The sequence below is a fragment of the Erpetoichthys calabaricus genome, chromosome 2 (genome assembly GCF_900747795.2).
Source record: "Erpetoichthys calabaricus chromosome 2, fErpCal1.3, whole genome shotgun sequence".
In the NCBI taxonomy this organism is placed as follows: domain Eukaryota; kingdom Metazoa; phylum Chordata; class Cladistia; order Polypteriformes; family Polypteridae; genus Erpetoichthys; species Erpetoichthys calabaricus.
This window is the reverse complement of record NC_041395.2, coordinates 115,654,728-115,943,085: the sequence shown is the minus strand read 5'-3', so window position 1 is coordinate 115,943,085 and position 288,358 is coordinate 115,654,728.

The following is a 288,358-nucleotide window of genomic DNA, read 5'->3' as shown; positions in this document are numbered from 1 at the left end:
ACTGTGACAGTATGGGTCAACTCCACATTACCGGGTTCTTCTGGGAGCCTCTTGAACCCACCGCTATCAATAACGTTACCTGAGGGATGAGCCAGACATATGAGGACACACATGCAGCAGCAAGGGGTAGGTGCTAAAATGTGCCAAAGTGCTTTTATTTAAGATAATCCAAACAAAATATTGTTCAAAACAAAGTGCAGTGCATCATCAGTCAATAAATGAATCAATAAAAGCTAGCGTCAGTGGAGGTTAAAATCCGTTAAATATCCTTAAAAACGAGGTTAAAACATGGCAGGAATCTTCTCATTAAAATCACAGTCCCCAGGGCTTCCCAATAAAACTGACATCTCTCTGGCTTATCCTATTTGGATCTTGCGGTGACATTAATCAACAGGCACAGACACCATTTAGACCTGCTTGTGTCCCACCGTCCATCCTATGGCGATCCCTGGGGCACTGCAGAGCAAGCAACCTTCTACTCCCAATGCTTTCCCGGACTTAGGACACAGGGAGTCCTCGGGTGTATTGTGGTTGCACCTGCTCCCTGGCTGCTCAGCAAAAACGACTTTCAACCCACTCTTGAGCACTGGCCACACACTCCTTTCCCTGGGGTTCCATTCCCATCTGCCTGCTTCCTTTCCATTGCACTGGCTCCGTCGTGCTCCAGCCCTTCTCTCTCCCATCTTTCAACCTCCAATCTTTTCTTTTACTTTTAGATTTTTTTTCCTCTGTCTCTCTGTTTCTCTCCTTTCTGTCCCATGCAGGATCCCATATTCTCCACTGCCTAATTGGGTATGGGTTCTTGGAGCCGCTCCCTCCTTGGTATCATGGAGGTGCCTGACTGATCCGCCCACCTCTGCATCTGTATGCGACACAGTTGGCCAATTCCCAATTAACTGCAGAGCGAAAGACACACACACACCTGCTTGGAGCCTGCACCTTCACAGGACAAGATTATTTATTTAAAATTGGCCACTAATTGCTGAGCTGAAATTTGCTATTCCACAAGCACCCTACCTCTATTTAGGTTGGCTCACTTTGGCTAACACCCTCCATGTCAGTACACAAGCTTGGAGTGATGATTGATGACCAGCTGTCCTTCACTGACACATGTTGCAGCAGCCTTTCAGTTGTGCAGATTCCCTCTATACAACATTTGCAAGATAAAATCATCTCTGACAGAGTATGCAACACATCTCCTGGTCTAGGCTTTGGTCTTGTCAGTTCTGAACTACTGCAATTCTTGGTTGGCAAGAGTACTGGCATGTGTCACAAAGCTGCATTAGTGGACTAGATGCACGGGCATGTCTGGAGTTTAATCACCCGAGGTGGGCACATGTCTCTCTTCTTTTCAGATCACAACTTGGCTCCCTATAGCAGGACATAATATGTTCAAATTCTTGATGCTTGCCTAGGTCAACACCTGCAATATACATATGGAGACAAGTGTGATGTCCTATGTTCCTTTTCACCCACTCAGGTTTTCAGATGTACAGCATCTGGTAATGCCACCTCTGCATGGGATGGCGTCTCAATGCAGACTCTTTTCATGCATAGCTTGTAGCTTTTGGAACTAGCTGCTGAGATCATTTTGAAATTCTGACTCTCTCAATGTGTTTAAGAAGCATTTGAAGACTCTCTCTATCTGATAGATTTTGTAACGTATGAATTGTACCAAGGTCATATTTTGTTCTGAGCGCTTCATAATTTTGTAACCTTGTCCCATAACACTTGTCCCTAAACATTCTTTCAGAGTGGTGGTTATTCGATTATGTTGATCACTTTTGTTAGTTACTTTGGATAATAGTGCATGTAAGCAAATAAATGTATATGTAAATTTACACAGCTACTCAAATCAAAACTGGATAGAAATAAGAGTAGAATTTTTAAATGTTCTTTCTTATCTATATACAGTATACTAGACTTACCTAGATATACTAAAATAGTTATTCTCTGCCTGATGTGAAATTAGCCTTTAATATCAATGAAAAGACCAATTAACATATCCAGAAAAGTTGGAATAGGCCGATTAGATGTGACTTTCATTATTCTTATAGCTTCCATAACCTTTATTTAATTGGAAGGTCTGAAGTCTGTATTTTTAAAACCTGAAGCTGAGTAAATAATGTGAAATATACGACTAATGAAATAAAGAAGCCCACAAATATATGTTCTATTTAGTATGTTCACAGCCACAAAATGAAATGCTATGCAGAATAATATAATAATGGGTGGACATGATTGTCTGTATATAATTTGATTGACTTTGGAAAATATAATGCTTTGTGCATGTCCTATAAAACTGTGCAAAAAAGTATTTCTGGAATCTATTTTTGAGCTCAAATGGGATAATGAGATGCAGACTTGGTGGCACTGATGGATCATTTAAAAATGACCCATATGAAAATGATCAAAATTCAATATTATACTATTACAAACTTACTTTTAGTTCTATTCACTGTAGATGAAGCATGAAATCAAAACCATTAATAGAAAACAGCTGAAATAAAGAAACAAATCATTCTATCAGCAGCTGTCATAAAAGATACCTGGACATAATATTCTAGTTGCCTGACAAAAAGTGCACAGCACTATAAGGCTTTTGAAAACTAAACAATCATCCTCTGAACTACTCAGCTATTCCTGAACTCTAGAGGCACATCTAGACTTAATCTACTACGAACCTTTGAGAATGGTTTAGGTGGAAGTTCACTAGTTTGGACACTATTTTAAATTTGTGGCCATCTTATACAACATGTGATGTCATGGGGTCACTTGGCATGTGTATAATGTCACCTAGCAACTGCATAGCCATATAATAATGTGCAAATAGATTCCCACAAAATTGAATTAGTTGGGAAACTCAGTATTTCGCTTCACAAAAAAAATCAGCAAAACATTTTTTTAATTTCCCGAGAAATTCAAGCTAACAGAAGAAGAAAGGTATTTAGTTACACGTATTAATTATGCATGCATCTACCTGTCATTTACTATTTAAAAAAAGAGATCTCAAGTGAAAAAAAATAAAAGAAAAAAATTCCTGCTTTGTTGAGCCCTGAGAGTTGTGTTGTGGTTGTTCTGGCAGTATGATGCATGCTTTGCCAAATATAATTGTAAGTGATCACAATCCTAAAAATGCACAAAGATACTTGGTGCATTGCTCCACTGCTCTTTGAACATGTCTATCTCAGCTTCATCTGCAGGAATCAAGAAACAGGAAAGGGCAGTTGCAAGGTAATTTCAGGGGTGTGGGATACTGTATGGATACTTACATTTTCAGTCGAGAAAACAGAGTAATGTGAACAATTTTGACTTTTGGACTGAAATGAAATTTAAAGTTTCATGGTGTTTGGAGGGGCGGCACGGTGGCGCAGTGGGTAGTGCTGCTGCCTCGCAGTTGGGAGATCTGGGGACCTGGGTTCGATTCCCGGGCCCTCCCTGCGTGGAGTTTGCATGTTCTCCCCGTGTCTGCGTGGGTTTCCTCCGGGCGCTCCGGTTTCCTCCCACAGTCCAAAGACATGCAGGTTAGGTGGATTGGCGATTCTAAATTGGCCCTAGTGTGTGCTTGGTGTGTGGGTGTGTTTGTGTGTGTCCTGCAGTGGGTTGGCACCCTGCCCGGGATTGGTTCCCTGCCTTGTGCCCTGTGTTGGCTGGGATTGGCTCCAGCAGACCCCCGTGACCCTGTGTTCGGATTCAGCGGGTTGGAAAATGGATGGATGGATGGATGGTGTTTGGAGTGTGCACATCCTTAACTTATTATGCAAGAATCAAGAAACTGGAAAGGGCAGTTGCTAGATAATGGCAGGCTTTGAGGATAGTGGCGTCTCATGTAATTAGATTTTTCAGTGGAGAAAACACAGTAGTGTGTTGTAGGGATAACAAACACGACAAAAATAAAGGGGCACTTTGTTGGTAAAACCTCTTTTAATGTCCTTGGCATGAAATGGTCATCAGACATTGAAACGGAAAGTGAAACTGATGCATGATATGGCACTGCACAGCTAAACCACTACGATATGCCCAGTGAATTTGGTCGTGGTGCAACTGTAGCTGCATTGCAAATAGCAAAATAATTGCAATCATGACCAAGGGTAAGCAAGACGTTAGCAACATAAAAAATATAAGAAAAGTGCCTTTTCTAATATACAGTATTTACATATGTTGACATTTTGGTATTTATATGTTTCTGTTACATATAGTAACATTTTTTCTTGTTGAAAAAAAATTGCATTTTAACATTTAATTGCTTATCCTGAGCTAAATATAAAGCTAAGGAGGCTAAAAGCAAAAACAAAAAAGAAAATAGGAAAAATAGCCCAAGTCACAATCCAGTACTGGCAGTAACTTACGATATAATACTTTGAACATGAGGTCTGTCATCCTGAGTTCCGTGTCCAAATATGAACGGCCATTTCCAGTCACTGGCCATGTTATATGTGGACATCCCAGAAGGAGAGGAGCTTTGTGGGATGTGAAGGAAGTGATATTATGGTGATCTTCAAGACTGTGGAGGAAAAAAGAGAAAACATTAGAAAATCCGTCCCATCATTATGTGGCATGGTACTGTCCTTACAGAACACTTGTGTCTGCCAATAAATAAATATATATCTCTATATATATAAAATACAACATCTGTCGCCTTTCATGAGAGAACTACTTAACGGATTCAGATTGGGTTTTTTTCTATAATTTGCTTGAACATTCCGGTTGATTTTGTGACCTCTCTCATTGTGCTAAGTATCATAGTTTGCTTGCAGTACCGATTTATTAGCGCAAATCCGAGAGAGATGCAGCAGGCTGAGGGGAAGGTGGTGGGGCCCTCCTCACTCACCTCCCAGCCTCGGGGCATATCTTACATCTGCTTAGCTAGCGAACGAGAGAACTACTTAATGATTTAGATCAGGCTTTTTCTGGAATTTGCTTGAACATTCTGATTGATTTTGCGACTTATTTCATCCCGCTAAGAATCTTAGTTCGCTTGCAATATATTCGTGCTAATCTGAGACAGAGGCTGCACGCCGAGGGGAGGGGGAAGTGTGATGTCAGGAGTAGGGAGCCAGGCAGGACCCTCCTCACTGTCCTGTTTCACTACTACATGGGCAGAGCCGCAGGAGACGGCTAGCAATTTTTATATTGGGTGTGGAGCCTTAGGTTCTTGTTACCACTTTAAATGTTGATATATATATTTATGTGTGTGTGTGTGTGTGTGTATATATCACCTGACTTTGGATATTTCAGGCCAAGACTTGAACATGACACGCAACAGTTGCAATTGACAGAGGTACTGTTTTCACAGATTCAACAACTTTATCCATGGTTTTATCATTAGTAAGCTCATATAAAATGCCAGTAACATACTCGTTTCATATCTATTCGTACATCAAGTGAAGGCTTTAATGTGCTAAAAACATTGTGCCAGTATAAATATGCATCTGTACCAATTGTAGTCTTAAAACATTTTGACAAAGATATCGATGCTAGCTAACCTGTTCTGATAGTTTGTAAAATGCCACATTTTGAAATTTGAATGTTAACTTCCTGGCTTATCAGTTAGAGTTATGTGACTGGGTTCAACCATTGTGAACTGTCATGAGAGAAAAATATTAATTTAAATGATTGAAATTGCTTGTTTGTAATAACAATAACAACAGTTGATAAATGACTTTCAAGCAAACTAAAAGATCTCAAAACGCAAAAAACACTAATAACTAAAAGAGTTTTCAGGTTAATCTAGATAGTTATGGAAAGCTCTAAATCATTCCTGTTTCAGTGTTTATGCTTGTGTCAGCACTTCTTCCTGTGCATAAAAACATTTGTGTTACTCCAATTCAGCCCATTGTTATAAGACACAATACTTTCTATTAATATCCGATCACACAAACTGTTTATCAAAACTCTAACGCATGAAAGGATGCAAAATACAGAGGGAGGAGACAGCATGTAGATGAGTTTGGGCTTCAGTCTGCCTGTCTGCAGAATCTTCCAGAAGAGGTTCCCACCCCTGTAAATATACACTGCCCACCAAAGTCTGTGCAGCCATTCATAGGAATTATTTGTATTCCAGAAGAAAAGTGGAAATAGCTGTGATTTGTAGCCATGAAGGTAAGAAGATACCTGATACTCCATGGCCATCAGGATCAGTCTTTCTGTATTTAAATAGCCAGGCTGTGTGACAGAGCCAATAAACAGTCATTTGGAGACAAAAGTGGCTAGAAAATAACAAAAACAAAACATAGGAATAAATGAATATTCCATTGCTGCCACCAGAGTCAGCAGCGTTAAAAGCAGCCTTGATTGGATTTCCAATGGAGCAGTGGTGCACATTAGCGCTGATTTGTTTTTTAAGAAACATGGGCTGACTCATTTTGCACTCCTGAGTGATAGAAGAGATGGAGCTAATTAGAAAATGGAGTGTTTATCTCTATATATTCTGCTGTTTTCAAAGTAATTGGTATTTAAATGGCAACCCTTTTGATTTTGTCATGAATACATAACACATTTTAACCAGTATAGCTTCTTGAGCTGTCACGCCATGAGTGCTTTTCTTGTGTGTGCTACATCCAGCATGAGCCCTGAGGTCAGAAATTTGTGTGGAACTTGCTAGGAACCTACTAGGAAAATGAGCCTGGACTTGGCCAGGCTCCAAGACCAGGCTATTTCTAATGAGTTTGCATACAGTTTGTGTGAGGAACTTGCAGATTTGGGTACGACTGATGATCCTAATGTGATGTGGGAGACCTTCCGTGACAAGACCCTGAAGGTTGCTGAGGATTGTGTTGGTGTTACCGGTGTTCCCAGAAGGAGGTGTTTCATCTCGCAGGGCACCCTGGATATCATCGAGAGGAGTCGCAGCGCACGGCTCAATGGCAACTCTCGTCTGTACCGGGAACTGAGAGGGACGGCTGCGAGGGCTCTGAGGGCAGATAAAGAGGCATTTGTTAGAGGAATCTGTGAGCAAGTGACACACCATCTGTGGTTTAGCGACCCACATCCTGCTTACAGAGGAATCGAAGCATTATGCACATCTGAATCTGTTCCTCGGAGAGTCGCAGTCAGGGCAGCTAATGGAACGGTCCTCTCGGATGACACTGCAGTTGTGACCCGCTGGGCTGGCTACTTTGAACAGTTGTTCAAAGCTGATCCTCCGGCTAGGACATTGGATATCTCTGAGTCCACGGTTCTTGAGGCTGATCTTCCAATTAGCTGTGAACCACCCTATCTCACTGAGATTGCACAAGTGGTGAACCAGCTGAGGGGGGAAAGGCTGCAGGGATTTGTGATATCTGGGGTGAACTTCTCCAGGCTGGTGGTAAGGCTGTCCTCATGGCATTGCAAGCAATCTTTGCTTCCATTTGGGAGACTGGCATCATCCCAACTGACTGGAAAACGGGACTTGTTGTTCCTATCTGGAAAAGGAAGGATGATCGCCTGGATTGCAACAACTACAGGGGATAACACTGCTCTCTGTGCTGGGTAAGGTCCTTGCTAGGGTCGTCCTCAATAGGATCCGTGATCACTTGCTCACCTACCAGCGACTTCTTAGTAGGTAGTAGGTAGTAGGTCTTGGTAGACTTCTTAGTCTGGTTTTACGCCTAAGAAGTCTACCATCGACCGCATCCTGGCACTGAAGGTTATCATGGGGCGCAAACGCAAATATCGGCAGAGTTACTTTGCAGAATTTGTCGATTTTCGCAAAGCGTTTGATTCAATTGATCGAGCTGCCCTGTGGGACATCCTGAGGATTTCGCGGGATCCCCTCAAGGTTGCTGAATATCATGGCCGGCCTGTACACTGGTACTGTGAGTGGTGTGCAGAGTGGAGGCAGGACCTCTGCGTTTTTCCAAGTTGATTCTGGGGTTCGTCAGGGGTGTGTTCTCGCTCCTACTCTGTTCAATGCTTGTATGGACTGGGTGTTGGGCAAGGTTGTGAGGTCCAGCGGCTGTGGGACATCTGTTGGTGAAGAAAGGTTCACGGATCTTGACTTTGCTGACGATGCTGTGATCTTCGTGGAGTCAATGGAGGCTCTGATTGGGGCTCTTGAGAGACTGGCCGAGGAGTCTGAGTGTCTGGGCTTGCATGTGTCCTGGATAAAAACCAAGATCCAGGCCTTTAATGACCTCTTGGGCATAGTCATCAGCAGTGTGTCTGTTTGAGGAGAGAGTGTTGACCTTTTTGAGAGGTTTATTTACCTTGGCAGTGACATTCATGTCTCTGGTGACTCCTCCTATGAAGTCAGTAGACGGATTGGGAGAGCATGGGGGGTCATAAGGTCGCTGGAAAGGGGCGTGTGGCGTTCCCGATATCTATGTGAAAGGACAAAGGTCCAAATCTTTACAGTCCTTGTGCTTCCTGTCTTACTATATGGTTGCGAGACATGGACGCTAACCAGTGACCTGAGACAAAGACTGGACTCCTTTGGTACTGTGTCTCTCCGGAAAATCCTAGGGTACCATTGGTTTGACTGTGTTGAATGAGCTGTTGCTCATGGAGTCCCGAATGAGGCACATTACCTGCATTGTGAGGGAGCGTCAGTTATGGCACTATGGCCATGTGGCATGTTTCCCCGAGGGTAATCCAGCTCGTAAGATCCTCATTGTTGGGGACCCAAGTGGCTGGACCAGACCAAGGGGTCGCCCAAGTAACACCTGGCTGCGGCAGATAGAGGGTCATTTCCGGAGGGTGGGACTGGACCGCGTGTCTGCCTGGGGGGTTGCAAACTGGGATCCCAAGTTGTTTCGTCATGTAGTGGGTGCGACAACGCACTGTACCAGTGCATGCTCCCCAACTTGACTTGACATGCTGGCAGTGCCACCTCCACCTTTGATTTCTGTCTCCACACTTTTAGCCTCTTCCATGAAATAAGGGTGACCCAGAAACCTGTTTTTGCAAGGTTATTGCACGTCAACGGCTAAGACAATATGGCTAATGTGGTTGAAGAAAGTAAGTTGAGTTCAAAATTATTTATCTATTAAGTTTCATAAATTTGTACCTAATTGTGTGTTGTATTTTTGTCTTCTTTCTACACGTGTGTATGTTAAGTAAGATTAATGGTTTATGTAACACTTTTTATTGTTGACACCATTCTTAAGTGGTTTATATGCAAAGATTCCAATTTATGGCAACACGGTGGCGCAGTGGGTAGCACTACTGCCTCGCAGTTGGGAGACCTGGGGACCTGGGTTCGCTTCCCGGGTCCTCTCTTTGTGGAGTTTGCATGTTCTCCCCGTGTCTGTGTGGGTTTCCTCCGGACGCTCCGGTTTCCTCCCACAGTCCAAAGACATACAGGTTAGGTGGATTGGTGATTCTAAATTGGCCCTAGTGTGTGCTTGGTGTGTGGGTGTGTTTGTGTGTGTCCTGCAGTGGGTTGGCACCCTGCCCGGGATTGGTTCCTGCCTTGTGCCCTGGGATTGGCTCCCGTGACCCTGTGTTCGGATTCAGCGGGTTGGAAAATGGATGGATTTCAATTTATATATCACATACCAAGAGACCCTCAATGTCTTGAGCTAATTACACTAAAGGGGAATTAACCTATAGCTGTGCCATTTTTGATTCAGTTCTTTACTCACTAGGATATGGGACCATATTTTTAGTGATACCATTATAAATGTAGACTTCGCAAATCTCATGGAGGAGACAGTGAGCATTATGGGACATTTTGTGATTAAAGGAAACCCCATTCTATGACCAATCTAGGTGACTCGCTCTAAGGATCTCCAATTTTTTTATTATATTTATACCAATAGGACACCTGGAGCTTCAAGACCTTATTTATTTTTGTGAAAATATTTATACTGTATCTGCCTGGAGTCTAGAAAGTTCTAGACATATGCTGTTAATCAATAGGTTTATCAGTTAGTATTTTATAGAACTATCCATAGTAAATTACCTCCTTAGACTAATTCTGCGGTTATGCATAAACAAGAATCCATCTTCCTTTTAAAGTTGGGATTAGTGATAAGGAATCAGTGAGGGAAGATGTCCAGAAAAAGACAGCTAATCAGGAAAATCTTAGAAAAGTAAAAAGAAAAAACATAATGTTGCAGTCAAATAACAAGTAAAACATCCTAAATTTCTTAAGGAGAAAACAGAAATATTCCTGAATAACTTCTTTATTAGATACCCTGATGTCTAACAATTGCCATGAGTCATGACTGCAATGTAAAATAGTTTATTGGTATCAGAGTATTCAAAGGATATGATTATTCTACAATAAAATGATTTATTGTGATAAGCAAAACGGAGAGGTTTAGCTTTGCACACAGTTTCGCAAAACTGATGCAAAAATGTGTTTTGTATGTGATTTTGCAATCAGAAAATGTGATGTTCACTTAAAAAATTTTTGTACTTCTTGGACATTGAACTCTAAATCTTTACACTTCTGTATTCATTTATTTTTGTCTGCAGCTGCATAATACAGTAATTCATAACACACTGCTCAAAAAAAAATCTATTTTATCTCTCTCATTCACATCACTGAGTGATTTTTAGAAATTTGAAATCCTGAATAATTCTCACATTAATACATACCAAAATTGACTAATGTGGACATTACCGTGTTTTTTCCTTCCCAATCCTCCCTTTCATTTAGCATCCGCCCTTTCCCGTTTCTTGATTCCTGCAAATGAAGGTGAGGTATGCATGCTTGAAGAGCGAAGAGGAATGTTCTGAGTGTCTGATGTCTCTTAACATTTTGATCACAAAGATTGCTGCCATAATTGGCAAAATGGGTCATGTACTAACAGAACAACCACAACACACATCTCATGGCTCAGCAAAATACCCATCTGTGACAGAAAATGACTCTGGTGATTTTTGCTTACATTTTTTTTCAGTAGAAAGCATTATTATAACACTAAATGACACATGCTATAATTAACATTCAAAAAATATTGAGATAGTAACTAAACACCTTTATTTCAGTCTTTGAAAGGTAATGATTTCCTGGTTGTGAAACACCATTTATTTTGAAACTTTATCTGGGAAGCAAAGCTGTAGGTTTTGCTGTCAATTTAATTTTGCATGAATCATTTTGGTCATCAGTAATTTGGAAGGAAATACCTTCAGCAGAATGAAAGCTTCAAGTGTTTCCTCAGAAGAATGGCAGCCTGTAAAACATGGGCATGGATTCCACCCTATCCCCTCCATGCAGCTTTTCCTGCCACCCCCTTGACTGTCTATTGCCTATTGCTCGTATTGAACTTACATGATGGTGAAGACAAGGGGTAAAGAAAAGGGGATCTTGTCTAGAGCTCTTTACTGTGCATCTTCCCAATTGCTATGATTACAGCTCTGTTTTGCTTTTATTTTTTTGTTGTTATTTATGTAAGTTATCCCCACTTCCTTGCTTTTTATTTTGTACTCTTTCTTCCTTCTCACTGCCTTATCCTGTGACATAGTGGGTCCGTGGCTCAGAAAGAATGTCCAGCTTTAAAATAAATAATCGCCGTACTTGCGGCTTAGAGCGGGGGCGTGATAGTGTGGCTGGAGTGGTTCTCGGACGCGATGTGGTGTGGGTGTTTCCTTGCTTAAGTGCACAGGTGAGGAATCATCCATGTCCTTGAATGATGCTGGGAACGTCTAATCACCGCACCTGTGCCACGTCCCCATTATAAATAGGAGAAGCGCGAGTGCGGAGAGGAGGGAAAGAAAACAGAACGGAGGTTAAGGGGGAAGAGAATAGAAAGATGCATTAAGGAGAGGTTATTGGACAGAAGAAAGACAGGAGTTGGAGTAAGCCGGTGCTTATCAGGATGAAGCAAGCGGACGAAGGTGGTGTCTCAGGAGGAGGCTGAGCAGCCTGGAGCAGGAGTGATCGTGGCACTCTGGATGTCTTCTCACCGGGTGGAGCCTGGATAGGCAGCGGTGGGAGCATGTCACGCTTTCGCCGGAAGGACCCTGGATGGGCATCGGCTGGAGTGGGAGCAGGGTCCGGCGGCTCTCTGTGGAACGCCTTGGATCTGGTGGCGGAGACACGGGCCAGGTATAATGGATGTCTGCGCTTTTTGGCGTACGTCTCTTTGTACAGCAAGGCCTATGAAGGATAAGCCAGAGAGGCGTCAGTTTAAAGAGGGAAGCACCTGGCAATGAAAGATTTTGAACACTCCTGGCAGTATTTTAACCTCGGTTTTAAAGGATTTAGTTATTGGATTTTAACCTCCACATTTCACTCTGTTTTTAATGGATTATTTATTTATTGGAACACTTTGAAGCACTGCAATGTTTTGGACACTGATTTTGTTTAGATTTTTTAATAAAAGCACTTCTGTACTTTGCACCTTTTCCCTTGCTTTGTTCATTGTCCTCATTGTTCAGCTCATCTGGTTACATTACAGACGGTGTTGGGTTCATGTGCTCCTGAAAAGAAAGAGGGAGCAAGGACCAAGAACCCACATTGTCACATAACCCTGTCTCAGTCATTTAGGGCTCAATCAGAAAATAATTGAAAGCCCTATTTAAGATGATTGCTACCACAGCTATCTTGTTGTGGCATTCACTCTCAGTCACAATGTTCTTCAGCTCTGCTTTTTTGCTTTGATGATTTCTTATCTTGTTGTGTTTGTTATTTTCTTATAATTTTTTCTTTTGGCTTGTTTTTTGGATTTTGAACTTTGGATTTTTGGCCATGAAGATTTTTTGTTGCAAATTTATTTGTATTTTATGTTAACTTTTTTATTCTTAGTTTGAATTTTAAAATTTGAGTGTTTTTGAAAATTGTTTCTCTCATTTAAATTTAAAAAATATAAAGTTGGCTGGTGTTTTGGCTGTTCTAGATTTCCCATTCAGGAAGTGATCATAACATCATGTTAAAAAGTTAAATGTTCTTATAAGTTCAATGTTTTAATGTTTTGATTGTGTGCCTGTATTTTGGGATCTGTTTTTGCTCTTTGTTTTTATTACCAAGGGATGTGCTCTGTTGTCATATGAGTATAAACCTCCAGCCTGTTGTTTTCTTCTTTTGACTGCAGATTTTATATAAAACACATTATTTTTGTTATGTTATTTCTGTGTTGTGACACCTCTTCTGCCTGCTTGTCCTGCTTAGCATCACCAGCATGGCTGTGGGACAGTGCAACTCTCTCTTGTCTCATGGCTCATCCCCAGCACTGTAGAAGCAAATATTGGAAGGTTATGCTGAAAGGATGACTGCCTTTGAATGAGCAGTGGGGTAGTGAACTGATGAAAGAACCAAATTGTCAAGATATATCTATATATCTTTTTATATCTTTATTTCAGCTTTTTTATTGCAAGGCTTGTAAATAATAAGAAAATTAAACTAACCAGAACAGAGCCCAATGTGTTTGTCTTAGATTTAGTCTTCTTTCTTTCAGTTAACGTGATCATTAAAAATGAAAAATAATCAATAAGCCATATTTTGTAGCCTATGACTTAATTCTTTCTTTATTGACACCTTGACAGGGAAGTGTGTTTGAATCAAATGTGAAAGAGAAAATCATCAGGAAATAATAGTTGCAAGAAGAAGAAAACAAAAATCATAGTCTAAAAGCAGGCAGGAGTCTGAAAACTGAGAGAAATTGACAGATCGATTATCAAACAGTTTGAAACACAAATCAAAATTGTAGTCAGGAAATAAGATCATATCATTAGTTTTCTTTATTAACAGAAATAGTTGCATTTTGTCATGAATTTAGATGCTATTTGTGCATTATCATTAGTTGTAAGATTTTTTTTTAATCATTATGGTGATTCTCTTTGGTATTTGATGTCATATTTTATGACTTCTTTACATTTTAGGCCTCAATTTTATATCTTTCTGATAGTTGTAGTTTTAGTGGATTAGTTTCATTGCTGGCAGCTATTTTGTGCTCTAGCACTGCATACCTGTTGCCACCAAGTAATGGCAGGAAGTTCACATTTCAACTCAGTAGGTATTTACAGCAACAACGCACTCCTCACGTGGTCTGTTCCAGAAAACATGTTTAGATAATTCTGGATCTGTGAACAAATTCCTGCTTGCTAGAGGTCAGTTTAGTACCAGTGAATTAGCCATTCCCAGAACACTGGATTTCAATTGCATGCAATCCCAAGTGGAATCATCTGGATTATGCATGTTCATGACAAAATTAACAAGCCTTTACCAATTGAGCATTTAACAGCCAATCAATCGCGGACTACAAGTCTGAGAAACAAAGGGAACAACCTCATGCCAGCAGAAGAAGAGGTGCTGGTGGCAGTACATGAAGTTTATTGGGATATCCTCCAAAAAAGGACTAATACAGCAGCACCTGCCAAGGAAAATTAGATGATGTTGTGGAATATCACTGGTATAGTGAATGCATTAAGAGTGAATCAGTGAAATCCCTGTAAACTCTTGTATTGTTCCAAATGAGAATATTAACTACTTTAAAGGTTATATACCCTTAAATAAGCATTGTATTCCATTTTCATAATATCAATGATGGCAAAAATGTTTAAAGTATTAGTAGGTATTCAGTGTATTGTATATAGAGCTGTTCTAGTCATTACTGTGAGAGACATTCAACATTATTGCACCCGTACTGAACCCTCCATTCTCTTGTAATTACATAATAAAAGAAACCAAACGTTAATTACTGTCATCTACGAATCTGCAACAGAAGACTCACACTGCCTATTCGTTACCCTTTTCAAACATGCAACCCTGAATATTTGTCTCAACAATTGTACAGTAATAATGTCCATGGCATCTCATATTATTTTAAGAATGGATAAGAGGGCATGTTGATATTTATAAGGAGCATTTGATATATATATTCACCAAATGAACCACATTATAATGCAGAAGTCATATTGTTGCCTTATTCCAATCACAGAACCCAAAATTGAAACTGCATTAAAAAGCATATTGGGTATAGGTGTCTGCTAAAGAGGAGACTCTTCAGAGGCATTTCTTCAAATGGTGAAGGACTCCACAGAAGGACTGAAGGTGGGCAGCTTGTCTATTATCAGTTACAATTGCTCAGAAATGCTGCAGTTGTTTAAATTTGATTGCCCTACCTGCAATCCTGTGCAATTTCTCTTTGATGGTGGTTAGTTATTTCTGACTTCTGAGTGTGCATGTGTGGGTGTGAGCAGACACTGCTTCAAAATTAGGGAAACTTTTGCAACTGCTTTACCAACATGTGGGGCAACATGAATGTTGTGAAGAAAACTACCCTTTACAAAAAAACAAAAACAAAAACATTGGGAGTGGTCTGCCCTAGACTTTCTCGTATAATCAGATGGATGGGGATGGATATTTGAGAAGTAAACCTCACAGCAATGATTATATTTTTAGATTATGTACTTTTTTGTTATGTGTATGCATAATGACAATAAATAATTCTATCTATCTATCTAAAGTACCATCAACAATAAATCAAATCAAATTAATAATATATTGAACAATTATTATAAAAGTAAAGTTGAATAAATCAGACTCAGCTGCATGAATAAAAAAGTATCACTTCCAGTTAGCGGAAATAGCTCAAAAGTTGATTAAAATCTACGTTTTGTACCTAATACTTGTATGCAATATTTGGTTGACCTAAGTGAAAGAGTACTCAAGTTATCATGTTTACATACATATACTCACACACACTGACAGACAGACACACAGACATAATTCCAAAATTAGGGTTATTTTCAGACTTAGGGAGGTCTAAAACATCAAGATTCATCAAAATCTCAAAATCACATTTTTGGTTGATGTTCATGATTTGCATCAATGTCAGCTGAAAGCCATGATGTGTGGCAGCGAACATATCATGTTTTAAAAGGTTGCTTTTAAAAGGTAACATTCATGCAAACTCTTCTCTCGACATGACAGAATATGTGATTGCAGTCCAATTACTTTTTTTCTGGGCTGAATTTGATGAAGGAGTTGTTCTTCAGTGTTGATCATTCATTCAAGAAGGGGCATGATATTGTCAACATTTTTTCAACTTTTTCTGCTTCATAAATAAGGCAGCTGGGACCAGGCTTTTAGACAGGACACTTACAGACTTTGATCTTATAACTGGTTGCTCTGCTCCTTAATTATTGCAGTCTCAATGCAATAATCATTCAAGTTAAGCCTGCTATTTAAAGGTTAGCTTCAGAGAAGTGATTGTCCCAGCAAATGAGTTGGATTTTGTCAAATCTTTCTTTCTGGAACAGAAAAAATTGATACCATTCCAAAAAGCAGTATTAGCAAATTATACGCATCTTTGGCTTAACAGAGCACATAATTCTGGCCTTCTCTGTTCCAGAAATGCAGGTTTGGCTAAATCCAAGTTTTCTGGAATGGACCTTGTCTAATTTCTATGAATCCTGATTTACTTCAACCAGATTTCACATTAATCCTGCTTTCTGGAACAAACCCCTGGTTTTCAAGATCCTGGATCGAAAACCAAATCTTTCATGGTGCTAGCTAGTATGTTCTCAAAAGACTTTCTTTTGCTAAGTGTTTTGACTTTATGTTTGGCTAATATTTTGGGCTTTGGCATTCTAGTTCATTTGATTTCCTGTTGAAAAATCTCTGAATTAGTCTTTCCATGTTGTAGTCCTGTCAAAATTAATACTTGCCCTTCTTCCAGTTCAGTACATAATGAGATAATCTGAAAGCTTGGATGCTAGTCTTCTGTTATAGATGGAATCTGGCAGGCCAGAAAGCCATGGAATGGAATGAAGAGATGAAAACGTAAACAGAAAATTAGCACAGGTTAAAACCAGAAAGGCCAAACATGAATTTCAAGACAAGGAATTTCAGACAAACAAACAAAGTATTAATTCGTTAACCAGAATACTAAGTAGGATCACACACACAAAGGGCATTTTTGTGTGTGTTTTTTAAGTGTTTCTATAAACTTGGACATTGTTCCCTAGGCATCACTGTTTTATAAAGCATCACAGTAACGATTTAACGATTAGCAACATTTTAAGCCATAATCCCATGCAACGACTTACAAAATACAACATGGTGGCATCCTCAGGGAAAACAAGATGGTGGCAGGGTAAATAAAAAAACAAAGCGAGAAATAATATAAACTTTTTCCTTGAAGTAAAAAATGAGAAACTAATTACATAATTGTGTTCTCTGACCATAAAAATAATCAGTAACTCATGAAGTCCTAACAGAAAAAGTATATTTAATTAATCATGACAGCTATAAACTGTGTGCCAGCTTCTTAAATAGACATGATGTGATGATATATGTTATGTGACCAGTAACAAACATATAAAATGTAAACAACATGGCGACATCCATGAGAGTCAAGAACAAAGTGGTGGTGTGAAAAACTGGTACCTACACATGGAGATGTCAGCATGCGAACAATAAAAATAATAAAAAGTGAGAAAAATCAGTTCAATAAATTAAAAAGTTAATAAAACTGAATTCCAGAAAGCCAAAACCCATAATAATAACATTCCAATATGAGTATAATAACAAGTAATTAATCATTGTGAACATTCAAATTATATTCAACCAGAGACTGTTATGTCAGCAAACTGACTAGATTTTAGAAATGACGAGGAGAAGAAATGAGTAACAGTAAAGGGTCAAAACTGAGCATCAAGTACAAAATAAAGACATAAATTGTGATTAAAAGACATAAGACATACTGTAAGAGAGAAATTGTCATAAAAACATATAGGGTTGCCAAGTCAGAACCAAGAAAAAAATAGCAAAGACTTTAGAATTAGCACTATGAGAGAGGGTTTTGTATCCACAACTCAGATAAGGAAGAACTTTTTTTAAATGATCTTTTATCTCATCGTGTCATTATCCAAAGGTTTCAGCCTCCAAGGACATGCCCCTTGCAATACATGGATCAGTCCTGACAATGTGAAAAATATAATGGCAATAATACAAGCTACAAAATGGTGGACATAACAGACAAAAAAACGTACGTAACTTTTTACATGGCTTTCTGATTTCGAAAATGAAACTTTATAATCATACTCAGGAGCCTTCAGAACCCCTATATTGACTGTTTATATTAGGGTGTTGGTTTGTTTTTGTTTTTATACATTTTTTGAATGGGTTTCCAAAATCAAATAGTTTAATAAAAAATGCATATGTATATGACCTTTGAGTGGCATAAGAATGCTGCAATTAAATAACTTCCACTCCAAAATCTGCTGCATCAACATCAGGATCTCTTAAGAATAAAGGAGTACTAGACATAGTATGGCTGTACTGAGTATTTATTTAAAGGTTGAAAAGGTAAATTAGACTTTTTCTTTAGAGCAGAAATGTAACCAATATTTTTGTCTGCAGTAGTAATAACAAATCACATAGATTTTCACATTGGCTCGATTTTATAATGAGAACATGAAAATTAATAACAAAATTAATTTTGGCTGAATCCATTATTAAACACAATTACAAAAACATTTGAAAGCAATTTCTAGAGCTACTATATACACTTCTGAAAAGTAAGCCTCAGTGTTGTAATGTGGACGGGTAAAAATGTAGGTTTTTGAAAATGCAGTCTTTTGTCATGCCTTGATTTGCACATTACAATGTCTCATTCTCTGACTGGTAACACTTTATAGAAGTAAACTTTATTCCAAAAAAGCAGGCATAAAAGAATTGTGTTCCATGGCGCTTGTTGTGTTGCTTACCTCTATAATAATAATAAATTAACTAATTACATGTAATAATTAATTATATGGCACTTTTCTTGCTACTCAAAGAGGTTTACATAGACAGAAGGGAACCACTTCAACTGTCACCAATGTGTAGCACCCACCTGGATGTTTTGACACCAGATTATTATTGCACCAATCGTATTAGCTGTAATGTGGTGAAAGAGTGAGAGAGTAGCCCGTTAGGGACAGGGGATGATTAGGGGGCCAAAATGGATGAGGTCATGGTAGGCTATTCAGCCAACATATCGGTATAAACCCTTTTCTTTTTGAAGAGTTCCCAGTGATCTCTAATGACCACAGATACTCAGGACATCAGTTTTACATATTATCTGAGAGACAGCTCCATTTTTGCAGCACAGTGTGTCCGTCACTCCATGCGGGATATTGGGATTCACATACAAACCACAGAGTAAATGCCCCCTGTTGACCTCACCAATACTTCTTGCAGCAGCAACCTGAGCTATTCCTAGATGGTCTCCAATTCAAGTACTGTCTGGGCCCAAACATGCTTAGCTCTAGGTGAATGATCTGTTCTGAAGGGAAGGTGGTATGACTGCTGTATGCGTAAAAATTGCATTTTGTGTAGTTTAAATGCTGCATACATGTACATTCAATTACAGTTTTGTGAAGAATCCCATGACTGGTGGTGTTACCACCCCTTCAAGAATTTTTCAGCCAATGCGTGCATGCCTGGTGTAGGTGAACGTTATATACATTTTCAGCTGATTTAATGTGGACTGAGAAACTTTTGAAAATTCTAATACAGACAAAGATCATTTTTATTTAAAAACGCCATTTCAGATGAAAGTGTAGTAGTGTGGACATAGCCCGTAGTCTCTCACAAAGATCTTTCCTGTAATTTAATTAACGTTCTGAAACCGTGTATGCATACTGCATCCTTTTATAGCGTATGTGCACAATGTTGTCATGCATAACAAAAACAATGAAAAAATCAAAACAACAAGAAGTAAACATTAAAAACACATCACATCCAAACAAAGAGAAATGCCAGAAATTAAATAGTAATGCATTCTTGATAAAAGTGGTTACCTCTTTCATGAAAAACTGGGAAAAAAAGGCTGCAATTATGCACTAGAGCTGTTGGAAGATGGGATAAAAATAAGTAGGTAGGTAGGTTGACTTTGTTATCCCAGAGGGAAATGTGTTTTCAGTAGGATAACACAAAAACATATGACACTGTAACACATTTACAAGAAAAGAAGCCGAGACACAACAGCTGACATCCAGTGTTGTCATAACTACACATACTTAAGATTAGTCCAAAGATTAATAATTCCCTTTAACAGTACACAATGTAATAATCAGAATTTAGCACTTAGCAGCATACCTACAAGTAACAGAATTCAAAGTGCTTATAGCTCCGAGAACAAAAGAGGTCTTAAATCAATTTCTCTGAAACCTAAATCTGCAGCCTGATGGCAACTGCTGAAATTTAGAGAAAAGAGGATGGCTATTGTCTGACATAATTGAGTTGGCCTTCATTCTAACCTGTCTGCAATACAGTTCAATGACAGAGGTCTGCTGCAAACAAGTAATTTTACTGCTAATTTTTACAGTGTTGTTATGATGGTTTATGTTCTTAGTGCTGAGGTTGCCAGATCAGCAAATAAAAGCAAACATATTCTATTAAGGGCAAAAAAAGTGTCATTATGGTTTTGTCCACTTTAAAACAGTTGCGTTTTCTAAGAAAGAACAGCTATGTCTGTCTCTTCTTACAAATTTGTTTAGTGTTAAGATCAAAGTTTAGTATATTGTCAATGATTGTCCCCGGAGATTTGAATTACTCCACTACTGTATGTTCACAGTCACCCCTTTAATTAAAGTTGAGACAGTAAAAGGAGGGGAGCACTTGAGATCCACAAGCATATCCTTTCTCTTGCAAATATTTAACGATAAAAAGGAACAAACACACCATTGAATAAACTCATCAATAACAGATCCATGGTTGTCCTCCTCATCTTGAAGAAGACTCACAATAGGCGCTTTCCTACTGCTGGAACATTTTTCAGAAACCAGGGACTTAGAAACTTAGGAACTTATTATGTAGGATTCCCACTGCATTTGTTGTTCTTGGTATGTAGTTCCTGGAACTATCGAGGGGTGGGGCTCAGGTGATAAATTGTGCTGATTGGTTGATCACAGGTACTAGTACTGCCTTACAAATCAATTACTAGTTTGGACATTGGAGTGTTATTGGTGAAGATGGAATGCACCACATCACTCTTCAGCCACATCCAAAGTTCAACTGCCCCATGCAATACACTGCATCGAAGCAACACTTGGGGGGTTCCCAGTGAAGCCCAGAGTGTGTGGAAGCAATAAAGGGGCGACTATGCCTCACTTCGCACCACATCGCTCTTCTTTGCATGTTACATATTTTGCATATAAGTTACAGTTTCTGTTGTGCAGTGAGAACACAACACACAATGCTGGCCAGAGACCACAAGTATCCCAGAGTATACATCATACAGGAACTCATTGGTTCCTGGAAACAAAGTTCCTATGGTGGGAAAGCACCTAATGGCCGATTCGTCTGCAATCTTTTGTGTTTTTTTGATCCTTCCAAATGCTCATACAGTAAATTCAGAAGTGCTGTTGTGGCATCCTCCACACTCATGTTTGTCCAATATGCAAATTGGTTAGGGTCCGTAATAACCTGGGTTTTGTTTTAGGGGGTTGTTTCTAAATCATTTTCTCAATGTATTTCATGATATGAGAAGTTAAGGCCACTGGTATGAACTCACTTAATGCTTTGTGGTGTGTAGTTTTTGCTAAAGGAATAAAATTTTCAGGTTTCAAAAGGCTGGTCGCTTGCTGTAAATCCAAAGACATCTCAAATATGAAGTGGAACACTGGAGAGAAACACAGGAGTAAAACAGGCACCCACTAATTCTGTATGGACCTGAGCTTTTTTTGATTTTAATTTGCTTAAGGGACATCATTCTGGTCAAAGAAGGGCTGATTCTAGACTACAATCCTCAGTGTGTTCTTTTCCCTTTTGCTTTTAGCCAACTGATTTTCACTTTTATCTAAATGGATGCCAATTGCCAGTACTTAGTAGTAAGAAGGCAAAGAACAACACTTCCCAAAAGACTTGCAAGAGAATGGAGAGAAAAATAGGACACCAAGGAAAGAGAACTGGGAGAGTTGTTGGGAAAGTTTAAGCTTGGCCCGGAAAGATAGGGAGCAATTGACTTTTATCCGACTGTTACTCACCTACAATGTAAATAAATGTCTGAGTGTGGAAAAGGCCATGTCCATTTACGTTGCTGGAAGTCAAAACCTACAAAACTTAAACAGAATTATACAAATCCTAAATAGCCTTCATTGTGTAATAATGTTCAAAGAAGTACATTTCCAAACTCGAGGGAGTAAGCAGCAATCAAGAGATTTCATCAAAGCATTTCAAATTGTAAATGACGCAGATGAAGGCTGCCATGGACCTGTAGCCTGAATCCATCACTGAGACATGGGGAGAAGGTGTTCTGTCTAACTGCTGAAAGCTGGGTAAAAAACAAAATGTGAAGTTTGCAAAGTGACTCTGCATGTTCTCAGATGCCTGAAGTTGTCAGGAAGACAGAAGCCTATTGCTGGAGTTTATAAATGAAAGTGCCCTGGGGGAGAGAATGGCTTTTGTCTTTCTTACACTCCTGCATTATGCATAATGACTTTCCTGTCCGAGTTGCTGAATTAATCTTAGTTTTACATGCACTGACGCTGTGTTTCTTAAATTATGGCATGCTCCATCCATTTTTGAGTTTGGATCCTGTCAGCAACTGGCACCACTATGTCTCAACTCTTTTTTCAAGGGGAATTTTTTATAGCGTGTAGCTGCAAGACGTGATGATGCCTAGCATGAGGGACATCATCATTAAATGTTAAACCTTTTTTTAGCTTATGTAGAATTCTTTTTATCATGTTATACTATGAAGCCCAGAAGAAAAAAGAAAGTCCAGTTGTACCACATATATTCCTCCTGACTTTACGACACCCTCAGATTTTAAACCTACTTACTGTGTGCAGAGCCTAGCAGCTTCTCTTATTCAGACACAATCATTCATCCATTATCCATTCCACCTATCCTAACAGGGTACTGGAGGCCATCTCAGTAACAACTGGCACAAGGTAGGAGCTAATTCTGGAGCGGGTGGCAGTATGTCAAAGGGCATACTCACAAACCTATACTGATTTATTCAGGCCCAGTTTTCATTTAATGTCTTTAGGAAGTGAGAGCAAAATGAAAGAACCTAAAGTTAAACCCACACTGACAGTGGAAGAAATTGCAAAATCTCTTCAGACAGTGGCTGGATCAGGACATGAACCATGACTCTGGAGATTGGAGCTGTGGCAACCATTGTGCCACCTGGCAATAATATGATTGTGTTAAAGATGCCTGCGAATTAATGTTCATGACAAAGGGAGGATTTGTCTTCCACAAGATGGATTTCAATAGCTTATGAATGGCATTGCATAAAATGTAAAATTATTTCAGCCGTATTTTCAACTCCTTTTATTTTGCATGTTATGCAAATCATATGCATCCAGTTAATTCCCCTTGTTTTACTGCCCCTTCACCAGTTCTATTATTAAGCAAATCAACTGAGTCTTATAAAGACCTGTCCAAATGCTCAGGGGACTATTTATCTCTCTTATCGTCCTCTTGTTGTGCAAGCATAGAACTATTTACATTTTTTGTAAAGTTTTCTAAGTAAAGAATGATTCTGGGTGGTAAAGTGTTATGACGTGGGTGGCCGGCCTGATTGTCACTACTAAACATTTGACAGCTCTGCTTAAACTCTGACTGCACATTTTCAGAATCCATTTTCCACTTTGTTCCAAAATAAATTAATACTGCAAATGACAGAAAACATGTGATACGTAGCAGTAGCAGGGTCAAAAAATAATGTTTAATAAGAACACCTTTATCATTATATCATTCCATGCATTTTTGATTATTCCTCTTTAGAATTGCAAGTATCCAGACCCACTTACACCCATGAATGGCCATTGCAGGTTACCCACTCATAAAGGACCAGTTTTGACAGTGATTTGATTTTCATCTAAACCCAGTCTCCTTGAGCTATGAGACAGCAGTGTCAGCCTTTATGTTACCATCTACTACTTTAATAAGAGAATACTAAAGGAAAAAGTAGCTCCCTAAAAGTGTTTGAAATATTTTTTGGAATTGGCTAAAACGTAAAGATAAATATTTAGCATAGAAGCAGTGCATGGCATATTATTATTGAGTTGTTGTGAATGTAGGCTGTATGGACAAGGGCATTTGCCACAGGGTACAGAGGCAGGGCAGAACTAGGCTCAAGGTGATGGAAGACACTTTCATCATGTCAGGTTAGAACGAAGAGAACAGTCAAGGGCTGTGTGCCATATTTTTTTAAAAAAAGTAAGCAGTGTATTCATAAGAGGCCAATTTAGACAGTGGAATTCGACCCCAGTTTATTTGATCTGTGAGGCAATTTTACCAGAACTTTATAACTTGAAAGTATCAACAATACAAATGATTAAACTAAAAAAAAGATCCAAAAAGTCAGAAAAAGTATTAAAAAAATAATAATGGAAAAAAAAACACCATGGCTATTGAAACCCTTTCAGACCTAAGCCCCAAAAAATCTACTTGGGGGTATGTTAGTATTTTTGACTGCAAAGTACAGAGTGCTATTTCACCCTATCATCAAGTATTTATGTTGTTTGATTCAGAATAAATTCAGCCTTCCAGCTATGCCAGTTTTAAATAGCAGTTTCTGATATAAAATTGGGAAAATTGAGTTTATATTGACAAAAAAATAATGTTTTTATTATATTTTAGTTGTGAACACAATGTGAACACACGGAATGAATACAATTGAATGAAAAAAGAAGAAAACCAAAACATTTTGTGAACTGATAAAAGCTAAATCAAGTAGTTAAAAGAAGAATAAAACACCATAGCATCCTTTCAGCCAACAAGATTGAACTAACCAACAGATACAATATGCTTTGTTTGAAAATAAGAATAAACATTTTAAACAAGCTACAAGGGTAAATAAAAAAGTAAAGGAAAATTAAAAATTATACAGTAACTGCAACGGATAGAAGCGGATGCAATGCAGCATGTTCATGATGGCTTATGGGTACTTTAAACATGCATAGTGCTGTACTCTACCATTAGTTTAGTTGAAGCCAAGGTCAAATGAACATGGAAGCTGTGCAGCGGTATTGCACCATTGTTGAACAATGGTAGCAAGATTTCTTAGGGCTGAAGAATTGAAGCCTGCTGAAATTCAACAAAGGGTCTGAGGCTCAATATGGAAGCCCACATCGACATGGTGAATGCCTTCATCTGCGAAGACTGACAGATTATGTTGTCTGCTGGTGCTGCATATTTGGATATCAGCTATGGATCTGCACATGCCATAGTGCATGATAAATTGAGGCACCTCAAAGTTTGTGAAACAGCTTACTGATCTGCACAAGTGAATTTCAGCAGCTTTCACTTCTGTTGCCCTAAGAAATCTTACTACAGCAGCTTGTTCAACAATGCTGCTATCCCACAGAGCAGCATCCATATTCATCTCACGTTGGTTTCAACTAGACCAACGGCAGAGCTCTGCATTGTGCATGTTTGAATTACCCATAAGCCATCACAAAGGTGTTGTATTGCATCAGCTTCTAGCTTTACACTCAAATTATGGCATTTTAGTCATGATGTTTCAGGTTGAGGAGGCTGTTTTTTGTGTCTTCCGCAGTTTTCCCCCCACATAATCTACTTTCCTGAAGATTCTAGCTCATTGGATATATATTCCTTTCTTTTGTCCATCTACACAGTATAAGAAATGTTTATAGTCAAAGGCATTCCAGTGGCTGAGAAAAATAAAACCTCCTTGTTCGCACCATGTCTTTATCCATGTATTGTGACTGAATGGTAAGTTCTATTTGTGAAGTGTTTTTCCTGCTGCGAGGAAAGGATTTCAGAGAGAAAAACTTTTTTGGGTTTCAACCTTTAGTTTGTTTCCAGGTTTCCTGATTTTTTTCTGCAAAGAACATGACCTTGTGTTTCCAATATCATTTGTTCTAACATGAACTATAACCAGAGAATCCTCAGCTGCCCTTGCCAGTAACTGGTCCACTCTTTGGCTTATGTGAGAGACTTTCGCTCCTGGTAAGCAGAATGATATTGTTGTCTCCCAATCTCTACTGCATATCAAGCTGGTGGTATATCAGAAGATGGAATCACCAACAAATTTACTGTGGTGGCTCTGAGGCTAGGGAGCTGCACTGGCAATCGGAAGGTTGCCGGTTCGAATCCTGTAAATGCCAATATGGACTCTGCTCTGTTGGGCCCTTAAGCAAGGCCCTTAACCTGCAATTGCTAAGCGCTTTGAGTAGTGAGAAAAGTGCTATATAAATGCAAAAAATTATTAATTAAAATTATTCCCTTTTCTGCTCCTCGTTCACTTTAAGGGCCCAGTCATAATAGGCATGTTAGCTCAGACGACTGGGGCATCACCATAGACTGTTTCCTAAATGTTTTACTTGCATCTGAATGGTTGAGTATTCCATCTTGTGATGGGCTAAAAAAGTCAATTAGATAAAACCAGGCCTTTGAATGGCTGATAATGACATACAAAGACTACCTTAGGATGTGAGAGCTGTACCAAGAATGTGCTGAACATTTACAAGAGTCATGTATTTTTAAAAAAATTAAGAGTGTTTGCTGTTATGTGAAATTTGAATCCAGGGGTTGGTGCTATCTGATAACATCTACTCTTTTCCTCCTTCTGCAGACAAGAAGATTGACAGCTTTCCTTCATCTACGTCATTTCTGCTATCCATCCACCTGGGTCCACCCCTTCCTGCCTGTTTACCGACATCTTGGGCAATCCACTACATGAGACTCACATCTGAAAAGCCTTTTTTTTTTGCATTTTACATGTGTTTTCTTTGAATTTTGCATTCTTTTAATTATACAGGGTTTGCCTAAGTGTGCCCCAACACTCTATGGTTTCTATCTTGTTCTTACACTTTATATATCAAATTTGGACAGGTTATATTTCTACTTTTGACCACAATACAGGCAAAGGTTCACTTGCTGGTGAAGAGTGGGCAAAAAACAGAGATAGAGAGTGAAAGTGTTGGTAAATGAATTATGGCAGCAATCTGGTACATAAGACAACTATTGAAGACAGGAGCTAAAACCTGTATGGGCAGATTAAGAAGGGCTGCAAATCAACCAATTTCCCTTTTTTTTGTATTTTGTTTTTACTCTCCTTCTTCTCCAGAGCCTTTAGTTCTTTCCTAAACAAAATTTTTGTATATGTTGGCTTAATTTGTTTCTTCTGGGTTTGGGGAAATACTGTAAGACACAGCCCCCATGCCCTGTAGCTAAATGTGTAGTAAAGCAAAATATTACATCATTTTTCACAGGGGCAAATTGAACTCACCTCCATTAGTCTCACCATGCAATCTCACGTGTGTCTGTTTAAAGGGCCTCCAGCCTTTCAGGAGCATGTAACATTGTATAACGTATTCCTGTTTCTGATCAGCTCTCACTATAAAAGTATGAGAGAAAATCTTCCAGGGTGAAATAACCACCTGTAGCGCTGTGACCTGGTCATTTAAAGACTTCATAAACCTTGGAATCAATTGTGGAGTTTGACCTGGAAATTAGCTCCTGGTAAGGTTTTAAGGAATTCTCCTGCACGTAAGCACACTGAACCTAGAGTCAGGAGGTAGATTGTGCTAATGGCTCGCTGGCTGGTAGATATGAAGTTCTTGTGAGATAAAGAGAAATAGAGGGACACAGGGTGAAAGGTGTTCTAGAGCTTGGCAGCAAGAGATCAAACTTGATAGTTTCCTATAATCATTTCTCCCTGTGTTTTAGACTTGACAAACATATAAAACATATCTTTTGATAAATCTCTGACTTTCCCTAAGGAAAGAGAAGTGATTCTTGCTGCCCCAGAACTCCAGGGGCTGGGATTCTAACATCTCCCTAGTCATTGTTTATATGAAGTTTGCACATTTCTCTCCATTTTCTTCCTCCAGGTACTTTGGTTCCTTAAACATTTTAAAGTTGTTCAGCTTAGGGTAATCAATGGCTGTAAATAGACCTGACAATGAGTGTGTGCCTGGGATTCCATCCAGGACTGTTTCCTGTTGATTGCTGATTGCTGCCAGGATAGACTTCAGCTCCCTGCTTACTTACATTTGAAGAAAGTTGATTTAGAAAATTAGTAAATGTCATTTTCTTTGATATGAATTAATGTTGAAGTGAAACCTCTTAAAAGATTTTGCTGGACACATTTATGGTCAAGGCTCAGGCCCTCATGAACTATTTATAAAGGGATGGAAGAGGGATTCAGGAAAGAACGATAAAGGAAGAATTGCTCACCTGTTTAAGTTGACTGGTTCTTAAAGGCTGAAAACACAAAGGAGGAAATCATCTGATAAATTAGTACATGAAAATGATATACAGTATGCAAAAAGAAGATTTACAAAAAATGACACCACATGCCTTACTAGAGTACAGTGAGTTGAAGTTGAAATGATGAGTCATGGCCTTCACTGACAACCTCTGCCACTTTGGAATGATTTCATTTTTTGCAGAGCTGTCTTGTCTGGAAAGGGTTAAACATTTTTAACACATTTTTGTGTTTAACGAGTTAAAAAATGGGCTTTAGAAAGTGTTTAGTCTGTGTCCTAGAAAGCTTTATATGGAACTGGTGATTAAATAAAAAAAGCAGAGCAGCGATGGGCTTGCATAAGAACATTGAGGAAAGGGGGTCAATCTGCTCGTCTGTCGAGCTCATCTATTTCTTTGGAGCTCGTCCAATGCATCATTTATTCTTTTTTTTTCTTCTGGAAGTGTTCTTATGCCTGCTCATTTGCAAAATGTCTATGTAAGTTACTGCACACAAACTATACCCCCCGTGGCCGCCTTAAATGTTCCATTTGAATTCTACTGCTGCTCAGGGACTTGGAGTGCTGCTCCACTTTTTCCCCAGGACTCCTTTAAATATTTTGTATATTACAATTTATATCTTTTGCTTGTCTTTTTTTCCAGGTTCAGTAGATTGTGCTCTTAATTTCCTGGACCTGGTTCTTATATGAGAAAATTAACTTATATGAGAAAACCCTTGTGATTAAAGATGAGGAGGAGGCTGCCTAAGAAATGACTTGCAGGTGCATTTGTTGTGTTGGTGCCACCACTCCTCATGTAGTGAACAGGATTCACTATCCATCCACCGGTTTTCTAAGCCCACATCTTCCATTTGTCAGCCCCAGATATGGATTTGATGTTTTAAAGCTGTACACAACACTAAGGGCTGCTAAGACTAGGTATCTATTAGCTGGGAAAGGTCTCTGCAGAAGGGAAACATAAATTCAAGTCTTGGCTAGATTGCACTTTTGAGATAAGATTAGTAACATAACAAAAAGCAGTCTTCCTTAAACACTCTATCAAAATCTTGCTACAGCCCTTTCATCTGTAGGTCTTCCCTGTTGCAGCCTTGAAAAGTGCTGAATCCAAGAAAAGACTAAAGTACAATAAATCAGGGAGGATCTGAGTGAGCTCAGCCTTGGAGTGTTGTGGTTGAGGAAAGTTAGTGCTGCTCACTTGCTGCTTCTTCTGACTGATAAGCTCTGCAATTTATGCTATGTGAAAATAGTCACATTGGGAATATAAAATATTTTAAATATAACTACTATAAGTAGTATACAACTGCAGGTCTACAGTTCCGGAAAGGACTGACCATTAAGGGTGACTTAGATGATCTTTTGCTGAAACTTCGGTCTTATTTAATTTTCATCTGCATATATTTGTTCTGAACAGGCATGATGCCTTTTGTTTTATATACAGTACATACAGTAATATTAACTAGTTAACCTTATGGTTGGGCTGAAATAAAAGAGTGCACGTTCGTTAGATAGAGAGATATGAACAGATGTCACAGACTGAAGCTTTGGAGCACAGTAGAAATGGGAAAGTTGGCATCAGATTGGGCAGCATGGTTGAATGGGTATAATATATTTTAGCGTCTATGCATTAGTACTGGACAGGCCAAGATGTGCATTGATGAGGACCACAAGAGCATGTGGAATGACCAGATAGATAGATAGATAGATAGATAGATAGATAGATAGATAGATAGATAGATAGATAGATAGATAGATAGATAGATAGATAGATAGATAGATAGATAGATAGATAGATAGATAGATAGATAGATAGTGATGCGTGAAACAAAATTGAATTCACAGCAAAACATTGAGTTTCACTTTGCAAAAAAAATTGCTAAGCAAATTGTGTTTCACTATGAGCAAAATTAGAGTCATTAGCACATATATCTTCATCTTATCTGCAACCTTGCTCTCCAAAAGCATGGCAAAATATTTTTGAGTGTAGAGGGTGGAAAGGTGGTCGCGGCTGGAGAGCACTTGCCTGCAAGCACTTAAGAGGTGCTGCTAAATTCCAGTTGTGTAGTTATGTGGCTGCTGGAAGAATCTGAATCTCTGGAAGGATCCAGGCTTGGATCAGCTTACTGTTATGTTTCAACCTAAGTTTATAGGTTATATTGTTGTTTTTGAAATTTTTGAATGATTATTTTTCATATTTATATGCATTTTCTGTTATGTGTGTAAATATATACTGTTTTATTAACATACCTCCATTCTGTGTGCATTTTGGGAAATTCTGCAAAAGGTGTGACCACCCTGACAATGCTGTTCCTGGGCCCTCCTTTTGGCTATTTAAGCCCAGAGTAAGTTGCTTAGGCAGTCATTTTGTGAGTATTGCCATTTCTTTGCTTTGTGCAGTTTCTTTCATCTTTGTGCTACTCTTTTGGATTTTAGATTTGGAGTGTGTATTGGGACTTGTTCACGTTAAGAACTTTTAGGTATCTCCTTTCTTTTATTTTCTTTATTTTTTCAATAAATATGTTCATTTTTAAAGGTCTATTGTCTGCACTTTGGTCACAAGCTGGTGTTTTTCATGGTTTCTTCCCTTTGTGAGGCATTTTACAACTGTTTGGGTTTATTGAAGTTTAAAACCAGTTTTCCCATTTTTAGGCCTAGTCAGACTGACACAGTTGGTAGTTGCGACTAAGCTTGACTTGGTGAGCATCTTTTGAGCTGGTCAGTGAAGGTCCTGGTCTGCTTTTATGGCCTTTTTAGAGCCCTTATCCCCATTGCCCTGTGTAAGACTTCCTTTCATATCACTGATGGAGTTGGGTAAAGTGAGTTACCTCTAACCCCAAATGACCACTCTGAGGTCATACTGACAGCATGAATGTGCAGGCAGGCAGTGTATGAAGTAAAAGAGAGTGTTCAGATGAGTATGGAAGGAGTCGAGGAAGATAAACTGGTGTTGGCAGATGGCCCAGAAAGGAGACAAGAAGTTTTGGCTGTGGAATGACACTTATGGTACAATATTGAGCAATTACTGAGTTTTTTTTTTTTTTTGCATTTCACAATTAGGAAATTGTGTGCCAAGGGAATTTTAGAGCAATCTCCTGAAACTCTGTGCTAAATGAAACTCTGTTTTGCTCTTCACTAAGTTGACACCCAGAGGTTGGGTGATGTTGTTTATGGCAGCTAGCCGCTTAGCTAACATCCTTCACACTGATACTGCCTCCAGAGAGTCCCTTCTAGTCCCCATAACAAAGGGGAGTACAATAAGTGTTTTGGCTCTTCAGATTTCACAGCAGCAAAAAAATAAGAGCTCACTTGCAAACAGAAAGACAGAACATACAGAGAAATGTTATGTCCATTGTCACACACATGCACATGGGAGGCAGCTAAAGGGCTTGAATAAAGGTAATTCCATGCCAGACCAAGGGTTGGTGGAGTGTGCTAATCTTTTCTCTCTTTCCACTGCAGACCTGTTATGGGAAATTCCACTTGGCCCCAAAGATATCATTTCCTCAGCCTTCCTTTAAAAACTCCTTCTTTGCCTCAGCCAAGTCAGTTTTGTTTGGACTCCAATCTGTACACAACTGTGCAATAAATTTACCATTTTTCAGCAGGGTTCAAGTATATGGGAGGCTGACCCAAACCTTTTTGTGGCTCTTTCTCTGTTCATTGTCACCATGTTAAATGAATGTGTGTTCTTTCAATATGGAGGCATTTTCTTCTTTTACTAATGTACTAAGGTGGTATGGTGACACTTCACGTAGGGCTGCTGCCATTACAGTTCCAGATACCTGAACGACTGAATATGTTGTCTTTGTACATTCTCCTTAAGTCTAAAGGATATTCTGATGTCTTTTCCTATCTGATAAGGCTAATTTAGCACAGTGTGGGCTTGTTTGTTAGAGTTTGCCCAACAATAGACTAGAATTGCATTCATGGTAGATTCTTGCCATGCCCCTATGATGCCAATGTAGATGTTGGATCTAATAACCCCAGTGATGGAAGATTAGATTCAGAAAATGGAAGGATAGATGAACTGATGATTGATCTTTTAGATTCCAAATTTTCTTTCACTTTTTGAAACCCCAGGTAAACCTTGAAAGGGTTCAAATTAATTGAAAAAGGAATGCTGAATATAATCAAGAAGAAAATAAGCTCCTGATCCTTGAATGTGTCATTGTCAGGTATTTTCTGTATGACTTCATACCTCGTCAATGGAAGTGATCTGAGCAGGAATGCCACTCCTGGAAGATTACCCAGATCCATGAATTACTTTGAGGGCTCAGTGATTCAGAAATTTAAAACATTTGTTGAAGATCGTTTTCATGCAAGAGTATTTCTTCATGAATGAAGCTGCTTAGGTGAGTATCTTCTCAGTCTTGTTGGTTGTCTTGGTATGGGTTTGAGGTCACAGAAAATTATTCAGCTAATGTTTATTGTACCACAATGGCTACATTTGCTGTCCAGCAACTTCAGCCTAACATCTAGGTCCATTTATCAGCACTTTCTTTGTGGGGTTTGCACATTCCCCCTTTGTTCGCTCTAAATGCACCAATCTCAGAATCATACACTTTATTTTAACTAGCCATGTCAAATTAACTAAAAATGGATAAGCATGGACACATGTGCCCTGCAGTGGACTGACACCCATTCCAATTTTCCGATGTTTCTATCTTATACATAAATATGTATAAGAATATATATATAAACACAATGTGCAGCTGGCTTCAACTTCCAGTATTTCTCTAGTGGCACCCTGTAGATCATCTGTGTGGCATGTGTTATTACTATTATTTTTAACTTTTGAGTCAATAACACCATCCAGCTAGGTCTGAACGATTGATCTCCATTCATTCCTGACGTCAGGTCTGATTACACTTATAGCAGACATAGAGAGCAAAAGCAGCAGACACAAATGCAGCTCAATAATAAAACCTCTCATTCCTATGCCATCTCTGTCAGGAATCGTCAATAGTCGGTCACCTGCTGAAAGGCAGCTCATCACAGTGTGACTTTTATTTATAGTTTAGCACAAAGCAAACCTCTGTTGGATGCCTAAAAGACACTACTCAGCATTCTATCAGACTGGCAGTCTTTGCTCCATACCTTTTAACAAATCCTCTTTGGTTAATTATTTTGGTAATTAAATCAATTTTGATTTATTTTACATGTTGACAATCAGTGCAGTGTGATATGTGCAACTGCCAAAGCTTGACACTACATATGTGATTTTTGAAGATGACGTAAGTGTCTGCATTTTTAAGGATGACACTGTGGGTAGGATCACATCCCTCAACCTTTAGGGCTTTTCACAAGAGGTGTGCTCCATAAACACAGTATAATGATATGGAAACGTTGGTTTCATACAGGAAATGCAGACCTTGTGTGATTATGATTATGATTCAACATACTATGAAAATGTATTTCTCCTTAAGTAATTTTTTGCATTAACTTCTGGAAGTTGTTGTGTTTTTTTACCATGGTGAATTTAATGCCAGCATTAAAATCATTCTGTGAAGCATGTTTAACAAAGTTAAAAATTACCTATGTTCTGCCATAATATTATCTTGCGTTTTCCACATGCGCCATCATTTTACAGTATCATCATCATGACATGTTGCTAGGGACATGACTTCAGAGGGTGTGTGAGATTGTGTCATTAGCACAATGATATATAACTAACTACCTGTGCCATACTAGACTGTTAAATTAACCTAAAAGCCTTGTTCCTAAAAGCTTAGTTTAAATTCCAGTTTCTGATTGTTTGCTCATGAATTTTGACTTTGAACTTTGTCTAATGTTTGATTTTGGTTGCATTTTTCACCAATACTTGTTTTTCATACATTTCTCTCCTGCACCCACCTTATTTCTTGCCCTTTTGACCTGCCATTTTTGCCCTTGTGGCTATACACTGTGACGGACAAGAACACTGATAAGACTGGGACCTTTCTGTCTTCATTTGCCTGATTCATCTCCATATGATCCAAACAGGTTCGGAGAAAGGATTGGCCAATTCATTTATTTAACATAACATAACAAGGTTTAATACAATTCAGGGTCTTCAGTGTCTAATCATTTAGTGCCAACATTAGAAGGAAAGAGTGTCTTGACAGAATGCCAGTTCATTAAATGGCATGCTTACTCATACAAGCTCCATTTACAATAATCAGGTGATCTAACATGTACTTCTTTGGGATGTGGTATAAAAAAAATAGTGTACCCAGAAGAAAACCCACACAAGCACTTTGAATGTGTCAGTTCCACATGGACAATAACTGGGGCAAGAATTCAAGCTCAAGACACTGAATCTGTAGGGCAGACATGCCATTCACCACTCCACTGCCCTTTTGCTTTATTTAATTATGGCTAGTGTCTATGCTTCGCAGTGTTGTGTTATACGTTTTAAAAACATTTTCATTACTCCATAACTGTGAAAGGTGTATCCCTAGACTTTTTAATGTATTATACCTGTCTGATGGTATATTAGTTGGCACTGCAGCCACACAGTGCTAGATTCTTGGGTTCAAGTCTTGCCCCATTTACAGTCTCTGAAAGATCTGAATGTTTATTGTGAGTTTTCCATGCAGTGCACTTTTCTTTCATGTTAAGTGAAATCAGCAATTTTAAATTGGACTGTCATCTGGGTTAGTGCCTGGATTAGTCCTCAGGTGACTTGATGTCTGGTCTAGATGTATTTGCTCTCTTGCACTTGATCTTGTCAGCTCAGTCACCCAAACACAGGACTAGGAGGTTTGAATGGATAGATAATTCATGAATGCATGCTGTTGTTTTTTTATACTTTTATCATATACTGCATGAACTTGACTTTCACCTTCACACTTTGAATTGCACCTTTATTTGCTCAGTGAAACACTCTAAGATTGTCTGCTCTCTGAAGTAGGCAATATCAAATATTGATCAATTGATCTTAAATCTGTGGTGTAAATGTAAATGTTTGGTTTATTTCAAATCATCCATGAAGCATCAGCATTTGCCAGCAGCTAGCAATTCATCTAAATTTTTTTTACTTTGCTTATAGACTTTAACATTGAAAGTCAATTCACGAAGAGAAGAAAAGTCATGATGAAGCCAGATGAAATGTATTCAGAACCAGAGCTCAGCATGTGCACACTTCATAAAATGGTAAAGTTCACAGTCAGTCATACCCACCCTCCATAACCATGCTTTCTAAATGAATAGACAGTCATTTCCTCCTTGTCTTCAATTTTATTTCTGGAGCTGCTGGTTTAAATAATGCATATTGAACAGAAAATATTGAAATTGTGCAACATAACATGGTATAACATTATATCCTTATACCTGCCTAATCCAATTTGGATTAGGGTGGTGCCTACCTGGGGAATATTAGGTGCAAGGTAGTACGGTACTCAGCCCAGGATGAGATGCCAACCTTATCACTGGCAACTTAACAGAATGTTAAAAAAATCAAAACATTTACGCCTGTTGCTTATCATATTCTCAAGCCCATTTAATTCAAATCAGAACCCTGGAGCCTTTCCCAGCAGCACTGGGCAGTAGGCAGGGGCCAATTTGGAACTTCCATTTATTCTAATTTGTATATATCCGGAAATGTAAGAGGAAGATCCACACAATCACAGGGAGAACATTCAAACTTGACATAAACAACCTTAAGCATGGGATTTAAACTAACCCCTCTTCTACCACACTGCCTGCCAGTCATTTATCATTTTCAATATTTATTCTGCACCTTTAACTTTTGTCCCCTTTTTAAAAACAAATGAACAAATTTAGTGCAGTATGCAGCTGCTATTAGGAAAACATACAGTAGATAGCAGGAAGTTTATATCTTGCATGAAGAAAAGTGATAAAGAATGTACTTTTTATGCTGGCAAATGATAGAAAAGGGAATTACTAGAGCATGATGGAATCTGAGAAACAATAGAGTAAACAGGAAGCTGCCGCAGAGAGGAAGATGGTCGCTACAAAAGCAAATTCTCTGATAACATCCACGTGCAGGCACACCCTGGCAGGATGCCAACTAAGGAGAAAGCAGAGATCTCCTCTGCACCTGGCACATTGCTAAGTTTTATGAGTAAACAACCAAACTGGTGAACATTCTACTGTACACTGCTGAAACGTCCCTAAATGATCTGTGAGCTCTCAAGTGGCATCTTCAGTGTAAAGTTCATGCTAATTCCTAAAAAACTGCAATAACTTAACGGCTCAAAAAGCAATACTTGAAAATTGGATTGTCAGAATGAGTGAGAGAACGAGAGAAAAAAATGTGGTGGCATTAACCAAAGAGTACATCAGTAAATAGGATATTGAATAAAAATGATCGGATCAGCAAAAAAAAAAAAACATCTAATTATCTATTTCACTCATCACTATGTCAACCCTGCGATGGGCTAGCGCCCTGCCCGAGGTTTGTTTCCTGCCTTTCCCCCTGTGTTGGCTGGGATTGGCTCCAGCAGACCCCTGTGACCCTGTAGTTAGGAAATAGCGGGTTGGATAATGGATGGATGGATGGATGGATGGATGGATGGATGGGCTATGTCAACCCACATGCAAGGCTGAATACACTGTGGTGGTCTTTTTTTCCAACTGCCAATAATTGTTACAAAGTATGCTTAGTCTTCCACTCAATAATTTAATTCTGAGCAGATTATCTATCTATCTATCTATCTATCTATCTATCTATCTATCTATCTATCTATCTATCTATCTATCTATCTATCTATTATATAGTGTCATATCTATTTATCATATAGCGTCATATCTATCTATCTATCAATCATATAGCGTCATATCTATCTATCTAGTGCCTTTTATATGTTATTTATTATATAGTGCCTTTCATGTACTGTCTATATACTTATCTATCTAGCGATCATATCAGGCCTTATCTATCAATCTGTCTTTCTGTCTGTCACCACTTTGTATGTTCAAATGCTGAAAGCTGCAAACATGAGAGTCTCATAATTTAAGTAGACCAAAATATTATCTTTGTATCTGCGGCACGGTAAAACAAGTTGCCAGTGACAGGAGACACACCAAGGTAACCCCACTGAAACGGCGTGTGGGTCGTGCGATGGTGACCGCTTCTTGATGCTCTGCTTTTCCGCTCACTATTAACTTAGAGGGCCCGATATGTGTTCGTTTTGTATTCATGTAAAGCGACGTTTTCCTTTTCATTCTGTGACATATTAAAAGCGCTCCTCTCAGTTTTTGCTCTTTTTGAATGTTCTGTTTACAATATCTATTTTGTAATATGTCTTATATTGTTCTTTGACAAACTTTTTAGAGAAAATGAATCGTTCCTATGCCGAAAGCAAGGATGAATATGTAAAGAAAGGAGATAAGAAAAACGACAATCTGACTCCCCCCGACAACGCGGCGTTGAAATTGTAGGCTACATGAAAGCGTCCTAAAAGTGGAATTCGCACTTTAACAACTCATTAGCGAGAATGAATATAATCGACATGGTAGTATTATTAAATGGCGTGAATGCATTTGGACACTCGTCTTCTGTTTTAAGATTGTTTGTGATTAAATATTCATTTAAATTGTAAGAATATCTGTCTGTTTCCTTTTAAATGATTAATTAGGATTATCCATTCAGTGGTGTCTTCCTCGCCCTTTTCCGCCCATTTTAATTTTATAAAGTGCCTTCGCCTGCTTGTGAGTCACAGCTTCAGAGTGTAATCAAGCTTTTCTCATACAGCATTAAAGTCATCATTTCCCATCGGATATTGTATTGTCCCTAAATAATTGATGCTACATTCTGTCGTATCAGTTACACATTACAATGTTGTGTTAACACCTAAGTAGACGCTATACATAGAGATTATAAAGGAGCAATTGGCATGCACATTTGCTCTTATAAAGACTTCGTTGGATGGCAGAGCGGCTCGACCCACCTCTTCCGATGGTATTGCCCATCTGTCACTCGCTAAGCGGCTTAGCCTGTTAAACATTTAGCTCAGGTTTCCCCTTTGTTGACAGTCTCCGCGCCCAGTATCTTAATGCCAGGTAATGGGTACTCAGTGCTCTACACGCCTTTCCTCTAAAACATATTTCGTAGTATTAACATGTGTGAGTCCCAGCTTGTGTTACTTAAACCGTGAAAGAACAGGAGAAGAAGGCAGCAGTAATGATAATGGATGGACGGTTGCCGAGTATATACGTAATGGACATTAACTAAAACCAAATATATAAATTTCCAAGGCAAGAAGACGTAATTTGGCTTTTAGTCAAACTAACAAAGTAAAGATTTTTCATCAAAAATAAATTAAAGGATTTACTTAATCTTGTATATCGTAGCCTACTTGAAACATTGCATTTCTAAACTGGATGCTGCTTAGTGAGTGATTTATACGAAAAGCTGTCCACGGCGTAGATACACCTTAACCTTTGAAATAGAAATAACAAGATAAGACAATTCAGCCTGCAATAAAACTAAAGACGCCTTTTATTTTTCATCACAATTACAACTTTTTGTTTTAACATTGAGCAGGCGGCGCAGCAGTATCAATGACCTAAGGTACTGTGTGCGTTTTACACTCACGAGAAGATAAAGGCCGTCAGCTTTGGGCTTGTTTAACAATCCTGGGCTTACGTGACTGATGCTGCCACCTTTGCTTCTGTTCAGCGGACTCCACAGACTCCGAACTCCCTTAACAGTTTTCTTGTCTGTTAGGCCGATTGGCGCAGTGGTTAGCACCGCCAAGTTAACATCTTCAGGCGAACAGGACCGAATCCTTTGCAGAGTCTGCATATTCCAACCGTGCATTGTGCTCAGTCAGATCTTTACTCCCAAAGATGTGAATGTGTGTCCTGTGATGGACTGGCGCCAGCCATGTACTGTATAAGAATGACTTCTGCCTCTCATATTATTATGATGGGGTAGGCAGCGGTAATGAGATTTGAGAATGGAGCGATGGTTTACATATACTCCACTCTCTTGTTTTCCAAACTCTTTATTATCAAGTTTAAAACTGGGGTCAGACAGGGGCCATGAGTGAAAGCTTCTGACCTTGAGTGGGTCCAAATCCATCACGAGAAAGCACACAATAATTTCACTTGCTTCAAGAAAAAAAATATTTGTGAATATTACAATCACACAAAAAGGACTCAAAGTGTGCATTGCATGGATTAAGGTGCATAGAGTTATTCTAATTGGACCCCCACAGTGTACACTAAATCAGTATAGCAGTTACTGGTGTTGAGCAAGTTTGCATACAGCTATTATGGACTGGCGTCTCTCCTCATTTATGAAGTGATTTCCAGTATTCACTTTACATTAAATCTTCTTTTCAAGAGCCAGGAGATTTAAGGTATTATAGCTGTGTAAGTTTAAATGACCCTCTCTCTGAGAAGCCTTAAAGAGAGACCTTGAAGACAAAAACTTTAAACAAATAGTGACATGTAATGCTTAAGAAAACTTTAAGAGTATTGAAAATACAGCAAAGTACTTTTAATACCCATTGCAAAAGTGTACTCAATTGGGCAATAGTGAGCCTGTGCAGAACAGATGGCATTCAGACACGAAAGGCACCAGTTAGGGCGATCAGTCAAGGGCCAAGGTAGGAGAAACAGGATACAAGCCAACATCTGTTTGAGTGCCTAAAACATATGAATATAGTTGGTATATAAAATAAATATCGAGTGATTGATACTCATTGTAAATACAAAAAGAGGAACATTTTTACATTTGAGCTCAAAGGTTAAGTGATGTGCTCAGGGTCACAGTGAGAGCCAGGTTTTTTGAATTGACCATCATGCTGAACTTTAAGCACATAAAGTTTTTGACAAATGAGATGTGACTCCTCAGTCTATCAAACTGTCTTGGGTAGCCAGTAGCCAACATATCTCAGTATCTCATCCAGATCATTTTTAAAATTTTGTCAAGGGTTTTCACTTCAACTTCATAACTTGGCAGTTTATTTCAAATTCACAAAACCCATTGCGAAAAGATTTACTTCCTTGCTTCTGTTTTTAAATGCTCTTCCTCTTAATTTCCACAAGTGTGTTTGAATAAATGATTCTCTTATTAATTGAGGGCTTTGATGGATCACTGTTATTCATGCCTTTGCCAAATGTCGAACTTCCTGGATTATGTCTCCATACATTCTTCTCTGCTCAGTTCCATTAATCTCTCAGAGAAGGACATGCCCTATAGTCCTCAGATGCACTTTGTTGCTGTCTCTGCAAAGCTCCAGTGTTTCTGTGTCTTTCATAAATGGAAGTGAAAGTCTGTGATACAGTTTGGTATTTGTATCTGGAAATCCACAAAGGGATAAAATGAATCATGTATCTTAAAATAATTTTTTATTCTTAGGAATTCAAGACAGTATATAGCAAATAAAGACGGGGGGGGGGGTGGATGTGGGGGGGGTTAATGAGGTGGGGTTCGAGGAAAGTTGGTCATAAAGTCTTGGAAGGAAGGGTTAGGTGGATTGGGGGGGGATTAATGATCAACACCCTCCCAACCCCCACCTCATTAATCCCCCCTTCCCTATACTTGACTTTATTACCTTTCTCTCAGTTTACTTCTCTGTCAAGATGCTAATGTAACCTGTATGTGTGTGCTAGACCATCAATTATGTTGTCTGTTTTTTTTTCAGAATTTACTGTCTTAATCTTCTTTATTTACTTATCTGGTTTGTACAATGCTATATACTGTATATTCTGCCGTTCTTTATTTATTCTGTAAGTGCCTTGAGCATGGGAAAGGCGCTATATAAATAAAATGTATTATTATTATTATTTCCACCTACCCCCCCCTCCCCATTTACTTTATATTGCCTTGGATTCCTGTATGTCTAATCATTTTCCTGATAGGAGTTGAAAGCTCAGGAATAAAAGAGAATTTTAAGATACGTGATGCATTTACTCCCTTTGTGTATACACTTCTCAAAAAATAAGGGAACATATAAATCACACATCGGATCTCGATGAATGACATATTCAAGTGGAAATCTTGTGACCATGTGGGTTCGTTCCACGCTCCCATGCAGCTTCAGGGAGCTCTGAACCGACACCGTCGGTAATGTTACCGATGAGCTCGGCAGTGACGCACAACAAATGGAGCAAGGGGATGGTGTAAAAGTGCAAAGTGCTTTTATTATAAACAACAAAACAAGAACAGTGTCCATCCAAATAAATAAATAGTGCAGTGTTTCACAGTCCTTCAATAAATAAATAATCCCATAAAAACAAGTGCTGAGTGGAGGTTAAAACACAATAGAAAAACTCTTTAAAAAACCAACGACTGGAAGCAGTCCTTTAAAACAACACAAAGCCCGGTGTCTTCATTTACCTGGTGGCTCCCCTGTTTCTCCCATCTGGGCCCCGCGACAGGAGAGTCGCCCTTCCTGCAGCTGACCTTCTTCCTCATACGACTGATCTGGACGCTTCCCAATCCCTGGCTTTGGTTGCGCTCTCCAAACTGAGACTTAGGTTCCCCAAAGGTCAGGATGCTCACAATGGGGAATCCCTCACCCAAGCCTCCTGACTCCTGCTGCCTTCTCGGCCTTACGCAGCCAGCCGTCCTTCATCACCGGTCACTCAAGCTCCTTGTTCGCTTAGCTGGAGCGACTGCTTCCTTCTGCCCCATCGAGTATCGGCCAAACACCCCTGCTAGGGCTCACTGTCCAACTGCCTGCTTGCGAGCCTTCGCTCGCTCACACCGGCTCTCTCTCCACGCTGCTTCCTGCAACCTCCATTTCTTTCTCCTTTTTTCATTTTCCCCTTAGCCGCCTCACGCTTCTATTTATGAAGAGAATGTGGCAGCTGTGGCAATCAGCAGCCCCGGGAACAATTACGACAGCGGACAACTCCTCACCTATGCACTTAAGTGAGGTTTGCCCGCATCCACATTCCCTGAGAACTGCACGGCCAAACATCACCACATCCCCTCGCTAAGCTGCGAGTGTGGCGATTATTTATATAAAACTGGCCTTTTTGACGTGTGCTGTGGACCTGCTATACCACAAATCTTTATAATACTGTGTACTTCATTGAGAACAAAATTATATAACAACAGTCAATGGAAACCAAAATCAACAACCCATTGAGGGCTCTATTCAACATCACATTGAAAATCAAAGTTAAAAATTGAAATCACAGGATGATACAACTTACGTGAATTTCCTCACAGCAACCCCTAATGTGACCCAGTAGCATGCATGGCCCCTACGACAATATCTGGGCATGCTCTGGATGGTGCCTGAAAGATCTCCCTGACCTAGATTAGGTCATCAGTGAGCTACTGGACAGTCTATGGCGCTACTTGGCAGTGTCAGATGCGCCAATACAGAACATCCCAGAGGTTCTCAGTTGGATTCAATTCTAGGGAACGTGCAGGTCAGTCAATGGCATCAATGGCTATGTCATTCAGGAACTGCCTACAAACTCTGGCCACATGAGGCTGGTCATTGTCCTGCACCAGGAGGAACCCAGGGCCCACTGCACCAGCATAAGGTCCAACAATGGCTCTGAGGATTCATCCCAGTACACAACATCAGTCAAAGTACTGTTGCCTAGCATGTGGAAATCTGTGCGATTCTGCAAGGATATGCCTCCCCAGACCATCACTGACTCACTGTCAAACTGGTCATGCTGGATGATGTTGCAGGCTGCATAACGTTAACCACGATGTCTCCAGACTCTTTCACATCTGTCACATGTGCTCAGTGTGAACCGGCTCACATTTGTGAAAAGAAAACGGGGTACCAGTGGTAGAGCTGCCAATTGTGGTACTCAAATGCCAATTGAGCTGCACAGTGCAGGGCTGTGAGCAAAGAACGTCAGGCCCTCATGCCCCTATCATGGAGTCTGTTTCTGACAGTTTGGTCAGAAACATGAACACCAGTAGCCAGCTGGAGGTCATTTTATAGGGCTCTGGCAGTGTTCCTCCTGCTCCTCCACACACAAATGCTGGTTTTGCTGCTGGGGTGATGCCCTTCTACAGCCCTGTACAGCTCTCCTCTTGTAACAGTCCATCTCCATATATCTGCTACATGCTTTTAAGACTGTACTGAGAGACACAACAAACCTTCTTGTGACAGCAGGTATGGCTGTGCCATCCTGGAGGTGCTGCACTACCTGTGCAAACTGAATCCACTGCTGGTACCGCCTCATGCTACCAGTAGTGACATGGACACTAGCAAAACACAAAACTAGAGAAGAATCAGTCAGGAAGGATAATGAGAGAGCAATTGTTTGTGGTCACCACCTGCAAAACCATTCTCTTTTTGGGGGTTATCTTGCTGTTACATCTCCAGTGCATCTGTTGTCACTTTCATTTGCACCAAAGCAGGTGAAGTTGACTCACAAAATTGCTTATGCTTCCTAACTGGACAGATTGATATCCCTGAAGCTTAACTGACTTGGTGTTAGACTGTGATGATTAAGTTTTCCCTTATTTTTTTTAAGCAGTGTATCTCGTATATATAAGTAAATATTAACAGTGTAAACACTAATTAGAAGAATAACAATTTGATCACCAACCAGTTTGTAACTCCAGATGATTTCATGATTCACCTCATGTGTACCTTTCTCCTCTTTTCTGTAGTCTTCCACCAACTGGAAACTCTCTTTCAAAAGTTACCTCTAATCCCAATGGCTTTGGGTTTTAGAACAATACTGTTGTACCCTCCATTTTTGCCTGTTGCTGCATTTACCTGATCTTAAAAGTCTAGCAGATTGGTTTGCCAGTGTCTTCTTTTCATGAACCCTTGCTAGCTGTTATTTAGCATATTATTTTCATGAAAGTATTTGTCTGATGTATTTCTAATTATTGTTTCTAGTTTGTTTTTTGTTTGAAATAATTAATTTTGTTTTCAATTATATTTTTTTAATTAAACACACTGACATGCTACACTGCAACAATGAAATGTGAAAAAAATGGACAGCAGTTCTTTTTTTATTTGTTGCCTATATGGTACTTGGCATGTAATGACTGCATATATTGTAACTGTAAACAGGCACACCTAGAGTCAAGTCAAGTTTCATGTGTCATGGGTGTTTAGTACAATGAGATCATTTCTTGCATGTCTCCTCAAAACAGTTGACAAAATGCAATACAAACAAACAAATAAATAAAAAGAATGCATACAATGCAACACATACAGTATTACCAGAAAAATATGCATAGAAAGCATCTGAAGGTCTTCTGCAATGACTGAAATTAATCCTAGGTACATGGGTTGGCACTGTCATTTACACCTTTACTTTTTTAACCCTCAGATTCGAAGATCCAAGAATGGAGGAGCTCTGACATCACTTCTGCTCATCAACTAGAAGTTCTGTCTCTTCCACCATGAGACCTCTTTCAGAACTGCTGGAAGTAGGCAGTCATTTTAGACTTGCATCTGAACAAGACATTACTTATTCAATCATATGTTGACTATACTCATACCTTTTTTTGTTCTTTTCTTTGGTGAATCAACCTGGTTTTGTGCCTCTTTGTTATTTTTACTATATATATATATATATATATATATATATATATATATATATATATATATATATATATATATATATATATATGTTGCATAGTTTTGCTTTATTTGACAGTAAACTATGCAACATTCCATGACCTGCTTCTCGCAACTGAAAGAGGGCACCGTGGCAGATGTTTGCCGAATGGCAGACCAACCACAAGCGTTACCTGGTAGGTAACCACCCACACAACTCAGGTCGTCGAGACTCAGACTACGAATGCAATGAATATATACATATATATATATATATATATATATATATATATATATACTAGGGGGGCCTGCTTGCTTCACTCGTCTACCTAAGTAAACCCTCCTACGGCCTGCCAGCCACTTTGCATCTCTGCCGCCCCTGTACGTGGATTTCACTTTCACCAAGCAGCAAATCTTTTAATTCTCGTGGATACACCTCTTCATTGGAAAGAGGCACTACTTTTCCCTGATGGCAACACGAATTAGACGATCTACAAGTCTCCAAACTTATATATATATCCCCAACCTATATATAAAATGTATATATACTTCTATTTTGGTTGGGAATACACACTGTATGTATAACTAGACATCTTTATTTTTTTCTGTGTGTAATACAGTGGTTCACTTTTGTCATGTTTGTTTCAATCATTGTTTAAATATTCAGGGTTTGCTTTAAACTCTACCTCCTCCCCCCCCAAAACACACACACATTTTCTTTTTTCTTTCATATTTATTTGACCTCTTCCAAGAAATCATCTTACAAATCATATATTTTCATTTTAACTGTTTCCATATTTCTTTAACTGAAGGCCTGGCAAGATAGGACGCTATCAGGATCACATAGTGACTCATGGTTTTAATGCTTATATACCATAATTCTTGTGGTTTGCAGCCCAGGACCTCAACAGCTAGGCCACACTGCCAACCTTCAAATCACTATAGAGGTTTCTCTGTTCTTTCATGCAGGTAGGTCAGGTCAGTCTCTCCTAGTTCATATCATGATGTCTCCATATGTATATTTATATAGCACATTTCATATCTATCTATCTATCTATCTATCTATCTATCTATCTATCTATCTATCTATCTATCTATCTATCTATCTATCTATCTATCTATCTATCTATCTATCTATCTATCTATCTATCTATGTGCTGCAAGCATAGGCTAATTTGTGTACCGTGAGTTTTTAAAGACATCATCTTCTTTTCAAAATGCACATTCCCCTCACTCATCTATCCAAAAAAAGTAACAAATGAAGGATAAATGAAGCCGGCGTGATGCTGCTCAGCCACCTGGAAAATGTTTAGCAAATTCCCCGTCTTGACTTGACGTGGACTCCTCCTGCTGGTAAATCGCTAAATCAATTAATGTGTGCGTTGACTTATTAACATTGAATTTTTTACACATTTGGTTGCCAAAGGCATTTAATGAAAATGAATCCACAGCACTGCAAGATACAGAGATAGGCAATAGTGCAAGTGCAAATGCGGTCATTGCAAAAGTATTGGATTTACTTATAAAATATATTTAAAAAAGGAGGAAAGAAAAACATTAATGGGGGGTACATCTGAAATGCATTTACATTGCACACTTAAATAGTGATTGAAATGATCCAAAAATTAAAGGGGAAAGTAAATGAAAAACCATGCAAGGGCCATGTGAAGAATCTGCTCAGCTGGAGTTTGGAAGTCTCCCATGAGGATGAATTATGTTTTATTATTTTGAAATGAAGCAGACCAGCTTTAGACTCAAGATATATTTTAATTAGATCTTTTCACAAACATAAATTAGAAATTCTGTGTTTCTGAACACATATAACAGATTTATATGTAGAAGTCTAAAAGGGAAAACAATTAAAAAACAATTCAGATCATTGTTTGTATATAGTGTATATTCTATGCCTGTGACTAAATAAAATAACCAAACAACAGAGTATCAATAAATCTAAACTAGCCTACACTAAAAGGCTTGTTTTATCTCTGACTTCCCCTACTTTCTAAATAGGTATTTAATGGGTGCTTCCTTTTTTCATCCAAAGTGACTCACTGTACACATCACAAGAGCTCTGTTAATGAGATTCCATTTCTTTCCAGATCAAGCTCTATCATGGCTCTCTGTCAAGCACCTCCTCACTAGATTTTATAACTTGTCTGTTTATCTCAGGTTGCGCACACGACCAATCATGAATTAAAGGCGCTATACAGAATTAAGCTTACTAGCTACATACTTATTTCCAGGCACAGACTTAACCTCTGAACCTGTGGGTGAAACAATATTAGCCCCAAGGTGTCTAATGAATGCCCTCTGATGGCTTGAAATAAAGCTGCAATTGCAGACAGACCCTGGTGCTCTCCCATACACCAAAGAGTGGGTGCCCCTTGTATATAACACGTCCCTTTAGCTTCATACTGAATCCCTTGTTACAGTGTAGAATCAGATTACCTCTTGTTTATATGGGGATATGATATTCGAAATCGGAAAAAAGGGAAGCATTCTTAGTCTCTTTGATTCTATCTGATGGCTCTGCTTACTTTAGTGTGAAAGTGGGTTGTAAAATTATTCCCAAAAATGTAAATATTTTTAGACCGGTAACATCTTTTTAATGAAATGAAAGCCATATGTTTTTAAAATTATTAACTCAGCAAAAAAAATTGTACAGTACCGTGCAGGTCCTGGCAGTTCGGGGTGTAGGAAAAACACAATACGCAAGAATGTGGCCGCTTTTAACGGGAAGTTCAGTACGCGATGAAAGGTGATCATTGGATGGTTTCACTCCAAATCTGGTTTGCATTCTGATCCAAGTCTTATCATAACTCAGCGCGGCTAGGATTTGCACCAGATGTAGCTGTATAACCTTTCACGGATTGTTTTAGTTCTTCGGGTCTATATTTATGGTGACTTTAAAAAGGAAGAGAAAAAATATATAAAGCACAGCGGGTGACTTTGAATTAAAAGTCTGCAAAAAAGTGAAACATCTCAACATCCAAAGGAACCGCCTTCTATAAACAAACAGGGTAATTGCATTAAAAGGTCCCAACACAGCGACAGGCTCGGGAGGGCTGCGGTGAGATGGCTGCTGCGAGTAAATTGCGTTACGCGCCGCGCGTGTATGAGCGGCTTTTCTTAAACGAGCCCGTTAAACTCACTGGCGTTTCAGGATATTGCCATCTTACACACAAAGAAGCAGCTATTAAAACTCGACAAGCTTTCATTTCACATGGCCATTAAATGGACGAACCTAGGTTAAACTATTTTAAGGGGCCTCATAAAATTTGATTTTCAGCTATGCTTCTAGCATTGCATGAAAAATGATTACGATGTCCCCATCGCGGATTCCGCTCGTTGCCAGTCAGACAGGACCTGTCAGCTAATGCCGCATTTTTGGGAAGGAGGGGGGAGGGCTTATCTGGCCTAAGCGATCGCGCAGCGCCTTCATTTTAAAGTCGTTAGTCGTCAGCGAGGAAACTCGCAGTTCACAGCAGCCCTTTCCATTCCCCGGCGTCCCGACCCAAGCCAGCGTTGCCTGCTGCTTTTCATTTCAACAAGTGCCTCCTTCATTGAAATCAGAACTAGCGTATGGGAAACTTTGCCCTTGCTTTTAATTATCTGGGATGTAGACTGTGATCCGGCGCCTCCACTGGACGGAGGGAAGCGTCCTGCGGAGAGCGCGTTTGAGTGCCAAAAATCAGGCACGCACTGCTCCAATTTGCTACGTCGACGGCAACCATCGAAACGGGTGGCCCAATCTAAAGTGGGCGTTTTGTGTGCCCCGCAGGTGGGCACTCAACTGTGCCTTTCCTTTTATCACTAAGAATACACATGTGGGAACTGGAATCCTCTAGGACAGGATACAAACACATTCGCGAATGTCATTATTCATGTTGGCAGCTAATTTCAAAGATTTTTAAAGCTACTTACAGATAAAGGAAAGTTATTCCCGCACTTTAACTATGGGCACCCCTGCTGTTGCTGAGTATACACACTATATCCGAAAGATATACACGTTAGACTAATTGGAGACTCCATGTGGGATTGAGTGTGTGGTGGGCCAGGGCCGTCTTAACGAATGGGCACACTGGGTAGTTGCCCAGGGGCCCCACAGACATAGGGGTACCATGCTAATCTATGTATGTTGTGACTTGCTGAGTGGTTGTTTAGGCAGGGGCCCCAGTGCACAGCTGTGCCCGGAGGCCTATAATGCTGTGTTGGGCAACTCTGCACATGGCTGGTTGCCACCTAGTCCCCAGTGGTGCTAAGAAATGTGTTGGTTACGCTATCCCTGACTGGTAAAAACCAGTACAAGCAGTGGTGTTATCAGAATGTCCTTCTGGGGTAGGCGTTTGGATGTGTAGGAAGGGCAACTAAATACCAAAATAGGCAAAAAACTAATGAAATATCATTGGTTATGCAGAGTTCCCAATAAAACCTGTAGCCACGGCAGTGGTTAGAAGAAAGGATTTCTATATATATATATATATGAATGGATGAAATGATTGATTGTTATGCAGAAGGGTGTAAGGATTACAAAAAGGAATTACAGCATATCAAAAATACTTACACTACATTCAAAAATTATTCAGACCCCTTTACTTTTTCATATTTTCTGTGTTGTAGCCTTATACTAAAACTATCAAAATTATTTTTCCTATATCAAGCAACACTCAATACCCCAGAATAGCACAGTTAAAACAGGATTTTAGACATTTTTTCAAATTTATTAAAAGCTGTAAAAGGCGCTATATAACGCCCGAACGGCACAGACTCAGGCAGAGGCACGTACTTAAATAAAGACTCTCTTTATTATTTCTTCAGCCGTGGGGCATGCCTTGCCCGTGTCCCACAGGCCCAACACAGTCCCAAAAGCACTTCTTGCATATAACACAACTAACACACTCTCTCTCTATCCACCTCAGCACCACCACTCCTCCTCAGGCTTAGTCCTCCTCCTCCCGACTCTGGCTCTCTCGAGTGGTGGTGGCTGGCCTTTTTTATACCCCACCCGGACGTAGTCCAGGTGCTTGGTCACCTGGGCCTAATTGCATTTCCGGGTGGGGCTGAGGAATTGACCAGCCGGGCTGGAAAGTCCATGTAGCTCCCCCTGGCGGCCATCCAAGCCCCCAACCAGGCTGTGGAAGACTCCATCTCCCATGGAGCCATGGGCCCGATTGGGGAATCATCGTCTGCCAGGGAGGCTGCCACCAAGCGTCCCGGGGGAGGTATTGAGCTGTCCATGGTAGCTCCCCCGGAAGAGATGCAGCAGAGGCGTCCCTGCCGGGCATGGAACCCGGCTGTCCTTTACAAAGCGAAAAATTAGAATATATGATATTAACACAGGTATTTAGACCCTTTGCTATGAAACCTGAAATGTGGCTCAGGTGCATCCCATTCTATTGATCATCATCGTGCTATTTCTGCACCTTGTTTGGAGTCTGCCTGCGGTCAGTTTAATTGATTGTGCATGATTAGGAAAAGGTTCAAAAGCGAATGCAGATCAATTTGTTATTTGCACAGAGTTATGCTCAAATGTCTCAGTCCATGGAATGAGCCCTCAATTAAACAATTCTTCTCTTTTTATGTTTTTTTTCTAATTGCTATCTCCTTATTTAATACATCTTGTCTTCTGATTTTAAATATGCAGAACTTTGTCACCTCCTCCAGTCAACAAAAGCCAGCAGTAATTTCTGACTCTTGTCGATTCTTCCATTATTCTGAACACCGCTTTGTTATGAGGGGTGTTTAGCTGATTGTCATATTGATCTTCGCACCACTTCATATAGGATGGGTGGATGGGCTTTCCCATCAGTTTATCCCCACTTTCTGGAGGGCTGTTCATTACTCATTTACCTCATTCTGACCTTGGAAAATTACATTGGTGGTTTCTCTAAAAAGAGGCAAAGACCTCATGCACTTAAGCTGTAAGTAACATTTAGTTTACCCTTGAGTTACAGTATATTCAATCCTTTCCTTATATTTAATAATTCACTCTGTTATAGCTTCATATTCATATACATATACTTGTAATAGATTGTGAAAGACTATTATACGGGTTGGGAAAAAGTAGGTTTACATTTGCGAGTACACGAGGCTGGCAATTTGAGCACTTACGAGATTGTACCTAATTGTTCTGTGCCATTGTGACATTCTTTAAAGTTAATAAAGTTAATAAAGCTATCGTAATAATTATGACCTGCTTGTCTTTCTCCATACATAATACTGTAAAACTACTTTTGCCCATCCCCGTATATTAAGTGAAAATTTCATAGTATCAGAGAAAAAGCCAAGCTACAAGGTTGAAACAATTACCTGCAGAGGTTAGAGACAGGATTGTGTTGAGGCACAGATGTGGGGACAGTTACCCAAAAATTCTTGCAGCATTGAAGATTTCTTAGAGTGGCAGTGGCAGTTTTAAGTGGGTGAAATTACAAACAACCACAACTCCTTCTAGAGCTGGCAACCTGACAAAAACTGAACAGTTGTGAGCCATGGTAGGAAAGAGGACCAAGAACCCGATAATCATAGTGGCTGAGGTCCATAGAACAAGGGTAGAGAAACTTCCAGAAGGACAGTCATCATTGCAAGACTCCACTGATCTGAACTTTATGACAGAGTGGCTGGATAACGCTTCATATCCTGATTGCAATTTTCAAAAAGACACCTGAAGGACTCTCAGACTGTGAGAAGCAAGATTCTTTGGTCTGATGAACCAAGATAAGTGTCATGTCAGGAACTGTTCGTCATCTTTGCAAAGCCATTCCAATGGTGAAGCATGGTGGCAGCATCATTGCTGTTGGGTTGTTTTGCAGTGGCAAGGACTACAAGACCAGGAATAATTGAGGTAAACCTGAAGCAAGTAAAGTAAAGAGATAAATTGCTCCACAACACTCTGATTTACAGACGGAGCCAAAGGTTCACTTTCCAACAGGACAACATTAACATCTCCAGAAAGACCTTAAAACAGCTGTCCATTTAGGGTCTCCATTCTTCTTGACAGAGCTTGGTGGGAGAATAATTGAATAAAATCCCCAAAGCAAGGTGTGTGAAGCTTGTGACATTATACTCAAGAAGAAACAAGGCTCTAACTGCTGTCAAGGGGCTTCATTGAGGTATTCAGTAAAGGGTTCGAATACTTGTGTCAATGTGATATTCAGATTTCTATTTTAAAAAAAACTGCAAAAAATTCTAAAGTGCTGTTTTTGAGTGTTAGTTGGTGTGGCTAAAAATGAACTCAAATGATTTTAGCACAAGGGTGCAACTGAAAATTTCTGAATACTTTCTGGATCCAGTGTATGTTAATATTTTCATGCCCAAGAAATTAAATTCTAGGTGGTTGGAGCATATTGGAGCATAGCCTGGCAGGAGAAAGTCCCGGAAGGGGCACTCTTCCAAAACAGAACACATTCATAAACACATTCCCACAGAGCCCAATTAGAGTCAACAATTAATTTAATCAAAATGCCTTTCAAGATACCAGAAATAATTGGGAGTCTCGGAATACAAGGATGAATCCAAAAATGAAAGGACTTTGTCTTCTTATTAGATGGCCCAGCATAGGCTTTTAGTGTAGGATATCCATGAGGGTATGGTCAGCCAGTTGGCTGAGATCTTTAAGACACTGTCCGTGTCTGACTCTGTCTTTTAACTTTGCATTAAAACCTGAATGTGGACCCTCCAGACATTTGTTTTCTCAGCAGATGCTTCTAACTCGATTTATGTTTCTTCTCTTCTGCTGTGATTTGGCTGTATCTCAATAACAATAATATTGCTAGGATCTATTTATGTTAATCAATTCAAAGTGCATTGTTTTATTGTGTGCTTAGCTAAATATGTATTTTATGTGTGCACATTATGTATTTTCTAAAATTGGTAATTATATTTTACCTGTACACTTGGTAAAACACAATCAGCCTCAGTTAAGAATGCTATACAAAAACAAATTGAATTTAATTGAATATGGAAAGAAAACCAGAGTCCCCAGAGAAAGCCCATACACATGCAGGGAGAATGTGAAAAATGCATGCAGGCAACATCTCATCTTATTAGTGTGGTGGGATGATTGAGGATCATTTTGGATTTCATATTTAAGTAGAAATCAGTGATTCATCTGATATCTTATCTATTTACTTCGCCAATAATTCCATTTTAGAGTTAGAGGAGTCCAGAGTCTGTCTATCATAAGCAAATCGGGACTGCAACCCTAGAGAGGACATCTATCCATTAAAGGGACAAATGACATGGAGCCAGTTTAGAAATGCCAAATAATCTAACAAGTATAACTTTGAGACATGGAAGAAAAACCAAAATCCCTGCAGGAAAAGGCCACTTACACAAGCAGAACATACACACTACAAAACCTCCTCTAGGTGTGAGGTAAGCATTAATCACTATGCAACAAAGTTGTCCATTACCAATTCATTGTGTCTATAAATACCTTCTCCTAGATAGACTACACTAGCCTGAATCACTTCAGCTGTCAAGGATCCATCTGAGTAAATGTAGAATGAGTTGTACTAGGAGTGCCACAATGGCACAGTGGTTTGCACTGCTGTCTCATTACCCCAAGTGAGCGGGCCTGAGTTGTGATATAGTCATTGTCTTTGTGCAGGTTGCAGCTCTTCACCAAGTTTGTATGGGCCTTATTCCCAGTACTCTTTTATTGTTCTCACAACCCAGAAATGTCCATGTTAGGTTAATTGGTGCTTCTCAATTGGCCTGGTATGTGTGAGTGTAAGTGAATGACTGTGCCCTGCAATGAACTGGCATCCTGTCCAGGGTCTGATTCTTGCTGGATTAGGCTCAAGCTGCTTTAAATTCTATTAAACAGGTTCAATAAATTCAAAGATGGATGGAATTGCTTGATGCCTCCGCTTTGTCAGTTGCTATGGATAAAATCAGCTAAATAAAAAATCAATTTCCTAAATCATTTGGCCTGGTGAAGAATACAGACATGCAAATTAAAAACATTTAAAAGTTTGAAGTGTGCCAATTCTCATTTCAATGAAAGGAATTGTTCGGCAATTTAGAACTGAAAGTGACAGGCATGATGCCAGGCCTGGGAATGCTGCCACAAGCTGGGCACCGTGCGCCGCATAATGTAAATGCTTGGTCAGTAAAACTTAACTCTGGCACAGCTACTTGTCCTGTGTGACGCAGAGGCAGGGGTCATTTGGGGGGGGGGGGGGGGGGGGGGGGGGTTTGGGCATCCTTTTCAACAAATTACTGGGATGTGGATAAGAGGAGGGCAGCTATTGTTTTGCGACACACTCCACTAAGTGAAATTTTGTTGCTAATAAAAAAAAGAAGTGTTTCAGCATTTATACAATTTCCGCTTCTTTTTTGTGAAAAATGCTCAACTGTTTATGCAAGATTATCAAAGGGACCCATCAGTACACTGCTGCGGTTTTAACTTTAAGCTAAAATAAGACTTCCAAATTTGCAATATTCCAAAGAGGGTTGCTACGTTACTCACTGTAGACATTAATCAAAGCAGTGGTAATAAATATTTAGAAACACAGAAGCCTTTGAAAAAAATCGTCTGTGATATCTATCTGATGTTGACCCGACATCCTGCCCTTTGCCTGAGAAAAAAGACTCCAGACAACAAATTTCGGCACTGTCCTAATTAAAAAAACCTGTCACCGTCAACTCCAGTTAGCCGTATGTTGGATGTACGTAAAAGAGGCATTAATGAGATAAGTTCGACTGGGCCGACCACCTTTGATGCTGATTAACACCAAGAACACTGCCTTCGGCTTTGAGTGACCCCAAGGAGAGCAGATTTTTGTGAAGTCTGCACCAATGTGCTTAAAGGTGAAACGTTCTTTCTGTTTTAGTTTCTGTTTGTAGCTTTTTTTTCACTCTTTTTGAAACTATGCATGTAAACTAAATTGTACTATAAAGTATGTCTCATGTGCAGACTTTGTGCTTTGTTCATATGGTTTAGATGAGGCACTGCCTGCTGCTGTGCCCATTTATGAGCATATTTGATGTGTCACAGGGAAACAGGGCCTATCATGGCAACATAACGTAACATAGTTAATCCAATTGAGAGTCCTAAGGGCCGGATCTTATCTTAGCAATGTCAGGCATAAAACAGGAAGATCCCTCTATGCACACAGAGCCAGTTTAAAATTGCCAATTGACACAACATGCACCACACTTTTAGGATGTAAGTGGGCTCCAAGAAGCACTCACGTGGACACAGGAATTTCTAAACTCCACATGGACATTGAACTCAGTCTTTGGCAATTGTAAGGCAGCATCACTAACTACTGTACCTCCCTTCTGGGATCACATAGATCTTGTTTGTTTTTCTCCATTTTTCACCCCTCTTGTGGAATACAAGTGTGACAATTTTTGAATCATACAGAGCAAGTAGGCTGTACATTTGAGACCTGACAGTAATGCAACTGGATGTGAGCGTGGTATTCTATTATCAGCTTGCTAAATATTAATACCAGATACCAGAGCAGACCAGAGTGGTCTGACATGACTCTCAGGATTACCCCCTTACATCACCTTGACTTCCAGTTTGATACCATACTGGTCTACAGTGGGTGAGGATTTTTCTTTAACGGAAATCTACAGTCCTAAAATAAAATTTTACAAAATGCTAGATATAAACAACAGTAAACTCTTGGCCTGTTGTTTACAAACGTAAGAACTTACACTTGTTAATAAATTCTGAACACATACAATTTTGTACAGTGTCACGGGGGGATTATCAATAGATGCACTTACAGGGGTCGTGCTTTAACTAAAATAAACGATTTTGTCAACCAGGTTACCACAACCTAAGAGGTGACTAAGTCCGTATGATCAAGGGGGGGGGGGGGGGGGGGGGGGTTGTATAGTTTATTTATTATGTACATGTTCTTCTTAAGTTAGCATATGCTGGATTTATGTCCAAGTGTCTGTTGATGCCGTTTTCATCTGATAGCCAAGACTCGGCCAACTCTCTGATATATATATATATATATATATATAGATTCTAAAGATATGCAAACAGGTAATTTACTGACGGTATCTTTCAGAGTAACTTTCATTGGACTTGCACCTTCTGTTAGAATATTTATTACCTAGCACCCTTGTATTTATTTTGATCAGATCTCTGGATAGTCAGGGAAACACATCCAGCTGTTAAAATCTTACCTCTATTGGAGAAGTCTAGTCAAAATAAAAAAGTAACCCCATATAAAAGTTTGAATAGCTATGAAAGAAGAAGAAGAAGTAGAAGAAGAAGTTGAATGTGGGCATCATTGTGACAGTGCTTTGTGGTGTTGCATCACACATTTCTTCATATGTCAGTAGTTTTTTTTACCTCTGGGTACTCCCACATCCAAAATATGAGAAAAATTGGTTGATTGTTAAGCTTCAAATGGCCCCTTATGTGGGTATGGTTGTAAACTTTGATGGTTTGGCATTCAGTGTGCCCAGGATAGGCACTACTTCCAGAAAATAACTCAATGAAGAAGAAGACATTACATTTATATAGTACTTTTTCACTACTCAAAGTGCTTTACAGTGTCAGTGAGGAGCCACATCAGCCATCACCAATGTGGAGCATATACTTGGAAGATGCAATGGCAGCCATTCTTGTGCCAGTATGCTCACCACACATTATTTATTTGGTGGTGAAGTGATGAGAGAGAGACACAGTTAGCCAGTTAAGGACAGGGAATCACTAAGGGGTCAGAATGACTAGGCTGTGGCAGACAATTTAGCCTGAACATCGAGAAACACCCTACTCTATACAAAGGATGACAAAGGATCTTTTTTGACCACAGAGAGTCAAGACCTCAGTTTCACATCTTACCTGAAGGACAACGCCATTTTTACAGCACAGTGTCCCCGTCACTGCACTGGGGCATTGGGTTCCACACACAGACCCCAGGCCTGGGCCCAAAAATGCATAGCTTCAGGTGGATTACCTGTTCTGAAGTGCATGTAGTTGCAAGTTTGATATTTTCTCCCACTTCTTAAAGACATGCTTGTTAGGTTAATACATGGGATTAAATTAGCCAGGCATGAGTAAGTGCTCCCTGCAGTGGACTGGCACTCTGCCCAGGCTTGGTTTCTGGACTTTGCCTAATGCATATTAAATTAGTAGCCAACTCTAAATTGGCCTAGACATACATGAATATGGGCTTATGTGTGAGTGTCCATTGACATGAACTCCCTTCCTATCTAAAGCTGGTTCCTTAAGTTTCATGTACTAGATGAATGGATAGACAGCTGCCCAATACAAAACAAACAGCTTGAAATGACATGAAATTAGATATGCTAACTGTATACCCCATTCACTAATGTAAAGAGTCTAATAGTGAAGTAAATCCTTTCGAGTTCAGCTCTGCATTTTTTTGAGAGGTGAACCGTGCGACTACAAGACAGAGTGATGACTGGTGGACATTCCAAACCCTGTGGCAGTGAACAAGATGGATGGAAGTGGAAAATGTAACCTTAACCCTCACCCTGGGAATTGATCCTTCCGCTCAGGGGATGGTGGACCCACAGCATTTTGCGGAGGGAATGGCTTGAGTTATCGAGTTCTCCTGATTGGTGCTGTCTGTTGATTTTGACATTATTTTTTTAATGAAAAAGGTCACCTAGGTCACTGTTCCTAATCACCACTCTGTTACAGCTACCCCAGAACTAGGAAGTGATTCAGGACACTTTTCTTTAATCAAAGCACCAATGTGGCCAACTGACTATATAAATATTGTTTCCCCAAAATGTTGTGTTAGAGATACTGATTTAACTGCATGCATCAGAGAGTGATGTATAGGGTGCAGGCCACTTTTTCAGTCTAATTATTCAGCTAGATGAGGCTTGAGCTCCTTGGATTAAGGAAGAATAACCAACAGTGGACTGGATCCCCTGAAATTCCAATAGGGTGTGGGTTCAAAAAGCCTGTGAACTGCCCCCCATCACAAAGCATTGTATAACAGAAAAGGAAAGAGAAAAGGACAAACCAGTCTCCAAACATCTAATTCTTTACAGAATGAGCAGTCTGTCTAGCATCTTCCTGTTTATGGCTCAGCATTTGATATTCAAGATAAAATCTTAAATTGGAACCATGAGGTCATGAGAGGAAGAGAGTGAGCAGCCTGCCCACGGCCCTGAATATCTGACTGTTTACATGGCCACTCAGACTCAGGACATTGCATTTGCTCTGGTATCCATTTCATTCTTAATGAAAGGACACTGCTGTGGAAAAGATGCTTAAACTGATTTTTGTTGGTATTGTAGGAGATACTTTCTGATAATTTTCTTTTTCTGGATGTTGCCATTTCTGAAAACTGCTCGTGATCCTTAATGCAACAATGAGAACGGACATCGTCAACCATAATTTAGCCCTATTGCAGAAAACAATATGAAGCTGAGTGTAAAACATCCATCCATCCATTATCCAACCCGCTATATCCTATCTACAGGGTCACGGGGGTCTGCTGGAGCCAATCCCAGCCAACACAGGGTGCAAGGCAGGAAACAAACCCTGGGCACGGCACCAGACCACCACAGGGCACACACACACACACACACACACCCACACACCAAGCACACACTAGGGACAATTTAGAATCGCCAGTGCACCTAACATGCATGTCGTTGGACTGTGGGAGAAAACCAGACCACCCGGAGGAAACCCACGCAGACATGGGGAGAACATGCAAACTCCACACAGGGAGGACCCAGGAAGCGAACCCAGATCTCCTAACTGCGAGGCAGCAGCACTACCCACTGCGCCACCCTGAGTGCAAAACAGAGTTGTGTAAATTTATTATAATTCAAACGTGCAACACTCCTGGCATAGTGAAGCAGTAATTCCATTCTACTGGGATCTTTTCTCCTGTCTTCTTAATTGAAAGAATTTCTTTCAGATTACCATGCATCAATACAGCAATGCAAATATTAGCCAGATCCTCCTTTTAATCACAGTGAATGTGTTTGGGAAGAGGGGTTTTAATCTAACGACAAACACCGCTAAACTAATGGTATGCACGGAATAGAAATGTGGAAAGACTGGGGTGTCAGATAAAAAAGTGTTTTCTTCTAAGACAATTACATTTTATACCTTATTATTTTAAACATTTGCAGGAATCTGATAATTCAACATGTCAATTTAATGCATTTTCAGATATATTTAATATTATATATAATACTGAATTTAAAAATTATATAATTAAATTAAATTAAACAAACCTCCTATGATGGAAAACAATTTTGGACGGCGTTTTCCCTTGCCCGGACGCGGGTCACCGGGGCCCCACTCTGGAGCCAGGCCTGGAGGTGGGGCTCGATGGCGAGCGCCTGGTGGCCGGGCCTGCACCCATGGGGCTCGGCCGGGCACAGCCCGAAGAAGCAACGTGGGTCCCCCTTCCCATGGTCTCACCACCTATGGGAGGGGCCAAGGAGGTCGGGTGCAGTGTGAGTTGGGTGGTGGCCGAAGGCGGGGACCTTGGCGGTCCGATCCTCGGCTACAGAAGCTGGCTTTTGGGACATGGAATGTCACCTCTCTGAAGGGGAAGGAGCCTGAGCTTGTGCACGAAGTTGAGAGGTTCCGGCTAGATATAGTCGGACTCACCTCGACACACAGCTTGGACTCTGGAACCAATCTCCTTGAGAGGGGCTGGACTCTGTACCACTCTGGAGTTGCCCCCGGTGAGAGGCGCCGAGCGGGTGTGGGTATACTTATTGCCCCCCGACTTGGAGCCTGTACATTGGGGTTTACCCCGGTGGACGAGAGGGTAGCCTCCCTTCGCCTTCGGGTGGGGGGACAGGTCCTAACTGTTGTTTGTACGTATGCACCGAACAGCAGTTCAGAGTACCCACCCTTTTTGGAGTCCCTGGAGGGGGTGCTAGAGGGCATACCTACTGGGGACTCCCTTGTTCTGCTGGGAGACTTCAATGCTCACGTGGGCAATGACAGTGAGACCTGGAAGGGCGTGATTGGGAGGAATGGCCCCCCCGATCTGAACCCGAGCGGTGTTTTGTTATTGGATTTCTGTGCTGATCACGGATTGTCCATAACGAACACCATGTTCAAGCATAGGGGTGTTCATATGTGCACTTGGCACCAGGACACCCTAGGCCTCAGTTCGATGATTGACTTTGTGGTCGTGTCGTCGGACTTGCGGCCACATGTCTTGGACACTCGGGTGAAGAGAGGGGCGGAGCTGTCAACTGATCACCACCTGGTGGTGAGTTGGTTTCGATGGTGGAGGAGGATGCCAGTCAGGCGTGGTAGGCCCAAACGTGTTGTGAGAGTCTGCTGGGAACGTCTGGCAGAGCCCCCTGTCAGAAGTAGCTTCAACTCCCACCTCTGGCAGAACTTCGACCACATCCCGAGGGAGGTGGGGGACATTGAGTCCGAATGGGCCATGTTCCGTGCCTCTATTGTTGAGGCAGCTGACCGGAGCTGTGGCCATAAGGTGGTCGGTGCCTGTCGTGGCGGCAATCCCCGAACCCGTTAGTGGACACCGGCGGTGAAGGATGCCGTCAAGCTGAAGAAGGAGTCCTACAGGTCCCTTTTGTCCTGTGGGACCCTGGAGGCAGCTGATAGGTACCGGCAGGCCAAGCGGAATGCGGCTTTGGTGGTTGCTGAGGCAAAACCTCGGGCGTGGGAGGAGTTTGGGGAGGCCATGGAGAACGACTTTCGGACGGCTTCGAGGAGATTCTGGTCCACCATCCGGCGTCTCAGGAAGGGGAAGCAGTGCAGTGTCAACACTGTATATGGTGGGGATGGTGCGCTGCTGACCTCGACTTGGGACGTTGTGGGTCGGTGGGGGGAGTACTTCGAAGACTTCCTCAATCCCAATAACATGCCTTCCAATGAGGAAGCAGAGCCTGGGGACTCAGAGGTGGGCTCCCCCATCTCTGGGACTGAGGTCACCGAGGTGGTCAAAAAACTCCTTGGTGGCAGGGCCCCGGGGGTGGATGAGATACGCCCGGAGTTCCTCAAGGCTCTGGATGTTGTAGGACTGTCTTGGTTGACACGCCTCTGCAACATCGCATGGACATCAGGGACAGTGCCTCTGGATTGGCAGACCGGGGTGGTGGTCCCCCTCTTTAAGAAGGGGGATCGGAGGGTATGTTCCAACTACAGAGGGATCACACTCCTCAGCCTCCCTGGAAAAGTCTATTCAGGGGTCCTGGAGAGGAGGGTCCATCGGATAGTCGAGCCTCGGATTCAGGAGGAACAGTATGGTTTTCATCCTGGTCGCGGAACAGTGGACCAGCTCTATACCCTTAGCAGGGCCCTGGAGGGTGCATGGGAGGTTGCCCAACCAGTCTACATGTGTTTTGTGGACTTGGAAAAGGCATTCAACCGTGTCCCTCGGGGAATCCTGTGGGGGGTACTCCGAGAGTATGGGGTACCGGCCCCCCTGATAAGGGCTGCTCGGTCCCTGTACAATCGGTGCCAGAGCTTGGTCCGCATTGCCGGCAGCAGGTCGAACCCATTTCCAGTGAGAGTTGGACTCCGGCAGGGCTGCCCTTTGTCACCGATTCTGTTCACAACTTTTATGGACAGAATTTCTAGGCGCAGCCAGGGCGTTGAGGGGGTCCGGTTTGGTGGGCTCAGGATTGGGTCACTGCTTTTTGCAGATGATGTTGTCCTGTTTGCTTCATCAGGCCGTGATCTTCAGCTCTCTCTGGATAGGTTCACAGCCGAGTGTGAAGCGGCTGGGATGAGAATCAGCACCTCCAAATCCGAGACCATGGTCCTCAGCCGGAAAAGGGTGGAGTGCCCTCGCAGGGTTGGTAGCGAGATCCTGCCCCAAGTGGAGGAGTTCAAGTATCTCGGGGTCTTGTTCACGAGTGAGGGAAGAATGGAGCGTGAGATCAACAAGCGGATCGGTGCGGCATCCGCAGTAATGCGGGCGCTGCATCGGTCTGTCGTGGTGAAAAAGGAGCTGAGCCGCAAGGCGAAGCTCTCATTTTACCAGTCGATCTATGTTCCTACCCTCACCTATGGTCATGAACTATGGGTAGTGACTGAAAGAACGAGATCGCGAATACAAGTGGCTGAAACGAGTTTCCTCCGCAGGGTGTCTGGGCTTTGCCTTAAAGATAGGGTGAGAAGCTCAGTCATCCGGGAGGGGCTCAGAGTAGAGCTGCTGCTCCTCCACATCGAGAGGAGTCAGATGAGGTGGCTCGGGCATCTGATCAGGATGCCTCCTGGACGCCTCCCTGGTGAGGTGTTCCAGGCACGTCTAACCGGGAGGAGGCCCCGGGGAAGACCCAGGACACGCTGGAGGGACTATGTCTCTCGACTGGCCTGGGAACGCCTTAGGATTCTCCTGGAAGAGCTAGAAGAAGTGGCCGGGGAGAGGGAAGTCTGGGCATCTCTGCTCAAGCTGCTGCCCCCGCGACCCGACCTCGGATAAGCGGGAGACAATGGATGGATGGATGGATAATTAAATTTAATCCATTTGTTTAGATTTATTCATTCCATTACCATGCTGTTGAAAATCACGTCTAGATTTTCAACATCAGATGTTCGACTAATCAGCACTGGACTATGTACTGGATTAGCATGGGGCCAGCTCATGCATACACCCCCAGTCACTCATACATGGCCAGTTTGGTGTTGTCAATAAACCAAGCGTGAGGTGTGAAAGGCAACTGGACCAGCAGAAGGAAATCTGTGTTGATCCAGTGACACTTTGTGAGTTCCACAGAGAGTGACAAGGCTGTGAACCATTTAGATTTGAGTAGTGATGAGCAAAACAATTCACAAAAATTGAATTAGTAATGGAACTCTGGTTTGGTTCTCAAAAAAAAAAAGAAAAAATCACCAAATAAATTGTGTTTCATTTCCAAAACACAAGAAGAAAGGTACTTAGTTACTGTCTGGAAGCATTTTCAAGCATTAATTCCACATGTTCCTGTCTGTTATTTAGTATTTAAATTAAGATCTCTAGTGAAAAAAAAAAGAAATCACCGGAAGAGTGCATATCTTCAACTAGAGTTTGACGGTTGTTAGGTAACAGTGTGGGAAGGGGGTTTTGGTTAGAAGCGACTTTCTGTGTATCAGGATTTCATGTGGAGAAAACACAGAGATGTGCACAATGGTGTGTTTTAGTGTTTCTTTGTATGGAAAATATGCAGCACAGCATATTTAAAAAAAACATACTGCATTCTTCTACATTGATGTGAGTGACAGGAAGAAATAAAATTGATTTTGCTGGTGTAGTATGGATTATATGCCTTACGATTAGTGAGCAATATTCCTTATTCTCCCCCCAAAAAAAAATTATATCTTAACAAACTCTTTAGTGAGTTTTAGGTTTCACAGAAAAATTTTATAGTTACAGTTTCACAAAACTATGTGACTCAAAATTTGTCTGTTTCACTCATCACCAGATGTGAGTCAGTAGCCCTTCCATACCATATGAAATAATTGCTGTGTTCAACTCGTATTAAAGCAGAATGACAGCAGTGTAAAGAGTAATATGTATAAGGGAGTGGAATAAAAGGGAAAGCTGTATGGAATGTACACAGATGAGGTGGAAGTATGGAGCATCATGGAGTGGGAGGAAGACAAATGGCGAATTAAGAGAAAGATTGGGTGTTTGAGACAAGAGGTGTTGTGCTGAAGAGAAACAGATTTAAATGGATTGGTTATGTGGAATATGGAATGAAATGCATAGGATGATTTGGTGAAGAGATGTACCAAGATAAAGATGGAGGGGATCAGGTCCAGAGGTAGCCTGAAAGAAATCACTGTTAGTGGTTCTATCAGTTGATATGAAAAGTATAATTCTCACAACGAGGGACGTCCAAGACTGAAGAGAAAGGTTTCCTTTAAACAGGTGGTGATGATGATGGTGTATCACACAAAGACAAACTTATATTCATGATATCACACTAAGTTAGACGTACAATAAGTGGACCTACCTGAAATCTAATCTAATCTAATCTAATCTAATCTAATCCAATCTAATCCAATCTAATCTAATCTAATCTAATCTAATCTAATCTAATCTAATCTAATATAATATAATATAATATAATATAATATAATATAATATAATATAATATAATATAATATAATATAATATAATATAATATAATATGGGCAGCACGGTGCCTCGCAGTTAGGAGACCCGGGTTCGCTTCCCTGGTCCTCCCTGCGTGGTGTTTGCACGTTCTCCCCGTGTCTGCGTGGGTTTCCTTCGGGCGCTCCAGTTTCCTCCCACAGTCCAAAGACATGCAGGTTAGGTGGATTGGTGATTCTAAATTGGCCCTAGTGTGTGCTTGGTGTGTGGGTGTGTTTGTGTGTGTCCTGCGGTGGATTGGCACCCTGCCCAGGATTGGTTCCCTGCCTTGTGCCCTGTGTTGGCTGGGATTGGCTCCAGCAGACCCCCGTGACCCTGTGTTTGGATTCAGCGGGTTGGAAAATGGATGGATGGATGGATGGATAATATAATATAGAGAATACACTTACTGCATTCATGAACTGCAATAAATTCTGTGAGGTAATGTGGAACTAAACCTTTAACAGCTCAAAGATTAGAAAGATACCAGTTATAAATATGCTTTCAAGCCAATGAAAAGACTCAAGACCTGCACTAATAGCCACATCAGCAGAGGTCAGAAATGTCAGAACAGCACTTTTCATTTGGAGAGCAGGCCGGAGCTGATTGCACACTATACCATAGGCCTCTATATATTTTATTTTCCAGATGAACCTTTTTGCCATTGCATTTTTTCCTCCTTTTACTAAACTCTGTGCAAGCATTTTCCACAGAATCTTGTTAATACTGGTTGACGGTAAGGAGAACCCCTTAAACACAATGCCAGTCCCAAAAACTCCTTTCTGGACTTCTTCTCTGTGGCATACCTATCAAACTTTCAACATGTACTTGGCAATAAAGAATTCCAAGGAAATTTACACTGGACATTAGGATCGCAGTGTGGATTGATACAAATTAAAAGTAACCACTAGAGGTCCTTCTATGTTACTTTAAGGATATCTTGGAAACTTTACCAAAAAAGCAACATTGCTTTACATGGCTGAAGAATTGAAAAGTTAAAAATAAAATTTACCCAAAGGAGACGCTCAAATATATAAATATTTGTAAGACTCGTGAGACACACATGTCAAAGAAAAATTGGTATGTACACTTTAGTCAGTCAGTCATTGTCCAACCCGCTATATCCTAACACAGGGTCACGGGGGTCTGCTGGAGCCAATCCCAGCCAATGCAGGGCGCAAGGCAAGAACAAATCCCATGCAGGGTGCCAGCCCACTGCAGAGGCACACACACACACACACACATGCACACACACCAAGCACACACTAGGGACAATTTAGGATCGCCAATGCACCTAACCTGCATGTCTTTGGACTGTGGGAGGAAACTGGAGCACCCCGAGGAACCCCATGCAGACACGGGGAGAACATGCAAACTCCACGCAGGGAGGACCCGGGAAGCAAACCTTACTGCAAGGCAGCAGCGCTATCACTGCACCACTGTGCTGCCCCATGTACACTTTAATATATATCTATATTCTATAAGTTAAAGCTAAACTAATCTAATATTGCCTTATTAGTGTGGGCATTGCAATATGCTAATGTTTCGTGCAGAGTTGTGTCCAAAGCTGCCTGGATAGGTTCCAGCACCTTGCGGGCTAGAAGAGGATTAGTAGGTTTAGGAGTGTTATGTTATGTTATGTTAGATGATGGTATAATATATATGTGTAATTTGCTGACTTTTGCCTGTGTGATTACATCAATGTGTTGTCCAGATTTGCTGTTTCACATGGAAGGTGTTGCTGAAGGCTGAAGATGAAAGGATTTTCTTAAAGATTATAACAGGAAAGCTGCAAAGCTGCAATACTCATGTCAAACAAATATCTTATTGTACCTGAGGATTAGAGTCAATCACAATGGGTGAAAACAGAGTTCCTGCCTTGTACTCTCAAAAGTCTAAAGCTCAGCCAGTTATGGTTTATCAGTAAAGCACCTGAAGAAGTCATTACAGTATGGGCACAACTAATCACTTGGCAAATATACCTCTCATGAGATAAAGAAACCACAAAACCAGAAGCGCCTGAATCACAGAATTCAACACCAAAGAAATTTAAGTTTAATCATATTTCATTATTACATTTTGACCTGTTATTTTTGACTGGAAATTTAAAATGTAATATCATATCATATATCATATATCGTCACTAACAGCATGATATAATATAACATAAATTCAGTAATTTTTTTAAAATTGGAAAAATAGCTCAGCAGTGACAATGTGGGATGTCATCAAGGATAACAGACACAACCGGGTACAGTGTATCAAGTGTGACTTTAACATTAATGATAGTAATTAAAGGCCTAATTGATGTGTGACTCTAAGCACAGAATGTTTTCTGCGACATCACCACCTCTAATGTTTTAATTAAAGTTTTCCTTAGCACTTGCAGTTTGCCACAGTAGAGGAAACTGAAGTGTTGACACAGATTTAGTGAACTGTCAGCTGTTTCCTTTGCATTAAATATGAATTTCAGGTAACATTATTAGCAGTACTGAAGTGCTCTGTTTTATTTTAAGCTCAAATAAATATGCAATTTAATTTTTTTCCCACAGCTTCTGTAAAGCATACATGATTGACTGTAATAAATTAGTTAATTCACTTGTCTCCTTTGAATCATTAGGTGAGTAAATGAGATTATCATTGAGCTTTTCAAAAATGTGTTCACTTTTAATTGCTTTTTTATTTTATTTTTTACAATTCTCTTTCTCTGCCGCCTGCCAAGAAAAGGTGCAAATGACAGCTCACTGCATACACCAAACATAATTAACCACTGATCATTTCAGAATTATGACATAACATTGCAAACCATAAACTTAAATAATTCTCTCATACTTTGTCTGTCTCTAGCAAAATTCCTGATTCTTGACTTTTACTGACTATATTTAGCAGCTCCTGCCCTTCTTGGACATAAAATGCTGCCATATGCTGTTAAATAGAGAAACATACTACATTACAGAATATACCTATTTACCTTATTTTTTTTCCTAAACATGCTAATTTTCTGTAACAAATAATATAAATCCTTAGTAGCTGTAGAAATACTTTTGCATTTTAGAAATGTCTCCAATTTTCCCCTTTGTGCACTTTGAGTATAGTTCATATATGCAGTTGTAAATGACATTCACATTTTATTTTTAAAGCAATTGAAAACACTAGCTAAAAGCAGTATGCCTACAGGAGCAAATTTACATCCCTTGCTAATAAATCGAAAAGGCAAGTTTCAAGCAATAAAATGCCATAAACAGCAATTTCAGTTTTTTTACCAGAGAAAAAATGCATTGCATTATATAAAGAAAACTCATTACTGAGTGCAATTTCAGCGATGACAGAAAACTCATAATAGCTGAATAAAACACATGTTTGCTTATATTAACATGAATATTTGTTAGATACAGTATATATATATATATTATATATATATATATATATATATATATATATATACAGCCAAATATTTCACCTACTGCGTCCCAATTCTGACTCAGGCAGGTTTATTTTAAACCTGTGTGTGCCAGCAGTAGTCATATGGAAACCAGTAGTCTTCTCCCCACAGCGCCCTCTTGCAGCACCCAAGGACCCTGCCAGGACTGCTCTTCTAAACTCCAGTTTATATGCAACCCTGTAGGAGTCCAAACTGGGACCAGCCTGGATGGACACTACCACCTATTGTGTGGGGGAATGAACTGCCTCCAGTATCCATGGTTGTCCAGTTCAATGATTAGCTTTTTACCCCGAATGGGATACGGTTTGGCAAACATCCTGGCTGGGTTGCAGCTTCTTCCATTCTGTCTTCCCATTATCTGTATATATATATATATATATATATATTATTTATATATATATACACAGGGAGAGAGAGAGAGAAAGAGATGTACAACCACACACTCAAACAGTGATATCACATTCTGGGATGATTTTTGCCTTGCCTCTATTAAACCCACATCTCCATGAACGAATAGCCATTTGCAAATAGCCACCCATCCATCCATTTTCCAACCTGCTGAATCCAAACACAGGGTCACGGGGGTCTGCTGGAGCCAATCCCAGCCAACACAGGGCACAAGGCAGGAACCAACCCACCGCAGGACACACACAAACACTAAGCACACACCAAGGCCAATTTAGAATCGCCAATCCACCTAACCTGCATGTCTTTGGACTGTGGGAGGAAACCGGAGCGCCCGGAGGAAACCCACGCAGACACGGGGAGAACAGGCAAACTCCACACAGGGAAGACCCGGGAAGCGAATCCAGGTCCCCTAACTGCGAGGCAGCAGCGCTACCACTGCACCACCGTGCTACCCCATTTGCATATAGATACATATAAATTATAATAATTGTTTACATTTATATAGAGCTTTTTCTTACTGCACTGGGGCATTGGGGACCACATTCAGACCACAGGGTAAATCCCCCTTGCTGTCCTCACCAAAACCTCTTCCAGCAGCAACCTAAGCTTTTCCTAGATGGTCTCCTATCCAAATGCTGGCCGGGCCCAAATATGCTTAGCTTTAGGTGGATGGCCTATTCTGAAATGCGTGTATTATGGCTGAAATGTATGTGTATGTGTGCACATATGTATGTGTGTATATTTTCAGACAATCACATGCTTCTGGTGTTATTTTTTTCCTATCAAATCCAAAGATGAGCGTGTTGAGTTGATACACAAAACGACCCTATGTCAATAAACATAGGTGAGTGAGTTGCAAAGGACTGACAATTTTTGAATTATACAAAACAGGAAAGATTGTTGGATAGATGCATGAATAGAGGAATTGATTAATTGATTCAATCGTAGGTCATATAGAGTCTGGGTAGCCACTCAAGGACAATTATTGTTTAAACAAGTTTAACTACACACATTAGCGTGCAATGCTTCTGGCATTCAGACATGGGGTAAATGATGTTCTGCTTCTAGGTTACCACTCTGTGAAACAGAAATTAAAAATTAGTGAAGAAGTATTTCAGTTATACTCTGGGCAACTGTTTGCTTTTGTTCATTATATAAAAAAGGGAAAAGACTTTGGTTGATAAGAATGCCTTCTCTCTGAATATTTAGCCCAGACAGAAGCTGGACACTGTATACAAGCATTGTGCAAAGAAAAAAACAATAACAAGAATTCAGCTTTCAACACTAAAGAAAGCCATGATTATACTAATTGATACATTATACTCTGTGTATGATTCTGTGTCTTGGAGTTCAAGACACAATTTTTTATCAATTTATTCTTCTCTCATAAGGACATGAACAACGTAAACAGAGATTATGACAGCACTGGGTGAAAACCCTATAAACCATAAGGATGCTGCCTTTCTCAATGTGGACTGGAGGCACTGTTTCTGTTTCCATATTTCCTTCAGCTGTGTTTTATGTCACATAATCACTGATATGTTTTCAGACTGACCATAATTCTTATACTATTCTGAGGTATTTATTTCTAAAGATGCCTTAATAATGTGAACCATTATCCAGCAGATTTTGCACTCATACTTTGAGATACCAATTCACAGGCTGTATTGTGGTGTTCATCAGAAATATCTACAAGGGACTTTTCAATAGCACTCAACCACTGATACAACATTTACATTGTAATTTTCCAACAGAAGAAATATTATCTGCATGAAATTGAGGTGATATTGTTTCTTCCTTGAATTGACCTCACACCAAATGTTTGCAAGTCTACCATTTGTTCTGAAAACAATTTCACTTTGCTGTCTTCACAGTCTTTATAAATGAGTCCCAAGGACATGCATTTTAGAAGTGTTGCATTTCATCCCAGCACTCAAAACATTTTCATGGTCATGCAATTGAGAAAACATAACATTGGATATAAACCAAAGTGCCTCATAAGAAGAATTGTTAAATGATGAAGTAAATTTTATGCTTAGTGTTGCCTAGAAACAAATTTACAAAATGCATGATACAGAAACACTTTTTCAACTTATTTTATCTCTAACAAACAATGGTCTAGAATATATCCAATATGTAAGCTGTTACTTTACAAAGAATTAAAATAAAAGCATAAGAAGTTAACAAATGATTGTTCAAGCTTGTACTATACTATTAGAGAAATTTTCCCTCTTGGGGTTGCATGTATAATTCTTTAAGAGAGATTTATTTTATTTTATTGTATTAGGAGTGTTACTTAAATCACTTATATCAGATGAAAGGGACTAGATGGAGCTTAGTGTTTGGGGAATTAGTGAAACATATAATTGTTGCACTCAATGAAACATTTAATTATTGAAGATATATGATGCAGTGGATGATAGTCATCTCCATCAGTGTTATTTCAAAGATGCAGGATAGTAGGTAGTGTTGATCGGTGAAATTCGCCAAAGCATTTTCCACAGCGAATATGCTGTGTTCTCTGGTGACCAAGTTCAGTGAATATTTTCCTGGAAATTTGCCTTGGTGTAAAATAGGCAAACATATTTTACCCACGATATTTTCATTTAAGGAGTACATTTGTGTTTCTCAACTGGTGTGTCTTGGGTTGCCATTATTGAGGTGCAGTGGGTTGCATAAGAGGCTGATAGCACGTGAGATATGTTTCCAAATTTCTCATTGAGCTCATTTCACAAAAGGTGATCCCTCCCCATGCTCTTCCAATCATGCTTCTTTCACCAAGGAAGTGGTTTGCATTGGCTTCTAGTGGATCGTCAATAAATTTAAATAAGCAAAACTGGGTCACAGGACCATAAAGGTTCAGAAATACTGCATTAGTTGACCATAATGAGAACATTATGTGTACTTACACCTGAAATATGACCCTAGAACCTGTGAGCTGGCAGAACTGCACTGCATTGCTAATTTACATACATAATTAATCATTTGCCCAACTCAAAAGAAGCCTTAACTCTTTTCTTTCAAAGTGAGATCCTATTAAATAATAATAACAATGAAAATATTAATTTTTGCAAGATTTTTTCTTCTTGATGGCACAATAAAGTGCAAAGCATCTGCACCCTGAGCCACAGCTTCAAACAATGGAATGAGCGAGTTCCACACAGCCATTTCATGGCACCACCAATATGTGCACCAAAATTGGAACTCTGTGTGCTCAATGATGTATTTTTTATTTACTTATTGCTAGTTTGTGGTCATTTGTTGTATTTTGGTAGTGGTGTTTATTCTGTCTGCATCGTTTCTTGTTTTAGTCATGGTGGCTCAATAATTAGCACTACTGCCTTAAAGTTTAGACATTTTTGGCCACAATAATTAGTCAAGCATTGTTGGCAGATACTTCCCTAACCCACAGAAACTCTTAAAATACAATTTCACCATTATATTCCACTCAGAAGCACCTCAGTTCCCCCTTCTCCAATTGAACTCAATGGATTTTGCACAATCTGGTGAAGTTTCCGAACATTTCAATGATTTTGCTGAACCCATGACTGTGACCAAATATTAAATTCAGCATTGAGATCTAATATGATAGATCAACTTAAAATAGTTATCAAAGATGAAAACAAGAAATTGTTGATGTAACAGAAGCAGGGCATACAGTGTGTGATGAAACAGTACTTGGACCAAGTTTCATGTTGTAATTGTAAACTCTAACTGCCTTTTGATGTTAAGTGATATGGTAAGCATTCACATGTCTTTGGATTTACTCACTATATTGTACATTTGATTAATGTCTTTTATCAAGGAAACTTACAATATATATGCTTAAAAATAATATGTGTATTTTTGTACAGTCGGAGAGCTTAAGGTCACTCTTCACCTTGAAGTCAAGGATTTGGAAGCCACCAGGCCACCTTTCTCTACCATTTGTTTCATATTTTCGTGTGTTGTTAACATAATTTAATCAAGATCGGGTTCATGTTCCAGGCTTGCAATGTTTGAATCCTAGCTGTAATGCTCAAAGCAGAACTACAGGCAAGATAAACAAGATGTTTTTAATAATGTTATCATTTTCACTGCAACCACATCAGACAAGCTATCATGTCAAAATGAAAAGCAATCTAATAATCTGTGTATACATATCATGCTAAAGTTTAAAGTAGGTATTATTAACAACTATAAAAATGGATATTATTAAGATGCAAATCAAATGCCCAAAGAGTGTGTTATAAGGCCTTTCAACATTGAGACTAAAGCTTTGAAGTAGGAATGGGACATTCATTTACCCAAATGAGTCACCCAATCTTTTAAGGGAAAGGCACATTTATGAATGAATATAAGATGACATACACTTAGCCGTTTTGGTAAATAATGGTTTAAAGTATTCTGTGCTGTTTTATCATAAATATTGCACATCAAACAGATTATTATGTTAGATTCAAACATATGAACCACACATATTTTGTATTATGTCACAGGATTCTCCTGCTGTGACCACCTTCCAGCTGGTGGTTTGATATCCAACACCTTCAGATATTAAGAGAATCCTGCTCTTATGGAAGATGAGACTCTGGGCAAATGCAGCCTCTTGCATAAACATTTTCTATTTCCAACCCGCTGAATCCGAACACAGGGTCACGGGGGTCTGCTGGAGCCAATCCCAGCCAACACAGGGCACAAGGCAGGAACCAATCCCGGGCAGGGTGCCAACCCACCGCAGGACACACCCACACACCAAGCACACACTAGGGACAATTTAGAATCGCCAATCCACCTAACCTGCATGTCTTTGGACTGTGGGAGGAAACCGGAGTGCCCGGAGGAAACCCACACAGACATGGGGAGAACATGCAAACTCCACGCAGGGAGGACCCGGGAAGTGAACCCAGGTCCCCAGGTCTCCCAACTGCGAGGCAGCAGCGCTACCCACTGCGCCACTTTCTAACTCTTGATAAATAATTCTGACTGTTTCTGCTTTAAATGTATTGCATTTTCAGAACAGTTAAGGTTAGGACTGGTTTAGGTTTAGTTAATGAAGTTTTTATCGTTTATTATATATTAGATAGGTGTAACAACATTCATATTCTTCTGAATATTAAAAAAGAGTATTGTTGCAAGATTTCTTATGACTCTAATTGTGTTTACAACATCTGGTCTCACTGGACAAATGTTACTCACGATCATGATTTGGGTAGGGCAAAAAATCAAAGTCAAAAGGTTATTTGGGTCAAATTATTTGTAAATTAAAAATATTTGTTGTGAAAACCTGAGTCAAAGTCTTAATCAATCAAAACTACAAGAAAAGCACACTAAAGACTTTTGAAACAGAATCCACAATCCTGCAGAAACTGTTGTCCAAGGCACAAAGCTTTATATGGTCATGCCGATGATGTCACCATGCATGACTTCTGTGACCACGCCTCCCAGTTACAGATAGATAGATAGATAGATAGATAGATAGATAGATAGATAGATAGATAGATAGATAGATAGATAGATAGATAGATAGATAGATAGATAGATACTTTATTAATCCCAAGGGGAAATTCACATACTCCAGCAGCACCTTACTGATACAAAAAACAATATTAAATTAATGATTGATAATAATGCAGGTAAAAACAGACAATAACTTTATATATTGTTAACGTTTACCCGCCCGGGTGGAATTGAAGAGTCGCATAGTTTGGGGGAGGAACGATCTTCTCAGTCTGTCAGTGGAGCAGGACGGTGACAGCAGTCTGTCACTGAAGCTGCTCCTCTGTCTAGAGATGACATTGTTTAGTGGATGCAGTGGATTTTCCATAATTGATAGGTGCCTGCTGAGCGCCCGTCGCTCTGCCACAGATGTCAAACTGTTCAGCTCCATGCCAACAATAGAGCCTGCCTTCCTCACCAGTTTGTCCAGGCGTGAGGTGTCTTTCTTCTTAATGCTGCCTCCCCAGCACACCACCGCGTAGAAGAGGACGCTCTCCACAACCATCTGATAGAACATCTGCAGCATCTTATTGCAGATGTTGAAGGACGCCAGCCTTCTAAGGAAGTATAACCGGCTCTGTCCTTTCTTACACAGAGCATCAGTATTGGCAGTCCAGTCTAATTTATCATCCAGCTGCACTCCCAGGTATTTGTAGGTCTGCACCATCTGCACACAGTCACCTCTGATGATCACGAGGTCCATGAGGGGTCTGGGCCTCTTAAAATCCACCACCAGCTCCTTGGTTTTGCTGGTGATCAGGTGTAGGTGGTTTGAGTTGCACCATTTAACAAAGTCATTGATTAGGTCCCTATACTCCTCCTCCTGCCCACTCCTGATGCAGCCCATGATAGCAGTGTCATCAGCGAACTTTTGCATGTGGCAGGACTCAGAGTTGTGTTGGAAGTCCGATGTATATAGGCTGAACAGGATCGGAGAAAGTACAGTCCCTTGTGGCGCTCCTGTGTTGCTGGCCACAATGTCAGACGTGCAGTTCTCAAGACGCATATACTGAGGTCTGACAGGTAGCAATGACTCAGTAAAATGATGGCACTCATTGTGAAACAAACTGATGTCATAGTATATTTAAAACATAACAATAATATTAACAAAGTTTAAACAAAAATATTGATAGAAGAAAAAAATCTATTTTATTTTTACTTTGAAACCTCAAAAAATTACTTTTACATTAAACTAAATTTATTAAACATAACAAGCATAAGTGTTCTAAATTGTAACAGTATCTTTCTAACTTCATAACATGTCAATGAAACACAGTGTGTTGTTTTTGTTCTTCAAAATGGTCTCATCCTACCATTAAGATATAATCTCTAATTACTTGAAGTCACTCAGTTCTAAAAGCAAAGTCTCTTTTAAAGCCCCCAATTAGTTGGCTACACAACATTTCAGGAAGGTTGAGACCAGACTCCAGCTGAGGAGTTTAGTTATAAGTGTAAGACATCCTGAGATGCACTGGTGATGGAGAAAAGTAGGTATCATAAATTAAAGGGAAGGACAAGAGAGACAGACAGAAAGGTATGATGAGGAAGGGAGTGAAAAATGAGAGCAGGTCTGGGAAAACCATGCTAGTGCTCAAAGCAGAATATGTGAAATTAGAGGCACCTGAGGCTAACTTGCAAGTGACAGTGTGTCATATATATATTAGGAAAACTCTTGAGTCCGAAGAGTGGAGGAAATAGTTGAGAGGTTATCTGTTGGTATGGCTCATGACCAGAGGAAACTGCTTATCCATTAAGTAGTACCCACGGGGCATAATAGTGAGAGGTTCTAATTCACATTTACATGGCGTTCACTTGGCACATGTAGAATTTTTTTATTAAAAATATTGTATGGCTGAACAACAACAAAAAAAGTAAAAATCAAGCCTGGTCAACACAGGGACTGAACAATTGGCCCTTATAAAGTCTTTAAGCCTTCTGTCACATTTATTTACTTAATAATTCACTAAGAAAAATAGATCCTCTCTGAAAAGTCGGTCACATATCCCAAAAGTATAATCTTTATAGTGTACATATTCACTGCTTTAAGCCATTATGCTTTGACTTGGACATTTGTGCCTAGTTGTATATATTTCCCCAACATGTAACACAATGATGTGAGGCATGGAGGCTTAGGTGTTAATGTTGCTTCCCTACAGCTCCAAGAGACTGGGTTGAAAGTGTGGTCAGGCAATGTGAATGTATATGTGGAGTTTATACCTTCTCCATGTATCTGCATTAGTATTTCTGTTGATAGTCCAGTTCTCCTTCCACATCTCCGCACATGATCATTGGCAATATACTGGTCTTGTGTGAGTGAACAAGCTTTAATGTATGAACGAGCATGCAGTACAATAGATTGGTCACTTGTGCTGAGTTGTTTTGTATTTTATACTCAGTGGTGCCCAGATTGGCTTCAATTTCCTGTAACTCAAAACTGGTAAAGTAGTCTCTGAACTTAAATACCTTACTTCATTTAAGTTAAAAGGAATATGCTTTTAAATGGTTCAAATATACCACACTGAAAGAGCTACGTGTTTGCTCTTCAGATATTGAATAATTTATGGGTCCCCAATGGAACCAAAAGGCAAATTGGCAATACTTATCACATGAAGTGAATACTAAAAGTAAATTTTACCCTTTGCAAATCACCAGGACCAGATAATATTTATCCTCAAGTGCTTAAAGCAGTTAGCAAGTACATATATAAACCCATGATACATATTTTTAGGATGTCACTGGGGAAATTCTCAAAGGACTACAAAATGGCAACTATTATCCTGATATATGATAATATAAAAATTAACTATAAGATAGTAAGCTTAATGTGCATCACAGGGACATTAATTGAAGAAATTATTAACGATTGAACAACACATGACAAGAACAGGGGTTTTACTGAAAAGTCAGCATATGTTCAGAAGAGTGAGGTCATGTTTTATCAACATACTGAAATACTATGAGAAAGCAACAAGTGAATATAATCAGACTGGTGCATTTGATATTATTTATCTTGACTTTCAGAAAGCTTTTGATCAGGTGCCACATGAGAGGTTGGGCCTTCAGACTCTTTATTACATAGAACCCACTATAGCATTTACAGTATATTTACACTTAAGGCCTGTTACAAAATAAAAAAGCAAGGCAGAAGGTTTACATTCACATTCTTACATTATAGATTAATATTTGCTAACTTAAAGATCCTAAATGTGCACAGAACAAAAGTGAAATAATGAGCAGGACAAGATTATACCAATGCAACCTGTCTTACTAGGAGTCTAGGCACCTAATATGCCTAGACTAAAGGGATGCTCTTCATTTTAGCAAGCTGCTTAGTCCCTGATCCTGCATGGTCTCCGGGGGGAATTAGGGAGTAAGACAGAGACTTAGCCTCTGATCTGACAAGGTCTCTAGATGGATGGAGTGATAGACACACAGAGACTCTGGGATTCTCTATTAGCCTGAATTCATGCCAGCCTTGTGCTCCCTTGATATAATTCTCTGGTGAATGGAATGTCATAGTGTTGGGTTTGCTATCCCGGTTCAGAACTCATTTCCATTGACCAGTTCTGTTTAGGCATGATTTATGTCCTTGAAACTAACCAACTCAGCTTTTCACCATAGCCCTAAGGCTAGGACAAAGTTTATACTGGTTTTGATCCGGTGTGTTGTGAGTGGAGCAAGTTTCTCCAGTTCCCTTTAATGCTAGGTTGTAAGCTGTCTGGTAATTCTAATCTAATACACTGTGAGTGAAAATGGAGGACATACGGGCTTCCCAACTGGACGAGGGCATCACCTCTTGATAGGATGGAAGCTGTCAGGGAATGGAAAAGCAAAAGCCAGAAACCAGGAACAGTTACATCCCCCATACATTAGGTGGCAGTGGTCCAAAGGAGACGTCCCAGCTCGGACATCTTCAGGGGTTCATGGGAACTGGAGTCCATAAGGGCAACCCTGTCAGATTACCTGGCTGCTTCAAGAGGGTAGTGTTGGGGGAGAACTGCCTTATATCTCCCCATAAGTCATGCCAGGTTACCAGAAGCCGCTCCTGGTCTAGTATAAAAGGAGCCCACTGCCTCCTGACTCTGACTCCTTGAGATAAAGTAGCGGGTGACACTGAACTGGAGGTGGGAGGAAAAGAAAGTGTCTGAATTTTCTATGTTAATTGGCTATGGTACAGGGTGCTTGAACAATTAAAAATCCATTATTTGAATGCATGACTGCATTGGGTATTATTGGGTCTGGGGTTGGGTTCTTGGTGGTGCACCCAACTGGTTACAACACTTAGGTAATAATGAAATAAAGTATACATACTGTCAAAGGACACTTCCTTCTTTTAAACATCCAATTCAAACTTGTTCTTTAAAGACATTTTTACAGGCAGATATCCAAAATGCTGGATATTACAAAAAGAAAACAAATACATTTTGTGCAGTCCTTAAATCACTTCATTTCTTCTCATACCTGAGTATATTTTTAATCCCCATTATAATAACACAGCACATTATGAATATAACTTTATTTTCTTCAATGACAAAAAAAAAAACAAACTCTTTGGCCAAAATGCCAACTACTATGGAGTACACTCATTTAAGTCAAACTGAACTGTAGCATCATTCAAGATTAAGTAGAGTGAAATGGCTCCTTCCCTATCTATTCAGTTTTCAGTCATTTTTCTGGAGCTAAGTATTTTTTTTCAATATTTTAGAAACTTATAATAACAGCTAAACAGATTGTTTGCTTCTGAAAAGCCAAGAATCTAAAACCGGATGTTGACCTCCTGGTCTTTAAATAAATCAGATAGCCCTAAAAGCAGCCATGGGCAGATAATAAAAGACTCATTCTAAAAGAACCCCAAGTAGAAGCTGCCCGAGTATCAAAGCGTCCCCTGCCTCTTCTAGCTGACCTCGTCCTGGGAAGTATGGCAGGCTGCACGAAACTGTCAGTGATTCTGTGACTTTCTGTAGGTATGAGAATGTGGACTGAAAGCAATAAATACAGTTCTAAGGATTTGGCAAGACTAAATCATTAATCATTTTTATTCCACACATTTGTTATGGAACTCTGCTGTGTTTTTAATTTCCTTTCATAAGGAAAAGAAACTGCTTTCCAGAACCCGGCATTAAGACTGAGTTCATAGAGAAACAAAAACAAATGTGTGTGTTCTTTTGGTTAACATGTTATATTTAAGGCTGCAAGTTACATTGGGACGTGGCTTAAAACCTGGCATACATTAATAGATTGCTAATAAAGACTTAATATCCTGTTTTTTAACCAATCTTGACTTTTATTAAAAGGCACAACTTACATTTGGGGCTAACTCTTTGCCAAAATGTTAGTAATTGGAGTGTTGTTTTTTTTTTTTTTTTTACCATTGCAATCAGCCTTCAGCAAGACCTCAGCCCCCTTTGAGTGAGGGTTTGGTCTCCTTAAGGACACAAAGTATGAGCCAAGGCATAGGGGGAGCAATGGTAGAGTTTTGAATGGACCTGACAACTCTGGTGCATACAGACCATACCGTGTGCTGAGATCAACAGCTCATTGTTAATGTGGAATAGAGCACATTGTGACTTATGGTTCATCACCTAATCCCATTCATAAATGAATACAACTAATCTACAACTGAGGCTTATCTGGTAACTAACTTGTACTCGCTGTGCTGAGAAGCAGTCCTCATGCTTTGTTCTAGCACAGTAATTTGAGCAACAAGCTTTCATTGTTTGCACTTACGTCAGTGTACAGACCTATTCTATACTTTATATGGTGCATTTTTGCCTTCTCAGAAGTGTAGTATTATGAGGAGTTTTAATCACCTTCGGCTTCTTTGGCTGTATTTATCACTTCAAGAGAAGGCAAATAGATGGTTCTACAGTGGCATGGTAAGGTAACCACAGGTCAGTTATTTACACTCTCTGTTGAATTTAGCTGTTACAAAATGTTGAGAAGGCCAGATGGGTGGCTTGTCTTTAAGATGCACCAGTACTGGATTCATGGTGGCCTGATTACCCAAAAGCCATTATAAGCATCTTGGGAATCAAAAACTGATTACACTTTGTGATCTAATGTATGCCTCGACTTTATCCTAAGATAATGTTAGGATCATGTTTTTGTACCTAAGTAGAAACAAAATGTGTGAATATGCCAGCCTTTGAAAGTCTGCATTCTGTACTGTACATTAGCACAGAGGTTTGTGGTGTTGCCTCACAGCTCCAAGAAACTAGATTTAAATCACAGGATAATCACTTTCTGTAAGGGTTGTGTGCATGCTCTCTTCATGTCTTGGTCACTTTTCATTGCGAGCTTTATTTTTTTTTCCCACTTCCCAACAATGTGCCCATTGGCAACTCATCATTGGCTTTATTTGGGCTCCTTCCCACAATCCCGCTATGACAAGGCCAAAGGCAATGACAGATGCTAACTAATTCTGGACAGAGTGCAGTGTGTTGGCTGGCACTGAAGAGTGGCATACAGCAGCAGGGACCATGGACAAGCTGAGAGGGTGCTCTGGAGCAGAAGATCTCCTGATCTGACATCTGGCAGGCAGAAGCCCAGCGCATTAAATTCATAATCCAGACTGTGTACAATGTCTTGCCAAGCCCTACAAATATCTATGTCTGGGCCAAAGTGATATCCAAGCTTGTCCTCTATGTCCAGGAAAATGATCAACGGAGTGCATCATCAGCAGCTGCCTTTAAGACTTGGTAGAAGGTTGCTACTGGTGGGACAATGACAATGGACCTCAGGCAGTGGCAGAGAGCATTTCAATGGCCATTAACACAAGTAAACACCTTGGTCAGGAGTACATCTCCTTCATCAGATTCAGAGTACAGCCCCAAAATCTGTCTAGACCAATGGCATCATCAGGTCTGTTCAACTCCATGTCATACAGGCTGCTTCAAGATAACTTTGAAAGGCAACTGAAGTTTCCCGACCCCATAGTAACAACTTCATTTAAGCTAGATGTGGTCCTTTCTTCAGTGTCTTTGAAGCTGGCTTCCCCCATCAAGCTCATATTTTTCCTTAGAGGACCACTTTGAGGAGGTGAATGAGCAAAAACACTTCAGGTACTAGGAGCTGGTGGACCTGTGCTGGAGGAAAGGCTGGAAGGTTTGCTGTGAGGCCATAGAAGTAGGGTGCAGAAGGTCTGCAGATTCTACACCCTCCTTGGTACCACTGGGGCTGGCAAGAGGAAAGCCTTTAGGACCACCATGGAGGCTGCTAATAGAGCCTCCAGATTACTATGGATTAGGAGGGATGATCTGTTGAAAGACTTGAAACACCTGATGACCCCAAGTAACATCCACAAGATGTATCTCAGAATAAAATGGAAGGGAGTGGTGCACTGTCAAGACTTGGTGCTCCCGCATGGTAAACACGTGTAGATTCTTTTAACTGATGACAGTAAGTGCCCTGTAATGTACTGGCTCCCATTCTTGATTTTTATATTGTGCAAAATACTACCAGGAACGGAACTCCCCTTGGCAATCCAAAAATCAGATTAAACATGTTCAGTAAATAGATGGGTCAGTGAGACTTCCACAAAATTAAATTACAGTATTGCTGCTCCATGCCAAGGAAAGAGGTGCTCAGATACTGTAACAGTGCTTTCTTTCCTTTTAAAGTAAAACCAAAACTGATTGCCTGGAAGTGTTAAAAAACATAGCTGGCCAGTTAGAAGTGGATGATCTAGGTATGCTTTTCCACCTTGCCTTTATAGAGCGTGTATAATTGGCAGTATTTTAAAAAAGAAAATCAGGCAGAGATGATAAACGTGTCACTGATATTCTTAATAAAAGCTCAGGTGAATTGTCTGATTGGTCATGTTAAGTGAATTACAAGCAAAACAAATCAGCACAGTAACTAGTGTACTTAGTAATGTCAATGCCAAAAAAGAGAGAAGTGTTAGGCTGGAGTCTCCTCAGGTCACAGCCACATTAACTGCAGCAGTGTGCATTGGGAAAGTGACGCCTCCACCATTAGTTGATGCCAGCACCTAACATGTAGCTCTGGGCCTTCACACAGTCTCATTGAGGTTTTTCTGCTAATGCCTGTTACTGATTCATTCCTTCTGCATAAACAGATTTTGTTCTAATTTATTTGTCCCTACAGGAATGTCTTCTCTTCCAGTCGCTTTTGAAATTTAATGTTAATTAAAACTTCCTAACATGCAAACTGATTATTTGTTTTATTTATTTGTGTATTTTTCTCATTCCCCTTAATTAAGTTAAAGCAATGTACAGAATAGGCCTAATTGTTATAAAAGAGAGAATCATTCTCTTGGCACGTCAGACATTATTAAAGCTTTTGTTTTCATTGGTTCAATTTTACATTGGGCAGTTACGCCACTTTAACTCACCTTACATTCAAAGAACTTGTGGTTCAAAAAGCAGCGAAGGACACTTTTCTTTTCCACAGTAGAATTTACAGTATATTTATTTATTTATATACCTGCTTATGTTTTTATTTGTTTATTTAAAAAGTTTCTATAGAAAGACAAATTTCACTGATCACTCCTACCACTTTCTTTTATGTGGACTCATTCCCTGGACACTTTTTATTACTTTTTACTACTTGGACATGAAACATTATACAAAGTTATTGTCTGTTTTACCCGCATTTTTTATCACTCTTTAATTTAATATTGTTTCTTTATCAGTATGCTGCTGCTGGAGTATGTGAATTTCCCCTTGGGATTAATAAAGTTTCTATCTATCTATCTATCTATCTATCTATCTATCTATCTATCTATCTATCTATCTATCTATCTATCTATCTATCTATCTATCTATCTATCTATCTATCTATCTATCTATCTATCTATCTATCTATCTATCTAGACCTGAGTTGCTACAAAACTTGCATATTGTAATCTTTTTAGTTAGTCAATAAAAACTGTCATTTTGCTTGACTTCTCACTACATTTATAATATCTAACATGGTACAACACCCTAGTACTACATACATAAATAGTAAAAAATCAGACATGCGCATCAGTAGGCTTTGCGCCCTAGGAACCAAGTTACCCGAAATATTCTATAACATTTCAGTAATTATTTTCCACTCTGAGGCTGATATTTCTGATCATAAAATAGTTCATTACGATAGCATCTGATGAGAAGAATTCATAATTAATTGCAGAATTACAGTATTTGAGGGTTCCTCTAGAGTGCCTCTTTCTCTTGCACGATTTGGCTGAAAAACTAATCAGCACATTGTCATCTCACAACAAGTTTAAGTTTCGAGTTTGGTATTTTTCCATGCAGCTGGTTTAGCTCTAGACTGTCCTCAAGAAACTGTGACACACAGACACGCACATGGATGTTTTCGGTATCAGGGGACCCTAAAATGATGAGATCCATCGAAAACCAGAGTTTTTGATGAATTTAAAGCTTTCGCTCCTCCCCCATAGACAATAGGTTATGGTGGGGGAGGGAGCAAAGAAAAAGGTACAAACGGTCAGTTATTACAGTGTCGGAAGCTAGAGTAGTGACAAGGTCCTGAATCAGTTGTGGTGACAACAGAGTTATAAAATTTCACAGCAATAGCATCAGATGATCTTCTAAAGCATTCTGTTCTACATTGCAGTGAGAGAAGACACCTACTACTTTTACTTCTCTTACCTGTCATTTTCAAGAACATAATATTGAAGTCAAAGGTATGGTGGTGTCACAGGTAGCAGTGTTTCCCAGCTGGAGTTCGTATTTCCCTCCCGAGTTCTCTGAATTTTTCCCACAGATTTGTGCAATTTAATCAGTACATGTTCATTGTCTCGATAGCTGCATGTGGTTATGTTTAGGTGTGTCCTGTGATAGGCTGGAGTCCCATTCAGAGTTGGTTTCTGCACTGCATTTAATGTAATGTGATGGCAAAACTTGGAAAAAGCTTTGATTTTCATAAAATCAAATGGGTGAATTGTGAAATATTTTAAAATGTATGTGACAGAAATCCAAAAGTACACCAGCAGTCTTAAAATAAGTCCGACACAGGTGCCATAAATTTATCCATTGCTTTGTCTGAAGTGGGCCTCATCTGAAAGGTGGAACCAACAGAATTATTTCAGGAAAAAACAAAGCAGTGAAAGCACTCCTAGAGGTCCCAAGTGGCTGCTGATGTTTGTTCTTGGCATTTGCATTGTTATGATGAAAGAGTATCTTATGTTCTCAGACTAATGATTACAAATATGTGACAGGGTGTGTTTTGCATTTAGAAAGACATCAATGGTAAGCAAACAGTAGTCCCACTCCTTTGTTGTCTTTGTTAATTTATTATTCAGGAGACTTGCATTGGCTTCTCATGTAAAATCCATCTTTTCACTTATAAAACTGTTAAGGTTAAAACTCCAACATATTGTCTACACTGCTTAACCCTTAAAAACCCCTGAGACAACAAAAATCTGCAAAACTGCTCTTATTGTCCCATGCAACTCTTGATGAACATTCACTTAGTTTGGTTAATCTTTCCATTTGAATCACACTCTCAAGGTCTGTTCTTTTCCCTCCTTTATTAAAGTGTTTAAAAGACCAGCGTTCTCCTTCTCACTCTTTGAACTCGTTTTCCTTATTAATTCTTAGAATCTGACACTTCCCACACATTACTGCATTGCAAGTTCATAACAGGGCTCACAACCACACTCACTTACTGTACGGCAAGATCAATTTAGAGTCTCCTGGGTTCAAATTTCAGGATAGATCATTTGCTTGTGTGGAGTTTCTACATTCTCTCTGCGTCTCTGGGTACCCCAGTTTTCCACCCACGTCATCAAAGATGTGCAGGTCATTTTTTATATGATTTTATTTCTCTGCCATATCTTGTTCTGTAATTTCAATATCAGGTTGTCTTCATACTTCTTGCGGTTTAGCGTTTTTTATTTATTATCTGTTTTGACTCTTTTAACTCTCTTAAGTCATTTTTAACTCAGTGTTTCAATGTTTTGGTGTTTTTTTTTTCTTAACAGTTTGAAGCCCTCTGAGGCCTTTTCTTTCCTTTCCCCCTTTTTACTTTTTGATATTCTTCAGGCTCTGCTCATTATCCTTCATGGTTGTTTAACACTGGAATGAGTGGGAGGCTTCTCTTTCATCTTTTAGTCCTGTTCCATATCGGATCAGTTTAGAAACGTCTGCCCACCTCTCAGTTTCAAATACTGGAATATGAAGTTCTCCTCAGAGACACATGAGGTCAGGCAGCCAAAAAAATAAATGTATAAATGAAAAGAACATAAAAAACATTGCTTAACCCTGGCGGTGGTGGTTTTGTACATCTCATCACAAATAAAAAAAAAATGAAGTGAGCTGTTAAGGTGTCAGGCCAGTCATCAAAGCTTGACCTAAGATTTTTCCCATGTCTGTCTGGTTTTTCCTACAGGGACTCTGGCTTTCAACTGATATAGTCTGAGATATGAAGGTAAACAAATTGATGATTCCAAATTGGCCTAGTGAGACTGTGAAGTCTGTGATTGACTGGCACTCTGTCCGGGGTTGTTTTTTGCTTATTTAGAACATTAGACGAGAACAGGTTATTCAGCACAACAAAGCCCACCAGTCCTATCCACTTAATTCTTCCAAAATAGTATCAAGTCTAGTTTCAAAAGTCCCTAAAGTCCTAATGTCTATCATGCTACATGGTAACTTATCCCAAGTGTCTATGGTTCTCTGTGTGAAGAAAAACTTCCTAATGTTTGAGCAAAATTTGTCCTTAACAAGTGTCCAATTGTGTCACTGTGTTCCATTTAAACTCATTTTAAAGTAACAGTCTCGATCCACTGTACTAATTCCCTTCATAATTTTAAACACTTCAAACATATCTCTTTTTAATCTTCTTTTGCTTAAACTGAAAAGGCTCAGCTCTTTTAATCTTTCTTCATAATTTATCCCCTGCAGCCCTGAAATCAGCCTAGTTGCTCTTCTCTGGACCTTTTCTAGCACTGCTGTGTCCTTTTTGTAGCCTGGAAAACAAAACTGCACACAGTACTCCAGATGAGGCCTCACCAGTGCATTATAAATCTTGAGTATAACCTCCTTGGACTTGTACTCTACATTTCGTGCTTTATAACTGAACATTTAATGGCTTCTGAACACTTTCTCGAAGATGATAGTGACGAGTCCACTATGATGCCTAAATTCTTTGTATCCATTGATGCCTGAGATACACAATCCTGAATATATGGTGGGTAGTGCAGTGGTACAGGCGTTTACATTATTGCCTCTCATATACAGTGCCCAGGGTTCAAATTGTACACCCAGTCATTGTCTATGTGGAGTTGGGACATTGTTCCTGTTTGTGTGGGTTCTTCTGGGAATACTTCCCAATGATGTGTGTTAGCTTAGTTGACAATTCCACCCAGTGCTGTTGGAATATGCTTTGTCCCCCACCCAACTATACACCACCCTGAATTGCATTAGATAGATAGATAGATAGATAGATAGATAGATAGATAGATAGATAGATAGATAGATAGATAGATAGATAGATAGATAGATAGATAGATAGATAGATAGATAGATAGACTGAAAGACACTATATGATAGATAGATAGATAGATAGATAGATAGATAGATAGATAGATAGATAGATAGATAGATAGATAGATAGATAGATAGATAGATAGATAGATAGATAGATAGATAGATAGATAGATAGATAGATAGATAGATACTTTATTAATCCCAAGGGGAAATTCACATTCTCCAGCAGCAGCATACTGATACAAAAACAATATTAAATTAAAAAGTAATAAAAATGCAGGTAAAAACAGACAATAACTTTGAATAATGTTAACGTTTACCCCCCAGGTGGAATTAAAGAGTCGCATAGTGTGGGGGAGGAACGATCTCCTCAGTCTGTCAGTGGAGCAGGAAAGTGACAGCAGTCTGTTGCTGAAGCTGCTCCTCTGTCTGGAGCTGACACTGTTTAGTGGATGCAGTGGATTCTCCATGATTGACAGGAGCCTGCTGAGCGCCCGTCACTCTGCCACGGATGTCAAACTGTTCAGCTCCATGCCTACAATAGTGCCTGCCTTCCTCACCAGTTTGTCCAGGCGTGAGGCGTCCTTCTTCTTTATGCTGCCTCCCCAGCACACCACCGCGTAGAAGAGGGCACTCGCCACAACCATCTGATAGAACATCTGCAGCATCTTATTGCAGATGTTGAAGGACACCAGTCTTCTAAGGAAATATAGTCGGCTCTGTCCTCTCTTGCACATAGCATCAGTATTGGCAGTCCAGTCCAATTTATCATCCAGCTGCACTCCCAGGTATTTATAGGTCTGTACCCTCTGCACAAAGTCTCCTCTGATAATCATGGGGTGCAGGAAGGGCCTGGGTCTCCTAAAATCCACCACCAGTTCCTTGGTTTTGCTGGTGTTCAGGTGTAGGTGGTTTAAGTCGCACCATTTAACAAAGTCCTTGATTAGGTTCCTATACTCCTCCTCCTGCCCACTCCTGATGCAGCCCACGATAGCAGTGTCGTCAGCGAACTTTTCCACGTGGCAGGACTCCGAGTTGTATTGGAAGTCCAATGTATATAGGCTGAACAGGACCAGAGAAAGTACAGTATCCTGCGGCGCTCCTGTGTTGCTGACCACAATGTCAGACCTGCAGTTCCCGAGACGCACATACTGAGGTCTGTCTGTAAGATAGTCCATGATCCATGCTACCAGGTATGAATCTACTCCCATCTCTGTCAGCTTGTCTCTAAGGAGCAGAGATTGGATGGTGTTGAAGGTACTAGAGAAGTCCAGAAACATAATTCTTACAGCACCACTGCCTCTGTCCAAGTGGGAGAGGGATCGGTATAACATATAGACGATGGCATCCTCCGCTCCCACCTTCTCCTAGTATGCGAACTGCAGAGGGTCGAGGGCGTGGCGGACCTGTGGCCTCAGGTGGTGAAGCAGCAGCTACTCCATGGTCTTCATCACATGTGACGTCAGAGCGACAGGCCGGAAGTCATTCAGCTCACTAGGACGTGATACCTTTGGGACTGGGGTGATACAAGATGTTTTCCAAAGCCTCGGGACTCTCATTAAGCAGGTTTGAGAATGAGATTTTATGTAAAATTTAAATATCAGGAACCCTCCCTTGACAGTCACTGCTTAGTGATATTCATTACCACACTGGCCTATTTTAGAGTCACCATTAGAAATGAATCCAAGTCAAAGTACCCTACAAAAAACCTATGCAGACAAATTGATTGGACTGGGGTTTGAGCATATGGCTGCAGTACTGTAATGTAACAACTCTAATAACTGCGCTACTGTGCTGCTTCTAATAGACAGTTCTAATCTGAAGGGCTTAAAAGACAGCATTGAAGGATGACCATTAGTGAGATGAGGCAGTGGCGTAGCGTAGTGGGGGCGGCAGGGGCGGCCCGCCCCGGGTGGCACTTTTAGGGGGCGGCAAAATTTCACAATAAATAATAATAATATCTTGTAAAAATTTGAACCATACCTAAATAAAGGGGTGGCGGAATTTTCCTCCACCCCGGGCGGCTGACACCCACGCTACGCTACTGAGATGAGGTGAAAATACCCACAACAGAAATGATAAAATGTCTGTTCATAAATTTAAGGAGCATCAGACACAGGTAAAGGTAGAAGTAAATGTACTAAAATGCACTTTTTTCCCAATACTTACTTTTACATCAGTTAAGGCCATTTTTCGGATGTATCTTTTACCATATATGTTCTGATAAAAAATGAAGAGTTTTTATTTCTGTGCACATTGTTCTGTACTATTCTATTTATACCTGAGGCACAGCATCAAGTACCCTATAATTTTCAACAGTGTGATACAAAAGAGAGATGTGGCGCTTCATGAATACAACCTTCAATCTGCTGTCTCACTGGATGCCATGTTACATATCCTCAATTATGGCAGATTAAAGGAGAGAACTGGCACTACATGAATTTGAGCCACTATCTCCTATCTTCTTGGGTGCAGTGCCCCACATCCTTAAACATGGTCATTTCGGAGACTGAGTTTGCAAAATTTACTGGAATTCAGGAGAATTAGGCAGTAGTGGCAAGTGTAGATCAGGCAACCTTGCTAAATTTAGTTTCTCTGTAGAAGAGTGGGGTGAGTGATTATCAGCTTGAAATGCAGCAAGCCAAAGTCCTCATGCTGATTAGATGCAGAAGGCATTTAAATGTTATAAGATTGTTTTTATACTTTTCCTATTAGCTCATATTTTTATTTACCTTAATTCAAAAAAGGTTTTTAAATAAAATACACATTTTTCACCGAGCAGATTGTCACTTCAACATTTGAGGGCTGTGCATGCAGCCATAATTTATAAGCATATAAACATTTATTGTCACATAGTGCCACTCAGCAATAGCCAACTGCCCCTATGAAAGGAATGCATAGTCAGTGATTGGTGCTGAGGGTTACTTCTCATGAGTCAGGCCACTACTTTTATTTTTAGCAACCACCCCTTATGATTTTGTTCTTAACCATTATAGTTTTGATCTTTGTTCATACAGCATTAGTCTATTTTGAGAATTAACATTTCCCAGATATGATAAAGAAATCCTGCATAGTTGTGAGTAGTGTTACAGTGATACATGAAAAAAAACTAGGAGATAATATGAGTATAGTGAGCTATTACTGGCAGAAGGCCATGTACCTAGAGATAACATAAAATAATATAACATTCTCAAATCCATTTAATCCAGTGCAGGATCACAGTTGGCTGGACCCTATAGAATGACATGGCCCTCAAAGGGGAACCAAACACAATTTCAGTTATGATGTCATTGCTTAACAAAGAATGGGAGGCACAAAATTATATTGAGCAAAGACAAACATTATAAGACATTAGTAACATCTTTGTGAGGTAGTGGATGACATTGTGGAAAATCCTTTAATAAGCACCAGGATACTAAGCATTGTGGGTGCCAAATAAGGCTATCTAGGAAGACATTACAGCATTTAATTAAAATTAAAGTTATTTTCCTTTGATAGATTCATTTCTTGTTGAAAGAATCCACTCTACTTATTACAATGTCCTTAAGCATTTTGGCACAGTTAGTTAGTTTGATCTTACACAAAAACTATGACAGAAATCTAACCTTTCACTTAGGTAAAATTAGTCAAGAAAAGAATCCTCACCAGAAAAAATTAAACACATCAAAAATGTGTCACAATTATTGGCATGCTTGGGAATTTTCATGAAAAAAACCCATATTTCTCATACACTCATCTGCCATTTCATTCGTAACACCTGGCCAGTACTGGGTTGGACCCCCTTTTGCCTTCAGCAATGCCGTAATTCTTTGTGGCATAGAGTCAACAAGGTGCTGGAAGCATTCCTCGGGTATTTTGGTCTATATTAACGTTATAGTATCATGCAGTTGCTGCAGATTTGTCAGCTGCACATCCATGATGCAAATCTCCTGTTCCATCCATCCATCCATTTTCCAACCCTCTGAATCCGAACACAGGGTCACGGGGGTCTGCTCCTGTTCCACTACATCCCAAAAGTGCTCTTTTGAATTGAGATCTGGTGACTGTGGAGGCCGTTTGAGTACAGTGAACTTATTGTCATGCTCAAGAAACCAGTTTGAGATGATCTGATCTTTGTGAAATGGCATATTATCCCGCTGTAAGTAGCCATCAGAAGATAGGTCCACTGCAGTCATAAAGGGATGGATATGGTCAACAACAGCACTAAGGTAGGCTGTGACATTTAAACAATACTCACTTGGTACCAAGGGGCTCAAAGTGTGCCAAGAATTTATCCCGCACACCATTACACCACCACCAGCAGCCTGAACCACTGGTACAAGGCAAGATGGATTCATGCTTACATGTTATTGATTCCAAATTCTTACTCTAACATCCAAATGTCACAGCACAAGTTGACACTCATCAGACCAGACAGTGTTTTTCCAGTCTTCTGTTGTCCAATTTTAGTGAGCTCATGTGAATTGTAGCCTCGGTTGTCTGTGCTTAGCTGACCTGGAGTGGTCTCCTGCTGCTGTAGCCCATCTTCTTCAAGATTTGCCATATTGTGCATTCAGAGATGCTCTTTTGCATACATTGGTTATAACGAGTGGTTATTTGAGTTACTATTGCCTTTCTATCACCTCAAACCAGTCTGGCTATTTTACTCCCAGTAGATCAGCAGTTTCTGAAATATTCAGACCAGCCCATCTGGCACCAACTACCATACCATGCCACGTTCAAAGTCACTTTAATCACCTTCTTTTCCCATTCTGATGCTTGGTTTGAACTTCAGCAGGTTGTCTTGACATTGTCTACATACCTAAATGTATTGAGTTGCTGCTGTGAGATTGGCTGAGTAGATAGTTGCATTAACAAGTCGTTAATAAAGTGGCCAGTGAGTGTATATACCCATTCATACTATACCTGTTAAAAGCATGCTCGACTACTCAAGAGCTCCTAAGTGGCGATTCATGATGTTTTGTTCCACTTGGTTGTAAATATGAAGGAACCCACAGGCTGCCCCCTCCCCCATTCATCAGTCAACAAGGTCAGAAAATACACAAATGAAATATATATAGTAATAATTTAATATGTCTGAAACAACTGGGGCTGTGTTGGACCTACCTGAGGATACAAAAGGGATACAAACCTAAATATTTTGCCTCAATGTTCATGCACAGTGAAGAAGACAGTTTGAGAAGCAAAACTTTCTCCTAGGATCACAGCTGGACTACTGCAGCAGTGGATTGCATCCTTCTGGATTTTTAGGAAATATACGGTATTTTTAATTAGCATAATATGTCGTTTACACAGTAATAAGTAAAAATATAGCTCTTGTTATTAAGCATAATGAAAGATGGCTTTAAAACTAAACTTTCTTTTACATGCAGCGGACTGGCCCTGCTTTTTCACTTGCTTGCTTAATCACCAATATGATGTAATGAAAGTCAAGGACAAAGTATACCAGGGCTATTCAATTACAAATTCAGCTGGGCCAGATATTTAAAACAAGAAGTTTAGCTGGGCCAGACATTTTCAGCAGCTGGTAAGCAGCAGGTAAGGACAAATTTTAAACCAACACAAATTAATACATTGAAAAACAAGTAATGTTTGTTCATTGTTTCTCTTTTAAATGTGGTCACATCTGACACAGTCACATCAAAAAGTGTATAAAAAAACAATAAAAAGCTGTAAATGAACAGAACCTGAGGTAGTAGCAATCCTTTTATTCCACTTTTGAAAAAAAACCAAAAAAACTTTTTGGTCATATCTGACCTAGGCACATCTCAAAGTGCATAAAAACAAAATAGTGCACAGTATTAGCAATAACATTTGTTTTCTTTTTGAAATAGAACAAATATTTTGGTCATATAATAATAACAATTCTTTATATTTTCATGGCTTTTCATTCACTACTTCACACTATGTGCTCTATGCAGGTTGTGAAACCATGATCTTTTTAATGCGAGGCATGATTGCGCCACTTCATATATACTGTATATCTACTGTATATGACCCAATTACATCACAAAGTGCATTTAACAGAATTAAAAAAAACTATCAGCACTATCAAAGCTAGCCATAACAAGTGATAACAGTAGCTAGCACACATGAATACAACATCTACAGCACACTGAGGGTACAGAGGTTCTTTTTAAATCGCCACATGTGTGTTGATATTGTGATGTGTTTCACTACTGCATTGGCTGTGGGAGATGGAGTCTTGGGGGAAAGCACTTTGTGAGGGCTTAGGGCACCACCCTAGAGAGAAAGCTGGGTGATAGAATCAGGGTGAGAGGGAAGCAAATGGTAAAAAGGTAGGAAGTGATTCCCTCAGAGAAGCGGCTTCTTCGATAGGTTGTCATAGTATCATAGACTAGTACCACCACTTGTAGACATACAACAATACACTGCAATGAGGGTTGTGTGGACCACCGGGGCACGTACAACCACCCTAACCCAATACAGACAGGCAGAGACACAAGTGTTGCACAACACACATTTTTATTTCCATGGGGAAATTCTTTTCTCCTACTCCCCACAGTAAGACAGTCCAAAGCAAAAAACACACTCTTTCTCTTGCCTCTACTCCTCCTTCAGCAAGCTTTGTCCTCTTCCGCCCGATTCTGGCTCACTGAAATGGAGTAAGGTGGCTCCTTTTAAGCAGGCAAAGGGAGTGATTACAGGTGGCTTATTAGTGTTACCTGGAATCACTCCCAGGTGTGGTGAAAGCCCAAAGTAGGGCTCTGAAGCTCCCACTGGCAGACCCCATGGAATCCAACAGGTCTGTGCCAAACTCCAAATTCCAGCATGCCCTGCAGGAATCCATGGTGCCACAGCTGCCCATGAGGGCTGCCCTCTAACGTTTCGGGGAGGTAGTGCCTTGCAGATGGCCTCTCCCCCGGTTCTTTCATCCAGCTTGTGTCAGGTAATGGATGGTACTACTGTAGGAATTACTGAAGGCTTCTGAAATATGTTTTTCTCATTTTTTTCTCTGCATTTCTGGCAGGACTATGGGCTGGGCCACTAGGAGGCTGCTTCTAGGCTGCATGTGGCCTGTGGGCTGCTATTTGAATAGACTGGATGTATACTGTGAATAAACTAAACAGGCCATTGTCTTAGAAATGCAGCTGAGTAAGATTTCAACCTTGAGAGTGCTTGCATCAATGATTAAGTTTCAGTAAACTGATGGGAACACCTGCATAGGCTAAGAAGTATTGAAGGCCAGTTTCAGTCAAGTGATACACATTAGGTAATGGTGGGACAAACTGGAAGGAGATAAGTGTTTTGCATAGATGATAAAAAGTATAATGTAAACCGATGAACTTCCTAGTATGGGCACTTGCTTCAAAGCCAAGTCTCTTTGTTACATTGCTGTATAATAAAGATTTTTCTGCACTTTCCTTTGAGCTCTGAGACTGCCTTCTTTTGAGAGAGTGCTTATCTTCATGACATCCTGGAGTTACATAGTCTTCATAAGACTTCCATACCAACCAATTATTTCACTGGCTTACCAGAAGATGGCCTCTGCTAAACTCAAAATGTTAACAAAGTCAACTGTAATTTGTTAAACATTTCTGGAATTGAGATGGGTTCTATAGTCAGATGAAACCAATGGAGCTTTTTCGCAACAAACAGTAGAGATGGATTTGACATGAAATAACTCAAAGGTGAACAGAAACAATGGTGAGGAGAAACAGGGTATTGATGAGTGAAATGATTTGTGCGAAACTGAATTCACAGTCAAATGATTTGCACAACATTGAATTTGCAGTGATACTCAGAAAATTGAAAATAAATTGTGTAATTCTCAATGAAAAGAAAGACATTTAGTTCCTGTCTGGAAGCATTTTACTGCATTAATTCTACATTAATTCTGTCATTAAGTACCCTTTACTAGGGTAAGGAAACTGGGTTGGGTTTGGGGTTTGGTAGTGGCGGCTTTCGGTGCAGTAAGGTTTTTACTGTTGGAGAAAACACAGTAATGTGCATGGTGGTGTGCCTTTGTGTGAAGTATAGGCAAAATTTCACATTTAAAAAAAAATGTCATGATGTGAACAAGAAGCTTAAACATAATTAATTTTGCTGGTGTGGTGTATATTACATGCATTTCACTGCTGCAGGAAAAAAACACAGGTAAACACCAAAGTGTGAATGAGGCTTTAGGAAGTAGTATTCTTATTACATAAAAACTTTAAGACCCCAAAAGATTTTGTTGAGTTTTGAGTTGTGCAACTATGAAATTGCCTACAATAATAATTTATTGTCACTTTCGTGAAACTGCATGCAAATGATCACTAGATCACTAGTAGTACATCAATAGTGTACCATTGTGAGATCATCACGAGTGATCACAAAATGAGCACATTTCAGAAGTATGTTTGTAAAACAAAAATCATAATTTGCAAAAAGCAAGAAAATACTTAGAAATTGCAATTTGCACATTTTATTTAAAAAATTGATTGCGCACTTTTGGGAACCCCCAGATTCACACATATATCAGTAATTGAGTATCCTTCATATACCTCATGGCCACAGTGAGAACTTGCAGTCTATTATGGATGCATAAAGAGCAAAACAGAACCTAGCTGGACAGAACAGTAAGTCCATCAAAGGGCATACACACATATCAGGCTGGTGTAAAATAGTTAATTCACTTAACATGCATATATAACCTGCGGTAGAACCCTCACAAACTCCTCATACAGCAATCAGGCACAGTATTCAAACCCAGGACTATTGAGAAGTTAGGACAGTGTATCAATCAGTGTGCCACCATAGAAATAAAAGCAACATAATTAATTAAGTAAAGAATTGAATTAAAGGAGGTAACAAGATCAAACAAACAAGCAAAAATCTACAGATTTCCCTGGGGATTTAGCTGGGGAACATCTGTCTGAACCTTAGACAACTTGGATTTTCTATGTCACATAGGATACAATAAAGATAATGACCTTTCTTTAACTTCTGTCTACTGTACATCAATCAATACTGGTGACACTACTTTATTTCAATAAAAGAAAAAAAGCCTGCATTCTGCTTCTATTCATCAACATCTAACCACTACAGCTTTATTACACAACTTGCAAAAAGCATTATTTACAGATGATGTCAAGATGAAGAGTATCATATTTTAAGTGATGACTTATCTCCTCTCCCTCTCTCCCTTCTCTCAGCTCAGTGTGCCTGCCATCAAGGCTGACTTGCTGTTTATTTGGCTTTGCAACGATGACTGGAGCAACACTTTCACACTGCCGCAAGTGTACGTGGAGAAAGTAATCTGAACCATAGCAACAAATCGAAAAGCCTCTATGCTTGGACTTTGCTTGCCCTGAAGATAATTGTTTGTTTTGGGATGAAATGGTTTCATGGTCACGCTCTCTTTTATCAGCAGCTCAATTCACATGGAGGTTTTTTTTCAATGTTGACTTGTGGCTTCAGGGTGACTGCTGTGCGACTCTTTCTTTGGGATAATAATATTGGAAGATATGGTAACCTGTAACACACTGCATTACTCCTTTCTCATTGGCCTGTTCAGTTTTTGTCATATGTGTTTCATTCATGATGACTTTTCTGAATTCCATCCATCCATTATCCAACCCGCTATATCCTAACTACAGGGTCACGGGGGTTTCTGCTGGAGCCAATCTCAGCCAACACAGGGCACAAGGCAGGAAACAAACCCCAGGCTGGGTGCCAGCCAACCGCAGGGTGACTTTTCTGAATTGCTTCTCGAAATTAAAGGCCCTGGCAAGCAACATGCCATAATGCAGTAATAAATAAATGCTCCATCCATCCATTTACATCGCCTGCTTCACTCACATTGAAAATTCTTGTAATTAATGGACTTCTACCACTCAGGAAAAAGGTGCCAGTGAAGCAAAGATAGGCACTCATGCACCGCACATGAGGTCAATATAGGAGGCAACTATGCATGGTCTTCTCATGCCAATGAGTGGTAATGCTGCACACAGTGCCCATGATCTGCATTCTCTGTGACTCTTCACTGGATTAATAGGTTTAAAATTGTCATGCTACAATTCAGAAAGTATGACCCGACAACAGTATACATACAGTATGTGCATAACATCTCACTTTCAAACCTACTTACTTCAATTCAGAATTGTGGGTGGCCAGAGCATCCACTGGCAGCACTTTGCATAAGGCAAGAACAAGTCTTGGACAGTGTACAGGGGCCACTTACAAACACACATATTCACACTCCCACGTACACTAGGTCAGTTTAGAGTCTTCATTATGCATGTATCTTTTCTGCATTCAGCCTACACCGTAGATGCGCCATTCCCTGATGTGTACATCATTAAAAAACGATGAGTTGCATAGATGCAGAACCAACACAGACCCCTATGACTTCAATTACCTAGTTTAGTAACTATGTATTTCCTGAAACACATTTCCTTTCATCTTTCTCTATTCGAAAGTAAACTTGCAGTAGACTGAGAAAAAACTTACCAAAGAAGTAAGAAAATATACACAATTATATGATACCTCATCACAATACTGCAAAGACAATCAGATGGTGGGAAATTGATGGCTTGAAATATTTGCTAACATTGGTTTGGAAGTTAGCAAATGTATCAAAAGGGTAAAAAAATGTGAGGGACAAATACGTTTGTCTACAGCAGAAAACGTGCAAGTGGTGCAGTGATCATGAAAAGCAAAAACTGCTTGCATTTTAATGGATCGTTCACTTTTCTTGCATGCTACAAACATCCACCAACTAGCATTCAGGCATGCTCTTCTGTGATCCAGATGTATAATCTACATAGCCTAAAGTGTGGGGCCTACACACATAGCTATGGCGCAAGCTCGACACACAAATATAAATCAGTCTCTAGGAATGTGTGAGAAAAACTGGAATACCCGAAGAAAAGCTCACACTAACAAGATGAGAACATTTAAACTCTACTCAGACAGTGAACAGGCTCAGGATATAAACCTAGGATGCTGGATCTGGGTGGTGGTAACAGTGCTAACCATTGTGCCATTATGCCACCCACACGTATATATCAAAAACAAATGTCCCTCTACCTATCTGCTTGTTTGTCAGTAACACTGAAGATTCATTGATCTTTGCTGGAGAAGATATAAAACTGTCAATGGAAAAGTGGGTATGATTTTTTTCTAAGCCTGTTTTGAAGTTGAAATCCAAGGCTTATGAGCTGGGCAAAAAATGGCTAAAGTTCATTGCTGTAAAAGAAAAACTGGGTCATGAGGTCAAATATTCAATTTCCAATTATTCCACCAATCACTTTACCTTGGAGAACTACAGAATAAAAATCTGGAAACTGCTTTCCAGTGACCATAAACTAATAAGCCTCAGTCTATTTCAAGTCATTTAAACTCTAGTAAGAAATGAACTAGAAGTACTTACATGAAAACATTATTCTGAATGAAAGCCTGAGAGAAGAAGAGAACCATGCCACACAATCTACAGGGAGTTAATCTACTAATCAAAACCAGGGAATTCAGTGCAATGTATTTAGATTTTCTAACAATCTTTGATTCAGTTCCACAAAAAGAAGTGAAATAAAATCTAGAAGCCATTAGCATTAATTGTACTAGATTATACAACTGTTAATGCACAGTACAAAAAGGCATTGCTACTGCTTATATCTCAAAATAATTGCATGATGTGTTCACACAGTGGGTAAGTTTTAATGTGTAAAAGCTGAATGGGAACTTACAAAAAAGACCTGACAAAGGGCAGCCATTGCCATTACTATCATTTAGCTTACATTTATTGAATTTTACATTCACTAAAGTACAAGGATCCTTTCATCGGATTGGCTGGCCCAGAGCTGACTAAGCTTGGAATGGCCAATAGGGGGAGGCAGCTTGATGGACAAATCCAAACCGTATTATCTAATATCATCTACTGTTGAATTCTGCTCTGTAGTTGTAAATATTTGTATTGCAGTGTTATATAGTATTGAGGATTACTTGTGTTCTGTTCTGTATATTGTATTGTAATTACCCCTTTTTTGACACCCACTGCATGTCCAACCTACCTGGAAAAGGGTCTCCAAGTGTAAACTGCCTTTCCCATTTTTTTCCTACAAGGGTTTTTTTGGAAGTTTTTCCTTGTCTTCTTACACTGTAAAAAATAATGCATTACAAGTACTTGAAAAAATAAGGCAACAAATTACAAGCAATATTTTTAAATAGATGTTATATACTGCACTATTGAGTAAACTTAATTTATTAATTTACTCAAATTTACCTAAAATAAATGAGTTTGATTAAATATAAGTAGTGGCAAAAATGGTTTATTTTACTCCAATTTTTATTTGAATTACAGTACTCAAAAAAAAAAAGAGTAATAATGCAACACTGGACAGTAATGACTGTATAACAAATACATGCTAAAATTCCATATATCTTTATTTATTTGAACATACACAGATAGTCACAACAATTGAGTTATATTTTCAAAGGAAAATTAAATCAAATGTCTGAGGATAATTTTTACTGAATTACTGACATTCAAATGTCAATGAAAATTTTCTTTTCTTTTTTTAAACTTTCTTCAAAAGTATATCTCAATCAAATAATGTCCCAGGAATGAGTGGTAAATGGGAAGGAAACGTAGAGAGTGAAAGAGTGAAATCCTGAGGCAGATGGTGCTCTTCAGACATGTCCTGCATTTACGCCAACATATCCGCTTAAATGAATGGCCGCCTTTTCCACTACTTTTCAGTATGCAATAGCGAAAATCATGAAATAAAATAGGACGTAGGAAATTAAACATCGCTAAATAAATCACAGTGTTAAAAATTAACCAGAAAATACATTACCTATGCAGAACACTAATTAAATAAGAGGTCAAATAATACCGTGACGGTTAGGCAAACGTCTTTTTATGTTATGTACAGGTCGTAGTTTAGGACAAACGCCATAGCGTCCTTAAACTTATCTCAAAGTGTCATTTTCTTTTTCTGTGTAAAATAAAAGTTTTAAATGATAAAAAAAAAATATATGAACATATGTAACTATCCGAGAAATGTGCTTGCTTTTTAAAGTAAACAAACGAGGTAGGTTGTTAGAAAGACGCTACCTTGCCCGCCATGTTTCCCACATGAAGGGAAAGGTTTTGTGAAAACAACAAATGCTTACATCTGTAATTATACGAAATGAAGTACTAGTTATTCATTAAGGAATTAATATGCTTTATAATTACACATTCGTAGTAAAATAGCTCTTATTATGGATAAGCGTTACAGCTGAATGCATTGCTGCAAGAAATCAATGTGACAGGAAGTGCAGTGTCATTAAATTTAACTTAACTTAAATGTGTTCAATTCACAGCATAGTTTTTTTACTTAGAATAAGTTATAAAAAATGTTTACATTTTAAGAAAAATAATAAGTTAACATTATCCTTAATTTGCTTATTGAATTAGAATTAAATAATCAATAAAAAGGGTAAAACCCATTTTTATTAATTAAAGTAATGATTATTTTGTGTATAGTTAGCTATTTTTTATTATTATTATTATCACACATGCAAGATTTATTTTTTACAGTATAGAAAGCCAAGGCTAGGGGTCTGTCAAAAGGCAGGGCCTGTTAAAGCCTATTGCGACACTCCTTTTCTGTGATTTTGGGCTATATAAAAATTGTATTGTATTGTATTGTATTGTATTGTATTGTATTGTATTGTACTAAAGTCATCTAGTTTTTGACTCGGGTATTTTCTTATGTCACATGAATGTAACTTTTTTAGTGGAGTAGTTGTGCTTTTAATTGAAGTTCTGAAACCTTTCCAAGTCTAAACTTAAATTGTTATTTGCTTGAATGGCATGAGTAAGGATTTTTCTCTAGGTATAGGATTTTCATACCAGAAATCATATATTTTGCATAGGGCACACACATACCTATATTTATCTTGCAGCCTAATGCTAGCCCAAAAACATTAACACACAATAAAAGGACGCAACACTCAAGCATTAGCTTTTAGTTTGACTTTTTATGCTGAGTTAACGTCTTGAAACCAACACGTAATAATGACCAGGAAGGCAGCCCATCAACGGAAGCTGTGCAGATATCACTTAGTTTGGAGATAAGAAACCAAAGGTGGAATGACTTGATGGCTTCCAACAAAACAGCACTCAGACACCAACATGGACATGGACAGTCTGTCAGTAAGTGAGTCAGCAGCAGCAATCTCTTATTAACTTATTCAAATGTTGTTTACAAAATTAGCTGAATAAAAAATGCAATTCCATAATCACTCATTCTTCTCACTATTTTTTCTGTGCACTCAAAATATTGCAGCATGTTCTCGGCTGTATAAAAGATTTTGCACCTGTTCTTCAATTCTAATTTTATTGTTTAGTTTATTTCTGGATATTTAAAATACAAAAGAGCCTTGTCTCATAGATCATATATCATTTAAAATAAAATAAAAGCAAAAATACATGTATATTTGTGGATAAAGGTAAGCAAAATCTATGCTATACAAAGGTGAGTCTGGACAGACTGGACTGCGGGCAGGGGTGATTTCTAGTACCATTCTTAGATGGGAATCAATTGCAATGGAGGGGCAGTAAAGACCTACCAACCTACTTTCCTGTAGGTTTCTCCCCCACTTTTGTTTACCCCTGATTATCTCATTCCTTATTCTGTCTTTTTGTAACTCCACACATCCCATCTCAACATTCTAATTTCTACCACATCTAACTTCCTCTCCTGTGCCCCCGTTACTGTCCATGTCTAAGCTTCATACATTATTGTTGGTCTTACCACTGCCTTAAAAACTTTACTTTTAACGTTCACCTTAATTCTTCAAACACACAATACTCCTGATACCTTACAAATGTACCATCCACAATGTACTCTTTGGATTATCTCTGCATCTAGTTTTACATCTTGGGCTACCATTGATCCTAGATATTTCAATTTTTCCACTATTTTCAATAATTCTTACGTCTGAATCCTGATCAGAATCAGAATCAGAATCAGAATCAGCTTTATTGGCCAAGTATATGTACACATACAAGGAATTGGACTCCGGTTTTACCTAGTATTGTCCCTGATGCTGTGAGATTGACTTAAGTGTTCATGAGAGTGATGGCCTGAGGAAAGAAACTGTTCACATGTCTGGTAGTTTTGGCGTACAGTGCTCTGTAGCGCCTACCAGAGGGAAGAAGTTGAAAAAGGTTGTAACCAGGGTGTGATGGGTCTGCAATGATGTTTTCTGCCCGTTTCCTGACTTGAGATCTGTATAAGTCTTGAATGGAGGGCAGATCAACACCAATGATTTTTTCTGCAATCCTGACTGTCCGTTGAAGTCTGTTCCTGTCCTGTTTTGTGGCTGAGCCAAACCAGACTGTGATAGATGAACAGAGAACAGACTGGATTACTGCAGAGTAAAATTGGATGAGCAGCTCCTGAGGCAGGTTGAACTTCCTGAGCTGGCGCAGGAAGTACAACCTCTGCTGGGCCTTTTTAACAATTGTGTTTATGTTTAGTTCCCACTTTAGGTCCTGGGAAATTGTGGATCCCAGAAACCTAAAGTTTTTGATCATCATTAAACCTCTAACTCTCTATCTTAAAAAGCCTTTCTTCATTCTTCCAACTTACTATCCACTTCCTTTTTTCTGGTGCAACACCACACAATGTCATTGGCAAAAAAACATGCACAAGCACACTGAGGACTGGTCTTTTACCCCATGGCTCAACACATCCATAACCAGATCAAAGAGGTAAGGAAGAAGATCCTTGGTGCAGACCTGCTCTAACTGGTATCTCATCTGTTACCCCAACGCTGCTTTTAAACTGAGTCCTCACTCCCTCGTGCAAATCCTGGGCAATCGTCTCATACTTCTCTGGTACTGCTTTCTCCCTCATGCACCTCTTGATGTGGGACTCTATCAGCAGTCTTCTCCAAATCAATAAACACCATATGCAAACCTTTCTGATTTTGTCGATGTTTCTCCATGAGTTGTATCAATGCAATGACTACATCAGTTTTTCCTACACCAAAATACTAAGCCAATACAGTAATAAACAATTTAATGCTGCCACATTTCATTATAATGTACATGCTCAGTAATTCTCAGGAGCAGCCATCACTGCATAATGAACATTCACGTAATCATTCAGAGGCCTTCATGCTGAGTACAAATATGTTGTCAACAGTGGTGTATATTCTTTGGAAGTAGTGCATTTTAACCCATTATGTCTGTAAAAAAAACCCACAAGATGATTTTAGTGGATATAAAGCCCCTTTGCATTATGTTTTTCATGAAATGATTATGATCAGAGCATATGATCACTTTAAAAAACAAGAGAAACAGATCAGGAATAGGCAGGATATGTTAAAACCTGCAGCCACTGTAGCCGTACAGTATCAGAGTTGGACACCTCGATGCTCGAAGGTCATGGCTTCATTGGATGCTTGTTCCTTCAAGCCAAAAATGGCTGGGGCTATGCATGTTAGTGGCTTTGTGATCAGTTGTATCAACATCTTAATAGGGGATGTGCTATAGTATCAATATTGAGTTGGAACCACAGAGCAACAGCTTTATGAAAGGATGAAAGGATGAAAGGAAAAGGTTCTGCTAGAAAACATACTGTATATGGAGAGGAATGTGGTTTTAAATATGGGAGGGAGAAAGAAAACATTTTGGGAGAATAAATGTATTATGTAATGGTCAATGTAGTTGCATAAAAATACCAGTTACTGGTTTTCAAACTCTTATAAAGTTTACACTAAGGCATTTTAAGTTTTAAAATTTTATTATCTAAAAAATCACATCCAGTTGTATCACATATTATTGATGGAAATGGGGAGGTATGGAGTTATTACTCTAGGAGTGCCTCCTAGTGACTGGCTTATACAATAGCACCTTGGGGATTAAGAACAGTAATAGCCTTTTTCCTCTATCTTAACACATTTCTTCTTTTCACAAAAGGCAATTTGAAACCTAAACATCAAGAGTCAAAACAATTGCTTCTGAACAATTTCCTTTAAATGAAAAGGATAAGGGTAAGAAAAGCTAGAGATGTCAGCTAGTTTATCAGCAGACTTGCCATGACTCTGAAAAACAGTCAAGCGGCTCTAATGAGGTCTCTAGTCTATTGTTTATACAGTTTTCTCACATACCTAAAACCTTATCTAGGGGGTCTTATCACACGTTTGCACCAGATAAGTTAAAAATGGAAGAATAAGTAAACAGCTTTTCGAGACTGAGCTTCATGTCAGTAAAGTCAATAATCAAGTATCACTGCAGCCATTCTCTGTGCCCTTTGACCTAACATATAATTTTTAAAAGGAAACAGTAGTTATCTAACAAACTGTACTTGAAAGTACTCAGGAAATTATTGAAAAGGACTTTCCTTCTATTTTCTACAAATGTCAAAAATGGAAAATCTGGGAGTCCTGCTGAGACATGGATGCTCTCTCCGCTGAACAACCAGCATGTAAACAGCAACTCTGTTACAGAAGCATGAGAGCAATAGAGCATGTCTATATACAGTATTTATGTATAGATAGATAGATAGATAGATAGATAGATAGATAGATAGATAGATAGATAGATAGATAGATAGATAGATAGATAGATAGATAGATAGATAGATAGATAGATCTTCCCCAAATGCCACAAACGCTGGAAGAAACATTTTTTATCCTTCTGGGATGGCCTGCCAAACTACTTCCTGGGACAGGACTGACCTCTGAAACTATAGGAGCTGCTAAAATCCTTTAATTGCCTCAGGTGTCCCTGCAGTCTGAAATTCAAGCACCCAATTAAACAGACAAGCAAAACTCTGATCAGCATTACATAATGTCATGCACCTGACAGCCAGGACTCACACCATTTCTAACACTGAAGGAGTGCTTACTGATTTGTTTCTCAGTATTAATCTGCATACCTTAACACTAGAATTCCTGAAGCCCAAGAAAAAACACACAATCCCGGCCCACCTTAAATCCCTTCGCACCTCTCCATCAGCGTTTTTTGGTGAAAGACAGCTGTCAGTCTTATGCTTCAGATCGCAGAGCTGCAGAGAGAGGAAAAGAGAGAATGTCATCACACAGCACCAACCCTGGACCGGTGGAGAATTACCATCACCAAAGCCCTTAAACTGGCTTCTATGTGCACACGTGTGACATTATATATATATATATATATATGTGTGTGTGTGTGTGTGTGTGTGTACGCACACCAATATATAATTTATTTATATTTTTCTCATACTCTCTTTCTGTCTTTTGAATTTTTTAGTTTGCTTTACGCTATTGTAAATGTCATTTATCTATTTTCCAACAACAATGACTTCATTTCAAGCCTCAGATTACATTTTGTCTGTTTGCCAATCATGCAAAAACAACTGAAAAGGTTTTGTAAAAATGCCGGGGGGTGGGGAGCAACCCAAAAACTGGAGTTATTCTACAAGCCAAAACCAGCTTGTTAATGTAGGATTAAACATCTATTTGTGAAACCAGCAGACAATTACCCTTTATTTCCTTAGCAGATGCTTTTATCCAAAGTGACTTGCACAAAGCTCCAACCCAGCAAGGATTTTCTGCAATTGTGGAATCGAGTTATACACAAAAATATAAAATTCTCATGAGAGCAGAGAAACTGATAGCTAGAGAAGTAATTGAAATGATAGAACACTTTCATTTCAGCCAACAATGACTAAAGAGTCAACATTTAAAAAAACACATAAATATGTTGTCTTCCTTATCTTAATCTATTTTGCAATAAACGCTGGCCACTTTGACTAGTATATACTTTGTCATGCACATGTGCTTAGGAGACATCTTCAAAGCTCCAAGCAGAGAGGGTGTGCTGCCACCAACTTCTCATTTTTCATCTTCACTTGAGACACTAACAAGTAAGATGACAAACAATCCAGTTTCCACTTCCAATGTAAAAACCTCAAAGCTACCGCAAATGGGCATTCATTTGAGGACCATTGCTTAAGGTGGAGAGATGGATCCCCCACACTAGTTTTCTTTCGACTACCTGTATATTGTTTGCACACTCTTGTTTTGCCTCTTTTTCACCCCAACAAAATTAAACTGGGCTACTGGCTGGTACCCCAACCCTTTTTATATTTATTGTCTATTTTTGATTACTACATATATAGAGAGGTGTATAATTTATTGTAACCTATTATACTTTTGATGAATTCATACTGTATTTTATTAAAATTTTAACATGTACACATTCATGTTGATTTTACATCAGTTTCTAATTCCATATTTAAGTGGGACAAAAGCAATTTTATTTCATATTTTTCAATGTTGTGCTAATTAACATGCATATCTTTTTGATGTAGGTGAAAATGGGTGTACTTAGAGAAAAAAATGGGTGTACTTAGAGAAAATCCCACACATGTCAAAAATCTACTCAGTTAACTGCAGTACTTTAAACTGCCTCCATTGAGCAATGTGGGTGGTCTTTGTATGTCTAATTTGCATAAATGCAGCAGAACATTAGGAAATCTAGTCCTCAAGGAAAGTATGGGAAATCAAGTAGCCAGAAAGATCACAAAAGAAGCCAGTATACTGTATATGAAAACAGTGTACCAATACCAGAAATACCATTATATTAGTTCTTCAAGGTAAGAATACTGTCTATAACTAAAAGGACAACTGAAATTTGAGGCCGTTGTTACTATCAGCTTTAAATAACAAGGTGATAATAACTGTCTTAATATTAGATTTAGGATAGGGCTGAGAGCAAGCCAGGCTTCATATGTCTAGGGCAGAAGCAACAGGGTCCTTGCCTCACAGAAGTACAGTGGTTCTGTTACAAAAAACAAGTTCCATATAAAAGAGCAGTATGCCCAGGCGCCATAAGGAAAAGACAAAATCATGCTATACTGTATCTCTCTATATATATAAAATCCAATGTCTGTCTGTCTACCTGCTTTTCACAAGAGAACTACTTAATGGATTTACATTGGTTTTTTCTATAATTTGTTTGAACATTCCGGTTGATTTTGCAACTTCTGCCATATTACTAAGTATCACAGTTCGCTTGCAGGATCAAATTATTTGCGCTAATCCAAGACAGAGGATGCTGGCCCTCTTTACGCGCCAGCCTCTGTTCAAATCAGTCTACCTCTGGCCACGTTTTGGTGCGTATCTTGCCTCCGCTTAGCTAGTGATACCTGTTTGTTTATTGATTTTTAAAGTTTGTCCTGTTTTACTACTACGCGGGCGGAGCCGCGGGGGAAAATTAGTTAATTATATAATCAATATTTTTATTATTATCCATTTATTTCTTTAAATTGTTCTGGCCAACACATTAAAACAGAAAGCTGAAGCCCATCCCAGAAGCAATAGTCACACAACAGGATCCAATCCAAAAACAGGTCAGCTGCTTTTCTACTAATAATATTAGAGGGCCAGGCAATCCATTGCTTTTTTATTTGTTTAATTCCATTTCTAATTGATAACACCATCTTAACATTTGGATCCCAGCTAATTTGACTTGAAATTTTGGAACTCATCGTACTGCATTCAGTTATGGGAGGCGTAGTAACACAGTTGTTGAGTACTGTGTCATAGGAGCCCATGTGCAGTGTTCATGTTGAATTTGTGCCTGTGTGAACCTCCTGCATGTTTTCCTTTTTTCCTCAAAGATTTGTGCTAAGTGGAATTATGAATGTGGGTGTGTGCACAAAATGTGCCATGACTGACCCCCCTTACCTGGCTTATTCCTAGTTTGTGCCTGAAGCCGCTAGTATGGGTTCTGTTCTCCACAACACAGTACTGGAGCAAGCAGATTCAGGAAAGTTGATGGACAGACGCACACATAGAAGGATGGATTTTATTGAAACATTTGTTTTTCTCTCATCATTATATCCTAAGTAACATTATTCTTGCCTTAATCTGTATTAGAGTTGTGTTTTTTCTGTGTCCCAGAAGAAAAATAAATGGTATCTAATATCTCTCTGTTTTACATCTCAGTCTGGTTGTAGCTTGAGCTACTACAAATAGCAGAGAGTATAGCAATCAATGAATAGCACCATTGCAAATAAGTAATACTCATTTATCACAGATGCTTATTTTTTGGGTAGATAGAGGTAAAACAGTAACAAGAAATTGGAGCAGAGAAGAAGCCTTCAAAGCAATTAAACAGTTTGTCATTTTGCTGATTGGTTTGTACAAAAACGATTATGCAAAATGCCTGTAATCTGTTGTTTCTTGGAAGTGTACAACAAAAATAGTGTACAGCAGAAATGGAGGCAATTAGCAGAGCAACATTTTTCACAAGAGTCTTTATGCTGATATAGAGCATCTTTTGAACGGAAAGTACTAAAGCCTCTGTTTCTGCACAATCTGTAATCATTATAATCATACCCAGTACTGTATGTCTGTAAAATCTCCAAGGGGTTCTTAATCCCCATTCCAAAACATATCATTAAAGGGTTTTAAGGTTTTATCCATTGAAGTTCAATGCTGGTTGATCCAAAGGTTTTCAGCCCTACCACTCAATAAGCCCTGAATAGCTTGTGTCTTTTATTTATAACCATTTACATACAAGGCAAACTTCTGCATTGACGTTGTATTCCTTATTGTTTAAATGGCTTAGATAGATAGATAGATAGATAGATAGATAGATAGATAGATAGATAGATAGATAGATAGATAGATAGATAGATAGATAGATAGATAGATAGATAGATACTTTATTAATCCCAAGGGGAAATTCACATAATCCAGCAGCAGCATATTATGCTCTGAGACTCAGCTGAGGCACCTCACAGCTCCTTGTGCCAGAAATTTATTACAATATTTAAATTATTTCCATATTATTTATTTATTAGTCTCACATTAATTATATTTAGATAAATATTTTCACTTTTTTAAATGCACGCTGCACTTATTATTGTTGTTTTTATTGGAAAAGCTCTTTTGCTTGTAGTGTACTGGTTGTATAAATCCAGGCACACTGATAAAAATATGTGGGACAAAAGCACATTCACAACAGCCCACTGACAAAAGCACACTGTGACAAATGCACGCAGGAAAAATGAATGCATTGAATGCAATGTGTGAAGGGGATGATTTGTTCTTTCTATCTCAGACAATCTCTTTAAAGAATTTTGTTTTTAGTTTAGCTTTGCTAAAATGCTTTGTGTCTTGCGATGATGTGCTTCCTGCTTTTGAAGAGCTTGTGGATATTTTCCTTCCAGACTTGGAAACATCTAAACAGAAGTGGGCAATAAATCAGTTGATCCAGTATGGCACGTGAATTTTTTTGTTTTACTGTTATGATAAAAAATAGTGGAAAAAATTGAAAAATGTTTTAATATAAAATACATCCTAACACAAAATGTGCACATCTGTGCACACAAAAGGAAACAGAAAATGTGACTTTCTGTCAACATATTATTGTCTTAATGGTGATATCCTTGTGTATGGATTTGGTTGTAAACTACGAAGTATATGTATAATAAATAACCCTTTAAGAATTCTCAGAATTATGTAAGGGTCCATCCAGTTCTTCAGTCAAAGCTGGCTCCGGCCCCCCACAAGTCTGCATTGGTTTAAAGCAGATGATTTGAAACAGGAAGAGAGGTCTGGAAAAGGCAGCGTCTTGTACTGTGTTTGGTTAGCATGCATACCTGCCATCGAAAATATTTGAGTAGCATGACATTAACAAGTGCTCCAATGAATAAAGTGCCATGTCTGTTTGCATAATTAATTATAAACATATGTCATTTTCATTTCCATGTTTTGCAAATGGAAATTTGGTAATGGGGTCAAAAATTTGCTATTCTTATTCTATCATGTTCAAAATGTCAAGGAAAGTTGATTGTGCATGGTGTCTGCACGTGTGTGTCAGTGGAAACCTATGTACAATGTTAACTTCTAAAAATAAATTGACCTATGCTTTTTAAACAAGCTGTACCATGTTTGTCTTATTACAGGCTGCATGCCCATTGTTTTTGGTCCAGTTTGGTTAAGTACTTATCACCATATTGTTCAAAAAATGTTTGACATAGCAATAACAGCCATACAAATTGTTTAATTTACCTGGGGTTTTTGCAGTCTCCTCTGTTTATTCCAGGAAGTTTTGATTTGAAAAATGTTTGCACGAGTAGTTTTTGAGATAAACAATTTACTTAAAATCTATATTTATACACACACAGAGGAACATACAAGCATGCACATGTGCGCACACATTCACACGCACTCACACAGCACTCAAAGAAATCTGTAAGTGAAGATAACCGACATCTTGTTTGGCCTATCAGCAGGGCCGGATTAAGAGCTTTGGGGGCCCGTAGCACATTTCAAATTTGGGGGCCCTTTTGGTCTGCATCATCTGAAGTTTAGATTCTGAACAGTTCAAACCGGACTAAATAATTATTTTACTCTCGATTATAATAAGAATCTTATAATATTTATGTGAATTTTATGTGTTGGGCCCCTAAAGTTTTGTTGTGTAAGAAATTTACAGTTTAAAAACGTAAAGATAATATTTTTAAAGACCAGTTTTTCAATGCTACACTTTTTCATTAAATATTGGGTCCACCATTTGGGGGCCCCCGAAATTGCGGGGCCTGTAGCATATGCTACATGTGCCTATTGGTTAATCCGGCACTGCCTATCAGAGCTCATTCTAGATAGTGAAGACAAAACACACTTGTAGATCTGTAAAGGTCAATGTGGACAGAGGCATCAAGTCATCCCTCTGTCTATGTATGCAGCTTGCTTACTTCATTTGATACAATGTGTTTAGTTTCAAAAGAAATATTGTTTAAGTTGTTCACTTCATTCCATTTCTTGTTCATTTTACTTTGTATTTATTTGTGTAGATAATAAATAAATGTTAATGTACTCGATTGTATATAATTGCACTGTACATTCAGTTATATTTTATTGTAAAATGTTCCGCCAAGTGATTTCCTGTGGTGTCACTAAAGTAAAATTTACACGAAAGTAGTGTATGGATCATTCTACCCCAATTTTTTTAATACGGTGTCAAACACATGCGAATAGGAGGCAGCTAAAGGGCTTGAGTAATTGTAATACCACATCAGACCAGGGGGAGGCAGGATGTGCTGACTGTCTTTCTTAGTTCCTTACAGACCATTCCCAGGAAATCCCACCTGGTTCCGGCACCTTGGATGATGTCACTTCCAGTTCCAGTCCCGATGATGTCACTTCCTCTACGGGCCTTTAACGCCACCAGCTTCCGTCCAGTCTGGCAGTTCTGTTTTGGATCTCTGTTCAATTATTTAAAACTTTCACAGCCAGGATACAATATATAGGAGGCTGCCCAAACCTTTATGATGTCTGGAGTGAATTACTTGTTACAACAGTTTTTGTCTGAAAGGTATATATACATATACATTATACCAGTATTTACCAAAACTGTCTGAATTTTTTTTTTATATACTGGTAAATTTTTGACTATGTCTAAATTAAGATATGTTCCACTTTATCACAACTTGCAACAGTTCATACCAACATGTGGGCACTGCTGTTAGACTTGCTGCAAGGAAGTGGACCTAATACAGTATCCGCTGCAAACTGCATGGTACACTTACACTTTTATATTACATGGCTTTGTGGTTTCTCTTCATTAGTGTATAAATGTTGCCCCTTGTGTTATATGTTTTGTTTTACAACAGTCTCATTGAATTTTTGTTGTTTTTATAAAAAGTAATACTTAGCCTTTTCAGTAAAAATAGAACATACCCTGGTGGGTGGTAAATACAGGGCTATTCAAAATGAAACAGCAGATTCCATTCATCCATCCATCCATTATCCAACCCACTATATCCTAACTACAGGGTCACGGGGGTCTGCCGGAGCCAATCCCAGCCAACACAGAGTGCAAGGCAGGAAACAAACCCCGGGCAGGGTGCCAGCCCACCACAGGGTGTACACACACACACACATGCACACCCAGCACACACCAGGGACAATTTAGAATCGCCAATGCATCTAACCTGCATGTCTTTGGACTGTGGGAGAAAACCGGAATACCCAGAGGAAACCCACGCAAACCCAGGGAGAACATGCAAACTCCATCCAGGGAGGACCCAGGAAGCGAACCCGGGTCTCCTAACTGCGAGGCAGCAGTGCTAGAAAGAGCAGATTTCAAACATTTATTTCAAACAAACTGTTTAAGACAGAAACACATTCCGCACATCACTGGATAGAGGAAAGTTCAAAGTTTAGTCCTATGGTCCTTGAGGTTGCATGCACTCAACATGAGCACCATGTGTAGCGCGCCAAACATCAAAACGGTAGACCATTTCTTGCTACACATGAGTCAACTGGTCCCTAGTTACTGAATTCACAGCTTCCTCAATTCGATGTCGCAAATCTTGAAGATCACCGGACACAGGTGGAACAAACACTCTTTCTTTAATGTACCCCCATAGATAAAAAAAAAAGTTGCAGGGGGTAAGGTCTGGAGACCTGGGAGGCCATAGATGATAAGCAAGATCTTGTTATCCACCTTTTCCAATCCATCGTCCTGGAATGGTGTTGTTCAGATAACGCTGGACCTCCAAGTGGAAATGAGTTGGGGCACCATATTGCATGAAAATTAAGTTAGCGCTCAGTGGTACTTTTAGGTGGGCTTTCAAACTTTGAAGTTTCCTCTATCCAGTGATGTGCAGAATGCGTTTCTGTCTTAAACAGTTTGTTTGAAATAAATTTTTGAAATCTGCTCTTTCATTTTCAATAGCCCTGTATATTATGGGTTTTCAATACAGGTTGAATTTCTGTATATATATATATATGGTCATTTCTGAATAATTAAAGTGTACACACACACACACATACACACACACACATATATATATATATATATATAGGGGTATGCAGTGTTTATTTAAAACACATTTTGAAATTCTGAACCCTTTTACAAATTTAAGGAATCATTCAACAACCCTATGGACTTTTATTGGTGCATTTACATCCTTCTTTTGATAAGCCGAGTACAATTAAGTAATAATTGCTCCACTCAGCAGTCATCTTCAAATCACGCCTTCCTCATACTGCGTTTTACTTGTGTAAAGAACGTTGATGTTGGTTTTATCATCTATGATTACATCTTGCCTGAAGAAGGGGCCTGAGTTGCCTCGAAAGCTTGCATATTGTAATCTTTTTTATTAGCCAATAAAAGGTGTCATTTTGCTTGTTTTATCATCTATAAATTTAACCCACCTGCATAGCTGCGCGTCCAATGCGAGTGATTATAGTAAAGATGCCATTAATTGATGCGCTGATCCAGATTTTTACACACTAAGACAATCAATAATTATAGTTCTTATACTGTATTCAAAGCTAAATGTCGTAAAATAAAACTCTTAATAATAGAGAACTTTAGACTAAACTTTACCACACCATACGCCTGCATTTGTATTCCAGTTTCTGAACAATTCGGTAGCTTTGTGCGCAGTACGCGCTGCCTGTGTCACATCACACCACATAATCAAAGCCTTCAAAGCCTCAGAGTGCCGTTCTTCTTCTACTTCAACTCTGGCTCGTGATTGTTGTTATTTTTTATTCTGTTTTGCGGCACATACTTTAAGCTTCAGCCCTTTGCCAACTGCAAACCTAATTAGTCGATAATGAAGCAGCAGCAGTATAACGCGAGGGAATCATTCTCCGCCGTGATGGAAGGTAAAAAACTTAGCGCCGATACGTGATTAGCACAGGCAATTGAGTAATTCATTGTACTCTGTACACGTGACAATAATGACCGTATAAACCTATGAGCAAACTCCCAAAGTATCTAACCAAAAATAAATATATGAACGAATAAATAACGAACAATTCGGCATCCTACAACTTCAAACAGATCTGTATTGTTAAGGGTTGGACTATAAATGAAAGACAAACAATGAAATTTAAGAGGCAGAGCCGACCGATTCTAGAAAATACTAAATGAAATGTGTGCCTTAACATTTCAAGTCTTCTCCATTCCACTGCAATGACTGCTGGCAGGCGGACACGAGCTTGAGGGGGACTGCTTAACTGGCGAGTTCGCGGGCGAGGAGCAGCCCTCCGTGTCGGTGCCGCCTCATTTACAGTCACGTTTCAATCGAACAGCTTGTTAAGATATTATCTCAGCATTAATTATCCCAGCAGGGCTGTAGGCTGAGTCGAAATGTGCAGATGTGTGCACCTTTCTTTCTTTCTTTCAGAATTGAATGCAGGATTTTTTCAAGTTCTCGTCTGGAAAGTGTTGATGAAATCAATCACCTGTTTTTACGCAGAAAATTATTATTATTATTTTAAGTAAGATGCATTTTAATGCTTTGCTTTTGGCTAACTGTGTTACATGTGGCGTGGTAGAAGATGAACTGACACCTGAACACAAAGATCCAAGTCTATTGCTGAATTTGGTTATTTATGGAGTCAGCCAGTAGAAGTCCTAACCATGTCCCTGATGTTGGCCTTGGGAGACGCCCTAAAAAACAGAGCAAATCTGTTCTAGGAACAATTCAGTTCAGGTTTTCTGTCCTCTCTGGAGTCTTCTCACAGGTCCATCAAAGTCATGCCCCTCTCTAATCATTGACTGAATCAATAATAATAATAATCAGGTCCGGTCAGGTTGGGGAGCATGCGCTGGTACAGCATGTTGCCGCACCCACCACATGACAAAACAGCTCAGGATCCTGGTTGGCAACCCCCCCAGTCAGACACGTAGTCCAGTCCCACCCTCTGGAAGTGACCATCTATCTGCTGCAGCCAAGTGTTACGTGGCCTGATCCAGCCACTCGGGTCCTCAACAATGAGGATCATGCGAGCCGGATCACCCTTTGGAATCGCACCACATGGTTGTAGTGCTGTAACTGACGCTCGCTTATAATGCAGGTAATGTGCTTCATTCAGGACTCCGTAATAATAATAATAATAATAATTAATAAATGAAGAGATGAAGTGGCATGAACTACTAAAGTACATTGGACAAGGCAAGTCAGAACCCCTTTGCTTCCTTAGAGTCAGCTGGAGAGCCATAGTGTCTTAGGATAAGTGCAATTGCTTTGATCATAAAGCTTTCTGGAGATTGTAAAGATACAACTGTAAATCCATTTTCCGTCTATTCATTTTCTAACACTTATTCAGTTTAGGGTTGCGGGGCGTCATTGCCAATACTGGCAGGATTAGCTGCAATGCAAAAACTGACTCTAGTCCATGTCAAGGTTCATTCACTCATACACCTACATTCATTCACAGTTACCTAATGCACATATTGGCATATGGTATGAAAGCTAGAGTATGTAGGGAAACACCCATCTAGGTACAAAGTAAATGTACAAGAATTGACAGAGTTTATTCATGAAGTCCAACCAATTAAATTTGTTTAAGACTGTGTGGAGCCTGTCGTCACATTTCTGGGTGCAAGAAACTAATAATGACTGAATCAATATATCCTTTTCTTTACTAGCCTAATAATAGACCTTTGGCTTTATGAAAGGTGTCACAAAACATCTTTGTCCCTTGTGATGGTTTACATATAAGAAAAAAGCTTAATAGAGAAGTGTCTCCTCTGCTCAAACTGTACAGTGTCAAGCATGAAGTGACCTGCATATAGCTTGCTTTAAAGAAGCAGGCTTGGTCATTATTCAATGTCAGAGAAATTTGTGACCACCTACTTAGAAACACCCCCCACCCCCCTTCAATGGGCCATGGAGTTTGACTCTGGACGCCACTTAGCCCAAGAGACCTTAGCTTAGCACATTGGTCGCCTACTCAGGAAATTTGTATTTGTCAGATCATGGAACGCTCCTTAGAGCTTGTACTGGCTTATCTGCAAATGTAATCTAAAGTTCGCTCCTCTCCTCTAACAATAATAATATGGATGTCACTTAAAAACCAAAGGGGATTGCATTTCATCTGGAAATTAAATTGCTGTTAGAGTGTTGCAGGAATGGCATTGACACTTCCTGTCAGCCCTTAATAGAGAAAGGCGGCCAAAGGTCTATTGAATGAGTAATGATTGGGTAACCATCATGCCGATCCGATTTTACAGTACAGAGATCTGGAACTTGTGTTCATTTAGCTAGCTCATTGCCTTTGCAGACCTGCATTCTACTTCTTTCAACTGACTGTGACTAGGAGAGCTGAATGCACCAGTATGCACACTAATTCCCAGCTCAGAAATCTCCTTTTGTATAATAGGCAGCAGAAGAGTAACAGAAACCAAAGGCAAGCAGTATAGGCTATGAGAGAAAGCTGTCCAAAATCTTCACTAATATCAGTCTTTTATTGTTTTCAGGTCAGTTTTATGGAGTATTTCACAAAAGCAATGGGTACAATGTAGGGAGTGGGTTTCCATCAAAGTAATTTAGAGTTGTCAATCAATCTGATCGCATGAGATTCCATCTTGCAACCGTCTGAGCTAATCTGTTACGATACAGTGTAATGCAGCATTTGTTCACCATGGACAATACATTTCATGTCACCTTTACAGGAAAGTGTGATTTATTAAAAGATGGCTAAACTGAAAAGATTGGAATACATCAGAGACAGTACCTTGTCCAGACATTTCCTGGGTAAATTAATGAAAGCATTTATTAAGCGAAGGAATGGAACTCACATGGCCAAAGCAGGTAGGAATTAGAGAGGAATAAGCATGGGTTCAGACAGGGTGATTTACTGACACGCTAAAATTCAATGAGAAAGCAACAAAAGCAAATGATCAGAAAAAATCTATATGATATTACTCATTTTGATACTTAGAAAACATTTGATAAGGACCCACCTACAGTATGACTAGTTATGAAGCTAAAAGAAGTGGGAATTGAAGGTGCAGTACGTAGATAGATTGAAAATTAGTTTAACCACTGGCATCAAAGGGTTATGACTAAAGGAATATTTTCAGAATTAGGTGATGTTAAAAGTGGTGTCCCAGTGCTGTTTTTTAATTTATGCAAATGATCTTGATAAAAGCTTATATAATAAATTGGTTAGGTTTACATATGTTAGCTTTTATAGAACTTCAGGAAATATAGAAACATTATAGCAAATAAAAACACCAATCTTTCTCAAACACACGCAAGAATTACAGCAAAGAATAAAAACAAATGACTTTGTTAAGAAGCAGTCACAGTGAGGCATTACACAGGCATACTGTATTGCTGTAGGTACGAAGGAGCCCCAGTAGCATGTCTTGACACTCTTCTGTTAAATAATTAATTGGCTAAAATTACTCAATGCATTTGTGTCACAGAGAAGAGTTGCAGCGTTGATCATAATGGATGTAAGTTTTGTCTTTATTCTTATCTCTTCTGCTACCTCCATGGGGTTAAGAGTACATCCCATAACTGAGCCTGCCTCCCTTATTCGTTTGTTGATTCAGTAGACCTTTCTTGAACTGAAATTACTGATCCAGCACACCACAGCATAGAAAAGTGCAATGTCACAGAGTTACAGAACATGGGATGTCAGTGTCAATGATTATATTGAACTAGGTGGAAGAGCAGATAATATGGAATCAGCTGAATCATTACAGAGGGACCTGGACAGATTATACAAACTTGGGAAGATTTGAGGTAGTTGAAAGTTAATGTGAATAAATTTAAAGTATTAAGGGTTGAAAGTAGGAATGTCAAATGTGAACAAACAATTTCAGGTTCAAAAGGTGAAGGTACACCTGATGGGAAAGATCTAGTCGTAATGGACTTTCATCATCTACATCCATACAGTGTACAAAATCCATTAGGTTGGCTAATTGGATCTCATGTTATAAAGTCCAATAACTCAAAGGAGGCTATGCCTAAATTAGATAATGCACTAGTGAGGCCTCATCTGGAGTACTGCATACAGTTTTGGTCTCCATATTCCAAAAAGACATACAGTAGCTGTGCTAGGAAAAGTCCACAGAAGAGCAACTAGGCTGACTCCGGGGTTGCAAGGTATTAGCTATGAGGAAAGAATTAAGGAAAAGAACCTTGATGTCTTTAAATCTAGGAAGAGAATTAGTATAGTGGATAATGGATGTTACTGTAAAGTAAATTCTTCAGCCACATGGGGACACAGGTGGAAATCTGTTAAGGATAAATTTTGCACAAATGTTGGAATGTTTTACTTCACAGAGAATAACAATCAAACAGAACGAGTTACAAAGTATTGAGGCAAACATCTGGGGCCTCTTGTATATCGCCGTGCATAGAACTCACACTATAACATGGCGAAAGCACAAAAGTGGGAATGTGCATACGCACAGAAAAATCCAGATGCAGGAATCTGTGCGTACGCAAACTTTCACGTTCTTCCACTACATAAATCCCGATCAGCGTGAAAAGTAACGCATGTGCACACGCCTTCTGTCCCACCCCAACTCCTCCCAGAATTATGCCTCTTTGAATATGCAAATTGATATAAATAGCCTTCTGTGAAAAGACAATGGGAAAAGCACGGGGGAAAATATAAGAATTTCAGTGAATACCAAGTGGAGGCAAAGGAAAAACGTACTATTTGTTGGTTTAAACAGTGGTATAATCAACAAAAGAAAGCTGATCGAGTGACATAGTGTCGGAGAAACTCGAAAGCTCAAGTTCACAAAGTTGCACAGTGCCCGAAATAAAAAAGAAGTTGTCACATATCAAAGTCGGCGTGAAAAGGCGACTCGTAGCGGACCGTCTGAGTGTCATATGAAAGCTTATTAGGGTACAGAGAAAAAAAATAGGCACACAGTGGGTAAAAAAGCACGAAATGTCAACTTTAATCTCGAAATTTCCACTTTAATCACGTAGTTTATTTTGTCATTAAAGTAGAACATCATAAACTTCATCTTAAAATCGTGTATTTTACTAGTTTCTCAAGTAGCACGTTAAATGCTTTGTTCTGTGTTTGATCTTCTTTATGCTCTATGTGTGTGAATCACTACGTGCTTCCGTTCTTTCTCTTTGTCCAACAGGACACAGAATCCATTACATTCGTGATATTACAGCTCTCTGAATAATTAAAATACTGAGATGTATATGTGATATCTTTTTCATGATGATAGGAATGAAAGCATGTTATTAAACATAGGAACACAGTGGCGCAGTGATTGTTCATGTCTCATGCAAGAGGCTTGCTGTGCCATGTGCGACCTTCGATGAAATAATTTATTACAGAAGTACTGTCTCTTTCAAACATACTAACCTCCAATTCCTGTCCATACTTTTCTTTCTCCAAATACCCAATCACCACACAATCAGCTCTGTAATAGACGTTAAGCCATCTGTAAGCTTAGAACGCCGATTCTTCAAAACTTTTAAGGAACATTGAAATATCTTCATAGTACATGTTTAATTATTCTATCCGTCTATCCTTCCAGTGTCGCGTCAGCTGAATTTCTCTTTCAGCACCAGCAATAATACAGCACAAGCTAGCGCTGAGGCACCATGTCCTCACATGTTTAATTATTAACAATACTGATTATTTAAATGAAGTTAAAGTTTTATCTGTATACTATAAGCAACATATTTTGCTGCATTTCATCTTAAAAATGATATCGTCATCATACGCACTTTATAAAGTGGCGCAGGTTGTGCAATATTATAACTGTAGTGCAAGTTTTCAGTGGGGTAATTGTACTTATAAGTACAAACAGTTCTACAAGGAGCACTTGATGGACTGATTGAGTCTGTTTATAGTTCTTGGGATGAAACTGTTTCTGAAACGCGAGGTCCGTACAGGAAAGGCTTTAACGCATTTTTCCGTGGCTGAGGTAGTGTGTGCTTGAAACTGTATACCGATAATTCTCTTTCCGATCAGCTGCTGCTGTGATTCCCCACTCAGATACAGTAATATAAATACTCCGAGTGGTGCAGTGAGAGTAATATGGAAAAAGATGATCCGCTGTGGCAACCCTTAACGGGAGCAGCTGAAAGAAGAAGAAGATGCAGTGAGCGTAACAACGCTAAAGCAGTTATGGTATTTGGAATACTATGGCTATTCCCTGGACCATTATATTGCTACAGGTTAATTACAATCAGATGCATTACACTAATAAACAATATGCAGTTAATTTCAGTGTATTTATAAAGCCGTTTCAGGAATGTGGGTCTAAGAAAGAAAGGGTAACCACACAGGAACAGTAGCACTGCTTTGACTCTGGGTGCCGCCAGTCTGCAAAACCGAGCGGAGAAATTGCGTACGCCAGGGTATGAGGTACTGTGGAAATGTGCGTGGCTTTACACCAAGTTTAGGTTTTATACATCCCGATTTAAGCGTGGAAACGTTCGTACGCAACATTTCTGTGCGTACGCACCGTTTATACATGAGGCCCCTGGTCTTTCCAGACCTTCAAAATGCAACTAGTTGCTATTTTGGAGAAATTAGCTGAATATTATTGATATAGCCTGTTCTCGACAAAATTGTTCTAATGTTCTTTAGAAGTTTTTAAGGGCTTATTCACACATATCCACGAGAACACAACCAGAAGACTAAATCAAAAACTTTATATGTAAGAATCATACAAGCACTTATTAAAGCCAGAGCACCAAGAATTTGTTTGAGTCAGGATGTCTGTGTGCAAGCATCTGCACTGTAGAGCATCCTGAGAAGAGTTTTATTTATTGTTTCCTATTGTAGCATGCAGAATGTGACTGCTTGCTTGTTTACACCACATTTTTATTATTTTGTGTCTGTGTGTATTGTGCATAAGAACCTAAGATATATCACAAAACAGAGAAAATCGTTTAATCCATTAAACCTGATAATAGCTGAATAGTAAAATAAGAAACTTCATGTTCATTTCACTGAGAGTTTGCTTGAGCCCTATACTATCAGGGCGTTGTGTTCATGGTTGCCTGAGTTTGATACACCAGTACTCAAAATTGAATGGCTAGACTGCAAATAAAAAGTGTACAGGTAGGCCCCTCAACAGTAATTGTTACTCAAAAAACAGAACAATAGGAGGTCCTCAACATGAACAACTTTACCGCTGTTCCCACCAATAAATTTGGAATCAGGCAACCAGTGAAGTCAGCAAAAGTCTCTGTTTATGAATCCCTGAAACGCGTGCGAAATTGTATAATTGGATTTCACGGAGCAGTTCTTTGAAGGGTTTGCTCCATATCCTGCTCTAATTACATCATCATTCTTGATGACTGCTAAATATTTCCAGGTCCATGTTGTCGAGGTCAGCCAGGCATCTTTTCCAAAAATTTGAACTGACTGTGATATAATTTTTTTTAAATGTGACCTGACAGATGTTTTGTACAAGGCTGATCTCCTTTACCTCTTTCAGTATTTTGCTGATCGTATTGCTGCATCTTTTAGGTAATGAAAACAGAGAATGATGTGAAATGGAGAGTTTTGCCATTTTTACACTCCTTGCACAAGAAAAAAAAAATCTATGGCTGCTGTGGTCTAGATGGTGGTAAGCTTTCCTGAGGTCATTAACATTCTTCATTTGGAGGCTTGTGTTCCACTGAATAAGGCTGAATAAAAACAGTCATAAATTTGCAAAAAACTCCATGTATGGCGTAATAATGCACTGGGTACAACACTTAGAGTCCTTTTCAAATTCCAGCTTAAGTCCCTTTTCTGTACACCTGGCATATTCCCCTCATGTGCTTGTGACAATCCTTTGAAGATTTCTTTTTCTTTAAAAAACTTAAAACTTTTTAGTAGACAACCTAAGAAATTATAGTGTGCCTATAAAAAGCTGCCTATTCAGTCCACTCCATGATTCATAGTGTTATCCTGTGTGAATCGCTTATGCTGTCAATGCTGCAACTGAAACAAAAGCACTATTCACTTCTTATGTTAAACATGCATTAAAAATAGAAATAAATACAAATAAATATAACTTTAATTTCAAAGATTAATTGTTAGTAATGAACAAAACAACCACGTTTTGTTTCTCATACAATTACATGAAATTGCCCCTAAAATGAATTTTGCATGCGATTGCACAAATATTAATTGCAAAACTTATTATAATGAGTTTGCCATCAGGGGTAACACCATCTTCACTCACTTTTCCCATCTTCCATAAGCCAATACAAACCAGGATCCTTCCAGAGGCTAATGGATTTTATCAGTCCTTCAAGATGGTTGCAGGTAATTTCCCTCTAGCCGAGTCACCTTATCCACACTCTGGTGTGGTGCATGTTCGTAGGCAGAGGGTGTTTGTGTGAGAGTGACTGCAGTTGCCTGCCATCTCATCTAGGGTGGTTCCATTCCTCGTTTCAAATATTTATATGTTATGCTTTGGTTCCCATGACCTTAAATATTTTTGAATGAAAAGTATATGTATGTATCCATGCGTATATTTCTTAAAACCACTTATGTCCTTCTGGGGTCATGGACACCCAGAAGCTATGCTAACAGGAGCAATATAAGAGAGGACTGAAGGAGGTGACTGCTTAAATAAGAGGATATCCACATCCATCCACACCAGGACTAATGAGAGTCACCAGTTAACCAGACAAGTTAATTTTTATGATGTAGGAGCACCCAAGAAATACCCATTGGGATGTGGCATGGATGAGCAAACTGGGCACAAATGGTGACAAGGCTGGAATCTGAGTCCAGGTACAATTACCATGAATCAATCATTGATGATCAGTCAGTCATTTCAGAAGCCATTCTTTCTTGCCCCATTATTGAAAATGCATGACTGTCAATAGTCAAATTCTGCTCTCATGTTTCTCATTTGTGAGTCTAAATCATCCATCCATTCATCCATACATTTTCCAAATCTGTATTATTATTATGAGGAGGGTTGCAGGGAAACTGGAGCCTATACCAGTAAGCACATGTGCAAGACAGGAACAATCCGTGGACAGACTTTCGCAGGGTAAACACTAGAAATTTGTTACTTGAATTGCCCAAAGCAACCAATTATTTCTGAAAAAAAATGGATGAACAGACACTTGGATAAACAAATAGATAGACATGTGGATGGATAGATGGATGGGTTGATAGTTAGATAAACAAGGTTTTGGATAGATGGGTGGACATATGAATAGATGAACAAAAACATGATTGAATAGAAAGAATGATTAGTGGATGGATGGATGGATGGATGGATGGATGGATGGATGGATGGATGGATGGATGGATAGGCCTAGTAGGAAACAACTTTCTTCCAGCATTTAACAGGTTCAGTTTTTAATCATAAAAACATCTTTTTTACATCCCTCATTAAAGAAACACAATTAGGATGCATCTGTCGATTAACAAATCGACTCTTTGCCTTGAAGTAAAAACAGCTGGAATATCCCGCTTACCTGTCTTTAGGCTCCAGGGTGCTGCTCAATTTGTGAGTGTCTCCAGCACAGCTCTGCAGACTCTCCTAATTAGGTTAGCTTAATGTGAAGCCAGGCCCCAATTTGTCAAATGTGAATGCTGCTCAGGTGAGGAAACAGCTGCAATTCTTGCCTGCAACACTATTGCCATTTTATTATAATGTTAATGACGCTTCTCACCCTTTACAGAAAGTAAAAGGCGAAAGCACAAGATGACTGGAAATTGTATATTAGAAGTAGAAGCTGTCTGAGGGTCAAAATGTGAGTGGACCGCCTGTTTCACAAAGTACACTTTAATTGTTAAGATTCTTTTTTTTTTTTTTTTTTAACACAAGCCGACTAAGGCTTAATGTGTCTCTCAGATACAGCTTTCATTTAACAAGTGTTTGCTCTTTAAGGTACTTTGTAATTTCTCATTAGGCTCAGCTGCTTTCCCCTGGGATGTCAGGCGCACATAACAGATAGCTTTTATGATCTGCGGCACACACCCTAAGGACAACAGCTGTGTTATCGCTGACTTGGAAAACTCCATGCATTCCTTGACTTTGCCAGACAGAATTGGAGGTGTTAAGTGTGAACTGCTTCGTTAATATTAAGCATCCCTGAAGGTGAAACAGCTGTATGAGGCAACAGATAACTGAAATCAAAGCCACACTGGCTGAGCATTACCATTGCAAGTCACCCAGCTGTTGTGCTGGGCTGCTTCAAAAAACACTCGGGTGTGGGCGCATCCCACGTATTTACATATTACTGCTGCACTGGCTGTGATGAGTGTCAGTACAGCATCAAAGAAGGCAGACAGTTGCCTCTCTCTCTCTCTCTCTCTTTCTCGGTGGTCATTGGTACAGTGGGGGCTGGAGGATCCATTTAAGGGCACCTTCGGCAAATCTGATTTCTCTCTCTTCAGCTTCTATTGCAGTCTTCTGACTGCCTTATCAAGGAGGCTGTTGCTTTCCAAATAGATTGTGCCATGTGATGAATCATATGGCACCAAAGGGAAAGCTCCCTGCCTACTGCAATATTGATTTGGCTCTCTTTAAGTATCCCCTGAGGCCATCCTTCAACCACTTCCTCTGAATGCCCCGTGTTCTCTGGCCTCAACTAGAAGAGAAGAGCACATATTTGGGCAGGCAGATAATGTATAGCTTCAATAAGGTGATCTTTGCCCATTTGAGGACACTGGAATTAGTGTTGCAGTCCTTAATATGAAGATGCTTCCATGGGCAGAAATTTTTTAGATGAGCAGGTCTCCCTACCAGTAGCAGTACTTTCCAAACCTTTTTCATAGTGACCTAACATGGTCTTTCTGCTCAACACCTCAGCATAAAAAGTTTGTGTACATACAGTACATAGCTAAATTTTATAAAGGGAATGGTGAAAAAAGCCACATTTACATATACTTTGATGGGAGGTTTTCTACCATTAGGCACTCACATATGACTGGGGAATTTCTTTGATGTTAGGTCATACGTAACACAAATAAACTCAAATTTTTTCATCAAGAATTTGTGTACATCTGCATTTTAAAGTTTGTAGTATACAGTAGCATATTTCTGACTTTCTTTTTCATTTTATTATGGCTAAAAGCGACAATTGTAAAGAGTCATTTCAATGTCAGCAATGCTCATTTAGCTACCTCAGCCCACGTACAACATTTTAAATGGCTGCTGGCTTGATACCAAAAACACAGGCATAATAAAAAAGGGTCACTTCTATTATGTGTTTGCTGTAATTGTAAAGAGGACAAAATGTGAAAATAATTTTAGTTTGATTTAATATATTATTCATTTACCCTCTGCTCCTACCCACCACACTCAACTGATGTCCTATGCTGTAAGATTTGATCTCACACTCCAGATCTGTTGTAACAGTTAACTAACTAACAACTACAACTAACGTGTTTGACCAATCATCTAAAATTTTGGTTAAGATTTTTGTGTGCAAACTGTGTCCCTTTTTACTTTCTTTATGTCACTTTATCCATGTTGCAGCAACCCAATGTGTCATGACACCTAGTTTGACACCATGACACCAGTACTGATACAAATGGCCTTATAAACCAGTATCTTGGCTTCCCTGTTGAGACCACAGTCCTCAAAAATATATTAACTGGCCCATCCTGAACAATTTTCTCACTTTTAAGTGTCTTGCATGCACTAATTTGTACAGAAAGTTGTTTCTATGTTATTGAGTTATTAATGCCTAAATAACATATCAGCATATTCTAAAACACAGAATGCAGATCGTTTCAGAATTCCTGGTGACAGCAGAGCTCAAAGACATCTCAGTGCTTACAACCAGGCTGATGTGCCATGACAGGCTGCTTTATCATTGCACTATCATTGAATTGGTCATATTGGACCAGCTTTGACGTATTATCCAATTTTGGTCTCACTTTCTTCTCAAGTTTCTATAGGCCCAGGAACCATATCAACATTCAGTCAGTATGGGAATGTGGGGAAGAAGCAACGCTACATCAGACAACACACTTCACACTCTAGTCAGATACATCAAATGGACCTTTTTAAAATATCCAAGTAAGGAGTGAAATTTTACTGAAACCTAGAGGTTTGTTTTCTTCAAAACCGATGTTAACATGACTTTTGTTTTCTTCTTTTCACCTGCAACCTCTAGTGTAATATTCCAAGAAGCCAGGAGGACGCCAATTTATTGTAAAAGTTAATAGACAGAATTTCTGAGCAAAACAAAAAGTTTTTTTTATGTTATTCTGACATTTATAAATCTCTTTTCTGCCATTGTAGGAGGGTTTCCTCAGCTCACAAGTTATCAGAAAATGTTGCTTTTGGATTGAAGTCTTTTCAAGGTGTACCACTGTGTAGAGCTAAGTTCTTGAAAGTGTGTGTGGGAGGCTGTGGAAGATGGTGCCTATACCAACAACACTGAGCATGAAGCAAAAACCTACACTGACCAGGGCCTCAGTACGTAACAGAACCCACTCACATCAGGCCAATCATGAACGTAATCTGTACGTCTTTAAGGATATGTGAGGAAACCAGAGTGATGCCTTACACACACGGGGAGAAATGCAGACTTTGCACAGACAATATCCTGGCACAGGAATTAAACATCTAATCAGTGACACAATGGGCTGCCCTTTAATCACGGCTATGAGTCCATGTACTGTATCTATATATTGTGGTATATGGCCATTCTTCCCAGACAATACCTCCACACCACCAAATGGAGCCCTCCCGGCAACATGGAGGTGCCCCGAATTCCAGCAGGGCATCATGGACCTTGGAGTTTTTCTTCACAGCCCTGCTGGATACTGTGGGGGCCGCCAGGAGACGCTGCAGGGAAGCCTAGGGACTTGTACTTTCCATATAGCCCGGAAGCACTTCACAATCACGGGAACGGAAGAGATGATATACTTCTGGGCTGAAGAAAAGAAGAGTTTTGATCTGACCCGGAAGTGCTAAGAATTACATGGATTGGAGGGATCAGAAGCACTGGAGATCCCAGCAGTGAGCCGAGTTGGGAGGAAGGGTGACTGAGCTGCTGGGAGTGGAGGATTATTGTATTTGTGATTATTGTAGTGGATTATTGATTATTTAGTGAGTATTGTGGAGTGGAGAATGCTTTGTGCACATTATTATTATAATAAATTCATCATTTGGACTTTTATCTGGTGTCTGACGTGGTGTTTGAGGGTTCAAGGGGACGACAGCACCCCCTATCTGTCACAATATATACATCCATCCATCCATCCATCCATCCATTTTCCAACCCGCTGAATCCGAACACAGGGTCACGGGGGTCTGCTGGAGCCAATCCCAGCCAACACAGGGCACAAGGCAGGAAACAATCCTGGGCAGGGTGCCAACCCACCGAAGCAATATATACATATATATATATTTATATATAGTAAATATATAGTAAAAGAGGACAAAACAAAGAGTTGTGGTGACACTGCAACTCTGTATATTATAAAAGCAAAGTAAATGCAGCTTTTCAGCAAAAGAAATGTAACTAAGGGCACAAGTATCAGATCAGACTATCCAAGATGGCGACACTTGTGGTTAAATGCTAGCCAGGGAGGAAGAGGCGGGTCCAAGGAATGGACACTGGAAGTGACATCAGAGGAGGTGAGGCTGTCAATCATCTGGGGCCTCATGTATAATGACGTGCGTAGAACTCGCACTATAACATGGCGTAAGTGCAAAAGCGGGACTGTGCGTACGTGCAGAAAAATCCAGATACATAAATCTGCGCGTTTGTCAACTTCTATGTTCTTCCACTACATAAATCCTGATCAGCATGAAAAGTAACGCACGTGCACGCGCCTGCTGCCCCACCCCAACTCCTCCCAGAATTATGCCTCTTTGAATATGCAAATCAATATAAATAGCCCTTAAACTCAACGTTCTGTGAAAAGACAATGGGAAAAGCACGGTGGAAAATAGAAGAATTTCAGCGAATACCAAGTGGAGGCAAGGAAAAACTTACTATACGTTGGTTTAAACAGTGATATAATCAACAAAAGGAGGTTGATCGAGTGACATATAGTGTTGGAGAAACTCGAAAGCTCAAGTTCACAAAGTCGCACAGTGCCCAAAATAAAAAAGAAGTTGTCACATATCAAAGTCGCTGTGAAAAGGCGAGTCGTAGCCCACCGTATGAGTGTCATATGAAAGCTTATTAGGGTACAGAGAAAAAAAAAATAGGCACACAGTGGGAAACAAACTCAGAATGTCAACTATAATCTCGGAATTTTCACGTAGTTTATTTTGTCATTAAAGTAGAACATCATAAACTTCATCTTAAAATCGTTTAATTTAGTAGTTTCTCAAATCCCATCGTAACTAAAGTAGCACGTTAAATGCTTTGTTTTGTATTTGATCTTCTATGTGCACTATGTGTGTGAATCACTACGTTCTTCCGGGCTTTCTCTTCCTCCGACAGGACACAGAATCCATTACATTCGCTCTCTGCTCTCTGAATAATTAAAATACTGAGATGTATACGTGATATCTTTTTCATGATGATAGGAATGAAAGCATGTTATTAAACATGGGAACACGGTGGCGCAGTGATTGTTCATGTCTCACGCAAGATGCTTGCTGCGCAATGCGCAACCTTCGATGAAATAATTTATTGCAGCAGTACTGTCTCTTTCAAACGTACTAACCTCCAATTCTTGTCCTTACTTTTCTTTCTCCAAATACCCAATCACCACACAGTCAGCTCTGTAATAGATGTTAAGCCATCTGTAAGCTTAGAATGACGATTCTTCAAAACGTTTAAGGAACATTGAAATATCTTTGTAGTGCGTGTTTAATTATTCTATCCATCTATCCTTCCAGCGTCACACCAGCCCAGCAAGAATACAGCATGAGGTAGGAACAATCCGTGAACTAGCTAGTGCTGTGGCACCGTGTCCTCACATGTTTAATTATTAACATCCATCCATCCATCCATTCTCTTCTGCTTATCCGAGGTCGGGTCTTCTCTCTCCCCGGCCACTTCTTCTAGCTTCCGGGAGAATCCCGAGGCGTTCCCAGGCCAGCCTGGAGACATAGTCCCTCCAGCGTGTCCTGGGTCTTCCTCGGGGCCTCCTCCCAGTTGGACGTGCCCGGAACACCTCACCAGGGAGGCGTCCAGAAGGCATCCTGATCAGATGCCTGAGCCACCTCATCTGACTCCTCTCGATGCGGAGGAGCAGCGGCTCTACTCTGAGCCCCTCCCGGATGACTGAGCTTCTCACCCTATCTTTAAGGGAGAGCCCAGACACCCTGCGGAGGAAACTCATTTCAGCCGCTTGTATTCGCAATCTCGTTCTTTCGGTCACTACCCATAGCTCATGACCATAGGTGAGGGTAGGAACATAGATCGACTGGTAAATTGAGAGCTTTGCCTTACGGCTCAGCTCCTTTTTCACCACGACAGACCGATGCAGAGCCCGCATCACTGCGGACGCCGCACCGATCCGCCTGTCGATCTCATGCTCCATTCTTCCCTCACTCGTGAACAAGACCCCGAGATACTTGAACTCCTCCACTTGGGGCAGGATCTTGCTACCAACTCTGAGAGGGCAGTCCACCCTTTTCCGGCTGAGGACCATGGTCTCGGATTTGGAGGTGCTGATTCCCATCCCAGCCGCTTCACACTCAGCTGTGAACCGATCCAGAGAGAGCTGAAGATCACGGCCTGATGAAGCAAACAGGACAACATCATCTGCAAAAAGCAGTGACCCAATCCTGAGTCCACCAAACCGAAACCCCTCAACACCCTGGCTGCGCCTAGAAATTCCATAAAAGTTATGAACAGAATCGGTGACAAAGGGCAGCCCTGGTGGAGTCCAACTCTCACTGGAAACGGGTTCGACTTACTGTCGGCAATGCGGTCCAAGCTCTGACACTGGTTGTACAGGGACCGAACAGCCCTTATCAGGGGATCCGGTACCCCATACTCCCGGAGCACCCCCCGACAGGATTCCCCGAGGGACACGGTCGAACGCCTTTTCCAAGTCCACAAAACACATGTAGCCTGGTTGGGCGAACTCTCATGCACCCTCCAGGACTCTGCTAAGAGTGTAGAGCTGGTCCACTGTTCCGCGACCAGGACGAAAACCACACTGTTCCTCCTGAATCTGAGGTTCGACTATCCGACGGACCCTCCTCTCCAGAACCCCGGAATAGATTTTTACAGGGAGGCTGAGGAGTGTGATCCCTCTGTAGTTGGAACACACCCTCCGGTCCCCTTTCTTAAAGAGGGGGACCACCACCCCGGTCTGCCAATCCAGAGGCACTGTCCCTGATGTCCATGCGATGTTGCAGAGAAGTGTCAACCAAGACAGTCCTACAACATCCAGAGCCTTGAGGAACTCCGGGCGTATCTCATCCACCCCCGGGGCCCTGCCACCGAGGAGTTTTCTGACCACCTTGGTGACCTCAGTCCCAGAGATGGGGGAGCCCACCTCCGAGTCCCCAGGCTCTGCTTCCTCATTGGAAAGCATGTTAGTGGGATTGAGGAGGTCTTCGAAGTACACCGACCCACAATGTCCCGAGTCGAGGTCAGCAGTGCACCATCCCCACCATATACAGTGTTGACACTGTACTACTTTCCCCTCCTGAGACGCCGGACGGTGGACCAGAATCTCCTCGAAGCCGTCTGAAAGTCGTTCTCCATGGCCTCCCCAAACTCCTCCCATGCCCGAGTTTTTGCCTCAGCAACCACCGAAGCCGCATTCCGCTTGGCCTGCCAGTACCTATTAGCTGCCTCCAGAGTCCCACAGGACAAAAGGAACCGATAGGACTCCTTCTTCAGCTTGACAGCATCCCTCACCGCCGGTGTCCACTAACGGGTTCGGGGATTGCCACCCGACAGGCAACGACCACCTTACGGCCACAGCTCCGGTCAGCCGCCTCAACAATAGAGGCACGGAACATGGCCCATTCGGACTCAATGTCCCCCACCTCCCTCGGGACATGGTTGAAGTTCTGCCGGAGGTGGGAGTTGAAGCTGCTTCTGACAGGGGGCTGTGCCAGACATTCCCAGCAGACCCTCACAACACATTTGGGCCTACCAGGCCTGACCGGCATCCTCCCCCACCATCGGAGCCAACTCACCACCAGGTGGTGATCAGTTGACAGCTCCGCCCCTCTCTTCACCCGAGTGTCCAAGACATGTGGCCGCAAGTCCGACGACACAACCACAAAGTAGATCATCGAACTGAGGCCTAGGGTGTCCTGGTGCCAAGTGCACATATGAACACCCCTATGTTTGAACATGGTGTTCGTTATGGACAATCCGTAACGAGCACAGAAGTCCAATAACAAAACACCGCTCGGGTTCAGATCGGGGGGGCCATTCCTCCCAATCACACCCTTCCAGGTCTCACTGTCATTGCCCATGTGAGCATTGAAGTCTCCCAGCAGTACGAGGGAGTCCCCAGAAGGTATTCCCTCTAGCACCCCCTCCAGGGACTCCAAAAAGGGTGGGTACTCCAAACTGCTGTTCGGCGCATACGCACAAACAACAGTTAGGACCCGTCCTCCCACCCAAAGGCGGAGGGAGGCTACCCTCTCGTCCACCGGGGTAACCCCCAATGTGCAGGCTCCAAGTCGGGGGGCAATAAGTATGCCCACACCCGCTCGGCGCCTCTCACCGAGGGCAACTACAGAGTGGTACAGAGTCCAACCCCTCTCAAGGAGATTGGTTCCAGAGTCCAAGCTGTGTGTCGAGGTGAGCCCGACTATATCTAGTTGGAACCTCTCGACCTCGCGCACTAGCTCAGGCTCCTTCCCCTTCAGAGAGGTGACATTCCACGTCCCAAGAGCCAGCTTCTGTAGCCGAGGATCGGACCGCCAAGGTCCCTGCCTTCGGCCACCACCCAACTCACACTGCACCCGACCTCCTTGGCCCCTCCCATAGGTGGTGAGCCCATGGGAAGGGGGACCCACGTTGCCTCTTCGGGCTGTGCCCGGCCGAGCCCCATGGGTGCAAGCCCGGCCACCAGGCGCTCGCCATCGAGCCCCACCTCCAGGCCTGGCTCCAGAGGGGGGCCCCGGTGACCCGCGTCCGGGTGAGGGAAAACGCCGTCCAAATTTTTTGTTCATCATAGGAGGTTGTGATATAGATTATTTAAATGAAGTTAAAGTTTTATCTGTATAATATAATCAACATATTTTGCTGCATTTCATCTTTAAAACGATATCATCATCATTGTGCAATATTATAACTGTAGTAGTATTATAACTGAGGTAATTGTACTTATAAGTGCAAACAGTTCTACAAGGAGCACTTGATGGACTGATTGAGTGCGTTTAAAATTCTTGGGATGAAACTGTTTCTGAACCACAAGGTCCGTACAGGAAAGGCTCTGAAGTGTTTTACCGATAATTCTCTTTCTGATCAGCTGCTGCTGTGATTCCAAACTCAGATACAGTGATATAAATACTTCGAGTGATGCAGTGAGAGTAATATGGAAAAAGATGATCCGCTGTGGCAAACCTTAACGGGAGCAGCTGAAAGAAGAAAAAGAAGGTGCAGTGAGTGTAACAACGCTAAAGCAGTTATGATATTTGGAATACTATGGCTATTCCCTGCACCATTATATTGTTACAGGTTAATTACAATCAGATGCATTACACTAATAAACAATATGCAGCTAGTTTCAGTGTATTTATAAAGCCGCGTCAGGAATGTGGATCTAAGAAAGAAAGGGTAACCACACAGGAACAGTAGCACTGCTTTGACGCTGGGTGCCACCAGTCTGCAGAGAACTTGCGTACGCCAGGGTATGAGGTACCGTGGAAATGTGCGTGGCTTTACGCCCAAGTTTAGGTTTTATACATCGCGATTTGAGCGTGGAAACGTTCGTACGCAACATTTCTGTGTGTAATCGCTGTTTATACATGAGCCCCTTGGTCAGTAGCGGGAGGAAGAGAAGAGGTATTAGAATACAGTGCCACCTTGTGGATTGGCAAGGTATTACCACCATTATAGCCTATGTAAAATTAACATACAGTATAAATTATTTTATTACATGGCCATTTTTTGCTGTTGTCAATGAACCGCAATGCAATTCTACAAAACCACAGATGTCAAAATAGCAGGATCTTCTAGCATGAAGACCAAAAAGGGAAAAGAAACCCCCAAAGAACAATCAACAACTATCAGTGGATTAGTGGACTTATGGTAACAGGTCATATCAATACCTCCTCTGTATGCACCTTCATTCTAAACCTCTACTCCCTATCTCTATTCTCTATTCATTAACTGATTCCAAGCTGAACTGGCCTATTGAAAAAGTCTCCTGTGAACAAAGAGGTTAGTGTTGTCTCTTTGTGGAAGGATGAGACGTGTATTGATATCCTGACCTCCAGAGAGTGTTTTAAATCCTCTACCCCAAAATGCCTACCCACTATTTCCAACCTAACTGCTGCCTCACACAGAATAGCAAGAGTAGCGCAGACCCTCTTAGTTTCTCCAACACCCTGTGGTGATACACTTAAAAGCAAGGCTAGCTTTTCCTTTCAACTTAGACTCCCTTAACTCCAATTTCTGGAGTCCAAATGACCTACCACAACAAAAGCTCTTCACTCTGTATCCTGATGGATCCCTTTTCAATATATAGCATGGCAGGTCACCCATTACTCACTCAGATTGTAACCTCACCATCACCTTAGGATATTCTCTGTGATCCGTTTCTGTTGATAACTAGAGTTCAGAAGCACCCACGATTTATGGTAACAGCTTCTGTTTTTGTTTTGCCTATTTCACATTATTGCAGAGCTTGAAGTTCATTGCTCATTGTGATGCTCATCTGAAAAGGAAAAAATGCAAATGTTAGGAAAGAAGCATTTTGCGAAGTGATGAAAATGTCCCTGCAATTTACCCCACACAAGCTTGTATTCAGTAAATTACAACACACGCACTCTGAGAGCGGGATAATAACGTTCAAATGTGTCTGCGTTTGCCAGGCGCTCTTTTCCTGTAAGGTCCCACTGTTAAATTAGCCGGCATTTAAAATCAGTGTTGAATTTCCTGTAATTTGTTTCCCTCTGTGCCTGTGGATTTGCTTTTCATGAATACTATGAATTCTTTTTTTTTCTTTATAAAGTGCAGCTGCTCCTTTCTAAGCTACACATATTCACCTTTTACTATCACTCTCGTATATTTATTGGCCTTTATTCCATTTTCCTGAAAAAGAGAGAGATTATTACTTTAGGAGACACTCTGGGTCCTAGGAGACTAGAAGACACCCCTTTCCAACAGTGTTGGTTTAGGGGCTCCTTGCAAATGACAAGCATTCTCGCACCTGCTATTAAGGACAGAATGCCACCATGGTGCACCATTGTATTTAATGGAGGCACATCATTTGCAAATGGTGACTTTATCTGGAAAAGGGGGAATGTCAGTGTGCTAACACCAGAATGCAGGTTCACGGATTTAGAGGAGAAATGCCATTTTAGCAATAATGAAGTGCTGTTGTTGGCCAAAAATGGAGAATTACACTGTCTGGTTTGTGGAAGTGGTTGTACTGTCCTTACCATTAGGGGGCGGTGGTTCAATTATACCTCTACTCGTCATTTATACCACTTCAAAAGCCAGTTCCATTGTTCTCATTCTTCATAAAGCTTTAATTTAACTGGATATCTAGGAGTCAGTATCATTAGAGGAAGCACCTTGAAATTAACTGACCATTCTCAAAGTGGTACTATTACTATTAGTGATCATTTCTTCTAAGCATTGGGTGAAAGTAGGATGCCAGATAAGTAGAGAAACCCTGTGATGATCAGGGTCAGACAAATTGGGTGACAGAATTCAAGAAAGCAGACAGGTAAGAATCCCAACTCTTACAGAAGGCTAGAGAGCACAGTGCATTGAATCTTGAGTATGGTGTGCGCCCAGATTATTTTCAGCCACAATCATGCATATGATACTATTTATCTTGATTTTCTGAAAGCTTTCTCGTACACATGAGAGACTAACCATCAGACTAAAAGAAGTGATAATTCAGGGCACTGTGTATACGGGTACTTACAGTATGTAGCTTAAACACTGTGAACAAAGGGTTATGGCACAAGGAACTTTTTCATAATTAGGTGATGTTAAAAGTGATTTTCTTTTGGGATCATTTGTGGGGCCATTACTAATTTTTAGATATATGAATGATGAGGATAAAAATAAAAATAGACAGCTGGATCAGTTTGCAGATGATACTAAACCAGGTGCAAAGTCAAATAATATAGAATCTGCTCCAGTCATTACAGAGGGATCAAGACGAAACACTTGCTTGGACTCATTTGTGACAGACGAAATTTAATGTAAAGTTTAACATATAAAAGTAAACATGGTAGATTTTAATAAAAAATGAGAGTTTGAAACTTAAAAGTACATAAGTACAAAGTAAAAGAATAGCATAGAGTACGAGTTATAGTTAGTGATGAGAAAAAAAATGTGCAAAATTTAATTTGCAGTTAAACTTTGTAAAATCAATTTGTGAAGCAAATTATGTTTCACATCTGGTGAAATTCACACCATTACCACACGTATTGTCTTCTCATTTGCTGCCTTTTTCTCCATGTGAAGAAGCATGGGGAATATTATTCAGGTGCAAAATATGGAAAATTAGGGGCACTGACAGCACACACCTGTAAGCACTTCTTCACTGCTAAAATCCATTGGCTTGGGTGTGTGCCATTGTTGAGTGTCTGGAAGAATCCTGGCTTGGATCAGCTTATAGAGTTGATGAAAGTAAACGCAAATGGTGGTCTATCTCACCTGAAATGAACAGTGTGAAGACAGGTAGTGCGTGAGGCAGATGAGAGTGTGTAAAGATGCATGGAATGAACTGTGGAAGATTGGGCTGCAGGAAAGAAACAGCAATTTTGGCCATTGGAATAACATTTAAGTAGCAAAAGTCCTTGCAACATCATTTTTTTTTAAATTAATTTTAGTGAATATAATGTTTTTACATTTGTGAAATCAAATGCAAGACAAATTTTAGGGTAATTATGTGAAACCGTATATGAACCTAAACTCTGCTGTTTTGTCACTAGTGATAGTGAACTCTTCACTAACAGGATATTATGTTAAATAGCCTGAGGTGTAGTGCACAAGTCCAGAAGATTATGCTTTTACATAAATAATGTCCAAGTGTGGCCTCATCCGTAGTGCTTTGTACAGTTTCGGTCTCTGTATTACAACAAAAGACATAACAGCACTAGACTAAGTCCAGAGAAGAGAGACTAGGCTGATTTAAATACAGAGAGTTATGAACTATGAAGAAAGACTAGAGATTAAGAGGTGACATATTGAATTGTGTAAAATTGTGAAGAGAATTAGTACAGTGGATCTGAGCCATTACGTTAAAATAAATTCTTCCACAAGAACATGTGGACAGTGTGGGAAACTTGTTTTTGCACAAACACTGGAAAGATTTTCTTCTTACACAGAACCATAGATACAAAAAATAAATTAACAAATAGAGAGGTACAGAGGTGAACTTTAAGAACTTTCAAATCTCAACTTGACATTATTTCAGAGAAATTATGGGAATAAGACTTCAGACTTTGTTGGGCTGAATTGCTTATTTTTGATGAAATTGTTCTAATGAGGTCTTAATTTTGGTTATTTGGTTGATATACGTTAATTAATTAAACTGTTGTCAATGTGGAACTACAGTATGTCTACAGGTCTAATGAATTATACATATATTGGTCTTTTCAAAAATAGAACATATTTTGAACTACCCAGCCCAAAAATGATTATCAAAATTTGTTTATTTGTTCCAGATTTTGAATGCACAGGAAGAGAGATTAAATACTATTGCTTTTTTCAGAAAACCAGTGCTTGGAAAAATAACAGTGCATTGATAGATAGATAGATAGATAGATAGATAGATAGATAGATAGATAGATAGATAGATAGATAGATAGATAGATAGATAGATAGATAGATAGATAGATAGATAGATAGATAGATAGATAGATAGATAGATAGATACTTCATTGAAGGAGGGACACACAGATGAAAAGATATCTGGACAAACAGATGCACAAAAATAATCTGAAATGCTAGTCACAGAATTGATTGACTTGATTGCTTGCAAACATGGCTTTGGTGTGTCCAGCACAAAACAGTAAATAACGACTTGAACAACAAATTTAATGTGAAAAGAGTAAAGGGACAAATCTTCAGCCATAATTTCATGTATGTCACCGAGAGCCTGTGTGAGACAGGCACACAGCAGTGTATTTTTCTGTTGGTTTTTCTTTGTTATTTTCTTTGACTCATTGATTTTAGCTCTGTCTTCTTACCCTGTATCACTTGCCGTCAGCAACTGTCCTCCTCCTGCGCAGCATATTCCTTCAAAATTCATTACTGATGATTACTGCTCCGTGCCTGTTTTCAGGTACTGCTTTAGAAGGCCATGAAGAGTGGGAAGGAATCTCACATTAGAAAATGGTTGTATGTGCCTTTCATTTTTGAAATATTCAAAGGAAATGTATAAAAGATTCATAAATAAAAAAATGACCTGCACAGATTGTCTATGCTGCTTCAACCTAATACTTAATGAAGCTTCAAAACTGTTCACTTGAAATTCTTCATATGCAGCAGAAATGTCTTTTCTGAGGATATATGGTGTAATCAGTAAATTCAGTGAAGGAAAAAAAAATTAAAAAAGCAAACCTTTGGAAATGTTTTAAGGAAATGCTTTATTAGCAGGACTTCCTCCTTTTTACTATTGGACAATTTATCAACCTATAAATAAATGCCTTTTATGAAGAATTGAAGTGGAAAATTAAATTAGTAATTGAAAGCCATTGATTTAACAGAAAACAGCATGCAATTTCATGGGGGTGGAGGGGGTATTATAGAGAAATTGCCTCAAGATTTCAGAAACCACAGGTAAACTGACTCAGGTGATTATATCAGAAGCAGACGGATGTTGAATTGTTCCGGAAGAGTCTTCTGTTTCCTCTCGCCTTGGGTTTTACTTCATAAAAAGAGCTGTAGTGTTTTTAAAACTCCTGCATGTACATGCATACTGTAAGATAGCATCTAAATGTAAAAGTAAAAAAAAACAAAAAAGTTGGTGGCAAGTACTAGTGTCATTGATATTTTATCTTGGTTTTTATCCAGGACACTCACAAACCCAGACGCTTAGACTCCTCACTCAGTCTCTCGAAAGCCCCGATCAGAGCCTCCATTGACTCCACGAAGATCACAGCATCGTTAACCACTGTTGGTGAAGCTTTTATTATGACCAACCAGAATGACATCTTGATGTGATGGTAGTGTCCTCTGATGATAAATAAGGGTACCGCTACCCAGATTAGCTTTATTATAGATAGATAGATAGATAGATAGATAGATAGATAGATAGATAGATAGATAGATAGATAGATAGATAGATAGATAGATAGATAGATAGATAGATAGATAGATAGATAGATAGATAGATAGATAGATAGATAGATAGATAGATAGATAGATAGATAGATAGACTATTTTTGCTGTTAGATTTTGTTGTTATAAGGAGAGCTTTCTAGAAAAGATTTACCTTTCTCTAGCACATCAGAATTAATTCACAGAATTTCTCAGTCGAACCCTGAAAATGTGTTTTTGGTTTCATTCTAGTAGCACAAGCTAAGTAAAATCCTGTGAATGGGGCATCTATCTACACATGGAGCCCAAAATGCCTTTCATTCTGGAGGAGCAATGCCAGGACTGCTGAGCTCTTTTTTAAGAGACTAAATACAGCTATCCAGTGGTAAAACCTAATTTATTACTCTTATGCCCATTGTTGTGTGTTTTGTCTTGGTAGAGAAATATATTACTCTACTTTCCCCTTTTGTATTATTAATATGTATCCTCAGAATGCCTCAAATCTCACAGACTTGCCATTGTTTATAAGCTATTGTACCATATAACTTCTCCCCACCTTCCCTTCTATATTTATAACCTCAGGCAATTAGGTGTAGTAAAAGACAAGCAGGAGATAAGTTACACATAAAATAATGTATTATTGATAATATTCATAAATAATAACAATATGCAAAGTACATTTGAATATTGGCAACCATACAACCTGATAAATGGTGATGTGTAGTTTCAGGCAGCACACAGATTTGTTAGTTACTTAAAATGTCTCTAGTTAAGGCATCATTTGTGGTCAGCTTTCTTCAGAATAGGCCGCCCGTCTCAATATGGCTGCCGAACTGTGCTCTTCATTGTGTTGTCCTTTTCAGTTCATGGTATGAGATGGTCTTTCATCAGTTTGGTACGAGAGAGAGAGCTGGGTAAAGTAAGCAAATTTATAGGTTTTCTGTTCAACCCCTAGAGCCAATAGGGCATCGTGGTACTTAAAGGTTTCTGACACAAGCCAGTTCCAAACCCAAACCCTGTCGTAAAATTCAAAGAGACCCATTCCTAAAAGGGGGGGTGGGTAAACATGAATGTTTCTCAATAATGTAACACTAATATTTCATTGCTTTGCCTACGTTACAAATAAAGACATACAAAATATTTATCAAGTTGTATGCAAAATTTCACATCACAATATTATTAATCACAATAATGTGATTATTTTCTGTTTTAATATTTCATACTTCTATTTGGAGGCATATTCCTGAAAGTTTACCTAAGTAGTAGTTTTTTTGGAATGCTGACTCAAACTGCAAAATTAGGCTTTGTTTCACTTTCATTTTTGAAATGGTTAAAATTTACTTGTTCAATTTATATTTCGTGTCCTGCGGTGGGTTGGCACCCTGCCCGGGATTGGTTCCTGCCTTGTGCCCTGTGTTGGCTGGGATTGGCTCCAGCAGACCCCCTTGACCCTGTATTCGGATTCAGCGGGTTGGAAAATGGATGGATGGATGGATGGAATATATATTTCTGACATCATTTTGTTTTTTACAGGTCCTGGCATTTTGTGATACTGTTGATACTTCAACACCATAGTAATCGAGTTGGAGGTCATGAAATGATGTCAACAGTGTGACAATTTAATGGGCTCCCAGTATCTGATGACAGATAATCTCAGTGATGTTCAGTGCTCTGTTTTTCTATGTTAGTTTTTCCTCATATTTGAATTTTTGGCAACATTATCCTGACTATGATTTAAGTTTTTAAATTTTGAAGGAGAATATATCTATCCCTCACTAATCCATTCAAAAAAGGATTTAAGGTCCTTCTCCAGTTTTATTTATTTTTGTTGTTTTACAGTTCTCCTATTCACAGTATATTTCAGCACAGGTTACCCTAAGAGAATTATTTCCTTTTTTGGGGGGGGGGTTCTTCAGTATATGAAGTTGTCTTTTCCTTCCACGATCAAAATGTGTTCTGAGAAAGGAGTCTGTTAGCTGGGCTTATGTACTCTTCTCTTGGCTAAACAATTAAGACTTGCTAATTGATTTGATGAAATTCCTGGTTTAAGAACTTAGTGTGTTTCATCTTCTGGCCCTCGATTCAAGTTAGTTCTGCTATTTTTAGCAGAACTCCCATGGTCCTGTCCTGTTGGTCATTGCCTGCATTTTGTGACCATGTTAAACATCAGCATATGAGAAGAGCTCAGTTTAGCATTCTTCTGCAATTCTCCTGTCTCACCACTAAGAAGATGATTAGTTTTCCATTGTCTATTCAATATTTATTTCTTTTTAAAGCCTACTGCACTGTTAAATTTACAGGATCTCAAACGTGTTTATCTTTCACAAAGTGTCATGCAGATTCATCAGCATCATTTATTGGTGTGTCTGTGTGTGAGTTTTAGATGGTGTGCATAATGATCTTTGCCATTTGTCTCTTCTCCTGAGCATGAGTAATATTTTCAAAGCTCTTTGTTATAGAAGAAAACACCTGACAAGCACAATTATCACTTCCCGTCTCTTGACACGGCTTGCCTACCGATTGCAAAACAGCACATCCATTACAGTGCTGCAGTTTTCATGCATTGTGACATGCCGGCATTGGAGGCCTGTGATTAAGTCCATCAGCGTGCTTAGCAGACATATGAACTTCTTCCTCAAGGCGAGCATCTCTTAAAACTGTTACTAGGTGTTTTACTGACTACGCAGTATCACTGCACATTTGACAGGCAAACTCCATGCAGTATATAAATGAAGCCGCCAAAAGATCTCTCGCTCTCTGGGGAGCCATTATGGCTTCTGTGGGCAGCCGCATGGAGCTCTTCACATACACGTGTTATATCTTCTGTAATCTGTAGCCAGGGCATTCATTATTCTGAAATCTTCCCTGGCATGATGAGGACACTTGCTTGTGCATTGGCTCTTTCAAACTCTTAATTATTAAGTGAATCCATGAAATAAATTGCAAATTTCAGCAAAAGGTCATGTCCATAATGAAGTAAGTACGGTCTGAAAAAGGAAATTTAATTCACTTGTAAAATTGCAGTATTCAACTTCCACCCTATTGGTGGCAGGTTTATAATGCCAAATTGAAACTTTGTGGTCGAGGAGGGAGTTAGCACTATGTAAGACAAGGAAGAATTAATTATCAGTTAGACAAATAAACAAGGCAGACTGATCGGTTCCCTTTGGTCTGTAAACATTCTCATTTTCATTTGTTCATTCACTTTCTAAAACTGCTTATTCCAGCTTTGGGTCAAGAAAGAAGCAAAGTCTTGACAGAACTGGAAAGGAATCAGGAATCAACCTTGGATAGTCAGGTGCCAAACTCTCACAGAACACAATCCCTCAGAGACATGCACACACACAGACACACGTGCACATAAACATGCACACACACATGCGGTTGCTCATATGAGGCCAGTTTACAGCCATCAATTAAACTAACCGATATCCCTTTGGGATATTGGGTCACCTAGAGAAATGTTCAAATAGACATAGGGGGATCTTGCAGTCTCCACATAGACAGTGGTCAGCAATTTAATACATGGTTTGTATTAGAATATTAATGAATCTCAGATTTTATAATGGATATTTCAGCTTTGTTCTGGAGTATTTGAAACTTAGCGTATTAGTTGGCATTGCTGTATCACAACTTCAGAGCCACATCCTAGCTACTAACTGTGTATATTTTGCACATTCTCCCTTCTTATGTTAGTATGCTTTAATTAAGAACAGTAGTCTTATAAATGGTTTACCCAAGGAATTGATGAGCCAAAGTTGAATCGGGGATTATTTACAAAAGGAACAGAGAAACCAGTGTTATGAACTTCAAAAGGGTTTTACCTGAAGATCCAAAGCCCTGGTATAACATTCTCCAGAAATGTTATAATACACAGATTGGGGAGCATGGGTTATATCAGACAGAAATGTTTGGCATATTGTGACATCTTAGCCATCAGCTAACTAAATGAGTGAGGCAGATGTAAAGTATGTAAAACTGTTATATTTTAATTCATCAAACATGAAATTGCATGAAGAACTGCTCTACTGATATTAAATCTGTTAGAAATGCTTTACCCAAGGAGTGAATGTTAACTGACTTTATACAGCAACTGGAAAATATCTGTTTTATCCAGGTTTGCTTGAGCTCAGACCTGGTTTTCTTTAAAAGAATTAAGGAATCAGTATTACTTGTTTGAATGGAGGAACTGGAGGGGGCTGCTGTGAAAGATTAACTAAATGCACATTAATAATAAATCATTTTATTTGCTTCACATATATTTAAAAGGGCACAATAAGGACAGAAGCATAAAGCATGCTCAATAAATAACACTGGACAAAAACTAACATCACAGCATTAAATATTAAATAAAGGCTAAAAAAACACAAAACTCTGGGTTAGAGCAAGGACATAACAAACAGGGGTAAAATTCAAAGGACTAGAAGGCAACAAACAGAATACCCAAATAAACTCCTTTTATAACAGTGAATTGAGTCAGTAGACCTAATTACTGTAAGGAGGTCAATTGAGCTGACAGCTCTGTCACCTATAGAGTACAGGTTAGTCTGGAGCATGGCAAGGCTTTAGTTACTGCGGTGGTCTGGTGCAAGGCCATTTAAAGCTTTATAAGTTAGCAACAGGATTTTGGATTCTGTGCTAGAAGACAGAGGGACCAGTGGAGATGGAAGAGACCAGGCTTTATGTGCTGATTGCTGCAGTCTAAAGCAGAGGTGCGAAACAGCTGGAGCTCGGATAATAAATCAGAAGAGTAGAAAGTGACAGAAGTCAGTGTGGGATGTGATGAAAATGTGGACAAGCTTCTTGGTATCAGAAGAAGATAGGAACCAGTAGATATAATGCAGTGGTGGATGTAAGAAACTTTCTTGATCTGATTTATGGGAGCTGAAAAAGAAAGAGAGGATTCAAAAATTATGCCAAGATTCCTTGCAGACAATTATGGTATGATAGTATAGTTAATTAGAGTGAGTTCATTTTCTTAAACTTGGCTTTAGTGCCAATTAGTGTAAGTTCCTCTTTATTGCAATTTACTTTTAAAGAGTTGTGCCCTTCCCACATTTCTGGAAGATCTTGGATGAACATTCACATGAAACACTAAAATAATTCTAAGAATCACCCTCATAAAGATAATGATCCATCCCAAAGCTTTAAATTAAATAGCCAAGAAGGTGTCTTAGGTAAAGAAAAACAGCCAGGTAAGGACACGGTGTTGAGGAACTCGTTGTGTGACTGGTGCAAAGCTTTACCTGCCGTAGCCAAAAATGGCTAACATTTGCCTGTCAGTTAGAGAGCAGTGCTAGGAACACCCAAGATGCTTTCCATTCAGTAACCCGATTTTATTTTTCTAAGACCCAAAACTCAGTAAACACTTGACACTATGCATATGTGGAAATGATAGAAAAACATACATAAGGTAGTAATACTCACTGGTTATGGTCCCAGAGAGCAGCAATGTGCTGCATGTTGATTAACACATTCAAGAAAGAATTTGACAGTATTGACCAGATTAACCTGATAGTAGAATATGACAGTATTAGATAAAACACTAAGATCTAACAGAATTAATATGATTTCATGCCCAGAGTCTGCTGCCATATGTAAATCATTAGTTATTCAGAGTCTCAAAAACTTCCTGAAGAACTTATTCAGGGTAACACACACCAAGGCAAGCTCTTGTCCTGAGACAGTAGGCCTCAAACACAGGAACTCTGGATTACAGAGAAGCTTTCTCTACCACTGCACCAGAGGAGTCCTCCTTTACCTCAACTAGTTTATTGACACAGAGTTCTCTCTGTGTGTCAATATGAAATGGAGAGGGGTGAGACCCTAAAAGATCTCTTGCTGGTGATTCAGTTTTAAATGAGATTAACTGAATACAGCTATCCATTCACACACACACATACACTTTAAAGAGAAGACCAAATTGGTCAACTTACATTCACCCTAACACACCTTTTCTTTGGAATTTAAGAGGAAAGGTCACATGGACACATGGAGAGTGTGCAAACTGCACACAAGCAGTTACTGGTTACAGAATTTAGATGCAGAACCCCAGATCCATAAGTCAGCAAAACTAATCATTGTGCCACTTGACACAGATATGATTTACCAAGTAATCCTAGAAATTATTTTCACTTAACCCACAAATATTTAAATGAATGCTACACTCAGAAATTATATTTTATATGTGTTACTTACCCCATGTGGTTTGTAGTTATGGCCAAGAAAAGTTTTTAACTTTTTATTTTCATACAGAATGGAGATAGCAGAGTTTCTGATAGAATAGGCATCAATGGTGAGCAATGCTGGACAACAGCAATCAAGCAAACAAGAAATACTGTATATATTGTGAGCAGGGGGGCTGAACGCACGGACGCTCCTAAAAAAAAAACCCTCTTAAAAACGCTATTAGACTACCTTCATATTGCTCCCTTACTTGCTGAGCTTACTTGCAGCTGCTCTGTTGCGTGATATGTTTCTCGCGAGGCAGTACAGATAACTAAAAGCCTGAACAGCACCTGTCCTTTTGGCCAATTGCTTTGTTTCTCTCACCCCCAGACATCCTCTGCTCCTGTTGCGGGACCCGCTCCCGTTGTGCTCCCCTATGATGTTTGCCTATTCTTTTAAACGAGAACTAACTGCATATTGAGCTTGTTTTACTTCTGAAAGAGACATATTTGAAGTGTTTGAATAAAGTGTCTCTACAATCTCCTGTGTTTCTGTGCAATTCTGTGACCCAAGCGTGACAATATATACAAGAAATACAAAAGAAAAAAATAAAATAAAATATATATATGTCAAGTAATCCAGTCGTATGCTCACAGCATCCTAAACACATGTATTTTTACTTAAACAAACCGCTTTCAGAAAATGCTCTCAGGAACAACAATTGAACGCATTAAAACATGACTTGGCAATTCAATTAAAAACCTACCTCCCTCCTCATTCATTATTCATGAGTCCAGCTCAGTAACAGTTTATTCATTGGTTAACAGTACACGTCACATGATATCAACACTGTAAAGTGCACTGAGAAATAAGTACAACTGAAATACTGCTAAAGAAGAGAAAATGAAAACATTATCAAGAAGAGAATATTCCTCGGACTTCTGCGAATCCAGACTTCCTCAACAAGAAGAAGGTCAAATCACCCATGTAGTTTCACAACCTGCCACTGAATAATCCTGACTTCCTCCAGCTGTGGATATGACTATGCATGTAATGAAGGAGGCGGGTCTACAACTGTGTTCAATTTTCATTCATAAGATTTTTTTTTCCAGAAGTTGTTAATTTGACAATATTTTTGTTAAAACGTGTGTTTGTGAGTTTGTGAGTATATGGAAAATGTGAGATTTTTTCATGAACATTTTTGATATACTTTACTGTCTTGGTTACCATACATGGGGGCATGTTTCAATAAATGAACCCATGAATGATGCAATAAACCTGAAACTGCAGTTGTGATATGGCTTACAATGGGTGGTTAAAATATTCATCAAATAAGGGGTAGGGTCAAAGATAGTCACAAACATGTAAAAAAAAAGTGGGGCCGAGAGTGCAGGATGACACCAGAGAGCTGATGCTAGCTAATAATGAACATTTAATTCATTGCTGCAAAGGAAAGTTTTTTAAATATGAATGGAATTTTTAGGCAAGAGCATGGCATACAGGTATAGTGATTAAAGCTGGTGCCTCACAACTGCAGAATCCTGGTCTCATATTTTAAACTGGCCCTTGTTTGTACAGAGTTTAAATGTCTTCCTCGTGTCTGAAGGGAGTTTTTTTTTTCTCCAGGTGCTCTGGTTTTCCTCTCAGACTCATATAAGGTAATTTGGTGTGTTCAAGCTATCTGTCCCTGAGTGCATCCTGCAGCAAACAGGACCCCCACTTAGTAAGGTTCCTGCCTTGCACCTAGGTATTGCTGGGATAGGCTCCAGACACCTCACAACCTGAAACTGGGATATCTGTGTCCAATAAAAGAGTACTGATTTATTATACAGTATAAAAACAAATGACTAAACACAGCCTGTTCATTTATTAGTTGTTCAATTTTTTACTTACTCTTGTTGTTGATGAACAAAGTCAGGACTTGTTTTCTCCATTGCAAATTACTACAGCTTGATATGACATGGACAAAAACAACACTGAAATGGTTAGTTATGCTTTCTCTAAGTGGCATATAAGTAGCATAACCCGGTTTGATTTTTTCCTTTTTCCTGTGTAAAGTCTTAGAAATTACTTTAAATTGCCGAAACATGTACCAGTGTGGGCGAGAAATTACCTTGCCTTGATAGCTTTGCAAATAAGCAAGAATGGTTGACTCATTGCTGCCAAACAGGAGACGGAGAGCTGCTGCCAGTAAGATGATGTGATTAGAGCAGGCTGCAGAAAGGCAGTGTGAACTTGAAAATGGGCTCTCCTGCCATAAAGCCGCTCCTCCAATCAATACACTTTCTCCAGGCGTCTTCAGCAACGGGTGGGCGACTTTTGCCTTTTTATTACTTTGGTAGCCAGTGCTGTCAGAAAACACATCTGCTGTGAAATGAGGAGCAACTAACCGTTGATCTGTAAGAAAATGTTCTGTGACAAGCATCTGCACTCAAATCATTTTGAAATAACAAATGTGTGGCAGGATGACATGTGACAGTCAGATGAGATGTAGGATTTAAGTGGTACTTGCTTATACCAGGTTTAAGAGACACACTTCAATATACACAGTACATAGTAAGAAGTGAAACAGTTTAAAAAATGGCTTTCACGCCATTTCACTGAGCGGCACTTACTTATTAGTATCGCTCAGTGGCTGTAATATTCGTCTGTCTGCTTGTACTGAATGTGTTGAAGTACATGTACTGTATATCAATTACATAGACCCTCGACTTTACTTCTGGACTTGAGTTTTGTGGGAAATGTGTTGTCAGTAGAGTCACAGGGCAAAACACAAGCTGCCTTTCTAAATTTTACATCTTTACGCCCTTACTTTTATAGAACATGACATGGAACAAACTTAAATGTTGTCTAGCCCACTTCCAATACCTTGTCTGCTTAACCTTAGAGGAAGTGGGTTTCATGCCTTTCCCATAGTTTCCCATTTGTATCTATCGTGTATGTGTGAGTATATGTGCTGTAAGGGCCCACTGCCCCACCCAAAGTCAGGTCCTGGTAAGTTTGTGCTCTCCAAGAGAGATTCATTGTAGTTATAAACATGCAGAGCTCCAATAAGTGGCCTGAGTCATGGTTACGCTTGCCATTCTTTTTGATTTTGGTCTTCCCCACTGCGCAATCTGAGTACTGAGGAGGCCTCAGACCTGTAGAGTAACTTGGAAGATGTTATAGGGGATGACTGCATAGAAGAGTACTGTGCTGCTAAAAATTGACCTCAATTTGCCACAAAACAACTCTTCATATACTTTAGTGAAATCTTAAACTCATTAAAATAACCAACAACTGGAAGGATTTCTTCCCTTTTCCTTAGGAAACATGAATCTGCTCAAATATTGTCCCATGATCAAGAAAATGTCTATAAGGATCACCTACCTTAGATGACTACAAAAGGATATTCAATGTACAGAGCCCAAGGTCGTAGTGACTGAGATGGAAGTATAAGTCCATGTGGTTGGAATATGTTTATTCAGTCACCTTCAAGGAAATGGATGAAAGGTCTGTCAGATTCATCAAGTCTCTTTTTCCACTGGGCCTCATTCATTTATATGAAGCAAAGAAGCTAAGTTGACAGGGTTAGGGATCCTCCAATAGAGACAACTTCAGCAATTTTAGGTGGAGCTTCCCCAAAAAGGAGCACCAGAAATTAACTGCCACACCTACTTTCTTTGCTCTTCTTATGTATATTTTCAGAACTTTCTTTCTTCTCAGACCTTATCAAAATCAATAACTCTATTAACATCACATTCCCAAACTTACTTAATCCAATTCAAGGTCAAAGGGTGCCATTGCTTGTCCAGGCAGCATTGGCACAAACCAGTACATCAGTCCGTTAAAGGCCCATTCGGATACCCACTCTCAGATTGAACCAGTTTGGAATCACAAGTTAGTTTAATATGCATATCTTTAGGTATGTTGGAGGAAAACCCAAAGAGACAACTTGTATGATATACACATTACTTTCATGGTTTTTAAAGGGTTTTCCCTTTTAATAGAACTCAGATTTAGTCAGTTTCTGACTAGAATTTATATATGTTTAGAATTTTTAATGCCATCCCATTTTCTTTCTTATGCGCCATGAAAATGTTTTCTCATTACCATGATCTGTCCTTTGTTGATGTTAGTGGAATTGCTGTTAGAAATATGGCTATGGCTCAATATATTGTTGTAAGATTCAGAGGCAGCGGCTCTAACTACCAGACTATCAATCTCATCTCTTTGTTGTAGCTACATAACACAGTTAAGTGACCAAAGAATTTCCACATCCATGTTATTTATATAAATAGAGATGCACATATTTACCAACACTCTTAATGAAGCCATCCTCAGTCCACCCATTGTTGATGGGCAAACCCATGCGAAGACTGAATTAAAAAGAAAGAACACAAAGCTCAAGAGAGTAAGATCCAACTTAGTCTTCCTTTCCCTCTTGCATTAAATGTTCCAAAAGGCATTACAGGTACTGTACATGCTGTAGAGGTATCAAGAAGAATTCAATTAAGAAATGATGTGCACCATTGTTGTAGAGTCAATGCAGCAGGGTGTCTTTATCTAGAGTTTTTCAAGTGTTTTGTAGCATAGGACCTACAAAAACAAAATAGTGTCTTCAGATAGGAGATATGTAGAGGGTAGTTGATGATGATTAAGACAGGAGCACAGTACCTGAGGTGTATATGTAATTGGAAATTTCTGAAGACTTGAAAACATCAATATCCCTTTAAGATGACCCTGACATTTAGAACAGACCCCAATATGAAAAGTCATTCTGTGCCATGGGATAAACGAACGTTAATAATTGAGAAGGAGGAAGAGCTGTCTGCAGAGGACAGACAGAGTCACAGAAGGAGAAGCTTTATGGTCAGCCTGTTACCTGACCTTCAGCACTCTCAAAGCAAGTAGGGACACTGACCACATGAATGGATGGGAGAAATATTGAGCATGCTGAACTTGAGAAGGACTGCAGCTTTATTTGGTATTTTTCATTCCTTTATCATGCTTTCTGGAAGCTGTCATTCATTTTAAGAAAGTCTAATTGTGAGTATTGTAATTAAGTAACTGTTTGCTCTTTTAGAAATTCATGCTGGCTATTTTCTTTCCTTACCATAGTAAGAAGAAAAATAAAAAAAAGTATGTTTAGCACTCTGGTGCCATTAAAGGCTTTAATAGAATTAGAAATCAATGCGTCAAGAAGTAACAAAGCTGTCACCAGTGCAAATAAATCAGGCCCTTTGCCCTGAGGCTTGATTTTCTGCTGTAACAGGCATACTTGATTGCTTAGGTCTCCCTTCCTGGAGTCGAATCAAAGACGCAATATTAACCTTATTCACAAGCGTCAGGCTCTGCGCTGCAGAAGAATGCTGATGAATCAGTTCTTCATGCTTAATCCCATCTCCCTTTTTTCACATTCTGTGTAATACAGAAATGAGTTTTCCACCAGGACATGTCAAAGGGAAATAAAAAAAGAACAATAAGGTTTGTGACTGCGATAATAAAAAAAAAAGAAAAAGAGAAAGAGAAAAGCATGGAATGGAAGCTTGTTTAAGGCTGATTAAAGGTCAGGCTAGTTTCATTAGGCTTGTCATCTTGGCAAGAGTATCGCCTTTTAGTGATTATTGTTCAAGACAGAATTACTTTGTTATAAACCTTAACGTATGGATGATTGGAACGCTAAATCTGTTGTACCGTAGGTAAGAATTGGGGAGGACAGGTGGATAACTCCATTATTGAGGCAACACAAATGATTTTTTACTTGCCATGATCTAATAATGTTGTTACACTTTTTTGAAATGTAAACTCCATTTAAGTTTTCACTAAATAAATACAAATAGTTAAATCTGGCACATGACAACAAACTTTAAGTTGAAATATTTTATATAAATTTATCCTAATGGGGAAAAACCTAACTTATGAATATTCGATCCACACTTGTTTTCTTTATGTGGGTGGCACAGAGGCTTTTTAGCATTTTGAACAACAAAATTCTGTTGATTCTTTACTTTCATCTGACCCTGCATTTCTCTTTATCTGGTTCATCAGCAAATCAAATTTAATATAAGGGAAGATTTTTGATGGAATTAGTTAATCAATTCACTGACATCAACTGAATTAAATCAACTTGATTCACTAAAAGCAATCAATATGCCTCTTATTACTCCATGAAGCACGTTTAAGAGCTCCAGGGACTCACATTAGTATACTTGCACTGGTCAGTACCTTTTAGGAAAGGGTGGGCGATCTGAAGCCCTCATTCCTTGTTGACCGCAGTGACTTCTAATTTAAATGGCTTTGGATCATGAAAATGTAGAAGGTGGACAAGCATTATTTATTATTAAAATCAGCTAAGCTGTACAGTGTATATTTCTCAGCCCACATGTTCATCATTGTATCCATAAATCCTTCCATCCACATTTCTTAATGCAGAATGGCAGTCTTTGTAAACTTCACACACTTTCTGTGGAGGTTAAGTAAAATCTAAACTCGAAAATGTACTCTAAATTAGAAGTTTATTGGTTTAGCTCCAGCCTCTGACTCACTGTAGGACCTAAGCAAGTTGTCATCATCAGCTGATTTTTCTTTGAACACTATAGTGTTGGTTTTATTGTTATTATTTTAATTTTTGTAACAATGATTTGAACTGCCATTTTGTAATGGATTCCTAATGGACAGTGTTATGTTGTTTACAGTTGCTACACATGATTGTGCATCATGATATCCACATCACGTAATGTCTGTCTGTTAGCAGTTCAGGACTTTGGTTGGGACATTTATGACTTCTAGTTTTGGATTTTGTTGTGATTTTGACAATCTCAGTATTTCTGACTTCCTCCTTATGAGTGCTTACTATTTTTTTGAATCATTCATTTCCTTTTCTGCTGCATTTTTCTGCTCCTTTTGCCCTTTTAAAATAGGCCTTTTTTCCTAGCAAAGGCATACCACAAGTCACTTAACCTGCCTGTGCTCAGAGTGTACAAATGAACAGTATATAAATGCTATAGTTAGACTGAGTATCTCTAATTGAAAGTGCATAAGTTAAGTGTTAAATCTAGAAAACTGCTTTGTGAAAGCAATAATGTTTTTGACTGATATGTCCATTATTTTATCTGTTTATTCTGAATAATAAGAAGCTCTTCAAAGTTAGGTATTTAGCTTATGCAACGTTATGCTTGTGCATTACACTGTTCACATCTTCTCATTCCACTCTAATCCAGTTCAGAGTCACGGGGGCTCAGACCCTCCCAGGAAAAGAGGGAAAGCAGAAACGAGTCCTGTATAGAGTGCCAGACAGTTTGAATTACCAAGTAATATGACATGCAAGAAAATATGGATATGGCAAGAAAATCAAAGTATCTGGAAAAACCCACACATATATAGAAAAACTATAAATGCTACAAAAACAAAGACCAGGGACAGGATTCAAACCCAGGATGCCAGGCAATAGTGCTAAACACCCAATGCATGAACAATTTATACATCAGCCTCCCTATTCATCCACGTATCTATTCTCAGGTCCTTTTAACAAAATTTGTGTTTGAAAGGATGGGAAAAGTAACCCAATTTCCGGCATAAGACAGGAGATTTCCATGTAGAGAATATACAGTTTAACTCACTAATTTTCATGAACAGAATTAACAATCACAAAGGCCAGGAGCATCACCTAATAACATTGGAGACAAAGTAAAAATGTACAAAATATTGGGTAAACAAATCAAGCTTTAAAAAGATGCTTTTCAGTCATGGATGGATGTTTGCAAGTTATCCCAGCCTTCAGTGCCAGTATTACCCCCTGCAATATTTCTTTTTGCATCGGCATTGGATTTCATAATTATGTGATGGTGAATAAATGGCTTGGATTAATTTTCACAGATAAAACAAAAGTGTTGATAAAGAATCAATGCTGTGGTCTGAAGCACAGGAAATTCTAAACAGAAAATTGAAACGAACGTTTAGATACTGTGATGGATGGCAGAGATGGACTGACATTCCAACTATGATGAACCTCGTTGCATTACCTGGCCAATAGGTCAATGTAATGGGTGGTCAGAAAGAGAGGCAGGACATTCTCCAGCCAGTAGACAGACATTAGATTCCAACATCATTGAAGAAATGGTTGGACGCATGTCCTAGCAGGGGTGAACAGGAGACCCTTACCCAACCAGGAGGCCAGTGTTATGAATAGACCAGTAGACACAGCCTTCCAAAAGGGTATGCTCCCCTGATATGTAAGGTGGCAGCGTTCCTAGGCCAGTGCATCTGTATACACACCCACAGGGCATACTGGTAACTGTAATTGTGTTGGAGAGCCCTTGCGGGTTCCATAGGTGCTGCCACGGGGAGCTGCAGAGGTTGGCAGTCTCTCCTTGGAGAGGCTTTGCCTGTCTAGGAAGTGCTTTCTCTGTGCAATACTTTGGCACAAGAAGTACACCCAAATCTTGCATTAAAGGATCCTCTTCATCTCACTCAGAGAGTCAGAGTCGGACGAAAATACTTGCCTGTAGGGAATGGAGAAGGGAGGACTGAGAGAAAAGTATTTGTATTTTGGAGCAAGAAGTACTTTACTGAAATAATTAAACCAGGGATTGTTGGGCAATTGTGTCTGACGTTTGACAGACAGACAGACAGACAGACAGACAGACAGACAGACAGACAGACAGACAGACAGACAGACAGATAGAAAGATAGATAGATAGATAGATAGATAGATAGATAGATAGATAGATAGATAGATAGATAGATAGATAGATAGATAGATAGATAGATACTTTATTAATCCCAAGGGGAAATTCACATACTCCAGCAGCAGCATACTGATAAAAAAAAAATCTAATTAAAGAGTGATAAAAATGCAGGTATAACAGACAATAACTTTGTATAATGTTAACGTTTACCCCCCGAGTGGAACTGAAGAGTCGCATAGTGTGGGGGAGGAACGATCTCCTCAGTCTGTCAGTGGAGCATGACATTGACAGCAGTCTGTCGCTGAAGCTGCTCCTCTGTCTAGAGATGATACTGTTTAGTGGATGCAGTGGATTCTCCATGATTGACAGGAGCCTGCTCAGTGCCTATCGCTCTGCCACAGATGTCAAACTGTCCAGCTCTGTGCCTACAATAGAGCCTGCCTTCCTCACCAGTTTGTCCAGGCATGAGGTGTCCCTCTTCTTTATGCTGCCTACCCAGCACACCACCGCGTAGAAGAGGGCACTCGCCACAACCGTCTGATAGAACACCTGCAGCATCTTACTGCAGATGTTGAAAGACACCAGCCTTCTAAGAAAGTATAGTCAGCTCTGTCCTCTCTTGCACAGAGCATCAGTATTGGCAGTTCAGTCCAGTTTATCATCCAGCTGCACTCCCAGGTATTTATAGGTCTGCATCCTCTGCACACAGTCACCTCTGACGATCACGAGGTCCATGAGGATGTTTGGGATTCTGCGATGTCCACATGTGGCCACAATATATGTACAGAGCTTAATGTACTTGACTTCTAACACTCAGGCACTTTTTAAAACTATAATAGTAACTGAGAAACAGAAAATTATGTGCAAATAGACCACTGCCATGCAACAAAACATGGTTAATAGTAAGAGAATGGAAGCAACTTTGACAGAAAAGTTGCTATTAGGCTATAAAGTTTCAGGATAATGACTACTGCAGGTTACCCCACTTCTTGGAGGTCATAATGCTTTCCACATAAACTATTTTGAAATTATAATAATATTCACTGTTTCTGTTGTGTCGGGAAAATAATAACCATGGTGTGCATCATGAGAATCAAAGTTTTTATTTTCATTTTGTATTGCCAATACTATATGCTTTGAATTCCTGCCAAATGGAGAACAATTGTCAGTCTATCTACTTCATCTCAAAAATCACATTGGGTTGCATAGCTAAAGCAATTTCTGCCAAAGCATTTCTCAGGTGGGATCTAACATTTATTTATTTATTTTTACAATCTTAAAGAAACCTTAACATAATAAAATAAATAATATGTTTGCACTAGGTGTGCTAAATGGCAAAACACCAAAATGGAGATTATAGTCTCCTGTACATTTATTGCTTTCACAATGAATGTATCCACAGCTGCACATTCCTTACACAAAGCATTTTATCTAAATACACCCTATGCTGTACAGTATGTTTAAATTATACTTTGTGTAAGAAAATAAATACAATGCTTTGTGATCATTACGAGTAACTGCTCACTCATGTAAATGTAGGAATCTCAGGAGGCTGGGCACAAAGCAGAAACTAACCAGAGAAGAGGCTCCAGTCCATGGTAGGGCACATTCCCCCACACCAGACCCTGTTTAGAGTTCCCAGATATGTGATCATCTCTTCAATGGAAGAAAAACTGGAGTGCATGAAGAAAATTTCACACAGACACAGGAAAAATATTTAAACTCCACATAGGTGATGAATGGGCTCAGATTTAATCCAAGCCGCCTGGAGCCATGAAGCAGCTGCGTTGTTTACATGCACAAATCAGAAATCTTTTTTTTTCTGAAAATATTGAAAATTGCATACTGTTTTTTTTTAGGTAGGGAAAAAATAGTAGTTTATTCAGCAATTAGAACATACAATTAAGCAATAAGACGATATTTTCATCAAGCACCACTTCTGTTTTATATACTGATGAGCAGGACTGATAAGGGCTGTGGGCATACAGCTCCTGTTTCAGTCTTGTATCAAGGGAAAAACATAGATACGTTAAAGTGTGAGGAGATAAACCATGACAGTAAAAGAAAATTTAAAGATGCATCTTGCTTTCATACTATTCATTAAATTACCAGGAATTACACAGTAAGTGCTTGCAAACTGCATTATTTAATTTATTCTGGTTGGACAAATTTTGAATATGTATCCAAATACTAAAATTTGTTTCAAGTGTGATGATTTTTGTGCCAATTGACACATTCATACAGCATGAGGAGAAGTTGAGATTTACATGACAAGGAGAACATTTAAGAAAATGTTGAAAATTACTTCATGACTTCTGTTTCCAAACACATATACTGTATGTTCCAATATCTCCCATTAGAATGTTACAAAAAGAGTGATGAGATCAATCCCAACTCCTCCAAAATATCAATTTGACTGTAAGGCAATTCTCTAGAAATTCTCTAAATGTTTAAATCCATATTAAGAATTTTAAGGACTAGCTATACAAGATTTAACTACAGTGCACCTTCTCTACACAAATTATATAATACTAGTCATTTAGCCCTTTACAATAACGGGCGCTAGAACAGTCGTGCATAAACATTAGTAGGAACAGTCTATATTAAATGGCAAGGGGACTTTGACCTCATTCTTTTTGTTGGTCGTATTTTTTCTTTCTTTAAGCCTTTCTTTTGTTGATGTTTACTTGCTGAGCTGACCGTTCTTCATGGGCTGCCGCTGTGTATTGTGTGTCTTTAATTTTCTGTGACAGTAGTACTGTCTTGTATGTCCGCTGGCTTGTACGTCTGTAATATACCTTTAATTTTCTCTGGCGGTAATACAGGCGTGCGCGTCGGTAATATGCCTTTAATCTCCTCTGACAGTAATACTGGCTTGTATGTGGCTGTAATATGAGTCACTGTATTTTGTACCTTTAATTTCCTCTCGCAGTAATACTGGTTTGTATTTCTGTAAAATGCCTGTAATTTTCTCTGACTGTAATATCACGCATCGCACCGTGCCCCACGCATGCGCACTTCACCAGAAGACACACACACACGGACACCATGGACGCACACAGGGATTTTATTAAAAAGGATGAACCTCCAGTTCAGAATGACTATGAAAAGCAGTGTAACAATATGGCTATCCTTTTATATAGTCACAATCAACTTCATTCTGGGCAAGCCAAAGTTCCACTTTACAAAGCTGTTTGCATCTACAAGCAATTCTCCTTCTTCAAAAAGAATAATTTTTGAAGCTAACATGCTGCTCATATTAAACTAAAAACTCTTTTAGAGAGAGCAAAATAGCTAATATTTCTGTATGTTTGTTCTTCTGAATACCTTTCTTAAATTTTTCTAGATCACCTGAGATTCCCACGAAAATGTACACTTACCCACATACTCACATTGTGAAATCACTCACTGAGAAAGATTTAAGCCCAAATTTGCTGAAACATTTCACTCAAATGCCAACCGAGGAATACATGACCTTCTATGAATACGATTTAATGGGAGGACCGCTGCAGTATTTTTGGTATGAAAATTATAGTGGGAAAGTGGTACTCTCAGAATGGATGGATACACCCTGAGAAGCTGCGCAGATGGTGTGTATGTGCATTGAATGAGGGAAAGTAACAAAGATATGCCAAAAGCACTTAAAAAGCAGAACTTATGAGAACGGCTTCTTCTGTTTAAATCCAATGACCTGGGTACATGGCCACCATGGAAAGATCCTGGTTTGGATCAACTTAGATTGTATAGTTGGAAGACGAAGGCAGATGATGTTTCCTCCGATCCCAAGTGAGAAGCGTGAGGCAGAGGTTGGCATCACAAATGTGTTGCCAGGGGATGTGGCAGAAAAAAAAACGTCACTGTAGCTGCATGGGAATAGTTGTGGAAAACCAGTCACATTAGGGAGCAAGGGAGATGCACAGCATTCAAAATGTATTAGGTTACCAGCAGCAGTGATGATGAAATGTCAGGTGAATAATGCCATAAAACATAACACAAAATGAAGGTCTACAAGTATAAACATATTGTCTTACAGTAGAACAACCAAAGGACAGTATTATAAGAAAATCTTAACACTAATATTAAACACTCAATACCAAAAGGAGAATGATTAAATTACTAAATAAATGTAACTATGATAACTAAGCTGAATTTCTTATAAATATTTTAACAACACATTCAAATATTGAAATGAGTTGACTGTTTATTCAAGTTTTGCAGAATATGCCATCTTCCCTTCTAAATGCAAAGATGCCACAGGATCCTGTCACAAACTGTGGATGGAACAAATCAATGATATGCAATAACATTACCATTAAGACCTTTGCACAGGACTGTAATAAGTATTTGTGAACATGTAGCATTAAACACAAGCTTTCATAAATAAGATAATTTTCCGTTATGCTGTTTTCCACCAAAATGTCGTCTTAATTTCTAGCTATAAGGTATCATCATTTTTTTAATTTATTATTATTATTATTAGGATTATGTAATTTTGGTGTCACCATATAAGAATTGTTTCTCATGGGAACCAACATTTTGTTTTTCTGGTCGCTATGATGCCGTGTATTTGCTAGCCATGTGATACACATGCCACATGACCTGTGACATCAAGACAGCCATGTTATATCCAAAATCTGTAGAAGATTAAAAAAAAGACTTTATGAGAAAATCTTATTTGTGAGCACTTAAGAAAAATCTAGTTATGATACTAAGAATTTAGCACACTCTCTTTAAAATGACTGTTGATCACTTGTCTTAACAGTGTTTTATATTTGACTTCCGTTCAGCAAGGATCCTAAAATCTCAGACACTTGATTTAATAAAAAAGCTGTCAGGGCTTAAATGAAACAATAAATGGTCTCAATAAAAATAAATAAATAAAATCTGTCAGTTAATTTAATACAGCTCTTCAAGCTGTCCGATACTGAACATACTTTAAGCCATATTTATATTTACAATATCTTTAACAAAAACTGATTTTGAAATTCACTCTCAGTAAAACAGGTTCTGATACAGAATGAAAAAACTCAAAATGAAAGGAACAATAAGGTCCACCTAGATTATCTTAGATTAAGACATTTAAACATAGGAAAGGTTGTAGTAGGCACTGTATAAGGAAAGGAAATAGGGATATATTCCAACAATTATCTCCATATTCTAAAGTAAGTTCTCTGGTTAATCATTTCTAATTATATTAAAGTGTGGAAATATCTGAGAAAGAATTGCTGCCACACCTTTATTAGCTCAATCTACCTCCATTTTTTTTTTCAAATTGTAAATCTATACACAATTAAAATGTTCTTAAAATGATGCCACTACTTTCTGTGTTTCAACAGGAAATGATTGAACTATAGCTTTTATCATCATTTGAATACATTTGGAAGCATACACTTAAGGAATATTTCTAAGTTTGTGGTGTCTAAAATTAATCACTTGTTACAATTTTTAAATATACATATGAGTTAATGAACATTGCATTTCTTCAAGTTAATAAGGGTTAATAGTTGTATAAACTCACATATTTTAATAATGAATTAAAAAATATTTTATCAATGCCTGCCATTACATATTTACCAAAAAGAACATACTTAATGGAATCTATAGAACACTGGAACACTGTTCTGTATGTGCATGTGCACAGACTATCACCAAATACTCCTAATTTCAAGCTGCTGTGTTAAAAAGTCATCTTTCACTTAGCTCAAATACAATTGTAGGATTGTATCAAAAAAGATGGTATATTGCCCTATCGGATTTAATAATAACAAAAATAAGGAATCATCATTCTTGTCTAATATTATTCTGGTCATGAAAATCTATGCATAGTTTCAAAAACATATACTTTTTACCTCGATGGGAAATGGCGCCAATTTGAGAACCAGTAGGCCATATGAAATAGTTTTCTCCATTTATCTTAATATATCCATCCATTGATTTAGTTTCTGGGTTTCACAACACATAAAATAAATCATTGGTAATAGGGCATTAGGCAATAAAAGAACAAATGTATAAGAAAGGATGTGAAACCTTTTTTCTTATTCAACATATCAAAAAGGCAGAAAACAGCTATGAGTTATGGAGGCAAAAAAAAAACACTAATATGATTTTTTATAACAAAAAACACTCTAATTTAAAAAAATCTTTTCATTAAATAGAAGTACCAGACAATGGAATAATTTAAATGAGTATGCCTGAGATAAATGAAAGGGGCAAGAAAGAAAAGTGAGGAAAAACAGGTTTATCAAAATCAGAAGTTCTACAAAACCCTATAAAACAAAGTAAGCTTGTAAACTGGGACAAAGCTTGGGTTTAAAAAGTTTAAAAACCTCTAAAATTTCCTAGGATTTATTTTTTTCTTATTTGAAATAATAAAGTTCAGCCAGTGAAGTAACAGACATGAACCTAGACTCCTAGACATACACTTCCATGTCCTCACGTATCTATAACATTATGACATTGGTAGCAACAAAACAAAGTTAAATAACATAAAAAAGAAAACCAAAAAAAGTCAATGGTAAAAAATAATAATATATAATTTCATACAATTGCTGGCATCACATCTCTTTTCCAAACATACTGATCCTTACAAAGATCTTTTGATAAAAATGACTTTATTTAAATTGCATTGTAGAATTCTGAGATAAATGGAACACTCGGCAACAATAAAACATAACATTTTTCATGCTGTAAAAAAGAAATAGCAACCTTAACTCTTTCCTGTGTCAAGAAGAATGGAATACTCAACCGCCTTGTAGTAAAGTCAGTTAGTGTTTGCTTCACTCATCTGACCCTACGTGGACAGTACCATCATCTATAGTACGCACAGTTCATAGACTACAAACGTTATGATTTTTAATTTTTTTTTCCTAGTGCTACAGTTTCTTTCTTAATGAACTTCAGGATTGTTTTCTATATTTTTGAGCATGAAGATTCTAAATATGTATGTAGTTTTGTTATGGGCTATGGTTAAGGCATTGTAGAAATTAATTCTGTTTATTTTGAAAAAGCAGCAACTGCATCGTGTTTCAGGTATGGGCTGTGCCATGTTGAGCACCTGTGGTGAGGGATGCCTTCACAGATTGTTAGAGAATATCTCCTAGAAGTCACACTGAAATGATATAATCAGCACAACATATATATTGGCTTCACGGATCACTCAGTGTCCACATTTGTGGAGACGTTCAGAAATGCTTGGTGTTTTCATATTTGGGATTTTCTGGCAAATAATCCAGCAATTGTTTTTCTGACTTCAATTTGGTATATGTTCTGGTTTTGACTAAAAAAACAGGCTTGGTTTTGTTTTTTTTGAGCTTGACAAATCTTCTACATCTCGGACGTACACCCAATAAGCAAAAGAAAATACCTAAGGGTTGAAAACTAAATAAATAACTAATAAATTTGCATGTGCCTCATGCAAAAATGCCCAGAAACACAATATGAAAAAGGCAAAAAATAAAAAGAAACAAATACAGACAATGCAGAATTTCCAGACTGGCATTCCACATTAATCAAGAAAACTATTTTGCTATGCTACTGGACCTCCTTTTAGAGTGAGATAACTGTTTTATGTATCCATACCACTTCTGCCATCTTGGATCCCGGAAGACACAAAGATCACCAGCAAAAGAAGCAAAAAAGAAAAAGATACCACAAAACAAAACTCTACAAAAATGCTGAATATTAGTTTCTAAATGATGTAAATAGAGATGTTGGAACTTTAAAGTTTGGACACATGTTCCAGTGTGTCCATCTTATATGTCATAATAGCCATGATGTCATAGGTCACATGGTACATGCATCATATACCAGGCAGCCACAAAGCATTATAGAAACACAAAATAGCAGCACTCATAGAAAAATAAAGGCACAATATGGTGACACAATGATGTCACAAAAACAGAAATATATATCTCAAAAAGGAAGAATTTTTGGAATGACAATCAGGTTACCTCTTTTATTCATTTTCAGACGAGATGGAAGGAACAGAAAAATGAAAACAAAAAGGCTTAGTGCTGCTCCCCAAACCAGGGTTTCTCATTAATAACAAAACAAAAGGTTTTCTCTTCTTAGTCGCATAAGGCGATACAGTGCTCCGTCCTACAACTAGCTCTAGTCTCCTCAAAAGACGCCTTCTTCTGGGATGTCCCAGTTTTATGGTGGACGGATTGGATTGGGCAGGGCTATGTGTCCTTACTGGGTGGTTTTTCGGTGCTGTGAGGAAAGAAGAACAAGAAAACAAAGTTAGTGGTAGCCCCCATCTTGTCTCAGCGGAGTATTACATATCTGAACTGAGGTAGCGGATGACTCCTCTGATGTGTGCATGACAATGTGTGTATATATATATATATATATATATATATATATATATATATATATATATATATATATATATATATATATATATATATATATACTAGGGGGTTTCCCCCTGCTCGCTTCACTTGCCAACCCCATCTCTGCCACTCACGTTGTGAAGAGGGGGGCTGAACACACCCCAAGGAGACGCGGTCACTCCTCCAAAACCCCCTCTTAAACAGTGATACAATTGGAAACAAATACAGTTTTTTTTTACCTCCTCTTTGCTCGATCAGCTGTTGGCTTGCTGCTGCTGCTGCCATGCCGTGTGATCTGCATCTCACGCGGCGCTTTGAACATTTTAAAGCCAGTACAGCAGCTGTGCTATTCTTTCTCTTTTATTTCCAGCCCCAGGCATGGTTAAAGCTTTTGGCACAAAGTCTCGTCTCGCGGGATGTGAATTCTTGATATTCTTTTAGTTTATAATTTAAAAACGGAATAAGAATCTGAAAATATAAGAACATCATATTAAAGTTTGATAAATTCTGAAAAAAATGATACCAAACATATATATGACATAAAAACGTGACATTAAATTGTTACACAAAATCGCTGCATTTTTAAGCTTAGGATTTTATATATATACTAGCCGATGCCTGCTGTAGCATACGGCCGTGTAAGAATAGGAACAGAAAATGGTGAGAAAGGAATTCAGAAATCAAGAAGAAATAAATACTTCTTGAAAGATGCAGTGTGCATATAGAATTTCCGGCCAAGCAGGATTACATGTGAAAGTGATAAATAAATCAGGCTTTCCGAATTTACGTACTATGGCCATGGCATCCTGATAGTTTTTTTGCATGTATCTTGGACTTTCTGGAAATGTGGACAGTAATATGATAATTTTGCATACACGAACGTTGTTATTTTCAGCGTTTGCTTGCAGTGCGTCTAATAGTTCGACGCGCAGATCTTGATGATGTAATCTGAGATAGTTGAGACGCGCGCCCTCTGTTTTAACATACGCATCTACGATGTACTGTTGGAGTAGTTTGCCGCTGGAGTGCAAAATACTAAATGTATTCCTCATTGCTAATCTGTACGCGTAAAATTGGCATTGAGTAAGCCTTATTCGCTTGGCGGTTCTTTTATCAGGAACATGTTGTAAATCTTTGTGCCAGCCAATGTCTCCGTAAGGGAATAAAAGTGGGTAAACCATAGGATTGCAATTCATATTGAGCATGGAAATCTGTTTATAGGAGTTGCCTATGGGATAGATGCAAATGTCCTTTTCGGCAGGCGTTTTGCCATCTTCTCTGACGAAAATCACTGCAATATCGGTGTGACATGTCGGGGGCATTGTATCGTCGTAAATCCTGCCTAGGGGGTTTCCTTGAAAACCATTCGTAAAGATGCTGTTGAATTGGACTGAGCGATTTCATGCATGTGTGATTTAGCGAAGGGGTTGATGGTTCTGAGCATGGAATCTAGCTGGAGAAGTACATTTTCGCTGCATGCAGAATCTCTTATAACGCTCAGCAAGCCAGTATAGTGCATGACATGGAAGACGACGAATAGGAATCGAGAAATGCCGTGTCTGCTGTGTGTGGGTGGGATCGGTTTTGAAGTGGAAGCAGGACGAACCAGAAGAGAAATATATATAAGATATATATGTATATATAAAATGTTAAAATATATGGAGAAATTTAAATGATTAATAAGATACTCACATTACAAATGTGCTCCTAACATCAAACTAGTTTCTGTTAAAACCATTTGTATTTAAAGAAAACACAAACTGCTGTAATCCTCAATTCATCTGCTTTATGGACTGCTTATATTTTAACGTAAATTCACTACACTCTTATCATTATTTCAATCAGCTACATATGAGTCCTCATTTGTTAGGTATATTAATATCATTTAAAGAGATTACTTGTGTTATTTTTATGTGAAGGTTTCAATCATATTGGGTTTTCTAAAGCTAAATGAAAAAGGCAATAGAACTGTGTCATCAATAAAAATTTCAGAAAGGTTTAGAGCCTGAAAGAAATTGAGTTTAACTCTGTTTAATGTGTTCTTATTAGGCACACTTCCAGTTACTCTAATATTCCATTCAATAATTATGAATACAACTCAGATTGTTAAAAATTTTTATGATTCTGATTTCATTTATCTTAGTTTTTGTATTAATCTTGTTACTTATTTTGTTATATAATTTGTCTAGCTCAGTCATTAAGTCACGGAAACTGTTTGCTTGGGTTCTATTCCTGGAAGTTGTAGCACACAATGTCATCAGTTTGATATATTCGATTCTAAAAACTTCACATGTAATTGATTTTTTTTGGGTTTTTTTTCTATTGTTTTGTTCCCATATTGGGCTTAGATACATGTTGCTGATTTCCCAGTTTTGACTCTCATTTGTTCCTTGGTTTTTGATTTCACTTTCTGGTCCCACTGTTTTGCCTAGCGGCATGTGTGTCAGAACACAGATCATGTAGTGCTGCAAATGCTGTGAACAAAACGAAAATGAGTTAGGTAATGGCCAATAGAAATAATTCTTGAAAGTAATCAAAAAAAACATAAGAAAACACTCTGAACAGCAACAGCAGCCAATCACACAAGAGTATTCAATGCTGAAATGATTCTTCGGTCTTGAATTAAAAGCTGAGATCCTTGGAATTTTAAGCAGGCCAACAGCTTAAGATCACAATATGCTCCATGGACTTTAATCATTGATAAGTTCAAAATGTTAAGAAAGAGACTAAAACTCGTATATGTGATCTTTTATATGTGAGAATAAGGATTTGAAACTTGGCTTGTAACCTAATGGAAAGTCAAAGAAGTGATGAAAGAATTGAATTATATGCTAATACAACTTAATTCTGTCTTTAATCCTTGCTAATACATTTTGAGTTTTCTAAAGAGAAAAAAGTGAATGATGCAAACTGCCTGGCTGCAGTTCTACTTAAAACAGACCACCTTCAATTCTGAATAATATCTAAGATATAGAAAGTATACATGTATAAATAAACAACCTAAAGTTAAATCTGTTTTAAAAAATATACCTGCATTTTAAATCAGTTTAACCAAACATAATTAATGTACTAGAATTTTCAGTATTGTCTATCTATTCTCATAGTTACAATTCACTTCAAAAACATCCCCTGTCACTAAACCAATTGTCCAATCACATTAGATTAAAAAAACCTAAAACAATACTAATTTGCTACCAATAAATGTGGGAGTTGCCTCTCAGAAAACTCTGAAAGCAACCAATTAAAGGGCAGCCTCAGGTCTCCTGATTACCAAAAGATCAAGGACTTACATACACTTTCATTTGGCTGGTGTCCTTCACAATATAGGTATTCATAAAGAAATGAAACCAATATTAACTGGATGTTGATAAGTGCTGACAACAGGCATGTTGTGCAAATAAACAAATTTATTTCATGATAGTTTTGCATTAGCTAATTAATTTAAGTAGAGTTTTTAAAATATTTGAGGAGGGTGACCCAGCACCTGGATATACAAGCCATAACTGGTCCAACCCAAGAGTAGAACATGAGAAGTAGTTATGAAAATTGCTACACCCACTCCCAGCGAGGAGTAGGAGATCATGTTTCATAATGAATGATGTCATGATTTTATAGCACCGCGAGCCACAAAGTTGTGCTCATGATGACATTGTGTGGTTTCCTTGGAAATCATGACAATGCTTTGTAGTTTTCTGATATTATCTGTAGATTTCACAGCAGGCATAATGAGAACACCTATGGAATGAGAGTTATGCCTGATAATGGGCATGTTTATTTAAAAATGAATGATCCACAGTTGTATTTTCAGAAGACTCACCTTCCCACTGTTATGGCTATGGGAAACGGCTTGTAATAGTTATACTGAAACCTTTCATGGCTGTTGGTGCTCTGTTTTGGAAGTCACATTTACGTGTAAAGTGTTCCTTGTCATCTTTCACTGTGCCATGCCTCTTTGTATAATTCCCATTATCTTCTATGCTGATGCCCTTGGAGTGTCTACTCTGGGATTTTAAAGTGTGACATGAATATTCCAGGGGTTTGTGGAATACAGAGCTCAACATAGATGTGTGACATTTTACTGTCAGTCACTGCCTGTGTGTCATTTCACCGTCAGTCACCCATCCAGCCCTGCCTTTTTTTATGCTAATATTTTGGCTACTACGGTACAGTTCGCATCCATGACCTCTTATGCATTGATACTGTGATGTCACTTACGATTCACTTATACATGCTCATCCACATTTGATGCAATGACCTTCAAGGGGTGTGCTGATTTGTATGAGTGCTTTCTTTAACATTGCTTCATGTGTAGTGGTGGGGAAATGTATGAATCTGCATATTAACTCACGTATTTTGAGAGTGCTCGAAGTTTGGTGCGAAATTTGAGAAATGGTTGGTTGTGACATACCCAGATCATTGCTATGGCAAACCTGCATTTTAAACATAATGTTATCAACACTTTTATTTTGACAAACAGCACCTGGCCTCTCTGCATAGACGGAGCGTTCATGTAATATACTGGATTTATTAGGAGTATTATTCCATCTCTGTCAAATCTATATCTTTTTTACATGAGTTCATTGTTTTCCCACATTCCCAAAACATTCTGCCTTTCCCAAAAACTACCTTCTGGTAGCTCCTAGCAAGTTAGGACAGCTCACGAGCTCACCTAAATCCTGGTATAGATAGGAGGAGCTCCCAGAATTAGCAAAATTCACATAATTTTTTACTCCTACTCCTGTTAAAGATTTTTGACCCAGTTAAGATCATTTTTCTACTCTGAGACACTTGATAAATCCTTTGCAGAGAGATTTCTTATAAAGCTTAATAATTACAATTCAGGCAGACTTGTAAACTTGGTTGATCCCAATTTATGTTCTGATTGATTAGTTTTTATTTTAAGATGACACGTTTTCCCTGTCATGTCTGCTATGAAGGTGAACGTCTTCTAAATGCTCTGTCTTTGCTGGACCCACAGATCTCACTTGTTCTATATTACCAACAAAGAGATCCTGCAATAGAATGACTTGAGGAAGTTATAAGATCTCCTTACACAATGCCGAATGTGTCAAGCTGGACACATTCCATGTCTCCCTCCAAGTGCCTACCAAGAACTGCAATGTACTGGACACCATACAAAGGCAAGCAGAAATCTGGCAGATCAACAAAGGAAATGCATTGTGCTCCAAGAAGATCTTCAATCTATCAGCATCAAATTGAAAGACATGAAAACATAGCATCACATCAAAATCGATGGCCTGTATTAGTTGTTGAATGTGTCAATTGTCACAGGAGGACCTAAGGCAAAGTCTAATGTTCTCTTTAAACCATTGTGAATCCATCTTTTTGTTCTGATTAAGTTGATGAAAGTAACTTCATCTAAAGTGTATTTCATATACAGTACAATCAATAGTTGTTTAACTGCTCATTTATACTACTATTAGTTTGCAAGCTCAGGTTTACATTTCTATTTGTCAATAAATATAAATACTACTACTATTTAAATGTCTGAAAGATTCTGTTCTAAATTAAGCATCGATTGTCAAGGAAGAAAGTCAAATCATGACTTGAAATGGTTCCAGTAAATGGAGAAATTCTAAATGTTATTACCAAGAGTCAAAAATATAATTATGAGAATGTAGGAGCTTCAAACTAACAGAATCATTTAGGAAGACAAAACCTTAACTGAGGGTGTCCATTAACACATCTTTATGAATATTAAAGTCAAACACTGAGATTTGTTCATAGTTAATAGTGTATCCACAAGGGGGCTCCAGAAAGCCCCAAACCAGAAACACAGCAATACACCACACATTAATAGAATAAAATAAAGGATCTTTATTCTAGCAATGTGCCACAAAATACAATAAATCATACAATAAACTTATAATTGTTTCTCCTTCTCTCATCCAGTTGAGTGTTGCCATCTGCCTCCCGATTCTGACTCGTCCGTGTGTGGCAGCAGGCTCCCTTTTATGCTGGACCCAGGAGTGTTTCTGGTGTCATTGCATATCCTCCAGGAAACACTTCTGGGCCATAAAACAATAGGGAGGTCATCCCCCGACAATGCACTCTATCGATTTGACAGGGCTGCACTTTCGCACTCAAATTCCCAAGCACTCCTGCAGGTGTCCTGACTGGGTTCCCACATGAGGACCACTGCTACATAACACAGAGGGGATGGAACAACTTCCAATTTCTAGTTATTGTTGGTCCATTCATAGTTTCCTGCTGGCTGGACACAAAGTTATTTCTTCGGTATGCTTTCGTCATCGCTCTGGCCTCCTCTCCGGGTAATGTTTATATTCCTGTGTCACCCGGGATGCCTGTTCTCCTCCTACAATACCTAGTTTGTATGAAAGATTGTTTAATTCTATTAAGATTGTGGAAAGAGACCAAGACTTCAGTAAATAAATAATATAACTACGCTTTATTAAGTTCTATTTGTCTAAGATTGGAACCTGAAATGTAGCATCATCTAGACAGCAGTGTAATAGATAGCATTCGTGTCACACAATCCCAGTGTCCCAGGTGTTGATCATAAAGAGCTTGCATGTTCCATTCTTATGTTTGCAGTTTTTCTCTGGGTGGTCTAGTATTCCTCTAAACTCCCAAAGAAATGTGTTAGATTAATGTGTGGTTCTAAATTGTTCATATTGTAAGAAAGAGGGCCCTGCAATGTCCCAGTCCATGCCTTACACAAAAAGAACAGACTCTGGCCCTACATGCCCCTGTACTGGATTATGCAAGTGAGAGTTATGTGTGGCCAAGCTGGTCATCGATGGGTCCCACGTTTTGCCCCTATGCTGCCAGGACAGGCTCTGATTTTTTTCAGCTGATGTGTGTGAAGAAACACTGCTGGGGTTCCGTTATACCAACAGCAATATGTCTGCTTAATGTCTTAATGTGACTGGGACAGCCAGGTCAAAAGTTTCCTTTCTTTATAATTTCCTTGTTTTATAGACATTCTGGTGTGTTTTCAGACCAAAGTGTCTGTGTCTATTTATTTATTTATTTTTTAAAGAGCTTCTACAGTTTCAGAATGAATATATGAAGATAGTAAAAATTTAAATGAAACACAGAACACAACAAAAGTAAAATTCCCACAGGGTAAACTGACCCCCTCCCTGGCACTTGTTTAGTTAATCCTCACAAAGCTTCTTCTTATCCGTCACATAGCAATGGAATGCAGCTCCACCTTTGTAACAATGCAAAATAAAAGATGCTTCCCTTGGTTTTTTGTTCTAAAGGTGCTAGTAATTTTCTGAAGGTATTGATTTCTAGGCTAAAACAAGACTCTAAAGCAGGATCAGCTGACTTTTCTTCCCCTCAAATTACCAGCCTGTCCTGCCTCCTGCTGCCGGAATCCCAAGCTTGATCCAAAAAGGCTGCTGAGGGTTTTGACCCTTATTTAAGTTTAATGAGTGCAACATTTTGAAGCTCTCAGCCAATACATCATATAATTTGTCAGTGCAGCAAGCGCTAGTCAGTTCTGGGTTAAAATTCCCTTTGAAATAATTTCCGCATTTTAACTTTTAAATCTTTTTTTTTTTTCAGATGGCTTTTCAGCAGACAGGAGGGGGAGAAGAAGATTTAAGGGATTTGCTTGATAAAGATTTTGAGTGGGAGTATCTTTTTGTTAAAAGGCACAGCCAGATCTTAACTCAAACAAAGTGAAGAAAGGTCAGATAGCAAAGAGCAGCCTTGCAGTAATGCAGTTCATACGGCGCTGGGGTGTGTTTTACTTCATCTGATGACTGGTCAGTCAGTGTTTATTTAGTCATTCCTAATGGTTTTCAGAAAGAATAAAATATGCACAGCCAAAGATTTCATCTTTCACATGCTGTTTGTCTAGGCACCTCCTAGTGTCTGTGCTCTTCAGTGGACTGGTGAGAAAAAGAGCAGTGTCTTTTGTTTGGATTGGCTTGCTTTGCATTATACTATTGTTTATTTTGTATAGTGCTTTGTGGAAGATGCTATATAAAATACAGAATAAAGTTTCAATTTAATAAAGCTAATCTGGAACAGAAGAAAATGGACATGTGCATGCAAGTTTTGCTAGGACTACATGTCTGTAGGGTTGGGCCTTAGTGCCAAACCAGCGCTATGTAAGTTTCACTTAGTGGTCTCATTAGAAGGCATTAGAGTGTGTAAAATGCAGGCAACTTTTTCATTCTGCAGCATGGAAGGATGTGATTCAGTAGAAAAAGCTTGCTAAAGCAGAGTCATTACCAAAGTGGTAAAGTGCAGGGAAAGTCTGGCAAGAGGTGAAAGAGATCCATGATCACAGAAATACATACCAGTGTGGGAATGCACTATGGGGCAGCAAGTCTTGTCAGACAAGGCGCTAAACCTAAAACGAAAGTTTGAAAATATATAGAAATAGGATATGCCACATGGGATGGGTACCTAGCAGATGTCCTGAATTCCTGACTTGCTCCACAGAGATAGAAAGAGGAGCCATAAAGAGTGGGTAAGAGGTTTCAAGATCTACTGGACAATGCTCTACACCATAGGTACTTAAATTGTGGGTCGCAATTGTAATCAATTCACAATTACAATCAACGAGAAAGGGACACACACCATTTCTGGAGTGTCTTGCGATGGGTCGACATGGCTAAAAGTGTAAGCAAACGTCACTGCACCCCAATGAGGATGACTGTCGACAGAGATCCTTCCAGGGAATCACCCCACCTCCACCTGAGTATGACAGTTGGTGGAAATTCTCCATGGGGGAAACCCCCCGGGAATGACAGTTGCTGCTGATTATGCATCTCGAAGATACAAAAAAGGCAAATTGGGTTGTGAAAGCAAAAAATCTAAGAACAACAACTCTACCCAGAAAGTAAGAATGACATAAAAAACAAGAGACATTGTGCTAAATAGTTGAAATATTAAAATGTGTGCTTCAATGTAAATGTTTAAAGTCTAAATAGTCTTAATTACTGCGGTGGGTTGGCACCCTGCCCAGGATTGTTTCCTGCCTTGTGCCCTGTGTTGGCTGGGATTGGCTCCAGCAGACCCCCGTGACCCTGTGTTCGGATTCAGCGGGTTGGAAAAATGGATGGATGGATGGATATTCTTGATTATACATCTTGCCTGAAGAAGGGGCCTGAGTTGCCTCGAAAGCTTGCATATTGTAATCTTTTTAGTTAGCCAATAAAAGGTGTCATTTTGCTTGGCTTTTCTTTTGATTATAAAAGAAATTTGTCATTCTTCATCCAATGATAGAGATCTATAGATGGCTGGACCCCTAGTAAAGGATCAAAAATTCAAATATAACATTATATTCATAACCACTGACCTTATAGTAGTCTAACGCAGTACACCACATACTTATATTTCACATTTGTCATTTTTTACCTTCTGGGAGTGGCTCTTATTGGGCTAGGACCACCAATAAAGAATCATATATCAAAATATTATCGAATTTGTGATCAGCAGCCTTGAAATATCATAAAAGGACACTCTTGTATCCCATTAGAGGAAGAATCTCTGGAGTCGGTTGAATTTCATGTTGAATTTTTGCTGAAGACTCAAATGGCCTAAAAATGAATGCTTTTGGGGTCTAGATGGCCAAAAATAGGGGGAAATTTAAAAAAACTTAACATCTTGCATAACTAGGCTTGAAGACGAGTCAAACAGTATATCATATGTGGGGGTTTTCTTGTACCACTGAATCAGGAGACAAAAAAATAAAGTGATTTCAAAGCATTCCTATAAGTAATTTATATGAACACAATAGTTGTTTCAAAAAAATGGATCGACAGATAAACATTATGCTGGCTAAGAAATGAATAATGTTGTGACAGAGAAGCAATATACTACTAATAATACAGATTTCTTTATTTTGTATAGTGCCTTTCAAATTAAACTACATTCCAATGCACTTTAATACATAATGTAGGTTTTATTGTTATGTTTTTGACAGACACACTTATGCATGAGTAGATAGAGATTCACTTAGCGTCTTGGTTTTACAGTAAATTTCTTATCCCACAGCCTAAGTGACAGTGCTCTACACCATATGTGCCGAATTTCTGGCTCACTTGCCTTAGTAACAGAATGCCCTGAATTTCCCCTGATTCCACTTAGCTCCCTGGGTACTGGACTGCTCTATTACGTTCTCCAGACAAGCTGGCACCATGAGCAAATCAGCCATGGGCAGTCCCAGTCTCACTGTATGTGGGGAGAAACTGTATTATAAAGCATCATGTAAGAACTGCTTTAATCTTTTTTTTTATTCCAAATGACTGTAACAAAGGTAACTTCATAGATTCAGTGTCAAGGGTTTAACTTTTACACATGTTTCTCTGGATTTTCCAGTTAAGCTAAAGTCTTAGAAGTTGGTTGAATTGGCAGTTTGAAATTGTCCTCTGTGGGTGTGTTATGGAGTGGGTTCTGGCCTGGTGGTCTGTTTAGGGTTGTTTCCTGTCTTGTGTCCAGTCCTCCCAGAATAAGCTCTAGTTCCCTCGAACTGGATTAAGCAGGTTTGAGAATGTCATGTTTTGTAACCTCTTATTATATTTGGTTGGATATGTAATAGTAATTGTTCCATTTTATTAATCCTGTATCCATACTGAAACTTGTGTTCCCTATAGGACTTAACCTCAGGCCTGGTTCTCTGCTTGGAAAGTGAAAAATAACCTTCTTAATACATAATCTGCAAGTGATTATTTGAGATTTTGCCTTGGACAGCCCACCTCAATGGAGCCTTGGTACGCTATCCCATGCTCTGTGGTAAAGAGCATTCTCCCATTAACAAACTGGTAATGCTTGCTGACTCCTTTGCTACAAGTCATTCCTTCTCCACATGTAGTACTAGGGTGTTGTACCGTGTTAGCCATTATGAATGTAGAGAAAAGCCAAGCAAAATGACACCTTTTATTGGCTAACTAAAAAGATTACATATGCAAGCTTTCGAGGCAACTCAGGCCCCTTCTTCAGGCAAGATGTAATTAAGAAGAAGAAGGGGCCTGAGTTGCCTCGAAAGCTTGCATATTGTAATCTTTTTAGTTAGACAATAAGAGGTGTCATTTTGCTTGGCTTTTCTCTTCTCCACATGTAAAGTGAAACGTTGTTTTATCAGGCAATAGGGGAATTCTTCTAATTACGCTTTTTGACCATGAGCGTCCATTTTGTCTTGAGCCCTGCCACACTCTTAATGTGTATTTCCCAATAGTAGTCCTCCCACTTGAATCCCAGCAACCAGTAAATGTGTAGTAGGTGTTATATGATATTGAGGATGCTTTTGAGTGATGATTCAAGAAGACTGCTTCACTTCCCTTCTCAGTTGTCAAATTTAAATGTGACATTGACATGGAAGTGTATTTACTCCTATTTAGAAAAATTAAAATAAATTAAGGGAATGAAATTAAAGTGGCCCTAATAGTGTTATTATAATGTCTTAACCCCATGTCAAATTTTGCAAGTATGTCTGTAGTGAGACCAGCTATGTTATATGAGTTGGAGACGGTGGCACTGAACAAAAAATAGGAGACGCAGCTGGAGGTGGCAAAGTTAAAGATGCTAAGATTTGCATTTGGTGTGACGAGGATGGATAGGAAGAGAAATGAGTACATTAGAGGGTCAGCTCAGGTTGGACCGTTTGGAGACAAAGTCAATGTCATGTCACATTTACTGACTGAGTGCCAACATACTAGCACAGTTGTGATCACTGCTTTTCTGACAGCAAAAATAATGTGATGTTGCTAATGGAGCCGGTGCTGTATGAAGTATTAACATCTATGGCAAATTCAGCTACAATCTTGGCCCTTTGTTTTATCTTTTGTTTTCTGTTCTGCCGTGGTACATAAAGCGTACAACAACAGATCTTGTGAGGTCCAAAGCACCCCTGTTCCTTATTTCTTTTCACTGAAATAATATGCATTGTACGTTCTGATGAGCATTCATTGTTTGTCAGCTGTCATGCACACAGATCCCACCCCTACAACTAAAGACAAAATCAAACCTGTTTGATATTGTTGGGGTGAGTCGCAGGGTACGTCTCATCACGAGACTGGCCGACTGCCTCCGACTTCCTGATATTATTTAAATGAAGGCTACACTGAAAATCATAGGAAAAGTCACATAATGTCACATAGCATTTAGTTAGTATATATGTGGGTGAAAATTAAGCAAATCTTCTCCACAGATCTTGTAACCAGAATTTACTGTGTATATCCTTTTGTTCTAATGTAATTAGAATTTTATAAAACTGCTCAGTGGAAGGCACCATGTCAGGGTGTAGCCTGTATCACCTCCTGGACTAAAGTATCTTATTTATAGTATGTCTTTAAAATAAAAAGGGCACACAGCTGCAAGGTTCTATTAAAGAATATGGTAACATGTTATACCGAGAGAAACCACCATTATGGGAGACAGTTCTGATTGGAAGCTGGATAAGTTGGATTTGTGTTCCATGTGGAGTGCATCACTTAATCTGAGTGGGGATGCTGTTTGAAACATGAAACTCTGTCATTCAAATTCATAAAACTGATCTTGGCTAAAATATACAGCTTCATTTCCCTGTGCGTTTTCTATAATTTGCAGACGGCAGTGCTACCTAAGACAACTATAAGAATCAAAGTGATGTCCCAAAAACCTTGCCATGGCCAATAAATATTTATGGGATATAATAGGATGTTTAATATGGTTACCATGACTACTACCACCATATTATATATTATTGCCTATTTGTTTTGTAATTTTGATATTACAGACACAATTGCTCCGAGTTTAAAAAACAGAATATGAAGTACAATTTTTCAAATGGAATTCTGTTCTGATTAACCCACACAGACATTAAATGAGTAGAGCCTTTTGCATATGATTGATTCTGTGCTTGTTTACAAAAAATGTACACCTATAGAATAGGAACTGTTAAGGACCAGAAGGAGGTAGAACCTACCACCGCAGACATATTGTAGGTACATTGCCCCAGTTTATGTTACAGCCCTGGTTGACATGATAGCAGAGAGAGAATCAAAATCAACTCAAATAAATCTAAATAATTGGAGGAAGGAGAAGAGGCATTCCAGCCAGTGTTAAAGGTAAGAGCAGTAACTCTGCAACATAAAAAAAACAATGGAAAACCCCACTAGATAAAACTCCTTGCTAATCATTTTTTAAAATGTCATGGCACAATAATGGTGCAGCAGTTGGTCCAGTCTGGGCACTATCTGTATACAATTTATTTATTCTGTCTTTATCTGTATCTTTGTTTATTAAAGCCCCCTAGCTTTTCTCTCTAAGATGTCTACATTAGACAAATCTGTCCTGTGTAAAGGAGTGTAATTGTGTGTCCAAGTGTGTCCTGCAATGAGCTAGCATGCCATTCAAGGGCATTACATAACTGCTGGTATAGGCCCATGTGACCCTCAGTTTGATCAACTGGGTTTGGAAATGGCTAAACAGATCATTTCAACATGATCAAAAAACAACATTTTTTAATGGGATGTCATAAATGTACAAGTTGTATTCAAATGAAAGTGTAGCTATATACCCTATTAAATCACATATATATGAAACGTGAAACAGTAAATAAAGGTGCCCATGTGTCTGTGTCCACACCTTGAAATGAAATAGAAAATATTGAATTAAAAAAAAAAACAGACGAAAAATACCCAACACAGAGGATAAAGTAAAACATACACAAGTCAGAAGACCCACTATGTCTTGAAAACACAAGTTTGATGTTGTTCCTCAAGCGTAAAGAGAATTCTGGATTTTATACCTCTCCTCAGAGCTAACAGGCATTTTTTGAAGAGCTGTGTTTCAAGTTTAACAGTTTCTTATCTTTAAGAAAGGCATGGGAGCAGGAACATGCACTTCAGCTCATTACAAACACAAACCAGAGTCAGTCAGGAGAGCCAATGGTCCATTGAAATAATACAAAAACACAACAAACAAAAGTATAGGCCGGTGCCAGTTTCAGCCTGGGCCAGCCCTCAGGGACCAACATGAAAGCTCCCTTCTCCTGACTAGCTTTCCAGGGGGGCGACCTCACCTACCCTAGAAAGTGGACACCACTTTTCCATCTTGTAATTAAAACAGTGCATATCACCGGTAAACCAAACAAATAATAAAAAGGCTGCAAATGATTAAAGGGAGAAGGACAAGAGAGGCCGATTATGGCCAGTTGTGGTCCTCCCACACCCCAGTGCACATCTGGATGAAATGTTCAACATAAAAAAATAATAACAATAACTCTGCATCTAACTAAACACATTAGTTGCATTGCTTACTTACTGCTTCATCTGGAAATACTGGCATAGAAAAATTATGCTTTGTGATCAAGCAAAAAAGACCATCATGTTCGGTACACTTAGTTGCAACATTAGCAAAGGAAGCAAGGTCAGTTTGATAAATCTTTGGGCTTTTGCCATCATCGGTCTAATGTGGATCTGAAGAAAAGCAGAGCTGCCACATTTATCAGTTTGACATTTTTATTTTGTCATGCTAGTACACATTGTAGCTGGAAAAAAGAAAGAAAAAAGAGGAAAAAAGGCATATTTTCTTCATGTTTTCGTAATGTGCATGAGCCTTGTTACATGCTTGATCTGAGTGTCGGGAAGTCAAACTTAAGGCTTAAATGTAAACACAGTGTCCTTTTGAATGCTTCAAATAAGTAACTGTTCAGGTTACATTCTTATTTTTAACTGATTCAGCTGACTGGTTTATTCATGCACTGTTGGAGGTAGAAAACTATCTGTCCTTTTCTGAATGAAATGCTATGGTCTTTTAGAGCCAACTGTCTCCAAATTCACTTTCAGATGATGAAACTTTTTGCATGTTGAGGTCAATTTCCACTAATATTTGTGAGTAAAATGCATGCGATAGCCAAACAATAAAACTATTTATTGTAAAAAAAAATATGCAGATATGCTACATATCATGAAGGGCTAACTAGTTTGAATGAGGCTGTTCAAATGGGAAGGGTGGCAAGAAGAGAATCTAATAAAGCCCTAGGACAGTAAAGAAAACCTACATTGAATATCAAATAAACATGTATAAGTCACACTGAAGTCCACCAAATCTAGTTATGGGGGCCCCAGAACAACAGAGATGTTGGTGCCCTCAGAGTAACCTGAAGAGATTCTCCGAGGATGTTAGAGTCAATGTGAGACACAGGGTGAGTTCACAGGGGGAAAAATACTTCCTGGCTAAGAGAAGACCAAGCATGGTTCTTCACAAGCAAGGTGGAACTAGATTGCTGTGTGTCAGAGTGAGAGCCAGGAAAATAGGCAGCAAGCTTTACTCCTCAAGCCATTTATTTGTAGTATGTGGTCCCTGTTATGTTTTTTGTGGTCCAATTCTGCGCTTTTTTTATTTTTTTTATTTGTTATTTTCTCAAGTTTTGAACTTTGCCAAATCCATTTCTGTTCTTTAGAAAATAATTTTTTAAGTGTATAAAGACATCATCATTTTTCTCATCTCACAGCATTTTGTCTACTCAGTGTGTTCCACCATTTAGTGGTGTGGTCATTTTGGAAACGTCTGTGAAATTACTGTATGTGACACACATCGACACAAACATTTACTGTTCAGTCCCAGCAATTTCTGGATCATCCAAGATTACAGATATACAAACACTCAGTCATTTGGCTTGTGATTAACTTCATTTGTCTCTTTGTTTTGACCCTGAGAGTTGTTAATTCCATTTTCTGGTTTTTGTTTATTGATTTTTGCTTGGAAGAAATATAGGACTGATTTTCTGAATTGGATCTCACAACAGCTTACTTCCCATCTTCTGGTTGAGTTTCCAACAAACATAACAGACCCCTTTCAAGGCTATTGAACATTTAGGTGAGAAGACATGCCAGAATTGCTAGGGTAGCTCTAAACCAATGTTCCACGATTCAGAGGCATATCTGACTCAGGGATTTTTCTGAAGGGATCATTAGAGCGATATTTAAAGACACTTAGAGCCATTGGTGATGTAAATCTAGAGTGAAGAAAGGAGTGGGGCAAAGATCATTGGTGAATGCAAGAGACCAAGGTCAAGAGAGAGAGAGAGAAAGACATCAAGGAGTGTAATAAAAAAGGTAAGTACCTTGGGGAAGTAAACACGTCTAGATGACAAGGGGTCATGAACTATGCAAGGAGGTCTATAGTGGATTCAGAGAGTTCATTATTTCATTCTTTATGTTGTACTTTGTGTTCTCCTTTTCTTTATCCTTCTATTCTTTGTCTATAAACATATGGACAACATTAGAATTTGTCTTTTTTATAAATGTGTTGCTCAGTAGTCCTTATCAACTGTTAGGAACTGAGGCTTATACAAAGACTGGAAAAGCCCCCAGAAAGACTAAACTTGAATGTAATTGGTTTATTAAGTGAGTATCTTATGAAAAGTTCAATTAATTAATCTCAATACAGTAATAAAGAATAGGGCAAGTAATTCCAAAAATACAAAAACAATAATGAAGAATAGACCAAGTAATTAAAGAATACAAACAATATAAGGCATAGCATTTCAAAAGTATAAAATACGCAAAAGCTAAAAAAAATTAAAAAGTCAAGGTTTGCAAAATACTAAAATATAAAAATCCAAAGCAGTGAGAAAAGGAAGCCAATGACTTAGAGCAGTTTTTCCAACCTTTGTGGTCCCAGTTTTTCACATGTCAGTGTATCTGAAAGCTACACTGTCCCCCTCTATGAATTTAGCACAATCATCTGAGTGGGAGCAGTGGGTCCAGTCATCAGATCACCAAAACGGTTGGAGCATTAGATGAATCAAGCATGAATGTCAAATGCTTTTCCTCCTTGGTGAATTGAGCACGATTATCAAAGCAGGGGTGAGGGAAGTCATCCAGGATTAACAGTGATCCATCTGCAATGCTGCCAATGTGAATTGAGTGGGATCATTGGATGTTTGGATGAGGCTTCATCCAGGGTCAGCCGTGATCAGTCTGCGATGCTGCTACTGTGAATCAAGCATGATCCTCAGAGGGGTGAGGGGGATGCAGAATCTAACCCTGGTGTTGGTCACGGCCCACCTGCAACGCTGCCACGGCCCACAGGTAATGTAAAGTACCAAACCAATGAACCAGGGGTTCATTTAGACCTTGCATAGCATTAATGAATGAATGAATGAATGAATGAATGAATGAATTTATTTATTTATTTATTTATGTTGCTTTTAAAGCATTAGGCCCCCAAAACTCTGTCCAAACAACCAGCATGCTTGTTGTTCCCAGTCTGTCCAAGCAAGCACCATACTTGCTGAAATTTGAAACATAGAGTAGATTTTTAACTGAGAGCCTATAGTGACTGGATTACTGGACACAGAATTGTCTTAAAAGGTGTCCAGAGAAATACATCCAGTCTTTTCATGGATCATTTTGTCTGCAACAGGATAATAGCAATAAATGAAGGAATCATTTATTGTTGACTTAGTGCAAATTGATCTGTTTGTGAAACTCTGCATTGTGTGAGGAATGAATGAGATGGAGGTTATTTTAATGATTAAAAGAGACAAGGCAGATAGAAGAAGTACTTTTGAATATAAATTGCCAAATTATAAAAACACAAAATTGTATGCTAACTTCCACAGCCAGTAATTCATAGGCTCCAAGCCCCAAAAGTCTCAACCAAAATGGGAGTGCAGTCTTAGGTTTAAACTTAGAAACAATGGTTCATTATTAGTTGGTCATCTTTCAATATCACAAACTTGTCTTACCTTTTAGGGAAACTAATTTCAATACCAATTTTTGTAGCTAGAGACAGTGCACTCTCCAGTATGGTGAACCAAATGTTATTTTTCTAATTTAAAAAAAAAGCTCATAGACAGCCAAAAGGGAAAAAAAAGTTAATTTTCTTTTTGATTTAAAAAAATGGAGTCATCATCGATATGCCATTAACACAAGCTTCAAAAACTATGTTCAGCCTGTGGGCATTTCAGTGCACATGTAACACGTGAGGGAGTTCTTTTCTGCAAATGTTATACACTGTGCTGAAATTTGATGTGACTGGCTGGCTCATCTCAAATAATATGCGCTCTGCAATGACTTTTAGTGCAGCATATTTAACTACTGCCTAGTGACTCAGAATAAAGAGATGAAATTAAATTATAAGGATCAGGCCTGGGCTCTGCCTGTAACTGCACCTCTTTCATGTTTTTTGGACTGAACACTGTCTACTTTTGTTTAAATTATGGCGTACACTAGCCCTCTATAATTTCCTTTCTAATGAAATTATGTAAGCGATGTATGAATATCCAGGCCTCTTGAACTTAAATTGTCTGAGGCAGATGTAATATCATAACATAGTGTATCTTCACAAAGCTTCCTGATCCAGTTTTTCAGGGTGATAGAGCCTTCCCTAGTAGCAGTGGCAGTAATGTTGAAACCAACCCCAGATGGGATGTGTTGTGAAGCGACATTGCTAGGCCTCCAAAAGGCTTTACTGACCAGACCATATCAGGCCTGCTTTGCCTACCTCACAAAGGTCTCACCTCACTCCACTGGGCAATGTCCTTAATCCCAGCTCCAGTGGCTTGTCTCAGGCTTCACAGGCTCAAAAAGGATTTAATCTTCCAAAATAACTTAATTTTCAGAAAAAATCACAAAAAGCCCCAAATGAGGAGGGATGATCAAAACTTCACTTGTTTAAAAAAACGGGCTTGCAAAGAATCTTCACAAATTGAAAAAAATATCAAAATAGAAAATGAAGGGAAGGCCTCTAATAATCAAAAAAAACACAAACAAATTTGCTTAAAAAGAAATCTGTAGCAAACAGGTCCAATAACACAATGCAGAATTCAGAATCCTTAAAACAGAGCAAGAAAGTATCAAAAACCAGTAAACCCAGTAAACAAAATCAGCAATACTTAGAGACCTCCACTTTAAACGAATGATCTCTCACTCCTGTACCTTCTCAGCAGACTCAGCCAATAGGAGAGTTCAGGATTCATAACATCACAGTGACCATGCCTCCCTGGGAACCACCAACTAGGAACATAAGCATATTTAAAGGGGCAATACATAATTACAGAATTACAATTGAAACCAACTATGATAACATAACAACATAGCAAACTAATAACTCAAAATGAACAAAACAACAAAACATAAAATACATATACGTTCACACTAAAACACAACAGGGTACAAGTCAATTAAAGGGCCCATTCCTGGGATGATGTGGAAAATTAAAGACAGAGCAATAGCTGTTGGCATTACTGGAGCTTTTTATCTTCTGCTGCCAGGTTTACTCACAAGCCGCCATCTCTTTGACACTTTCTCTCGCTTTTGTTCTCTTACTCCAGTGGGAGGTCTTGTTTGTGGTTTCTTTTCTATAGTCAGAATTTTTACCATACTGCCAATGCTTCTTGTTGTTATTCTAATACATGAATTCACTGTTATTTTTTGTAATTGATTTTATTAATTCTATAGTATTGGCTTTATGTGTTTTTTTTTTCTGTCAAATCATTGATTTCAAATTTTCTTGGAATTGACTTTAGCTTTGATTATGTTCTCTTGTTTTTTTTTACTATTTTTCAATAATTGCAATAATGTACTAATATATTTTAAGTAAATAACCCTATTACTTTACTTATTAAATATAATTTAATTCTGTGTTTAAGAAAATATATTGTTTTCAATTAAGGATAATTTTTGACATAATTAAGATGCAGCTGAGGTGCTCATTAGAAGGTGTGTACATATATATATATATATATATATATATATATATATATATATATATATATATATATATATATATATATATATATATATATACAAAATTGATTTTATTTAAGGGAACTTTTCCAGGCTACTCGAGGACACTTTACAAAAAGTCACAAGTAAATTTGCCAAATTGAAGAATTAATAAAATAATGTAAATACAAAAAGAAATAAACAATAAGTAAAAAGAAAAGCAATACAATGAAAAATAAATATTTTAATTAAAATAATATAATATAATACATAAATATATATATTTATGATCAAAAATGTTCAACACTGTACAATCAAGGGGAGTAGGCGAGTTTAAAAAGATAAGTTTTAAGTCTGGATTTGAAGACAGGAAGTGAATCAATGCTGCGGACATCTTGAGGAAGGGTGTTCCAGAGGCAAGGAACAACCAAGCTTTAGGATCTAGACCTCATGGTAGATAAATGAGCAGAAGGTATAGCCAAGAGATTTAAATAAGAGGGTCTAAGAGTACTAACAGGTGTATAAAAATGTAGCAGATCTGAAAGATATGAAGATGCCAGGCTATGAAGAACTTTGAATGCTAATAGCAGAATCTTGAAATTAAAACAGTATTTAACAGGGAGCCAGTGAGGTTCACAAAGAATCGGAGTAATGTGTTCTATGGAGGTGGTTCTTGTAATAACTCGAGCAGCAAAATTCTGGAGCAGCTGAAGCATATACAGAAACTTGTGAGGGAGGTCAGCCATTATAGAATTACAGTAGTCAATATAAGATGTTACCAGAACATTTACAAGAACAGCAGTACTATTAGGTGTGAGGAATGGACAGAGATGGTTTATATTGCGAAGGTGAAAATATGCGGACCAGGTAATATTGTTAATGTGAGCTTTGAAAGATAGAGTGCTGTCACAGATGAAACCCAAGCTCTTAACCAGAGAAGAAGGAGAAACTATAGAACCATCAATTGTCAAGGAAAAACTGTCAAGTTTGGCGAGAGTAGATTTAATACCAATGAGGAGAACCTCAGCTTTATCGTTATTAAGTTTGAGAAAATTAGAAGAGAACCAAGTTTTTATTTCAGAAAGGTAGTCAGAAAGGATGAGGGGAAGAAGGGCAGAATCAGGCTTTGTAGATAAATACAGCTGGGTGTCATCAACATAACAGTGAAACTAAATACCAAATCTCCTAAAAATATTACCAAGTGGTGGAAGGTAGGTAATAAGTAAAAGAGGGCCCAAAACAGAACTCCACTAGAGGCTGGGGTAAGCTGAGATTTAAAATTCTTTAGTTGAACAGACTGGGAATGACCGGAGAGATTTAAAACAAACCAAGTGTAAGAAATATCAAAGATTGCAATGGAAACTATTATGTCTAACAAAATACCATGGAAGACCGCATCAAACTCTGCACTCAGGTCAAGCAACACCAAAATGGTCAGCAGCCTGGAGTCAGAGACCATTAGCAAATCATTAGTGATTTTAACCAAAGCTGTCTCTGTACCGTGGAAATGGAAATGGTGAAAACCAGTCTGAAACTGCTCAAATAGATCATTATCAGTCAGATATGCTTGTACCTGTGCCACAACTGTTTTCACAAGTATTTTAGATAAAAATGACAGGGTTTAAATTGGACGGAAATTGTTCATATTATCAGAGTCAGCACCTGGTTTCTTTAAAATGGGAGATAAAGCAGCCATCTTAAGAGCTGAGGGAACAATACCAGAATAAAGCAATGATAAATATACAATATATACATACACACCCAATATATACATACTGTACATACCCTACAAAATAATGTTAAATGGAATTATTGGAATTTGGCTTTTTTGGAATTTGTGAAGAAAACTCCAGTTAAGATTATAATAAATAAATGTATAAATTATACATTTCCTAATGTTTTGATTAACATATCCCAAATTGTTAAACTAATTCTAAAAAGAAGAAAATTTCTTCTCTCTATGCCTAACTTTAATACTACAAGGAAAAACAGTTTACTCTATAAGAGGAAAGGCTCAGCTGGCAAAGGAAAATACTAAACACAAAATATGGCTGCTAAACGTCTCTTTTTTTAGTAATTTGAAGATTAAATTCGTATGTGATGTAACCCTTGCAAATTCCAGCTCTAGAAGCTAAAAGATGTAAGTGAACATGTCCTCTAAATTGTAGCCCACAAGTGTTCTCTTGTGCTGGCTGGTTCCGAGTTACAAGGAAAAAGAAAGCCCCTGTAGTGCTGGCTTTCTCCAAGAAGTCTTGAAAAGCCACATAACAAACAATTGTAAATTCAAGTGACAGCTGACCTGTGAACTTTTAATCCTTGTTCAAAAAAAAAAAAATTGCATCATCACATCGTAATGCATTCATGCAGCTCTTTCCATTGTTAATATATATATACTAGGGGGCTCCGCCCCCTGCTCACTTCGCTCGCCCACCCCCGGGTTTGGTTTTGCCGGATATACAATTTAAAGAGATTGTTATTTTCATGGGAATTGTTACATATGCATTATTTTCACTTTTAGTTTAAAACTTTTGTAAAAACAATACTTGTCCTTTATTTCCAGCCCCAGGCGTGGTTAAATCTCTTTCTCGCAGGACGTATAACGCTGCTCATGTTGTGAAGGGGGGGCGGCTGAACGCACGCTAAGGAGATGCCGTTGGATCTTCTGCTAGCTTCTTGCTGCTGTCGAGCTGCATTTTCTGCTTGTCAAGCTTTGCATCGATCATTTCAAAGCCTGTACAGCAGCTGTCCTTTTGCCACTTTGTGTCTCTGCCGCTCGCGTTGTGAAGTGGGGTGGGGGGTGGGGGTTTGGCTGAACGTACGTTAAGGAGAAGCGGTTGGATCATCTGCTCTCTTCCTGCTGCTACTGCTGGCAAGCTGCATGCTCTGCTTGTCGCTTGTCGTTGTTTTAAGAGCTGGGAGAACATGAAGTGTGTCAGCCAAAAGCATTCCAACAACTGCTAGGTTAGATGTCCGTGAACTTGTTTCAAATGTTGTCTCACTGCCTTGTCTCGCATGACCTTAAAGTGTCTCTCGCGGGACATCAAATTGCAATCTCTTGGCACCAAGTCTCATGTTTAAGGTCCCCGCGAGATGCTCTGTGGCCAATCTCTTTCATCACACGGGTCTTTAGAGTTATTTCTGAGAAGATCACGTCTCGTATCTCTGGTCTCCCTTCCACCAAGATTTTTTTTATAATAAAAAAGGGATAGATAGATAGAAATTTATATTTATATATGTTGATGTTTCTCTGGCTACACCAGTTTCCTCCTATATTCCAAAGATATAAAAGCCAAGTTCAATGGCAATTTAAAATTGGACTAATGCAGGGGTTGGTGTGTGTTTGTGTGTGCGTGTGTGTGTGCCAGACTATAAAAGACTGGAGACTAGAAGCTTGACTAATGATTAATCAGATCTAGGAATATTATATTTTATGTTTAGTCACTATGTACCCAGTATACACTGCACTATATTATGCTATGTATACCCTTGACACTTTGAGGTCTGAAATCATTATAAAGCCTAACAATGTCATAGACTCATTGCTCCCTTCTAAAAATGGAATAATCTAAAGTGTAATCTGAATTTGCATTTCCTTCTCGGTCAGGAAGCGTTCAATAGCTGGCCACTCCTTTGCCAAATTATAAATTAAAGGGAACTAGGAAAAAATAGTTGATAATCAATCTAGTGTGATTCAGTTTGAAATTCTGACCAGAAAATGGTTAGGTGATAATTTGCATAGTCAGATCCCTTTCAGTTAATATCCTGTGGTGCTCTGTGAAAATGAGGTTGCACTCTGGCCTTCAAGACATGCAAGGCAATATATCCAAAACTATAAGACGGCAGTCAGAGAATCTAGATGGAATAACCTACAGCATTTGTATTTTCTAGAACAATAGGTGTGACCAGTAACAATATCTTTAATATATAAGTGACTTACTGGAAGTTTTTTTTATTTTTTGAGTGACAGTGATTTAGAAACAAACAGGAATTGTAACTGTTTGTAAAATTGTTCAAGTTGTAACTACTCATAAAGCAGAGTTCAATGCAGCAAACTTTCTTAATCTTTGTCACAAGAGGTGATTCTTGGACCTGTAATTCCTAAATTAAGTCTACAAATTATGTCAAGAATCTGCAAATTAGTTTTTCAGTAAAGTTCCAGATATAGAGATATTGAAATATTACTATAAGCTTTCACTCTTAAGTAACAGAGCATTTGACACCTCATCATTTGACAAATGTCACCAAAGCAGCAAGAAAGTATTTAGAGACAAAAAGTATACTGTTCTAAAGTGTCATTACCAAAGCAAAGCAAACAATATACTAAAATACATTTTGATTACCAGACCAAATGAAGATATCCTGCAATTCAAAAGGCTAAAAAAAATATCTGGAAATCATGACAGTAGGTATCACACTGTTCTGTATATAAAAGACAATAAAGGATGGGGAGAAAGCCATAAACCTGAGATGTGCAAGGATTGAAAACCAAAAATCAAACTAATCTTTCATCAGAACAAGGGTGAAACAAGAATGGCATTTGAGAGTTCAGAGAAAAAAAATAAGAAAAACACTAAGAATATACAACATAAATGATGGTCCAATATTTACCATATATGGATTTTTCAATCACATATAGCACATCCCCAGAGAATTCTGGGACCCATTGCCCTTGTAACCATCAATGCATTTGCCAGAATATGGTGATGTCCACAAAAACAACAAAATGGCATCACTGCATAGTGGTAAAAATAAGCAAGTTTCTCGGGAAGACTTGGACCAGAAAATAAAAGAATTCCTCATGTAATACAACTCCATAAACAATAAATTGTTCCCAGATATTGCAAAGAGGCACTAGGAGAATAAATAAAGAAATCGGTTACAACATACAACAATCACAAGTCAATATGGAGACCTCAACATTTAAGTTTGTCTTGGATCAGGAACTAACATAAGTCAAAGACCATCAGATGATAAAGTAGAATCCTATTAGTAATGATAAATGAGCATCGCTGAAAGGGAGTCCATTTATATGGTGCAATCTCACATATATACGGTACTATATTAAGGGCTGTAAATGCCCAAGAAAGTTGAAGGAGTCCAGAGGAATAATTAGGGTGCAAACAAAATAAAATGCAATGAAATAAAAAATATGTGAACAATGGCACAACACAAAAGCAGACACTCAATGGCTGTCTCAAAAATCTCACTTGACAAAGGTTGATCTACGAGGAGCTCCTTCCTTCAGCAGACTCTTGTTCAATTGCAATACCTCCTTCCATCGATGTCTGTTCTTATAAGTCTTCAACCAGAAGAGGCAGGGTTTTCTCTGGGTACTGTGGCTGGGTCATGTGCCTTCATTGACTGTCTTCTCTGAGCTGTGAAGGAAACAGATGAAACAGTTAGCGACAGTGCCCCCTCCTGTCTTGGAGTTGTATCGCATAATTTAGCTGAACCATGAAGGTGATGCTCAGGCACACATGCATGACAGGGCTTACTTGTTATTGTCATTAATACATATTTGTCAGGTGACTTTATTCACACCCTACAATATATATATATATATATATATATATATATATATATATATATATATCTACAGTGGACCCTTGGCTTACGAACTCAATTCGTTCGCGAGGGCTGTTTGTAACTCAAATTGGTTGTAAGTCAAGACTATTTTTCCCATAAGAAATAATGGAAATGCCCTTAATGTGTTCCGAACCGCCCACAGCAACACTTACTTAACTTTTTTTAATAGAAAAGGGTTGTATAATGTGCATAATTTACCAAAAACACCAATAATTTTTCTAATGTACTAACCAAAAAGTTATAAAAAGTGCCTAGCCTACCAGAAACAACAATTTCATACTGTACTCACCATTTAAGTTGACATCTTTGGCTTGCAGGAAGGAAGGAGGAGGAGAATGAAATGGAAGGTGGTTATTGTTTGGAAGGAGTTTCCTTATACAAATCTTTTATTTGTAAAATTGTCGAGATGGTGGATTTCGACATGCTGTACATATTAGCAAGATCGGTCACACGAACGCCACTCTCATATTTCCACACAATTTCCTTCTTCGTTTCGATTGTGATTGCTTTCTTTACCTTCGTTACCTTCGCTTCCTTCCTTAGCAATTATCAAAATAAATTATATAAATCACTGCACTGACCGAAATTACGTCCACAAACACATGTATCTGGGCTCCGACTGATGCTTACAAACGCTCTTGGCTGTTTGTTTACAATTGCACAGGTGGATACACGTGACCGCGTTCAGGTTGTAACGCAAGATGTTGGTCGTAATTCAAAACAAAAATTTTGGTCATAAAGCAAGTTGTTCGCATGTCAGGCCGGTCGTATATCAAGGGTCGACTGTATATATACTAGTGTATATTTGAGGAACTGTTGTAGCATCCTTGAACCCCAGAATAACACTAAAAATCTAAGTTACACAAAAATTGTCTTTTCAAAATAATTAAAGGGAGAGAGTAGAAAAAAATGCAGTAAACAACAAAAATCAATAGCCTCTCTGTGCCTTTCTTTTCAGGTCTTTCTCCCCGCCTTTAAGGTGGAGTGGCTCATCCAACAATGCACTCTCAGGACTCACCTCCACTGTCTCTGTCTCCTTCTGCTGATCTTAGTCTCTGGCTGCTAGTTGGATCCTTGTCACCACCTAACTACTAAATCAAGGCAGCTGTAAGGCCCAATTCCCAGGTCACCTCAGATCTTGTCTCAGAATCACATCTGGGTTCAGGTACACCTTGATGGGGACTATTTGGCCACTACCAGTATATTGCATTTTTTTGTCTCTTTTTTATGGCCTTATAGGGCTTTTCCTCTGTTCTACGTCACCATTTTCAGCTTGCATTTTCCCTGTCTGTCATGCTGGCGATGACAACTTACAGTATAACATATAGTATTTGTGTGTTTAGAAAGTAATAAAGAGGAAATTGTAAAATTAGAGCACAAGAAACATAGTAACCTAGTCAGTCCTAAGGCTGGATGAAAACTAGCAGTATAAATAGAAGGCAATCATCTGTGGTAATTACATTGCAAATTACTTCACACAGTATCTTGGAACACCAAACTTAGGGGAATGACTTGTACTTAAAAAAGCCACACTACTAAACTACTAAAGATCTGTTAAGGAATATAATAATAGTTTTGCTACAGCAAGTCTTTTTGTCTGAAAATTTTTTTAAAGCAATTTACACATTGCCTCTGTGTTTGAGCAGGTTGCTCTCTGGGTACATTGATTTCTCAGATAAGAAGGATGTGTGATAGGATAAGAGACAACACTTATTTGGTCCAGTAAGAATAACTATGAGCTTGTTCTTGAAGGTACCCTGTAATGGACTGGTGCTCTGTTCATGGTTGTACGCAATGCTACTAGGATTATGTCTGCCTCAACATGACGATGAATTTCCATTCAGTATATTTATGAAGGGAAAGAGGTGTATATTACAATTGTTTTTGTATTTCTGTAGCCGGTGCCCTGGTAAATTACTTCCTTAGGGCCATAACATAACTAATGGGGATTCTGCCAGCAATGTTGTGATTTATAGTCAATTGGAAACCATTTCATTTTTACATTCCAATGTAATTATTTACATCTTTGATAGTTCTCACTATGAAAGGCAAAAAATAATATACATAAGTGAATTAACAATTCTTTGTGCATACATATTCATGCTGGGAATTTATTTTCTCTGTCCAATCATTTTCTAAACACTACACTGTTTTCACTACAGGGTCCTAATAAAGATGATCCACCTCATTATTGAAATTCTAGTATATAAAATCTATTTCTGTACTTATTAAAAATGAACAGCATGGTAAGGTGGAATATGTTTTCTAGATATCTTCCTTCCCAAAGTTGTTATGTTAGTTTAATTGGAGACTACATGCTGGCTCCACATGAGAATGTCCTGCTATGGATTAGACGCATCTCTGAGGTTGACTCCTGCCTTTCATGGAATGATACCATGTAGTCATGGGCTCCCTGTGATGTAATTCGCCAGGCTAATACGGTTGAGCACTTTAAAAAACTGCTAAAAACCCATTATTTTAATATGGCTTTCTTATACCTTCATTTTAGTGTAACCCTGATATTCTGTATATGCATTTAATTATCATTTTTATCATGGCTCCACAATCCATACTCACCCCTTCTTCCTCTGCTGTTCATTTTCCAGTTTTCTGTGGTGCCGATCTGTGCCACCACCACCTGATCAAAGCACTGTTTTGTCCCTACATTGATGGATTGAAGGCCAGATGTCCACATGATCATCATCGTCTAATCCTTCCATGTGAAGCCTGTAAACCATGAGAACTTATTGCGGTAATTTATGTTAGGTAGAATGCCTAGAGGGGGCTGGGTGGTCTTGTGGCCTCAGAACCCCTGCAGATTTTGTTTTTTTCTCCAGCCCGCTGGATTTTTTTTTCTGTTTTTTTCTGTCGTCCTGGCCATCAGACTTTACTTTATTCTTTGTTAATTAGTATTGCCTAATCTTATTTTTATATTTTTCTTTTTTCTTTCTTCATCTTGTAAAGAACTTTGAGCTATATCATTTGAATGAAAACGTGCTATATAAATAATGCTGTTGTTGTTGTTGTAATACTAAACGTACTAACTTACAATTAATATTAAAGTCATTTAGGCCTTTTGTGATTTCATATTGTCACAACTGTTAACCTAATTCCTAGTGTTTCTTTATTATCAATCTAATAATATAATTGAGCAATAATGATCCCAAAAAGACTAACTTGTTTAATCAGCTAACCTAATTTTATATGTAGCTTGAAAAAACTGTTGTGTTTTCAGCAGTTCCTTGCAATCTGTCATGTTGTATTATTCATTCATGCTAATACAGTACGTAATTTATGTCATTTGCAAACATTTATTCAACGTTCAAAAACATGGCTGATTATGTTTTAATTACTAATGAATGAATAATTGAATATGAAAATAAATGTGTGCTGCAATGCTTTCTCCATCACTAATTTCTACATGCATGTTTAATGATCTCTGTACTCTAAATAACCCTCAATTCTTTAGATTTAACTCTGTCCCAGAGAGACATGCTCGTTTTTAATGAAGTAAATCGTTAGACAGATAGAAGCAAAGCTGAGCACAAGGCCATGCAGACGTTATATGTGTATTCCTCCTCATTTTTATGCGTCGTTTGCCACTCTACAGCCTCTAGTTCAAATAATTACAGCTGACATGGGCCTGAGAATGATAATGTTTAAAGAGAGTAATAGGAATGTCTAGGTATAGTCATAGGCTGTTGCAGCAGACACTGACTAAGCTTCTTTTTACTGTAAATAGCACTCCATCATTGCCTCAGTGGGTAGTGGCACCTTTCACGCTGGTAGACGAGTTTCATTAGCCTTTGTTCTGAACTGTCTTAGTTTTTTATTTTTTTTTTCTCTCATCCTGGTTACACCCAGCTTTTCTTCCGGGGCTTTTCCATTAAATTTGTGATCCTCTTGTATGGAAAGTTGGAAGCTGTTTAATCAGACTTAATTTGTAATCCATGAACACAGCTGGTGTATTCACTTTCCAAGACAGCCTCTTCTCTATCCATTTAAGTATCCAGCTTATACTGTAACAAGATTAGTGCTTTTTTGTTGCATGAGCACTGTGATTTTTTTTCTTTTTTGCCTTTAGATAATTGACGAGCCAAATCCTTCATTCAGCAACTACTTATAAAGAAGCTAACATCTCTTTTGCACCCTTTTTCACATCACTGTCCAAGAGAATCTTCTTGAATGCAAGCTGATCTCTAGTTCTGGTCTTTTTGATTTGGAGATAAAGACCAATCTCAATGTTGTCCTCCCTTTAAAAAGTCTCTAAATGTCTCTTTACAATCTTCCATGAATTTTCATATCTGCTTATCCACATCATATGAGAATGAACAGTCAATGCAGACAAAGGTGAATGTCTCCTCCCAAATAAAATCATTTTGACATCTATATGTAAATTTTGCATCCATGCTAATTTATTGTTTACCTGTGCATTTTTGTCATGGATTATAAATTACATTATTCTCTAAAAAATCATTATTGGTTGGTCTCTCTGATCCACACTATCTATCTATATCTATCTATCTATCTTGAAGTTAATCTGCTTTGTGATATCCTTATTGACCATCAGAAGACACTTCCATCAAAGTAGGATGTCATTCAAGACCCAGTAGGTCATAATAAAAACCCTATTGCAGGATTTGAGGTTCACCCTAACCACAGGGAGGCGATGTGTTGTAGCCTCATAAGTCTATTAGGGGGGATAGCCAATCTGGCCCTCTCCAGTACATTTCTGTAGTGAGCCGAATATGCAGGAATCTCTGGTGCTGCTAGATGGAGCCCTACCAGAGATTATCATCCTGTACCCCACAAATACTTACGGCAGGGTATTTGGAATGTGGTTGGCGTCCAGTATTAAAGACACTTGCTTCCTTTATTCAAAGAGCTGGGAAGCAGCTGATGACAACAGATTAGCTGGTCAGAGGGAGGAAGGAGATCCAAAGCAGTGAGCAGGGGAAACATGTAATAGAGTAACCAGGTGTTACTGCTGTTTGGTTAGGCCTTGGGGAGCAAAGGTATTTTTCATTTTATGTTTTTTGTTGTACTGTGCTGTTCCACTGTATTATTATTTAGGTTTTGTCATTAAAAACTTTTTGTTTTATTTTATTGTTATTTTTTGTACTCCTGTGGAGGTGTTTTGGGTTGTGAGAAGACTCCTACAGGCTGGCCTATCTATCTATCTATCTATCTATCTATCTATCTATCTATCTATCTATCTATCTATCTATCTATCTATCTATCTATCTATCTATCTATCATATGAATTTTAATGGCATAATTCTAGCTGGCTCATAAGAGTTCTAATGTAATACTGACAATGAAAGGCACTCTCAATCGCAAGAATTGTAAGATGTTCATATGAAGAAGATCATATGGAAACTTTATTTGAAATCTTTTCCATCCTGCCTTTCCAATCAGTTTCCCAGTGCGCAGAAGAAAAGGCGCTGAACTTGCAAAGCTCAAGGCACCAGGATGTAATATTGACTCGATAAAGGGAACCGCATGTGCTGTAAATGTTGCCTATTAATCTTCTGTCTTACAAGTCTGTGTTACTGAGGTTAATTTTAATTCCACCTTTTCTGTATTAACGGTGTTATGATATTAATACTAGATAATTCACGGGAAGAAAAAATCATAATGTATAACAAAAGGTGGTTGTTTCCGTCCTTTTCATGGTCAGGCAGTTTAAATCGGACCACTCCCCAGTTTAACCCAAACCAAACAGAGATGCAGAGAGAGGGCACATCTCACAAAGTAAACATTCTGACCACAGCCTTGTTTCAAGGAAACTGAAACCTGCTGAGGAAGTGTTTTTGAGTCTCTCACTGGAGACTTAATGGTTCGTTTATTGGGTTCAGATTAAAATATAAGCAGTGCATGGTCGCTGCTCATAATGTATACACCAGTTATAGCTCATGGCTTCAAGGAATGTACCTTTGAGCTTTTAGTTTAGCTTGCCACTTTCCAGAGAACTCCCTGTGCAGGATCTGATAAGGTCCTGGTTTGAACAGCTTTAACTGCAGAACAATAAAAGAAGGGACTTTTAGAAATGTTTCCTTTATAGTTGACAGCTCAGGAATGCATAGAGCACAAAGAAAAATTGATGTATCTCTTCTAAATCGATCACCCAGTTGTCATCTTCTGTTTTTTACCCTGAGAGACTACTGTTAAAGTTGTGCAGTTTTAATGTCGGCTCCTCATTTGACCTCAGATCCTCTAACCCACATGACCAAGCAATCAATCTTTGTGTCCTGCAGTGCCTTTCATGGTGAGCTAGAACTTGAACATACAAATTAAGTGCAGGGAGGTTAAGTAACTAACTCACTTAGGGAATTTGGATCTCAGCGTTATGGTTGCAAGCCTGGCCATTTATCACAAACTGTAGCATGTGGTCCGAGATATACGAATCAATAAGCAAAGCTGCTTCTTGTTTAGGCTCTTAGTGTTAAATCAGATATCAGATATACTTCTCAAATATCTTTTCCTGCTGTCCTCATTTTTGCCTTTCTGCAAAGTTATTGTAATGCTTGTTTACCTTTTCAAGTTCCAAACGTGAACGTACAAAATGAAAATATGAAATGTATAATGAAGTTTCATTTTGTCATTTAACTGAAACAATTGAATTGACATTACTCCTTGATAAAATTCTGGGTCATATTTGTTGTATTTCCTCGGAAGTACAGTCATTTTTTTCAAGAACATTAGGAGCTTCTTTGAACCACAACCAAGCTGAGAGCCTGGTTTCTATTAGAAGTTTAGATTCAAAAGATGTGACTATTTGTAAATTTACCAAACCAAATGTAAAAGATGGGTATTTGCATACTTTCCCAGAGGGAAGATTAGGAGATACTTAGCAATACTAATTGGTCTTTTTACTTTTTTAAATTATTACATTGACATACTGGTTGCAGTTTTGCAGAAGATGAAACAAGCTGTGGTAGTGAAGCAGGAGTTAAAAGTCTTCAGATGAAACTTTTGATAAACTGCTAAATCTATAGCGACAAGCACTGGATACCGATCAATATAAAGAGAGAGTGAGTACAAGCAGCCAAAATGAGTCTCCTGAACAGCAGTGCTGACAGTAATAGGGTAAGGTGCTTAGCAATGCAGGAGTTGTTGTAGAAGAAGCACTGCTTCTCCAGATTTAGAAGAATCATTTGAGGACGTATGAGCGTGTAGTTAAAATTTACCAGAAGAAGAACACCCGGATTAGACCCAGGATAGGCTGGAGGGATTATTCTTCTTGACTGTCCTGGACACTTCTGGTACACCTGATAAAATTTGATAGGGATGACCTCTTCAATCTAACTTAATCTGTTGGCCTTTGGATCCTTACTAGGATGAGAAAAATTAAAGTTAAGAGAAGGGAAGCACTGTTTTATACAGCACTGGATGCCCATTTCTTCTGCCTTCTTTCATATTTGCTTATGTATATGGATGAACGTGTCTAAGTTGCATTGACTATAGTCACCAGTACAGACTGTAATAAGTGCACGTATAGGTGATCATAATGCAATATAAAGCACCTCCTGTCTTTAAAAAAGACCACTTCACAATGGGTTCCTTGATCACAGCTTTGAGTAGAGGATGGGTTTGAGACAGTATCAAGTAGTCCCTGCCCAATATCTATGAGAGACTATTTATTATTGGGCGTATGCTCCAAACCTCTCCTCCTCTCCTCCTCTATCTGAATCCATTGTTCCCTGGGCAGGATGAGGATGAGATTGAAGTAAAATATCTCCCATGTTCATGTGTATCATATTCACTGTAATGTTCATTCATTCATTCATTTTCCCTGGCTTATCCAAGATTGGGTCACAGGGGCAACAGTCTTAGCAGTGAGGCCAACACATCCCTACACTTGCCAACTCATACTGTGAGATTCCAGGGCATTCTCAGGACATCTGGGAGATATAATCCTCCCAGTGGAGCTTAAGTCTTCTCTGGAGTCTCATCCTAGGTGGTCGAGCCTGAACCGTCTCATCTGGCTGCTTTGAATGCAGAGGGTCAGTGGCTGTACTCCAGATGTCTGTGCTTCATACCTTATCTCTAAGGGATAGCCCAGTCACCCTGGGGAGGAAGCTCATTTCAGCCACTTGCACCTGAAATCTCATTCTTTCAGTCATTACTCTAAACTCATGAGCATAGGTGAGGGTAGGATGGACTGGTAAATCGAGAGCTTTGCCTCCCATTATGGGTACCATTATGGATTGGTATAACTGCACTCACTGTCCCATCCATCTGTCGATATCGCTATCCCTTTCTCCATTCACTCACAAACAAGACACTGAGGTACTTAAACTCCTCCACTTTAGGTAGTAACTCACTTCCCATTCGAACAGCACAGTCTACCTTTTTTCCTTCTGAGGACAATGGAGATATTGATCCTCATCCCTGCTGTTTCACACCTAGTCGCAAACTGTCCCTATGCATGTTGGAGTTCATAGCACGATATTGCCAACAGGGCCACGTTATCTGTAAACAGCAGTGATGCAATTTTAAGGCCATAGAACTGAACACTCTCCCCTCCACTATAATGAAATTTACAAAATTAGAAAATCAATAAAATAAAAATTGTCTGCACTATGTTTGCCATCCAGTTGACTTCAGTCTTTAGTTTGCATTCAAAGTACAGAACAAGCTAAAGCAAGATTTTAAAAATGACATCCAGAGTAAGACTGGATGAAGTACAATTTTGTCATCTTCATTGCAACACAGGTATGAGCCAATGAGTGACTTTGATGGCACTATGGCTTTGCTAAATGTTCCCATTGGCACAGAATTTATATACTTTTTAGGCAACGTTTGGATTATAAATAAATGAAACCTGATTAGAATAGTTGTGCCTAGTTCCTAGTGCATAATATTTGGAAGCTTTTGTAGTATTTGCTCATGGTACACTCATAGAAATGAATTCAGGTATTCTAGTGCTTCCTATTGGCTGTAACAGCACAGAGGTGCTTGAAGTTTTTCATCACGTGTGAAAACAAGAGTCAAAAGGGTCAAATTAAAACCACTGTGCCTTAATATTGTATAATGAAAAAATGTGTAACCTTTCAAGGAGTCAATACTTTTTATAAGCACTGTACATCCTAGGTAAAGAGGAGTCATCAGAATAGACTGCTGCGGTGGGCTGGCATCCTGCCCGGTGTTTGTTTCCTGCCTTGCGCCCTGTGTTGGCTGGGATTGGCTCCAGCAGACCCCCGTGACCCTGTAGTTAGGATATAACGGGTTGAATAATAGATGGATGGATGGATAGAATAGACTGGCAGTGTAATAATTCAAAGGTCCATTTGTTCCCCCATAGACATTACTGTATTATACCTGCAGCCCTTAAGAACTCAACCATATAAAAAAGTCTGGGAGGTGCTGTTTAACTAAAATGAGTGCATTAGATACGTGGATAAAGCGCTTTCAGTCTAGCGTCTCTTTTGACAATCTGGAATTCAAGAAGTCATTTAGCTAACACTAGAGATAGTATTTACAAATATGCATACGATTTCCTAATTCACTGCAGTGCCCTGTTAATAACCTGACACTTTAATGCCCCATCTTTTAAGCCTCTACAATATTATTTCAGACAAGCTCATCTTTGTTTTCTTCCAATTGTCACAATACAAAAAGGCTCCTCTGCACCTTAAATGCTTCTGTCTGGCACATTGTAAAGTTGAGCAGCATGGGAGACAGTCAGGTAGAAAAGCAATCTCCGTGCCCCGGCTGGAAGTGTGTTCAAGACAACAGGTATTATCGATCTGATTTTATGGAATATAAGCCCACGAGCATGGTGGCTGTCTCAGCCTTCTCGTTGACATCAGTGATGCCCTTTTTATACCAATGCATTCTTAACAGTGACATCAGTCAATCCATTTACCTCCTGCTGTACATGATAATCTCCTCTGTGCTCCTCGACTGTGTCTCAGTAGATGCCCCTATTAAGTCCTGAGGCACTTCACCATTGATGTCCCGCAGCAGACATGTCGATCACAGTGCCAGGGGACCTTAGGAGGCCAGGATTTCATTAAATCTCAGAGGCTTCATCTGCACATCTGGGTAATCCTTGTAGTGTATTAATAATTCTAGAGGGTTAAACTGATAGATTTGTAGAAAGGTGACAGAGATAATATGGAAGACCATATGTACACACTGAAATAAGACTACGTTCCATGACTACCCATGACTGGTGAACGAAGAGGCCAGGAAAGTAAACATGAACAGCTCCCATTTCCTTTTGTGCTCACCTCTCATGCTGCCCTGTTTAGCATACTGTAAATAAATAAAAACATCTCAAACCTGCTTAATTCAGTTCAGGGTTAAGATGGTGATCAGATACCAACCTATCTCAGGGTCCTTTCACTAACACACTCAAATCCACACTCATATGGGACAAATTTAGAATCACTTTTTTCTTCTTCTAAAAGTATTCTGACTTTTATGTGGAGTCACTGTATATGACCAGCCTCTTCCATTCTTATCTGTTGTACTCTTCCTCACTCGATATCACATTCTTCATGCAGTCTGTCCACTTTCTGTTGTGTCGTCCTCTTTTCCTCCATCCCACAAATCTCCATATCCATGCTTCTTCTCCCTGTGTTGTTTACCTTTCTTCTCATGACATGCCCATCCTACTTTAAACTTTTTTTCCTGTATTTTCTTTGACATTTCCCCAACTTTAACTGTAGTTCTAATTTTCTCATTCCTGATCTTATCAAGCTTTATTATTCTACACATCCATATTAATATCACCATTTTGGTAGCATCCAATTTCCTTTCATGCACATTTTTAACTGCTCATGTTTCTGAATCATACAACAATACAGGTCAGATCACTGTTTTATACACTTTACACAATTTAGAATCGCCAAGTGATTTAAAAAATATGTCTTTGTGGATGATATAGAAAGCTCCTCGCACACAAAGGCCAGGTTCATCATTTAAACCCAGGTCTCTGGATCCATGAAGCAGAAGAGGTAACCATTTCACCACCATACCACTAGAAAATGTACTATAAACATTAAAATTAATATATTCTTTCATTTTCTTTCATACTTGTCCAGTTTTAGGGTCATAAAGTGACATGCCAGTCCTTTGTAAACTTATATTGGGAGTCCCCAATTAATCTAACATTCACATCTGTGGCAATCAAAAAGAAAACTGGAAAACTCAAAGGAAGAAAAGACATGACAAGAATGTACAAATTACACCCAGAAAGTGCCTGGGCTGTGATGCAAAAACATACTGGGGCAACCAGAGTTAAATTATAGCTATTGTCATGCATGCAGGTCAGCGGATCACTCTCCAGCCTCATCTGATGTATTTTCTACCACCCACAGGTCAAGAGGGGGCACTGGTGCTAACCATGTCCTCTTCTGTTCCCTTCACAGTACAGAGAAGACACCCAGTAAGGGCATTTGACACTGCAGGATGGAGGTCCTAGCTAAGTGACCGAACAGGCATCCCAAGCATAAGAGATTTTCCCGGCTTTTTATAAGCTTTTATGTTCCTTTGTAGGGAGCCAGTTTGGCACCTCAACATTTCTTTTTGTGGACCTGCAGTACTTCATTTGACCACACTATGGAAAAATATGTAAACAGAGATGTTGAAGACCAGAAGTCTTATTTGGGACAAAATTATAAATGAAAGAAGAGACAACACCATCCAGCCATCTCTGTCTTCACACATTATACAGTTCATGTCTACATTTTGTCATTACTAAAACATGAAAAATGTTTCTGTTCAACAGTTCTTGCTATTCTACATTTACATACTGTAGATTGTTGTAACACACATACACACATGAAATTTATGTATTCCAAATGATGATATGTTATTTACCCTCTACAAATCCAGGCACTTCACACCGAGATAAACAGACTTGAGCACTGAGAATCTTCTTTGCGATTTGAGCTGTGTCAGTGGTGGGATGGGAGAGCAGGTTGCTTGTGCTGATCGTCGCATTTACAAAACAAAAGATGCTAATGGAGAGGTGCAAAGGAAATTAAGGTGGCCTAGGATTACGAGTTTTTTCATAGGCGTCAGGGATTCTAGTGTTAATGGGTAAGCTCAGAGATATGTAGGGGGATTAGCATATGGTGTTCTGGATAATGGACTATCTGTCGAGCACACCACAGTTACTGCGTGGATACGGATGTGAGGAACACTGGAGCACCACAAGGAATGGTTCTGTCTCCTTTGCACTTCAACCTTCTGCACCACTAACTATAAATATAAGACCAGGACATGTCATCTGCGGAAATTTTCAGACGATTCTGCACTTATGAGTTATATTAATAATGGGGATGAGACAGAGTATAGGAGTCAGGTGGAGATCTTTGTTTCTTGGTGCAAAGAGAATTGTCTGCATCCTAACATCAACAAAACCAAGGAACTGGTTATTGACTTTCACTGCAACAAAGTGCCTCTCGTAACACAGAGGAACTTTATAAGAAAGGGCAGAGCAGGCTCTTTTTTTTGGAGACTGTTTTCCTTTAATGTGGGTAGTGACATCCTTCATATCTTGTTTAATTTTGTGATGGCCAGTGTGATTATCTACACCATAGGCTGGTAACATCACTTAAGGAGGAACCCAAAGAATTATCAAGCTATTTAAAAGGGCAAGCTCGGTTATGGGATGCATGATGGATCCCCTGGAAGCAGTAGTAAAAGACAGCATTAAAACATTCTGAACAACGGTGCACATCCTCTCTCTGACACACTTTCAGACAATGATTTATTCAGCAGAAGTTTGTCAAGAAGTGCATCGGGGGCTCCTTTATACAAACACAATATGCATAATGCCACACTGCGACTGTGACAGCCAAGACAGAAGTATTTCTTTTTATTTTTTTTCCTTTTTAGACATTTGCGTGTGTGTTCAGACCATGGTGTGTGTGAATATTTAATTATTTTTTATTGAGCTTTTGTACAAAGTCAAATCTCCTCTGGGCATAAATAGAGTTCTGTCTATCTATCTATGCAATCAATCATGAGTGCATAAATGTTTGTTAATATAATTATGGACAGTATTTTGGCACAGAGAAATGTGCTGCAACCTCCTGGCACTTGGATCACAGTTTGATTCACTGACTGCCAAGCCTTTTGTGTGGTGTTCCCTGATATGTCAGCCTTCTCCAGTAGTCCTTTACTCTTTTCTCCAATTGACCCAGTCTATGCATGTGTCCTGTAAGAGACTTGTGCTTCATACTAGGCTGATGCCAATCTTGTGCTGTTACTGGTACATTATGCCCCAGCTCATTGTAGTTCTGACCTGAAAAGTAAAGAAAATGAAGAGGAAAAAACAATGGGCAGAGCTGATTTTGTTTAGAAATGCAGTTTGCATGACACCAATAGACAATCATCTTTATTTAATGTAGCGCCTTTCACAATGAGAGTCATCATTTGCCCAGGCTGCCTGTACCAGAGCTTGACAGCTGCTCTCATTTAACTTCCAACAATGGCAGATACAATTACAGCATAAGCCAACATTTCTTTTCAGCATGGATTGCACAAAGGCTCAAAGCTATTTTCTTTAGCTTAGACATGTTTGGCACAAAGGCTGTGAAGTATTTCTTTTTTAATTACACCTTCTGCAAATAGATTGCTGTTATAAAAAATCTAACATATGATAAAAGCTAAAGGCAACAATAAAAAGGAACAGAGAACATCCACAAAAGCAGGCATCTCCAAATGAAGGTGTGCAGAGATCGATAAACTGTACTGCCTGTAATGTATAGCTCTTTGATGATCAAGGGTGGCACCGGAGTGAAGATGCCTTTTATGTTTTCCATTTGTACTTCTTCAATACCCACTGTCTCTGTAATGAAGACAAGACATCAATTGGTTCATGTTTTTGGATCTGGCTGCTGGAAATAAAGAATCTTTGTCTTTTAGAGGCACTTGAAATAAAAGATAGATTTCTGTATATAGCGCCTTTAATGATGAGCACCATCCCAGAGCATTATAAGAGCTCTGAAAGTAAATGGAATAGCAATCCAATGTGCATGAGAGGCCACATCCCAGATGGGAAACTGTTTCCTTGTGTTGATTCATCAGTTCATTCTCAGTTGGTGATTTACTATAAACGAATGGGAATTCCCCCAAACCAGTAGTGGGCAGCTGTAGTGTATATTATGGGTCTCAAATTTTTGCTGAGGCTCATGGGAAGTGGGAAAAGGACTGACCAGAAGTGCTTTGGCAAAACTTTGGAAGTTCCCAGAAATCCACCACCCAATGTCTCTGTTCTTTTGCACATTTTAACCATTTCTTTTCACTGTTGCAGATCCACTGACAGTTGGTGTGTACTATTTGGCAGAAGCAGCTAACTAAGGACCTGTAAGATGTCTGTTTCTCAAACTACAGACTGTGAAGTCTTTATCCTCTCATGTGGTAGTGCATCTAGGCTTTTCATTTCCTTTTCTGTCCTGGTTAGACCCAATTTGCAGTTTTTATTTTATTTTTTTCTCTAAAAATACTGTAATGGACACCTTTGTATAAAATCTTCATGTTCTTAGCAGTCTGTTTTAGTCAGTAATTTTCATTCTGCAAAAAAGCAATAGAAAGACATAGTTTCTTGAGAAAACTGTTTCATTGTAGTCATTTTTGAATCCAGAACAGAACTTTAGGAATGTTAGCACTTTTTAACCCAAGGAAATACAATTTACTTGCTTTGTTGAACAGAATGACAGATTTCAGCTGTGCTATCACAATTACAAAGGGTTCTCTATTAAGAAATTAGCATTTAAACATAATTAAATAAGGATGAGCTACGAGAATTTACCATTAAAACACTAGAGTGACGCCTACTGAAAAGACATATTTTCAATCACCTGTGAGTAATAAACCATAAATCAGTTATTTTACACATTAATAGACATTTACAGCATTAATAATGGCTTGACAGTATTTTTAAATCCATTTAAATGTTACCTTGAGTATTAACTTTTATCGAAAAACTTGAAAATGTCAGAGTAGTTCCAAACGTTTGAATACTTGCCTGCCTTAAACTTTCCACATTTTCCTTCTTTGATGTTCACATTAATTGCACTGGTGTTGTATTTTTTGCTTTTTCTTTGCTGTATAATCAATTGATGGCCAGCCAGCTTGGATCATTTTGTTTTGTACATTGGCACATTCTGTACATTTCATGTACATGTTGTTTTCCTGCTCATAAATGAAGAGATGGCCTTCTAAGCTCTTGTTCTAGCCCTAGCACTTAGACTATTGATCATCTACAATTTGTTTAATTTTTCTTCCTTCAATTTTGTCATTGACGTCACTGAGTGTTTTGGTCCAATTGCCTCTAACTCCTTTTTTTCTTTAAGACCTCTGTTGCCTAATCACCATCTTTTATATATTTAGCCATTTTATCATTGGGATTTTTGCGGAGTGTTCATCTTGAACTCCAGCAGTTAGTAATCTGTCGTCCACTATTTTATGATAACTTCATCACTGTATTGTGAATGTTTTTAATGATATCAGATAATATCCGGAATACCCCATGCTAATCAGGGGGTCCCACTGGATGAACACTGAAATCTTACTCTGGTACCATGGAATGTACAACAATTTGGTAGTTAGGAGATGCATATGTAAAGTAGACAAATCATATTATACAGGAATAAGCAGTTTGTAAACAATAAAACACATCAGTATCACTGGAAAAGCCTCCTTTTGTGACATATAACCACTTACACATAGTCTGTCAAAGATCCACTCGGACCATTTCCCTCTGAAGGCTAACTCCCTTTAAAGCACACTCCTGCTGACTGATGGGAATTGGAGTTCTCTCAGTAACATTGCCTCAGGCTCATCCCAGCAACACTGAACTCAAAGAGCTATTGATTTCTCACTTTCCCATTTCTGCTGGTCACAGGAAATGTCTCTAAAACTGATATAAACTGGGAACAAGACATGACTTATGCTAGTTCCAATTTGAATGCTGCCAGTATTGTGTTATTAGCAAACACAGTTACACTCTCCATCATCCCATAGATGATGTCCCATACAGATGAGCACTAATGCCTGAGTGGAGCTCTGATTCTTAAGAGATGCTCTCTCTTTTTTTGCCAGTAATCTGCCCAGATCTTTAGAATCACCGTTTTTTCACACTTTGCTTTCAATTTTTCTGCACAGGTCTGATTGTTTTTGTATCATCAGCTGTACTCTTTTTCTTTTGCTAACCTAAACATTTTCATTTGCTAAATGCTCCATTGGTTTATTTGCCAATTTCTGGACTTATAGCTGTTAATGAATTCTTGTAGGCTTTTCTTTGCTGGACAGCTTGGAAATGCTGCTGAAGGACATTGAAAAATTAATTACATAGACAGACAGCAGTAAACGGAATACCTGCTTCTGCCAAAAAATAAATCCATGCAGTTTTCACGGGTGGTGCATATTTTTAAGAAATACTCTGCTTAGATTGTTGTAACATTCATTCTGGATTACTGTTTAGAATGCTCCGACCATTTTAGTGCGTGGATAATATTACTTTTTGAATGCAACTGATTTCTCATATTAGCTTATTTTTCCTGATTTTGAGTGGACAAAAGCACAGCCCCCCAGCTCTTGTGCAAAATAGTAATAGGCTTCCCTCCATAATTTAACTAATTCTTAAAATGTTTAGAACAACCTTCATCTTTGTCAGACAATTTTCTTCCCACATTTCTGTCATATACTCAATGTAATTACTTATCTGGGAAGATATCGTTTGTTTAAATAAAATTGTCTTTATTCTGAATGCTGCAGCTTCTGGCTGAGCGGCTGGATCAATTGGCCAGCAATTTAGCAATTGGGGCTTGAAAGTCAGTGCCTGCATTATAATGATTAGCACCTGTTGTTGTTTTTTTGTTTGTTTGTTTGTTTATTTTTTTAATCACACATTTGCATTTCCATTTTGTGCTTTACCCAGGCAATGCAGCACATGCCAATGAAGAGCTATGAAAAATTCAGTACCAATTGCTCCCTTAAGGGTAGCAACTATAATTTAACAAAAATATATATAGGAGATCAAAATCTATTACACATCGTTCACAAGATAACTGTATCTGATTTTCATCCACCACTGAGGAAGTACATGGTGTGACCAGCAGGCAGGTGCCACTGAGCCCCTAAACCCTGAGACAAAACTATACGGCAACAACATAGGTTCAAACAGAAGATATTTCATTTTACAATACCTTCACAGTCCTCCAAATCCTTTTCCACAACAGTCCTTTTGTCTTCTTCCACACCTCAGTCTCATCCACTCTCCTCCCAACTCATCTTTTATGTCGGACCTGGGAGTACTACCAATGCCACAACATTGGTCATCTAGAAGCCCTTCAAGAGGGTATGATGATCCCCTGCAGCTCCCCCTGGTAGCACCCAAGAACCCAGAGAAGGCTGGTCTGTAGGACTGCAATTTCCAGCCTGTCCTGTAGGTATCCATATGGGAGTACCACCAGTGAGATGCTGCCATCGTGTGCATGGGGGAAAGACATAACTCCTGGGAGCAGTCATCTTCTATCCTTCTATGGAGGAATCCTGTCCTGGCAAGGAACTGGCACACATCTTGATATGGACACTGGACCATCCTTGTCCTTCGATTGTAGCCTCCTGCTCTGGCAAGGACCCTGCCTCTATCCTGGAGAGGACGCCAGTCCAATCAACATAGGACCCACAGTGGTAAATTTTAAAAAACGGGAGTGGTCTCCCCAAGACTTTCTCATATCCTCAGATATAGGGATGGATATTTGAAGAGTAAACCACAAGACAATGATTATATTTTTATATTATGTACGTTAAAGAGTTATCAACAACAAATCAAATCAAATTAATAATATATTATTATTAAACTTGTCATGATAATTTTATTGTGGCAAACAATTTTTCACTTTCAGTAAGTGGAAGTGGGTCAAAGGTTGCAAGAGCCTTTAGTAATGTGTGTGTAATGTAATACTTGTACACAAAATTTCGTTTACATAAAGCAAAAATGTTCTCAAATATGTATGTATTACCATTTGAACATCAAACGGAAAATTGTGATTATCTCGAAAACCAGTCATTTTTTTGGAAAAATGCAAAGAGACAAAAAAAGCTTAGCATGTGGTGCCCTACCATAATACAATGTGAAACTATCACATTTTTAATATTTTTGGGGAAACATTTCAGGTAAAGTACTACTTCCGGTTAGTGGAAATAGCTCAAAAGTTGATAGAAATCTACGTTATGTACCTAATACTTGTATGCAAAATTTGGCTGACCTAAGTGAAAGCGTACTGAAGTTATCGTGTTTACATACACACACACAAAGACAGACACACAGTCATAATTGCAAAAATAGTATTTTTGGACTGAGGGAGGTCTAAAACGTCGAGCTTCATCAAAATCTCAAAATCGAATTTTTGGACAATGCCAATACTTTCCCTATACTTCGTATACGAGAAAGTAAAAAGTCATCCTCTAAGAAGCAAGCAGTAGGGGTGAGCAGAATCCTGGAGTGGAAAGGGCAGGTATGCATGTAGCCAATAATATTTTAATTGTTGGCTGGCCTCGCACTAACCAGCTAACACTTGACCACAGATTACGTAGTGTCGTTACTGGAAGCAGTGTGCAGTTTGAGTGTGTTTAGTCTGCGTATTCTTTCTGTGTTATCATGGTTTGTCCTTTTCACCTGAGATATCACCCATATACTTTCCTGAGCAGTGGGTGGTTGTGAGGTTTCACTGTTTTATAATATTTCATCACTATGGCAGTATTTAATGATGATATTTAAGGTTATCACAATGATCTGATGCCAACTGAGACAGACCAGGCACCAGCATCTCATTATTTGATTGATTTTTTTGTGATATAAGGCATGAACTTGCATGTTTTGCTAGACATTGATAAAAGAAGTGCAGATATTATTAGCTAGGTCAGCTAATGTTTATGTTAGAGAAATCTTCATACACACATATAATATGAAAAGTTTGGTATGGCCTCGCCAGAATTTTCCTGTGAAAAATACCACTGCTGATTTCCCTTACTAGAGGTTCCCTGTTAGGTTCGATGACTTAACAGACACAATCTTTCACCTTTTAGGAAGCAAGATGAATGACAGACAGTGAGTCACTTTTGTAAAAGCTAGTTGTTCAGTCCAACAAACTCATCAATATCAAATATGATGCATGGCCCACTAACATGCTGCTTGTGTTGTGTGGTTTCCTTTTTAAATTACTTACATAAAGTACCTGCAGACTCTATATAAAGTACAGTTAGCTCAAGTGTTAGTGGGGGGGGGCATGGCAGCACAGTGATTAGATCTAAGGCATCATAGCTCTTAACAACTGATCCTGTTCATTGTCTGTGTGGATCTTGTATGTTCTCCCTGTGTTCATTTTCTCTTGCCCACTCTGGTTTTAAACCCACATCCCAGTGATGTACAGGTTTGTTTGATCAGTGTGTGTCTGGTCTGGCCTACTATGAGTCAGTGTGAATGTATGCATTGGGGTGCCCTGTGTTCAGTTAAGCTCCAACATCCAGATATCCTGTATTGCAAAACACAGGTTTAAATAGTGGACAGATGGATTCATGATTGATAATGCAAAACTTAGTCTGTAGTTTGTGTCCCTCTGGAGTCATCTTGAGGATTTATCTCTCACAACGAACCTGTTAAATTTTTTAACCTTACTCTACATGTACAATTCACTCTTCTGCACTTAGAAGACTATCAGGGAATTAGTGAATTAATTTAACTGTTGATTTTATTGCAAAGTTATTCTTTTCAGACAATATTTGACCCAGGCCAATTACTTGTCAGGAAGCAAGAAAAGGAAAGCTGTTTTTGGAAGCAGCGATATGAAGTAAATGTAGAGCAGATGGACAGACGGACGGGCATGCATCCGCCTGGCTCTCCTTACGCCACTGCTTTTAGGAACAGATGGCTCAAAGCAACTGTGCCGTCAGACAGCTCAGGGAGCCATCACTGCTTGCTTCTAGACATTACCACCAGAAACGGTTTCTGAATTTGTGCATTGTGAACACAGAAGGAGAAAAGCATTTAACCAGCATGTTCACCAGCACAAGTTTCAGGAAGAGGTTCATTTATACCTTGCACTCTTTGTCTGTGAAAACAACATTGTTTACAAGCAGTGGATACACGTCAATCAATGTGAATTCATTTTTTACAGTGTCTTTCACTGTCACAAAGCACTTTAGAAACAAAACTACAATAAAAAGTTATAGAAGATATCTTGGTGGACAACAAGATGTAAGGCAGAAAGAAGAAACTTCACATAAAATCCATTATCAGGTGTGGCGGACGGGACACCCATTCACTGTATATTCAGGGGGAGCAGCCCCGGATGGTGCAATACCTCCCCCTGGATGCTGGATGGGAGCCCCCCTGGGTTGGAGCGGTGCCTCTGTTTCCCGCTGGGCTCCATGGGAATTGGAATTGGGTGCAGCCCTCTTGGGTCCTGCAGGTGCCGCCAGGGAGTGCTGAAGCTGGGACTCCTGAGCCCATCTGGTCAGCATATTCACCACACCCAGAAGTGCAGCCGGATGTTGGCAATCAAGCACCTGGAGCACTTCCAGGTGCCCAATAAAAGGAGCCAGCAACCACCACTCAGCGGCCAAAGTCGGGTGGAGGAGGACGAGGTTGCCTGGGAGGAGTGGTGGTGCAGGAGAAGAAGTGTGTGGTGTACTTAGTTCTTTTGGGACTGTGTTGTGGCTGGGAGACACAGGGAAGACCTCCAGCTGAAGAAAATAAAAAGTTTATTTATTTTATACGTGTGTCTCCAGTGTGAATCTGTGTCAGGTCGGGCGCATATTAGTGCCTTGTTACAGGTCTGAAATAAAACAGAATAAGTTCAATGTACTGTATGTTTGACAGTAAGATCTCATTGACAGCGAAACAGTGTGAGCATCACTGCAGCTGGAACCTTGGTGACCCTGAAATGACTAGGGATGAATGAATGAAGACACCCCACTGTCCATCAGTAATTAATGGATGTGAGTCCAGTTTAGTTAGTGCCTTGAACCCAATCTTGCAACCCCTTTGACACCTGTAACCCTGATGTGGACTAAACAACTTCATGAACAGATGGATGATTGGACGGATGAGTAGAGAAAATTAATGAGTGAAAAATTATGTATTCAGCATCCAAATCTAAACTTTTAATTATATCCAATTATGATCACATAGACTGTGCTACCTGTCTAAGATGAGTTGAAATCTATTAAATCAACTTAAACCTCAGTGTTAACGTTCACAGTGCACTATATATTGGAATGTATTTTGTAATGCATGTAGTACTAAAATCCGTTGCAGTTGTCATTCCAATAGATTTGTGGGTCACAAGCATTTATTGTAATAAAATGCATTGCTACAAATATAACCAATACCCACACAAATTCTGCAACCCTGGTCTGGATTAAACGAGTTGGAAAATGACGTGACACGTAATAATATAATGCATTGGATTTATCATTCCAACAGATGGCACATCACAAACATTAGCAGTAATAAAATTCAGTGCTAAAAATGTTTCTGATGTGCCATCTGCTGGATTGACAAATGTGATGCAAATGCCATTGGGTATGGGATTTATAAAAGCAGTGTTAATGTTTGTGTTGCACCATTTGTTGGAATAACAAATGCAATGCATTTTTTTGCTAGAGATGTTTGTGGTGCACCATCTGTTGGAATGCTGGAGACAAAGCCAGATGGACACACAGATACAAAGACACAAAGAACTTATCCTTATATTAAGGTGGATTGAACTGCATCATATAAAATGATGCTGTCAAATAGCGTGTGTTGAATTTCTGCTCTTCTGGTTGGAAAGGTGCTCTCAGTGTCCCACAGAGGTAAAATGTGAGGGTGCTTATAGAGATCAGTTCTACTGAAATAGGGGCCTCTACTTTCACTTTATAAATAATAATCAGTCACTGTTTTGGGGTTCAGGGTGCATTTAGATATTTACATGAGAGCACCAAAGATTATCAATGTATTCTTTAAAATAGATTTGATTCATTGTAAAGAGAAAAGAAGTTCATTCAATATGCAATATGCCACTTTATGAAATATTATGCTTTCATATAAAAAACATATTTTTGTCTACTCATTATTGTTATTATTATAATTAATAGGTTATATTGCTTTTCTTTTTTAGATTTAACATTATATATTATAGATTCTTACTTTTTTGCTTTCACTGTCATACGTTTCAGTCTGTCTTTGTTTCTAGAGATTTCAATCAGCTGATCAGTTTATTGTGCTAAACATATTTTCTTAAAGTTATAAAAAGTGTTACTTCACCTCAGCTCTTAGAAATCCTACAACAGCTGAACTCTGGATATGCTGGAGCATCATAATTACTGACCTGTTCAGTCCTGGGACTTTTTAATTGAGGCCCCTTTTTTATCTTTTGCGCAATCCAACGGCACCTTGAGAAGATAACAGCCAGAGCAATGTGAGCACCTCAGCTGACAAACAAAAGAGAGTGATACAGAAAGGGGAGGAGAACACTAAATGTGTTAGCTGCATTTATTCTGCAGAATTCCAAAAGGGGCTTCTTTGGCAGATCCTGATATGAACTGTATGGTGAGTGATGATTGTTGTAGTTGTACCTGTAAACTGTTGTAAAACCAGTGCTAAAAATCTAATTTTGATTCTGTCATACTACCCACTTACAGGCCCATCTCCAACATCTCTTTCATTTTTAAGATGCTTGAGAAGACTGTAGCTGTCCAACTGCATTCTCATCCGGACTCAAACACTTTATCTGAAGTCTTTCTATTTGCTTTTGAGTTGCTCACAGTACTGAGACAGCATTAGTTAAGGTTGTTAAGTAACCGTCTTATGGCTCCAGGTCCAGGATCATGTAGTCTGTTTATTCTGCTTAACCTGACCACTGACTTCAGCATTATCAACCACGGTATCTCACTATGTCACCTCAGTGATGTTGAAATCTCTGGTGCTGCCTTTGGAAAACATCAATTAACCCCTTATTTTGTCTCCTCTAGGATTCCTTGGGGGTCAGTACTTGGCTGGATTTTTTTCTTGTTTTATGTCCTTACCCTCAGTAAAAATTTATACCAGTAAAATGTAGCTTGACATTGTTTCAAAGGTGACATACAAATTGATTTCACAAAGGGCTGATAGGTTTATCCCAGGCCACCAAATGCTTGAATGATATCCAATGCTGAATTAGGGAAAATTATATGCAAGTAAATAGTGGCAAAACAAATGCAATAATTGTGGGAACTCCATGCCAGAGAAAACATCTGGTTACACTCACGTTACTATAAATGGCCAGATGATACCATTATCCACCTTTGATTACCGTTTCACCCCACTATTACTTTCTATTGCTGTATTGCCTCTTTTCAAGATACAGTGTTGAAGATCAAGAATATATCCAAACTCAGATCATCTCTATTGATGCAAGCAAGATTCTGAGAAGCGGGTCCATGCTTTTATATGGATTACTGCAACTCTCTGTTATTTGGTCTCCCCTAACAGACCATCCAGACGTTACAGAATGTCCAAAATGGCACTGCAGGTGTGCTTACTAATATAGAACCTATAAAGAGAATTTACCCCTTGGAAGTTCTCATATTTTATTGTTTTACAACATTAAATTACAATTCATTAACATTAAAGATTCTTTTTCTGTTGATCAATGTCAACAAAACCAAATTAAATCCATTATGATTCAACGTTGTATAAAAATAATATCTGAAAACTTCCAGGAGGGTGAATATACTTTATAGATATTGTACACTAAAGTATATCCATAAACCCCAAGTGCTTTTCTCTTTACATTTGTTGCCTGTTAAGTAGGTAATATAATATAAGATTCATCCCCTCGTATACAAATGTCTTACTGGTACTGCACCAATAAATCATTGGGACGTCTGATTCCTCTCTCCAGTCTGCATCTTCTGATGCTCTGGTTGTCCCACAAAGCCCTCTGCCTTAGGTTATCAAGGTGTATCAAGGATGACAAATGTAGAGTTTGCTAAATACAACTTGTAAAATGTAATTTATGTAGTTTATTTTAGTGTTTTATTTTAGGATCATTTAGATTTAGTTTTTAATGAATAACCTGTGTGACTAAAGCTAGAGTTACTTTTGACAGGGATCTAGCAGTGAAGTGCCTGACATATGCAGACACAATAACTGTAAAATATAAGTTTTTCAGAAATAGGATAAGAGTTTGAAATGCATGCACATTCAGAATAAATAATTCTGAGAAGACAAATGTAAAAGTAAATATTACGAATGTTATTATTTTACCTATTATAAAAAGGCACACTGTAAACAGATGAAGAGTTTGAGCATCATGTGTGTCACGTATGTTAGACAAAGATATGATGGAAAAAACATGAGGTTTCTCAATGACATCAGCAATAATGGAGGATTGATTTCTTTTTTTTGAAAGATGCTCTCTTCATGAGTCCAAAGTCACGTCTGACAGGTTGGTAGAATCATGTGACCATAAGGGTTGGAGCATTGGTCACCTCGGGCAGAACTGAAATTACAATTCCTATGGAATGTCCTTCTCCATTTTAGGAGGCAGCATTACATCTAAATCTTTTCCCATAAAGTAAGATGACCCAAATCCCAAGTGACACACCCCAAGCTTGCATGTTTGACACTATGCATACATTTATATTCAGAAAAGGAAACTAACCAGTGTGTATGTGCTTGTAAGTGAATAGAAGAAACAGGGGCGTGGGACTTTGAAAGTCAACGTATTTTTCATAGTTCGCTGAAAGTAACATTACTGACAACTAACCACACCATAGAAATTTATCAGTTGTCCAATTCCGCCTAATTCAAGATCTTACATAAAATATCCATCCATCCAAAGCACCCTATAAAGGAAATGATTTCAAAAGTATTTTCACAACTGCCAAAAACAGAAGACAACTCTATCAGATTTGCCATCTACTGTCCTCGACTTCTAAACATCAAACCTGACTTAAGAAAAGAAAGACTACTCAAGTAATCCTATAGCCCAGGCATGCGCAACCTTTCCGCTATTGACGGCCGCACTAGAGACTTTTTACTTTAATAACGGCCGCACTACAGACTTTTTACTTTAATAACGGCCGCCAGTAAGTCCAAGTAAACTTAATAATGTTTTATGATTTATGTAAAAATTTACAGATTACACATTAAAACAGAGTATGATATATCTGACAATATTCAATTTACTGGTCTACATATGTAAAAAAATGTCTACGAAACGTCATATAGGACAAAAAACCTTTACAGCAATTGTTTCAGGAAGTTTGGAAAACATCGCCATTAATGGCTTCCTTGCTCTTCCTTGCACCGAACTTAATATTCAAGTAAGCATATTCTCTTGAGTATGCAAAATTTTTAAAGCAGTTATGGGGCAATTACTGCATCGATTTGAAATATTTTCATATTTTCAAAAAAATTATATTTTATATATTGATGTTGGAGTGTCGGCTGCAATCTAAGCCTGAGAAATTTGCAGATTTCCACACTAAGTCTGTGTACCATTTCTGCACGTGTCTTCTTGACCCTTAGGTCAACTCATTAGCACGTCCAAGGCGCGGGGATTCAAGAGCTAGCTATAGGAGATGGCAGTGCTACATCGAATGCTACTTCCATTTGTTTATCCACGCTGCACCATCTCACCCCATTTCTCCCAGGAAATGCGGAGTAAGCTCGAGAGTCCCTAGGCCTCGATGAATATATAAAGGGCAACATTTTGGTCAACATACCGACCCGGCTAAGGAAGGTTCTGCGGTGTTTGAGATTCTACACTTGCGGGAGTCTAGAGACCCCAGAGTCCAAATCGGCTTTCGGCGTCACCATACCGACCCGGCCGACAAAGATTTCGCGGCGTTGAGACCCCTTACTCGCTGGAGTCCAGAGACCCTACAGCGGCCGCCATTACGTACACTTTAATATACACGTCCACGGCCGCCAAAGTCCTTGCCCACGGCCGCATGCGGCCGTACGGCCGCAGGTTGCGCACAGCTGCTATAGCCCCTCGATACGAAGCTTGCTGTGTGACCCCCATTTGAATTGTTCAAATTTTAAGTCTAATCACATCTAACATTTATGCTTTTTAACTGCAAATAAACAAAGAAAATTATTAAAATAAACTTTGGGAACTACTACTTGCTGTTTACTGACATTTAGCAATGATTGATGAGTGTTAATATAATGCGCTGTGTTCAATCAGGTTAAGTTTTTTTAGGGGTAGTGATTCAAGTGCAGACTGCCATATCCAGGACTAAGCATGGGAAGGTATTTATGCAGTTATAAAGTTATCTATCGGGGACAAAATGACACATTCATGAATTCCGTCAGGAGTGCAGCTCTTGAAGCACCTCTAGGCCTAAGCTATGGTATTCTGAAATGTAGTTCTTTTTGAGAAAGTGATCCAAGAGTAGACCAAAATATTCATGAATCTGGCTGGCGTGTAGCTTTATGAGTGGGGCAGCTCCTTGCCCCTGCTGAGGTATTGTAGCCAGCCTCTCCCAATGTTAGTGTGCTGCAGACCCCTCTGTGAGAATAAAGTGCCTTTGAGCATATAGTAGTGTGTGTTTTTGGTCAAGTGTTATGTGAGTGATTGTTCTATTGGTAAGACCTACCTCATTCATTCTCCTTTAGTGAGTTTTTAATGGTTATATATTTATTTTATTTGATGAATTTTGACATATAATTCATGTTTTAGTGTGTTTTACTTCTGTATTAATGTAAAGCACATAGAGATGACATTGTTTATACTGTGTGCTATATAAATAAAATGTATTTTTTTATTATTCTTATTTTGACGCTGTGTTAGCTTTGAGGCAGTACTGTAAGCTGAACATCCTTTCCACAATGCTTTTCTCAACAGTCAGTCTGGTCCACTCATGGAGCTAATCGCCTCCCTTTGGATAGATTGAGCCTATTAAGTTTTTGACATAAGCTAAAAGATTCAATGAAAGGTGTAGCCTCCTGATGCAACTGAGGTCATCATGCTTCATCAAGTTTGGGTAATGAAGAAAGGAAGAAGCACACCAATGTTCATCGAGCTAAGGCAATTAAGGATATTTAAATTTATATCATGTAAGAGAAAGCTGGGTAAGGAAAACAAGATCTATTCAGAGGGTCCAGAAGCTAGGCGGAATGATCCAAAGCCTGCCTGGGTAGAAGGAAACCTGAAGAAATGGATACAAACACATTTCCTGTATAACGTTTGCACTTTCTCCTCTATGTCCCGATAGTTTTCAGGATAATTAAGTTTCCTGGTACAGTAGAATCATGTGTGAGTGTGTCCTGTAGTAAACTGGCAACACATCCAGGGCTTGTTTCCATCTTGTTCACAAAGTCACTGGAGTAAATTTTGTCTGTGTGATGGAAAAATGGGTTGAGTAAACCAGCCCAATTCTCAGCTGCTATCATAGTATTTCAGATTTGAATTATAAAATCTTGACATGGCCTGTGTTTCCAGAAGCCAAAGATAGCCCACTGATGGTCTTTCTTATGGCCAGTTCCCGGGAATGACTTTATTAGAATGTAAAGAATGATTTTTTATGCTACATTCTGAAGACTAATAACTTTTTCCTGACCAACCACCTTTCACCAATGTTGGAGTCGATAATTTTGTACCTTTTCAAGTTAAAAGAGGATAATGTCTAGCCAAGAGGTATGGAGTAATTTTCACTTGCCTAACAATGAGAGGCGTACACACAGAGATTTCTTTCTTTGAAGCCAGAACATGAGTGGCTGAAAAGACCATATTAAATGATTGATTCACTTACTGAAGATGATCCAGAAATTAAAATCTGTGCAGTTAACATGACAAGTGCAGAAGAAATTACTGAACCTGTAAATCAACTCATAACCTACTTCTCAGAATGGCTACGCTTAAAGAAAGCTGTGACTTGGTTTCTCAAGTTTGAACAAATACTGCTTCACTTAAAGGATAAAAGACAGACATTTCAACTTGAAGTCAGTCAATCTGAAAGTCCCTCAGAAAACAAAAAATGCTCATTGCAGAACATATGAAAGTACAAACTGACAATCGGAGGCAGACTCAACAAAGCTGCTATGCCAGAAGAAGCTAAACATCCTACAATTTTCCACAAATGTTCACATATTCCTTCTCTTATATTGCAGCACATCCACAAAGAAACTGGACATTGTGGGTGCAATTATATGCTTCCACAGTTGCGATAGAAATATTGGATGCCTCAAGTTAAGTCAGTAATAAGGAAACATCATCTTAAAGTGTATAACATGCAGAAGACACAATGCCAAAGCACGTGAGCAGTCATACTATAAGACTTTTTTAACAGGGACAGTAAATAAGCAAGACTGGAGGTGTTCTCTTTAATTTAGACTTGGGCTTCAAGCAGTACAGGCACAAAAGTACAGTATGTCGGTCAGATATGAAGGGAAGCTGTCTGCATGCTTGAGAATTTGAAATATAGTGTGGAAATGGTAACTGGAGTAACTAGACATACACAACAGTTAACACTGGAACAAAAGAATAAAGGAGCAGGCTCAGCAGAGGGTAGCTCTGCAGGACAGTAGAGCACAAGTTGCAAATTCAAAATGTTTTCCCTCCAGTGGCAGTGCACTGTTCTGTCATTCCATGACATCACAGGTGAGCGTGCAGATGCTTGTGAATGAGAGCAGACGGGATTTTTAAACACCTGCATGATTCCTCAGGCAATATATTTCCTGATCAAGTAAAAGGTAATGATTAAATAAGCAGGGCGAGAGCTCAGCACTCTTGACAGAATTGAATCAATACTTTCACACTGCTTGACGACTGCCTATCCCATCCTTTGTCACTCCGCTCGGAATTGCATTCTCTTTTTAATATGCCGTGCGCTGCCTTCACCCGCCGGGGGTCTCTGACCCCCATCAGCCCTTCCTCGCACCACGCAGGTTCTTCATAACAGGAGAGAGGCTGCTTGAGGGTTTTTGTAACCAGCAAGGCTGAGTGGTGAGGCGAACAAGAAGTGGCAGCGATCTCATTTTCATGGGAACTAAATCAATTTACTTCTTGGGAGACTGACCTCCCGTCTCTGAGCAATCAGGGCCTGCAAACGAATCAACACCTGCGTGCAACATTGGAGGACTGACAGAAACGATGGCCTGGGAGCCTGAGCTGCCTGAGTGTGTCAGTCCCAGCTTGGTGTTTCAGGAATCGTGTTTTGGTTTTATTCTGGTAAGTTTCATCACACGTTCAGCATAGTGGAAATACTGCCCTGCAGTCAAGAGCTGTGATTGCAGCCTACTCCAAAATTCTGTTCATCACTTATTATAGTTAGACTGGTGGTGGGTGTTTCATTATATTTCGATTACTTTAAAAAAAAAAAAAAAACTTTATCAGTTTAGGATATTTCACCATATTGTTTCTAAATTGAATTAGGGGAACAGTAAGAAAATGATAAAGAGATAAACTGCATGTCGCACAAGTGTTGTGTGAGCACCTAGTACAAAGTGATTGACTTCAAGATAGTCACTAGAGGGGGATGTTTTTTTCTGCATGCTGTGCTCAGTAGATGTTTGATTTTATATCATTTCAAACCCATGGTTTATGCTCTTCGTGGCACAATTACCCAGTGGTTAGCACTGTTGCCTTTCAGCTCCATTGACCTGGCTTAATTTTCTAGGCCTTACTGTGTTGAGCCAGCATTTTCTTTATGTATCTCAATGGGTTTACTCCAGATATTCCAGTTTCCTCTCATAATTCGGCAGTTTTGATGAAATGGGAACTTTATGTTGGTTTAGTATGGGAGGATGTTCCTGCAATGAACTGATTCCTGCCATGAGTCCCATACTGCAGTGACACCCTTTGGCTCCTTACCACCAGGATTTAGAAATTCAATGAATGCTCTGCATATGTTTAACTGATTTTATTTGAGTCTAGAGGATGGCATGATGCTGCTGTGGTATGAGCTTTCTCTTTAGTGTATGCCAACTTTAGTTTTCCAGGTGTCCTACCAGACACACTTTGGACATGTTTAGATTGATTGATGATTCTAAATTGAACTTGTATAATGTGTTTGCATTTTTGCATGAATGTATTCTTGCACCTCATGCTGCCAGATTTTAATCCTAGCCTCGCCCATGATCCTGAACAGGACTAAGTGGGCTCAAAGTGGATGGACTTTTAGGTACTATAGTAGTCATTCTTTATTAAAAAAATTCATTCTATTTATTTTAAAATCTGTTGGGTCCTTGAGCAAAGCCCTTAACCTGAAAATTGCTTTTGGGGTGCTGTACAATGGCTGACCCTGCACTCTGACCACCAAAAGTCATGCAAGAAGACAACTTCCCTGCAGGGATTAACAAAGTATATGGAATCAAAAAAACAAATCTAAATACTATTTTTACTTTTGTGAAATCAAGCACCTGTCCATCTTTTTTATAATGTAGTCAAATCACCTGTGACTTCTCTCTTTTCAATATAACTTCTTAGGTCAGTTAGTCAGTCATTGTCCAAACCACTTTAACCTAACACAGGATCACGGGGGTCTATTGGAGCCAATCCCAGCCAACAAAGGGCAAAAGGCAGGAACAAATCCTGGGCAAGGCGCCACCCTACTGCAGGACGCGCACACACACACACACCCACACACCAAGCACACACTAGGGACAATTTAGGATGCCAATACACCTAAACTGCATGTCTTTGGACTGTGGGAGGAAACCGGTGCACCCAGAGGAAACCCACTCAGACACAGGGAGAACATGCAAACTCCACGCAGGGAGGACCCAGGAACCAAAGCCAGGTCTCCTAACTGCAAGGCAGCAGTGCTACCACTGCGCCACTGAGCCTCCAACTTCTTAGGTTCTTTTCTTAAAAGAGGATAGGAAAAAATGTCAAAACCAGCCCTATGCCTATTTCCTGTAACCTCTTATCTGTATCACTGTCCTTATTGTACAGGCCTAGGGACCTCAAATGGCAGGCTCCTCTCTGACTGGCACTGTTTTTTATTGTCACTCCTTTACTTTGTAGATGCCACATGGGCTGGACAATGCATCCCGGCAAGAAGAGGGGATGGTTCCTTACCCGGACAGGAGGCTCTTAACAGGCAGATAGGCATCCCCGCTAGGGAGGAGAAAGGGATCAGACCCAGAAGTAAGTACCATAAGGGATGGACAGACAGGTCACTGGAAAGGGAAGATGTCGCTGGGGGCTTTTACTCCCCCACAACACTAGATGGCAGCAGCCCCGGATATCAGTGCCTAGTGGGAAGCCAGCAGGGCATGCCGGGAGATGTAGTCTGGCAGAGCAGCCCTGCTGGGGTCAGTGAGTGCCACAAGAGGGCGCTGCAGAGAGACAAGCTCCCTGTTCTAATGGACTTTCACATGACCTAGAAGTGCTTCCATCGAGCAGTGGCCCTGGACCCAGAAGTACTCCCAGGTCCTTAATAAAAGGGACCACACTCCCTTACCCAGGCGAGTCGGAGCTGGGAGGACAAAAGGCAACATTCAACTGGAGGAGGGCAGTGCGGTGGTAAGAGCTGAAGGATAGAGATTATTGTGTATTGTGGAGAGAGAAACCAGTGCTTGTGCTACTTTGTGCTAAAGTTGAAGGAATTTGGTTGAATAAATCATCCTTTATTTGCACCCAGGACTCTTTGTGTGGTCATGTTGGGGGTGTGGGCTGTTGACGCCCTGATTTCCATCACAACTTCAACCCAGGATACCACCAATAGAGAACTTCACAAGGAGTCCTTCGTGCTTTTAAGGGACCACAGCAGCTAGACAAGTTAAAAGCAATCATAACTAGTAATCAATAATCAGACAGAGTCATTGAGTTTAAGATGTATTTATTTGCATTATGAACAATACCAGCAAATATGAGCAATGCAAAGCATTTTACAACCTGGATGGGTTCATGCAGACTTTATTCAGTCCTGGGGACAGTTTCTTTACTTATTTATATCTCTAATCAAAAAGTGAAAAGAAAGATTTCTTGCTGTAGGCAGAGCTCCTTTAAAAGTGTCCAGCAGCTAAGCAGATAGCAAGCTCCAATAAAATGTCTGTGGTTCCTCTTAAAGCGTCAGGAAGACAGCAACTAATTAAAACACTCCATATTTACAACAGAACTAAAACTAAACTAAAAACTGACCTGAAAACCAAGCTGAGACTCTTTGAAGACAGTTATTATAACATGCAGACACTCTCTATCCCCTTCTCACCAAAAGTGAGCAGACACACCTGGCTTACTGTCCGCTAGCAAAGTGGCTAACACTTTTACAGTTTCTCAAAACAGAAGATTACCACACAATCTTAAAATGGATTACCATGGGGATTAAAAATTGCACTGAGCTGCAAACAAACTGGCTACACAAAGCATTAGAAAGTCCTGCTTTGCCAATCGGCTTTTCCAGAATGCACTTCACTCCTGTTCTGCTTGACAAGTCTTTCAGGCTTCGGCAATTTCCCTTAAATCTTTCAGTTGAAAAGGTTAAAGCAGTGGTTCTCAAACTGTGGGGCGCGCCCCCCTAGTAACAAAAAAGGGGGTGCGAATATTATCATATGTGGCGTAATTTTGCTATGCGTAGGAAAATTTTAAACTTGTAGCAGTGTATCGGCAGCAAAAAATATAGGAATAAATTTTATTAGGGTTTCAAAAAAACGTTAGGGGGGCGCGATTAAAACTGTTGTGAAAACCCGGGTCGCAAATACTTAAAGGTTGAGAAACGCTGGGTTAAAGCATCCCCCATACACCATCAATTGCACTAACAGATTTTTTCCAGTGCTGGGTCAAAAAGAGTCAGAGGTTATTTGATACAATTATGAACTAAGCAACCTAGAACAAGACACCAGACCATTCATATGCCCATCTGCAATGGCTCAAACTGGAGCCAGTAATCAAGTTAACTGCTTTTTTACAAAATGTGGTAGTAAATCCACTGTTCAAGGAGAACACGCAACTCTTGGCTGAAGACACATACACCAGGAATTAAAGGAGTCAATACAGCATGCTGTTTCACCAATTAATTTTAAGAAAAGAAAAAAAAAACTTTCAAAAGCAGCAAAAATGGTTCGGGGCCATTACCACTAGATTACTATTTTGCTTTGTAATCATTGTCTATTGTTGGATTTAAATATTTTTAGTCCTGTCAAACTTTCATCTTTAGTTTATGTGAGTAACAGAAGGAACGATCTTATTAACAATCTTACTGCACAGCTTAACTGATTTGTATATACAGTAATCCCTCACTTATCGCGGGAGATAGGTTCCAAGGCCGACCGCGATAACTGAATTTCCGCGAAGTAGGGACACTATATTTATTTAATTATTTTACGTGTATTTGGACGTTTTTAAACCCTCCCTGTATTGTTTACAACCCACCATTTACTCTATTAAAAACAGGGACAACTGCTAAGCAAAATGAAATCGGTAGATAAGTTTACACTTACTGTATAGCGAAGTACACGTAGCAGCTTGTAGGTGGTCATGACGTCGTCGACCTTGTTGCAAAGATTCCTAAAGCAGATTCCCTCCAGACTACTGCCTTATCACGTCCACTTGCAACTCGTTTTGCACCCTGGTTAAAGGACACTGTGGCCATAGATCTTATATGCTTTTCCTCCTTTTTAAATAAAAAGAATCGATGTCCTGCAGCGGTGTAGCTGTTCCCTTCCTTCAGCATATCCAAAACTTTTACCTTTTCTGCAATCATTTGCATCTTCTGTTGGTGCTTGGACATGGCCCCTGAAGCATTAGCACGTTAATGATGAATGAGTGAGATGAGACTTCCTGGTTAATGCAACACTCCGTCGCTGAGCCAATCAGCAGCACACAGGAACTTAACTGCGTGCTCTGATTGGGTAGCTTCTCAGCCATCCGCCAATAGCATCTCTTGTATGAAATCAACTGGGCAAACCAACTAAGGAAGCAAGTAAAAAGACCCATTGTCCACAGAAACCCGCGAAGCAGCGAAAAATCCGCGTTATGTATTTAGATATGCTTACATATAAAATCCGCGAAGTCGTGAATCCGCGAAAAGTGAACCGCAAAGTAGCGAGGGATTACTGTATTCAAGATGAAATTCTCTCCTCTCTGTCCAGATTGCACTCTCACCTCATACTTACCTTCTCCTGGGGCCTCATGTACAAACGGTGCATATGCACAAAAATGTTGCGTACGCCCGTTTCCACACTCACACTCGTGATGTATAAAAACTAAACTTACCGTAAAGCCACGCTTATTCTCACGCCAGCTCAACCCATTGTGTACGTACGATTTTGGCTCAGTTTTGCAAACTGGCGGCACCCAGCGTCAAAGCAGTACTACTGTTCCTGTGTGGTCTCCCTTTATTTTTTGGGATTCACATCCCTCACATTTTTTGGATTCACATTTGATCAACTTCCTTTTATTGTTTATACAACTGCTTAAACCAACAAACAGTACATTTTTGCCATTGTCTTTAAACAGAACGCTGAACTTAAGGGAATATTTATATTGATTTGCATATTCAAAGAGGCATAATCATGGACGGAGTGGTGGCTCTGAGCACTGGCAATCGGAAGGTTGCCGGTTCGAATCCCGTAAATGCTAAAAGGGACTCTGCTCTGTTGGGCCCTTCAGCAAGGCCCTTAACCTGCAATTGCTGAGCGCTTTGAGTAGTGAGAAAGGCGCTATATAAATGCAAATAATTATTAATCCTGGGTGGAGTCTGGGAGGGGCGGCAGACGCATGCATGAGCGTTATATTTCACGCTGACCAGGATTTATGTAGCGGAAGTGTGTAGAAGTTGGCTTATGCACGGTTTTCTGCCTCTGAATTTTATTGTGCGTACGCACATTTCAACTTTTGTCCGTACACCATGTTTTAGTGTGAATTCTACGCACTGCATTATGCCTGAGGCCCCTGGACTTTTTAATACCCAATCCAGCATAGATTGCTTTCATACTGCTTTCATACTGGTACTGGCCTCTCAATGGAAATCCTCCTATTCTGTCTCTTTGATTCTTCTTTTCCATAACTCTTTTTGAGCTGTTGGCATTGCAGATTAACAGAGCTTCAGGCTACATTTGAAAATGTTTGGGTGACTTATTATTTGGTGGTTAGTGATGATGGGAATTCATCCTCCTTTTTGCCCTTCATTTCTCTGGATTGCTGCCCATTGTGATTAGTCATGAAGATTCCATTTAGTCATATTCTCCATTTTAGTTTTACCATTGTTCCTCACAAAGTTTGGGATGGAGCATTTTTATCTTGTAGTTTCACACATCCTGTTTATTTTTGCATTTCTTTTACTCTCATCAATAAAGATTTGTTCACACAGGACAATGAACTTTAACTTGAAATGGACAGAATGACTAAGTACTTTTAACTGTCGGCAGCTGCTATCGCTCAGAATGAAATACTGAGTAAAGACGCAGGCGTGACAGGCCGACTAGATAGATGCTGCTGTACTTACTCACACCTAAAACTGGCGGATGTTTTGGTCATCGTGACATATTCTTTCAATTTTTAATTCTTCTCCTTTTAAATCAAATCTAAATATTTCAGGGTGCTGTCCAAACACCATTTATTTGAAATCAATGTCAAATGCATTGGCTTCAAGGTACATTATATGATTTAAATCCAAAAATATTTTTCTACCAATATGGCTGTCAAGACTAGCATGCCATTCACTTTCACCTACTTGCCCTGACTGACCTGAAGGATGAATGCTGTGTGTTTCCTAACTGGCACATTCCTTAAAAATTGAGTAATTAAAAAAATACTTAAGTTTTAACATTAGTAACGTTTGGTCAAAAGGATTATGTTGATAAGTTTGGTTTTGTATAAAAATGATATACATTATTTATATTAAGTGCTTAATGCTGATGTCATGGCATCTGTATGCTGGGTAACTGCTGTTGGCAGATACACCTCACAGAATAATCTTTTGTTTCCATGTTTTCAAGAAAGACACACATACTCACATAAATTTGTTTGTGTGTGTTGTCAAGCATGCATGTCAGAGGACCACCTTCAAGGATCATTGAAAGTATGAGAGGGGGTTCTGTCACTAACAATATCATCCCTTTTTCTCACCCAAGTCATCAACAAGATGCCCAGTGAGGGCCTTCAAGTCAGCACCCTATAAGACTCAGATGTTCCTGGAGGGAGGTGTCTCATTTGGACCCCCGACTTGCAAAAGAACGGAGCTCCAAAACCAAAACCCACTCTACTGAGCTATTGACTCAAGGAAGCTGTGATTCTGACTTTGTTTTGTGGTCTTGAGCACATGTTTGTTTGTCCAGACAAATGTTTGAGTAAAAGGGATGAACCAGTTGGCACCCCAACATTTCTTTGGATTCTACTTGTGTCTTTCATTTGTCTACAGTGTATATATAAGACTTATTTAGTAGAAAACGTGTAAAAGTTCTAAATATAGAGTAAGATTTATAGAGTGGATATATATAGAGTTTGATATTTACAGAGTCAATTTTAAAATACACAAAGTCAATTTTAAATGGATATGTTGAATATTTCACATATGGAGTTCAGTTTGCAAATATTAGTTATACTGTACTTTATACAGTATAACATGTTAATTGACTTACTCTATCTGGCATGTATTTCTCTTATTCATGATCCAAGATCAAGGTCAACATTACACAGCTAATTATATATTTTCTTGTTTTTGCATCACAGAAAGTAGGTATTATATATAATTAAAAAATATATATTTATACTCAGGAATGCAAACATTCACAATTTCTTAATTAGAGCTGTTTCTAAAGGGAACACAGCAAAGGATGGAGTCTCATTTGAGAAATCTAATATGTTTCTACTTTCCAGCTCAGAGAAAAAGACCCCAAAGACCCTGCAGTTTTAAATAATACCTTATCTCCATTTAATAGTCCAACAATCAAGGGATTCCGCTACAGAATGTCACAACTCTGATGACAAACATGGTAGCTGGGCCAGACTCCACCTGAGAAAGAGAAAGAGTTAGGGAATACTTCAAAGCATTTTCAATTATTAATATTCCTACAACAGGTTTTTATTCTCCTTAGAATGTTATTTACAAAGTGATAAACCTGCTTCACCACTTCTTTAACTATGTACATCTCCAGCTTCTTCCACAATATTTATACATTAACTCTACAGGCTCAACCCCATTTCTATAAAAGTTGGGAAAGTATGGACAATAATAATCAAAACAGGGTAATTTGTAAATGTACTACATTCTAAACACTACAACAGCACATTATTTGATGTTTTATGTTATTTTTTTTTTTTTTGAATATACACTTATGTAAAATCTGATGACAGAGCAACACACTCCAAAAACATCGGGACATTCAAGCGTCACCATTTCTTTTATAAAGCACTTATTAAGCATTTGGGCACTGAAGACACAAGCAGGCTAAGTTTCCTCCATTCATCCATTATGTTTTTGTACAGGGCCTTCATTGCCACATTTTGCATTTCATAATACACCACAGAATCACAATCAGAGAGAGGCACGGACTGCATCCAGGCCAATCTCATACCCACACTCCTGCTTACAAAGCCATAAACTTGTAATCCTGATAGAATGTGATTTGGCATTGTCCTGCTGGAAAATACAGGAACATCTCTGGAAAAGATATGGTCTGAATGGCAGCATTGCTTCAGAATTTGTATTCGTGGTGTCCTCACAGATGTGCAACATACTATGTGATGGGCATTAACTCATTCCCATGCCATGACAGATGCTGGGTTTTGGAGCTGGCGCATATGCCATCTTGGATTATCCTTTTCCTCTTTGCAGCGGAAAACACGATGGCTATCTAAAATGTTGACTTGTCAGACCAGAAAACACAATTTTGCTCTGTTACTTTCCATTTCAGGTGAGACCGAGTCCAGAGAAGGCAGCGGCACTTCTGAGCAGTGTGGATGTATGGCTCCTGCTTTGCATAACAAAACCTTAACTTGTATCTATTGTTGAAGCGGTACATGGTGTTGTGCTATAAACTAAAGTGTTCTTAGGCAAAAAGTCCCAAATAATGACTCAAAATGCACACTAGAGGGAAAAATCCCATTAAACCCCAGCTGGTCAGAAAAAAGGGAAATGTAGTATATTTGTAAATAAAAGGTTTATTTTCAAAAAGCTCTGTTAAACAGTGAATCCCTGAAGAGCACAAAAGGCACAGCAAGGGACGCCTGAAAAGGCAAAGGCAACCCAAGGTAAACAATGAACAAACTGCACAATCCAGAAGATGAACTCAAATAATGGAGCAAAGGTTCAGAATATCCAGGAAATCAGTAAAAAGTACAATAACAATAATCACTGGAGAACTCAACACACCATCAGCACACTGGCAATGAACCATAATGAAGACCACCCACTAAATACATGGAACATAAAAGAAGATAAGTAGATAGATAGATAGATAGATAGATAGATAGATAGATAGATAGATAGATAGATAGATAGATAGATAGATAGATAGATAGATAGATAGATAGATAGATACTTTATTAATCCCAATGGGAAATTCACAAGTACATAGGTATATAGAAAGTAAATGACCAAAAATATTAACATAAAGGAATCACGACATAAAAACAGCATTTGAACCCCAGTTGGGGTGGGGGGGGAACCCTGGCTGAAATACAAGAGTGTTGACTTACAAAGGTTTATTGAAGTATTCCCAACCTCATGGCATGATATCCATTACAGATGTATGATGGTTTTTAAGACAGTGACTTCTGACCAGTCAAAGGTCACATACATTCAGAAGTGGTTTTTGGCCCTGTCCCTTACACACCAAAATTTGATTCTTTGAATCTTTTTAGTATATTATGCATTGTAGAAGGGGAAATGCCCCAAATCTTACCAATTTGTCTTTGGAGAATATTGTTCTCAAAGTGCTGGATTATTCGCTGATGTATCTGTTGGCTACTTGGCGAGCCACAATCCATCCTTGCTCTTGCAGTACTAGACCTTTTTGGAAGCTCCTTATGCAGTATGCTATAATACGACTGCCTCACCAGTTTCATATCACCTTGTTGTTTTCACGTGTCACATCGTTATGAGTCCTAAACTACCCAAGTCCCAACTTTTTTGGAATGTTTGAAACATTACTTTCAGAATAAACATACACCTTCAAAAAACAATATAGTTGTCCTGGTAAAACATGTAAAGGTAAGGTAAATTTACATATTTCTCCTTTTGTTTTTATTTGCATTTTCAATCCTGTCCCAGCTTTTTTGGAATTTGTGTTATACATATATCACCACCTGATTGTTCCAGTGTCCTGAAACTGAATCCCATTCCCAGACATTATTTGTGGCTGAATGATTTTTCAACTAAGCATTCAAATTTTTCTCTCCCACATCCACAGATATGAATGTCAACTGAAATGGTTATTCCAAATTTGTCTTGTATGGGTGTGTGCGTAAATTAACCCTGCAATGGACTGGACTGAAATGTATATCCACCTTGCACCCATGATGCTGGGATGGCTACAAAGCCTCTGTGATTCTGAATTTGGGTTTGAGAATGTTCTGTATTGTATTGTATTTAATTCCTATGAAAATAATGATTGTCTCTACAAAATCATTTTGATATTTTAATACAATATTGTAAATGACAGAAACAAACACAAACATTTATGGATGCAGTCTCATTTATCTGGGGAAGTTATAAGGGGGATAACTTGAAGGCACTAAAGTGCACACCTCACTGACAAAAATGTCTAAGTCAGAGTGTGAATTGTCCGTCTCTCCTTGGAAATGTTGTCCAATCACCTCCAGGGTCCTCAAACTGCCATTTTCTGAGATGGATTGTTCTTTCTAAGTCAGCAGGTGGGCAAAGTTTGACTGTGCATCCGATTCCTTCTTTTTCCAGTTAAGAAAAGTTGTCATTATGCAGAAAACTAACAGTTATTAAGTTTCTGGTTTGAGACTCATCTTTCTCATCTTCTTCTGTGTTCTCTGATTTTGTTTCTCCTAAAGGCAATGCTATTACCATGCCCTTGATGAGGGGTGACTTACCCCGATCCTGGAGGACCGCAGTGGCTGCAGGTTTTTCTGCCAGCCCAATTTCTCAATGAGAACTCAATTATTGCTCAAGCAACGTTTATATCAGAGGTGTCCAACTCCGGTCCTGGTGGGCTGCAGTGGCTGCAGGTTTTCATTCTAACCATCTTCTTATTTAGTGAGCCATTTTTGCTGCTGATTAACTTCTTTTACCTTAGTTTTAATTGATGTAACTCAGACCCTTTAGTAGTTTTTTTTTCATAATTGAGCAGCCAATCAATAATGAGACACAAAATAAGCCACCACATGATCAGCTAACCTGAAAATAAAGAAAGGTGAAGGTCTCGGTCATGTTGGTCTGCTCATGTCACCAACACATCTTGATGGAGATCTTATAAAATACAGAAAATCAACAGTCTGCTGTGGCAGAGTGAGAGCAGCAACAAGCCATGATATTGAATAATGACTTTAATTAACAGCAAAAACTGGCTTCTCATTAAGAAACTGGTTGGAGTTTGACGTTCCAATTTAGCTGGTTATCTGTTGGCTCCTTTCTCATCTCATTTCTGTTTGGAGGTCATTTAATGAAGAAAAGAATCAATTCAGAGGGTTGAATCCTTGAAAACAGGGCTATTAAAATGAAGGGAAAAGGAGTTAATTAGCCGTGAAAACTGGTCACTGATTAAGAAAAGGGTTAGATTGAAAACCTGCAGCCGCTGTGACCCACCAGGACTGGGGTTGGACATCCCTGGATTATATGCTTCACTTTAGTTGTCTTGATTGTTAAGATTTCCTGCTCTTAATTGCTTATTTTAGTCTTAAACAACTGCATTCAATATTTATAATTGTTTCTTATTAGCAATAAGGTGCAAAAGATAAAGGAACCAACAGTTCGCCTCCATTCACACCTGTGTGTAGTCCTCGTGAACTATCTGGCTTAAAAAAATATCTGGAAGGAAACTGAGTAGAAAAAAGTAAAGGACTGAGAAATACTCATCCATTTTAGGCTTCAAATCATTTGGATGATATTTATGAAAAGGAAATAAATCTGCAATGTAAGAATGACCCAAATTATATATTTTATTAATAGAGTGACTTTCCCATGCTCATTTACATACTCAGAACATACGCACAGATACATCTATAGACAATGCATACTGTACCTGTGTAAGATGTACTTAGGATTGCCTGAATTAAGTTTAAATCAATGCTATTTCTGTTACAGAGGAAAAACTTCTATAAGAACAATAAAATCTCACGAACATAATAAGAAGAAACAACTGAAATCCCCATATGACAGGGAGCCTTTTCTTAAACCTGCAGAAGGACACTGTAGCTTTAGGAAAAAGTTCATCTTATATTATCAAGGCGAACAGGGGATGGGGGGATTGGCATTATGAGGATGGGTCAAAGGAAATAAATCTCCTCAGCCTGGAGAAATGAAGAGGTAATTTAACAGAACCCTTCGAAATTCTTAAGGGTCTTTAATCTGGTGCTTTGATAGGTCCTTGGATGGAGTGGTTATTGATGGATACGGGAGGCCAGCACTCTGGTCTTGCTAGTTCAAAAAGAAATGGGGCCTAAATTAGATAGTGTAAAATGAAAAGCTTGTTTACTGGTTTCTGGATTTCAGGAATTTTTATGAATATCCCCCTAAACCCCCACCCTCTTTAGCTCTAACTTTGCATCAGATTTGCTGTTCTTGTATTTCACAGCCTCCTGCCTCCCAGATACCTCTTGTTCTTTTATTAGACTTTATTCAGCCTCTGACAGATAGCTGTTACTCCTGACAACTATCACTCAACAGAGCCAAAGGAATTTGTCTGCTTAGCTGCCTGAGAAAATGTCTCTCTTTCTTTCCTCGCTTTTAAGTAAGGCAGCCTTAGGTCACTTCAGAATACAGTAGTGGTGTAAAACTTGAGGTGGAGAGGAACCTGTCATGTAATTAGCCAGTAAATGCTGTGTAATTAGGGTGTAACTCATAGGCAACATTCAATAGCTACACGCCTGCCCAGATAAGACAAATGTGATTACCCGTTAATTACGTTTGACTTCAGACAGAAGACAAAAATCAAATAATTATTAGGAAGAAAAAAAAAGCGTATTGCTGATGTATTCCTTCATGCCAAAACAGCCAGAATGGAATTTCTGCCTTATACCGCAATAATCCTATATTTCTGTAAGCCTCTTAAAGATCTAAAATGTCTATAAATATTAAATTAATAAATAAGGAAGAAAAAAGATGTGTTAAACGGAATTTCATAGTTTTTAACGTAAAAAACTATTACAACAGTAGAATCCAAAAAAACACCTAATTATGCTGTAACACATGAATCCCATTCTGCATACTTCAGACATGCTGGCAGCTTCCCAATGAATTTCCACTCTTTGGAGAAGGTGGCCTATTTCTCCAGAGGCTCTGGGGAGTATATTTATATAAATCATCATTTCAAAAACAGCCTCAAGGGTTTGTCTTTGCATTGAAGCTTCAGCAAGTTAGAGAGAGAAAATGCATCCAGGTTCGGAGATTGGCACACACATTATAAACAGCGGTTTAACAAACGTCTGTGTGGGTTTGGGTGAGGATGGATTTAGGCGATGTTGATAGCCAGCCAAACAAAACACTTCTTATCTACTAGACGTTATTATTTAAAGGTACTTTCAGCACACTGCATACTCTCTCTCTGTTTATGTGCTTTATTAATATGGGTTCTGTGATATGCTGATCATATTTCGACTTTATTAGTGTGAAAGATTTGAAGATTGGCATCCATTTTCAGATATAATTAATTGCAAGAAATAGTTTGCAGAACAGTACGGCTTGTCAGCTTTCGGCAGTTTTATTGCATTTTCCTTTTGGCTTCGTCCATTCAGCTCCCACGATCTCTGACTTTCCTTCCTGTTTAACTTTACCATAAAGATGTATTCCATTATTGGAGGCGCAACCTGCATTTCAAAATTGCCTTCATTGCAGAAATTATTTGTGAACTGATATCCCCCGATAAACATGTTTACCCATTGTAATCAAATTATGATCACATCAAATGGCAATGAATTATTTTGTTTGCTTTGGAATAGCTTATGGGATCAGATTCTGTATCACTGTTTCAGTGTCTAGACTGCTGAGAATTGAGATCTTGAAAAGGGAACTGCAAACCCCTCTCCATTCCACCAGTAAACATCTGGTCAGGATGTCTCTTCCAAAGGTGGGGCTCAGACATATGCATTAATCTACGAGAAGCCGTTCCTTGACAGCAGCTGTCCAAGCCCTCCCAGAACTGTGTAGCCTAAAAACTAAAACCTTGATAGAAGAAGATGAGGCTGGCTTCTTAAGACAATGGCTACTCTGCCCTTGATTGGACCCCTACAACTCTTTTGTCAATGGGCTTCATTCCATCTTTCCATCTTCTCTCCTACCTTATATCATATCCCCAGACATGCCAATGGTCACAAGTAATTTAGAAAAAATGTGTGCATACCTGTGCACTAACGGCTACTGACACCTTTAAAGTAATCTATTTCTGCAGCTACGCATTTAGTTAGACAACGTTGCTGTAAACATACATGGAGCTCTGTTTCTGGAATATCCTTGAGTTTGCCACATTATGCTATCCTTTCATTTCAGTTTTTATTTTTGGGAAGTGCCAGAAGCCGCAAAAGGCTAAATCAGCTGAACTGGGTGGATGATCTATTTTGGTAATTGATTTCTTAGCCAGGAAGTTGAAAAAGGCTTGGGACATTGTCATGATGGATGATCCACTTCTGATGATGGCATTCACATATTCTTGCCCCTCATTGAACCTCTTACAACACTCAAAGGCACTTGACTTTTTCACAACACCCTCATAATGCCCCACTTTCAGTAGCACTGTGTAGCACAGTTGACACTACACAGCCAATTTGGGATTTATATTGTCACACCTCCCAAGTGATTTTATATTGTTGCATACCTCCCATTTGATGTTGCCTGACAAGTGCAATTATCCAAACAGCAGGATTATTAAAGATGGTTTCTGTTCCTCAACTAGACCTCACTAATTTTGTCAGGGATTGGTTAGGGCTCCACTCCTAGCCCTTTATTTTGTCTGCTGTTTGCTCTTCTCCTAATGCTATAAAATTAATTCTACAGAAGGCAAATAATAAGAAAAAGGGGTAAAGTGAAGCACCATTGTGGACAGGATAGAGTATGAAACAAAATAAAAAATGTCACCCTGCTTCTTTCCAATTGTAGCCACAATTAGATTTCAAAGTAAGGACTTTCAGGGTTGACCAAAGATACGGCCCTGTGTACCCACCAGACCACTGGCAGACTCTAATTGACAAACCAGGTCTGTTCACTTCTATTCCATTGATTTATTATTCCATTATTATAGGTCATCATCTCAGTCCTTTTGCATTATACTGCCTCGACAGTATAGCCATCAAAATTCAAATCACTGTCTGAAAAGGGCTGCAGATTCATCTCTCCAGTCTTTGATATCCTAACACCACAGGTATATTCATGAGTGAAGATATCATTCTATGTGTCTCTCTTGTCTAAATTATTACTCACCATGTAAGTTTATATACATTGCCTATAAAAAGTATTCATCCCTTGGAAGTTTTCACAATTTGTTGTTATACAAGATTGAATCACAGTGGATTTAATTTGACTTTTTTGTCATTAATCGAACAGAAAAAAGACTGTTTAATGCCAAAGTGAAAACAGATATCTGCAAAGTAGTCTAAATTGATTACAAATATAAAACACAAACTAATGGATCCCAGAAGGTTTTACTCTCCTTTAATATGATATACCTAAATCATCATTGGTGAAACCAATTGGTTACATAACTAGTTAAATGGAGATCACCTGTTCAAGAGGTTAAAATTAATTATAATATAAATGCATCTGCATGTAGAAAAGCCATATTGTCAGTATTGTGGCATAACCAATCCACTGAAACAAATGAACACTCTAAACAACTCAGTGAAATGGTGATTGTGAATTTCCCCTTGGGATTAATAAAATGTATCTAATCTAACCCTGTCTAATTGAAAAGCACAAGTCAGAGGAGGAAACGAGAAAATATCCAAGTCGCTGCATACCAGAGTCCACATAAATCATTAAGACATAGAAATAGTATGGAACAGCTTTAAATCTGCCTAGAGCAGGCAGTCCACAAAAGCTGAGTGATCATGAAAGAAGAAGACTAATGTGAAAGGCCACCAAGAAACCTATGAGAACTTTGAAGGAGTCACAAGCTACAGCAGCTAAAATTGCAGAGACTGTGCAGACAACTGCTGTTATCCAGGTACATCATTAGTTACAACTTTATAGGAAAGTGACAAAGAGAACAAAATCTACATGACGTCTCAGCTACAGCTGGTTAGAAGGCACACGGGAGTTGAAAAAGGCTTGGGACATTGTCATGATGGATGATCCACTTCTGATGATGTCATTCACATCTTCTCACCCCTCATTGAACCTCTTATGCCACTCAAAGGCACTTGACTTTTTCACAACATCCTCATAATGTCCCACTTTCAGTAGCACTGTGTAGCACAGTTGACACTACACAGCCAATTTAGGAATTATCAAAACCATCAAAAAATGCCTAGCCACACACTGAAAATTTCATATTATTTAATGGTTTTCCAATGAGGAATTAAAAAAATAAGAAATCTTTGTTTCAAATTCAAAAGAAAACAACTAAAAATTGAAAAAAGGTAAACTACCAAGCCAATTATATTACAAATGCATAAGTCAAAATCAGAGAATGAAGGGTTTAACGGTCAAAAGACTGCAAAACGCCTGTGGCAACAGGTGTCTTTATATAGCCTCTAGGTTTCCCCAAAGACCACAGCACCTGAGGACATTGATTTTATTATCAGCACTGGCTGATGAACAAAGAGTATGAGGGGCAAAGGACCAGGAAGAAATCAAAAGCACAAAATGAAATGTACAAGCACAAAGGCAAGGGAGCAGGGCAAATAACAAAAAAAAATGAAAAATGAAAAGACGGGTGAGGCACTGAGGCAATCCTAAAAATAAGTTTTGTGGTGTTTGTATTTGCCATCACAGACTGATTAATTTTAAAGGATAACTAGATAAGCCTAGTGTGGGCTAGGAGGCTTTTTTGGCCTTGGAATCCCTATGTTTTTTTTTTCTCCAGCATCATGCCAGCTGGAGTTTTTATTTTTCTGCTACTTACATGTTTATCTGTATTATGTACGTTTGGAGATATTTGTGTAATTTGTTATATTATTAATATTATTTATTTATTTATTGTCCATCCATCCATCCATTATCCAACCCGCTGAATCCGAATACAGGGTCACGGGGGTGTGCTGGAGCCAATCCCAGCCAACACAGGGCACAAGGCAGGGAACCAATCCTGGGCAGGGTGCCAACCCACCGCAGGACACACACAAACACACCCACACACCAAGCACACACTAGGGCCAATTTAGAATCACCAATCCACCTAATCTGCATGTCTTTGGACTGTGGGAGGAAACCGGAGCGCCTGGAGGAAACCCACGCAGACACGGGGAGAACATGCAAACTCCTATTTATTTATTGTATTTCTATTTATTATTTTATTTTTTGCACTTATTTTTATTTTCTGTAAGTAAGAACTTTCAGCTATATGTTTTGTATGAAAATGTGCTTTAGAAATAAAAGTTGTTGTTGTTACCTTTATGGCCTTTCCTATGAGTTCTCCAGTTTATGTAGTGTAGTGATCCACTTCCCACCTAACTACCACAATAAGGACTCCCAAAGTTCTTTGTGTGACCATTTGGCCACTTCTCCCATAAATCAAGCCTTTACCATAACTTACTTTCCCACCCCAAGCTCAATAATGGATTGGCCATAATGTACTTTTAAGTTCTAAACAGAAATTACTACTGGTGTACATAAATGCCCTCCTAGGGATGTCATCCTAACATTCAACTTTGCTGCACCAAGTGTCACTGCAGGGATAGGGATAGGGATGTCTAGGGTCCTGCCTCTGCTATGTGGTATCACCTGTTGCCTACAACGATGGTCCCAGACTCTCATTACTCTACAACAGATACTCTGTTCCTGTATGAATGCATTTGCATGGAAGTTCCAGTTCTAATGACACCTACTTATGAAGTATAAGATGCTACAATATGAGCTCCCCAGACATGATCATTTTTAAACAGTGATGACTACCTCACTTGTGTACATACATAACTGCACAGTAGCAAACCAGTAAACTCTTCAGGTTCATAGTGCCCTCCTGTAATGCTTTACTGGTCTATAAGACTGTCAGTTATTTTGCAGTGTCTCCCCTGTAGCCCACCCAACAAATCCCTGTCCAGTGAAAAAGTAGCTCTGTCACTTTATAATTTCTTGTCAAAGAACTCTATATATGTAAACAAATACATTTACACACACACCACGCATTCTCACTCGCACAAGTAATTTTTACAAAAATCCTAGACACCATGTATGGAGCAAAAAATCAAGGGGGTTACAAGCGTGCACCAATGAACAAGACAAGACAACAGTTTCAAAGGGAAATGACATCATTCATTTTTTTAACCTACTTAATCCAGTTCAGGATCATGAGAGCTGGAAAATTAGAGTTCAGTTTCAAGCTCACCTGACTGCAGGTGTTTGGGATGTGTAAGGTAGATCAGAAAAAAGTATCACCCAGTGACAGGGTGAATATTCAGACTCCACACAGACAGTGACAGCTAGTGTGTTCTGCACAGAAGTGGAACAACGGTATCCATGAGGACAACAGAGGATGGTCTGGGAGAAGAACGTTAGTCAAAATGCAAAGCAAAAGTCCAAAACCAAGGTGTCAAAAAAACTAAAACACGACACAAAATTCATAGTCATAGAAAAATAAGCAAGAACTAAAAGAAAAAAACACAAATCTATTAGAGGAGATACTCAAATGTCTTAAACAGGCTACTAAAGCTTATGGCGTTGCCTCATAAAACATCATGTTAGTGACATCATGCAACATGACATCTGAGAAAGCATCGCTAGCAATGCATCATTATGTCATGGTAACAGAGCCACAAAATGAAGGCATCCACAAAAAAGCAAAACAATAACAAAAATAAACACAATTCTAAACTAATTGTATTATTATATTAATAACAAATTTCCATCCATCCATTTTCCAACCCACTGAATCCAAACACAGGGAGCCAATCCCAGCCAACAAGGCAGGAACCAATCCCAGGCAGGGTGCCAACCCACCGCAGGACACACACAAACACACTAGGGCCAATTTAGAATCGCCAATCCACCTAACCTGCATGTCTTTGGACTGTGGGAGGAAACCGGAGCGGCCGGAGGAAACCCACGCAGACATGGGGAGAACATGCAAACTCCACACAGGGAGGACCCGGGAAGCGAACCCAGGTACCCAGGTCTCCCAACTGCGAGGCAGCAGCACTACCCACTGCGCCACCGTGCCGCCCTAATAACAAATTTGATTTCTTTAAAGTTAAAAATCTTCATAAAATGTCTTGAATATCAGAAAAAGTTAATCAAAGACAAATAATTAGCAATTTCCCAATAACATTCTATCAATATTTATCTAAAAGTTCAGAAGTGTGTGAAAGAAATGAAGATAAGAACCGATTTTTGATGTTATTTTGGTTATCTCTTGAAGGTATCCTTTCCATTTGTGTCATTGCCTGTTCCATGATGTAAGCCAGCATTTAACACTGGTCAATATTTGAGTTTCCTGCCGAATGGCAGGCCGGCACATGTGTTATGCTCTCAGTTGTCAGGTCTGCTGGATTTACACAAGGCAAGTAAGGAAGCATTCAAATGCATCCTAAACATGCACTGTTATTTTTTTCCTCCATTCCCTTAAGGGTGATAATTCACATTTTTACAGCAGAGATACTTGCCGGAGTCATCTGCCAATGATGTATTGTAGTGCTGCGTGTTCCCATGTTCCTTTCTGTCTTCCACACCATATCTGTCAACATCACGTTGTGAGTAACAAGCTGGTGTACTCAGAATAACACTCTGCTTGCTGGTAGAGACAAGTTCCGCTGGATGGAGATCATGAGAGACGGCCTGAACAAAGCACAGGAATTCTGCATATGAGCAGCAGTATCTAGAAGTCAAACAAACAAAGGGTTTTAGCAGTTAAAGAAATTAAAAACAGTTGGAACAGTTTTTATTTGTGAGTCATTATGTTTTTAGCTGGGCTGCTCTACATATATGTGTGTGTGTGATGTTTACCTACGTAAGTACAGTAGTTCTGTTCTGTGAGCATTTATGTTTTTCAGCTAAATTATTGAATTATAGTGAAACACATGGACTTACAGTTCTAAAATAAGATGAGAATAAAAACCAAGTTAAAGATAAGGAGCTGTTGACACTTCTTATGTTTTCTAGTTACTTCTCTCAGTTCCTCTTGAAGTCAGAATGTATTTTATCACTCGTGGTGGCACAGCTAAAACAAGCAGAATATTTCTATTTTGTCAACACATTTTTTGATTTTCAACAATAAAAAAATACATCTTGATGATGATCATGTGACTGATGTAACTTTACTAAGCAGTGCTTTTCAAAGAAACATTGATGTAAGGAGTTAAAAGCAATGCTTTCATATGGTCATAAGTTTTGAGTATTTGAGGATCTTCTCGATTGTCACTGTGCATTTGTGTTTCTGGGGCATTTTTGCATTCTGCATCCTGGACTTCGCCTTGAATCCTATGAGTCATTGTGTTTATCCACTGCTCAACTGCTTTATATTCAGGATAACTTCTTTTATGTCAATGTGGTTCAGCGTCTTGTCTCCTTATTTTTTCTCTTTCATCATCACTTAATTGCCCTCTGTGATTTGATTGATGTTCACCTGATGTTGCTGCTGTGCTTTTTCTTTCAGCCATTTTGGTGGTTATCACATGGTTTTCCAGGTGGTTATCACATGGTTTTTCAATCAGTTTTCCATAAACGCATTACCACGGGTCAATTTATTGTCCTTTATGTCCACCAGGCTGTCGCTACTTGAAATCTTATATTCAGGATTATGTGTTTCAGTGTCTTGTCTTCTTATTCTTTTTCATTCTTCATCACTTAATCACTTTCTGTGATGTGCTTGACACTCATCAAATGTCACTGCTCTTCTTTTTCTCTCAGCCATTATAATGATTATCACTTGATTTCTTGTTCACTTTGCCATAAACAAATGACCACAGGTGAAGGGCCACCAGTTTGTCGTTAACTAAGGTTTTTTATTCTTCCAATACATTGTTGTTTCAGTCTGTATTATGCACTTGGCACTCAGCAGATATTACTGCTGTTTTTCTTCTTCTTCTTGTTCCAGTTATAGCATTATTTGTCATGTAATCAGCTTCTGGTATTTGCTTGACAGTCAGCAGATGCCGCTGCTCTTCATTTTCTTTCTGCCTTATCACTTGATTTTGTGATCACTTTGCCATAATAAATACACAACCACAGGTTAATTTGTCAAGGTAGCAACTACCTACATTTTCTTAAATTTCCAGAACATAGGTCATACACTTTTCATTAGTTCTCATGAAAGATAAGTACACCCAAGCATTTTATATGTATATATAGATAAATACAATAATGATATTATGTTACTCAGGCACAGCAGAAGTAATGAAATATTCAATGGCTTGGTACCCCTCATGCACATTGCCCGTACTTGGTGCATTCCTTTCCATTTCTATACACATGGCTATCAACTGTCTACTACAAGCAGTTCAGCTTTGACTTGATCAAGCTTGGTCAACTTGGTTGGGCATCCATAAAAAGCTAAAGAAATGGCTAGATTGTGTATGACATTCATTTCATGGCATGTTTTTTACTGCTGTTAAGAGTAGTACTAGGGTGTTGTACCGTGTTAGCCATTATGAATGTAGAGAAAAGCCATGCAAAATGACACCTTTTACTGGCTAACTAAAAAGATTACAATATGCAAGCTTTCGAGGCAACTCAGGCCCCTTCTTCAGGCAAGATGCCAAGGCAGATTTGAGCTTATCAGCCATCTCATTATCTAGATAATAAAAGGACATTTAATTTCTGTCTTCTGGCTTTGGAAGACTTTACTTTAAATTGTAAATTTGATCAACTTTGTCCTATCTATTTATCGTTCAAATATTCAGTCAGTGTCTGCAGATTCTGTCCCCGTGGTTTGGTGCTCCTGATGATAGTCTTATTTCTGGGCTCAGGGCAATATAAAACATGGCATTTAGACCAGAAAAATCCAGTTCTCTTTTTTTCTTCTCTGACAAAAAATCCTTTTGTAGATTCTGAGATGATGCCCCCCTTCTTACATCACAGCCATGGAGCTTTCTATGGTATTTCTTGAGTTGCTCTTGACCATCAAATTCTTTCAAATCCAGATTTTTGTTCAAGCATATAGAAGAGGTCAAAGCACTGAAATCAATTTTCATAGTGCCTGACCTGGATTTTTCTGCTTGCACTTCAACACCTTTAAGCTCTTGTCTGTAACACATAACTGTACTAGAGTGTTAGCAAAATGAAGGCTGAAGAATTTCAAATACTAGCTCTCCTGCCCACCAGCAAACCCCATTTAAAAATAAAAGCGGCTCAATAATGCACAATCAGTGATACATAGGCAGACGCTGGCATGCTGCTTGGAATTGTAATTTCAATAGTCAATAACATCTATAAAATGCCTCCCATGGTGTGTGTAAGTGACACTGAGGTTAAATTTAATTCTGAGCAAGCAATTAAGTCACTAGTTTGATCGTCCATACTGCGACTAATAATGTTACTCAGACAATCTGAAGAACGTCAAGACAGTGTGTACAGTACAGAAATCAAAGGAAATGGCAGAATTTAATTATCATTGCTTATTTACCATTCCTTCACAGCGGGTAAAGAACCCTGCAGTAGGCAGCCGAATGTTTGTTTTCATTACAAATTAGAAGAACTTTTGGAAAGGACAGTCCGCCCACAGCACTGTTTTACTTTACTTTTTCTTATCTTTCCATTTTTACTTATGTTTCAATTATTTTATAGTTAGTGATGCTATCTCAGAAGATCCAGAGTTCACATGCTGGCATGGACACTGTCCATGTTTTACACATCAATGTGAGGTTCACTAATGACTTAAAATGGCCCTGCTATGAGTATTTGTGTGAGTGTGCCCTGCAGTGAACTACTTCTTACCTTGTGCTCAGTGCTGGCAGGATGTACAGTACATTGCCATCCTGCAACCATGAATTGTATAAAGAGGTTAGAAAATAGATAGATAGATAGATAGATAGATAGATAGATAGATAGATAGATAGATAGATAGATAGATAGATAGATAGATAGATAGATAGATAGATAGATAGATAGATATACTTTATTAATCCCAAGGGGAAATTCACATTTTTCAGCAGCAGCATACTGATACAATAAATAATATTAAATTAAAGAATGATAATAATGCAGGTGAAAAAAAGACAAAAACTTTGTATAATGTTAAATGTTAACGTTTACCCCCCATCGGGGGGGGAATTGAAGAGTCGCATAGTTTGGGGGAGGAACGATCTGTTCAATCTGTCTGTGGAGCAGGACAGTGACAGCAGTCTGTCACTGAAGCTGCTCTTCTGTCTGGAGATGATACTATTTAGTGGATGCAGTGGATTCTCCATAATTGATAGGAGCCTGCTGAGCACCCTTCGCTCTGCCACAGATGTTAAACTATCCAGCTCCATGCCAACAATAGAGCCTGCCTTCCTCACCAGTTTGTCCAGGCGTGAGGCGTCTTTCCTCTTAATGCTGCCTCCCCAGCACACTTAGAAGAGGGCGCTCGCCACAACTGTCTGATAGAACATCTGCAGCATCTTATTGCAGATGTTGAAGGACGCCAGCCTTCTAAGGAAGTATAGTCGGCTCTGTCCTTTCTTGCACAGCGCATCAGTATTGGCAGTCCAGTCTAATTTATCATCCAGCTGCACTCCCAGATATTTATAGGTCTGCACCCTCTGCACACAGACACCTTTGATGATCACGGGGTCCATGAGGGGTCTGGGCCTCCTAAAATCCACCACCAGCTCCTTGGTTTTGCTGGTGTTCAGTTGTAGGTGGTTTGAGTGGATGGATTCATAAAACAGCGTATTAACAGAGAGTCAAGGTACAACATCACACCTTTCAAACACCAAGAATTTACTTAAAACAATGTAGTCACTCCATTAACATGTGTGAGGTACTTTCCAACTACAGGTAATGCTTAGAAAGACATTGAACTTAATCTAATTTGGAAATTTAAAAAAACATGTAAAAAATAATCTTGAAAGCCTTTCCTGGAATGAATGTCATCATAAAACAATCTCCTCCTAATCAGGTAATGTTAGGACTGATAATTTCCTAGAGGGGTAGTAACACTGTGTCTCATTGTATTGGGGATGATAGGCAGGGCAGTACAGTGGACTTAAGGACAAAAGAGATTAGTTTCTGTAGCTGCATCAACAAAAGAATCTGACTGGAAGGAAAGCAGGATGAAGATCTAGTTACCATGAAGGCATGCAATGCCTTGGCTTACTTTTTCTTTTGAGAGGGATTGTTTATTGGGTCTGTTGTTAGATAATTGGGCGTGCACCCACTGAGGCGGACAAATTACCAGGGCTTACATTTAAAGCGCAGGCAGCATAAAGGTTGTGTCATGGTTGGGAAACAGGCAAACCAGGCACAAAAGTTAATTTGTGTAGCGAGATCAAAGCCCTAGTCATTTATTATCACAGGGATCCATCAATTTCTGAACCTGCTTATTCAAATACAGTATTAGTGGATTGGCCCCCCATTCAGGGCAGCTTCCTGCTATATGTCCCATGATACTAGGGTAGGATCTAGGCCTTGCAACCCTAAACTAGATTAAAGGAGGTTCAGTGACAGATGAAAGAATGGATGTAGCTTTTATGGTAGTATCTCAAAGCATCTCAAAGCATTCACTTTTGAGTCCAAACTCATTGTGTGGACTTGCTATGACAGGCAGGGTGTCAGGGATTTTTGTGACTCAGAAAAGACCAGGAGGTGATAAAACAGAAAAGAATCATAGTCAAAAGGGGGAAAGCATGGGCCAAAAAAAATGAGTAGTCAACACAAGTCTAGGAAACCAGAAAAAAGAGGGCAACTATAGTCAAAAACCAAAGAGATTAAAAAATGAGAAAAACTAATTCTACAGTAAGACCAACTTAGAAAAAAACTAACAAGCACTATTACAAACAAGAGAGTTTTGTATCCATCAACTGATAACTTGAAAGTATGAAGAGTGCTATATTTATTCACATCATCTTATGATGTCACAGTGATATAATCAACACTGGAAACATTGCAAAATAATGAAAATCACGATGGTAAAAAAAAATCTTTAATTCAAAATGCAAAGCAAGCATCTAAAAAAGATTCTATATACACAAAAGAGTAACACTAAAATGATTATCATAGGAGTAAAGAGTCGATATTTTGTGCAAATGGAGAACATTTCCCATGTGAGCTCTGGTGACACATGGCAAGCTGAGAGTCAGGTAAGGGACCACATTGCAGTCTCAAAAAACAGCCTTGGAGTTTGAAGTATTCATCTCTCTGCCATCTGCTCAATCAGTCCTTGCCCTGTGGAATCACTGCTCCATGATTGTCCCTATGCATTTTAAAGCCAAGTTAAGAAAGCTTTAAATTCCTTTGTATAATTCTTGTCATTGTGCTACAAGAAATAGTGCTACCATCTTGAAAATCAAAGTGTGTCACTTTTTCTAACTGGCTAAAGAAACTGAACTTCTTTGGTTTAGAATGTGCAGACTTCAAGGAGACCTCCCAGACAATCCTTTAAAACATCAAGGAATTGAGGCAGTCTAAACAATGAAACTCCAATTGAAGAGCTTATCTTTAGTGAGCACTATCATTGGGCTCTTGTAGGATTCCACACAACAATGTTATCAAGACTCACCTTTGACCTCAAACCCCATAATCCAGCATTGGTTCATCAATACCCTTTCCAGCTTACATCTCTCTCAGCTGTGATTCCTCTCCCTGGTCTGACTGTGCTTCATTGGTTATCCTGATAGGCTGCAGAAACTGTCACAGTAAAAATGACATTCCTGATAACAAACGAAAACACTCATAAAGGAACATGGAAGATGAGCAAAGTGCAAAGGAAGACAAACAGATAATGGTGTGAATAATTATTATATGACAGAAACACAAAAAATTGGCCCTGAATTAAGACATTGGTTAGAGGATGGCTAGAATGATGAACAAAAGAAAGCACCCTATACAAAACCAATATATAGAAAAAAATGTATGTAGAGTTCACATATAGAAAGTAATGCTAGCCAGAGTGAACGACCCGTGAAATATGTCTGTATGGCCCACTGTATCAAAAATTAGTAGCTGATGTTTTTGGGGAGCTGCTTTAGTCTGTCGAAAATATAAGGTAGTGGGGTGATTAATTCAAAATGGAAAGGTGATCAGAAAAGAGGTATAAAGGCATGGTCACCAGATGTCACTATTCCAGGAGTAAATTGATAACCCACTTAACGGCACACTATTCCAGGAATACACTTAATAGCCCACTGCGTCAGAAGTTAGTAGCAGGTGTCTGTGGGGAGCTGTTTTTGTTTGTCGAAAATAGAAGATAATTGGGTGATTAATCCAAATGGAATAGTAATAGATATAAGGATATGGCCAAAAGAAGTCACTATCCCAGGAATAAATTAAACAATTTGGTAAAAACATTTCAAAACATTTTTGGTTAAAAACTAAGTAGAATCAACAATTAAATGGCAATGTCAATAAATAGGAAATGATCTTGCCACACTTTGCAACAAGAAGGGCAAAAAATGTAGAAAGTTAGAAAGTAATTCAGCATATATTCATAGAATTGGATTCATTTAAAAAGTGAATCTTAAATTGGATACACTAATGGAAGAAAAAATCAAGACAGAAACCAGAAATGCAGGAAGCTATTTTTAGCACAAAAACTAACAAAAACAACTGCAGTTGTCTTTTTTCAAAAATACTAGGATGAGACATTGGGCCAGCCTAATTATTAACAATTTAAAGAATACCAGAGGAACTCGATGGTCTACTCTTGCATGTCAACTGTTCTGATATAGTTATAGAAGGGTACAGAATAACAATTCAAATTAAGTCCTGTGAACTGCTTCTTAAAAGCTTAGGAAAATAGGAAGTGATGGAGAGTGTGAGGGTAAATAGTAGGATGAGGTCATTAAACTCAAGTAGATTCAAGGAGGTACAGGTATTGAGTTGAAAAATCAATTGTTAAGCATTTCTACATTTAAACGTCTGTAATGTCCTACCAATCAAATTAAGGTTTTATAAAACGTACTGACCCTATTGAAAATGCCAAGACATTCCTGACAATACAGAAATGCTTGGTATCTAGCAGCTTGTTGCCTTAGAGCAATAGAACAATGAAAAATCTTCATGTTCATAATTCAGGGCAAGAACATTGATGATCTACAATGATTGATTTCTCTAGGAAGAAGAAAATTCCCATAGCTGGAAACTCAAATATGACTTCAACATGCAAATGGAGAAGCCTGTATGGGCATTTGTAGTGTCACATAATGGTAAAGCTTTAATTTCATGTTTCAGTTGATTGTCATGTGTTCATAGTACAATTAAATTCTTACTGAGATGTCTCCCCAGGACAGTGATACAATTCCATCAAAAGACACACAGAATGCACTTTATCAATATATTTATACAGTGTTTGATATGTTACAATATTTGCTATTTTGATTGGCTGTTCAGTAACCTTGCTACCTATGGATAGACCCTGTGCCAATAGTTCTATATGGTTTGCCAAAAAAGGAGTGAGAATAATGGCTGTGCAGGATGTTTGAGGCCATCAATTACACTGTTTGCCTGTTTAAGGCAGTGAGTGTTATTTATGTAATTCATGAACAGAAGGCAGCTGGGTTCAGGTAATATGCTGTACCGCCTTCGCCACCACCTGCAATGTTATGCTGTCAGTGAGGATGGGCTCTGTGGCAGAAATCAACATCCTACTTAAAGAAAGAAACTTATCTTCTACCGGGACAAGTTTGATGAAACCTTTTTGAGTCAGTAATCAGGCAGGACAAAAGCTGTTCATTGCATCATTTAATTACTTCTCAGCAGATGCCTTAGAGGGAGCATCCTTCACAGCAGTCTGTTACAGATTGATGAAAGGAACAGAGGGTAGTGGTTCATTTTATAAACTATTAAATTTGCATACAGTGTCAATCAATGCAAGGATTTTACTCTGGTTGGTTCGTTGGTTTACACTCAAATGACTTATATAAAAGAAAAGTCTATTTTATTATGTTCTTATTCTTCTCCTATCCTTTGGATTTTGCCATCACCTTTGAAATTTCTGTATATATAAAAACTGTCCATTCTGATTGTTTGCAGGACATCTGATCTCTTAGTCATTTCCTGGGACATTGTGTGTATTACATAAACTTTCTTTAAAATTACTTTTAATACTTTCATTTACTTATAATTGTAAGAGACAACATAACAATAGTCTTCATTTTTAATTCCTGTAAAAATTGGACATTAAGGTCAAAGCTGTTTTATGTAATAACGTACTTAAATTAAGATTAAAAAATGTCAACAGAAAAGCTCAGAAGCAATGTCTCCATAACCAAACAGTTAACTTTGTGAGCTGGAATGTTAAAGGTCTCAATCACAAATTAAAAAGAAAGAAAGTATTCTCTCACCCAACAGGTCTAAACACTAAAATTGTATTCTTACAGGGGACCCACTTATTAAGCAAGAATCAGTTTCAGATGCCTGTCGAAATATTCCATTCGAGCTTTACAAAGAAAAAGAGAGGTGTGGGAATTCTTATACATTTATCAATATCATTTGTAGTATCAGATGTAGTATGTGAGTCTGAAGGGCAATATGTGATCGTCATGGGAAATTTATTTAACTGTAAAGTGATTTTGATAAACATCTATGCACCCAATGTGAATGATACAGACTTCATCCACAACATATTTGCAACCATTCCCAATGTGAACACTTATAAAAGTATAATGGCTGGGGACTTTAATTATGTTTTAAATCCAGACCTAGATAGGCATCCTGCCACTGGGGTCAAGACATCTAACACTGCAAAAACAATTACACAGTTTGTAACTGATCACAACTTATCAGATCCCCTAAACCCAACCACAAGATGAATATCCTTCTACTCACCAGTGCATCACTATTACTCAAGAATTGATTATTTCTTTATAGATAACAATTTCTTGCATATGATTAAATCTTGTAAGTACAACGCTTTTGTTATCTCCAACCATGCCCCTTTGATCATAGAGCTTAAATCACTATGCCCCACATACTCATCTCGCAGCTGGCATCTTAACCCACTTTCAGTAGCAGACACAAGCTGTACAGAATTTATATCCAAGCAAATCGATTTTTTTTAGAGACAAACTTATCCTCAGAGGTCACTGCAGGAATACTGTGGGAAACTCTGAAGGCTTTTTTAAGGAAATAGAGACACTGGTGAGCCTTATTAACAAGTACCAAAATGTGTTGTGCCCACTTCAATTCATCAATGATGGCATTCCAAGAAATTTAAAGCTGCTCAGCCTTTACACAGTATCTCCTCCAATGTAGTCACCTGTCTTCTACTTTCTGAGGTCTCATCATTGTTGATGATCAGGATAAGATGGTGATCCTATAAGTAAATGCAGTTGGAGTTGGAGTTGCGTCTCGCATCACACTCTACCCTGTTGAGGGTCAGAGTGGAGGATGTGATATTGGCAATATGGACGTCATTGATCATCCACATAACAGTCCACCGCAAACTCATTTCTCATTGTAGAACACATATAGGCTCAGGTGCCTATTTGACCTTTCTTAGATCCCTACTGCTCATGAAAGTCCTGTGGGTTGGTTATATACTTTGCCGTGTATATTACTGTGTGCCATGAGTTATAAAAGCCTGCTTATTATATAACACTCTTCAGTAATCATTTCTACAGTCACTATGCTTATTATTATGCTCCCTTTTATACGAAGACCGCAGTGCAATCTGTGTTGAACAAAAATTCTCCCCAAGTATTTTGCTGTCTATGTAATCATCATTGTGCATGTTGCCAGGATGGATAACACCAGCATTAAAGACCATATCTAACTGCAACATGATATTTAGCTTAATTTAAGTTTTAGGATCATACATTCTTAATATTGCATATCATAGAGAACATATGAACCTATACTTACCTCTTTTTACATTAATATGCAATCCCTATTGGAATATAAAGCATGTTTATACAGTATGTTCTTTTAATAGATTTAGAGTTACCATTTTATTCTTTAATATTTGTTTATTCTTGTGATCAGAACACACGCATCATACAAAGAAAAAATATGGACATTACTGAATAAAAGACTGTAAATGTCTTGTGGCTTATAGAAAGGTGTTATATTTTGTGGGTTTTCTAAAAACTAGAATTACAATGGATTGCTTCTGATAGAAACTACAATAGTCTAGAAGTAAAATATAAGACTGCATTGTATTGATAAACAAAATAATGACATTTCAACAGACACTGAATGCCACTATGCCTCATCTAGACATATGAGCATTTTGTCCATTTTTGACAGAGATCAGCTCAGTGAAGATGTCCACCAGTTCAACAATCTTGGCACCTTTCTGACTACTGAGAAGTGAGCCAAGGTGTTGATGTGATAAAGCAACAGCAGTATTCCAATGCTATTTAACAATAACACCATGGTAAAGATCCAACTCTTTAACACTATTATCCTACCACCTGCAATTTGTCTCTGCAAACCATAGAAGACCACAGCAAAAATAGTGCAGAAACGCAATGTATTCCACTGGTGGTGCTTACAAAAAAGTCTTGGAAACCACATTACTAACAATAACTGACTGCAGAACACCGTGTCAGAATACAGGATACATTTTGATGGACACTTTTTTCTGGACCAAAGCACCCAACAACCAAAATGTGATGGACACCACCTGGAAGGAATTGAAAAGGAGAGTATCTACCTACAATAAGACATGCTATATGACATTCAAAGTAAACTTTGGTACCGCCATTGCAGCCAAATGTGACTTGCAGCACAGTCAGACCTACTGTAAGTCCTACATGTTAAGTCTTAAGTATTTATCCATATTCTAAATTATCTGATTCAGTTTTAGGGTCAGAGGAGCTGAAACCTCACCAATCAGTAAGGCATTAGTCTACCATAGACAGAGTGTCATATAATAATAATAATAATTCATTACATTTATATAGCGCTTTTCTCATATGGCATATGCACACACATATTTACTCACACCATGGGAAGAATGTGTAAACGTAACACAGCAATTTGAACTCAGTCCTCTGGAGCTATGTTAAGCAACTTTTTATGTTATTATTTATTGTTTTGCTAGGGATATCATCACCAGCACCATTGTGTGTTTTATTTCTCACGAAGCTGTACTTTCTTAGGTTGCTTTTATGCATAAATGTTTTTGTTTCAGGTGTCCACGATAAGCTGATTATAAAAGCATAAGACAAAAAAAAAAAAGAATAATATAAAAGAAGACAAGCTTCTTACACAATTTCTTTTGCTTTCTAGGATTTGGTTTTTGGTTTTGCACTTTGCCTTTTAAGATTTCACAAATCCTGCTTATCTGCTTTGGTTTGGAATTTAATACTTCTGACCTAACCTGACGGACTGCTCTTTTGGAATTCCACTGACTTCTCACCACTTATAAATAGATCAACTATTCTACTCTGCACAATCACTAATTGGAAAATTTTAGAACCACCATTCTATAAGACAGCAGCGGTACCCTCTATGTCATATATGTTTCACATATCTTCTAATATAATACGCTTACCGTGGCTGTTCGTTTGTCTGTCCAGGATTTTAAATCAACTGTAGTTTGCAAACCGTTTGACCTATTGACCTGAAATGTGGTACACATATACTACGTGACATCTACTATCTGCTTCCGGGGTGATGATTGACCTCCAATGTTATTCCTCTTTTTTTTATTTTATTTTATTGTAGAATCAACTCTCAGCAGCAGCCAGCAGGGTGGCCATGTGGCGCATGCATACAGATGCCATTCTCATTCCTACCACCTTCGCCGTCACTTCCCTTACCTCTTCATATCATAAATCATTCTTGAGGCAGATTGAAGACTCAAGTCTAGTGACTTAAGGAATTTCCTAGTCTAGTGAAAGTGAAAAATTAAGGAAAACATACTAAGTAATTGCAACACAAACACTGGGTTAATCAGTTTTATCGTGAAAAGATGTAGAAGAAAGAAGAGAAGAAGCAGGCCACTAGGGTGGAGAAAAGAAGAGCTGCTGAAAAAGCAGCAAGCACATCAACCGCTGAGTAAATGAATGCTAAACGTACAGAGAAAGAGCGCTGTTACTGGAACAATATATAAATGCATATATGCACACATATATACATACTGTATGTAAAACCTATTATTAAAAAGAACGTATAAAAATTGCAAACATCACATGTGTAGAATATTTAAAGTAATTAAAGCCTACAATTAACCAAATGCCTGTTTAAAAAGATATGTCTTAAACTTTCTTTTAAAGTTATTTAAAGTACTGTTCAGCGCAGGGCCAAAGGAAGTGAATTCCAAAAGTGTTGGAGCTACCACCTCAAAAGCCTGTTCACCACGAGTCTTCACGAGCCCTGGAGACAGTTAGTAGACCCTGACCAGAGGACCTAAGAGATCAGCTCAGAGAGTAAGGCTGGAGAAGTTCAACCACATATTCAGGAGCCTGGATATGCATAGCACGATATGTAAGAACTAAATTTTTAAAATAAATTCTAAAATTACTGCTTGGGCTGGCACCCTGCCCGAGATTTGTTCCTGCCTTGCACCCTGTGTTGGCTGGGATTGGCTCCAGCAGACCCCCATGACCCTGTGTTAGGATATAGCAGGTTGGACGATGACTGACTGACTGATTCTAAAATTAATCAGAAGCCAATGTAATGCTATTAAAATCAGAATAATAATAGTCAAAAATATAGATTTTAGGGTGAATATAACAAGAAAAGTTACCAAGCCTCTGCTTATCTTAAATCAGGAATCTTCTGGAGCAACAACCAGCACCTCAGTCTTATCTTCATTTAGCTGAAGACAATTATCAGCCATCCAATACTTTATACCAGTCAGACATTCTACTTACAAAAGACAATTTTTCAAGGTCATCAGGTTTAAAAGAAAAAAGAAAAATAAAGTCAGACATCATCTGCATAAAAATGATATGAAATATTATTACTACCAATAACCTGTCCCAATGGGAACAAAATAACAAGAACAAAATAGGTCCCAAAATAGAACCCTGAGGAAGTGCACATGACACCGTAAAGCTGTTTCTATTAAAATCCAACCAAGAAGTAGCTTATTGCATGAATTATTATTAAGAAACAATATACATACCTTCAACTTTCATTATATATATTTTAGAATTTTGTAACCCATGCTGATGCACTGTTAATAAATAGAAAGTGTGACCAGTAGGGGGCCTTCTCAAGCTGGCCCAAAACCAAAGAATGTCAAGACCACACAGAATAAAATAAAATTTGTTTTCTTGAAAATATTAATATAAAAATAGAAGGGTGAAGGTGGTGGACATGGGAGTTCAAATAACAGGCAAATTAAACCACCAACTGTGACACAGGGCCTAACTAAACAGGCCCAACACTACAGTACCTGGCTTGCAGAGTGACTAGTGCACTTTCTTACTCATCACTTTAAATCTACTCCTGCTTGCTCCTCCTCCTATTTACCTTCTCTCTATTCACTGATCTCTCCCTTTTTCCCACCAGCCATTGTCCATACCAGAAATTCCAAATCCAGCCTGGTGACCAGAAAGAACTTTACGGCTGCTAATAGGAACTGTCTCCAAAGTTAGTAATTTTCAAAGATCAGGAAGCTCCAGTGAACTCCCAGAGTCACCCTGCTAGAACTCCTCCTAGCAGTCTTAGGTGTCTTTTCAGTCCTGGACCCCAGCCTTCTCTTAAAGGGCCGATCAACTCCCAGTGACCTATCATACATCCTCCACTGTCTACTATCCATATTTATGCTCTAATAGTAGTTTACTTCTGGCTGTCATCCATTATGTTTGAGCATAGCGCCCTAACCTGCCCAACCTGCAACCATTAATGTTGACCTTGTTTCATCAGCAAGATTCCCATTGCCAGTGCAATTGTATTTTATGGCCTAATCCCTGTCCTACAATATAAGCATTGCCTTGCAATTGTGGTCTTTGTCGGGCTCTCTATCACAAAATAATTCTATCTCTGTACTGCATATCTGAAACAAATTAAATAAAATCTAGTTGGTGAGCAGATCGCCACTGGAGCATTGAAGAAACCACTTCAGCTGTCACATCTTGAGGAATATTAGTATAAAGTGCCTCAGTAACCAAGGTCACTAATGTACACTTATTCTGATAGAGCAGATGTTGTAGTTTGCATATAAAATCTGAAAAAACATACTTATATAAGACTTTAGCAACATAACAAAATGTCCAAAATAATGTGACAGCCTGAAAAAGTGAGTCAGTGTCCATGCAGACCTAGGAGAATGAGCATTATCTTACGAAATGCATTTTAAAAAACGGTTACCAGAGGTTGTAGTTTAAGTAGTAAGATGGACCCTCTTTTGTAGTGATATGAAGTACATCATTGACTGAAATTTGCAATAGATTAATGAGACATGAGATACGGGGTCATAGTTAAAAAGTTCAAGAACCTCATAACTGCACTTTTTCATGACAATTTTCACAATTTGTAGATGTTTATTTTCTTTAGAAATAATGTTTTCATGACCTGATAAGGCAAGGAGTAATAGGACCAAAAATGCATTTGTAACTCTCATGCAGGCATTCACCTGATCCAATAGTTTATTCCAAACTATTTCATCTCATCTGCATTAAGTTGAAAATGGTGAATATTAACATAAATCTTCGTTGTGTGCTATTAATACATTTCCATCAAAATGTATGGATTTATTTCACTTCACTTCATTTTCAATCCGCTTTTTCTGGTGTTGATCACAGTGACAACCTGGTGAGCTGCAAACACCAGGCTATTGTATCCTTAAAACATTTTTCTGAACCTCTGGAGGAAATGCAAAACATTCTCAGACCACTCGGAAGATCTGCTCTTTACAGCATGTTCTCTAAATGTCCCTCAGTCTTCTCCCACTGGGACATGCCTTGAATATCTCACATGGGAGATAATTGGAGGGCAAGCTAACTACGTGCCCAAACCATCACACTTTGCTCCTTTTGATCAGGAGAAGCAGCAGTTCTGCTCCAACGATTGCAAGTTCCTCACCCTGTCATAGAGAGTGAGCCTAGCAAGCCTGTGCAGAGCAGTCATTTTGGCAGCTTGTACTAGCAATCTTATTTTTTTAACATCTATCCAGAATTTATACCGTAGAGTATAGCAACATAGCCTGAATGGTAACTTGAAAGCTTCTGCTTCACTGCCATGGTCCAGTTCATTATTTTTGACAAACTGTTGCTGCAGCACTGATGCATCTGAAGAAGTGGGATGGCCACTCTGGTGGCAGGTTTAGAGTGGGACAAATCCAGGCAGACGTGGCCTTGGCAGTGGAAATTGGCTGCCTTTTGCCGTTTATTTAAATTGATTTGTGTACTTATGTATGTAATGGTTGTATTGTTATGTTTCTGTATTGATTTTTAAATTTCTATAAGCAATCACATCTCATCTCAGTGTAGACTACAATGTTGGAATAAAGTGAATTGAGCTGAACTGAATTGAACTAACCTTAACCCTAACCCTAAAAAAATGTATTGGTGACTTTTAATTTTCACTCCTGTAATTAGCCCTCTTCTGTAGGTTACACATTAAGTTAAACTTAACTATTTTAGGGTTGTGGCAAATAATACCCTGTCCTCTGGCATCATTAAATTCAAGCAGGGCCCAACCATGAGGAGATGGCAATCAGTATAAATGTATAAAGCTAAACTAGCACTGTCTGGGTCAGAAATTTCCAAACAGGAGTATTGCAGTGAGGCATTAGGGCTGCCATGAAGCTACTGCTATAATCAGTTTTGATTTTCAAAACAGAATTAAAAAACCTACAGTAGGGCTGGCGAATTAGACAAAAAAATATAATATTTCTAATACTTATAGGTGAATATATTCAAATGTAGGTTAAATATTGCGGGTGTTGCATATACATTTTGTATTTTCTTTTATATATTTCTTTTTATTGTTTTAACTTTTTTGCGTGCTGGGCATCTGCACTTGTTCACCTACCAGCGACCGGAACAGTCTGGCTTTACACCTAAGAAGTCTACCTTCGACTGCATACTGGCACTGAGGGTTCTCATAGAGCACAAACGCGAATATCGGCAGAGTTTCTTTGCAGCCTTTGTCAATTTTTGCAAAGTGTTCGACTCAGTTGATCGAGCTGCCCTGTGGGACATCCTGAGGGTTCGCAGGATTCCCTCGAGGTTGCTGGATATCATGACTGGCCTGTACACTGGTACTGTGAGTGCTGTGCAGAGTGGAGGCAGGACCTCTGCGTTTTCCCAATTGATTCTGGGGTTTGTCAGGGGTGTGTTCTTGCTCATACTCTGTTCAATGTTTGTATGAACTGGGTATTGGGCAAGGTCATGGGGTCCAGTGACTGTGGGGCATCTGTTGGTGAAGAAAGATTCTCGGATCTTGACTTTGCTGACAATGCTGTGATCTTGGTGGAGTCAATGGAGGCTCTGATCAGGGCGCTCGAGAGACTGAGTGAGGAGTCTGAGTGTCTGGGTTTGCGAGTGTCCTGGATAAAAACCAAGATCTAGGCCTTTAATGACCTCTTGGGCACAGCCATCAGCAGTGTGTCTGTTTGCGGTGAGAGTGTTGACCTTGTTGAGAGGTTTACTTACCTTGGCAGTGACATTCATGTCTCTGGTGACTCTTCCTATGAAATCAGTAGATGGATTGGGAGAGCATGGGGAGTCATGAGGTCACTGGAAAGGGGAGTGTGGCGCTCCTAATATCTATGCAAAAGGACGAAGGTCCAAGTCTTTAGAGTCCTGGTGCTTCCTGTCTTACTATATGGTTGTGAGACATGGACGGTATCCAGTGGCCTGAGATGAAGACTGGACTCCTTTGGTACTGTGTCTCTCCGGAAAATCCTTGGGTAGCATTGGTTAGACTTTGTGTCCAATGAGCAGTTGCTCATGGAGTCCCAAATGAGGCACACCACCTGCATTGTGAGGGAGCATCAGTTATGGCACTACAGCCATGTGGCGCGTTTCCCCGAGGGTGATCCGGCTCATAACATCCTCATTGTTGGGGACCCAAGTGGCTGGACCAGGCCAAGGGGTTGCCCACGTAACACCTGGCTGTGGCAGATTGAGGGTTATTTCTGGAGGGTAGGACTGGACCGCATGTCTGCCTGGGGGGTTGCCAACTGGGATCCCGAGCTGTTTCGACGTTTAGTGGGTGTACCAGTGCATGCTCCCCAACTTGACTTGACTTGACTTGGCATCTGCAAAGCATGATATGTTTATGACCCGTGCACAGATGTTAAAAGAATGTTAGGCAAGTAAAAACTACAGCCTTCAGATGAATATGACACTTGAAAACTTGTGCCTTCATAAAAATGTGATTCTCCATGTGTGCAAAAGTGACAGGCTAAAAGAAGAAATGAGGTACAGTTCACACAAAGAAATAACAAAATAAAATAAAAAACTTGTGAGTGTGAGTGTTTAAATATGTCATATGCAAAAGAAACGCAGGAGTTGACAACAGATGAAACTCAGCCCAACTTTTTTACTTGTCAGAATGTTAAGCGCTGTGGATGGGAGTCAGTGGTCAAGGAGTCTTACTAGCCTCAGTTTTCCCCTCTTTATAGTTACAGTAAAATGTAACACAGGTAAACTTAACATTGATTTTTCATTACAAATTTGTTTTAGATATTGTGTGTCAAGCAGGCAGCCACGTATGACGCTGTGTGTTTAATTCGTGTTGGCTGAGGTAGCTAAATTAGCATTGCTGTCATTAAAATAGCTCTTTAAAATTTTAATTTTAAAGCAATTATAACAACAAAAAAGAAGAAATATGGTACTGTATAACAACTTCAAAATGCAGAAACCTTGATGGAGAAATGTAAGGTAACTTGTTCCATATATGACCTAACATCAAACAAATTTGTATAACTCCCCAGTCAAGTGTGAGTCATTACCTACAGTAAATATTTCATTAAAATGTGTAAATGTAAGCATATTTTTTCCTCTATTAAAATATGGTTAGGAATGTAAGTACACAGGTCTATTAGGCTGGAGTGTTGAAATCTGCAGTGTTACCACAGAAAAAAATTGACAAGCACTGGTCTTTGTTCTCAGCTCCTCAGGCACCAGTTACATCTTTGGCCTTTCTATCCACTTTCACTGGCCAGTCATATGCCACCAGTTGTATTCTATTGATAAATGTAGACTTCCAGAACCAGCTCTGGTAAAATGACAGTCAACATGTTGTATCTACTGTGTTTAATTTGTAACTGCTAGGCCAACAGGCAGATAAATGCTGGCTGCCAGAGAAAATGCCATATAGGGTAATACCAGTGAAAGCAGATGAGACATTATTACAAAAAGACAAGAAGGCCCAAAATGTCAGTGACATGAAAAGATTATTAAAAATGTAAAAATTCTCTTATCACTTACTTTCTAACTCACACACTTCATGAGCCATCTGAAGCTTCTCCTGGATAAACACTACTAAAAGTTAAAGATTTAGTGACTAGGCAGTGAAGAAAATCTTCATAGATGGGAGAATGACAACAACACAAAGAAGTGCTCTTCTCCAGTCTTCAGTTTCACTCCATTTTGAGTAAGCGCCCACTGGGCTAAGGACAATATGAGAGTTTAGTAGTTTTGTTTCAAATTGTTTTAATATAATCAAGTTAGGGAGCACCTACAGCACCTTCATACCCCTAATGCATATTACTTGTTGTAACACTAGAGGAGGATTCCAAACATTTTCCAACCGAAAATAAAGCCGAAAGGTGCCTTTATTATAAAATAAATCACACAAGAGATAATGACACACAAGGAAAAGAGAACACTATAAATGAACAAGGCAAAAACACATAACCTACTACCCCAACAGGCCTTACTATGCAGTCCTTGTACTCCTGTCTAGAAGGTGGAGTGCTAGCACTGTACTATGACCTGGTGGTGTAATGAATTCAAGTTTTAGTAGCTTTGGATTCTATCCATGCTATTTTTTCTTAGAATTTTTAGCAAGATTTGTTTTAATCATTAAAAAGGTAATGTCACCACAACACCATTTTGGCTGCTTCTTTCTTTGCAAGCAGTGCCCGTTTTTAACTACATGTACATATACATTGTGGTCATGTGTCGTACTGAGATGTAATTCCCTGCCTATACTGGATGGCAGCACAACACATTTTGTATCAGAGTACTGGATTCTTTTAACAAAATTAACAGCTTTTTCTAAAGTTAGTTAGCTTATGAAAAAATGAAGAATATTTAGGACCTTTGCTATGTTGCTTTTGACCATGATTCAGATTTGTATTTCAAGTTTTGAATAGAATAGACACATTTTTATTTCTGTTCAAATTTCAGACCAACACAGCTTCCCAATCTTAACTGCTAACTTCTCCAAAAAATATCAAGTGCATGATTGGCTTTGTTTTGTCTTTTCTAGTTTCCCTGATCCTACCTGCATTACCACTTCTATTTTTTTAACTGCATTAAACTTTTCACATCATATCAGAAAAAAAGTCAACTCCTAGCTCAGTGGACCACTCTCACCAATATGTAATGAATATTCCCACCAAAGCCCAAACATGTAAATCCCATGCCCTTCTTCTCTTCTTAGTGGAACTTTTGCCAAACCTCACCTTCCTTTTAAGCCCCAGCCAGGAGGTACTTTGTGAATCACCTCTGAGGATACCTCCGGTGTTTAGGGCTAGCTAGCCTACAGCTCTTTCCAACATCCTCAGGTGTCCTATCTTAAATAAAGAACACACAGGTTATCTGACAGTTACAATGGGTAGCAGGGGCTCATGTAAAACATAATGGGTCTCCCTGGTTGCTCCATTACTCGTTGTACCCCACTAGCCTTCCATTAAACCACTCCTTTTAAAGCCACTACCTTTGAAACTCTTTCCCCAATTAAGAGGTATATAACCACTATTAATGGTGACCCATATACACATATATATTGTGACAGATAGGGGGCGCTATCGCTCCCTTGAACCCTCCGATCAAACGCCAGACACCAGGTAAAAGTCCAATAATTGACTTTATTACAATAATGTGCACAAAGCACCCTCCTCTCCACAATACTCATACAATAACTAATAACTAATAAACAAACAATCCTCCACTCTCCCAGACGCGTTGACACCCTTCCACCCAGCTCACCTCCACATCTGGGATCTCCCACAGTCTTTTTATTATCCGTAACCTGGAAGTGCTCCTGAACATCTGTCCATGTGAGCTTCTTAGCACTTCCGGGTCAAATCCAAAAGTCTTCTTTTCATCCTGGAAGCACATCATTCCTCCTGTCGCTGTGACTAAGACATACTTCTGGGTTATAGGGCATGTAAGAGTCTCTGGGCCTCCCTGCAGCATCCTGTAGTGGCCCCCGTGGTATCCAGCAGGGCTGTGGATAAAAACTCCATTGTCCAGAATTCCCTGCTGGCCTTCGGGGCATCTCCATGCTGCAGGCTGCAGGGAGGGATCCATCTAGTGGCCTGGGGGTATTGGTCGGGATTAAAGGCCGGCCATATCCCACAATATATATAAATATATACGTATACTCTTATGTATTGCATTATCTTGCAGAGAGTCTTATAGCCAACCTCCTCTACCACAGTGTGCATATTTGCCCATTGCCTGTTCCCTACTGGATCCACTTCATTCTTGTTCCTCAAATGTCTGTTCCATTCCATTAGGCTCATTGTACTAGGGATACAAGGTTTTAGCTGTTGTCTTTCACAAATTCTCAGTGCAATTCTCCATTGTATTCTTATTCAACATATTTAGAAGTTTTTACTTTAAGCGTCCAGAAAGAGCACTATAACTAAATGCTGGAGTCCTCATTCAAACTGGACTGTGTCTCTGTCTTAATGTGCTGAGCCCCACTTCTACACTTTTAAGGTTTATCGCAGTTAGTGAGATGACAAGTCACTATTACTAGTACACAACAGTATGTGCTCTTCTCATCAAGCCATTAAGTCATAAGTTCACAACACGAGACTGTAGCTCGATGTTTTTGCAAATGTACAAAACCACTTGCTGGATCAATATGTTGTGTTACTTTAACCAGAAGTCATAGCCTGTTTGCTATCAAGTGTGTGCTTCCCCACCATGATTTTTCAGTACACCTTTCTAAAAGTATTTTCTCTGACAAATAATCTAAACTGAGAGGACAGTGAGCAAGATGGGACCCAATCAGATCACAAGGACTCAGCACAAGTATGGGGGAACAACACACATTAAAAAAAAAAGATTGATTATTCAGGGTGGCACAGTGATGCGGTGGAAGAGCTTCTGTCTCTCAGTAAGAAAACCAGGGTTCAGTGGAAACCTGTGTGGAGTGTGCATGTTCTCCCCAGACCTATATGGGTTTCCTCTGGGTACTCCGGTTTCCTCCCACAGCCCAAATACATGCAGGTTAGGTGTATTGGCGGTACTAAATTGGCCCTAGTGTATGGCTGGGATGTGTAAGTGTATGAATGTGTGTGTGTGTTCACCCTCTCCAGCGTTTGTTCCTGCCTTGTGTCCTATGCAAACTGGTATAGGCTCCAGCATGCCCTGTGACCCTCTTCAGGGCTACAGGGGTTAGAAAATGACTGGCTGATTGATTATTCAAAATTCTTCATCTTCAAGAATAGACAAGAAAACAGACAAAATCATAATTCAAAATATTAAGTAGAACCTGTCCAAGCACAATGATCAGCAGCACTATAGCACTCAACTTGGGAGCTTAAAATGGTGGATTTTCCTGACACCCAAAGATACACAGGACAAAGGTAATTTCACCATACAAGCTCCTCTTTTTTATTTCTCCTACCTCTCCTCTTTTTTGAGGTCAGATTACTTAAGCAGCTGCAAGAGCCACAGACAGAAGATGCCAAGGCCAATTAGAATGAAAAGAAAGGACCTCTGCCCAATCTTGACACTGACACTCCAAGACTTAGTTGGCAAAACTTTCCCCATGGTAGTGTGTCTGTACAGGTTGTGTCACACAGTCAGTAAATATTATGATAATGGTGTTCCGTTAATAGAATACAATTTATTTTTATATAGCCCAAAATCACACAAGGGGTGCAGCAATGGGTTTTAACAGGTCCTGCCTTTTGACTCTCTAAGAAAACAAGGAAAAACTCCCAAAAAAAACATAGTAGGGAAAAAGTGGAAGAAACCTTGGGAAAGGCAGTTCAAAGAGAGACCCCCTTACAAGTAGGTTGGGCATGCAGTGGGTGTCAAAAAAGGGGGTAAATACAATACAATACACAGAACAGAACACAAGTAATCCTCAATACAATATAATAGTGCAAAAGAAATATTTCAAGTACAGAGCAGAATTCAACAGTAGATGATATCACATAATAGGATTTGGATTTGTTCAGAGTCCTGGAGACCTTAGCCATCTTAGCCATCGAGCTGCCTCCCCCTATTGGCCATTCCACAGCTGAGACAGCCAATCTGATGAAAGGATCCCTCTACCCGAAAATTCCTGTGATCCTCCATCAGAGATGACTTTACCTAAGGCAGGCAAAACAACTTGGCAGTAGGGCAGTAACACTAAGTGCTACATTTGAGTACCGAGAAGAGAAACAGAATAGGTGAGGTTTAGTAACAAAAATAAGTGAGGGTTAGTAACAAAGCCATTTATAGTTGGCATGTAAATGATTACTGCTAAGAAATCATCAGAGTGCTCATTTCAAACTATTAGAAGTAGCTGTGTGAAAAGGAGCTCTGGGCAGCATGCCACGCTCAAAGACCTGCCTACCTAGCTGTCACATTTTGGTAGTGAGCAACTATATCCTACTGCTGCCACACATTTAATGGTGCCTTTCTGTACATTTTGTCTTTAAAGTCTGGCACTGTGAATTCTGGCTTTCCCATTTGTATTTTGTAATTGAAGTAGAGAGAGACCCATAGAATGAAAAGGGAATAAAATCTTGGGAGTGAGCATAACAGACGCATATGCAGTATAACATTTTATATGTAATTGGGCAGGATTCCACTGAAGGCAGGAAATTAAAATATCACTTGTTGGAACATTTACAGCAACGTCTTTGACCAATATTTCAGACTAGAAAAGGCTTTAAGATAAGCACAGCAGTTTTTAACGCTGCTGTTTTTGCTGACCTTGGCAATGTACTGTGATTTTGGTTGGGATGCAAAAAAAGCTTTACCATCTATCTCACCGCTTACTAAGATAGATGGTGCAGCATGTGGAAGAACATATCTGAGCGTGTGTCTCTATTTCTGTCTCTGTAGTTAGTTACTTTTTGAAAGCCCAATTCAGAAAGTTTTGGTCAGTCATCTGAAAAACAATTTTGAATCTTAATACTGGATCAGCAAGAAGATTAAGCAATAACTATTTCTATTGACCTCGTGCATCTCATTTTTTCAAGGAGATATGTAGATACATTCTTATCCTGCAGCAATAAATACAAGACAACATCTTTATTCATATGAGACATCTCATCCATCCCAAGACACTCATAAATGACGTCTAACCTTTTGTATATTCTTCAAGTTGCACCTATAATGTGTTATATTATTATAAAAACAAATTATACTAAATTCAGTTTCATATTGTGGGTGTGCACATTAGTCTGCTTTTGATGAGCAGCCACCCACTTGTCACTCCAGGCCTGGTTCTTGCCTTGTGCCTGGACTACCCTGAACTGAACTAAAGTGGCCTCAATGAGAGGTGATGCAGGGATTGAGTAAAAGGTCATTTTGCCTTTAGGAAGGTTAATCTTGTTAGGTTTATGATTAATGCTGGAGTTGTGCTTCAGGAAACAAGGAATGTGAAACTCCAAAGTCACTCTATAAAAAATTACAAGTGATTTCCTGTCCTTTCATAGGCAGTAAGTTCCTTACATATTAATATATTCACACAATTTAATGGTCCATCCATCTACAGTATTTTCAAAACCCAGTTACTCAGCACCTCAGAGAGGTATATCCCTATTTTGATATCAGTGGGCAAAAGGTAGGACTTATTCACAGTGCAACTAGTTTAATATGCATGTCTCTGGGAGAAGACCATGCCAGACCAACAAGAACACAGGGAGAACTTTTAACCTACCTAGAGATTTGTGGGAAAAAAATTTCCATCTCTCTTTGCCAGGTAATGTCAACCACATTGACAGGTTTACTTACCTTGGCAACGATATTCATGGCTCTGCCGACATTTCCTATGAAGTTAGTAGACAGGTCATAAGGTCGATATAAAGAGGTGTGTGGCACTCCCGACATCTCTGCAAAAGGACGAAGATCCAAGTCTTTAGAAATCTGGTGCTTTCTGTTTTGCTATATGGTTGCGAGATATGGACGCTATCTAATGATCTGAGACAAAGCCTGCAGTCCTTCGTTACAGTGCCTCTTCAGAGAATCCTTAGCTACCACTGGTTTGACTTTGTGTCGAAGAAGCGGTTGCTCATGGAGTCCCAAATGAGGCACATTACCTGCATTGTGGGGAAGTGTCAGTTACGGCACTATGGGCATTTGGCATGATTCTCCAAGGGTTATCCAGCTCACAGGATCCTCATTCCTGAGGACCTGAGTGGCTGGACCAGGTCAGGGTACACCTACGTAACATTTGGCTGCAGCAGATAGGGGGTCATTTCTGGAGGTTGGAACAGTACCGCGTATCTGCCTGGGGAGTAGCCAACCGGGATCCCAAGCTGTTTCGTTGTATGGTGGGTCTGGGAACCAGTGTGACCAGCGCTCCCCTACCTGACCTTACCTGCCCTGATCTACAGTATCTTCAGAGAAGGCTCAGTCCACAGAGTGAGCACTCAAACAATTCATCTGCATTTATGGTTTTCTATTACCATCACCTCATCTAATATATTGCGTCATCTGACTCTTAATATGCAAAACTTTATTACCACCTCCAATCAACTAACTCCACCAGTAATTTTTGACTCATTTTGATTATCTGATTATTCTGAACCCAGTTTCGTTAAAAGGAGTGTTTAGTGGATTGTCCTTTTTGATCTTAGCATGGCTTCACAGGAAGGTGTTTACAGGCTTTCCCATGAGTTTATCCCCACTTTCTAGAGGGGTGGTAATTACTCATTTTCCTCATTCTAACCTTGAAAAATGACGTTTATTAGTTTCTCTAAAACGAGGCAGAGACCTCTACCACTTTCACCTTTAAGTTACATTTAGTTAACCCTTGAGTTAACTAAATCCTTTTCCTTGGGTTTGTAATAAATTGTAAAAGATTAATATATATCAACTAAAAATTTCATAGTCTCAGGCTGGGGAATATTCCAAAGAGTTTGGAATTGTGAAGCAACAGCACTAATCATTGTGCTACCCACAATTAATCACTAATCTTCTAGTTGCTTATTCTGCCTTTTCAATGTAAAATGTTTCCTTGACATATAGCCATTCAGCATCTTTTGTTTTTCTGTTTGAATGTAGGAACTAGTGTCAGAATTGCTACCTGACACTTTACTTAGATCATTCACTTTGGGGTGTACCTGGGAAGAAGGACAGAAGTAGGCCTTGTTTGTTCCAACTTTCCACTCCTGAGTGAGATGTTTTTATCCTTAAGTCTAATTATATTTTCACACATGGCCAGATTGCTGATTTCTACAGAGAGCAGTTCAGCCAGTAACTCACATTTATAAATGTATGGGGTCGGGCTCAGCATAGGGCAGCAGCATTTTTGATGTGGATTTTGACTCTGTGGAGCAGTAGGTAAGATATAAAGGTGGGATGCTAGTGGTGACTGTGAGCAGCCTACTTATTTGACGGACTCTTCAGTTAATGCAGAAAGAAATTATTATGACGACATACACCAAAGCTTAAGGTAAGTAAAACTGTCATTGAAACAATTTAGTGCTGCCGAAGACAGAGATAAAATATTTAAAGCAGTAAGAAAAAGTTTGAGGAAATATTAAGGATTATAAGATTTCAAAATGCACCAAAGTTATTTTGCACATTTTCGTTTAGGACTGGAACTGAAAGCGTTCAGAGTACTCAGGAGTGATGTTTTATTATGTTTAATAAAGATTCTGCTGGATTTATCTGGGGAATGGCCCTGTTTTTTCTGGATCAGAACCTCTTCATGTGGCATTTTAATTTAGTTTTTCTGTCATTTGCATTGCTCATCTAGTGGATTATTCTTATATGGCAAATTATTCCTTGGGCGTCCATGGCTGAAGATATAAAATAATACATAAATGGAGCTCTGTATGGTTCTTTGAGGCAATTTGTATGGAAACAGAATATTGAATGTCAGTGAGGTCAATGGGCACATAGGCATGTTAATCACCACAGCAGGGTGCACCATACCAGGGACAGTCTTTATAATTAATCATAACTAATGCCAGTGCAGACAATGCACAATATACTCCAAATAAATAATATCTGGCTGTAAAGTAAAAGCTACCCAAAATCTGAGGATCCAGTGTTCATCCATTTATTGAACCCGTTTTATACCAGTCAAATTTCAGAGTCATGGAGAGCCAAAACCAATTATTATTGGGCTCAAGACAGGAACTAACCTTGTGTGGGGTGCTAGGCACATTCAAACACATTCACTAGCTAATTTAATCTGCACACTTTCAAGAGGAGAGAGGAAGAGAGGACAAGAAGAGACAGTGACCAGGTACAAAAACAAGAAATATCTCTGAATGAAACATCACTTTATCACAGATCTTACTCACTAAAACAATGATTCATGGAGGATAAATCATTGTTCAAACGATAAAGTCATTGTTCGACCTAAGCTACACATTGTTAGGATGTGGAAGGAAATCATAGTGGACAATCACAGAGAGAATAGACCTTAAATAGAATCCTTAGTCCTAAAGTTCTAAGGCACAGGCACTAAAAGTTTGTCAAGAATGTACCATTTTCATTGAGATACCTCAAATAGAGTGGGCTGTACACATTTTTGAAATTACAAAATTTCTGATCTAAATGCATTTGTAAATTTTTGAAGTTGTTTATCGTAAACTTGTGAAACATTCTGTGTGACTTCAGTTACTGGATCATTTTCTGTTTCAAATTCACCTTAAAAAAGAGGCTACTGCAACTGTATTTTTCGCTTTTACATATCTGACAAATACTAACAATGGCAAAGCAAATTCCTAATAAAAGATATTAAGATATTGGTAGAGTCGCTGTGTCACTGAGAAGTCACTGTCAGATCACCTGTTTGTGCGTGGGTGAACTTCAACATAGACTTTAATTCTCCATTAGGTACTTATTTTACAAGATTAGTGTTGATGAAATATAAACTACAATTACACTCTAGTATCACTATTTTCTATACGATTAACTCTTATAAAAATGCTTTAAACAAAAATGTAATATCTCTAATTCTGAAATTCTGATGAAGTAGATAAACAAAAATTTAAAATGTTTCCAGTTTTTTCATCAGTTTACATCATTTCCTCGTTTGTTTCATACTAAGCCTGACACAAGATGTCCAAGGGCCACCTCAGTTTGCCTCTCTTTTGCAGAAGTAGGACACCATTTTCTTCTTGATTCTTTCATTTACCAATCTTGAAAGCAATTAGTGGTATTCATTTAGTGGCAATTTAGTCTTTGGGATTCTTTAATTACTGCCCTCTGTCACTAAAGTCCTCCTAACTAATGAAGGGAAGGGTCACGTTTGCCATCATCCTGCCTTAATCATAAATGTCGTTCTGTAGACCAGCTATACGAACTAAGTGGAAAGCTCAAAGAATAATGGAATAATTAGGTATCAGTTCAAAAATAATGAAGTCTTTAAAAGAGTAAGAAGAAGTCAGTGTGCTGCTTACTTTCACATATCCTGCTCACTGGTAATTGAAAGATATCTGCAGTTAGCATTTCTCAACCTCATCCATCTCAGCATCTAAGGCAAGAGATGGGGGAAAAAACTATGGGAAAGAGAAAGAAGGTAAAAGGTCCTGTTTTAAAAGTGATTGGTAACCCACATGAGGCTTGTCTGTTATGGGTCACCCAGTGGTAGGACTTGCTTACACAATGAACTAATATTTTGTCACACACATGCGCATGGGAGACAGCTTGAATTATGGGCTTGAATAATTGTACTTACCCACCGAACCAGGGGTTGGTATTGTCCACTAATCTTTTCTCCCTTTCTCCCTCTGTAGACCAGTAGACTGAACTTGAGTTCTCTGACATTACTTCCAGTTCAGCTGACGTCACTTCCAGTTTCCATGTCTCTAGACCTGCCTCTTCCTGATAACTCACCATGTAATCACCATCTTGTTTATTGTATTCAGTTCTGTTTTGAACTCACTAATGAAATACCATAAATGATGTTCTCTGTTAAGACACACAGCCAGGACAGTGAGCAGAGTGTCACTGCCACAGCCAAGACGGACAGCTGCATCTACACATTGCCAGCAGTAAGGCAGCATCTGCCTGCGCTTTCTGCACTTATTTTTGGTTATATGAATTGGCAGACATCCTGCTTCATGACATCTGCATTGATGACAGGTCAGCCCATTATAAGATGCTGTTGAATAAACATAGAATTTTTGGGGGAAACAACATAAATTGTAACATTCATCAGCCTCATTCTTTATTCTGTATAACGACTGAAACTAAGTATACATGAGAGATGGGACTTCCTGAAGGTTGAGGATAATGTACATCAGAGATGGGACAAAGGCCTATATTTGCAAGTCTCCAGTAAGATTCTAGTCATGTCATTTAAGTTTTAAGTCAAGTCTAAATGACTAATTATTCCATTCAAAGAAGTAAATTCAAGTTGCTTAATTTACTCAAGCAAGTCAAGTCATTATTGGTTATACTTGAAGCCAAATGTGCTTACATTTTCACCACCATTTGCAATTAATCTAATTATGACAACATATACTAAACATCTAAACTTGGAATAGACTTTCTCAGAGACTGAAAAATAAGAAGTAACAACAATTGTCATATAAATTAATGGTTTGTTTTCAAGTAATTTGCATATGTAGACTACTATCAATTTTCCATGCATTCCTCATAAGCACACTGCTTCTACAGCATACTGTGTTTAAAGAAAATACATTTTGTAGGGCTATGTCACTTCATAATAATACATCTACGTAAGCAATTCTAATTTTGAAATAGCATCTTTACATATTTTTGTATAAGTTAATAAAAAACAGTTTTTCAACAATTTCCTATCATTTACAGTGTAAAATTAAGGATATTATCACTTATGTGTGAACAGTGTGGCTACATTATCAACCCTTCATGACTAAACACCTGCTCAGTACTGCCAGTCCTCAATTTGTCACTTTGAACAATAAGGGGAGTTTCAGTTTGTTTAAAGCCCAAGGCAGAAGACTGTTCTGACCGTCACAAAAATTTAAGTAGTGATCCAGTTGAACTAGAGCACTGCAACATTGTGCAATTTCCACAGCAACAGCAGCTTTTCTTGCTTTCTAAGTTATATTGCAAACAGTAGTAACATTATTAACAGTATTATCCTTGCCTGGGTCCTGTTCTTTATTTAAAGAAGTAGTAGGCTGCATTTGGGTCTGCTCGGCTGTTGGCATGGCTTGTTCCACGATCATCTCTAGTAAGCAAAGGTATATAGAAATGCCAAAAATAGATTAAATAAAACTGTTTTAGATGCCTAACATCTATCAATGAACAAGCAACAATGTTAACTGCAGATTTTAAATCAATTCAATTTTATTGTCCAAAAAGGGAAATTTGGCTTGTCAGCAAGATTTTACAAAAGAGACCACAACATAACTATAAAAATACATCACAAAGAACACAGCTATTAAATGGAAATGAATTAAAAATAAATGTAATATACAGTAGCATTAAGCATAATACTCATGACACATTAGATCAAGAATATTACACATAATAATTAGTCCAACATTTAGACTTGACTGATGATTGATCCAAATGCTAACTGTTCACCCTATGATTTAAGCCTGTAGATTTTTATTAAAATTGAACTTATTTAGAAGATTAATAGCAGTTGGAATGGAAGAGAATTTTGAACTGACTGCTTTTCAGACTTGGAACCTTGAACCTGTGACCTTGAACTGAACTGAAATTGAGAATGCAGTGGATGAGTCTTGTCTGACAAAATACACTCTGCTTTCCATAATACTTGTTTGTTAAACAGGTCTGTAAGACTGAAATATTGAAACTGTTTTTATAATTTGATGTATTTTGATTTTATTGCTGAGCTAGTGCATTTTAAAGATGCACTAGGGCTTATTTTCAGGGTACTTCTTATATTTATTCTTGTACAACAATATACATTTATCCAAATACAGGCATGTCATCTTCTTCTGGAATATCATCCTAACTCTCCACAATACAACTCTGAATTCCAGCTTGAATTTCTTGCTACTCCAGCCTCTTTTAGGAACCTCCAGGATCGTTGTGTGTTTGATGAATGGTTCGATGTGGTGTCAACATACAAATGCATTCGTGGTGCTTTTATATTCAAGCGTCACATGTTCCCCAAAGTAATGACACGAAACATGTTAAAAGTCTCATATACCATCTTCTGTGCCGTCTTTTTTTTTTTTTTTTGCACCTTTACAATACCGTCAGAATGTATGGCAGGCTTATTTGAGCCACAGAGAAAAAAAATAAGGTCATAATGAAAATGTCTATTTTGTGATTAACTCTTTGAGAGCTGAATATTTTTTCCAAAAAACAGTTTCTGAAAAGCAATGGTTTCACACAGAAAACAGCATAAAATGTCTGTTGCTGCATGCTGTGGCTGCCAGTTTGCCAAGAATGTGCGGCAGGCTTGCTGCCAGGCTGTCATCACGTGGTTGGGGCAGCAGTAGCAGTGAACACGGTCGCAGTGCATTGCAATGTGGTTTCTACCTCATATCGTTAAGTGGCAGTTCTACCTGGTGAACAATGTCAGTACCACGATTAGCTGGAGACCAATCAGCTGAAACTGGAACCTCGCATATGTTTTCGATCACTTGTATCAAAATAGGAGTCCAACAAGTCATAGTCCAGTTCAGAGATAATAGGCAAAATGTCGTCTGCAGAGTATTTTGCTTTGTGCATTCGCTTTGATCTCTCGCTAGATGTCAGTCCCATTTTTGCCGCTGTTTGCACCTTGCTACTCACGCAAGTGCAGGAAATCTCGGTCAAACCAATGAATTCCTTCAGGCAATGAGTTTCCAACTAAAACATAACAGTTGGTTTTGTCACAGTTTACAGTTGATTACCATCGTTTTGACAAAAGTCAACATCAGCCCCGAAAGAGTTAAAGTAAAAATTTCGGCTTTAACCTCGAAATGTTCACTTTAATTACTTTATCATTAAAGCAGACCGTCATAAATGTCATCTTAAAACTGACCCAATTGTTAAATCACTATGCACTTCTGGGACTTCCTCCTGAACTGACAGCAGCAATCGCCCCACAGAACACACTACATTTATGATATTCCAGCTCTCTGCACATTTAGAATTCTTAGATTTTTACTTGATATCACTGTCATGATGAAATGCATTAAAATATGTATGTTACATTTTACAGATAAATTGTTAACTTTGTTTAAATAATGAATACTGCTAATAGTTACACATATGGGGTGGCACGGTGGCAGAGCGGTAGCGCTGCTGTCTCGCAGGGAGTCACGTCCCTGGTGTTCCCTGCCTAGAGTTTGCATGTTTTTCCTGGTGGGTTTCCACAGTGGGCTCAGTTTTCCAACCAAAGACATGAAGGTTTGGGGATTTGGTGAAGCTCCAATGACGTTAGTGTATGTGAGTGTTTGTGTTCACCTTGCGATGAGTTGATGCCTCGTCCAGGGATTTTGTTTCTGTCTTGCACCGATGCTGCTGGAATGGGCACATCCCCGAATTGATGGATGTAATCATTAAACATCCTTTTCAGAGATATTGTGGCAAGGTGTCCTCGGAATTTAATGGATGTTTTGGGCACACACGTTGCATCGCGTGAAGTATAAACCTGACCTTAGGCACCTTACTTTTCAGCTGACGATCTTGACTAGGACTTATTTTTGGGGTAGGGCTTATATTACAGAGCAGTCTGAAAATCATGCTAGGGCTTATTTTCGGAGTAGGTCTTATTTTCGGGGAAACACGGTACTGTGTAATCTTAGTTAGGCATTTGTTCTTGTGTTGATTGGCCAGCCAGCTTTTTTGTTAATAATGCTAAGTGGTATCTAGGGGTGGTACCACGACATGCTTACCCCAAACTCTGGCTTCAAAAATCAAACAGCATATGACCTACTGATTAAAGGCAGCCGAGCCTTACTACCCAGAGGGCAAAAGAAACTCCAAATGTTTTTACAGATGGAATGGCACCATCAGGAAACCTGGAAATGTTCAAGTACCCGTAAAGCCAAAGTCCGGGGGTTATCTGCAATGTTAGCTTTTAGTCTACGCAAAGTCGATGAGCTTTGACAAGTCAGATGACTTTTTCCATTTCCAATGCTTTCCTGTCTGGCAACAGACACACCAGCATGAATTCTTCCTTGGCCAGATCCTTTCATTTTATCAAGGCCAAGCCTGCCTGCATTATTCATGTGTTTGCTGCAGGTCACATCTTTTGCCTGTAACTCTTAGCAGCTGCTGCACACTCCTTTATCTCTCCAAATCTCACAAACTGCGTTATTTCATCTTTCCACTCATGCATGGTGATTTACTACAGAGCATATTGGCTTTGTTTCTTTTATTTATTTGTCTTGCATCCTATTCTTGTTTGCTTTGTAGAGTACCTTGTGTGGTCCCAATGAGTGGCGCTATATAAAAGATGCGCTGTTTGCTAAATTGGTTGATTTTTGATCTATCTAATGCATTCTACTTCTATTATTATTCTGTACTTGGACTGTGTGTCATAGGGTACAATCTGGAAGCTCTCCCCAAAAGATGGTCAAAAGGCACTTTCTAAAAAAATTGTCCAAAAAGTATTGAGGCAAAAGTTCAACCTGTGAATATTGCAATTTACAGTAGCTCCAGTCTCACTGGCCCACATGTTTTCAACGTGCACCAAATTAACACCATTCTGGACAAATATCTTTGAATGCCAGACAGTCTTGGTGTCACAGTCAGTCCTAACCCTTTAACAGCTGTGTTTGGTGTACTCCCAGATGGGCTCAACGTACAGAAGGACAAATTGATTGTAATTGCTTACACAACACTACTAGCTTATAGACTTATTTTGCGCAACTGGAATAATCCCAGCCCACTTGTTATAAGTCAGTGGATAACTGATGTTCTATACTATTTGAAATTGGAAGCAAATCTAATTGTCACCAACAGGATCTGTTCAAAACTTTAAAAATTTTAAAAAATGGGAAGATCTAATTAAAACATTTTAGAATAAGCACTTATATTGGTTCCAAGGATATTCTCCCTTTGCTGTTGTTTTTAAAGATTTACTTTTGATTTGGCTCTCCTCTATTTCTCTCGGGTGGGGGTTGAATTCTGGTTTGTTAAGTTTGACTTGATCATATGGAATGATATTTTCTTCATCTAAAATCAATAATAATAAAGGAACTTAATTGTTTAAAGGCCCTTCATGAATGGCCAGATGTGCAACCAAACAACAAAGATTGTCCCCGATTTGTCAAGCCCAGCCTATCGAAAGATCCCACCATCAACTATAACCTTCCTATAATAACCCTATTGCTGTCTATTACTGCTTTTACTATAACTACAACTATGACCTCAAAGAAGAATCACAAGAGAACCAAATAAAAATAATGTCAAAACCAGCTAGTCATGACCAAATTAGCCAAGGATCGTTTGGTATACAAATTCACAAAATAAACACTAAAATTTGTTCCACATTCTATCTTTGTGGCACTTTAAATGTTTTTTGGGATGGAAAACTACGTATATTGCTCCCTAAATTCTCATTTACACTTCTGCGTTTACCTGTGGTTTTTTGTAAATGCACAGTGCAGGTAATCCTAAAATCAGTTATATTTTATGGCTCTTGTTTATATCACCACAAAAAAGCATATTGCATTTTTCAACAACATGACATGCAGTATAGGTGGCACGATGGCACAGTGGGTAGCACTGCTGCCTTGCAGTTAGGTGACCTGGGTTCGCTTCCCGGGTCCTCCCTACGTGGAGTTTGCATGTTCTCCCCGTGTCTGCGTGGGTTTCCTCTGGGTGCTCCAGTTTGTTCCCACAGTCCAAAGACTTGCAGGTTGGGTGCATTGGCGATTCTAAATTGTCCCTAGTGTGTGCTTGATGTGTGTGTGTGTGTGTGTGTGTGTGCGCCCTGCGGTGGACTGGCACCCAGTCCGGGGTTTGTTTCCTGACATGCACCCTGTGTTGGCAGGGATTGGCTCCAGCAGACCCCCGTGATCCTGTAGTTAGGATATAGCGGGTTGGATGATGGATGACATGCAGTATATTCTCCTCACAACGATGCTCCGAAATGAACCACTGTGCTCATAACTCGCTGTAGAAAAATGCACTACATAGAAATTTGGTGCTTGTAGAGTGCCACTATCATTTTTGTATCCAAGCCAGATTTAGGATTTTAATTACCATGAATGTGATCATTTTTGGCAAAGCAGGCTCCAAACTACCAGGACAACCATAACTCACATCTCATTGCTAAACAAAATGTCTACATGTGACAGGAGATGGGACCAGTTATTTATTTATTTATTTTTGCCAGATAACTTTATTTAAATAATAAATGACAGCTAAACATATAGGGATTAATGCAAGAAAACTCGGTGACTAAACAGGTTTCTTCCTGTATCAATCGTGCAAATTTTACTGGTCGTGAAACACCATTTTTTCATGACATATTTTGCCAAGTCTAAATCTTCAGAAACTTACATGGAGTGAGAAATTCAAAAATTAATACAACTAGCAAAGCCAGTGCAGCATGTGGATGGAATCACACTCCAGAGTTATTTATAGACATTTACGTAGTTCATGTGCAAAATGTTATCAATGAGCACAAAATGTCTGCTACTCTCATTATAATTTTCATATTATCTTGTTTGCTTTTGAATTTATTTGTGTGTCACACCAATAGAGGATAAATATCAAAATGAATTTTACTATATGTTCTAATATTTGAGGAAAACTAAAAGGCTTAGCTTACACGGCAGTCAACAGGTATTGTGGTTGTCATGAAGAATAGCTTGCAGCTCCAGCAGAGACAAGAACAGATGATGTTGTGTGTCCCCGGCATAACATGATGACACATCACTTCTAAACTGCAAATAACTTCTATTCTTCTTTCTCTGTCCAGAGCCTGTGCTGACACTGGCTATCTTCTAAACTATCTATCCAGATTGTTCAGATTTTTAGTGTTTTGTCCTGTTTCTTAAGCCACAGCAACTTTCCACTATTCACTGAAAATTAGTCAGAATTTTGTCATTTCTTCATTTTACATGAATAAGGCAGAGAACCGTACTGGCACTATTAAATGACTGTGGAATTGTGCAGCCATCTGTTTTGCTTACAAATGATAGATGACAATTTTGAAAGGTCACTGCATTTTTTTCCTCTTTTCCTAATAAAAATCTATTACCAATTACTAGCAGAGCCATACCGGTGCCAGCCTGCAGGTTATGATTTTTAGGGAAAGAAACGAAGAAATGTCAGTAAGAATTAAATTACCTTCAGTTTTTCATTTGCATTTTTAGTGAATCATCCAACTTAAGGAAGCAGTGTGCCTAAATTGAGCATCATATCTGGTTCAGTAGATGCCAGCAGGTGTCACGACTGACAAAAACAATACATTTGTGAGCTGCTAGAATGATCCTGGCACTCGTGAGCGGGGTCACTCGTAAGCTGGACAAGCCAAAAACAATCTTTTTGACATTTAGGATTGTCATTGTGCTGTTTATCGTAAGGCCACTGTGGCTTTGGCACGTCACAGAAAAGGAAAAGGGCAGTTTTCATAACTTTTGTTAGTGCTTAGTTTTTAACATGGCACAGAAGTTAAGAATCTACAGTAGAGATAGAATGATCCTGTTTTCAAATTAGATGGCCCAACATTGACTTCTACATATAACGTTCTGAGGATGGTGTGGACAGCCAGTTGGCTGAGGTCTCCAGGACTGTGACTGTCTGTCTCCCTCTGTTATAGTTGACCTTGGACCCTCCAGAGGTTTATTTTATGCATAAATGCTGCTGATTGGAGTTTTTGTTTTCCTCTCCTCTTTTGTCAACTGGCCATAGCTCAACAATTATTTAATGGACAGATATTGTTAGGTTCCATTCATGCTTATCGGTTTGGAACTGCTTTGTCTTATTGTGTGTTTAAAAAAATTCTTTATATATATCCATTATGTAAATTGTAAATAATTTGTAATGTCTGTAATTAAGCTTACCTATGATCTTGTCTGAGTGCTCTGAGCTTGTACTCAGTGAAGAGCGCTATACAAAAATAAAGTGAAGTGAATTAAGTTAAACTGAGTTGCCATCACTGCCTAGTTACTTTAACAATCAGAGTCCTATCCATAACAATGATGACTAAGATGTTCTAAGGGTTAAGCCACTGTCGTGGGCCACTTTGCTTTCCCATGGGAGATCAGGTGAACCCACTGGAAATGGTGCAGTATTATAAACTCTAGATTTCTCAGAGCCTGTTCTGCTCTCGAAGAATGGACTGGAAGTGCATCACAAAGAAGACATCCCAGTAGGACAACTGAAAGTCTCAAAGAGGAGGCCAGAAGAGAGGAGAGTGCATTGGCTGTTTCAGTTACATGACGGGAGAAAGGTATAAAGGGGGATTGGAATGAGAGAGACAGGAAAGAAACTTCAGTCTGAGAAGCTGATTAAAGCTGTTTCTAAGTTCTAAAGAGAATTGCATTTCTAAGAACTAGGGATGGACATAATAAAAACGTACCTGCTAAGGGTTTATTTTCAAAAGAGTTTTCACTCAGGAAAGAGAGGTCACATCTTGAATCCTGAAGGGAATATTACACCAATAAAGAGAACCCAACATGGTTGGAATGAAAAATCTCACATCACAACCATCCTATAAGCAAAGCGGATAACCTGTGGTAAAGTAATCAAAAGGGCAGGAGAGCAGGAATCAAAGAATAATAGAAATGTACAGTCAATACAGTGAAAAAGGAACATATAAATTGGAAAATAAATGAAAAATATCAAAACATACATTACATCTATATAAAGCATAGACAAGAGATGAAAATGAAATATGATAATTACAAAGAAAAATGAATAAGACAATGACAAAAGTAAAATCTAAATAAAAATAGATATTACATATACATTATTGCAACATATAATCATTATTGTGGGGTGAGACAATGAAGACAGCTCAAGGTTTTTGTGACAAAGTAGGGGGTGTCGCAGAACGTCAAACCCCAAACACAGTCTAACAAACACAAGTCCCTGGTTCAAACAATTGATTTACTGTACAAAATTATTTTACAAATTATTCAAATCACAAGCCCAGGCACAATTCTTTCCTTTGTTTTTCTATTCCATTCCTTCCTTCCATTCCCTCTAGTCAAGTGTTGTCTAGCTCCTCTCCCAACTCTGATTTGCCTGTACTGAAGCGAAGCTGCTTCCTTTATGTAGGACCGACTGTCTGTCGGAAGCACTTGCGTGTTAGGTGGAGGTCCCATAAAGTAAAGACCATTAATCACTTCAGTTCCTCCTGGCAGCACCCACGGAAACCGAAAGGGCTGTTCCATGAGACTACAGTTCCCACTATGCCCTGTGGGTATCCGTTGAGGTGTCATAACCCAGGGACACTGTCACCTTGCATCTTGCAGGAATAAATGACCCAAATAAGTTCCTTTCCCTTGTCCTTCCATTGTACAGACCTCCCAACCGGATAAAGGTCCTTGTTCAGTCCTGGCCAGGATGCCAGTCCCTGCATGCCATCCATTACATCTGTAAATGAATAACTGAAGAGAGGCACTCATTACTGAAGGCCTGCTCAAGTGTAGCTCAAGTGTTGTTTTGAAGCATTGCAATGCTCAATATTTCTCTCCGATGCTGTATAAAGCCTGAACAGAAACATATCAAAGGAGTCACTCCCTTCTTCAGGGCTTTACACTGTGATTATGGTGTGTCTATTCATTCATACATGCATTAACAAACTATATTTAAAAAAAAAACAGAAACATCAGGTGTTAAGTGTATGCATAATCGACAGGGCTCACAAATAAACAAAAATGCAAAATGGAAAAATGGTAGCTTACATCTATGGCAATTAAAATAAAAGAGATCAGTACTTCATGCTCAAAAACAGAATCAATTCCAATTTCCAAACACTGTAAAGTACATATAAATGGTGGTAAGCAAATCAAAAGAAGAAAAATAAACATAACAATAATAGTAAATGTACAACAAAAAAAATTAAATACAAGTGAAACAGAAGCAAAAGTTAAGTGAAAATAGTGGTAAGAGCAAACAAACGGTCTGCCACGCAAGGTAGAATATATGCAACACTCACATCCTATAAAGGACAATGTAACTATAAAAAATATTTTTACACACATTAAAGTGATAAAATCAATACAAATATTCAGTCAAATACTTGAGGCAGAGACTAGGATAAATCACAATGTTAATGTGGACACTTATTGTAATTATACTCATTGTACACAAGTGTTATTTCACTATACCTATTCTACTGCCCTTTATTAATTAAAGATCTATTTAATGACTTAATGTCATAATTTGTCCCAAGATGTCACACCATTTGCATTCATAAAAATCTGTGGGAGTATCCTTGCCATATAGGATCCCTTCAGTGTATAGAAAATTCCAGTTAAATAATGTTTACACTCATTTATTGTTTTGTCTGTGATGAAATATAGGTATAGGCAGGAAAGAGAAGACACATCTAGCCAGCCTTTTACTATTTGTGATGCCCTGTACCCAACTGCTTACCTCACAACGGTCTAACTGGGGCATCTAGTAGTGAGGATAAACCAGGGTGACTGAGAGAGAGAGACAGACAACATGGTACAAAAATAAACAAAAAATATCATACACATCACAAGTTGAAGTGTAAAAGAAAAAAAAATTACACAATTACAACACATTAATGTTTCTGTCTCTGAATAAATGACAAAAACACCATGATTCTTGTCCTTTTCCCTTCAACCTCCTTCAGGCCACTGGAATGACTTTCTAAATCCTTTTTTTCAGAATTGTTTAATGGTCCTAAAAAGAAAAATAACTCAACTCAAATTTAATGTCCAGTTCACGTCATTTATCCCCACTCCCACAAGCTTAGGGGATAAACAAAGAGTGACGTGCACACCTCCTATCCTTGTTCAGGCAACTCAGGAGAACTATGGTGCTCCTTTCACTAAAGCCAGACTCAAAAGCTGAAAAAAGGAAGATAATCCCTGATGTCCATCCTCCTGTTTCATATGCGCCCATGGACGTGTCACCTGGCCCCTTCCAGTTATCCAATGCATCTTTATGTAGCCTTCAAATTCTTGACCCAAACTTGCGCGCGTGTATAACCACAAAAGGTTGCAACTTCAATTACTCTCTGGTAAGTAATCTTTCGTTTCTGTCGGACCATCTGCTCATCTGCTAGAAACTGCGTCACTAACTTTATTTCACTTCCTTGCAGCTTGGTCACTTGCACTGTGATGCCTCCTCCTATCAAGGCATGGGCGAACTCTGTAGTGCTCCACTGCATGCCCTCTCATTGCTTCAGACACACACACACACCTGCACAGTTGCCCCACAGTTTCCTTCACCGGAACTCTCACCACCACTACCTTCCAACGCTCAAGGTAAGCTCCCATTATAACTACAAGTAAAATCTATAAACACAAAAAACAGACACCATAGTACAACTCACCACACCTTTGTAGGTCACTAGCTATGCTGACATTTGCAGCACACCATCTATTGGAATGTATTTTGTAATGCATGCAAATCTCTCACTAATGCTTCGTTTTTCTCCATCTCTCTTACATGCATGCACAAGCACAAATGTAAATTCTATAGGAGAAGGGAATATACATAAACCAGACTGTCTACATACCAACTAAAAAAAAGCATGATTGCATTAATGATATTATTACATTAATAAAGCTTGCCATTTGAAAGTGTGGTCACTGAACTTTCATGGCTACAAAGATTTTAACTGCACGTTCTATCTCAATTTTCTGTGTCAGTTCATACTTTATGGAGACTGCCGCCTACCCATTAAGACTGTGTACTTGTACTGCAGGCAGTTTTAGAATTGAGAACCTGCATCCTCCTGAAGCCACTGAAATTGAGAGGCTGAGCTGCAGTTTAAATGCTGCTCTCTGAGGCAATGTATTCTGAGAATTAGTTGTTGTGTTTTTGGGTTGCCTGCTCTTCTAACAATCTTGCATTTTCTGAATTCACAGCAGGACATTTTTGCTCATTTTAACCTGCTCTCAATCAACAATGGTTTACCCCACTGGTTAAAACTTGCAGAAGTGCTATAAAGTCAGAGGTGGCCTGGCCAAGCTAAAACCTGGCATGTTTTCTAGTCATTCAACATGATAAGAGAGGATGACAAGTTTCTAATAGGTCAAAAAATAGTTTAAAGTAGTACATTTGTCTGTCACTGTCTTCTTGTGAGATGGCAACAAAAACACAGGACCTTCACTATCTTGCGTAAAGATAATTCTCACCCTAGGCAGCCAGACCCCAGATTCAACAGGATTAACTGTAAAATCTCTGGCTTGAGAAGACAAAGCATACAAAGAATCTTGAGAAATTGAGTTTATTTAAATGAACAAAGGAAACATAAAATGGTCAAAAAGGAAAAATAAGGCAAACAAGGCCAAAACGTTAAACAAAGACAAAATCCAGCAATCCGAAGCAAAAGTCAATAAACCAAGAATATCCAAAGAAAACAAACAAAATACACTCCACAAAATCAATGAATCTCTGACAGACTACTCCCCACCCTGAAATATAAAGGCTGGAAAGAGTTGTTTAGTTGTGACATAGTGGTGGCCCCACCTCTTTAGGTTTCCATCTGCAGAAAACAAGGAATATAGGCAAACAGCATAATTACACAATGCCTAGATACTGAATAATAAATAAACATAATAAAATTAACAAAACAGAAAATAAACAACAAAACTTGGCTGTAACAAAACACACCGTTGCTCAAGTGTCTCTCTAGGCACTTGTTTTGTTTGTGTTGTGAGATGGCTTCATTCTTCAATTTTTTTTAGACTCCCAGGAGTATTTTTCAGTAGATATTATATTTGCTGAGCTTCAGTTTAACATTTTGAAATTTACTTTACAACGTACACATTTTGTGACTTCATCGTTATGGTGTGAGATGGTTGTTATGACCGTGGTCAGGAGGGTCATGACCTCGATGCCGATTATGAAGAAATCTTAAAGAGTAATTATTTCAGCATTTTTTACCCATGTTTGTGGATATATTTCCTAAAAGTAGTTAGTGTTTTCTAAACTTCTGATCTCTGTTTTGTTACTGACTTTTACAAGTACCTTTTCGACTGATTTTTGCTTGGTGATTTTTTGGTTTCTCTGCAAGTATGTCTTGATTTCCTGGTTACAATCCTAGCATGTATTTTCGCTGCATCTTATCTTCCTATGCTCTGCTTAAAAACTGTCTATTTTTCTTTCAAGATAGTACAGTTTACCTATATGAATGGGCCAACCTGTCTGAACCACTTAGTCTTCTGTTGCTCCTATATTTCTAGGTCTCTAAGGCAGATCCTTTAGCATTTTCCTGTCAGAGAGATTTGTAAGCCCACTGCAGGCCAGGAGGTTGTTACTACCTCTGGCATTCCTTCACTGGCCTTAATCTGATAGTGGTTCAGACAATATCTACATCAAGCCTGATTCTACCCAGGTCACACCTCTGTACCTTTTCTTCTGGTGCCTCACCTAATGACGCTCCAGATTATGTAGCTCACCTGCAATGAACACTGCCTCATGGCATCACCTTTTTTTAGCTGGGTAGGACAACACATGTTATCCTTGCCTGGGTCTGTATCTCATTTTCTCTGGGCTTTTCTTGACCATATCTCTGTTCTCTGCCATCCCTGCCCACATCTAATTCTGTTGCTGACTATGTCAGCCACCACACTATTTAATCCACCTTCAGGTGATGGCACAAGGCAGAAAATGAACCTGGAAAAGGTACAGGTTAATCAAAAGATCACACTCAGATAATCACATCAATGCTCACTTTAGAATCGCCAATTAAACAGACATGCATTTCTCTGGGATATGAAAGGAATCATTGGATCAGGCTATGCAAATTCATCCTATGCAAATTCCAAGACAAAAACATGTTACTGAAAACACATTATAGCCACCTTAGGATTCACTGTTACTTAAACAGAAAGCAAATATTTTGTGATCAAGTGTCTAGGTGGAGGAAAAATCAGCAGCGGCAACACTCGGAAGATGGGCTCATTGCATTTGGGTGGATCATTGGACTGTAAAAAATGGTCACCAACTTTCGAACATTAGAAAATTAGAACAATCTAGACAAGAACAGGCCATTCAGCCCAGTAAAGCTCACCAGTCCTATCCACTTAATTCTTCTAAAAAAACATCAAGTTGAGTTTTGAAGGTCCCTAAAGTCTTACTCTCTGCCATACTACTTGATAGCTTATTCCAAGTCTCTATGGTTCTCTGTGTAAACAAAAACTTCCCATTCTATTCCCTTCATAATTTTAAACACTTCAATCATGTCACCTCTTAATCTTGCCACATAATGAAAAAGCAAATTGATTTCACACAAATTAATTTTTGCACAGTTTAACAAACTGCAAAGACAATGAAGTCTAAGATTATCCAAGCTGTCAAACATATGTCCTTAACAGAAAGGAGGAACAGGGCTTTAGTGTCAGCCAGATTTACTCAGCTACTTGTGGACTGGATAGCAGTGGAAAGTGACAGACAGAATGGAGGGCACCAGTGATGTACACGAGAGATGATGATAAGCTAGCAGTCTGAATCTGTCATCACAGCTTGTTGACAGCTGGCTTTCAGCAGCCGTGAAAACAAATTTGCAATTTGACTAACCGGTGAGTTAGAAGCCTACACAGCCTTGAAGGGCAACATGAGGAAAGACAAAATACCTCACGATCACTACTTGTTATTTACAGGGGGAGGTTTGTCATTGACAGGAAATGAGAAATTAAGGCTGGTTTTGAACATGACATATAGATGTATCTGGCCAGTATAAATGACTCTTGGGCCTGTGATTCTGTTATGTCTACGATTTAGGCTGTCATTTGCATTTTAAGCATATTTGTCTCGTAAGATACTTGTGCTTATCCTATAATAACAGAAACTAGGTGCAGTATTTTTATTTACTTAACACATCCGTATGGCCTATAATCAGTGACACTGGGTTTCTGACAGTCAGTACCTGACTTTTGCAGCAGAAACATGAATTAAACAACATATTGCATGCCTATGAATTGTTACATTTAGTGCCTGACATAAAATGAACAGAAAATGCTGACTTAATAGCATAATCTTTGACTTCATATGCTTCATTTAATCTCATTTACAAACCCGCTTTATCCAATTCAGGGTCATAGGGGGCAAAGACCTGCTCCTGCAAGACAGGGAACAACCCTCAGTAAGGTTCCAGTCCTTAACATGTGCTAGTATTGCACACTCAGTCATTCAGGAATGACCAGTTAACCTGACCTGCACATCTTCAGGAATTTGATAAGGGAGGAAAACCCAGCCAGACATTGGGAGAACTTGGAAACTCCTCATGGAGCAACGCAAGGGCACTAGATTTAAAATCAGGGTTCTGAAGGTGAGGGTCTGATTGTGTTGTACTCTTTCACTGCTACAAATGGAGGTTTAGGATTTAGTGCAACTACCTTAGGGTAGAAGATCAGAATGCAAATGTCTGGCATATTCTTAGTTCTTTGGAAGTCCAGGCATGCGTTAACATATAGATGTGTTTTTAAAGAACACACTAACATTTCCAGTTAAATTTCCAGCATGGTGTTGCTTTAACTAACAGAAATAGCACTATTTACAATATAAATTTACTAATGTGGCACAGGCAGCAAAAACACTACATTAAGCACATCATTTTACCAACTTAAAAAACAAGAGCTCTATTATTGTTCTGCTTTTCAACATGCTCTCTATTATCCGTCAACAGATTCAATCAAGGAGCGAACAGTTAAAGTCAAGGCAATGTTAACATTTTAAACAATTGTTGACTTTCAAAGGAATGCACTTGTGTTCTCATGTGGTGGAACAACCACAACACATCGAATTACTGAAAAGCTAGCAAGTATATAAACTCAGGTGGGAACCTACATTGGCCATCTTGTCTCTTTACCATGATGTAACATGCAGATACATAATGTTGTTTAATACCGCTATTAAAGAAATTGCTATAGCAGGGAGTTTGTACAGTACAATAATATTTTCATTTCCATGACTTATGTTGTAATAAGCCTGATATAAGAGCCATGCTGAGTAAGCTAATGGTCATGCTATATACACACAGAGGTATTTGCTTAGTTCTGATAAGAGTGTTTGACTATAGAATACATAGATAAAAAGATAAGCACAAACTGTTCCTATTGATAGCTTAACTCCAATCTAACACGTAAATGGAATGTTCCAGCCTGCTTATCTGTCCGTACCCAATAAAGTAGACTTGGTTTTGTTTGCGTGCGAATGGTAAAGTATAAGAGCATACATTTTTCTGACCATAAAATATGTCAAAACCCATAAGATATGTAAAATGCATATTTTATGAAACATAATGAAATTCAATATAGTCACAGAAGCCTAAAACTGCAAAGCCACAGAGAAGACAACATTTGTTTTGTGTGTGTGTGTGTGTGTATTCATTTTTTCTAAAGTGGTTTTCTTTTTTTGATTTTCTTGGACTGTAACTTTCTTGTGATACATATCATAGATCATCAACATATCCAATGCTTTAATCTTTGCTGTCTCAGTAAATGTACAATTTTAGAAACATCAAAGGAACACACCTGGTGTGCTGGTATCTTATGATCACTGCATGACATTATCACTACCTAATATCTAAATGTTTCTATTGTCTTATTTATTATATACACTTAACTTGTAACAAGAACAGTATTTTGATTCTAGGACTTATAGTACAGCATTGCACTGAATGAACTATCTTGTTCTCACTCCTTATATCTATGTGCAGCTCATGGATGACACTTTAGATTTCACAAACTTGACTGCCACACGTATATTCTGAAGCAGCGTATAGCAAAAGCTACACAACATGCGAAACACACACCAGAAACTCCAATTCGGACAACAGCCTACAGAATACAAATTTTAAGGCTGATGCAGATGTGTGTGCTTATAACCATAATATATTTTCATTCTACATTTTGGCATACAAGTATGTATGCCATTTCATCTTTCTGAATCACTCGGAAAACTTCAAATATTTTTGGTATTTATTTATTGTCACCAGTTTTTATAGATGGATAAAATATGAAAATTTGTCTGGAGGAACCTCAAGAGTAAAAAGTTCTTGATAGAGAAAAGCAAGGAAAACTATATCCATATAGAGACAGAGTGTTTGCTCAGAGTCTCAAAATATTGTGTATAATGTAGTATGATAAGATTAAACATGTTATTTAATTCAATAAAGAGTTAAGTAGGCAAACAAGTTTATATATGACAAGAATTTAAGCATACAAGTTACATACTGTAACAAAAAAGCACAGTACAAGATAAAGTTTAAGGGCACCTTGTGGTAAACCCCAGAGCAGGGTCCAAAAGGGCCAAAATAAATCATAAATGTACAAAACACGGTTGTGGCGACTTCTTCAGCCAAGTGGTCCTGTTCACAAGTCTGTCACACACAGATGCCAGTTCAATAATGAACCCTAACCTCCGCCATTACAGGATTTTATATGTATATTGCGAAAAGGCGGGGCTACAGGGCTGGAGATGGAAGTGACGTCAGTCTTCCAGTCAGATGTCTTCATGTCTCAGTTCAAAATAGGAGGAGGCATTACTGACAGCACCGCCTCACATGTTGGAGTGGTATTACAGTTTAGTTTGGAGTCCTAAAGACAACCCCTAAGTATATGTTTCTGGCAACATACATAAAGAAGCATGTATTTATACGATGTAACAAAGCTCAAAGAAGTTGAGGAAAGGTTTGGGGCGCGATGGTGAACCCTCTATAATTGGATGAAAGTAAAAGACAAAAAAAAAAACCAAAAAAACCCCAAAAACGTCTTTTCAGGTGGGAGTCAACAAGTACACTGGCTCAAAATGGTGGTGTATCTGGTATTATACAACCCAGTCTGGAAGGGCCGGGTCCAGAGGGGCTAACAGAAATGATGTCAGGGATGGTGAGGTCATTGATATTCTGTCCTGCAGGGGGAGGAGGAAAAAAAGTCATACATAATAATGACATCCCCTAGTTCGGTTCAGTAATTACCATAACTAGAGCCCTTAAGCACTCGCACGGACAACAACTTACTGTATTTATCTATCTTGTCAACCTTCTTTTGTGCTTACAGCCATAAAAACTGCACAGCAGAATATGCTTTTATTGCTAGTTTTTCTCTATGCATGCCATTGTACTGACATTATAAGAATGGTGTCAGCAATAGAAGCAAACAGATGCAAGGAAGGGGATATGCAAGACAAAAATCGTAATAAAAAATGGGCCAAGGTCAATACCAAGAGAAGAAAATGCCAGTCACAAAAGCCAAACCAAAAGGAAAGTCAAATAATCATGCCAAAAACTTCTGCCTCCCTGAAAGTATGTTGGCACTAGCTACCACATGAGAAATTGTTTGTGATCAGCATTACCACACCGCCATTGTTTTATATTCAGAGAATGATAACTCAAAATATCATGGGACTGCAGTGTCATATGAATGGCAAAAGGCATAGAAACCTGTAAATAAAATGACTACGGTCAAACAGATGGCCACAAAATGTTGGCAGTCCTCCAAAGAACAGAACACAAAATGGAGGTAACTGCAATCCAAAAAAACGTACAGAATAGCAAAGTGAGACAAAATGTTCTCATGATCAAAAAATGATATCCAAACTGAAAAAAACATACATGAAAGGAAAAAAAGTAAAATCATTAGATGGTTAGTACAGTACATAATACGATGCTATAACCTTATAGCCAACAAACAGTTGTTTAGCTTTCATGACTTAATATATGCATTTTTAAGTATCTCAGGAAGAACATTTTGATAAATGTTAGTGTGCCCAACATATTCATGCTGTATTATCATGTACGTGATGTCTAATATCTTGTTCTAGTGTTTTCTAACACTGTACACAGAATGTCTAAATAGATCCTCCTATTAACTGCATTGTGGATGACACAACAGCATAACCTAGAACATAGTGGACTAACATCATATGAATTGTTACCTTATACACATGATGTAGCATAAATTCATTCCGACTGTCAATATTGGGAATAATACAATTTGTAATATATTTCATTTTCATGACATATTACATTATGTGCCTGACATACAGTCTTCTCCTTCTTCTTTTGGCTGCTCCCGTTAGGGGTTTCCACAGCGGATCATCTTCTTCCATATCTTTCTGTCCTCTGCATCTTGTTCTGTTACATCCATCACCTGCATGTCCTCTCTCACCACATCCATAAACCTTCGCTTAGGCCTTCCTCTTTTCCTCTTCCCTGGCAGCTCTATTCTTAGCATCCTTCTCCCAATATACCCAGCATCTCTCCTCTGCACATGTCCAAACCAACGCAATGTTGCCTCTCTGACTTTGTCTCCCAACCGTCCAACTTGAGCTGACCCTTTAATGTACTCATTTCTAATCCTGTCCATTCTCGTCACACCCAGTGCAAATCTTAGCATCTTTAACTCTGCTACCTCCAGCTCTGTCTCTTGCTTTCTGGTCAGTGCCACCATCTCCAACCCATATAACATAGCTAGTCTCACTACCGTCCTGTAGACCTTCCCTTTCACTCTTGCTGATATCCGTCTGTCACAAATCACTCCTGACACTCTTCTCCACCCATTCCACCCTGCCTGCACTCTCTTTTTCACCTCTCTTCCACAATCCCCATTACTCTGTACTGTTGATCTCAAGTATTTAAACTCATCCACCTTTGCCAACTCTACTCCCTGCATCCTCACCATTCCACTGACCTCCCTCTCATTTAAACACATGTATTCTGTCTTATTGCTACTGACCTTCATTTCTCTCCTCTCTAGAGCAGATCTCCACCTGTCCAGGGTCTCCTCAACCTGCTCCCTACTATCACTACAGATCACAATGTCATCAGCAAACATCATAGTCCACGGGGACTCCTGTTTAATCTCATCTGTCAACCTGACCATCACCATTGCAAATAACAAAGGACTCAGAGCCGATCCCTGATGTAATTCCACCTCCAACTTGAATGCATCCGTCACTCCTACCGCAGACCTCACCACTGTCACACTTCCCTCATACACATCCTGTACAACTCTTACGTACTTCTCTGCCACTCCCGACGTCCTCATACAATACCACAGCTCCTCTCGAGGCACCCTGTCATATGCTTTCTCCAGGTCCACAAAGACGCAATGCAACTCCTTCCGGCCTTCTCTAAACTTCTCCATCAACATCCTCTGCATCTTTGGTGCTCTTTCTTGGCATGAAACTATACTGCTGCTCACTAATCATCACTTCACTTCTTAACCTAGTTTCCACTACTCTTTCCCATAACTTCATGCTGTGGTTCATCAATTTTATTCCCCTGTAGTTACTGCAGTCCTGCACATCACCCTTATTCTTAAATATCGGCACCAATACACTTCTTCTCCACTCCTCAGGCATCCTCTCACTTTCCAAGATTCCATTAAACAATCTGGTTAAAAACTCCACTGCCATCTCTCCTAAACACCTCCATGCTTCCATAGGTATGTCATCTGGACCAACGGCCTTTCCATTTTTTATCCTCTTCATAGCTGTCCTTACTGCCTCCTTGCTAATCCGTTGCACTTCCTGATTCGCTATCTCCACATCATCCAACCTCTTCTCTCTCTCGTTCTCTCCATTCATCAGCCTCTCAAAGTACTCTTTCCATCTGCTCAACACACTCTCCCCGCTTGTGAGTACGTTTCCATCTTTATTCTTTATCACCCTAACCTGCTGCACATCTTTCCCAGCTCGGTCGCTCTGTCTAGCCGATCGGAACAGGTCCTTTTCTCCCTCCTTAGTGTCCAACCTCTCATACAACTCATCATACGTCTTTTCTTTAGCCTTCGCCACCTCTCTCTTCACCTTGCGCCTTATCTCCTTGTACTCTTGTCTACTTTCTGCATCTCTCTGACTATCCCACTTCTTCTTTGCCATCCTCTTCCTCTGTATACTCTCCTATATTTCCTCATTCCTCCACCAGGTTTCCTTTTCCTCCTTCCTCTTTCCAGATGTCACGCCAAGCACCCTTCTTGCTGTCACCCTTACTACATCTGCTGTACTTTCCCAGATGTCTGGTAACTCTTCACTGCCACCCAGTGCCTGTCTTACCTCCTCTCTAAACTCAACCTTGCAGTCTTCCTTTTTCAACTTCCACCATTTGATCCTTGGCTCTGCCCTCAGTCTCTTCCTCTTTTTGATCTCCAATGTCATCCTGCAGACCACCATCCTATGCTGCTTAACTACACTTTCCCCTGCCACCACTTTGCAGTCTTCAATCTCCTTCAGATCAACTCCACTGCATAGGATGTAATCTACCTGAGTGCATCTTCCTCTTGTACGTAACCCTATGTTACTCCCTCTTCTTAAAATACGTATTCACCACAGCCATGTCCATCCTTTTGGCAAACTCCACTATCCTCTGACCTTCTTCATTCCTCTCCTTGACACCATACCTACCCATCACCTCCTCGTCTCCACTGTTCCCTTCACCTACATGCCCATTGAAATCTGCTCCAATCACCACTTTCTGTCCCTTGGGTATACTGTTCATCACTTCATCCAACTCACTCCAGAAATCTTCTTTCTCATCCATTGCACACCCAACTTATATGTACTAACAACATTCATCATAATACCACCAATTTTCAGCTTCATAATCATTACTCTGCCTGACACTCTTTTCACCTCCAAAACACTCCTGACATACTGTTCCTTCAGAATAACTCCTACCCCATTTCTCCTCCCATCCACACCATGATAGAACAATTTGAATCCACCTTCAATCCACCTGGCCTTACTCCCCTTCCATTTAGTCTCTTGCACGCACACTATATCAACCTTCCTTCTCTCCATCATATCTGCTAACTCTTTCCCCTTACCAGTCATACTGCCAACATTCAAAGTTCCTACCCTCAGTTCCACTCTCTTTCCTTTCCTCCTCTCCTTCTGCCTCTGGACACGTCTCCCCCCTCTTCTTCTCCTTCTTCTTCTTCGGCCAACAATGGCCCAATTTCCGCCAGCACCCTGTTGGCTAACAGTACTGGTGGCGGTTGTTGTTAACCCGGGGCTCGACCGATCCGGTATGGAAATTTGTATTGTTGTCTGCATATTGATTTGGCAAAATTTTACACCGGATGCCCTTCCTGACGTAACCCTCCCCATTTATCCGGGCTTGGGACCGGCACGAAGAAACACACTGGCTTGTGCATCCCCTGTGGCTGGGTTATGCCTGACATACAGTATGTTGGGTATTGTGTCGGAACTGCATAATAGACTTGTGAGTACACAATTCAACAGCATAACCTTTTCCCGACTCTCTGATTATCTAATTCCCACAGCTTATTATGATGTACAGTAGCTGCCTAATGAGTTGTGCATCCTAATAGTAAGCAATGTGCTTGATATAATTGCCTAATCCATGACTTAATGGTTAATTATTTTATTCCTGAGACTTGTTATGTACTGTGATAAGTTGAATGTAGTGTTAGTGTGTCATGAAATGGCACAACATACGGCAATATTACAACCTGTGACTGAATGTCTAATTACTCCTGTGGCTTATAATGCACATGTGCATAACACTGTGTAAGCATTTCTTGAGAACTGCATACAGATCACCCGCATAACCGGTGATTGAATATGTTATTATTTTATTCCCTTGACTTGATAATCTGTAGTGCAGACAAATCAGTGGTATAAACCATGTTGTACTCATAACGTATTATGCTATGCAGGTGATCTAGTGTAATTATTTCATCACATACTGACAGAAGCGCACAATACATAAAGGCATAGCCCATAACTTAAAGCCTATTCACCTCATTCCCATGACTTACTGTATCCTGTTATGTAAGTCCTATAAACATCCATTGAAGACTGCATACTGATTTTAAAAAAGACATTGCTTCATTTAGATGACTTGTGCTACTGCACAGAGTAGTGGACAGCAATTATCATGAAGAAACCTGTCATACTAATGCACACAACAAATTGGAGTATCTGAGAATGAAGCCCTCATTACATTATTGTTCCGTTTATGCAATAATCATGATTTATGATTAATTTGAGAGCCACATCAGAGATAGGAGAAAGCATGACCAAATGGCATAACCCACATGTGAATGCCTAATTAACTTCTTCTCGTGACTTTTACTCGTATGTTTCTTGTACATGTTGATCCTGACTCCATCTAGATCAGGGGTCTCGAACTCCAGTCCTGGAGAGCTATTGTGGCTGCAGGTTTTCATTCTAACTCTTTTCTTAATTAGTGACCAGTTTTTGCTGTTAATTAACTAGTTCCCTTTATTGTAATTGTTTTTTCTTGGGACTATGACTGCTGAATTGATTCTTTTTTCTTTAAACGGCACCTAAACATAAATTTGATGTGAAATGAGCCAACAGATGACCAACTAAGTTGAGGCCTCAAACTCCAACCTTCATTCAGTTTCTTAATTTGAAGCCAATTCTTGTTGGTAATTAAACCTGTTATTTAAGTCCATGGCGCTCATTCTGCCATGGCAGACATTTCCAAAACTGTTGATTTTCTTTTTGAAGAGCGCTGTCAAAATGTTTTGTGGACCTGAGCAGATCAACATTACTGAGGCCTTCACCTTTCTTTATTTTCAGTTATTGTGTGATGGACGCTGGTTGTTGTTTATGTGTTGGTTCATTTTGTGTCTTAATATTGTTTGGCTGCTAATTAAGGAAAAAAGAAATAATTAAGTTGTGCATCAATTAAAATAAAGGCAAAGAGTTAATTAGCAGCAAAATCTGGTCACTAATTAAGAAAAGGGTTAAAATGAAAACCTGCAGCCACAGTAGCTCTCTAGGACTGGAGTTGGAGACCCATGATCTACATCATGAAAGTGGTTCTAACAAAGCAGTACTTTCAAACATAGTTTGAGAGGCTGGCCAGACAGATGCTGGTCAATACATTAAGGTCTGCGTTTGGCAAATTATTTTATTGACAAAACAAAGCACCTTCCAAAACCTAAATTTTGTACTCTTACGTCCATTTTCTCAAAGATTATTCAAGAACAGAATTCACCTGTAATGGTTTTCTTTACTTAAATAAAGTTTGAAAGGCAATTGTCATGTGGCATTGAATTAAATAGCCAACCTTCATGATGATATGCTGTGCACAGCTCATGCAGCATCACTATAACAAAAGACTAAAAAAAGCACAAAAGAAATCGTTCTTTCTTAAATCTTGATGATATAGAAATTTTAATGTACTGTGTAAATTAAATCTAAATCTTTCCTTACACACCCCTGAATGTGTATTCCAGTAAGCTTTCTCCTGCACTCCATTAGAAACTCTGCTCAGTGCAGTAACCTTTTCATGGCTCCCTGTGAAGCTCCTAATGCACACTAAATGGCCATCTGACTTCAGAGGATCACCTCCTTCATCCATTGGTGTTGCACCATGAGGAAGAAGAACACACCACTACGGTTTGATATGTTTACAGATCCTCCTCTCCGACAGCTAAAATATTTTAATGAAGCAGCATGATGATGAAAGCCCAGCAGAGCCGACCCTCCTGCCTTGAGAGGCACGCAGGAAATGGAACACATGCTTTCGCCTCAGCAGATCTCTTTCTAATCGGATCAGCCATCACCTTCATTGGAAGGAGGTCAGAGTGACTAAGGAAACAGAACACATTCCTTAACACCCTGCATCGTAGCACTTTGTCACCTTCTTTACATGATTTAATGCAAGTGCGAATGAAAAAGTTGTCATTAACCAAAAAATCTGTAAGTGGTTAACCTGAAACCGGGCCACTCATTTGTTGTTATTTTTCTTTTTCCTTTTTTTTATTTTCCAGGCAGCCATCGATCTTGTTAGCCTGTGCGGACATTTCCTTAAAACACTGAGAGCTTGTTATAAGTTGTGTGTGGTGTCACCATATCCAGCTCTTTTTTACACTGAAATCCCCCAAATTTATCCCAGCTGTCCCATACCGGCCACAGCCAGATTAAACACTGAAATGAAGTGAGGGCACTGGGCTTGACTGTTTATTTGCCAGACTGTCCTGCCAGGCCATGCTTTATGCAAGGGTGAGCTGTCTGCAAATGGAGGAAAAACTGTAGCAATCACTTTGTAAAATAAACACGGTGCTGTGGCTGCTGTCCACATGACATGCTCGCGGGGCATTTCAGCATCAACTAACTGCTCTGCCTCAGCCAACCTGTTTAAATTGACGTCTTGTTTTACTTGTTTTATTTTTGGGCAACGCTTTAAAAATAACACATGCACAAAAATGTAAATAGAAGACCCTCCTGTGGCCAGGTGTCAGGGATGCAAATGATTCTGAGTGATTTAAACCTGACGCTTGTCACGTTGCCAATCAATTTACTTTTTTCTGCAAATGGCATTTTAATGAATTTTACAATTAAAGCACAGTTGTGTTAATCTGTGTGATGTGCTAGTGAAATGGGGTCTCCTGAAGTGAACAGGCACATTAATGTGCTGTGCACGATGTCACGGCGCCACCTACAGACATCATCCAGGATCCTGAACATCAATACCTGTAGATCGTAAAATATATGAGAAAAGGCTTTTTTTTACCAAGTGGGAGATTATATGAAGGCAGAAAGTATGACACAGAACAGTAACACAAACCTGCCTCACTTGAGTTAACTGTGCAGAATGTTGGTACGACTACACAGTTTCCACCCAGCACCCACCCTTTCCTTTTGAGCATAAGATACCACATCCTTGGATCTGTCTCTTTTCTTCCTCTCACCTCAAGTTCACATATTCTTTCAGACCTCTTAACAGGGTCACTTTTAGGGTCAACAATCAGCCTAAAACTATGATTGCCAAAAGGTAATCATTTCTATTCAGAACTAAATCCCCAGCTACATATACTAGAGTTACTGACCACAGCCATACTGTAATTCTTTTTCTGACTAAGGCTTAGCATCCACACTGCTGGTCTTTTTTTTTTTAAGTAACAGAATATTTGGGACAAAATGCTTCAAATGTGAAACATGATGAACGCAGCCTTTGCACTCACTCTCTG